We start from the raw sequence: 288358 nt of genomic DNA on the forward strand, positions 1-288358 counted from the left end.
ACCACACCGCTAACGTCAGCTAAGCCTTTCTCGACGCTGGTTGGACAAGTCACGCCATGTGTTCTTCGATCTAAAGCTTTGGATTGGTGGGAAGCACCGCCCTCTCCCCGCCCACACTGGCAAGAGAAGCGTCTGATTGGCTACCAGAGACGTTGCGAGGCCTTCGCGCGCGTTCACATTTTCCGATTCTCGAAGCCGCTCTTGGCGTAGCCTCGTTTTCGCCTGCGTCGGCTGGGTTGGCCGGGCTGCTGGAGTTACGCAGATTGCGTAGCGTTGGGTCTGAGTGACAAAGAGAACGAGCGGCGAGCACGGAGAGAGGCAGTTAGAGAAGCAGCAGCCGCAGATCTTCTGAGTCGGTTTTACGGCTCTCGCTCGGCTTGGACCGCGGTTTTTGGACCGTTTTTAAACCCTCGGCTCGTTGGTTTTGTGATTATTACGGGTGTATGGAGTTACCAGGGGCGGAGAGGCCGTGGGTAACCGTGTTGAAGGCGGGCAGCTGGGGAGCAAACGCTGGAATCATCGGCTGAAGCGAAGTGAAGTGAAGGGGAGCCGCCATGGCTGCTGGTGCTGCTTCTGCTGGGTCGTTGAGTTCCCACCTCAGTATATGAAGGGAATTTAGCGTTTTTTAGGCGGATAGTGTCGGTTTTAGCTGGATGAGGAAAGATTTGAGAATATATTTGTGTGTGGCTTGTGGAGATAATTAGTGGTTAAAGCTGAAAAATAGAGTATTAGCTAGATATAAGTTAAAGGAGAAAGGAGATTCTAGAGCTAGCTTACCTAGAGCTGTAGGAGATAGCGTTAACTAACCTATATATGCCTTTTTGGTTGAGGTTTGAGGCTTAAAGGGAACATTGGGAAAGGCTATTATCAGGACAGTGCACGGAAAACTAGCTAGCTAAACTCAATAATCCAGAAAATGATTTGAGAAGCATTGAGAAGCTCTTTAGCTGGCTAGGACAGGTCAGGAGCTCTTGGGAGACCTTCGGCTAGCCAAGCTAGCGTGAGTTTAGCTGTTCAGTAGAGGAGCTTTTCACCACCTCCAATTTTGTGCTCAAGAAAATAAATAAAAAAGGGACCTCAATACGGATTTTATTCCACATCAAAAAACAACACATCTGTCAACCTATCTATCTATTAAACAAGCTAGTTATCTAGCTAAGTGTTGGACTTTGTGGACAACAGAAGAACAGGCAGCTTAAAATGTCTGGACGGCCTAGAACCACCTCCTTCGCAGAGAGCTGCAAACCAGTGCCGCAGCCATCCGCCTTCGGCAGCATGAAAGTCAGCAGTAAGTGTTCCCGTCCTCCTCCTCCTTTTACTGCACTGCTCACATTAAAACATCAAAAATCTGCTTCCAATTTCTATTATAACCTCTCCTCACTAGACGTGGCGGACGTGCCGTTTTCAGTAAGTTAAGCTGTTCAATAAGAAATAGCGTACAGCTGTGGGCATGGGGTCGATTCAGTCCTTAGCTGAGATTTGGGAGCTTAGGGGAAAAAAGAAAATTAGGGCTGGGCAATGTGGTGAAAATATGGCATCACGATATTTAGACATAAAGACATGTACTTTTTTTCTTGATACACATATATACGTGTATATCTATATAGTAGACGAGTTTAGCACGCAGGCAAATGGATAATTTTAATGGCAGGTCCTTAAAAACTGATATACCCTACCCTAGGCTAGGGGTGTGTGATATGGCTCTAAAATACTCATCACGATATTTCACAGAATGTTCGTGATGATAATACTTTTGGCGATATGAATAAACACTGTATTCAAAGAATTATTTAAATAATACACTGCTACAACAAATTGAAAATAAGATTTTATTGTTGCACACGATTTGATCCAATGATTAGAATGACCAGAATGTCATGATACTAATGATGCACTCCAGATATATATCTCCATATATCCAGGACTGAAGTAAAATAAATGATTCTGGACAGATATAATCTGCTTCTAATAGATAATATATAATGGGAAATAAGAACAATGTACATTTTTCTTTTGCTAAAGACAGTAAAAAAGTAGTATCTTGATGTGATAATTAGGGATGGGTGATTTGGCACGATATTTCAGGATATTGTTCACGATATTCAAAAATGTTGGTGATAATATTGTGTTTGATACAATATGGCACACCCCTACCTTAGGCCAGTGTTTTTGGACCATAGACTGTCCCCTAAGATTATTGTAATTAACAGTAATTTGATTGTCCTTTTAATGCCATGTTATGCTACTGATATATTGATGAAAAAATTGTGAGTTAAGATTTACTGTCCCCAAAAATTATTACGATAAACAATGATTGTGATTTTAAAGCCATATGCCACTAATATATTGATAACCTTTTTTTTAGGGAATATACTGTCCCTAAATATTTATGTGATGAATAAATGTAAGGTCATGCATACTATCCCACTGATATATTGATTATATCTACTGTGTACCAGATTATTGTAAAAAAATCTCTTTAATTCAATGATGTGCAGCAATAATTAAGCAAGGATCACTGTGCTATTTATAAAATAAATAGTATATGAATTAGAGTATATGAATAACAGAAGTAGCGAAATCTGCCACGCTGATGCACTTTGTCTTGTGTGTTAAAATACTGTCATGAAAATTACTTTAAATATTGTGACATGGTAAAATATTATATCACCCAGCTCTGTCAGTATACAGTTCATATTGATATCTGATTTGTATTGTATTAACCGAAATCAAGAATCAATACATTTTTATTGTCCTAAACATTATTACAATAAACAGTATGATTGTCATTTTAAGGTCATGCTATGCCACTAATTACTACTACTAAGGAATCCTGTTACAATAATCATTTTTTTTAGGTAATATATTGACACAGACTATTGCATAAAACAATATGATTGTCATTTTAATGCTGTACTATGCCACTGATTATATCAATGATAAATCTTATCATGATATTTTTAGACAATATATTGTCCCAAAATGTATTACAGTTGTTTTAAAAGACCAATGGTCATGCACTAGCTGGATGTGAAGTTGGAAATTTTGCAGAGAAAGGATTTAAGCTCTTTGATGCACTGTTGCGTCAGACGTACAGTAAAAATCAATAACTGCTGACTGACAGTCTTGTGGTAATGCAGCAAGAGGGTCAGACTAGTTGTGAGAGCAGACTCAACTGTTATTGGAGGCCTGTCAGTCTCCAAAATTGGAGTGTGCTGCACTGTGGACTGTAGATAGACCTTGGCTGTGTTCCGAACGTGACCCAGGGCAGAGGTTCTGGACAGATTTGTCCATTGAGTAATGCCATAAAAGAACTTATTTTCTGAAGAATCTTTTCACAGTTCTTATTTATATTATAGGTACAAATGTTTGGACACCACTTCTAATAAATACCTTCTCTTTAGCTGCTGTAAGTTGAACCCATTGCTAATGCAGATGTGAAAATGCACACATGCACAGCTGGTCAAGTCCTTGGAGAGACATGTGCTTGAGCAAGAGAAGCAAAAACTGTGAAGGGATCTTGGCCATCAGGGACCAAAATTGACCGCGCCTTCTTTAGTTTAATACATCAGTAATGTTCATCCTCAGAAAGTGAGGCTGCGTGAATGCAAGGTGCAGTACACACAGAAACACTGGGGGCAATGCAGACAATTAACAGCATCATCATAATGGAAAGTATTGAAGAACGGCTACCTGCATCTGCATGATGATTTTTTTTGCCTTTTCTGTAGCCTGTGCTATGATTGTTTTGTAAGCCTGTTGTGGGGTGGGACAATATTCAATATATCGATATTGTAATTCATACTGTATTGTTTCAATTGCATCGATATTTGACGTCTAATATTGATTTTTATTTTTTATTGAAACATAGACGCTCAAAACCCCTGAGACTCACCCCAAGTTTGACTTACTAAAGTTACAGATTCATTACTCCTTGTGGTGGTGCTAATCAAATGAATAGGGAAAACCTGTAGTGAAGAATATTGGTTGTTAATCTCTGTGAAACTGACACCAATAAATCCATTATTTTTGGCATTTGATTCTTTAGGAGTATTTATTCTCTTCAGTAACACATATGACTTGAAGTATTGTACTGGATTGTTTTGTAATGGATCGATTATTGGAAAATTACAGTATTGTGATGTCATCATTCTCACGGGCAATGTATCGTGATATATTGTAAGATGCCCTGCGACTCTCTCCCCTAGTACAGGCCTTTGCATACTTCAAGTAAAGCAAAATTTGAGAGCATTTCAATAAGCCAAACACATCTTTGTGAGCTTAGGAGCTTGTATACTTTCTTTGGTTTAAGTTTCCTGTTGCATACACTCCTGACCAATCAACTGCTACATGACCTCTGTGGCTTTTTTTTTTCCCACACACAATTACAATGTGAAAATTGGCTCTGCAAGAAGTATGCTGAGGCCTTAACACGCGTTCTTCAAAGGAAAGTATGTGAACCGTTACATTTACAACACAGCCAATTGTCTACAAGAATGGATGGCCAGTGAGCGAGTATATCTTCCAGCTTTAGTTGGGTAAATGGTTGCTGTCGATTTGATTGTGTCGGCTGGTGCTGTTTTTCCTTCTCTTTCCCTTCAGGGTCTTGATGGAGGCAGTAATTTTGCCACCTGTTCTTTAGAGCTCTATCCAGGAATGGCTCCAGTTGCCTGGGTAGTTTTTGGAACTCCAACAGCGGAGGCTTTCAAAAGACAGCAGTGCTATAAAAGAGTGCAAGTGTTCCTGCAGCGCAGTATGGGCACTGTGCTCTTAGTGGGTAAATGCCAAGCCTACTTGTTTCTGTGCTGTTTGACATTAAGTCTATAAAAACGTGCAGAATTATAATTTTTCAGGTGAATATAATGGTGATCTAACACAATAAAACAAATACTATAATATGTTTATTCATGGTTTCTTTCAAAATAAGGTTATTAAAAATGTTTATTCTGCTTTTGTCAGTGTAACATTCTCTACTGTTCAAAGAAGGCTTTCTACTAGATTTTGAAGCAATGCTCTAAGAGTTTGATTTCATTTAGCTACAAAAGCATTACTGAGGTCAGCATGTTGAATAATCACCACCCCACCTCTTCCCAAACTCCCCAAATTGTCCAAAAATATTGGATGGAGCTCTATCGTTCCAGAGAACACAGCTTCACTGCTCCACGGCTCAGTTATATTGGCGATACTTATCTACAGGGGCTAGATGACAAGCTGTTTGTACCCATCTAAAGTATCTGAATTCATTCATTTATAAACCCTGTCCGAAAACCTTTGGATATGTAGCATTGTATGTTTGTGTGTTTAGTGTGTCTTCTAGTTTTAGTTAATCTATCTCAGTGTTCTGGGGAAAGCTGAAATGTTATTAAAAGTAGCTGCTGGCTTCGCTGCCTCGGAGCAGAAAAATGGTGGGCGGAAAAAGACTGCTTGTAAATGCAAGGTGGGATGTGCTGTTTGGATTGAACACAATAACTAGCCATTATAATTCAGAGTTTAAGCACAGTGAGTGTGAGCTTGAGCGGCTACAGGATAAGGAAACTCTGAAATCATTTTTTAAAACAATTATTTTTAACCAGGTAACTAATAAATTCCTCAGTTTTCAGCTTCTAATACAGCAGGACAGCTAAACGAGAGAAATCCAGATCCTAGGATTGAGCGTTATAATTGATGAAAAAACTCTTATCTCGATATGCTTAAGAGAAATGGTGATATCATATGATACAATGCAATATTATTATACCTTGTTAGAGTTTTAATCATATTAAAATATCAGTATTTATTTGTAATGCCAAAAACACTGCAGGTTGGATATATAAATACTAAATAACTGTGTACCTAAATTATGTTTTTTATTTAATTAACTAATGTATAAAGCAATAGTAGTATTGTTGGTTGTAAAAGATGTAAGATAATCGGTTAATATTATTAGTCCCACAGTGAGGACAAAATACTCTGGTATAAGTATTTACAAACAAGTCAAAAATATTCTTGTTTTGGAACTAAATAAAATGCAGATGGTAACCAATGTAGCAGATTTTTTTTTTTTTACAAAAAGGTGATATATTTGTATATTGTATATTTCCCAGCCCTTGTTTCATCATGTGTATCAAAGGAACCTTTATGGCTTTGGCACATGACTGCCAAAGAAAGGTAATTTTATGATATCGGCATTTAAAATGTTTGTGATATTTGATACTGAATAACTCACCCAGTTTCTTTCTTAATTTAACTTGAAGAAAGATCCTAATTAATTCAGTGCAGAATGAGACTGTGGAAAAATTACCACTTTCCAAATGATTTATTTCACAAGCCATAAAATGTATCATCCACTTCATACCCCAGATTAGATTAAATCACAGCAAAACAGAAAGCTTACACAGTCCAATTAGATGAAGCTGTTTAGCTCTGTAATTTGAGTTTGATTGTGCAGATCCTGAAGGCATAAAGCGTGGTGGCCTTCACGCAGTAAAACTCACTCTGTTTTAGTGCAGATTTGGTACAGATGGTGTTACCTTTCACCATACTCCATTATCGTGTGTAAAAGCTATCCTGCAGCCTCAGCACAACTCCTTGTGCCGTAGTGTGTGGGAGTGTTCCCACCTTTGCGGTCACTGGGTTTGTTTGACTTGTTATTGATGTGTTCCTGTTTCACCTTATCCATTACAGTAGCTCCTGAGCTGTCCAGCTCTGCACCAGGCCAGTTCAATAGAACCTTAACTTTCACTGAAGGGTAACTGATGACACAAAAGCACAATATACATTCAGTAATAAAACAAACACATAAATAACACTGATCAATAAAAATGTCTGAATAGAATAATTTATTGTTTATGATTGGATCCTAACAAACTATGAGAGTTAGTGTAATAGTAAGTTTTAGTTTTAAAATGAAGCATTGTTAAGCAAATCAGAGATGATGATGTTTCCTCTTTTCATACTGCTCAATTTAGCTTCTAATTGGGAATTTCCATTCCACCTTAAATAGAATTTCATTCAAGTAAATACTGTACTTGAATGTAAGTGCTTGAATGCCATTGCTTTTGTTTTAAGGTAGGAAGGAGAACTTTAGCCAGGAGTCTAGAACTAGGCTGAAGAGGCTAAATATTTAAATGGGAACAGATTAGTTTTGCCACATCAAGTACTTTAGGCTGACACAGATGTGCAGATGCACACACCCACAGCTTGTCCTTGTAGAGAGGTACTGCCAATAGAATAGGACTCTCTGGAGCAGATTAACCTGAAGCTTTTGAAACCATGTCAAATTCAAGGTGTGGTCTAGAGCGGTATAATTCACCAGTATTGAGTACTGTGGAGCAGTGGAATAATGTTCCTTAGAATAATTGAGGTCAACCCAATACTTTTGGGATTATTTGCAGAGATGAAGGTGACATGGAGTGGTTAGCAGCCCACATCTAGGGCTGCAACGATTTGTTGATATAATCAACAATGTTGACTATTTAAATTTGTCGACTACATATTTCATTGTCGACTAATCATTAATTTTTAACAGTACTGCATTACAGTATAAGTGCTGGGGACAACAGCCCAATGGGAGATGGATAAATGGCTCACTCACACAGTTTACACTCAACTTAATCTGTGTCTCCAAAAGTGCCCAAACACAACAGATTACATATTTACTCAGTAAATATCAGTACTTTTCACATTTAAACAACATCCAGACATTTAAATGCCTTTTAAATCTCATGTTTAGCTGTTTCTATTGTTTATAGATGGAGGGCAAGGCTGAAATCATTGTTGACTTATCAACTAATCTAAAAAAAAATAATAATCAAATTAGTTGACTTACTAAAATAATCATTAGTTGCAGCCGTACCCACATCCTCAAGTATACATGATCTGCTTAATTCAAAGCAGGAACATCTGTGTTCTGAACTAGTATACTGTATATATTTGTGTAGTTTCACATGGAACCTTGGCAAAGATTGCATTTATTCATAGCTGGTGCAAGTAACCTGGGTAATATTTTAGATTAAACTGCATTTGCAGAGTTCCTTTTAGATCAGAGGACATCGTTACAAACGATCCACTCCAGAGTTTGTTTGGAACCTTCCCTCAAGAGCCTTGGATGCAGGAAGAAATGCCCAAAGTACAGTGTGTGATCACTGTATCCACACCTGCCAGACTGAATGAAAGGGCAGATGTGAAAGCACCCTAACCTTTAGGCTGTGATACCCACTCTTGTAGGTCATCAGCAGTGCCAAAAGATGATATTCAATATCAGTTTTTATCCCCCTCCTAGTAAAGAAACAACACGACTATCTTGCAGTGTTATAGCAAGCATCTACTCATGAAACACATGAAACGAAAACAAAAACTTGTTTCCCAATGAACTTCATCCAGCTTCCGCTTACACTTCTCTTTGATCTCATCACATTCATTTGGAAGACGCTCAAAAAAGCCTCCCACGGCTTGTAAAAATTAGCCAGCCTTTGTTCTGCACTTCACAAGTGGCCGAATCACAGAATCAGCAGACCCTATCAGCAGGAAATGACCGCCCCACCGACGCCAGTCTGTTGAACGGCACGACAAAGCAAAGCTGAGATTTTTTTCCTCCACAATGCAAATCTGTCATAAATGGATAAGTGCAGTTACATAATACTGGGTTAATGGCTAAAGGAGTCTTTCAGAGTAACAGGCATAAAATGAAGGTTGAACACAATAACAGTAGAGCGACGCATCTTTGCTTTTCTGCCGCTGAGCAGGACACTCCGTTTCCGCCTCTCAAACTTCTACACCTCCGCTCTGAATGACAGCGAAGATTCCTATTTCTCTAGAAAACACTGACACCCTCCCACAGTCCCTTCACTTAACTCTACATGGTGTTCTTTTATATCTTGAGACCTTAAAAGCTGTCTACAAGTTCATCACTGTTCCTGTGGAACAGCTGAGGATCTTGCACTGTTTGAAGATGGAGAACGGGGACTCCCCAAAGAGGAATCCCTGTGTGTGAAATTAAAGCACTGTCAAATCTCTCTCTTCTCCCTCAGGGACTTCTCTCTCTCTCTTTTTTTTTTTTTTATCTTTCTTCTTTGTTCTGACTGCTCATACATAGATAGTAATTCTGAGTGAGGAGGCAACTGTCTTGTAGGCAGCCCAGTCTGTTCTTTCTCTGTTTCCTACACTCATTGAGGAAGAGCCCATCTGTTGTAGTTTCTTTTTTCTTCATGATTTAAAGCTGCCCTGTTTATGATCAGCTGTCGCTTCCTTTGTTTAACGGAAAACTTCTTTGTTCAGTAATACGCAAGTAAACTTAGTCATCCAATTAAACCTGTAATGGGGATTTCCTAACGCTGAAAAGTGAAGTTTTTTGCCTCCTTCTATTGATTTTGTGCAGATCAGTGACAGTTCTACCAAAATCTCTGCAAGCAGTAGCTGTGTGCACAAGGCAAAGAGGGCAAAGATTTTTCCAACTTTAATCATTTTAATTCATGTTTAAATAAGGTATTGACAGGAAGTCTATTTGAGTAGACTTTATTTTTGGTACCTGGTGTCTGGCGTGTTATCTACTACCACAGATGGATCTCTTACAATAACTAATTTTTGTGTGGACGATATATTGTCCCAGAAATAATTGCAATAAACCTTAAGCAAGAAGAGCCAATCAGCTTGCTGTTTGCAGAGAGCAGAGGAGCGTGCTAGTGAGAAAGCCCCCTAGCTATGGAGATGAGCACAGGTGCAGTAGCCAGCCAGTTATATTTATTTTTGGGCCAGACACTAACAAAAATGGTTTATGAGGTTTTTATCAGATTCTATCAGTGATGTAAAATATATTGTTCAAATAGTATTTAGACTTTCAGTGTAGAGTATTTTTTTTTTTTATCTGTCCCCATTCAAATAGGAGGCTGGTCTTGTATAATTGAATATATCTGCCCGGCCAAGTAGCCAAGATGGTCGTTGAGTGAACTGACTTGTATATGAAGATTTTAAATTTGTTAATTGTTGTTTGTTTGGATCTGTCTTAGTTCAGTCTAAACTGTAGTTTTACGATTGCAAAAGAAAACATGTATGCTTTTTAATGTCTGCAGGGGTGAAAAAAGCTGGTGGCAAATTTAATGGCCAGAAATTCAACTGTTAAGTAAAATTTAACTGTAAAGTGTCTTTTTTTGATAAACAGGCATAAGGTCAAAAAGATTTCTTGTATATCAGGACATATAAATGATTTAAGAGTGGACTAATTAAATGATACCTGAATGAGCCACATATGTCTTCTGCCTTCTTTGATGTAGTCCAGTGGCTCTGCTTGTAAGGTCTACAGTAAGTCTCTGTCTCGAAAGAAATGTTGAAGAGTAAATCATGTGATCTGTCCCAGTCATCCTTCCTGTAAATAATAGATGAATGCTACTTGAGGGCTGGTCAGTCTTGTCCAGATGGTGCAGGTCAGGTTCTCTGCAGGATCAAAAGGTCATGTTATGGATTTGCTCACATGGCTCACAGTCACAGGTTAAAATAATGAATTGTTTCCCCCTTTTGTTCTTATTTTCTTTCAGTGGCTGCATGTTGGATGTACTCCAGAGCTTTTGTTTTAGTACCCAGTTTCTACTGATTCTCGAGATTAAGATCAGACAGTTTTAAATCTCATGTACTTTCTGTTTGTTTAAAGCGAATACACCCATTTCAAGCAATGTAATGGTCTTTGGACACACACTTCTGTGCGTCCTTTAGTAAGCTGTAGGAAACAATATAGTGTAGGATTCTGAGCATGCTGGATTAGAATTAGCAATTTGGTGTTTGGTTTAGAGTTTATGTAGTTGCCATTGTCTATTATTGTCACTTAAGCAAAGACAGTAGGAGAGTGGGATAATGTATTTATTCCAAAAAAAACACTGTATTGGCTGAAACCCATGTTTTTCAGTTGTCTATTTTATCTGTATTCGGGATTTTGCACAAATATTGACGTAGAGGAAGGTCTTATTATGGACAGGAAGCTTCATCCATGTCCTCATCAATATTTAACTTTGAGCAAAATTGAGCCTTTATTTCTTTTTTTTTTTTTTTTAGGAGATCATTACAAACAGTAATGTGTAAAATCGTTTGACATCTTTGTTACCAATGAACACCTGTAAATGGCATATAAGAACCACTGGTTGTTTAATAAAAGCAATAGTGAAATTATGTCAAAATGAATAAAAACCTGCCAAACGTTTTTATTTGGTTCAGTTTCTATTTTTTTTTATTTTTTTCATTTCAGTGCGTCTCTGAACAACATTAATCTTTTTGCTTGATGTTAAAAACAAAGAACAGCTTAAGTCTGTTAGATGTCTGTAATTACTGACAGCTGCTCAGAAGTGTGTAGTTGTGTTTCTTCTTCTCCTTTGGATAAAATGGTCTCTGCTTTCACGCGGGGAGATACACAGTGCTTTTAAAGGCCGTTTACAATAAGATGCATGGACACACGTCTGGGAATCTGATTAGAGGGGGCCGCTATAGTGGCGGTGGCAGGATCTGAAGTGGGACGTGGGGCTCGTCAGACTGCCTCCCCTGGGTTTGTTTGTCGGAAAGGCAGCTGTCCAGGAACAATAAGAGCCTTGTTTAGCATTTAAAAGCCACTGCACCGACCCTCTCATGTGAGTGGATGGCGAGCGAATAAAAAGGATAAACCTGACATGTTGTCTTTGTGGGTTGCATTGCTCTTTATTTTTAAACATATTTTTTTTATTATAATTTTCTTTTTATAAATGACTCAACTTGAACAGGTTTGTTGAGCATTAACTCACTGCCTAGTGATTGGATGTGCAAATGCCTACACTGCTTGTTTATGTAGTCCATGTAGATTAGTATTACCAATAGAATAGAACTATTTGAAGAGGAAGAAACACAAAAACATATTGGCATAATGCCTAATGCCAGGAATGCTATAAAGGGTTGTAAACCCCTCCTGCATTGGGCTATAGAGCACTGGAACTGTTTACTTGAAGAAAAAAAGCACCTCTCAAATACATAGGTTTATGAAGAAACACCTATATTTGCAGGTGTGATTTTTAACCCTGCTGGAATGGGAATTTCCGTTTCATGTTTGGTTTAGGGTTTATGTAGTCACCATTGTCTCTCATTGTCACTTAAGCTAAGCTTACCATTGTTGCTTAAGGGATCTCAACAGTGCTGGTCATTTATGAACTCAGCTACCAATATTTGCTTGCTGAGTTTGTCTGATTTCATAATAATGCTGTTTAAGTAAGAGAAGGGTGTTCATTAGCTGACCCTGTATTCACACCTGTAGCATACAAAAGGTGACCAGGCATTTTTTTGTAAGCTACAAGCCTCAACATTTATACAAATACATTTTTATGTGATGAAGTGATAGTCAAATTGCATTGCAAGTCTGATTTCTCAAACTAATCAGAGACACAGGGCTCAAAGGTCCTCAAGTTCTACTGTCAAAATGTTTGTTTCTACTGTACTTTGTTTACTTTGTTGTTGGTGTCTCTGGTGAGTTGGTTGCTCAATGACATTCCTCATAGGCAAGTCTGTTCATTTAAGTCTGTTCAATCTTTGACATACAGCTCAGCAGTTATGTCCAGTCATGCAAGACCAGCCTCCATTAATTAATGTTGTTTCTGTCCATGGGTAGCTTTCTTGATTAGCATGCATGCTAAATGGCCACACCAGTGCACAATCACACATGACTGTGCAAGGCCATAAACGAACACACAAGAAACAAACTTAGGGCTATTTGAGCAGTGCCAGTGTGAATGCAGGGTAAGGAAAAGTGATGTAGGGTTTGTACTTTACTGACTTTTAAGTAAGTATAAGAATATAAGATGGAATTCATTGCTTTCCACCTCCTTACCCTGTGATTCTGCTGATAAAGAAACAGAAAAACAAAGTTCTTAGCAGTAAAGAGGGAAGGCCATTGAAGGGTCAGTGGTTTTTGGATGTTGTGGTTAGCCTGAAAGGAGAAATAAGCTTATCCTGCCAGTGCTTGATGTTGTATTTGCAGTCTACAGGGTTTGTTTTCCATGTGTTTTCTGTGTTAGATTTTAAGACAAAACCTTCAGTAATTATTAGTAGTGAGCAAATATATGGTAATATAATGCTAAACTGTGCAGTGTGTTACTACATCAGTCAAAGTAGATTACAGTAGTCCAGTGTCCATAGCTGATGCACTCAAAGTCCTTCAGGGGCTGGGTTTTTAAAATACTTAGTATAGTCATAACTGTGTCATATCTCTGTAATAACTGGCTTTTGCAGTTATCATCATTTGGTTAATCTGCTGTAGTAAAACTGTATGACTAGTTTAACGCTTTTCTAGCAGAATAAAAGCAGAAATTATTTGATACAGTAACTTCCAGTATATGAAAAGTAAGTAATTAAGCATCAACTTCAAGTAAGGAGTAAGTTTACTACCTATTCACTTTGACCAACTGAGCATTTTCTAACTGTAAAATAGGAGCTGTACAGTACTTGGATAGTAACATTAGCTGAGTTTACATATGTTTCAGTATATATTTTTTTAGTATAAATGTTACTCACATGGGAATCTGTGGCTTTATGTGGTCTCAATAGGTCTTTAATTTAATGTAGAACTGTGCTGAGAACTCGAAACACTGCTCAGAATCATGAAGTGCTTGTGCATGCCTCAAAGTTTGTTTCTACAGTTTGACAATATTTCATAAAACTCAGTTAAGATTCCTTCAAAACAGTGATTACAAAAGAAAACAACTTCCCATTGGATGCATGCTGTCAATACCATCTTCATTACTTTGGAGGGTCTTAGCCAAGTGTTGTACGGTCACTGCCTTATTATACCTTGTCCTCCTTTTGGAAATTGTGCACTGTAAAGCTTTATGGAACTGTGTTAAGCTGTAATTAGTTAGGTTTTAACACATGTTTGTGTGTGTGGTGAAATTAGTCACACAAACCTATTCCAAGATTGGTTGTAGACCATATAGGAATCCAGATAAACTCTGAAGAACAGTATAGACAACCACTGGGCCTCAAGCTGCAGGAGTGTTTTCGATGAGAGGAAAAATGGAGAGTGGGGGATGGGGGAATGAAGGAGGCTCCATGAGCAGGAGAGGGTGTGGTGCTCTCACATGCTGTGACTGGGCTTTGTACTTACTGTGAGATGCTGCTGTAATGCTGCTGTGGATTTTAAGGAAGCTCCACAGCAAACTGAGGGGACGGATGGTAAAATTAAAGGAATGGCTGGTTAATCCAACAGAACAGTTTGTAAAATTGATGGAACAGTTTATTAAACCCAGGGGATGGACTGTAGAATAAAGAGAACAGTTTTGTAACTCAAGGCATATTGTAGATTTAGAGGAACAGTTTATTAAAGTGATAGATTATGGACATATTTGAGAATTGAGAGGAGCTGTTTATTAAACTGAGAAAGTGGATTTTTAAATTTGAGGATGGGCAGTTAAACCGAGGAAATTGATTGTAGAATTGAGGGGAAAAGTAAAATTAAGGGAGCAGTTTTTTTTTTTTACCTCAGGGACTTATTTAGAATTGAGTGAACAGTTTATGAAACTGAGAGAAAAGGTTGTAAACTAGAGGGAAAGGTTTAGTAAATTGAGAAATTGTTAGGTTGAGAGGATTAACTTTTAAACTTAGGGAATGGTTGGCTAACTGAGGAAATTGTTGAATTGTGGGAATGGGTTGTAATATTGATTAATTATTGGTTATTAAACTAAGGGAATAGTTTATAATATTCCCTGTCTCTAAATATTGTTTTGGTAACTTTGGTAGATTCTTTAGAGGCTTCATGCCTACCATTAGGGGTGGGAATCTTTTACTATCTCACGATTCGATTCGATTCCGATTTTGGGGGCCACGATTCGATTCAAAATCGATTTTTGATTCAAAACGATTTGATTTATAAAAATTTATTGAAAACTTATTGAAAAAAAGCCTCCAAAATATACACTGGTCCTGGAGAAGGTAATGTGTTACAAAAACAATAAAATGTGCAGGAATGTGGGTCTTCAGTGACAGAGGAATCACTGGGATATCACAATGACGTTAATGAACAATAAATAAATAATAAATAACACTGCTTTATTATAAGGCTACTAGCGGTGGTGTGTAGGTGACGCTGCTGGGCTGATGTGATGATAGCAGTGGAGCGCTAAAGTTCAGGAGCAGCTGCTGATTAACTAGTTAATTTTAGGCCGTTGTATTTCTTCAGAAAGGGGGCAGGAGGTGGAGAAATTAATTCATATTGTGATGGGGAGCTGAAATTAGCTCTGATTAGCTTATTGTTATTTTTCCGTTCCGCCTTAAATGCTGCAGCCCGCTGCCACCTGCAGCGTTATTTAAGGTGGAACTGGAAAGTTAGCTAGTTAGCTAGCTAACAGAAACTGAAACTAACTACTAGCGATCTTTTTTATGCTTGTTATGAAGCATTCTGCCATAAAACATTAAAACTACACGTTAATCTAAGGTAATATAGTGCTTGTTCTGCCATCTTACCGGTGATTCTCATACACCTACGCTCTGTGTGGGTCTGACGGTAAGTTCAAACTGCAGCGGCCACGGTCGCTTTGGGCAGTGGGAGGCGGAGCGAAAAACGCTTCGTGCCGCTGCAGTGTGAACTTACTGTGAGGGGTAGGGCCAAGGGAAGAAATGGGATTGGACCTTAGAATCGATTTTGGGACATTTTAAATCGATTCTGAATCGTAGTAAATGAGAATCAAGATTCTTATGTGAATCGATTTTTTGGCACACCTCTACCTACCATAGAGAAAAATCTTAATACTTGAACATTTACAGAGTCCTATTCCAGACCTGTTTTGTTCTCCTCGTGTTCTTCTTTTTTATTTTCTTTCTTCCTCACTGTATTTCCTCCTCTTTGATTTGTCTTTCTCACACCCCAGCGGAAGTGACTCCTGTGAATGGGCTTGAACTCTGCTTGATTCACCCAAATCCACTTCCTGTGCCGGAGTACATCAATGCGGTTTAGCGTTGTTCAGCCGATTACTTGCTTCATATTCTCAAAGCCAGTTCTGTGTTGGGTACTGAATAGGGAACTAGAAGGGTGAAAAATAAATGGGTATTTTTCTTTTGCTGTTCTTTTAGAACAATCTTTTTTTGTTTTGTACCAGACTTCCCATATTAATCTTGTGACTCACTTTTCAGTTTAATTTCACATTTAGCTTTTTTCACAACTGTTGTCACAGAGTTGCAGTAAAATAGTGAAAGTTTCAAACTGGCTGTTCTGTAATGATCTGTGATGGCTTGTATATCATTTCACATTTCTATACCATCTTAATACCAGCACTATGATGTGGTGATGGTTTGTTATACACAGCGGTTTTAGTTGGCACTCTGGTGGGCAGCACCTGCTCAACCAGATCCGTAATCACAGTGTTGTTTGTTTGTAGCCTAACCAGACTGTGGTTGATTTACATCAGTTTTCTGCATCACTACATGAAGTAGGCCTCAACTGGTGATGAGACCTACAAGATATTATGTTGTTCATCTAATAGTTCCAAGCAAAGTGGACTATATTTTATTTGTCCTGCATTAAGGGTTAAATTCGAGCCATGGGCTATTTGGAATGGAATTTTGGCGTTTTCACACCAGCACTGTTTGGTCCAGTTAAACCAGACTCTGGGTTGTTTGTCCCCTTAATGCAATTCAGTTAAGCAGGTGGGAAAACAGGAATCGCACTCCGGTGCAGATCAAAACAATTGAACCAAGACCTGCTAGTGGAGATGGTCTCAGTCTAACTCTGGAGCAGTTTGCTTGTGGTGAGAATGTGATCTGGTCTCAAGTAAACAAACTCATCAACTGATGCAGACCATAGAAACCAACTACTGGTGTGAAAACGCCTTTAGACTGCACTGTGTACCAAACCTCAGTTATTGTCAGTTGTTGCCTTTTCAGAACACAGGTATTTATTTAGCAGCAGTTCCTTAATCTGAGTCAGTCAAATCAGAGATCTAATCATTTAAATTAAACAAAAAGTGATTTCCACTAATGTTTTTTGCTATATGTTTGTCTGGCATTGTGTAAATTTCACTTACATGTGATTTGACTAACACTACTGAGGTAAGTTTATGATTAAAATAACACAAATGAGGTAAGTCTATGACTACAACTGCACTGTTGATGTAAATGTGTAGCATAAGAGTATCATTATTGATATACCGTAAATTTGTGATTTAGAATATCAGTAATGTACAATAAGTACTGCTAAATTGCAGTTTTCTAATGGCTTTTCTTAGAAAAGGTGGCAAAAAGAGAAGGCGTGCTCTATATTCTGCCTTTGACCAAATGTGTTGTGAAATGTGAAATTTTCATCACAAGTCTCTGTTCAGCTTGTGGCTGCTCAGCTTTGTCTTAAGATATTTTCTTTTCAGACAGAACATACTGCATGTACAGCTCAGCTTTCCATGGTGAGCACTTTTCGTTGCACCGTAAGTTGTTAAATGAACATCAAAGGGCAGCTGCTGTCCTGTGTGTTATTTCTGCTTTTAGAGTTTTATAGGGAGTGTATTTGTTCACCTTCTGAACTCTTTTCTGAGTACTGTTTTGTTGGTTTTGTATTTGGTACGGCCACTCAGCCTGTTTATCTTTGGGGTTGTTTTCTTTTTCCAGATGCCAAAGGGAAATTTAGCGTCTGCAGTTCTAAACTCAACCTTGCATCACAGTGGAGTTATCATTAACTCATGCTGTTGCGAAAATAGGAAATATTATGTGGGTGCAAAAACTGTAATAATATTAATAATAATAATAATTTAAAAACTACTGAAAATGAAATGTAATAATTGTATTTTGCTATTTGTATGAGGAATCATCAATACTTTATAATCAGACCTATTCTTTTGTGCATGCTGTCTTTCATAGCATAGTTATGTACATTTTTAACAAAAATTTAAAAGCTTTAAATTCTTGTTGTTGCTCCTCTGACTGTAACTGTTAATTCTGCTTAAAGAACATGCATGGATTGTTCCTGTATGGATTTTCAACAGACAATTGTATTATGATGATATGAAACATTGCTGTCAAAAGAGCAGAAAAGTTTAAACTATCTTAAGCTTGTATTAAACTATGTTTTCAATCCTGTTTAAGCTCAAGTCGAATTTTCTTATCTTTTACTTTTCATTTTTTAGAGGCTTTATTTGTGCAGCCGTTTAAAACATACATATGTTTGAAAACCTCCAGAACTACTACTAGTAGTAGTAGCAGTAGTAGTAGTAATTTAATGATAAATAATAAGTCATTGTTATTTTGACTATTTTGACAAGATTCTAAAGTTTAAAGTTTGTAGGACTTTGTAGGAAATTAGCTGCGGCCCTTTGGTCTGTCTGAAAACGATTATCGGAGCGTTTGTGAAAAACACGGAGTACACAAATGGAAGGAATGCACAAACAGCATCATTAGATGTTCTCTGCTGCAGGCAACTAACAGAAAGCTACCCCACTTCCATTTAACATGATCTGTTTAATAAATAAAACCTTTTTAAAGACCCAGCTGCAGAATAAAGGTATATATGTAAATAAATTAAAGTAAAAAACAGGGTGAATTGATTATTTAGAAACCTGTTATAAATGCACCAGTACACTGCTGGGCCAGTTGATTTCTGGGGCTTTGTACTAAGTTAGTGGCAGCACTGTAAACTCTAACCTGCTAAACCCCAGCACTTTAGATTTGACTCAGGGATTCACAGGGAGGACTAGAGCAGCACTGATTGTCACGTGGCTGTTTGAGTTATCAGGTGGTTTTAGTGATCAGATGCTAAAATCTGCATGTATGAAGCAGATCTGCTGCTCAGACTTAGAAGCCTAAACAAGCCTCCCAGTACATTCCACACATTCACCCCCACTGCAGCCCACCACACCACCACCCTCTTGAGTGACTTTGAAAGCCTAGTGGCCATCTGCCATTTCCCTTGAAAAAAGGGGGAGTGGTGGGGTGGGTGAGTGGAGTTTCCAACCCCAGTCCCCCCCAGTCCCTGTGAGAAGTGATCAGTGACCACCACAATACAATATTTATCATATATAACCTGTCTTAATATATATATCATCTGAATAACAGCTTTTGTATATAAACTAGGGCTGCATAATAGTGGGAACAATTTACACAGGGATATTTTGTTGTCCAATGATGTATATTGTGAAATTAAAAATACAGCAATTTGACCAAATTTAGTCAGAAGTCAGTGATCCAGCATGTGATGTTAAAGTGGCAGTCCATATTATATACTGATTCTAAACTGAAACAGAAGCATTTCTAAGTGGAGAAGGGATAGAATATTGTGTTTGATGGTACCAGTGTGCTGAACCGACCATCCCTGCTAAGTCTCTCTGACTGAACATTATCTGGAATCGGGTTTAAAATGATTCTTCTGCATGCTCGGTGCAATTACCCATTCTCATCAGAGAGGGCCCTAAATTCCAAAACTTGTGTAAATTAGATTTAATGAAGCCATTTGTGCATTAAAGATTGGAGTAAAATAAATGGTATTAGTAGATATAAACAATGTTATGTAAAATGTAAACATTTTGAATTGTTATTTGAATTAAGCGGCAAAAAAGTGCAAAAAACTTTGACATTGCAAAACACATTGCATACATTGCACAAAACATTGTGTTGGGCATGGGTCGGCAATAGGCATGAAATAGAAATAGCACTAACAGAAAAAATAAATAAAATGCCTCTCTGGCCCCCGGCCAAACTTAATTGCTGACCCCGGGTGTAGGGTATGTGGTGATGCTGAGGCTATGGCGTAGATTCAACATAGGTTACGGGCGAAGGTTCAATGCAGATGTAAAAAAAAAAAATAATAATAAAAAATAATAACCTTTAGAATCAACTTTCTAGAGATCTCAGTCTCAGATTGGTTAAAAAAGAAACTCCTTTTACTCTTAGATTTTTATATATATGATGTTGTGTTTATACTTTGGCAGTTTTCTTATTGTAACACCCCTTACAGCGTTTTTACAGACAAGAGTTCTCAAGCTTTCTGTCTCTCTCTCTTTGTCTGTCTGGTTGTGTCTCTCTCTCTCTCAGCCTTGCTCGCTCACTCTCTCTGGGCCGTGTGACCACTGGATAACCCTGGTTGCTTAGACACCCAGTTTGAATTGTGTGTGTGAGCGAGCGAGAGAGAGAGGGTTGGGGGGGTTGATGGGATGAGATGAGCTGTTGAATAATTTGCTGATGTCTGGACAGACAGGGGTGGCCAGAGTGCAGAACACTGGGGCATCTATGTGTATCTGTGTTCATTTTCTGCTGATCAGATTTGTGTGTTTTCCTCTGAGACTGTTTTGTATGTTTGTCTGCCTTACAGTTAAATGTAAGGTTCGGAGGTATTCCTCCTCTTTCCTGTTAAAAATTCTACAACAGAAAATAATTAGGCCAATTTTCTTTTCAGTTTAACTTAGTCAATTAACCAAACTCCCCCTATCAGTAGCAATGTTCCCAACATTAGAACAAGTGCTGTTATACCTACCCACAGTGCAGCAATACTAGTAGAGACAGGACTGATCCGACACAATATTGATATCGGGGCTGATATTGAATGCATCAGATATTGGGTGATCCATATTCCAGTCCGCAGCTTGAGCTGGACAATATACCTGCTGTAATGTTAACACGAAACACATCACTGATCCAGATTACAGTTCCACGGTTTACTCTGAACCTCTAGCAGTTTCAGTCTGCGGCTGTCTGAGTAAACTTCAGCTATTTGTCTACAAAAAAAATCTTAATTGTCTGGAGAGTTTTCACTTTGGAAACGCCATACAGCAGAATGGCTGCGCAAGTCTCCTGCAGGTCTCCTGCTCAATCAGTGCAAAAAAAATCGTCTGGAGCCCTGTCTTTAATATTTAAGGTATGTTTAATTTTTTTGTTAATATTTAATAAAAAAAAATATTTCTTTTAAAAGAAACTATTGTGTGTTTGTATATAAAGTGTGTTAAATGGATTACTTTTTAATGCATTTACATTAGATACACTAGTGTATACTCTTCAAAGGTGTGTGGTCTGTGTCAGCCTCATTATGTAACCTTAATAATAGTACTAATAATAAACTAAAAGAGCCCTTTTATTAGTATTTGTATCAGTATTGGCAGTTTTATATCAGTTTTATATTGGAATAGTTTCAAAGCTGAAAAAAGTGGGTCATCCCATTACTAACTACTAGGCAGCCAACACGCTCTGAGGACAGTGACGTATTCCCAGTTCTGATACATCATCCAGCAGAGGCCTGTGCCAGCATCATATAATACAAAGGGAGTGATGAGGGGAGAGAGCATCATCTACCCACCCAGACAAAACCAGACAATTGAGCTCCGGCTGCTGATGGCAAGCAGCATGACTTAGCAGCCAAACTCTTGGTCATCTCACATAGTGTCAGTGTGATGGTGTGCTGAGCCACTCTGAGCCCTAATGTTACATGATTTTTAATCCCCAGCTGTCCTTTACATTGTGTAATGACTTAAGATGAGTTTTTGGCTGAAAACGATCCAAATTAATGCCCCTATAAAGATATTTTTTGTATATTTAAACTATTCATTTTTACACTGGTGACATGTTCCCTTTTTCCCCCTCATGAAGCAACTAAATCAGTGCAGCAGTTCTGCTCTCGTGCCCACCGCCATCTGTGCTTTTTGTACTTTGGGGAAGATGTGGGTCATCTGGTGAGCAGGTGGGAGGCTCAGAGATTGTGTCAACACACACACACGCACACACACACACACACACACACACACTTGCTTGTGATCATGTGTGCACCAGACTGCTTAAAAAAAGAAAAGAGGCCTGTAGATCCAGACACACACGCACTCATTACCTTGTGCTCACCATCATGATCAAAAATATATGTGGAGAAGTGAGCACACACAAACACACACACACACAAACACACATGCATGCTTGCACACACACTCCTGTCTGACTAATCATAATTTATTAATAGAGCTTACAGGATTAATCGCTGCCTGCTGCAGAATGATGCAGGCCTCCACACTGAGTTCTGATTGGCTCTGCAGCATCTGGGCTTTATTATGTCATTCTCTCTTTCTACCCATCTATCTACATTATATGGACAACTATATTAGGACACCTGGGTATTTAGTGTTTCTTTAGAAATCAAGAGTATTAAGAGTTTATCCTGTTTTTGTTGGCATCACAGTTTCTTCTGCCCAGGAAAGGATTCCTACTAGATAGTGGAGCATTACTTTGAGGATTTGATTGCGTGACAAGAGCCACTGTTAGTGAGATCAGTATGTTAAATGATCACCATCCCACCTCATTTTCTCTTAACTGTCCAACTTATCCCAGAATTATTGGAAGGAGTACCATCACTCCAGAGAACACAGTTTCACTGCTTCACAGCTCAGTGCTGGGAACATTATACCCTCTAGCCCATGCCTGGTGTTTGGTATCTTGTCAATAGGTTTGTTTATTTATCTGCTCCAGACTTTCCTTTTTGTTTGGCAGTACTCCCTATAGGGACTATAAGGACACGCTCAGTATGTGCAGTTGCACATTTGTATAAGTGCTGCCTAAAGTAACTAACTAAAGGCGTTCATTAGAAAGGCTGTCAACAAATATTGGCCCTTTAGTTTTTTTAACTCTTAGCTTTTTAACTCTTCTCAATTAACAGTCTGTTTAGTCTATTTGTCATGTCAGCAGACACGGCTGGATGAAGAAATGTATTGTGACAGTTATATCGGGGTGTAATTACCTGAGACCAGTGAACGAGACAAAATTGTACAAATTGCAGCGTGGTGCTACGCTGACATGTTCAAGCGTTAATTTATCTTGACACTGGAATTTACATTAGAATGGGTAAATTGATCCTGACAGCAGTGCTGAGTGAGTGTGTGTAATTAATTTACTGACATCCTGATCCCTTATGACTAAAAGAAACCAGCTAGCTCATTAATTTGTATGTAGAAGAAACTGAGCGAGTGTGTTTATGTGGATCTGTATGACGTACCTTTTTGAGCAGAGATTTTTTTTTTTTTTTTTAATCATTATTTTTTTTTTCCTATTCTTTTTCTCATCGTCTTTTTCTCCTTGTATTGTCACTACATCATAGTGTTAAGATGAATTTTGGGTTATCTGATGAGTGTCCAGTACAAAGTACATGTGTAAACTTGAGATGGTAAGATTAATTGTGTGTGTATATATATATATATATATATTTCAGCCAAAATATGTGATTGAGGCAGTGGTGCGTATGCTCATTACCAGCCAGTGTTTTACTCCCTGACTCGATTCTGTCCTTTCAATCTATTATCTGTTTCTCAATCCTTCATATTTATAGAATGTGTAAAACTAGTACGCCTTGTGCAGTAAGCAAAGTGAGTTCCTTTTTTTGTAGCGTTTTTAGTGTGCGCTGACGCATTTTGAGAGTCCGTACACAGCACAAGAAGTCTCGCAAGGTGACGCATTACCAAGTTTGTCTGGTGCGGTTAATGTAAAATATAGCCCCGTCCTCCATCAGTATTGACTCCAAAAACATAGATCAGTCCGTTTCTTTCAAACCAGAGACACATTTAAAGTGTACACATTTTGACATTCATCATTCAGTGATCAGAACAACTAGAATGCCTGTAAGGCCACATTCATACCACCTTTACTATCTTGAGGCTCTCTTTCTGTCACATTATCTTATTTCTCTCTCCCTCTCTCTTTCTCTCTCACTTGGTTGGGTAATTGGGGTTAAACACTCAGCTGACAGAAAGCTGTTTGAATTATTACTGCGGTTTCAATCCGCTCTCACTACACTCCTGACCTTTTTAAAAATTCCTCCTTTCATCATATCCCCTGTTCACGCTAATCTTCAGCTGGAAAACTGCTTTCATTTCTGTGTGAAGTTGATGATCCTCCTCCAGCTGCTTGCACTGTTACTGCCTTAAAAGTTCCAGAATTTCAGCTAATAACACAGTGAATGTATTGTAGATCTGTATGGACTCTGTTTGCTGGATGGGATGAATCGGTTTTTAGATTAGGTCCTATTGAAGCTGAGTTTAGTGTAATATACCTGAAGTATACTAGTGTGCTTTGATACCAGTACAGTGCTAATTCTGTGTTCCTTGGGCTATATAAGGAAACTGACCATCTTTTAATATTTTATAATATAAGTCTCTAGTTTATAGGCATCAATTTGATACTACTACGATCGTACAGGAGTTAGAAATGTGTGTTTGTATGCTATAGTTTATTTACACTACTGATTGTAGAGCTGGACAATATATTGATATTTTGTTGAATCATGATAAATTTTGTTATTGGAACAACAATATTCATATCGAGGATATTATCATTGCTTCAGTATCAGTGACCCAACTGTACATTTTATTAGAGTGTAAATCATGTTAAATTGAATCGTTCAGTTAATTTGTGATAATCTCTACATATATTGAGAAAATAATATTTTAATATAATTTTTTTTAGAAAAGCATTTTCAGAAAAGCAGGCTTGCCAGGGCTGTACAGCATAGCCAGTGGACTATTGGACCAATTAGGTGTGTTCTAAAACTTTTGACTGTCCACTGTATAAGCAGTGGAAATTGAGATGCTCACTTAAATGTAAGTTTTGTGGCTTTTTCTAGTTGTTTATGTATGAGGAGGAAATATCAGTGTGGTTACGCAATGAGAGCGGTCGTGTGTGTGTGTGTGTGTCCTTGTGTGTAACGGTGTCTGTGTGCGGTGATTTTGTGCCGTATTGATCTGGTTGTGCTTCATCACACATGGCTTGCTTTGTGAGTATTAACGTCAGATGTGTAGTAGCTCTTTCGTAACGGCGGTTACGCTTCATGTTGAATTGGCTTCTCTGGCCTTTTGATGGAGAGATGAAAGGCTGTGAGGGCCTTTGATAAAATGGCCAAGCGGTTAATTCAACAAAGCGACTCACAGCGTTTTACAATTCTGATTGCTCTCCAGTGTGGACTAAAATTACACACACACATACAGAAACAGAGCAGGCACGTGTGGGGTAAGTTTAGATAAACATTGACAGGTTCTGGCATCTGCTGCAGGTGTACTTCCACAAATGTGCTGCAGCTCAGCCAGCCAACTCAATCACTGCTCAAAATCTTTCCAGCCATTTCCAGCCAAAACTATGATTCAGGAACAGATGAACTTAAAGCTCGTAGACCCAGCTGCATGTCAGCCTTCATTCCACATCAATTCATTTAGTTGAGTTTCTTTCTGCCAAATAATTGAACAAAGAAAAATGTTAAAAAATCTATAAATGTGTGATGTACGTAAAATGAGTTAGTTGCAGTGTGAGCAAGAAGAATAAATTACAAGACCCGGATTTAACTAAGTGAATGATGTGGGTTTGCTGCAGGTCTGCAGGTTTAGGTTCAGCAACAGTATGTGCTGAAAGAATGAGGTCAGCTGACTACCTGAATATACTGAATATAGACCAGGTCATTCCATCAATGGATTTTTTTCCTACCTGATGGCACGAGCATATTCCAAAATGACAATGCCAGGATTCATGGGGCTGGAATTGTAAAGGGTGATTCAGGGAGCATGAGATCATCATTTTCACACATGGATCCAGAACTTAACCCTATTGAGAATCTTTGGGATGTGCTGGAAAAGGCTTTGTGCAGCAGTCAGGCTCTACCATCATCAATGCTGCTGCAAGATCTTGGTGAAAAATGAATGCATCACTGGCTTGAAATAAATCTTGTGACATTGTGTGCTGCAATCAAAGCTAAAGGTGGTCCAATGAAATATTAGTGTGTGATCCTTTCTTTTTGGCCAGATAGTGTATATAGCCTATTCAGCCTTTGTGAATGTATACCATTTCAACAGGCAGTGATCCGATAGCATTTTAAAGTGACAGTCATATCTTCAGCTATCTTCATATGTGAATAAACAGATAAAGACAATTTGCTATTCTGATATCTGTGTTTGCAGTAGTTCTTGTATCAGAGCCATTAGCAGCACCATGGCTGTTCGGGTAATCAGAACACGCTATTATTACCAGAAAATGATTACCTCCCGGTCGCTGTGCTCATCCAATGAACATCGCCTCGCTTTGCCAAACAAACATTCACAAAAAAACAATCCAGACTGTTCTCGTACAGAGTTCCATAATGGTGGAACAAACTACCTTCCACTACCAGATCAGGAGCATCAGGAGCGTCTCTCGCTATCTTTAATAAACTCCTGAAGACAGAGCTCTTAAAAGAGCTCTTACTCTCCTAACACCTCTAACAAACTACCTACTTCTAACCTCATTTCCTTCTTCCACTTCTCAACTCCTCTACCCCACTATTTCATTTTGACCTCCTTTAGGCCCTATCTAAAGATGTTTTACCTTCTATTTAACTTCTATTACTTTTGTACTTCACTATTGTAAGTCGCTTTGGACAAAAGCGTCTGACAAATGTAATGTAATGTAAAATGGTCCTGCGACCTATCAGACACATCTGCAATTAATATGTATGTACTGAAGCATATTTATGCCATTTATATTAATATTTTGATCTCCCCAATCAGGAACACAACTGCTTTAAATTCAAAAGAAACTCTGTCTTAAGGAACGATTCTTTAAGCTCTACTTAGGACTTGTAGGAACTTTTTTTTTTTTTTTTTTTTTACCAAGCAGGCCACAGTGTTCTGTGCAAGAGCCTGAAAGGTCCCCTTAGGCACTGAACTTCCTTGGACCACACAGTCTTTTTGTGTGAGGGGTATAGGTTTGTACATATTTGGGTGTGTACTGAGGGTGAGACTGTGCATAAGATCTGAGTCACTACAGTTGATAGGATCCTGCTTTTCTTTTTAACTTTGTATCAGTGTCCGTTTGGTCCTTTGTTCTTTATCATTCTCCTTCTTTTTATACTCTTTCTCTCTTATAACTGTAAGGGGTCTTCAGAAATCACTGGTGTGTCTTGGCCAAAAATGATAGAGAGGGGAAAAGTTTGCGTCACTGGAAAATAAATCCTCTTACAGCGGCTGACGATACCCCACTCACTTTTTTTATTTTTTATTTTTGTTGGCCTGTGGGGCTGTTCATACTTGTCTATACTTGTTAAGCTCAGTCGTCTGGGTTGTATTTTTGGTGGTTGTGATGTCTTATGTCGTTCTATTGGTATGTGAAGAGACCCTGTGGGTTTGGGAGTGGAGTTTCGCTTAGTAGTGGGTGTGTCTCAAATCTCAAACCCGATTTGAGTTCACTTTCTCTAAAAAGGGATCTGAAGAAAAAAGTATACCCAGATCAGCCATAACTTTGCCTCCCTTGTGCCACAAGAACAGTTTTGACCCATTGCAGCATGAACTCTAAAAGGCCTCCTGTGCTTTGAAGGTGTCCTGTGGTATCTGCTGAAAATGCATTGCTATAGCAGATCCTTTAAGTCCTGTAAATTGTGAGGTAGGTTCTTTTAATGCATCACATTAGAAAGCTTTGGACACTCTCGTGCCTCTGTTGTGGTTCACGGTTTGTGTTTGCTTGGACCATTTGTACATAATACTGTCCACTGCATACCAGGAAACTCCACTATTTAATAAGCTCTGTGAACTTACGGGGGAAAAAGCATAGTTACTTCAATGAATTAAATGTTAAGTACAAAAAGGTATGATTAATAAATACTGTTAGTGGAATGGTTTAACAAAAATATCAAAACAAGCCACAAGTAAAGCAGAAACAAGAAAGAGAATATGATGTTATTGCTGACCAGTGTAATGTATACAGGGCTAGTTTTAATCTCGAGGCTGATGTGTATTTGATCTGCGTATTATGTATAAATTTACACATTTTTATAGGCTTTGTAATGCATTGTATGTACACACAGGAATGGGTTCCCTGAGTGGTGAACCTCATATTTAAGTGCAAGTAAGTTTGAATAATTTCCCATAAAATGATATAATACCACAAGAACTGCAATAATAAGCATAATTTGTTTAATATTTATTAAAACAATGGTTTAATTTACAATGAAAGTGACATAGCAGCTAATATAGTGTTAAGATATAACAAAGTTCTTTAGCAGCTGTATCAGAGAAAAGAGGAGTAAGACAGAGAGAGAGCTTTTCGGCCACTTTAACTGCAGTTGGAGTCTCCTCACTCTCGTGAGAATATAACTGCGTATTCCCATCATCTGCAATCTTTTTTTTATTGTCATTTGTGAATCGATTCAGAATTGTCTACATCCGACTGCCGTATTTTCCACCTGTATGCTGAGATCACCAGAGATTCTATTTCTTCCATTGCTCTTTGACTTCACTCTGTGTGTGCACGCGAGCGTGTGCTCTCTCATATAACCAGTCTGACGGCATGACGGCAGCACTCTGTCATTCTTTCCTTCATACAGTCAGAGAACTCTTTCATGTGTTGGGTTCTGTAGAGAGATGAGAATTCTGCCGCTGTTTTTGTTAAAGATTCGTATCTCAGTGTTACGTCAGACAGAGATACCTGCATGTTCGAGCGTGTGTGTGTGTGAGTAAGAAAGAATGGGCCGTTGGTGTGACTTAAGGAAGTGGGCCAGAGCATCTCTGAGTGGTCCGTGTTGCTATGGGAACGACTGGGAAATGGCTGGGTTGGTGTATAGCGGCACAGCTGGGGCTAGTTGGCAGAGGTTCAGGTTTGGGAAGAAAAGGAACCTGAATTTTGTGTGTTTGTGTGTGTGTGTGTGTGGCAGATTGCTTTATCTCATTGTTGTGAAGTCCCATGGAAGTGATTTTAGTGCTTGTTCACTAAAATCTAAAATTTTCTAATGTATTTTTATCATTAGGGTCCTAAAATGAGTCTGGAAGCTGCTGCTGGCTTTGGGTTTATCTACGTAAGGGCGTGCGCTTGCATTGCAAGTTTGGGCAAGTGTGAAAGCTGCGTTTTGAGTAGGAGAGTGGTCCGGAGTACCGATCTCTGGGTCGCCTGAAATTGATGGTCTGGGGCTCATTTTAACTGGTGGAAGCTAACCGCTCCTAGTGCTGCATGTGGGGTTGCATGTTTGGTTCATTTTGTAAAACAATGCTTCCACTTATCTAGTTTACTATCCTTTTTTATCAGTTTAAGCCTAATAAAGCACCTTTTATTTGGACTGGAGCTAGGGTACTGTGATAAACTCAGCATTGTGGAGTGAGTGCGGGTACTGTTAACATGGTAATAAACATTTATGTCACACTTTTTGGCTTGGAAGTGCCCAAAAGTGTAAGTGCTGTACTCACTAGTGGAGTTTTTGTATCCAGGAAAAAATAATAATAAAAATATAAATAAGCCAAAACCTTTGATTCTTCATGCAGAATCCATCCTTCATGGATTTGCGGTTTGGATGGATTTCTTCTATGTGAAAGCAATCCAGAGATGATGAGCCCCAGAAAAAGTGTATTGGGTGCGTTACTGACTCTAATGAGTCTTACTGACTCCGCAGGAATTAGCCAGGCACGTTCTGACCTTATGTGAGGAAGGGGATTGGGGACCCAGCAGTTAACCTTTAACAGATTTGACAAGGACTTTGAACCACAATGTGGAACACAAAGGCTTTAATCTGGGCCAGTGCTACCAGCTGCTGAAGCTATACACACACCACTTTTTTCATACGGTCATACATCAAAAAATTACCACATATTACAATATTACTGGGGTATCATTACAGAACATTTAAGTCTGTCTTGACTGAAACGCCACCTTAAATGTTTAGACGAGAATTAAAGAGTTTATTATAGAAATAAGTGCTTTTTTCATGGTGTTTGGTTTTGTAGCTCAATTGTTAAGCTAGCCGCTAGTACAGATACACAAAGTATCAGACAGATCAGAAATTTGGCATGTCAGCTGCATCATATTTATGAAAAAAAAAACGTCAAAGTTTTAATACTGCAGTCTAACTATAACCATTATACCACACAATCCCTCAACTTTGTGGGTAACTGTACATATTTCCCCAATGTTCCATATGTCCCGTGATCTAAAAGAATGTATATCTCCTCTAAATCCACTACAGGATTTCATTATGTTGTACATACCTAGGATTATTCTTCACGTGCCTCATGTTCTGTAAGGTCAGTGCTTGCAGCTTGCAGCATGCCTTTACTACTTCTAAGCCAAGTCAACAGATTGACTTGGGAGCTTGAATTTGCTTTGTACATTCTGTAGCCCAAAGCTAAAGACCTGCGCTAATTGACTTTACTAAACGCAGATCACCTTAAAGGCCAGGGGTTACAGAAACTTTGTAAAGGTTGTCTAACTGCTGGACCCTTGCTGTGTCAAATCAAACATTCAGAGAGTGACTGGATTATTGCAGTGTTCATGCTTGTTGAGTTGTTAAGCCTTTTTGTGCATCCTGTTTATTTATATGCTGAAGATTGTGTTTGGTTGGAATTCTAAAGAAACGTGCAACTCTACAACCTACATATCAAGAGCAAAAATGACTGATTCTAACTTACTGTAAGACTAGAGCTGGGAGGAGAGTGCTGCACAATGTGAAAGCTAGATTGAGGTGCCGGTTATTTGTAGGCCTTTGTTTTTTAGCGGTGCAAGCAATTACTGACCTTTGCCTTTTATTCATCACTGTTAAAACCTATTCTAAGATTTACTTTTCATTGTTTGAGTAAGCCCAGTAACAAACACTTTGTTTCCTCAGTCTGAGGGCTGAAAAATGTTTAGTATTTTTTTCAAAATACAGTTTGACACACAATTCAGGATTCTGATATTTAGAAATTTTATATACTTTTAGTGTTTTATTTAAAGAAGTCAGCTGGGGTGTTTTTCCTGTGTGTGGATTTATTTATTTTTTTGTAAATTTGTATTAGCATTTTGTTGCAACACTTACCATTGTTCTTAAAATAAAAATGCTAAAATTGCAACAATACTGCCTAAGATTTAGACACAGATGACACTGTTCAGTTTGCACCTAGGTTTGGACCTTAGTTGGGTTTGAGTGCTGTACAAGTGGGAGGAAATGCCAAACAGCCAAACCCATGTTTCACATACAATTACAGTTAGCAAATCAGTATTCAGCATTCATCATCCTTGTGGCATTACTTTATTTACCCTAATAGTGTGTACCATATTACTGCATTTAACTGCATGCACCTAACCGTGATTGCCGTATTGTGATAGTTTGGTACAAACACATGTACTGTTCCACTTATTTTCACCGGTCCCGTTTTTTGTGATCAGTATTTTGAATTAATTACACTTAATAGTAATGATGAACTGTAGTATTTTCAGTTCCATTTACTGAAACTTCAGATAAAATGCATTGGATTTGTTGTGTAAAGGCTGGTACTCATGCTTGTTGTGCTCTGTTCAGGTGAAGGGAGATTCAGTTTTAAGGATTCTTGTCTGACTTTTTTTTTTCTTCTTCTGTTCTGTAGGAGATAAAGATGGCGGTAAGGTGACCACAGTGGTGGCGACCCCAGGCCAGGGTCCTGACAGGCCGCAGGAGGTCAGCTACACAGACACTAAGGTCATCGGCAACGGCTCGTTCGGCGTGGTCTACCAAGCTAAACTCTGCGACTCAGGAGAAATGGTGGCCATCAAGAAAGTCCTGCAGGACAAGAGATTTAAGGTAAGACAGTTCACAACATGTTGTCTTTTAAAGCTACTCAATTTATCAACTGAACTATTGTTTAAAATAGGGGTGTACTGACAACATTTTTTAATATTGTGAACAATATTATACACTGAAATATCGTGCCATATCACCCACCCCTAATTACCATATCAGGGTACTACTTTTTTTGCTTTTCATTTCATTTCCTATTATATATCTACTAGAGACCGATTATATCTGTCCAGTATCATTTATTTTACTTAATTCCTGAATATATGGAGATATTTGGGGTGCATTATTAGTGTCTCAGGTAGGGATGTGCCTTATTATATTGTAAGCAATAATAAAATGTTATGTTAATTTTGTTGCAGTACTGCGTTCTTGAAATATTTTTTTTAATTCAATGTTTTGCATATCACCAAGAGTATCTTTATTGCGAAAATACCATGAAATATATATTTTTAATGAAATGATATTATTTTAGGACCATTTCGCCCATACCTAGTTTGAAAGTGTTGATCAAAGATGAACTTTGTGTTAGAATAAGCTCTTCTTATCTTTTAGTCTCTTTGATGATGTCTGGTGAAATTAAGCAGACTCTCAAGGAGAGAAGGGTAGTGCAGGTCGATAGAGAGCTGTTAGTGGGTCAGTCTTGTGCCGGAGTTCATTGAGATGAAAATTTGATCTGGTCACAGCTGAGTGGTTGAGGACAATGAGCGCTACTCTAGTTTTACAGGACACAGAAAATATATCACCCTGCCCACCCAGAGAACAGAACTGACTGTACTACCTTCAGATAACCAGTAAACAGCGTTGATGTTAGCTAATTTCAGCTATGAGAGTAGTGTTTTTACAAGTCATGGGTTTGGATCTAGTTATCTTGTCTCATTGTTACATCTTTGAACTTTCTTTTTTAAGCTTTTTATTTTCCTTTTGATGCTGCAGTCACTTCCTGTGACCTTCTTGTGAAAACTCTGAGGTTGTGAAACAAGTCTTTTATTATCATTATTGGAGCAGTGAACTGTTACCTCATTATTCCACAAATAAAACCCTCACTCACTGTTGTCCTCCATTTTTTCCTTTTTCTTCCAATTTTTTTCTTCTACTTGATGTAAGAGTCGTGTGAATTCTGATCTGCTATGTTTTTCTGTTTACATTGCTACAATTTTTTTTAATGCTTTGTTTAGACAACTAAAACAAAACTGATTTTGGAATATCTAGATTGTATTCAGACAGTCAGACACCACATAAAATCTGAAGTTTGCAAACTGGATCCAAACCACATTTAGAGGTGGTTTGTAATTCAATTAGAATCAGATTTGTACAGATGCAACCTTAAATGTTTGCACAAAATCTGAAATAGAATGTTCCATTCATCTGGCGTCTACTATCAGTACTCCCGTCTTCTCCCATAAATCACGCTACTTTTAATCCTTACTTACAGGATAACACCTCACAACTTATTCAGGTGTGGTGGCTCCCAAGCCATTTCCTCAAGCAGCGCTTCATTATCAATTTACATACTGATGTCCCGTGACTATTAATATGTATTGTCACTGTCGCTGCATGACCCTGTGTACAAGAGCAGTCTGTGTATCTGTCAGTGATCTTCCGCCACTTCGTCAGGTCTTTTAGGGTGACTGGGTCTGCTGGGGTCTATGGTAAACTCATCACGCTGTCTCTGCTTGACATATTAAACTCCTCATCCAGTAATCACATCAAGTGCCATCACTATGGCAACCTCATCATTCAGTCTCAGCCGTCACACTGACACTCGCATCTCGACACATTCAGTCTAATGTACCCTTCTCCCTGCTTCTCTCTCAGACTGCGGAAATTACCTTCCACATGGACACTGAGGATGTGGGAAGTTAAAGCCATCGCTGTTAAAGAGGATGAAATGCATCCAGTTATTTTATCATTTATCATTATAACTCTATCACTCAGTGCTCAGCTGTCTGATTGGTTACTGTATGTTAGAGGTGGGCGATATGACCCTAAAATAATATCACAATATTTCACGGCATATTTGTGATACTGTTGACGATATGACAAAACACTGAATTAAAAAATTATTTTAAGAATACACTACGGCAAAAAAAAAAAAAAAAAGTTATTGCATTAACATTACACACCCCTAACTGAGTTAATAAAAAGATAAGTTTTGTCAGATTTGTAACAGAAGTGATCAATGATCCAAAATGTCATGATACTAATAATCCCCTCCAAATATCTCCATATATCCAGAATTAGGTCAAATTAATGATACTGGACAGATATAATTTGTCTCTAGTAGATATATAATTGAAAATGAGAACAGTGTGAATTTTTCTTTTGCTAAAAAATAGTGAAGGAAAAAAAATAGTAGTACCCTGATTTGATAATTAGGGGTGGGTGATATGGCACAATATTTCAGGGTATAATATCGTTCACAATATTAAAAAATGTTATATATGACACACCCCTGCTGTATGTGATTCAATACTTATTACAACGCAGGGGTACCCATTTTCACAATATTTATTGTATGATATAATTGGATGTAATATATGTGAGTTATACATAGATTTTTTTTTTTTAGAATGATGGAAAACAGTAATAGTAGCTGAGTAAAAGTGAAGTTTACTTTTTACGTCGTCATGACAGTGGGATTGGATTTAAGACAAGAGTACAACACTGCTGTCTTGTGGTTGGTGTATAAACACAACACAAATTGAACCACTGTCTGATATTAATATTAACCTCTAAAATACTAATACTAATTTCAGAATCGGTACAGTATTGCAGTAATTACTGTGTGGCTCGTCCAAGAACTGACATGCATATACTGTGGACAAGCATAAGCATAAAAACACACAAGTAATTACCGTGAGAGTGTTGACCTGCACCTCATTATCTGATTATCAACAGATTGTTGCAGATGTCTGATTATTCAAGTTCTAATTTAAACAGCTTCCTTCAGTTTCTTAGGTTAAAATTAGAAGAATCTAAAAATCATACTAAGAAATCTGATAAAAAGAGCTGCATTTCTCAGTGCAGGATACCATTGTTTAACACGGCACCCAAGAGCGATACTGAAACTGAAGAGTTTAAATTATCTTTTTCATCTAGTTGATGCATGTTCAGATTGCATCTTCATGTGTTAAACATCATGTAAAACTTCAAACTTTACTTTATTTTAAGTTTCATCTTATATTGTGAATTTACTGGCAAAAAATCAGTTTATTGTCTGACTTGTGTAAACTAATTTTTCTAATTTTTTTGGATTACCCAATTAACCTGATTGCTGACACACACTGATGTTCTGCAGTAATCAGATTATGAAGTTCATGTACACACACTCTTTTTCACGGATCGGCATTTGCTAGGTCTTGCCACCTGCATTGGCAGTGTGTTTGAATTGAATCTTATTATGTTTCCTCAGGGGTGACATTATCGTAATATTTGGTGTTGCTTATTGGTGTCATTTCATTAAAACCTCATTACCGTTCATATATGAGCAATATTACTTTAGTACTTCTATCTCTGGGTGTGTTAAATAATACATTATAAATAGAGATTAATTGAAACGCTTGCTTATTGCTTATTTACCATTTTTACATTACATTTGGCAGACGCTTTTGTCCAAAGCAACTTACAATAGTGAAGTACAAAAGTAATAGAAATTAAGGTAAAAACATCTTTAGATAGGGCCTAAAGGAGGTCAAAGGGAGATAATGGGACAGAGGAGTGAAGGAGGGGAAGAAGGAAATGAGGTTAGTGTGTTAGAGGTGTTAGGAGAGTAAGTGCTCTTTGAAGAGCTCTGTCTTCAGGAGTCTCTTAAAGATAGCGAGAGATTCTCCTGATCTGGTAGTGGAGGGTAGTTTGTTCCACCATTGGGGAACTCTGTATGAGAACAGTCTGGATTGCTTTGTGTGAATGTTTGGCAAAGCGAGGCGATGTTCATTGGAGGAGCGCAGCGGCTACGCCCAGTACCTTTTGAGAGAAGTAAATTATTTTATAATCAAGTAACTAATCATCTAATCATCAAACATCAGTACCTGGCCTTACTTATACTTTCACATCTGAGTGCAATCAAATCACCACAGCAGTGTTTCATCCTCTAGTGTCGAGTCCTCACAGAACGCTTGTGTTGAGAAGCCCACACTGTACAGCTGCAGCGTAGAAGTGTGTTGCTTTCCATGATTTCAATAAGATTTATTTTAAACTCCGCCTTCGCATTTCTCTCATTCATTTCCCTCATTCATTTTCCTCTCTCTCTTTCTCTCTCTCTCTCTCTCTCTCTCTCTCTCTCCCTCTTTCTCTTTCTCTCTCTCCCTCTTTCTCACTCTTTCTCACTCTCACTCTCTGTCTGTGGGTGGTGTTCTAAATACAGTCGCCATATCAGCCAGTATAGCTCAAAGGGGTGCATGTCAGAGACTGGTTGCCATGGTTCCGGCCTGTTGCGTCGGTTCTATTCTGGTCCACTTGTCACAAATGAGCCCAGAAACTGCCCCTCGATGTCGGGCCTGCAGGCAGTACAGTGTTCTTGGTACTGGCCAAGCGGGAAGGTCACAGAAACCCAGCCTCACTGAGGAGACGTTCAGGAAGACAGTGTAGCTTCTGATATTGAAAAATAGTCAGCAGTGTTCTTTATATTAAAGTTACAAATTATATGGACTGGTGATGCACTAAAATGAAAACAGAACACATGTAGAACTGGGCTTCACAACGTCTTCCTAGAGCCTCTTCTGGCTGGTTGCAGTATGATGTGTTGCTCCACCTATCCCCATATGTTTCTGTGATTAAAAGAGCACATTTTTCAGCTTATTTTTCTCCTCTATACTGTTTTTTCATCTCCAGTGTCTTAATTAAATTTTTTTATTTTTTTATTACTATAACCGTGTGCTAATATTTGAATATTTTATGTCCCCCAAGAAATTCATTGTTAACACCTTATTCTTCCATACTGTAAGAGGGCGGGGCTATGCTTAAAAATTAAGTGATCGGCAGATAGCGTTGGCTGGAAAGGGCTGTCTACATGGAGTAACTGATTGTAGTCGAGCTGTCAGAAAACTAGCTAATCAATCATACTGTTATTAATCATGTGGTGCGAGCACTGAAGTATTGCTGACCAACAGCACAAAGTTTAAAGTTTTTTTTTTTTTTTACAATTTGATTTAAGTAAAAAATAGCCAGTGTAATGTGATTATTTAATTATAAGCCAGCTGACTCTGTCACAGCAGCTCAGGCTTTAGACTGGATCATATTGGATTTAGTTTATCTTGTTGATAAACACAGCACAAACTGGTACTGTAATGTGAGAGAACATTTAAATGGTTTGGAAATAAAATACCAAAAAAACTGTACTTTAACTGTTGAGACTTTATGCTTACTGGAAAACAGTGTCTCCAGTGAAAAAAATCCCCTTTGCTTCTAGTGTAAGCTCCACTAAGACAGTCGGAAATTTTAAGGTTTGGGAGGAGGGGCCGTTTTAATCAGTGTTTATGTATTTTAGATCATTTTTACACAGCCTTATGAAGATTACAAAACCTATGTTTGTTCTTTTTTGTGTTCTACAGAATCGTGAACTTCAGATCATGAGAAAGCTGGATCACTGCAACATCGTCCGCCTCCGATACTTCTTCTACTCCAGTGGAGATAAGGCAAGTTTCTCTCTGACCTGTTTTTTTTTTGTGTGCGTTTTTTCTCCGTGTGTAATGAACTTTTTTTTTTTTTTTTTTTTTTTTTTGCCATTTTTTAAAATGGATAATTTTGGTAACCAGATATTCAGTGCATTTCTACATTTTGAAATGTCAACATTTATAGGCAGTCCTATGACACATTCCTAACATTCATTAGTAACTCATTTAGACCCACTCTGGTAACATAAGAAGTGAGTGCTGCGCTGCAGCAGCGTGCTGGCACAGTAGCGTCTCACACTAATTGAGTATGTGGGAGGAACAGGTGGGTTCTCCTGAACTCATCAGTGTTTGTAAGTGTGTGTGACAGACTGAAGCAGACAGCAGCCGTATGGAACACGCTGACAGACAGTCGAGACCGCTGACCCCACTACACAGGCACACACACACACACACACACACACACACACACGTGTACACATCCAGACGCCGAGTGACTCAGCAGAAATGCCTGACCAGAGGCTGCTTACTATTTATACTCCTACTCTTTTACCCACGTATGATTCTGCATAAATGTTTCCGCGCACACAGACACACACACACACAGACACAGACACACACACACACACACACAGACACACACACACACAGTTTAATTTCAGCTTGATTTAATTTCAGCTTAATTTTTTCACAACCCCACATTCACTTAGAAACTCTGAGGGTGACTGCAAGGGAGGGTAATGAGGGCAGGTAGAAATAATGTTAACTTTTTAAAAGTGATTCTGATTTGAAGGTATGTGGGAGTTGTGAGTGGGTGTGTGTTGTTTTACTTTACTCAAAAGTAACAGTTAGTCAGGTTATTCAGGTAATGTGGGTTCTCTCTCTCTCTCTCTCTCGTTCATGCGCTCTCTCTCTCTCTCTCTCTCTCTCTCTTTCTTTCTTTCACACACACACACACACACACACACACACACACACACACACACTATACATTTATTCCACAGCCACACACACACTGACATATAAGTGTGTTATGTAAAATATTTACCTAACAGCATCATACATGGCTAAACAGTGCTTCTTTAAAATAAAAAGCCTCCTGTACACAAGATGCACACACACAAACACCACGTACAGTACGAAGCTAAAGCACCACTGGTCAAAACTGGTTCCTGTGATTGATGCTAAAAGATGCAGCAAGACTTAGAAGATCTTTTTTTATTTTATTGTATGTGATTTCATATAAAGCAGGTTTGGGAAAGGTTTGACATCTTGTATGACCAAATATTGCAGCATCTGCACAAACGTCATTCCACAAAGACACGTTTTCAACTGAGCACTACACCGCCACTGAGCACTAATTTCAGCAGAAATGAGCCCTCAGACTCTTGATTTTAGGTCATTATTGTAAATCAGTCACACACACAGGGTCAGTGTGCTGATGTCAAAATCATTTTGTTCCTGAGGGGAATGCCTCCATGCCTCTCTCACTCTTTCACACTCTTATCTCTCATTTAAATGCTCACAAATAATCATGTGATCACAGGGCATGAGCCAATCAGGCAGAGTTCTGATCCGTCCGGAGCGCAGCAGTAGCCAGTCAGCTTTGAGCTGTGCTGATCAGCTGTAATTGAGGAAGTGTGACTGTTGCTGAAGCGAGGGAGGAGAGTGACTCATCGGCTGCCGGACTAATTTTAGCCGCACGGCGCTGTCAGGAGGCGGCGTGGGCCCAGTCTTCCCAGCTCTCAGTCTCGTACAGCAATCCTTCCTCAATGAGCAGTGCATCAGTCATTACTGAGCAGCCTGCAGGCCTCAGACGCCCTGCGACGGATGGAGGAGATGAAATTATATGATATATATATGTGGAGAAAGAACTCGAACAGATTTTACAGCTTATTGTAGTTCTCGAAGTTGTATAATTGTGCCATTTATGCAAATGTAAAAATTGATTTTATTTAAACACTCTGTCAAAAAAACACACCTAAAAGTTTGGAAGTTGTTGGAATTGTTTGAAACTTTGTGTGAATGTAATAATGTGAAATGTGTGATTACAATATTAGAGCAACCAACAGCATACATTTATTGGGAAAAACTGGATATAAGAGTTTGGCATGTAGGCTTACAGGTTTCATGTGGCATCCTGCAGCACATTTGCCTGTGTATGTTGCAGCTGGACCTGTAGAACCTGCACACTTGTAGGTTGCTAAAGTTGATGTCTCAGATAGTCCCATAAATGCTTGACCACCCAAATACATGTTGGAATGGGGGTAGATTTCATTAGTGCTTAATGATTGATTTTTTTTTTAATTTTGGTACAGATGGAGTTGCTTAGTTGACTTAATTGACTGTCATCCACATTATAGACTGGACAGGGTGAAGTCATGTGACTGTACACATGGTAATAGGGCTACAACTTATGACTATTTTAGAAGTTAGACTGATCTTACAATAATTTTTTCATTTAGTCAATTAGTCGTGTCTTTTTATCTGTTTATTATTTCTATATTATTCATTTTTTGTTAATGTTAAATGTTAATGTTGCTCTTCTCTTGCCTCTCAAACCCATGTTGCCAGGTTTGAAATTGTCCTGCTGAACTGGGCTTAGTTTATAGTCGCTGGTGAAAACTGTTCAAAAGTGATATGAAATACTGAAATACTGTGTTGTGAACATTTTGCACCACCCTTAGATATTGGGCTCATTTTAGCTTCTGACGGGCAGGGTTAGGACAAACTTTAGACAGGATTTTTCGCTGGACCTGGCAACCCTGGCTGGAGCTTGTGGTAACTCACTGTCTGCTTTCTCTCTCTCACTCCAGAAGACGTTAAATGTTGTAATGTTAAACACTGCGGATATGTTTAAATGTGTAATAAGCTGATGTACAGTGAATATGGGTGTTGTCTTTTTGTAGACATGGAAGTAAGCTGACTGTGTGAGCCCATTTCCCCTCTTACAAGGTGTAGTTCACTCCATCACATTAACGATGTCTTTTCAAGAGGACAATCCTTAAAAAAAAACAGCTAGCATGATTACGCACCATTGCGTTGGTTAGAAGTTCTCTGTTTTGATTCATTTTTGATTAATTATCCAGTTCTGGATGGTGTACACATTAATTACCCAAAGTGCTGAATATCCTGAATATCCCTATTCATTTGCTCCTGTTTCTAAGGGTTTCCCTGGTGTCAGTGGTGTTACAAAAGCTCTCCCTGATATAGATTCAGCCTTGCTACAAGCTATACAAAGGTCAGCAGAAGGTAATTGACCATATTACTCTGAGCTGGAATTGGCCACTCTTGCCTCATTGTGAAGGAAGAATTGGATAGCCAGTGAATACAGTGCTGGACAGTAATTTGAAGGCTTCGAGTCAAGCTTCACATGTGAGGGGGTGATGCTGTCGTGTGATTTGTGGATAGACAGACAGCGCAGTCTGCGTTGAGAGCGATGTGTGATTAAATTGGAAGGTCACAATGGTCAAGAAATCCTTTTTGTTCAGGCCTGATTTGCTAGCTCATAATCCTCCTTCCCCTCTCTCTTTTGTATTGAGTATCCTGCCAGCGAGATTCTGTAGCGGTCAGCAGCTGACCAATCAAAGGGTCAGCAGAGGGTTGGGAGGTCAGACTGTGCTGAGACCATTAGGGTTGCTGGGTAACTGCGCAAGGGATCAGTGTGAAAGCTCATGTTATATAATTAGATTGCTTTGACTTAGGCTATAATTATTAGTCGATTTTACATATTTATCTGCTAAAAAGTGCATGTACTGAGTATCTGAGTACTCTGTATACTCTGATACTTATATTGAGTGTAAGTTATTTTATGTGTAAATAGTAAGCCTTTTTACCACACTATTTATTTATTTTTTTCCTTTTTATGGATGACTTGTGGAAAAAAAACAGAAGTGTGAGGAGTTTGTTTTTTTTTTCCTCTCCCCTCCTCCTTTCATCTTGGGTTTACTTACTTTGAATTAAACTGCTCTGCAATTGGGTTCAACAACCCTCTGGGCTGGAGAGCTACTAGTCTGGAAAATATCTGGCCCACGGCCAAACAAAAAAGCAGACAATAACAAGATGATAAACTTTTAGCATAGCACAATTTCATGTTTGCTTAACCTGGGTTTTTCTTCTCTAAGTCCCCAGTTGGAGCTCCCCTTTTGTGGACAGTGGCTTAGAAAAAGCATGTCACAGGACATCATTTCTTTAACATTCCCATTGCCAGCATTAAACTCTGGATTTGATGGGCTTCTCTTCAGTATCAACAACATTGTATACTTTATCATTTTCCAATTTTGCCTACGGCTTCTGCTAGTGGGCTGTGCTTATGGTAATTTTAGCGCTGAAAATAGAATTAGGACTGTGATGTTTTGGGTTTGGGCTTTTAGGATAGTTTTGGCTGATTTTTCTATACTGTTGTGTCTACTTCAAAAGAAAATCCAGCTTTTCTTTTTAGGAGCACTTTTAACAAAAGTAGTTTAAAACCATCTCCTGTTGAAGGCCGTGTCTGTGAATAATCTGCTTGCTGTTTACTGGGATCAGTGCTGATTAATCAAGCAATGTATGTTCTATTTCTCAAAAGCACCCTATGGAGCCAGACTCTATAAAAAGGTGAAAATTACAGTGAATAAGGGGCTGCATATGCGGGATTGTGTCAGTGTGGTGGGCAGAAACCTCCGGCCCGCCCAGACCCAGTGTCTTTAAATGGGCTATGAGGATGTGACATCTCCGTCTAAATATTCCTGTTATGTAAAGACGATGGGGGTGATGATCCATGTCCCTCTGGGAGAGGCCTACACAATGCGTACCAGTCAACAGCCGCAGTGACTTCATGTCAGGGGTAGAAAAAAAAGCCTGTTTTTGTGCTGCTGTCATGGCTGCCTATATTCTGAGCCACAGGGAAGCCATTCAGTGGTGAAGACACAAATGTGTAGGTTATCCTGCTTTCTGCAATTCTGCTAATATGATGATACACGCTTTACACATGGCGCATTTTCTAGTAGATGTGCAAAATGAGCTCATTTGTACAGCTGTCAAATATTATATACAGCAGACATTTTGCTGTTCATTATCAAGGATATGTGAAATATGCTTAGTATGTGTACTAATATGATTTTACAGACTTTATTACAGACTAAAACACCCATGATAATGTTCTCTGACTAATCAGACTTTTCTCCTGTTGTTTTTCTGCAGAAGGACGAGGTGTATCTGAACTTGGTGTTGGACTATGTTCCTGAGACCGTGTACAGAGTAGCCAGACACTACAGCCGAGCCAAACAGACCCTACCTATGGTTTATGTGAAGGTGTGTATAAAACCATTTGCTGTATATCCCCGTTATAGATAGTTGTCTGTCTGTGTCTCTGAACTTTTTCAAGTCTTTTGTAAAAGTATGCGTGAATCCCTTTGCTATATTGTATTGTATGTGTGCGTGTTTTTTATCATACTGTATTAATTTATTTGTATTTTTGTATCAGATATGTATAAGAATTCACATTTTATGTCCAAATGTTTGTGGATACCTCTTCTAATAAAAGTAGCATTAAGCTACTTTAACCCTTTTAGACCTGAATTTTCTGCAGTAATGAAAAAATTTCAAGAATGCAAAGAATGTTTTTGTCTGTAATGCACAGAAAAGAAGGCTCTAATATTCTACTATAGAATGTATATAACAAATACATTTTCTTAACTAAAATATGTATTAGTTTTTTTATTTCCATTGCATTGGAAGCCTGTGTCTAATATTTTATATTTCATATTGACCTTTTTCCTTCGTGAACCATTCCCAAACCGTGAAAAACATTAAATTAGTAAAATTAGCTGTTCCCTCACTTTGCCTCAATGGCTCTAATACTACTGTTTGTCCAGTACAGTGGGAGCTGAGGGCCAAGCTACTGTTTCATTGGTTTATAAACTTGTTGATTGGCTGGTTCATGGTCTGTTCTGATGGACAACAGCTTTAAAATAGTGTTACAACTTTTAAAAATAAAGAAAATACATGATGTCCTTTGTAATAGATGCACGTCTGAAAGGGTTAAGTTGCTCCCATTGCTGACACAGATGTAAAGATGTGCAGATGCACACTCACACCGCTTATTTAGTACTTGTACAAAACTACTGCCCATAGAATAAATGGAATAGAATAAATATGAACCTATTGTCTAACCATATCTAATGCCAGGTGTAGGCTACAGGGGTATAAAGCCCACCTGCATTGAGCTCTGGAGCTCTGGAATGGTGTCCTGGAATGATGGTGCTCTATCTAATATTCTTGAGATAAGATAGGGCTCCCTGAATTCACAAACTTTCATTCTTGTTGATGAATGCAATCAAATTTTCACATGCAATGGTTCCTGAAATGTAGTAGAAAGCCTTTCCTGGACAGAAAAGACAGTTACTCCAATTAAAGCAGCATAAAGTCTTTATTACCTTTTTTACTGATTTCAAAAGAAACTAAATGGGCAGGTGTCCCAATGCGTGTAACCATATAGTGCCTGTGTTTCAGGTTCTGGTGTATGTTAATTTGTGTATTGTTGTGTATTGTTGTCTGAGCATACACACATTTATCTGTCTGCATGTCTGCGAGTATGTTTGCATACATCGTCTCGCGCTCTCTCTCTCCTCCTGTGCACTCCTGCGTCATCATGCTTGGCCTGCTGTGATGACATCACTCCTTTGTGTGCAGCTATATCCTTCCTGCTGTGGTCAGGATGTGGCATTAACAAAGACGCACACTTATTCAGAGATTGCCGACAGGAAGTTTTACCAGTCTGACTGTGGCATTTATAAAGCAATATGTTTTAAAACTTAGTATTTTTGTTATGATAAGATTAAACGAGCACTGGAAATCAGACCTGCGTCATTCATACATTCTTTCTTTGCTATTTTTATGAGTGCTTTTTAAAGTCCTGTGTTTCTGTAGCTAAATATTGATGTCATAAATCCAGGCTTAACCTCAGTGCAGTCCAAGAAAAAAGCACACGTGCGCGCACACAGCTGCCTGTAGAGTAACCTGCTTGTTGGTGTTTCCTCTGTGTTGCAGTTGTATATGTACCAGCTCTTCAGGAGTCTGGCCTACATCCATTCGTTTGGAATCTGCCATCGGGACATCAAACCACAGAACCTGCTGCTGGACCCAGAGACAGCCGTGCTCAAGCTCTGCGACTTCGGAAGGTACGTCTGGAAGCACTCAAGTGAGGAGCTTTAATTAAACACCTAAAGCCAAACAAAATTGTCTGGAGACTGATTAAAACACACTTGTGTATCTTAAATTTTTTTTTTTTTTAATTTTAAAAAATGCTTTATTTCAGTAATTCATTTCAAAATGTGAAACTTATATTATATAGATTTATCACACGCGCTTAAAATAGATCACTCTGTTTATTTATTTCATTGTTGATTATTATGGCTTACAGCCAATGAAAACCAAAAATTTTGTATCGCAGAAAATTATATTATTAAATAAGACCAACTCCTATTTTTGGCAGTGTGGGAAGTGTGCCAAGTCCTGCTGGAAAATGAAATCCTCATCTCCATTAAAGTTGTCAGCAGAGAGAAGCATGAAGTGCTGTAATTTTTTTTCGAGAAACTGTGCACTTTGGACTTTGGATCTGATATAACACAGTGGACCAACACCAGCAGATAACATGTCTCTCCAAACCATCACTGATTGTGGAAACTTCGCACTGGACTCAAGCAGTTTGGACTGTGCGTCTTTTCACTCTTCCTCCAGAATCTGCTCCCTTGGTTTCCAAATAAAATCCAAAATTAACTGATCAGTGATGGTTCTCTCAAGAATCCTGTTTCATTTCATGACACTTTCACAAGTGTTTTAACAACAGATGCTTATTAGCATCATCTGCATGTACCTGACGACCTCCATGGAACTCAGCGCAACAATAAATATAAGGGGAAGATTACAAGCTGTTTCTAAGATAATAACAGTAAGAAAAGATAAAGTTAAGAGAACAGTTAAAGCAGAGGAAAAGTACAGGACAAAGTCCTTTACAGGTGGGAGAGAGGTGTTCTGCAATATACTCTATTGTAAAAAGGCCCAACAAATATTTTAGCAATATTGAAGTCTGAACATTAACACGAATCATTGTCAGATCCTGTCAGATCCACACATTTCAGACTGTGAGCTGAATTCTGAAGCTCAACACTTCACTTCTTCATCCGGAGTTTTATGTTTCAGTTTGACGTTTCTGTGATGTCTTCTGGTGTCTTTGTTAAATTGTTGTGACTGATATCAAGGCTAGTGTCCATCATGTTCTGTTGTTCTGACTCCTGAGGTTGAACTCTATGAAGAGTGTCTGACCTCATTCTGCTTGTATCTGTGGACTAGGGGTGTAGAGCCATATTGTGTTTTATGCGATAACATCGCCAAAATCTTTGACACAATTAAAAAATACTCCATATAGTAATATTGCAATAATCTTGAAAGCAGTCTATTCTGTATTTGTTTAGCTATTTACTGTATTTACTTTCATTGTTTGTTTGCTGGTTTAGTTTTGTGGTATGTTTTAGTTTTTACATTACTTTAATTGTGTTACATTTGTGTTCTGCTAAACTGATTTCTTATAAAATAATAACCCTTTATCTTGGTAAGTTACCATTTACCAAATCGATAAACGTTTATAGAGGTGGTTTTTTTTTTTGTTTGTTTTTTTTTTGCAGTACCATATTCTTATAATAAAATGTTTTCATTAGCTCAAAAATATCCTAAAATGTTATTATTATTTTGGGGCCTTATCGCCCACCCCTTCTGTGGACATTTGTTTTGGATCTGTTAAATGATTATTAATGCATTAGCAATGATGATCTGGAACAGTGCTACCATGCTATTAAAATCATAATCTGGGATTTATCAGAGCCAGAGCTTATTGTTATTAGGCTGATGTTTGGTGTTTGATGCTGAGTAATGTGAAGTAGGATTATCTGGTGAGCATTAAGACTTTACTCTATGAGACAAGTTTTACACATTCTCCAAATATGTTTTAGTTAGATTTAACATTCAGCACTCTCTCTGCAACAACTCTCAAAATATGGATATAATCTGACCAGATAGAAATATCGCCTGGTTGAATATTTTCATGATGGAAAATCATCCAGTACTAATACATAGTTGATTGATCCTTCAGTTTCTAGGTAATATAATTAGTATAAAATAAGTAAAGGTGTGTTGGTTTTTATTTAGGAGAATTTGGTGGAAGCAAAAAAGAAAAAAAAAAAACAGCTGAATGTGGATAATGTGATCATAACACCTTTCTACAGTTATCTTTATAAAGGTTCCTTTTTAAGTCAGGCTGCCATATTGTACACCATAAAACAACATGCTGTAGAGCAAAACACTGGACCAACAGGTGTAGAAAACCAGTTTAAATCCTACAAAGTCCAGGAAGGGAGTGTGTAAAAGCTCTAATCCCTGGCATGCTGGCGCTAGTCTAAATGTGGCCGGTAGTGCAGAAAAGTAGCCATTGGCAGTCGTTGCCGTTTGATTCAGGACTGGACTTCAGGGTGTGCTGTGAAAGATTACTAAACCCTAAAACGTTCTGTCAAGTGTTAATATTAAAAAAAATGACATTTTCCAAAGTGAAAATTTCAGCATTTAAGATTTTTCATGCTGATAATCATACATAAATCACTTGTAAACCTTCATCCAGCCGTGAGGTTCCTGGAAGCTTGGCTAATTAATTATATATTTGCCTTGGAGAGGCGCTTTAGTTGTAATACACCTGAGCGTTCATGCGTTTGTTAGCTCTGAGTTTTGAGTCGAATTGTTTTAAGATTTACGAGTGTCTGATTTCTGACTGAAGCCTATCTTTTCTTTTCTACAGTGCTAAGCAGTTGGTTCGAGGTGAGCCCAATGTGTCCTACATCTGCTCACGGTACTACAGAGCCCCTGAACTCATCTTCGGAGCCACTGACTACACCTCCAGCATAGGTATGCTAAAGCCAAGATAAAGCAAACACAAACTGCATACCTTGCATGCACGTACTGCATATAGGACAATGTGTAACTGTCTTTATTGCATTGCAGCAGGCTGTTGTAAATGCTAACTTGCACATCCAGTATAGGTGTGCTATTGCTGGCTTAGATAAATGTCGTTTCCAGTACAAACATTTCCTCCCTTGGCAGTTACACTATCTCTTTAACTTAAGCCTACTATGCTAATGCTATCTATCATCCAGCACACACTATAGATAGGATAATGCTATCTTCAGTCTCAGCCTCAGACATTCCACCCACAGAGGAGCACAGAGCACCTGATATCTGTCATATGATAAGCTGGCCATGAGTATTGGAATCTTGTTTCTTACACTCTTTAGCTTTCCACACTTCCATGTGTGAACTAGAGGGGGTTGAGTACCTCTTATGGAAAAGTACAACATGAGGGAATGAGGTAGAATATTCAAATATACACAAACAAAATAGTAAATCAGGATGCTCAACTTAAGGCACATTATGGGGTATGTTTGTGGAATATATGAAAGTCTGTGCTGTAACAGAGGAGGGCCATGCTCTAATAAAAACTTCAATATAGAATTAATAGATAATCCATATATAAATTAATTATATGTGTGTTTACTACTCCACTTATAGTATTTTTTAGGTGTAATCGTAAAGAGATGCTGTGTAGGGGTGGGCAATACGCCCCCTACAATAATATTACGACATTTCAAGATATTTCCGCGATAACTATACTCTTGGCAATATGCCAACAGAACACTGAATAAAAAAGAAAAACTTAAGAATACACTACTGGACCAAAATTAAAATACAATTGTTTTATTTTATTACATTTTATTATCATGATATGATATGATACACCCCTAACTGAGATATAAAAAAATAGAATAATTTTATCAGATTTGTGACAGAAATTAGTGATACAGAATGTCATGATACTAATAATGCACTTCATGTATCTCCATATTCAAGATTAAAGTAAAATAAATGATATTGGAAAGATATAATCTTTCTCTAGTAGATATATAATGAGAATTACAACACAAAAAATAAGTCCCCTTATGTGGTGATTAGTTATAACTTATGTAGTTATATATTTTAAAGTTTATTTTAGACTACTTTAAACAGTAAAATGACTCCGTGAAACAGGCAGTGAGGCGGCCGATGTTGGGACACCTGTTCCTGCGGTATTGACACATATAAGTAATTGAAAATATTATTTAAAAAATATATTTACGAATATATATAACTCTCCTAAAATCAGTTTAATTTGGTGAGTAAATCACTTTAATTTCTTTACAGTCAGCTTAGATTCCCAGTGTAGTCACAAGTGGCCATAATTAGGTGCAACTGTGCATGAGGCATTTGCACCTGCCCAAGTCCGAGTGCATTCATTAGGAAGAGTGCCCACAGACATTTGGAGATATAAAGTAAATTTTGCCCCCTTTAGTTATTAAGTACACTAATAGTGTGGGAATGTAAAAAAAAAAAATACAATCAAATTCCTGTTGTCTTATTCAGTTTGGCTGTCTCTGTAAGGGCTGCTGGTCTCTATAAAGAAAGTGTTTGTGTTTATGAGATTTGATTAGCTACACTCCCTCTCTCACCCTTTGCTCCTCTCGCTGACCTTTGACCCTCTTTTCACTGCAGACGTGTGGTCGGCTGGCTGTGTGCTGGCTGAACTGTTGCTAGGGCAACCAATTTTCCCCGGCGACAGCGGAGTGGATCAGCTGGTGGAGATCATCAAGGTACTGAAGCCTTGTGCTTGCGTGTGTGCGTCTTCATTCAGAAGAGCTGATTCTTGCTGAAGAATCAAAGCTGCCTGAGAGTAATAGATTCGTAAATTACAATATTGAAGTATTTTGGTGGTGTGACCCTTTTTTGTTTATTGGCAATATTCAAGTGGGGCTAAACCAACAAGATTTTGCAAAGAAATCTAAACTGATGAGCAAATCAGTCCCACCCAATATCTGCCTGAGCATGGCATGCCTACAGCTGGTTTATTTCTATTTAAATTAGAAACAGTATGAGTGGTAGGTATTTTAATGTCTAGTAAACCTTCTATTTAGCTTTTCTTTATATATATTTTAATTTCGATATTTTGTTCGTTACAGCTTAAATATTTTTGAAATGTTTGTATTTTTCCCACAATCCGTTAAATGTAAAATAAATTAGCTTGGTTAAATTAAGGGTCACACGTAATGTATTCAGTGTTTAAATACATTTTGACTGATATTTTACATTTTAAAATTCTCTTCCTCTCTCCTCCTCTCTCCTTGTCTTTCAGGTTCTGGGAACACCCACACGTGAGCAGATTCGTGAGATGAACCCAAACTACACAGAGTTCAAGTTTCCCCAGATTAAGGCCCACCCATGGACTAAGGTGAGTCAACAGGTACAGGAAATCAGTTTTTCTACCTTCAGCTGTCACCCACCATCACCCCCATGCCAGATCACCTCGCATGTAGTCTCCTTCTGAAAATAATCGCCTACTTTTTTGACAAAATTGTCTAGATCATCTCCTCATGATGCTGCGTGGCTCCTGTGGTAAAATCTCTACACCCTCAGCTGATCAGATCATTTGATTCTACCTTTTTATGATAATGATCTGTGTCAAGAGTGTGACTTAAGCTAATTTATTATGCCTGAGTCTAAATAAAATATGACCTAATAGCTTTTCAATATGGCGGCTCAATTTGACAAATTAGGGTTTGTCCCCAATCAGAAAGTGATGAGATTTTTACTGTAATATAAAGTTTCATTCTTATAATAAAGGCTATAGGCTAGAAATATTGTTGTAAATTTTATTGTAAATAAAGTTTTTTTTTGTCTGCATTTTTGTCAGAAAAAATAGCTATATAAGTGCATAAAGCAGGCTAGAAATGCTCTACAATTTGTGGCTTTTAATGTTGGAAAATTGGGGAAATATAAGTTAGAAGGCGATTCTTTTAGGAAGGTGTTGATATATTGCTGCTCTCTGACTGAGCTCAGCTCCCTGCCCTGCCTCCATCCCAATCATCTGGCTTCTGTTTTGTGACCGACTCATAATCCTGCCCGAGTGAGCAGACAGGTTTATTTGACCCCTAAATGAACCCTGCTGACCACTCACTGCATTGCATGTTTATCATTTGCATCCTTATGAAGTTGTTTGCCTGTTTATTCAAATCAGAGGATGTTCTGTAAGCTTGTTAACTTATATTCAGCCACAGGAACATTAGTGAGGTCAGATAATGATGTGGGATGATCAGTTCTGGATCAGAAACACTCCTAAATTATGGAAATGGGCAACTTCACTAAAAGAACCCAGTTTTACTGCTCCAATGCACCACTTTATCCTAGCTCACTATGTTCCATGACATTGAGCATGGTGGGCTTATGCTCATATGTGGCTGTTTTTGAGCATTTTGTTTAGTATTGATATTTAAATAAAAAAATTGGGTATATTATTTTGTATCTCAGTACAGCCTGATTTAGTATAGCTGCAAATCATATTACTGTGAGATGCATGATGCCCTCTGGTGGTCACCCCTCACAGTACAGACTATTGAGTGATTCAATGATTTAGTGAATATAAGATGAAGGCTGTTGATTTTAATAGTCAAAGGTAAATTGTGAAGTTGTTTTTTTTATGCATGTGTATTGCCTGTTTAAATAAGGTAATTGGATAAATGGCTACTTGGGTGTTACCTTGACAGTCTTCTGTTGTTGCATCATTAATTCAAGCACAAGCTTACCGCTCGTGTGCCTCAACATGAAGAGGAAAATTAGGCCACCATGGAGCTGAAAAAAAAGAACAAAGAAATCAATCAGAAACACATGCAGAACTATAGATTTGTCAACCTAAAACTAAATCTTATAAATAAGAAAGGACACTGTCCTGATACCCTGTATTGGTATCAGAGAGCTGCAGAAAGGCGCCGTTGTAATACATATAACTAAATATAAATATGAAAAATATACATAAACAGTGACTTTGACTTGCACTTTATTAATGATTAAGATTGTCCTCTATTTGTAATTCATTTTCTGTAAGAAAATACCATACATAATAATGAGTAAACCTGTAGCAATAACTGCATTATTGACGTTGTTCAGTATTGTTCAGTATGTCCTCATCAGTGGTATTTTTTTTCTTAATGATGTATAACACATTTCTAAATGTTTGAATCATCTTTAGTTATTGTTATAATAAAATCATGCAATTATTTCATATGATTATATCCGCAGCTTAAAGTCTTAAGACAGACATATTTAATGTGACATTCTCGTCCTGCCAACCTTCAGTATGAATAGTAAAAAGCCTTCGCTGAGTGGTAAGAGTGATTTAGTGCCAAACTGACCTACTAAGGCTCTCCTTACAGTAGCTGCTTAATCAGCTAAGTATGCAAATGTCTGCAAACCATTAACAAACAAAAGCTAAGGTTCAGGAAATCCCGAAAATACACATCAGAACCTGTAATCAACCGTATGCCAAGAAAAGACTGGTTAGACTGGAAGTAAACATGGGGCATCCTGTTAGTATTGTTTTGTTAATGGTGATTGTTTAAAGCTTGTCTGTCTGGTGGCTCACTGACTGAATGTGCTCAAAGACGGTACACTCAGGCTTACGAGCTGACTGATTTACTGACTGATGCTGTGTGCTGACTGGTTTACTGACTGAGGCTGTGTGCTGACTGAGGCTGTGTGCTGACTGGTTTACTGACTGATGCTGTGTGCTGACTGTTTTACTGACACAGGCTGTGTGCTGACTGTTTTACTGACTCAGGCTGTGTGCTGACTGGTTTACTGACTGATGCTGTGTGCTGACTGTTTTACTGACACAGGCTGTGTGCTGACTGTTTTACTGACACAGGCTGTGTGCTGACTGTTTTACTGACTCAGGCTGTGTGCTGACTGGTTTACTGACTGATGCTGTGTGCTGACTGATTTACTGACTCAGGCTGTGTGCTGACTGGTTTACTGACACAGGCTGTGTGCTGACTGGTTTACTGACTGATGCTGTGTGCTGACTGATTTACTGACTCAGGCTGTGTGCTGACTGGTTTACTGACTCAGGCTGTGTGCTGACTGTTTTACTGACTGAGGCTGTGTGCTGACTGGTGTACTGACTGAGGCTGAGTGCTGACTGGTTTACTGACCGGGGCCTGTGTTTTAACTGGTTTGCCTACTGAACCTTGTGTTTTAACTGGTTTACTGATGGAACCCTGTGTTCTGACTGGTTCACTGACTGGAGCTCGTGTTCTGACTGGTTTACTGACAGAACCCTGTGTTTTGACTGGGTTATTGATTGAACCCTGTGTTTTGACTGGTTTACTGACTGGAGCTCGTGTGCTGACTGGTTTACTGACTGAACCCTGTGTTCTGACTGGACTAAGGCTTGTATGTTTACTGTGTTCTGTGTGCTGATTGGTCTGCAGGTGTTCCGGCCACGCACACCACCTGAAGCCATTGCCCTGTGCTCTAGGCTGCTGGAGTACACACCCACCGCTCGCCTCACTCCTCTCGAGGCCTGTGCGCACTCCTTTTTCGATGAACTGCGGGACCCCAACATCAAACTTCCCAACGGACGAGAGAAACCCTCGCTATTTAACTTCACCACTCAAGGTTGGAAGTGTTTTCATTTGTGGTTTATTAATTAATTGTAAGATTTCTAAATGTAAGAACAATATCAAAAGTTTTTGATTTCAATGAGCGAAACTGGAACATTTTGGGGCATCAGGCAGTTCCCAAAAACTCTCACATATGTTTCTTCCACAGAATTGTCCAGTAACCCATCCCTGGCCAGCATCTTGATTCCTGCTCATGCACGTAATCAGGCTGGAGCCTCCACCCCCTCCAATGCCTCCTCCACTACAGGTTCATACCCTTTTCCTCTTTATGGCACCTAAAGATTGAGTTAGCAGTCTGCATGCCTAGCTGCTGCTTTTATACACCTGTTGCCATGAGTTCAATGATTTGTGTGAACAAAAACATAAAGTGTATATATGATCAAGGTAAAAAATGCCCTAAAAATCTTAGGACCTCGTTTACATCTGGTAACTTTGTGTGACTAAAACTCATCCGATACAATCCAAACATTAATCGTATGCACGTACACTTAGTGGTAAAATGTCTCTTATTAGGCAGATTAAAATCTGCCAGCTCTATAGATTTGCTATTAACTGTGTTTGGTTATACTGGAACTTGGATTTGACTCTGTGTAAACGGGCGTCATATTGTATGCCTGACTAGTTTAAAAACCCTGGATTAATTTATCAGTTTAATAAAAAATCCTGCTTAGTGAAACTTAACCTCAGCCTTCACTGTTTTAAGAATTTGTTAGTCTGAAACTTGTTTAAATTACTTCTAAAATATATATTTTTCTTTCTCTTGATGTCCAGATGGCAACAATGGGGACCGCGGTCAGACCACCACTGCAGCCTCTGCCTCGGCCTCCAACACCTCTACCTGAGTGTCCCAGCCAGTCACCTCCAACCCAGCCCCGCCTCCAGGGCTACGCCTCCTCTCTGCTGCTCCACAGCTGAACTGGGCAGGGTTCGAATCATCTAAACCACCACACTTTATCAAGCCTGCAAGAGCCAACCCTTATTTAAAGTGTTCCACAGCACTGTCCAGACCAGAGTTCACCAAAGCTGTACGGAAGACGCTCGGCCCGAGTGTGGATTTCTTTTTGGGGGGGAGAGTTTGAGAGAGAGTAAACGAGAGAGTTGTGAGCAGCAAGGGTACGAGGGAAAACCCGTATATTCACTTGTGCGCTTACACACACATACACACACACACTCGTGTTATGTAGGTACACTTTTCTTATTCTCAGTGGACAATCCTTCAATCAAAGCAATCCAGTAGCCAAATCCATCTTCTTCCGTCTCAGTTTAGCAAACCTGTGTGTTCAAACATCCCTCGCTCTCTCGTTCTTTCTCTCTTTCCCCCTCTCTCAGTCTCTCTAAAGCGGTATCATACACACTTCAGCCTCCCTCACCTGCCTCATTCTCTTCCCCTCACGCTGCCCCCTCCTGGCAGGCTCGGTCATGCATGGCTTGAATTTGGTCGGGAGCACCCTGTAATATTTTAGGGGTTAAAGCGAAATTTCTGCCGTGTTATAGTCCAGATTTTGAGTGAGCTCCACTAGCCGTGCATGTTTCAGCAACAAAGACGATCAAAGGAAAAAAGAAAAGAAAAAAAAAGGAAGGAAAATGCTCACCGTGGTCCGAAGTTTTATTATGTAGGGGTTTTAAAGAAAAAAATACTCATGATTTATTTTTTATGTTATTTTATTTTGTACCTAAAAAAAAAAAAAAAGAACTTTATTGGGTTGGGGTGGGTTGGGGGAGGCGGGGTAGATGATTTGATTGACACAAGAGACTTGTTCTACACGTCTCAGTTTCTGTGTTCTTGTATTTTATATATATATCTCTATACATATATAAATACATACACAGTTTATATATTACTTTGCATTGTAAAAAAAAAAAAAAGTACAGTATATAGATATTATCTAGTGTTCATCTGTTCAAACCTCATCAAGGCCAGGTCAAGTTTTTATTTGGTAGCCAACAACTGGCTACTGACTCAAGTTATGTACATAAATATATGTATATTTGTGTATATATATTTGTGTACATCTAGATCCGAACAGAAGCACATTCTGCCAGAAACGCTGGAAATTCTAGCGAATGTGCTCCTTGTTTCTGCAGTTTTCTGTCCACCCTGTAGTTATCCAGATTCAGTTCTAACCCCTGGTTCTTTCTGTTATTTATTGTCGCCTCTGTATTAGTAGTCCTCAGGTTCGTGCTTGGCCTCGTTTTTTGGTCACGTCAGAAAAACAGGTTTTTGTTGCACTTTTCATATAAAAAAACAAAAAACAAAACAGAAATTAAAGAATAAAGAATACCTTGAATGCGGAGCATCAGATTTGACATTCTGTAGACTTTGGTGTAGTGTTAATAGTTTGTACCTGAACATAAATAGAAGTGGTAAGAGCTAAGAGAACAGTTATATTACAAGACATGGTTCTATTAGAAATTATGAGGATTGTTCAGCGTTTCACACGTCTTGTTTTCTGTTTTTCATGTTATCATGTGGAATCATTGAAGCTGTATTGTAACCACTACTTGACTTTGCAGGTTTTCTGTTTGTGGGTGTTTTTTTTTGTTTTTTTGTTTTTTTTTGTGACATTCACTTTATTGTAAGTGGAAAAGCTTTGTACATTTTATTTTATTTCATAATGTCTTAAAACAGGTTTAAATCATGGCAGTAAAACAAACAGCAAAGCAGCAAAAGGTGTAAATACAGTACAGCACAGTTGCTCCTTGCCAAATTCCAGCTTGTACTTTTTTTTTTTGTTTTAAATATAATTTTTTTGTTATTTAGAGTTTTGGGTTTTCATGGTATGTACATACGCTGACCTGAGAACTGTTAATGAGCAAAAACAAAGACATTAAAAGAATAACGAAAAAAATATTGAAAGATCAGGGCGAAATGAACTGTTTGTTGGATACTGTAGATGAGGAGCTTTCTTCAGCCATATAGTTCAATCTCTTCTCTGTACAGTAGGTGCCAGCTATACTATTGTAATAATAAGTAGTAACTGTATAGTGTATCTATAGTTTGGAGTGCCTTTGCTTCCATACACCTCCTCACACCCAATCACCCTTTACTAATCTACTCTCTCTTTACACAGTACTGTAACCCCTCCTGAGTGATGACCCTCTGCAGCTGCTGTTGACTGGTCCATCCTAGAAGCTCCTATGTTCTTGCTTTCTCCATCAAAACTATACCATGTTCTACACTCTTAAAAATAAAGGTGCTACAACACAGGGTTCTTGGAGTGAAGCAACATAAGAACCTTATTTTGTACAAACATAAGTGTGAGGGATAATGGTTCAGCAATTTAAGAGGTTCTTTACACTTCATCACCTTTACAAAAATGGAGCATTACTTATATAACTATAAGTTTGTTGCACTTTTATTTTTAAGGTTGTGGTGCACCAGCTCCAGGCGATACATGCAGAACAGTTGTTTATAATAAAATGTTTAACCAAAGTATCAAGTTTTCTCGGCCCTGGTCTTGGAGGCACTCTGTCCTGCACATTTTATTAAACTAATCAGTTGCAGTGCAAGCAAGAAGAAAAAGCACTAAAATGTGCAGGGCAGGGTGCCTCCAGGTCTAAAATTGAGAAACACACTGGTGTATCTGTTCTGGTCTTGCACAGCGTCATGAATGGAGCTAAATGTTTGAAATGGAGCATGCATGGTAGCATATTTAAATGGTACTTCAGAATCCAATAGCTGTGGAGGAAATGCAATAAAAAAAAGTTATATTCGCCTTTTAAACCCTGCTTACATTTTAATTTATTTTGAATGATATAGAATCACTTTTAAAGCATTGTGACCAATCAGATTCAATTTTAGCCCTGGAGCCAGAAGTTTTAATCCTGTCCAATAAAAGGTCTTTTGTTCACTTTAGACCCACCGAAGTCCCATCACCCCTCATCTGCAATAATATTGTTTTTTGTTTTTTTTTTTGCGCGAGCTTCTGCACTTGTTTGCACTCAGTGTGATGACCAGCCAACAGCCGTGTTCAAGGGGCGTCACGTAGCACCTCCCGATCCTCCATTCCTTCAACCCGTGTGTAAAAGCTTGCTTGTAAGATACGCATTCATAGATGTGTTCCTTTTCACAGACAGTGTGACCACTTCTTGTGACTAAAGTTAAATAAGAGTTAAAAAAAATGTAAAGAGACAAAGGTTTTAAACAGAAAATACAAAAAAAATAAAAAATAATAATGTACAAAGACTGTCGGTTATATACAGACATCACATTACAAACGTTGTTGAGGGGGAAGACTGTCTTGATTTAAAAGAAAAAAGAAGAAAAAAAAATACAACCTGTATAACATTACTACTACTTGAATGCCTCTGTTTGTGACTGAAATTTTTATTTTATTTTAAATATATAAATTTTTTTTCTTTCTGTGAAGGTATGCTAAATGTCTCCTTTCCTTGTAAATATGTCAGTTTTGGTCCTTGGTGTGACTCGGATTCAGAGAATAGTTACCTGGTACTGTAATTTGCATTAAATAAAGAGTAGGATAGCTTGGAAATGGACGAATGTTGTAAGCCTGGTTTGTCTGATCCCCTCCTTTTTTTTCTTTGGTTTGAAGCTTCGTAATGAGTCAGGAGTGGTCTCAGTGTAGATTTACACAGATTTGCCATCACAAAAGTCATGGGACAGCAGTATTTACACTGATCTGTACATCATAGTGCTTTCTCAATACTGATGCTATAATGATACCTTGGCAAAAAAATAGAACATCAGGAAAAGTAATGGAATGACAGATAATTTAACTTAAAACTCTTTGTTTTTTTGTTTTATAAAAAAAAAAAAAACAATGATATTTATGCCATCTGTTCAGCACAATCTTACAGCAGGAAAACAATACCGAATACCCATTTTAAACAGCAGCGTCTCAGATGGGGCATGGCTTAATTCATACCATCTTGGTATGGAGATCCTGATCAGCACTTCAAGTAGTCATCATCTCTTAAACATGAGGTGCCAGTACAGAAGTTCGGAAGCTTATTTCTGCCACTTATGTGGCAGCAATATGCGTCCGTAAGTAAGCCACAGTTCTTTTTGTTTTTATTTTGTTGGGCTTTTGATTGAATACACAACAAAATGGTCCTCAGGACTTGAACCCCGACTGTCACTGTCACAGATCATTGGTTTAAACCAAGTCATGAAACATTACAAACAGACTTTACAAAAATACAGCTGACACTAATAGATTGAGAATAAAATAGTGATGAAACACACACCTGGAAAACAATATGTACGTTTTTTTTTTTACTTTCTTTGTACTGGAGTGGCTACTGCAATTAACACGAGCTGGTAAATAAATAAAAAAAATCTCTCATTACAAATAATAACAGGATTAGCTTATATACTGCTAGCACTGTTACTCAACTAACACGAGACAAAAGCTCATAAACTCTTAACTACGACCTAAACCAATATATTCTCCACGAAAATATTTTTTAATAAGTCCTATATTCGAATTAAGAGCAGTATTTATTAGATGAACACATGTTTTTAACCACTATTTATTCATAAAACACGGAGCTCAGCACATATCCGCAGCACAGACTACGGCTGAGGGACGGTGGCTCAGAAGGGTCAAACTTAGCGTAACTGCAGTTCACCACTTACCAGTAGGGGCCGCCACAACACTATTTTACAGCATTAAAGTGCTTAACTACTTTAAAGAAATTCATCTAAAACAAACTGGTTATTTTCTTACTATGTTACACATACACCAGTATCTGCACATTTTAGTGCTGCACCTGCTTTAACATACCCACTGCAACTTCAAAAGAGCTCTAAACAAGAGAACTAAAATGTGCATATCTGTTTTAATAAAAAGACAAACACAAACTTTAAATCTTTTGTTTATTTTCCTGAGTTCGACATTGACATCTACAGCTCACATTCAAAACTCAGACAACAGAGTTCAAATATTGACATTAAAGATGATTGATTTATCTTTTTCTGTGTGCAGAATGATGTAGATCCTCTGATGACAGTCTGTAAACGGAAAGTGTTTGAATTAACCTATAAACCAATAAAGTAAAGTAAAGAGATTCAGTGTTCAACAAAAGACGATTTTACTACAAACATCAACACATTAAAAAATTCAACACAAACACGAACAAACACAAGACTTGTGATACTTTTTCTTTTGTGGGGTCTGATTTTGAGTTTGTGCTGGTATTAAGAGCAGGGGCTAATTTCATTAAGCAAAGGTTTCTCAGTTTGGCCAGATAGTTTGAGTCCAAATGTGACAACTGTCCAATGGGAAATGTCCCTCAGACAGCCCTTTTCTTATTGGACAGACTAGACTAGACTATAGAGTGACATCAGGAAATCATTATTAATAATAGCAATCCCCACTTTTAGTATACTGTTTACATTGAATAACTAAAAAAACCTCCAGAAATCTATTTAAGCTCAGATTACTGACTGCAGGTTGCAATGTATACACACCCAATTCTAGTATTTCAATTATTTAAACTGATCTTTAGAGGCTTTTGAACGGTGTGATTGTTTAGAAATGATATATACAGCTCTGGAAAAAAATAAGAGGCCTCTTCAGTTTCTGAATCAGTTTCTCTGATTTTGCTATTTATAGGTTTATGTTTGAGTAAAATTTGTTGTTTTATTCTATAAACTACAGACAACATTTCTCCCAAATAAAAATAAAGTTTATTTACAGAAAATGAGAAATGGCTGAAATAACAAAAAAGATGCAGAGCTTTCAGAAATTAAATTATGCAAAGAAAACAAGTTCATATTCATAAAGTTTTAAGAGTTCAGAAATCAATATTTGGTGGAACAGTTTTCATGAATCTTGGCATGTTCTCCTCCACCAGTCTTACACACTGCTTTTGGATAACTTTATGCTGCTTTACTCCTGGTGCAAAAATTTAAGCAGTTCAGCTTGGTTTGATGGCTTGTGATCATCCATCTTCCTCTTGATTATATTCCAGAGGTTTTCAATTTGGTAAAATCAAAGAAACTCATTGTTTTAAGTGGTCTCTTATTTTTTTTCCCCCAGAGCTGGGACAGTGGTGTTTTGTAAGTCTAATTGTAAGTTTATTTGCTGGTATTTTCACATTTTATAGATAAACACAGTTCAGTTCAACTCACTTTTCAACATGACCACAATCTGCCACATGTTAAATTAAAGATGCTGGCTTAAATCACATTAAAACACTGAAGCTAAATCATGCTGGAATATTCCTGTAAATCAGCACAAACGGGAGATTCAGATCAGAGGAAATTTTCCTGTGTACAGTGCTGGTGAATATATACAGAAAATGCAGAGGACCAAGTTATTATATTTTTCCCTGACAGACTAAAATCATTGCTGTAAAGTAACCAGGTACTTTACACTTACTCACTTCCACAACAAAGGTTCTAACTAATTTTTAGCAATATCAATATTCAAAGAAGATTTCTACACATAAAATTACAGCTCATGTGTTAATTATAACATCTTTGTCCTGATCATTGAGGTATATAAGTGAAATATTCAGCAATATCTTGTAAGTTATAAAAGCTTCTGTAGTTTCTATTATTCATGTTATAGAGAATATCATCGCTGTCCAATGAAAAACAACTATTTTTAGTTTACTACATCATTTAAACGGACAAACTGTTCCTCACACCGTGACGAAATTTCTTGATGAATGGACCAATAGATTTTTTTTCTCTCCTGTAAAATTGGTGTTTTGGAAATACTTGTTTTTTCATTGGACAGCAATGATATGGACTGTGCAAATGTTTGGATGCCATCACACAAAGCAGATTTCCAGCATTTACACTTTTTTAAACTCTTAAAATCTTGTACTAACATTCAGCAACCACATCTGTCTAAAGGTCCGAAATGTTAAATGGGTTATTCAGTACAGTACAGGGGAACTGTGGAGGTCAAGATATGATCTGGACAATCAAGAAAATTGCTCATATAATGGGAAGTAAAGCAAATTAAACTTACATATATCTGCAAAGAATCTGCAGGAAAGCTTACCTGAAGCCTTTACTCACTTTTAGCTGCTACAGTAAGCTTCTGCCAACTATGATTTCTGTAATGTTTCCAAACTTTTGCACAGTCTACACTGAAGACTGATCTGCTTTGCATTAGGATTTGCTAAAAATGCTCAGTTTGATTTCTTTTTTCAAATATTCAATTAATAAAAATGAATGAATGTGAAATTTGGTCAAAGGTGCACAGAACTTAACATAAAATTATATTTAATTTATATATATTTTTTATAGACTATACATAGACTTAATTTCTGTCATACGAAGCCTATTTCCAAAAAGCCAAATTTTACAGGTGAAGGAACAAACCTTCAACTTGACATAAAGTAAAGAATAACTGATAGATCCACATTATATGAAAAGGTAAATATTATATGACCTTATTATATTCTATTACCTTACTATAGAATATTACATTATATTATAAAAAAAAAATATATATATATATATAAAATCGTGCATCTCCAACGTTGCCTTTACATATATTATATATATATAATATTCATATATTCATATTCAGTAGTCCTGTAAAATCTGACAGAATAGCTCTTTACGATGTGCTGAGACAAACAGCAAGGCCTCTTAAATTGTTCCTTTTAGGGCACTAAACACATATACTTTTGTCCACATAAAACAACACATAGTTAAACAAATATAAGCACACAACATATGTACAGCAGGTTAGACCTTTACAATTTGTCAGTTACATTCATGTGAATAATTGATCACCTTAATAAATGAGTCACCTTAATTTCTGTTCATGGATCTGGTACAGTGGATCTGGAATTATCTTGGAAATGAGAATAGTACAGTGTGAAAACAAGTGCTATAATCTGAACTGTTAAATGGCATGAAATAGACTAACAACTGCTGCATTTTTAAGAAAATAAATTACACTTTTAATCAAAATACAATATATGTCCAAAGGTCTGTAGACACCCGTTGATCTCATATTTATTATGAAATTGAAGGCACTGACAGAGAGTTTGTCCCTATTTGCTGCAGTATCAGACTGTACAAGTAGTGGGTGGGTGCTGCTTCATGCCTGACCACTGGACCGGTTTTCCTCTGTTCACCATGACCCTCCTAACCTCTTGTTTTTACCTTTTTTTTTTGTTTTTCTTCTTCCTATAGCTCGTTCACCCATTCACAGAGAAGTCCTGTTACTGCTTTTCTGCCCCAGTGGGCTGCTCTAGATCCTGGGCTTACTTTTATCACAGGAAGATGATCCAGCCTGGCTGTGAATGGGGATGTTAAGCCTGCTCCCACATATCTGACCTAGGTCACACTTTAATATTTTGTTGGACTGCCTTTAGCTTTGATTGCAGCACGCATTCACAGTGGCACTGTTTCGATAAGCTTCTGCAATGTCACAAGATGTATTTCAATCCAGTGTTGCTGGATTAATTTTTCACCAAGATCTTGCAGCAGTATTGATGATGGTAGAGTCTGACCACTGCACAAAGCAGCTCTTCTCCATCCAGCACATCCCAAAGATTCTCAATGAGGTTAAGATCTGGACTCTGTGGTGAACTCTCTCAATCCATGTGTGAAAATGATGATCTCCCTGAATCACTTTTTCACAATTCCAGGGGAGAAAAAAAATCCATTGATGGAATAACCTGCTCTATATTCAGTATATTCAGGTAGTCAGCTGACCTCATTCTTTCAGCACATACTGTTGCTGAACCTAGACCTGACCAGATGGCGACTTTTTTTTGGCGAGGCAGTGTATTTTGAATTCATAAAAGTTGTATTAAGCCTGCAGTGGTTTGGCTCTCTTGAAAATAAAATAAAAAAATTAGTTTGCATATTTAATAGCTCTAAATGATGCTGTTTGTTGCTACATATTAGTTGTTATGTACGACGTAAACAAAATCTTAGAAATTCTCTCATATATTTAAAGAATACTGACCTGCACTAATCTGAGTATTATGCTGCAGTCTTGTTATGTGTTGATGAGAATGGGTCCCACTTTTGACATTTTTTCCACAGTTACATCTGGCTTAATCCAACACCCGGATCTCTACAAAGCTTTTTCTAACAACATAGGCATTGTAAATATTTAGTTAAACCAACTGAAAAAATAGCTGTATAGATTCATTTTAAGGTGTTTGAATGCTTTTGGACATATAATGAATCTTGAGAAAAATAAAATGTGAAATAGTAAATCTACCCTTAGCATTACCAGATCCAAAACACAAGATTAAAATAACATCTTGAGGTTTTGTTCTCCAAAGCCTGAGGCCTGTAGGGAACAGCATTATTTTTCAGTGATTGTTCTACAGCATAAACATGTGCTTTACGCATAATTAGCATCATTTACATTTGGCATAGCAACACCCTACCCTATCCATTCAGGTAGTCAAAACCAGCCAGATAAAAATACACTTTCACAGGACGTGTTAAATATGTAGGTAGTTTAGGTACAGAAGTCCACAGACGTCCGCAGACGTATGGTGCCCACTCTTGCTTTGGTCAGATTTATACCTCCTTGAGAAAGACCAGAAAAGCTCGAGTGAAAGCGATTGCATCTTGTCCAAGCGTTAGAGCATCCAGTGCTACATGATGGAAATGTTTGCTGCGTTATGTTCCATTTGTTCCAGTGACCACAAGTTCAAAAACAGTCTTCCATATGCACTGATGTACTCGTAGCTCATGTTCAAAAATCATATCTCCCTGAAATTCTGCAAGTGTGGGTGTAGTTGAATAGCTAGAGGGCGTGTTCACTAGATCATCTATATCCCCTAATCTGATTCCTTCCATATCAGATACAAGGCACTCGCTGGCGTTCTAACAGGTTTCCTTTTTTTGACTGTAGCTTTTTCTTGTTTTATGAAATACAAATAGGTGCATCTCAAAAAAATAGAATATCATTGAAAAGTTACCTTATTTCAGTAATTCAGTTCAAAATGTGAAACTCATATATTATATGGATGTATTAATCACAGAGTGATCTATTTCAATGGTTTATTTTTTTATTGACATGTCTCTCCATACCATCACTGATCATCAGTAAATTTTACATTTCATTTGTAAATCAAGGGAGCAGAGTCTGGAGGAAGAGTGGAGAGACACACAGTCCAAACTGCTCGAGGTCTAGTGTGAAGTTTCCCAATCAGTGATGGTTTGGAGAGACATGTCATCTGCTGGTGTTGATCCACTGTGTTTTATTATCAAGTCTAAAGTCAGTGCAGTTTTGTTTTCCCACAAAATCTTACAGCACTTCATGCTTCCCTCTGCTACTGACAACTTTTATGGAGATGCGGATTTCATTCTCCAGCAGGACTTGGCACACTGCCAAAAATACCAACTGGTCTTATATAATAGTCACATTTTCTGAGACACTTATTTTGGGGTTTTCATTTGCTGTAAGACAATCATCAACAATAAAAAAAAAATTGAACTGAATTACTGAAATAAAATAACTTTTCAATGATATTCTATTTTTTTTAATGCAATAGTACTGTATTAAAGTTGCATTTGTCAAATTTTAAGCTACAGCTGTTGGATTGCTGGTGAATTACTCTGAACAGAGACTAGGACAAAAACGCTAAAAGCTTCAGACTCCATACTGATGTCCAGTTTCTCTGTAAATAAATAATAAATGAAGCTTACAGCACATCATAGCTGTCGGAACAAAACCATAAACAAATAAACAAAAATAAATTTCATAGCAGATTATATATTATTTAAGGCACACTTGCTAAACAAAATATGTGGACAGACGGCAAAAGAGCAGGGCAACAATTCAAAAGCATGGAAAGAAACAAGAATAGAAGCATGAAAAGACTCTCAGCAGGTTAGAAAAGTATTTATGAGTTTTGATAGTTGCCAAAAGGGTTAATACCATGCAGGGTTAGGACCATGCAGGATATTAAAACTAGTGCATATTCACATATAAAACCTGTAAGAGTAGAAACATGTAAGGAACTCTTATGTTTCAGTGAATTTAATATTTTCACTGAATTTCCTTAATTGAAATATAAGAAGCTGAAGATGTAGCCAAAATAAACTTCCTCATATGGAAATCAGGTCTTCTTTTACTTTTAACTACGTTTAACTATTCTATTCAAATATTTTTTGTATATAGTGTTTTTTATATATAAAAACCCAATGCAAACTCAGAAGTAAGTAAAACAGAGTTACATTACCTACTAAATTTACATTGGAAGTCCATTAAATACTGGTTTATTTTGAGTCATATTGGAGCATTTCTCTTGGTCCTTTCATTAAATTATTTGGACACAATGTAAATAACTAATTTTATGTCAACAGACACATTATGTCAAAAAAGAGGAAAACAGCAAAAAAAAGAAAAAAATGTATTTTGTTCTACAATGATTTGATAAAAAAAATTTAAATGCAAGATTTTTAACTTTTGTTCCGACAGCAAATGTTATGCATCTGTAAATCCTTGGAGTCCAGCTGAGCTTCTTAAGCTTAACACTAGATGGCAGCACACTGCTAACTGTGAGATTTCACCTCTTTAGTTTATAGAAGTGAACAAAGTCCTGACTGTAGCGAGTTCTGCCCTCTAGCTAACGAACAAAAGGCATTTTCACAACTAGAACCATTTAGGATCATTCTTTTGCAATTCTCTATTAGTTCAGTTATGTTTCTCTGAGCTGAAAACTCAACATGGCACAATTGCAGTGGCTGCCTTTTAGGCAGATATCTATTATTTTTATATTTATCTTTATTTGTTCGTAATTGGAGCAGCTTGGCACAGCCAGACCCATATTATTTTTTTACTGCTAGTTAGTTGCCCTTCGACCCACTAAAACCTGAACTATCCTAATTACCTGCAATCAACAGAACAGCCTGACCTCCGTGGCCTTGTTTCATTGCCATTTTTTCCACTTTTTCTTTTTCTACTTTTCCTCACTATTCAGAAGTGCTGATCACCTACATCTACACAACAAGTGACTAATAGCTGGGTAAGGGAAGGGTAGATAGTAGTATATAGGTGGGAGGATTTATTCTTTCATTGGCATGTTCTTACTCTTGGCAGCATCCACAGCCTGTCACGCTGCAGTGATGACCTTGGGGATTTGCGTCATCTGTAATTTACGATACAGTTTGCCATCAAAAAGTCCTACTTGATTACGCAAGAGTGTTTTTTCTCCTTCTCCTGCTTCTAAACGGCTTCTCTTTTTGTTGTTTGAGCTGTTTTGCAAGGAAAATTGTAGCAAAATTGTAGTAAATCGTAGATAACTTTGCTCCTGAGGTCTTACACTTCACTTTATGTCATGTTACAGCTCTTAAAGCAGCGTTATGTAGCATTTCTTCCTTAAAATACCGTATATTTAGCACTGTAAGGCGCATTTTAAGAGACACTATAAGGAACTTCTGATTCAGCAGGTTTCGCCGATGGGTGGTGGGTAGTTAACTAGTAAAGCTAAGTAAAGCTAAACTAAGTAAACAAAACTGTAATAAATAAATACCATATTTTAAAATCAAACAAGCTCTGGATGTTAATCTACGCATTAATCTATTTCTCTCCTAAAAGTAGTTTATTTGGGTGAGTAAAGTCCTTCTGTTTATTTAAAGAGTAAGCTTCCCAAACGTCTCCAGCACTAAGGCTGTAGCATTATTATTAGCAACTAACCGTTAGCAGGTAATGCTAATGCACTCGGTTTTAAGTGCACCTTATAGTGCAAAAAATATATTAATTGTTTTAATGCTCAACTGACTAGATAATTAGGAGAACAGCATCTCTATTTTTGCCATTCTATGCTCGGCATTCTGCTGACTGCACTATGTAACTTTGAGGAAGTGGGCAGGGCAATGTTTGTGAAAACTGCATAACTCTACATTACTCTGCCTAAAGTCATATTTGTTCAAAATCTTATAACATTACTTGACCTCCATAGTCCACACAGTCCACATGTTTTTTCCTTCTTACACTAACTGTTCTGTATCTCTCAGCTTGCCCTGAAATGCATGTGAAAAGCATGTCATTTTAAAATGTGCCAGTTCCATTTCCTAACTGTAGAGGGAGCCCAAGAGCAAAAAATACCAATTCCCACATAAAGCTGCTTTAAGATTAGTAGTAGGGATTTCCTCAGGGGGGCATGAAAAGGGTAAACCACCTAGCATTTGTTGAAACTGAAAGATTGGTTCTTTATCACACCCACTTAATCTGGCTTGGATCATGCTGCTCCAGGTTGTCCAACTCATAAATTAGGAAAAGGCAATCACTTTAGGGTAGAAAGCTACTCTAGAGGATCTAGGTATGAAAATGCCCTGACTGAATATCCACGGATAAAGTGTGAAGTGAACTCCTGACCCTCCGCTGTAGAGGTTTGAGGTGTAGAGAGAGGCAGCAGGAGCGAGAAGAGTGGAGGTTGGGTTGGGTTAGCTGTGCTGGCTGACGATCTCTAGCATGAGTGGAGACACCTCCGGCTGGATGTCCTGAATCTGCAGCACTTGTTTGTTGTATTCCTCATTCATAGTCCTCATTTCTGTAAGGCACGCCATGATCTTGGGAAACAGCAAACTGGCAGAAAAAGAAAAACAAAGTTAAAAGTAAGTATAAAGTGCTGAGATAAATCTTCCGCTATCTGTAGTCAATTCAAAGATCTGTTGCCCTTAAAATATCATCACTCTTGTAGCAAAACCTGTCACTAAACAAGAGATTTTTCAAGAGAAAAAAACTAAAAAATTATGGTCTTGGTCCATTTATAAGAAGATTTGGACACAATGTGAAAAACAATTAAATATTTTTTACTACAACAATGATATAAAAAATGATACACTTTTTTTATTGCCAATAATCAAAACTATAAAATGGTTGGTTGTAATTAATGCGGTTGTATTTAAAGTCACTTAACATTCGGCTTTTCTAAAGATCAATAAATACAACATAATTATATAATATGGTGTGATATCCTATTGCAGTCAAAGACAAGTTTTAATCAGTGCATAGACCCCTTACTATTTCTCTGGACCGGTTCGCTTAGACTCAATATAGATCTTCAGTGTGCAGGCCAGCAGCTCCTGATACTTATCAACAGCACCGTGCTGTGTCACTCCTGTACGATCTGACACAACAAAAAACAGGGTACGATTAGAATATGGGTAATTTTACTACAGTGTCCCAATTTTATCAACATTACCATTTTAATAAAACATTATAGTAGGGGGGTGACGAGATTAAAACGTGACGATATTTCTCGTCAAGCTTTAACCTGTCTCTGGGGGGAAAAAACAGTTTAGTGTGGACTTTTTAAGCAGGGTCTGGCAACCCAGTAGCGATAGCAGCGAGTGTGGTGGCTGAGCAGTGAGAGCAGCGCTCAGCAGAAGAGGAAAATTCAGGCATTTGCATAGAAGATAGAAGATGCTTCTGCTAGTTTTAAGTTGTATGTCTGGCTGCATTTTGGCTCCAGTGGAAACAATAAACGGTAACAGAGTGACCAACAAGACACAAACCATATATAAATACTGTAAATAAATCCCACACATGACTGTTTCATAGGCAGGTGTACTAATCCCTTAGCTCTGTACTGTATTTAAAAAAATGTTCTGTCTCTGTTTGCACTTCAAGCATAGTCTTAATATGACTGGTTATGGTTATGCGTAGTTAAATTACAAGAGATTTAGGAGAAAAAAACACAAACCATAGGATTAATATGACTGGTTGTGGTTTACACTTATTGTTTGCACTATATAAGACCTAGAAAAGTTTCATTTATTATTATTTCTATTTCTTATAAAATCAATGTGTGAGAGAAACCAGTCTGTTAAGTTTGCGTTATACGATTTTGTCAAATAAAACTCTAGTTTTCAAGCCATTTTTCATTTTTGACGTTTTCTTAATTATTATTATTTTTTAAATCTCGTCTCGTCTCGTGATATTAGTGTCTGGTCACACCCCTACATTATAGTCATTATGGCTTTTATAATAATGTGTTTTGGGAAGGGGTGTAGTGGACCATATATGTTATTTTATCCTCTTTATTACTTTTATTTTTATACTTTATGAAGTTTTAAAACCAGTACTTTTTTTACACTTGTACTTAAAGTGTAAAAAACCTTGAGTTGATACATCAACTTCTACAGAAGTATTTAAAAACCTAGTATCTGTACTTCTACCTATAGAGTAATGAGTATCAAAACTTTTTTGGCTACAATAAAATAAAATTTAAAGGGAATGTAAGAAGCATTTTTTTGCATTTTCAGTGCTGCAGTGTGATGTCGATACAGGTACGCTGCCATGCAAATTATAACACCCACATTTTAAAACCTGGTGTGTGTAAATGTGTGTAATTTACCCGGTGAGAAGAGTGAGATCGTCTGCATCAGCACATACTCCTTCTCATCTAAGTGCAGTCTGCGTAGTGTGTAATGAAACTTCATCAGAGGGTCCAGCAGGTGGGGCTGAAAACCAGCTGGTTGGATAGAAGAGCAAAGAGAACATTTAAGAGGAGGAAGGGGAGAGAAGAGAGTTAGAGGAGGAGGACAAAAAGCAATAACAAGATCAAGGTGAGGCATACAGATGGTAATAAATGTGCAGTATATAACTCCTATTTCAATGGAAATCGTAAAATATTCAAGAACTCTATGCTGAGCTGCAGAACTCTATATGGAAATGCAGAAGCTTCTGACATCTGTAACAAAAGAGACAAAAAATATCTCTATGCATGTGATAACGATGCAAGTCCTGCGAGGATGTGATGCATGTCAGTATAACACTCTTTATCACTTCTATTATCTACAGAGCCCCTTAGGTGACATCATGTAAAAAAATAATTCAAATAATTATGTGTGGCCACGACCTATTTAGGTGTGAGAACCAAATAATTAAGACATAGGGATGAGATAATCAAGGTGTGGGAACAAGTTAATTAATTATCTCATTCACATGCCTTAATTGTTGTGGCCACAAATTAGGATCTCGTTCCCACACCTTAGTAAGTCATGGCAACACATTAGCATCTCGTTCTTATGCCTGAAAAAGTTACGGCAACGCATTAGGATCTCATTCTTAAGCTTTAATAAGTCATGGCAACACATTAGGATCTCATTCCCACGCATTAATAAGTCTATACGCCGTAATAAGTATATATATATATATTATATATATATTTATTTTTTATTCACTTTAGGGGCTCTGTTAACAGCATTGTACATCAATATTACATCAATAGTGTACAAACTATAGTACAAAATATAGTATTAAGCTTATACTATTCGTGTTTAGTACACAACTGAGACACAGCCAAAGACACAAATAGAAAAATTTAACTATTAACAACTATTAAACTATATATAACCCATGACTTAAATATTTTCTCATCTTTACATATAACTTCTAAAATAGGGTGGGGTTGCTTCAGGTTAAATTGTGTTTGATGGGACACGTGTGTGTGTTTCTCAGAGGTGTATGTGTTTCAGGTGTGTGTGTGTGTGTGTGTGTGTCTCAGAGGTGTGTGTATGTGTTTCAGGTTTATAAGGGGGTATGTCAGATAAGCCACTAATTAAAACCTCAAAACATGAGGATATGTATGGAAGTATGTGGACAAGCATTGTCCTGATAAAAGAAAAAAAAAAGATAAGGCACTATTTAAAAACATGAATAGGCACTAGTGTCACTGTGTGTAATTCCTTATCTCGATCATCATGGAGACCCAAGAGCTCCAGACAACCATCTCCAGTGTGTGTTTAGGATCAGTGATATGTTAAAACACCATGAAGAGCAGTAATTAGTCAGTAAACAGATGTAGTGACCTGCTCTGCCCAGCTGCTATGGGAACTGTAATACAAAAGAGACGTTATTGAGGTCCTGGCTTTTTCTCATTAGCTAAACAAAGCTTCTCACACTAACTGTGAGTCCTCTTCACGCTAATGTGACATATTGACTCACTCTGGAGATGCAGACCACAGAGACATCACCGCCTACTGCTTGCAGAAAGGTCAAGGCATCAGACCTCCATGAGTAAGAAGGTACTTTTTACAGCTTATCACTTGACATTTTCTGTACAGATCCATACTGAAGTCTTAATAGCTTATCTTTTGCCCAGTGGAGAGTATGTTTTTTTATAATTCAAGCTAAAAAGTGATGTCAATATCTACACACCTCTGAAAAATTAATTTGCCAATTTATGTAAGTGACAGTCTGTAGTGGATGCTATAAAAATATTGAAATTTAATTTTAATTTTTGAAATCATATGACCTTAAGTGAAACCTTTATCATAAAATAAATAGTTGCATCCAAAAGAAAGTGTTGGATTCCAATGATATATGCAAACAAGATGATGTTTCCAGGAACAAACAAATATATACCGTATTTTTCGGACTATAAGGCGCACCGTATTATAAGACGCACTATCAAAGAACGCCTACTTTCTGGTATTTTCCATACATAGGGCGCATCGCATTATAAGGCGCGTTAAGTGACACTAGAAAGGGTGCCTATATCAAAGTGAACAGGGGTGGCGCCATGTTTCCCTTCCCCCAAGGGGGGGGGGGGGGGGGGGGGATTGGCTTGCCGGTGGAGCGTCTCAGTATACAAATCTCTTTCAAAGTCAAACGAGTGCTGGATATTAATCTACACAGATTCCTCTCCTGAAAACTGTTTATTTGGGTGAGTAACGTGCTTCAGTTTATTTACAGTAAGCTTAGATTTCCAGATGTCCACTAAGGCTTGCTGCACCAGCGTTAGCATAGCTATCCGCTAGCACGCTAGCTAGTCCCCTAAACTAGTAAAGTTAACCCAAACTTAAACGACAGCGTTACACTGAGTAATCCTGCGTGTTCTGGTAAGACAGTGAGATATTAGCTAGCGATTCGTCCCCCGTAGCTTGTTTTAACACGGTAAACAAGCAGATTACAGGCTGATAAAACTCACCTCTGAGAGAGTTAGCGCTTAGCATCTAGCTAATGCTAGCCAGGCAAAGCAGCACAGACTTACAGGCTGATAACTCACCTGAACGGTGAACGCTTAGCGATTAGCATCTAACTCTAATAATGCTGCTCCAGCAGTATTAAAAGTACTTAATTTAGATAATACTGATCTCTGAACAGTGAAAAAGCTAGCTAGCTTAGCGGTTAGCATCTAGCTAATGCTATTGCTGCTCCAGCCTCGGAGCTGCACGGCTCTGGACTCTGTATAGCACTGAAACTCTCTATAACGCTGCACCGAGTGTGTGTTTACTGCTCCTTACAACCTGACGGGTAAAATCCATACAAAAGGCGCACCGTATTATAAGACGCACTGTCAATTTTTGTGAAAATTAAAAGTTTTTAAGTGCGCCTTATAGTCCGAAAAATACGGTATACTTACGGTATATGGGCAATATTTATTAAGCTACACATACAGAAGTAGTGTGTAGTATGTAATGAATGTGTGACACATATGGAATTATGTAATAAACAGTAAAAAAAAAGTGTTTGTCCTCCACAATCTCCTGATCTAAACCTGATTAACTGAGATGGTAATTTGAGGTGATTTAATTGGGTGAGCTGGAGCTTCACAGCGTGAAGGAAAAGCAGAAACTATTGTTCAGCACCTCCAGGAACTCCTTCCTTCAAGACGCTGAGAAAACTATTCCAGGTGACTCTCCCTCATGGAGACACTGAGATTAAAATACCAGGAGTATGCAGATCTGTGCTCAAAAAGAATCTAATAAATATAAAAATAAATTTAGGATGCTTAACACTTTTTGTTTGTAAAATAATTTTGCATATGTTTCTGTATATATTTATTATTTAATATACAATGTAAAAAATCATTAAAAAAGAAAGTAAACACATTGAATGAGAAGAGGTGTGTCCAAATTGTGACTGGTACTGTAAATTGCCCTGCATAGTCTATGTTTTCTTAACAGTCTTAAAATATATATATATGTTACCTAGATTCGGGATTACTTTATTTCTGTAAATTCCGTAATTCTAATATAGATTTGAACAACATAATAAAAAAAAAAATTCTATTACCATATATACATATTTATATTAAATTTCCATCGATCTATAACTTAGAAACAAAATTAGAAATTATTATTCACTGTATTTATTCAGCATGATGTGTTTTTGGTGTTAAAAGTAATACATTTTAACATTATACTTGTTAAGATTTTCATCATATCCTATTAAGTCATATCACATCCTAGTGCCCTACAGCCCTACATCTTAGCACCATTTTCAGTGAAAGTAAGAGCTTATGAAGGAAGTTTTCCTGAGGGCCAGTCTGAGCATGATAAGGCTGCACAATAAAGCTCTGTAATAGGCTGCACGTTAACGCTCTTTGGAATGGCATCTACACCCACGTGTGACCTTTTATGGAGCTGCCGTTTTTTTCTACATGTCACGACCAATCTCACTCTGAGGCTTATTTGTTCATGCCATGTCTGACTGACAGGTTCTGAGACTCAGTGGTCTCCCCCATTAGTCTGAGAGACCCCTGCAGTTCCCCTCAGTGTGGCAGGAGGTTGTTATCGCTCTCTCACCCCGGCAGTGTCTGAGGAAACTCTGTGGGGAAGTTCTGGCAGAGAGCTCCAACAGTAAGGTGCAAATCATGTGAATGAAGCTTTACAATTGTACATGTTCAGCTTCTATTTTTAAAATAGCATCAAATCAACCAATACTTGCTATTTGCAATTTTTATAAAGGTCAATATCAAATATAAAATTCTCTTCTAAAATCACAAAGATGACCCTAAAAACAAGGAGCTAAAGGGGAAAACTTAAAGCTTATGGGAGGAACTTTAGAGAAGAGTTTACCTTTAAAAATCATTTTACACACCTCCAGTCTTTCATGAGTGATGGAACAGAACAAGTTGTGCAATGCAGGAGCAGATTAGGACACACACTGATAATCGTAATCATGGACAGAGGCCAAAAATTATGAAATACAGGAAACAATAATGCTCAGCTCCATTCTGCCTGTAGCAGTTCCACTGGATTTAATCATTTTTACTTTAAGAGTATATACTTATTTATTTAGCTATTTTATTTCAATAATTTAAACACAATATTTAATAAAATAATTTATGAATGTTAGGCTATTTGGTAGCAGGTTTTGTAAGTTTTTAACTATTTTGAATTATTAAACTATTTTGTAAGATTTAAACTATTGTTTAGATGTAGCATCATTTTAGTTCACTATTGGATCTTCCTTTTCTTGTATCTTAAATCTGATCAATTTGTTTTTTTATCTTACTTTGACTAAATTATAAAAAGTTATTGAAAAAGTTGTAAAATAATATGTTTGTGTCATTTCGGTTCATTATATCTATTTCCAATTTATTTAATTCACTTAATAATTAAATATGTAACAATAATATATATTATATATATATATTATAAAAATATATATATTTGTCTTTAAATCCTAATTTACTGGGGATTCTGCTGACACTAAAAATTAAAGTGACTCTAGATTAATTTCATTATAATTTTCATTATATTTTTTCTGTCATTTCCACTCTGGGGATGACATACAATGTAAAATCTAGTAATATTTTTATTACCACATCAGATGACATACTTTTTACACTTTTAGCAATGATGTATCTTATCTCTCAGCTTGTCCAGAAATGCATGTTTACACCTGTCCTTTAGAGGGTGCTCATGTTTTTGATAATGTTTTCCATTAATTTCATTCATATTTTGAATAGGTACTTATAAAGTAAAAAGTAGCATGTTTTAAACTTAAAAACTATAAAGCATCATAAACACTGGTTTCTTTAGACCAGCAGAAACCCTCACCACGCGCTGCATCATCCATGCAGTAATTCAGCGGACCACACTCCCATATCCCAGTGTTTTCGTTGAATGTCATGTTGAAACGCATCTGTACCATCTCAAACATGGCACCCTTCAGCAGCGAAATCTGGTCTTCTATAGTCAGAGCCCTGCAAAACACACCACAGTCACATCATCACATATTATAATAATAATAATAATAATAATAATAATAATAATAATAATAATAATAATAATAATAATAATATTATTAATAATAATAATAATAATAATAATAATAATAATAATAATAACGATAGTAATAATAATAATAATAATAATAATAATAATAATAATAATAATAAACAATAATAATCTGTAAATGGGCATGTATTAGATGATGACGAAAGTTAAGTTGAATAGCAGTTTAATATATGTATAAATAAATAAATAACATTATAATTAAATAATTAAATTGCATAGTTGGCAAAATGGACTGTAGGACAATTTTACACAGATCATAATAAACAACTAGAAAAGTGGATGTAAATGAGCTGCCTCTCTTAAATGGCTCCTAACTCACTTATACCTCGTGTCTGGGCTCATCCCTGGTATCTCACACTCAATTTAGTTCCCTTAATCTGATTAGCCTATTAATCTGCTATTAGTCTATAAAGCCAACATACAGAGCAAAACATATTTATTTAGTTTTGCTGTCCATCATTTACATGCACTGTTCTTTTTTTAGATATTAGACAGAAAATATATCTGAGTTTAATTCAATCACAATAAAATAACATTATATCAATCTGAATTAATTCAGAAAACAATTTAATGCTCAGAAAAACAAAAATCTGAAAATCAAACTGAGCCATAAAAATGAGACACCCGTATAACAGTAAATATTTTATTTTAATACGTGATAGACGCCTCAATTTATTTAAAAATTAGTTACTAGTATTGTTATTTATTAGTTATTATTATTATTATTAGTATTATTTACTATCATTTTTAATAACTTTGTGTTTATCCATAATCACTGAACGTTTTTATTTGGTGTTAGAAGGTGCTGGCCTACCTGAACGGTTTGAGGATCTTTGCGTAGTTAATGACGTTCTGCATCATGTAGGTGCTGAGGTCGGTGATGTGAGGTAGCGTGGTGAACGCTTTTTCTCTCTTGCTGCTTTTCTCTGCCTCCTGACAGTTACTGAAGCTGGAGGAAGAGGACCCCTGAGGGAGGGAGCTCTCCACCGGTTTTCTGAGCTCCACAGGACCCATGAGGTTAGGAGAGTTCTGGGAGCAGGAGTTCTTCAGAGAGTACTCAGACATGGGGTTCTGGTCCCGGTCTAAAGGCTGTGGACATCACAAAACAAAACCTTTAGGTTTTACTAGGATGCATAATCAGAAATGTCAGTTCTAAAAACATCATATTTCAATTCTGAATAATCATTATTTTTACCGGTATTGTACTAAACAGAGTGCTGGGAACAGAAACGCTATGGGAGGAGTCAGGGCTGCTTAATCACTCAGTTTACACTAATACATTTTACACAGGCATGTTACCATGATGTTGCTTAGCGGTTGCTATGCAGTTGCTAGCCTATGGTATCAAAAGGTGGATGCTGTTGTGCCTCAGGTGGTTGTTCAGGTGGTGCCCCACATTGATGGCTGATTGTTATAAGTGTATTTGTATTACTGATACATTTGTTATATATGTACCCCATTCATTCTTACAAGAAAATAATGTATATAAAATTGCACAAATTATTTGTGTTAACCAGTTGAATCAGTGAAAGGACTAAATGTATGAGTATGAGGTTATGTCAGGAGAAAGGTTTCAGTGTCAACAAAGCCTTTTTTGGCCAGACCAGCCTCAAATCTAATGAAAGCAAAATTAATCTGCTTCATTTCTGATCCCCTGTTCTCCACACAGACTCCACACACTTATTTTTCCTGAGCTAAGGTCACTCACAACACTGTTATTTAATTCAGGAAAGTGAACAATTCTCTTTTTGTACTCCTTAATTCTAGGCCTGACTGTTTCCATCCCCACATCTGAGAAACTACTTTCCTTCATCTAGAGCGGGGGTGTCAAACTCAATTACATAAAGGACCATGTTATAAAATCTAAATAAAGCTGAGCAAAGTCTATGTTTTTATTTTATTTAGATTTTGTATGTGTAAATGTGTGTAAATTGAAAATATGCCAAAAAATGCAGGACTTTGTGGCAAGATATAGGAATTTAAAACAGACCTTAAATTATTACATTAGTCCTGTATTTTCCAGACCATAAGGTGCACTTAAAATCCTTTTATTTCCCCATAAATCATAATCATGACACCGATCAGTGGAAATCTGTCATGATGCGCCTTATAATCCGGTGCAACTTATAGTGTGAAAAATACGGTATTCAGAATACTATTTATATATTACTATTCATAATAATTTAATATTTTTATATATATATAACAAAGGGATACATCAACTACAGACCAATGATAAATGTCCACAGAAGGAAGGTCTTTTAAACAAACTCATTTGCTAAACTAGATATGTTTTCTCTGCTAATTAGTTAATTAATACTTGGGATATTTTTTTAAGGGGAGAGAGGAAGAACAATGGTGATTCTCACAGTGATTCTCCTCTGTGGGAGGTTGTTGTAGGTTTCTACAAAAAGTCACTAGATTAGTTGCTAGTTGCCTTTTTTTAGAAACACCTTGCCTGAGGGATCTGAAAAGTCAATAAATCTAGCAATAAAATAGCTAATTTCTTAACACTGTGTTACAGAGTAATATAATAACGTGTTTTGAAAAATTTGAAAGCTGCTTTTTGCATCTGTACATTGTATACACCGACCAGCCACTTCTTGTTTCTACACAAATTGTCCATCTGATCTCTGAACATATATAAGCATGTAGATCAGCTATTATTATGGTGGTGGATCCTCCTCAGCACTGCTGTTATCTGTGAGATTTTGATTCAGAGGAAACATTCGCATCTTCAAAACATCAGAGCAATAAGTATGAGTGTAATCATAGTAAGTGTAGGATTCACAGTGGTGTAAAACAGTAATTGGCTGACCCGGAACTGGCAGTCAGAGAAGGTTGTGTCAAAGGTCTTCCTGTGTGCTTCTAGCAGCTCCTGAATTAAAGATTCTTGATGGTCTGAGAGCACAGCAGGATCTTCTGCCATCTTCTTCCTCCGAATCAGCATCCTCCGTTTCTCCACCGCCTCATCTGACATAATCACTGCATAACACACACAAACACATCACATATACTGTATGAGCATACCACACTGGATCATTATGTATCCAACCTGGAAAACTTGGGTTTGAACAGTTTTAGAAATGTGGTTTCTTTTCTGTTTTTAAGAGGTTATAAATACACTCCCATTCAAGCATACTGGAACAGTGAGACTAATCTCTTTATTTCTGCTGTAGATAAAAAAAATTGGGGTTTGACATTAAAAGATGAATATGACACAAAAATATCAATATTTCCACATTTCCAGGTATTTACATCTAGATTTGATACACAGTTCGTCTTTTGGTAAAGCCTCTGTACTTTAGCTCATAAAGTCTTCTGGAGTAGATTGTGAGCTTCATTCCTGCCCTTTGGAGGTTGTTGCTGATGTTGCTAACAGTTGTTTTAGGGTCTTTCTTTACAGAACTCACAAGTTTTTCTGTCATCAACTGCTGTGGTTTTACTTAATCTACCTGTTCAACATCTGTTACTTAGTACACCAGTGACGACTTTCTTCTTCAGGACATTCCAAACGGTTGTACTGGGTATGGCAAATATTTATGCAATGGCTCTGATTGTCTCTGATTGATTTTCCATCCATATACTATAGCTGGTTTTGATGTTGGTCAGTCTTCTAACTATAAATGCACAGTTTTCACAGGCAAACCCCAAATCTGAAACTGAACATAGACATGCAGCTCTATTTATTGTTTGAATATTCAACTTATCAGGACACACCTGGGCAACAAACACACCTGAAAGTCAAATGTTCCAATAATCTTGCTTACAAGAAAAAAAGATGCTATCTTCTAAACTGATGTAAAATGTAAAAACCTGGCACTAAATTCTGAAACCTTGATCTTTTGTTTTGATCAAGACTTTAAATGTCTTTTGCCAAATATTTTCAGTTTTCAGCAGAAATAAACTGATTGGCCTCATGGTTCCAATACTTTTAGAGGGGAGTGCATAAGTTTTATTAACACTTAAACTTGACCAGCTACAAAATGTTCACCCTGATCTCCGGAGTACTGAAAGTGCTAATTGAACACTGGAGCTGTTAGCAGCATTATACACTTTAACACTCCATAGAATCAACATATAGTACATGTGGTAAAAACAGAAGAAAAAGGCAAAGAAGCAAAATCAGCACAGATAGTAAAAAGAGTAGGGGTGCTCTCAGTCTGAGAGAGGAGTGAGACAGATGTCAAACTCACACTCTTTCAGCATGCCGATGGAGAGACACTTCTGTAGCCGGCAGAACTGGCACTGGCGCCGGTTGCTCTTCGTGATGAGGCAATTGTTCTGGAACGGACAGCGGAATTTGGCAGGCCCCTTCATGGCTCGCCTGGAAAACACCAACACACAGACACAAGAGATCAATTCAAGAGATCATCATTTGATCTACTAATTTGATACACTGCCAGAAGTCACGGGATAGCAGTACGTAAACTGATCATGAGGTTTTACCTTTAGGGGATGTCTTGGGAATGCACAAACCTGTATAAGTTGTGAGGTGTTATTTTGTGACTGAGTTTGAACACTGACTAGCAGGAAAAGTTTATTGTGAATGATTGGACTTTATATATTACCAATTTCTATGGTGTCATTTAGATTAAAATTTATTGTGTGGCACACTGACATGATACAAAACTGCAGTTGGGCCCTATTTTGAGAATATGTCATAGAGGACAGTACCATCCACAGTGGACAGCAAATCAGGTGCTAATGATTGTGACCAGTGGCATCTTGGTTTACAGTTGCTCATGCGAACAGACAAGCAAATCTGTCAGAAATTACATCCACATTTAATGCAAGAAAAAACCCACACACAGATCCCACAGGTTAGTGCAGCGTTTCTGCATATTAGTTTATGTCCTATGATTCTGTAACAGTGCATACTGCTGTATAGTGTATTTAAATATTTTATTTTAGAAAAACAAAAATAAGATTTCTCTCAAAAGGCAGAACTAGTCGATATATGTTTTTTTTATTGGAAGGCAAGGCAAGCGAAACAGAATGAATCACTTTATAGTTCATGGAATAAGCTTTGACCATTATGTTGCTAAGCAACCTTTACCTACTGTTAAATAACTACATGGAAAAATGTCTGTAATTCACGGCATCCAGTGGTTCTTAACTATCCCTGGTTTTAATGAGCAAAAGCCATCACCTCTATGTTCTTCCACTGTCTGCATTGGGAGTCTCTTTGTTACTAAGGAAGAGACATATATGTTCTACAGAAATTACCTGCACTAACTGGAAGATTTGTAGTGCCCTCACAATTACACTTTAGGATTCAGACACACAGAGAAGCTCAAGAGCTATGAATAAGTTCAGGTCACAGCTATTACTCTCTGTAGTAAGTGCTTGCAATTAGACAGTAAAACACAGTACTGGTACATTCCTGTATTTTTAAGAGGGAGACAAATATAACTGTAGTGTGGTATGGTATTCCTGGCAGACTAGAGCCTTTTATTTACTGTATTAGTACATCTCAAGGTAGTTTTGATGCTCTTAAAATGAATATATTGTAAAGTGCTGAGCTACTGAGGTTAACAAAGTGCTTTTTTCAGAAAAAATAACGGAAAGTGTAGCTCCATATTCCACACTCAACAACTTTGAAAGAGGAAAAGTGCCATTAGCTGTGTGTGTATATATTGCTGTTATATGCCTAAATAAAGCAGCTAATGCGTCACCAGGCTCTGTAAACTTAGCCATGCCATTAATTTGCATATTTTTTTACGTGTTTACATGTGTTCACATGCATTAACACATTAATGTTGACAGCCCTAATTGAACGATTTTACAGGTTCCCATAGGTTTGCCATAATATGTTTACAAATATACTACTAAACTGTCCTTTACAATCTATTTTCCTGATACTAAGGAAGGACAGCTGTTCTGACTAGAAATATCTCTGACGTTTTAACAGGTCTGTGCACAAAAGCAAATCATTAAAAAAGGAACAAAAAGACAAAGAGTGAGAAAACAAGGAAATGCTGGTGACCACACATAATACATTTACAGCGGACAAGGCTGAGGGTGGCTTTTGAAAAACACTACAGTTAAACTCAGAGCATCAAACAGCTATAAAGACCTCAGGCTGTTCTCTCATTGCCTCACAGCACTCTTCGGTTAATGCACTCCTACACACAGAGAACTATTTCTGGATAAAAATGGCAATTCTGGCTATTAAGGACAGACTTGTGTGTTTCCACATTCTTAATTAATGGGGTGCTGGCCAGTGTTCAGCCATTAGGCTAAAAGCTGTTTCCATGAGTTACTCATGTTCTGACAGTTTTGAGGATGGAGAGAATCCATCACGAACCCATTTCCACACGAATCCCACGTCTAGAATATATTTAGACTAAACCAGTTGGTCATGGCTGACATGCTGCACTGTAATCATATCATTTTCTGTTGAGCAGCTGGTTTATTGCCTCCCTTTAACAAATCTCCTTTTACTGAATCTTAAATAGAGTCTTAAAGAGTCAATACAGTCATATGCATATACAAACTTTAATTTTAAAGTGGTAGTCCGTATTATTTTCTTTCTAACCTGAAAGCAGAAGCATTTCTGAAATTCCAAAATCGGTTCTTCTATGGCATTCCCCAAATAAACTTTTGTGCAATAACATGTTTAGTTTTCTTTTGGGACTCTTATTTTTAGTTACATTGTAATTATTGCAGTTAAGCACTGTTTCTCATTAGAACAAATTGCACTGCTTAAAGACAATGACGCAGTTCTGGGCTTCCCACACTCAGCTCAGCTCAGGTTTTCAGAGGGCCACAGCAAACAAAAGACACTCATGTGACAATGCAAGCGTCACTAGGAGACCAAACCAGGGAGATTCAGAGGTATTAAATCTCTAAGGACATTTCAAGTAGGCACACACACACAAACAATGCATGAACACATAGGTGAATGGTTTTCTGCACAGGTGGGGAAGCAATTAAGCTGAGCAATGCTGCTCACAGAGAAAAGTCCACTCCTCAGCTCTCTCACAGTGATTAATGTGACAATGACAGATAAGGCAGAACAAGATTCACATTCAACACTTTCTCTACCTGTAATAAAAATCTACAAAGCTTTTGGGAAAACTAATCAAAATACACAAAAAATTGTTTCCACTTAAGACAACATTTAAAACTAATAGTTGAACAATGTGTGCCACACTGGTGCACAGGTTTTCTCACATCTCGCAAAAACACACATGGTAGGTGAAATGGCTATGCTAAACATATGAATGTTTGAGTGATTGGGTGTGTGTGGTACTGGCACCCTGTATTGGGGGGTATTTCTGCCTTGTGCACAATCATTCTGGGTAGGCTTTAAACACACCGCAACCTTGACTAGGAAGACATGCACTAGAAGATGGATGAACGGATGGATAGATAGATGGATGTTGGAACAAGGGGAGATACACAGCTCTGGAAATAAATTATTTCTTTAAATTTACCAAATTGAAAACCCCTTGAATATAATCAAGAGGACATGAATGATCACAAGCCATCAAACCAAACTGAACTGCTTGAATTTTTACACCAGGAGTAAAGGCATAAAGTTATCCAAAAGCAGTGTGTAAGACTGGTAGAGGAGAACATGCCAAGATGCATGAAAACTGTGATTAAAAAACAGGGTTATTCCACCAAATATTGATTTCTGAACTCTTAAAATGAAGAGTTGTTTTCTTTGCATTATTTGAGGTCTGAAAGCTCTGCATCTTTTTTGTTCCTTTTTTGTTAGTCTTGCAAATAAATGCCCTAAATGGCATTTTTTTTATTTGGAATTTGGGATAAATGTTGTCCGTAGTTTATAAAGTAAAACCATAATGTTCATTTTACTTAAACTTATACCTATAAATAGCAAAATCAGAGAAACTGAAGTCTCAATTTCTTCCAGAGCTGTATATATATATATATATATATATATCCTATTTGTAAAGGGCACCCACCTGAAGAAGCCCTTGCAGCCCTCACATGTCATGGCATTAAAGTGGTATCCAGTAGCTTTGTCTCCACACACTTGACACACTTTTGGTTCGTCATCTTCCTCTAGCTCTTCTCTGAAGCTTTCCTCCACTTCAGAGTCATCTAGGGGAGACCGCGCCTCACTCTCCGAACTCATCCTGAGGCCTGACAAGATACCTTGAGAGAGAGAGAAAAAGAGATTAATATTGCCATTCCTCATGGGCAAAGACATCCGGTTCTCTGACATTCTTTAGCTTGTGTGCTGCAACTCCCTTCTTCAAGTTCCACTATAGATGTTCTATTTCTATTAGTGTTGAAGTCAAGCCAGCTAGAGCCAAGTCAGAGTCAAGACCAATAAAAATAAAAATTCTAATTCCATTCATTTTTATTCTAAAATCTTTGACTCACCCTTTAAGGACACACTCCACACATGCACTTCTGGACAAGCTACGAGATACAGAACTTTCCCTGATAGTGAAAAAAACTATGTGGACTGAGGTGACAGGATTTTTACTTGAATTATTCAGTTTTTGTAAGAGTTGTCCTGCGCACTCTTCGCCAGTTACATAGTGCAGCTCTCAGTATGTTGAGCTCAGAGGGTTAAGTCAGTGTTATTCTTGTACATTACCTTGATACATAATGTTGCATTACTTTACTTGTGTCAAACGAAGTAAATCAAATCCCTTCAACACTACATGGTAATAATTATAAATAATCAGTAACCAAAGCAACCAAACTATAACCGATTAGAACATGAAAGCAAAAAATCAGTTTCCTGCTACTCAAACTGACATTCGATCGGTAAGAACAGAGTGTAGAACAGATTGGTACCTATATCCTGCAGCACATGTGTCAAGTAAAAGAGCTTTATCGCAATAAGCAGAATGTGTTCAACACATTTAAACCGTACGGCAGAGCTGGGTAAGAATCACATGTTACCATGGAAGCTGGTCCAGTCTGCCTCCTCTTCTGGTTACCAGGGCAGTGATGATATTAATCACCTCTCTACAGCACATCTCTACACATTCAGGCTTATTAAAGCGTTTAAATATGAAATAGGTTTAATAGTTTAATAATAGTTCCTTACTTTAATAGTTCCTTAAGGATTCTTTGCAGCTTCGCTGAACAATGCACAGAGCAGAAATGATTACATACGTTATTATTAATAGAGCTCTCTGAAATATTTTTATATTCTCCCTAACATAAGTTTCATGTTCTCTCATCTTTAAGGCTGTGTGTGTGTGCTCGTGATAAGATGACCTGAATTATCAGAGTTAGTGTGGGGGGGGGGCAGATAGATGACACATCCACATTTAATGCAGGAGACCCCACACACATACTCCACAGGTCAGCGCTGCGTTCTTTAGCTTCCATGGGAAAAAGTCATAGGACACAATACAACTTTTGGAATGTCAGTGTATAGGCCCAAAGGTATTCAGACAGCCCTTCTGTAACAGTATCCTGGTACTGAACCAACATCATTGTCATAGGTGGCCAAGTGCTCTAACTGCTGAGCCCTGTCTACCCACTGTCCAAATGTCATAAGAATAGAACTAATAGAAATGCTCTAAAATGACTACAAAATATCAGTTTACACTGATTTTCATTAGGATTTAAGAAGTTTCGTTCCTTTTCTGTAAAGTTGCCACTTTAAGGATTTAAGGTTTTTACATGGCAATTACAATATACTGCTGAAACATTCTTTTATTTTCGCCTTTTTTTCATTCAATAACATTCTGCCAGTAGTGTATAAACATTTCAAATCATTCCTAAAAAAAAGCACAGGCTAAAGGGGATAAATACAGTATTAATTAGGGGTGTCATGATTTTGATATTTCATCAAAATCGATCGAAATTATGTCATGGTCTCGAGCATTGAAGTCAAAAAGAAGATCGACGAACCCTCCCGAAAATGGCGCGGCACACTGTAGCTCAAAGCGCAGCCCTTTCTCCAGAGAATGTGGACATTCTCATCTTCTTAAAGAAAAACTTAAAAATATAAAAATACCAGTTGTTTTGTCTAGCCTCAAATATGCTAATAGTTTTGGTACCTTAAGGAGCATCTTTCTTTTAGATAAAGTTAATAATATATCTTTGTTAAAGAAAAAAACTTGTCATTCTCAGGGACCGAAAAAGTCTTAAAGTCTTATTTTTCATGTTTAACTGTTATAGTAGGATAGAGTTCAGTTTGTTAAGCCTCTAATTGTTCTATTATGTTTTACATGACTGTTCCTGTATGTTTATTATTATTTATTTTGTTATGTGCACACTGCTGCTACCAAAAAAGCCACTTTTTTTTTTTATTATTTAATTTAAATTAAATAATTTAAATTTGACCATTAGTGCCTAATGTGGTGTATTACAGATCACTTGTATCACTTTGCATCACTTATATCAAGCCCACCTTTTAAAATAAGATATTGTAAATTTGATTAATCAAACCATTGAATGACCATAGACTAATCTAAAACTGACATAGGCCTCTCTGCTATAAAAAAAGAAAAAAGAAAATCGAGAATCGAATCGAATCGTGACCCTAAAATCAGGAATAAAATCGAATAGAGGATTTACAGAATCGAGACACTCTAGTATTAATGTACGTGAACTCAGAGGAAATGCTGGCCAAAACTTTCAGTTGAATTTAATTGAACTAAATGCGCTTATTTAACCCCAAGGAGCAACTCATTAGACACACAATATAACAAGACAACACTAAACAACGAAACATTAGAATTACTGTTGGTGATTGGTGATTTTTAACATCCAAGCAGTTAACAGAAGCAGCATCAACTTCTCTTGGCTCAGAGGCATCTGGGATGGACCCTCACAAACTGGAAATGCGTATTGTGGGAAATGTGGATTTTTTTCTTTAAAGCTAATAATGTTAACACTCATTTAGCAGTTTATTTGCTTTAGGCACAAAAGTCAATCTCTGTTGGACGGTCTAACATCTAGGACAATTATACCAATGATCAAGAAGCAACAGTTCAAAGCAAAAAAATAAAGAGCATGTAAAGCGTTGTTAATAGGGTCGTAAGATGAGACAAGACACAATATTGGATTAAATTTTAACAATATATATCAAAATAATGTTACACAACTTAAACTAACAACCACTTCCCTCCTGTATGATCTCACATGAGTCTCATCAGACTTTACAACTATTGTCAGAATACCCTCAGTGAGGGTTCTGTATTCAACTGACAATCCCTCTTTAGGGTTCTATATAGATTTGGCAACCTATGACCGAATCTCAATGTGTTACCTCTGTGTGTTTTCACAATTTTTTTTGGTGTTGTTGGTGTGCATAAGCACCTAAACATTAGCGTTGCTCTGGTATTGAATATGTGCTGGAGCTAAAGCTGTGTGAAACAGCCTACTTAGAATAGGAATAAAAAACGTTTTAATTCAGGCATATGATAAATAAACACCTTATAATAAGGCACTGATAAAAACGCTAAGACGATTCACCCATCAGAATCATTATGAAGCTTTAAGCTATCTGCTTGTCAAGGAACAAGGTTATTGCAAAAATACCATGAAATATTGTGATATTATTTTTGGACCATATTCACCCACCCCTAGTCAGGAGAGAAACAGCCTCTAAAGATCAGGCATGAATACGGCTTTAAGGTCAGTAAAAAATAAAAAAAAAGTAAACACTTTTAATAAGGCATCAATAAAAACAGAACTCATCATCAAGACTGTTCAAGACTGCACTGCTTAAACAAGAAGACCATTACGCTTCTACTGGGACCCTAGAGTAAGATTTAAAAAGAGTGTTTCAAAGCACCCTCAGTACCACCCACACACTGCTCTCCACCATCACACTTCACCTCTACACCTCCCTCACCCTGCTGGCTACAGCTCCCCTGCCTGGGTTCTTATACTGTACTCCCTGTAATCAGCACTGTTCTGCACAATCATCAGAACTCTCAGTAAGAATAATGTGTTAAATTTCTTTCCTTCAAAGAAGAGCAACCCTTCTCAGAATAAAAATGGATGTTGGAACACTGCTGTGAGGATCTGACTGCATTTAGTCATATGACTAAGCGTTAATGAAGAAAATATAAAGCGTTAATATAAAAAATTCCATATCGCGATATAAGATTTTTCCCCATATCGCCCAGCACTAAGTAGCGGTAGTTTGTTTGCATTGGGTATCAAAACCGATATTGGTGCAATTGGACACCCGTGTCAGAGCAGCTACGACACAGCTTAAAAAGCCAAACTAACTAAATGGGGGGATTGAATACTTTAGGACATTCGTGAACACTTACAGAAACATGCGATAAAAGAATAAAACAGCTTAGCAATAAAAATATAGCTCAGAATTATATTAAGAATGATAACTGTCTAATTGAGAACTCAACTAGTTGAATATGAAAGAAAGCGTATTGGAGAGAGAGTAGGATTGAGCAGGCTGAGGGTGAGGGGCCAAAGTGCAGCACAAGGCAGCGGCTGATTATCTGGATTGGTTCTACAGCTCTGTGCTCACAGCAGGACTGGACTGTGTGAATGACCTGAGTGTGCATAGGTGTGAGCACACTTGTGTAACCTGCTGTGTACTTGTTAGGATTCAGTCAGTCAATGCAATTATTATGGAAAACGTATTTATCTATTAATTATTCATTTGGAATTTAGTTCCAGGTTGACAATGCATTACATCTATTTACGTAATCTCTGCATGGCCTTGATTTGTCCCAATGAAAGGAATTTCCTTTCAGTTTCGCAACACATCTAATCTTGGCTGATCTACTGGTTAAAAAACTGCCGTAGAGTTATCAGAGTATTTCATATCTGTTAAACTGTTTTTACATTACATTACATTCCATTACATTTGGCAGACGCTTTTGTCCAAAGCGACTTACAATAGTCAAGTACAAAAATAATAGAAGTTAAAGGTAAAACATTTTTTAGATAGGGCTTAAAGGAGATCGAAGGGAAGTAAGGGGATAGAAAAGTGAAGGAGGGGAAGAAGGAAATGGGGTTAGAAGTAGTTAGTGTGTTAGAGGTGTTAGGAGAGTAAGTGCTCTTTGAAGAGCTCTGTCTTCAGGAGTTTCTTAAAGATAGCGAGAGATTCTCCTGATCTGGTAGTGGAAGGTAGTTTGTTCCACCATTGGGGAACTCTGTATGAGAACAGTCTGGATTGCTTTGTGTTCATTGGACATTCATTGGAGGAGCGCAGCGGCCGGGAGGTGGCGTAAGCCTTCAGGAGTGAGTGCAGGTAGGAAGGAGCCTTTTCTGTCATCACCTTGGAGGCGATTGTAAGATTGTAATTTGATGCAAGCATCAACTGGTAGCCAGTGGAGCTCAATGAGCAGCGGGGTGACATGTGCCCGTTTTGGCTGGTTGAAGACCAGATGTGCTGCTGCATTCTGGATCATTTGGAGTGGTTTTACTGCACAGGCTGGGAGGCCAGTTAGCAGGGCATTGCAGTAGTCGAGGCGTGAGATTACCACAGCTTGTACCAGGAGTTGGGTGGCCTGTTGCGTCAGAAACGGTCAAATTTTTCTGATGTTATAAAGCGCGAAGCGGCAGGACCGAGCAACCGAGGCCACATGGTGCGTGAAGGAGAGAATTTAACAAGAAAATAATTACTGAGCACAAAGACAATTTCTCATACAGTCAAACTTACCAAACTTACCAAATGTTTTTTTGGTTACCTCTGATACCTCTGTATACTTCTTGCGAGACAAATTTACTCTCTTCTAAGAGTAACTCCACACACACCCATTAATGTCTAAATAGCAGGCAACACAAGTGAGTACACCTCACAAAGAACATGTACAAATTGTGCCCCCATCAAGCCCTCCCTGGTGTCATTAGACTCGTTAAAGTTACAAGATTCCAGATATAAATGGGGAGCAGAGCTGTTATTATATTTAACATGGCACTTCACGGCAAAGAACTCTCTGAGGATGTGTGAAATAGAATTGTTGGCCTCCTCAAAGATGACCTAGGATATAAGAAGATTGCCAGCACCCTGAAACACAATGGATGTAAATATATCCTGATATAGAAGCTGTAAGTTATATGCAAGTTTAATTTTTATGGTGTTCTCTCATGAAAAGATATCATAAAATATTTGCAGAAATGTGAGGGGTGTTCTCACTTTTGCTGAATACTGTATACAGATGTCGATGTATAACCAACTGAAGCATAAATGTTTAAATAAATTAAAGGTCTGACTAAACTGGCAATCATTCGATTTGTAAAGCAAATAAAAGATTGACTGAGCATAAAAAATATGTCAATCAAAAGATGGGCACTATATTTCAAGTGATTTTTTTAGCTCAGGAAATCAGAAATTTAATTTCTTTCTTTCTGCTTTTTTAATGGAAGCATGACAGAATGTTCCTGGGTCCTTTTCTCTTGACCTTTAATGATCATCATTCAGTCTTAAAAGCACATAACTGCATATAAGTACTAGAAAATTGGTCCTGACAGGGGCTCTTTTTTTTGCAGGACTAAAAGCCAGAAATGCTGCTTTTACTACAACATTCAGCAGGAAGTGATGTTCAATTATAACATTAGGTGTCAAATTATTACAGCGCTTGCACAGGAAGCTCTAAAATGTGTGTGTGTGTATATGTGTGTGTTTGGCAGGAAAGGTTGAATAAGAATAAAAAGAAAGAGAGAAAGCGACTGAGTGTGCTTGCTAGTCCATTATTATTTACACTCTTAATTAGTTATGTGAGGAAAATGCTTTTTAGGTTTAATTGAAACATTAAACATTTAAACTAGGCAGTTAAAAAAAATAAATGCATTTTGGAAAAGCCTTATTAATTACTAATTAATCAGATACACATGACAAATGGTGCCAGCTCCCGAAGAGAAAAGCATGCTGACGTTAAAAGCTAGCATGCTAATGCTTTAATGCTTGATTTAATTTATTAATTCTCACGGTCTACCTTTATTCTTGATCCTTGACAACTTCTGTATGCAGTCAGTGCATATTGGAAAGTGTCTTCAGTTATTTTATTTTCACATCTGTATATATAGAGTATCTCACAAAAATGAGAAAACACGATAGATATGACACTTTGATCCAGTGTAAAATAGTCAGTGTACAGCTTGTATAACAGTGTAAATTTGCTGTGCCCTTAAAATAACGCAACACACAGCCATTAATGTCTAAACCTCTGAAAGCAAAAGTGACAACACAAATTGTGCCTAATTAGCCATTTTTCCTCCCCGGTGTCATGTGACTCGTTAGTGTTTGAATGGGGAGCCTGCTGGATTTAATGTTTTAGGTTAGGGTTAGGGCCACTGGATATTCAACATGGCACTCCATGGTTGAGGATTTAAGAAACAGAATTGTGCCACATTATGATTATTGTCCACAAAGATGGACTAGACTATAAGAAGATCACCAACAGCCTAAAAAACTGGGCTACAGCATGGTGGCCAAGGTCATACAGCAGTTCTCCTGGACGGGGTTCACTCGGACCAGGCCTCACCAGTCCACGTGTTTAGTGAAATATCCAGCGGTTGGCATAAAAAAAAAAAATAGATGCATTAGTACTGCCAGCATTGCTGCAGAGCTTGAAGAAGTGGGAGATCAGCCTGCAGTGCTCAGACCATACGCCACACACTGCATCAACTCTGTCTGCATGGCACTGTTGAAGACAAGCCGTTCAGAAGCATGAATTACCGGAACCATGTCCCGTTGAGGCTCCAGCTAACACCTAAGGTGTACACTGAATATTTTGCATTGTATTAAAGTGTCATATCTTCAGTGTTGTCCCATGACCAGATATAATAAAATATTTACAAAAATGTGAGGGCTGTATTCACTTTTTAACAATCTAGACTTCAGACAGACAGACAGACAGACACACAGAATAAATTCTAAGTATGCTAATGAATAAACAATACTTTGCAAAGGACTAGACAAACAGAAAGGCCAAAATATACAGGATAATGAGTGACAGGAGGTGAATCTAAAGAGAATCTAGGTCAGGTGACTTAGGAACATAGGAACAGTTTCAGATTGGCTGTGATGGGAAGAATTACAAATGTTACAGAGGGAAGTGCATTGTGGGAGATGTAGTCTTTATAGTGAAACAGGCTGAAAGACCATGCAAATGTGATATGCAATTTTTTTTAATATATGCATATATTCTATTAATTATACAAGCTGACCACTAAATTGAAGAAGAAACTGATTAATGTCTGCACAAACGGCACATCTGTTTCACACCCTAGACTTTAGTTAACTACTTTTAAACACCCTGGAATAAGTTCATTATGTTTTATTCATTGTCAACAAAATAAAATGTACAATTTATTGCGACACTGATTTGATGTCAGCCAGTACTAGCTGCTAGTGGACCTGAGGAACTTCAGTTATGAGAAGGAACATATAGAATTGGTATGTTTTGAGTGTCAGGACAATCTTGACCTAGTAATGAGATTGATGTGTGTATTGAAAACACACAGACTGTTTACATGATGCCCAGCCGCATAGCTAACCACATGCTTATGCACGTACGCACACACACAAATATAAATATATGAAGTGTCCTATTCAAATGTGCAATACAGCGTTAAAAATAACTTAAACTACAGTTAAGCAGAGCGTCATTCATATTCCCTCAGCTGATGTGTGAATATACAATATTTATACATAAAAGACAAATTAAGTATTAAACTACACAATTAATTCTACGATTGTGTCAATTTTGATGTCTGTAGCTGGAAAAATGTGATCTGTATAAAAAATTCTGGTTAATTTCAATGCATTCCTATAAGAGTTTTTGCTACAACAGTTTAATTTCGATATTTATTGTATGCAGGCTATCATACTTATGCAAAAGCTCCAAAAGCTGTATGCACAATATTCGAGATCAAAGGAACAAGGTAAAATTTTAAATAGAAGACGACTTAAAAAGAACAACAGTTGCCTAGTTCATTCAGTCATATATAAACCATTTTTTCTCTCTGTGGATAAATCCACAAAGGTGGATACAAATAATTTGATCATCATAAACATTACCATTTCTTCCCATCATGTGCAAGCTCACTGTATCTCACCAATAAACAAACTAAATAAATAAGTATATAAAAACTGATGCAAACAGCATTTAAATCAATTTTAAAAGCAAGCCTTTGCATAGCTGCATGACTGAGAGCTTTAAATGTACTTGTGAGTCATTCACCTGCATTCACACACCACTTAATAATTCATGTTCAGAAAATAAGACGAACATCACAGACAGAGCATCTAATTTTAGTATAAAAAGACACGGTGAAGACAGGAGGAACCTACGCTCCATCTGTAATAGAGCAGGATTCCTGGCATTCACAGGTAAGCACAACATCTAAATTGCTGAATGCTAGGAGGGTGTAATGATATGAAAAAAAAATCATTTTATACATTTTAGGTTTGTACAATTACGTTATTCATATGTAGGTAAACCCATAATACTACACAAACAATATGTCAGGTTTACCAGTACCTGGAAAAAGTCAAAACTATAAGAAAATATTGATATCATATTGTATTGTGATACACTGCCTGGCCAAAAATGAAAAAAGTCGTTGTAATAAAATATATAGTTGGACCACCTTTAGCTTTGATTGCAGCACACATTCACTGTGGTATTGTTTTGATAAGCTTCAGCAATGTCACAAGATTTACTTCAATCCAGTGTTGCATTATTTTTTTACCAAGATCTTGCAGCAGCATTGATGATGGTAGAGTCTGACCACTGCACAAAGCAGCTCTTCTCCATCCAGCACATCCCAAAGATTCTCAATGAGGTTAAGATCTGGACTCTGTGGTGAACAATCTTGAACAATCTTGGAATATGCCTGTGTCACCAGGAAAGAAAAAATCCATTGATGGAATAACCTGCTCTATATTCGGTATCTTCAGGTAGTCAGCTGACCTCATTCTTTCAGCACATACTGTTGTTGAACCTAAACCTGCAGACCAACTGCAGGTTGATAAGAAACCAGCTTAAGCTTCATTCAGACTCAGATATGTTGACAGGTCTGATATGAATCTACCTGCTGCAGCAGCAGATTAGATCAGACTGGGGCCTATAATGTGGGTTACCCAGGTTAAAATATGCAGCCTGGCCAGTCTTTGCCCACCCAGCACTTCTAGAACATTATGTTATATCATTAACCTAACTAGCTGTGTATGAGTGTGATGCTTAACAGTTAACACCAGCAGTCCAGTTACAACACTAACTCCACAGTTTACAGAAGACTATATGGATAAATGTATTGAGACACCTGGAGCTTAATTTCTTTCTTTCATTTCTAATTAAATAAATAAATAAATAAATGGTGTTAAAAATGGATAAAAAATAGTTTATCCTGCTTTTGTTGGAGTAACTGTTTCTATTGGCATGATGCCAAACGATTAATGTTTACATGCTTCAAAGATATACTCAAGTTCTACTGGTAATACATCTCTTCAGCAAGCTGTGTGTGCATTTCCACATATGCATCAGAAATGGGCAGGCCTATCACAATAGTTTAATTATTGACATATTATACAATATTTGGACAGGACCGCAATAATTATAAATATATAATATATATAATAAACACAAGTAACAACCATTGTGTTTAAATAGTCTGGAGGCCCATTAATGTAAATGGACCAGATGTGGACTTTATTTACAGTGGATTTGTTTTATTTATGTTATTTGTTTTTATTTAGGTTAATTAGATTTTTTTTTATCCCTTTATAATTATTTGGTCTGAACAGTAGCTGATTGCATTCATTACAAGGGATTTACACACACATTCGGACATATAAGTTACTGTGCCACAATAATTAGCCTATATTACCCACTTCTAGAAGTAACATTATGCTTTTATATTATCATATATTATAACTTGACAATAGTATAATTTATCACAATTATTTCTGAGACAATCTACAGTAAGACTCAAAAGTTTGGACACACTTTCTCATTCAATTTATTTTCTACATTGTAGATTAATATTTAAGATATGAAAAAAATAAGGGACACATATGGAATTACATACTAAACAGTAAAAAAAAATATTGATTTGGCCAGCACATTTATCCCCTGATCTAAACCTAATGAACTGAGATGGTGATTTAAGGTGATTTAATTGGGATGAGCTGGAGCTTCACAGCGTGAAGGAAAAGCTGCAACTATTGTTCAGCACCTCCAGGAACTCCTTCCTTCAAGACGCTGGAATAGAAAACTATCCAGGGGACTCTCCCTCATGAAGACACTGAGATTGAAATACCAAGACTGAGCAGATCTGCCCTAAAAGATAAATGTGATATATAAAGTATAAAACATATTCTGGTTAATTTAACACTTTTATACAGAATTTTTCTGCATGTGTTGCTGTATGGCTTTAATATATATATATATATATATATATATATATATATGATTATTGGATGTCCACAAACATTTGGACAGTAAGTTAACGTGGTGGTGACATAACCTACATAGTGTGGCACATGTCCAACAGAGGAAATTAATCACAGTTGATTTAAATGCCCAGTTCTCTAACTGTCTGTTTACCCATAAAGTCGTGAGGATGTTCAAAATAAAGCTTTTACAACTCAACAGAGTTTCTAAACTTACTGTCCAACAACTCAAAACACCATATCAGGATCAGGAGAGACTTATTTACTGCGCAGAGTTCCTCTCAGCTGCTGCAGCTCAACTAATCAAACACTTTAAAACTGAGTTCAACTGTTAAAAATCCAGATTAATGAAAGTTTAAACTCCACTCTCTCACAGAGTCTCTAATAATCACTCTAAACCACAAACACTAAACAACAACTACAGCAGCAACAGCAGCGGCTGCGCTGGGCACAGTGCGTTCCCCCAGTAAACACACACGTACACACGTACACACACACACTCTTACCATGTCACACACGCTCTGTTAGTCTCGTTTCTCAGGTCCAGGAGTAACACTGCCATCACGACTCGTGTCCTGAAAGCCGCAGGAGGACCGGCAGCTCCGCTTCTCGCATTTTGGTGGGTTTACTGAGCTTCGACCCGCAGAGCTACTGACGACCTTCTGCTGACCCGAGCCGCGGTGCGCTGAGCGGAGCGAGCCCAGCAGCTGCGCCTGACTATTCCCACCTGTATTCAGACACAAGTCCCGCCCCCTCCACCTGATTGGCTACTAGTTGACAGAGCAGAGCGGCATTATAAATAAAATAATAATATAATATTAACAATATTAATCTTTTTTCTTTTTTTCTCTTTTTTTTTTTTGAATTAACATTCATTTAAATGTTTTAAATGGTTGGGGGCTCTGATTCTACGCTCTAAATGCTTTTAGGAAAAAGGTGCCTCCACAAATAATAATAATAATAATAATAATAATAATAATAATAATAATAATAATAATAATACTAATAATAATAATAATAACAATAATAATAATAACAATAATAATAATAATCTAGACTGTTCTTTTACATTTCCTGATGCCCGATGGTGGAACAAGCTACCTACTACTACCGAAGCAGGAGCATCCCTCGCTATCTTTAAGATCCTCCTAAAGTCAGAGCTCTTTAAAGAGCACTTAATCTAACTAACTAACTAACTAACTAACTAACTAACTAACTAACTAACTACTTCTATCCTCATTTCCTTCTCCCTCTCCTTTCCTCTTCTATCCCACTATCCTACTGTAATGCAATGTAATGATAGTAATAATAATAATACATTTGATTCAAATGTCTCTTTCTAGATTGCAATAATAATAATAACTTCATACATTAAAAATTCTGAAGCAAACAGGCTAATAAAAATACAATAAAATAACTAAATACAAACATGAAAATTAAACATACATAAAATACAGATTGATTTGAAAAAACTAAAATATATAAAAGACAATAAAGTTAATAACATATGATATGAAATCAGTTATGAAAACACTCTAAAAATGTACATCAGATCACTTTAGAGTGAGGATTGAGACCATCTTCTGCTGCTGTACTGGATCAGATCTCCATGTGAAATAAACTCTCCATAGACATTAGCAGATAAATTGCTTTATTGGCTGAACGTATGATAGAATCTCTGGACAACGGTGCTTTTATTCCCTCTGTGCTGCGTGGCTGTGTGTCACGTTTCCCCACAAGATCGCTTCTGCAGAGAGGGAACACAATTCAGCCGAGAATAGCAAGAGCAAAATTACACACACAAACACACACACACACACACACACACACACACACACACACGCACGTACACGCACACAAAAATATATAATACATTACAGAACATTAGTTAATAAAGGAACTGAACTGATTCTCCTCAGGGCTCTGCGTTAATCAGTGTGTTTGTTCTCCTGATGATCAGTACTGGGTCCGGGGGTCTCAGAGGTCATTGCTTCCTCCACCTGGTCCACTATCTGAAACAGCAGGGCAGTGGAGGCCCTGGCTGAGGGTGATCTGGGCCGGGGGGCTCGGGCAGGACTGCCTGTGGAGGAGCTGTCAGCACTGTGGATGAGGGAGCGAGCTGCAGTCAGGTGCCTCCTCTGACTCTGCCTGACTGAAAAGTACAAGTGAAAAGAGAGAGAGAGAGAGAGAGAGAGAAAGATGGTGAGAATAAGATTTAAATGGGGGAGACAGAAAAAAAAGTAAATAGAGTAGAGTAGAGTAATAGGTAGCAGCAAAGAGAGAGGGAACAGAAATATAATAACAGTGAGAGAGACAGAGGAGAAAGAGAAAGAAAATGAAGAGGTTCAGAGGGAGAAAGAATAAGTGGTAAACAGATAAAAGAACGAGAAAAAGTGAAAGCGAGAGAGATAACAATAGGAAAAGATAATTAAATTGAGAGGGAGATAAAAAAAGAAATACAAAAAGATAGAAAGTGAGATGGATACGTCAAAGAGAAGACAAAGAAGTGAAATGTAGGGAGAAAAAAAGAAAGTATAGAGAAAGAATGGTAAAATAAGAGAGAGCAAAAAAGATACAGAGCGACAGGCAGTAACACAGAGTGACACAGAGAGGTAGATAGATAATTTTTTATAATGAGAAAGCCAAAGCATGAAAATAATTAGAAAAAGTGGAGGTAGAGAGAATGGTAGCATAAGAGACAGAAAAGGGTGCAATAAATGCAGGCAGAAAAAAAGAGATAGAGAGTTAGGGTTAAGAAGAAACAGAGAGATGAGATGAACAGAGATGAGAGAGACCGAAACATTAGAGACAAATGCAGGCAGATAAAGAGAGAGAGAGTGACAAAGAAGGGCAGGAAAATATAAAGAAAGAGAAAGGGAGAAAGAATGAGTTAGTGAGAGAGTAAGAGAAAGAGAAAACAAGAAAAAGTGAAAGTGAGAGAGTGAGATAAGGGGATGAGGAGAAATGAAAGATAATATACAAAGAGAGGGATTAAGATTAATAAGAATAGTGAGTTGGCAAGAGAGAGAAGACAAAAGAGAACAAAGTAGATAAGAAAAAAGACAGGAATTGGTGAAAGCCACAGAGGGAGGAAGCGAAAGAGAGATAACATAGAGCATCAGTGTTGATCAGTGTGAGAACTTGGAGAGCAGCGAACAGAAACCACTAACAGCGTCACAGACACCTGTCTGTACCTGTCTGTACCCCACAGACCAGACTGGGTATGCCCACACTTCCTAACAGATGCCGTGATTGTGGTGTTTTTTAAAAAGCACATTACCCAATCATTTCCTCTGTATTTCAGACGCATCTCTTCTGTGATCTCAGTAATTAGAGCTGACTGCAGCCAGTTGATAATGTATGGAGAGCTCTGATTTAGTCCATTAGTCACCCATTATTGATTAGACTGTCTCTGAAACATGACCCCTTCACCTTTTCTATGGAAACAGCAATCAACATATGGCATTTCTGCAAACATAACATCACTTAGCTGACCAGAGCTGCAATTATTAATAATAAACAGCAAAAAAATTACATGATCATACACATAGACATGCTAGGAAATTATGAAATTCCACGTAAGACTGTGTCATGGAACAGGAACTAGACTAGCTAAAGAACACTGCGCTGACTTGGGATCTCCTGCACTGAATGTGTCATGATCAGTGCAACTCACTGAACTGTCCACTGTGGGTGGTAATGTCTTCCAGGACATATTCCCTCTACACAGGTCACACTGTGGGTCGAGAAATGTTAACTGCCTGCACAACTTTAACACAATGAAACATCCCATGAAATCTGCCACCCACTCAGACCTTGTTCAAATGGCCATTGTTCAACCTAACTCACAAGATAACACCTCACAACTTATACAGGTGTGGGTGTTCGCAAGCCATCTTCCCCTGAGGTAATAGTGAGTCACTGGCCTATTCCCATTTCTCTTTTGCACCCGTATCCAGAGTTTTAAAGGGAGTGAATGAAATCTCCCTCTAAGAATTGAAACAACCCTTTAGCACCTGATACAGATATATAACAGTGGAGCAACCTAGCTGCTGGTTAACTAGTAAGCATTAGGGCAACGTTTGTCTTCAGAAAGGGGGCAGGTGATGCAGTAATACATTATTATTGTCCAACATTTAATTCATCTGTGATGGGGGCTGAAATGAGCTTTTATTGGCTTTTATTTGATTTGATTTTACCATTCCACCTTAAATGCTGCAGCCTCTGCCGTCTGTTGCACAATTTTAAGTAAAACAAAAAGTTAACTACTACTGTAAGCTAGCTACTGAGATAAGCTACTAGCGATTTTTTATGCTTTCTTTAAACAAAATGGCTATGTAACATTGAAAGTACACATTAAACTATGGTAATATGCTCTTTATCTTAATTTTGTAAAGGTTGTAAAGAGCAGTAAAGCCACTCCACTGAACTACAGCGTTATACAGGAGTTTTAGTTTAGTTCTGCAGCACTAAGCCTGGAACAGTATTAGTATTAGCCAGTATATCAGACTGTAGTCTGTGTGTTCACCGTGTTAAAACAAGCTACGTGGGACAAACTGCTAGCTAATATCACCCTGTCTTACTGGAACACTCAGGGTTCCTCAGTGTAGCGCTGATGGTTGGCATTTACTGTTAGCAGCTAATGCTAATGCTGCTGCACCCAGCCTTAGTGTACATATGGATCTGGATAATTTCACTGTAAATTAACGGAAGTGCTTTTTTCTCACCCAAATAAACAGTTTTTACGTAAGGAATCTGTGTAGATTAACAACTAGTGCTTGTTTGACTTGAAATTTTTATTTTTAAGAATTATAATTTTGTTTACTTTTCTTAGCTTTACTTGAATTAGAAGGAAAACATGGTGACACCCCTGTTCCTTACTAGTATCCCATAATGCGCCTTATAATCCTGTGCCCTTTATATTCCAGTGCGCCTTATAGTGCAAAAATATGGTACTTAAATTTGTGGGTTTCTTTGGTTGCTTGTGCCACCATCTTGCCAGTGATTCTCAGCCCTTTAAAAAATGTCAGTTTGAAGCTCTAACACTTAACCCTCGCCCTCCAGCCTAACATGAATAAGGACACTCTACCCCAGAGAGTAGAGCTACAAGGCATGAAATAGGATTGGGCCATTGTCTAACTGTGTGCACAGATGGGTTAAAATCAGACGCTAAATTGCACCTGTGTCCATCACAGGTCTGGTCACTATGATTGTCTTGTCTTTAGATAACAATATGCAGGCAACAACACTCCCACTGTCTGATGCTGCACAGTATACCTTACAGACAGCAGCAAAGTAAAGTCATAACTCCACTAATTAATTTGTTCAGAATTTTACGATGAATAAAAAATGTCCATCACACACTAGAAGAGCAGATCTGCGCCACCATTAGCAAACGGAAAGAAACATGCCTTTAAGTGAGGTCATGGGTATTCATGCAGTGTTCATGGCGCATAAATGCCTGTCATTTCTCATGTTGCTCAAAGAACGCTTAATGTACATTTCTATGATTGGCTGACGGTGTTAATTTTCCATCGAGTGTCATTTATTGCTGGAAGAGGTCATTAGGCAGCAGGCACACTGACGCATGGAATGGATAAACTGTGGTGCTTCATAATCTAGATGACTGTAGAAAGGATTAAAAAATCTCAATAACCATTAAAATATGATGAAACTGTTCAACTCTTTAATTGCTATGTTTTGTGGGAGGCCAGCAATTAAACAAACAAGCCATTAGGGTTCATAAAAACTGTGAGTTTTTATATTCATTTAATTTCCTGTGTTCCTGGTGTTTTATAATCACTGTAGAAACTTCTGAACCACAAAAGTTTTTTTCCTGTAAGTGTAATTTTCCTTATACTGCAATACAGTGGTATAAAAAGTATCATATAGCATATAGACGAACACAGTAATATTTGAGGAGTGGAATAAAATTTCAATTATGAGAAAGGGTTAAGGTGGCCAATTGCAATTTTTTCTCCTCTTTGCTTCTTCTCTGAAGTAGTACTTTTGTATCCTTTAAATCTAACATTGTAATAATTTACATATATCCTTACTACATTTCATTCGTCAATTAATCCATTCATCTTTTTATCTGTTTCTTTATAGTTATGGTTATGGGAGGTCTGGACAGGCAACCAGTCCAACCCAGAGTCTGATATTTCCTTTTACTTTCAAATTAATTTAAAGTTTACAATAATCCATTCAGGGCCATGGAAATGTTGTCTGGTTGTTGAGAAATCAACTGATTTGTTATCAGTGATCTCAGCTCTCATCACAGAGAGGCTTATAATGAAGGCTGTTATCAGACAGATCATGTAGCAGCAGTGGCTTCCTCTGGAGATTATGTACTTTGACTAAAAAGGTAACACAGACACAACAAAGACACATTTACAGCAACTGAAACAGGCGTATTTTAACGCAACAAAGATCATTTCAGACGTGACTTTTTCCAGAGTCTCATTATGTATGTAACAGTAAAAGGCAATACCTGTTTGGATCTGTTGTCACTGTAGGCTGGGACACTTGTAGATTTCAATAATGGTAATATTAGTTAAATGAGGCTGATAGTCTGTCAGCATCAGCCTTATGCACATGTTCTGGAAGTGTACTGTAGATTTTTCATATTTGTAAACCTCTAAGCCTGACCCAATAACTTCATTTGTTTGGATGTTACATTGCAAAAGAAATTATTGTTATAATCAATTTTGTTGCGAATATAATGATAATATAAAACATGATGATGCAACTAAACCCTTTTAAAGATAAATGGTGCTTTAATTATGAGGAATATTAAAACATTGGAATTAGAATATATTTTCTGTAAAATGTCCTAAATAAACATAACTTAAATAAAATAAAATGTATTCATGTTAATGGGCTTTTTTTTTATTGCTTAGGAAATTGGATATCAGAATTATCATGACGTGCCTATGTCTCAGGCCTATATCTCTCTCCTTTAATTTCTGCATTAAAATATAGCAAATGTTTAATAATGTCTTAACTAGTGCCAATTTATAATTAATTAAGACATTCCTTAACTGTTCAACAATGTTTATGTACCTTTATTGCAAAGTATTGAAACCATATACTGTATACCATAAATGCTGTAACTTTAAAATCATATTTAAGTTTTTAAATGTTGCTTTGCTTTTAAACTGTTTTAAAAACATTTATCTTAACTGGGCTTATCTTGGCTGACCTTGCCTTTTGCTGCACATTTAGAAATTCCCACATTTTATTTGCCTTCTGAAGCTTCCTGTGCTGTTTAATAATGTCTTATCTAGTGTCAATTCCTAATTAATTGAGACATTACTTAACTGTTTATCAATGTTTATGTACCTTTATTGCAAAGTATTGAAACCATATATATGATAAATGTTGTATATTAAAAATACATTTTATGTTTGTTTGTTTTTTTGCTTTGCTTTTAAACTGTTCTAAAAATAGAACACGTATCTTAACTGGGCTTATCTTGGCTGACCTTGCTTTTTGCTGCACATTTAGAAATTCCCACATTTTATTTGCCTTCTGAAGCTTCCTGTGCTGATTCCCTCTAAGCCTAAAAATGCATGTGATTCTAGTTCACACATTCCACAGCACAGCCTGCTGATCTTCAGATGATGTCAGGCACTGACATACAAATGATACCATCAGCCAAGTGGAAGTGCAGTTTGTGACTGCTGAACTCTTCATTTAATCTGTTCAGGGAGACACCTTGACGGATTGTTGTAGGCCCTAATCTAGAGGTCGATCTCCACCGTGATTTCATAACTTGTGTGTTATAACAGAAAGTTGGCTGCTCTGACCCACCTCTCTCTCTCACAGTGATCTTCTGCACCTCAGGAATGAGGAAACTGTAGACAAGCTCAGCCACAATGTCTTCGGATTGCGCAGTGCTCCTCCTGTTCAGTAAAGCACACACACACACACACACACACACAAACAAACAGGCAGAGAGAGAGAGAGAGAGAGAGATGGGGTGAACCTCATATATTAATGTATTTAATATAAAGTTATCCAAAAGCAGTGTGTAAGACTGGTGGAGGAGAACATGCCAAGAAGCATAAAAACTGTGATTAAAAAAACAAAATATTGATTTCTGACTCTTAACCCTTGTGTGGTGTTCATATTTTTGTTACTCGTTTACTTTGTTACTTGTATTTAATTCAGCAAAATTAAGCAATTTTACATTAAAATGCTTTACAAATGCTTGCTTCACCTAAATTGCAAGAAATATAAACAGCATACATGGTTAATATTTGCCCTTTACCTTTCTTATGTTACATTTCTTTCAAAAAGTGCTACTCTTTTTTTTATTAGTTTTTTTTTTATAAAATGTAAAAGAAAATGAATTAAACTCAAGATATGAGTAGACAATTTGTTTAGTTTCAAATTTACAAATGAAGCAATGTTTATTAGCCCTTGGCCAAACATACTGTATGTAATATAAATGTTGGGGGGGTACAGTGTTTGTTTATCGAAAATGTGTTTTGATATATGTTTTTTCACAAAAAATGAGCCAATGAGCAACCATGTAATGGATGTTTCTAAAGTAAAATAAATAAATAAATCCCCTGACTGAGTATATTCTTCAATAACCCATTCTCAGGGTATCAGTCCCAGAATTCCCTAAAAAGGTAAATCTGCTGTCTGGTATGACCATATATGCCTTGAGGTTAGTGTATATTTTCCTAGACATACTGCATGTCTGCAGTACAGCAAGTAGTCTGTAGAGGTGATTTAGTTATACTTTAAATAACCCGCTTCCGATAATCTGTGATATATTTTTTAGTAACATTAACCCACTGCTGTTCAAACCGCTGACTCATGCTGGCCATCATATGCATTTAATTGAAAACCGAGAAAGTACAACATACAGCAGTTTTGTTTAGAACTGTGGTTCTGTCTGACACAGCTGTACACTTCCAAGACTGACTGATCATTTGTTTTGACTTCCGCAGAAATGCAGCTACCTGCTCTCAAAAACCAACAGAAAGAGCAAGTCAAAGTTCTATTGAGAGACACTTTTTCAGAAACAAAATGCTAGATTTCAACACAAATATAAAAAAATATTTTCAGCATTGTTAGTTAGTTACACTTAGTTAGTTAGTTACGTGTCCCTTATGGAGTTAATATGAATAAGAAGGACAGAGTGCTGTAATGCATTTGATAGTGACACATTCACCACCAAGAGCCCTTTTGGGTTAAGTCAAATTTCTCACTGCTTTTCTCAACTACTAAAAGTCTTGGTTTTTGACTCAAGACTTGGCTGTAGTGGTCTTAACTGCAATTCTAGCCTCCAGAAAAATGATTATAAATTAAAATGAAATTGAAAGAGAAATTTGAAACCCAAATATTGAAGGTCACCTATATATTGTGATGGAACAGCAAAGCATTACAATATTTAGAAGACCTTCATCTTTTTCCTGGAACCTGTTTACAGTATATATGGCATATTTTCCAAAAGGTTGTTGATCAAAGCAAGTTCCTACAAAACATTTCCTCAGGGCAAACGTATCAGACACACAACACTCACAGATAGGCCTGTCACGATAAAAATGTTTATGCAATAGTTCTAATTGATTTTCCATCTTCTCTCAGCTGCACAGCTGCTTATTTTTCTCTCTGGTTACTCCTCTAACTATAAACGCACAGGCAAAACCCAAATCTGAAACTGAGTGTAAACATTCAGTGCAATTTGTTGTTTCAACAATCAATGTAACAGGATACACCTGGGCAACAAAACACACCTGACAGTCACGTTAACATAATTCTGCTCACAAGAAAAATGGATGGGTTCAAAAAGTGCAACCTTCTGATCTGTGTGTCAGGTCTAGATTTAAATACCTGGAAATAAAAAAAGAAACGTTGTTCTTTAGACTCATATTCATATTTTTATGTTAAACATATATGTTTTTAGTCTACAGCAGAAATAAATGAATTTGGCTCACTGTTCCAATATGTTTAGATGGGAGTGCATTTAATTTTTTGTGATTGTTTAGTAGTAAACTACTAGTGTCTAGCTCTTAATTTTGTGTGATGTTTTTGGGCTCAACTTCAGTTTCCTAAAAAGAAATATTCTTATGCATGAGAAAATTACTAAAATGTTTATAAACAACATTCTTCAGTGCAGTTACACTAAATTACAAGATATCATTTTTAATTAAAGGAACAGTGTTTTTATTGGCATTTTCTACACTGTACCATGTTTTTTCTGATTCTTTCTAATTCAGGGATGGAGCAGCTGGTGAACTCATACTCTATAATGAAATCCTTTTTTCTCTTGAAAAATGCTTTTCAATGATAAGCTCTTTAGCTTCAAAAAGAATGTGAAATGGCCATATTTGTACGTTTTTTTTCCCAACATCATGACTCATAGTCATTTATGTAGACCATTCAAAGCCACTGATATTCTTTGGGTGAGTCATGGCATTTTAGTAGCTACATATCGGCCAAGGACTAAGTACTAGATCCTCCTAATAAGCGTGAGTTGATCTATGGTGCAGATATCAAACAAAGTCTTTAGATGTAATCATGATAATACAAAAGCAATCATGTCACTACTCATTTAATAAATTTGTGACAATCAAACTTATTTAGTGGAAAACTGCAGAAGAGAGTGCATGTTCTATGCAATATATATCTTGCTGCTATCTCTTGCTGTTGGGGTAAATAATATAAGTCATGTTTACCTTTTCCCAAGTGATACATTATATGGTAATTGGTTCTGGACACCCCTTTGAATGGAACAATCTGTGACTTTAAAGTGCATCCATTGCTGACACAGGTATGCAAATGCACATAAGCAAACAGCTTGTCAGGTCAAATAAACATAAACCTTTTGGCACCATGCCTAATGTTAGGCATGGACTAGTGGGGTATAAAGCTCCTTAGGCTTAAACTGTTGAGCATTTTGGGAACATCAATAAAAATACCATGTTGGGGTGCCATGAGCAAACCTTGTGGTCCAGAATGGGACCTAGTTTCAAAACAGAACTGGGCTGATGCAACTCTAAAAATGGAGAGAGTGATTTTTTAATGGTAGAGTCTGACCGCTGCCCAAAGCCTTCTCCAGCACATCCTAAAGATTCTCAATGAGGTTAAGGTCTGGACTCTGTGGTGAACTCTCTCACAATCCATGTGTGAAAATGATGAACTCATGCTCCCTGAACTCTGAAATCTTTCACAATTCCAGCCCCATGAATCCTGGCATTGTCATCTTGGAATATGGCCGTGTTCATCAGGGAATAAAAAATCTATTAATGGAATAATCTGGTCTATATTCAGTATAATCAGGTAGTCAGCTGACCTCATTCTTTCAGCACATACTGTTGCTGAACCTAGACCTGCAGACCAACTGCAGCATCAACCATCAACCCCACATCATTTGCTTGGTTAAATCTAGGTGCCGACATTTTTATTGGCCAGGCAGTGTATGCTCAAATTATAAATTCTGTTTAATGTAACCACTTTAATGCACTGCACACATTGTGTAGTTGTGAGAGTGAACAAATGAAGGCTCCTAATGGTGTCAGGGGTAAGATATAGGAAGCTGTCGTGTGCTCACATACTTTTCCTCCATGGCGTAGGTGATGTCATTGAGTTCCTGAGCCATCTGGTGGATCTCCTCTCTGGCCTGAGCATCAGCTGTCTGCTCAATGGTACCCAAGATGATGTCCTCCAGGTACAGATCCACTGTAGCCTGGTGCACCTTCACCACCTGAGTACAATCACACAGTTATCTTAGCACAGAGAAAAGCAGAGAGAACCATTCATTTTGATTCTCAAAGCAGAAACAAAAACACAAAGCTCCAGCATAGAGCACACAGGTTCAAACAATATGTCAGCCTACATGACATTTAGCAGGTTTTTTTTAATACTAAGGGGTTAATTCACTGTGAAACACATGGCAGTAACACTTTGTGATAGTGGTTAGACCTATAACCTGTTGACTGATCATTACAGTCCTATGTTCTCAGCCCACAGAGATGCTGCTGTCCCTCTACAGAATAAATGGAGAGGATGAGTACATGAGGACAAGAGCATTCACCTGTCTAAAGATTTCATCCTCCTCCCTCCGTCTCCTCTCTTCCACCTGTCTTCTCCCGCTCTCCTCTGCTTCCTGGAGGCGGCGGTCTCTTTCAGCCAATAGTGTGAAAGCATGGATTCGCCTTTCATCCTGCAGACGAACCAACTCCTTAGCCAAAAAGTCCAGCATGTCCACCAGCTCTGCTCCCAAGAGGCCAGAGACATAGCCTTCAACCTGGGAAGTCTGAGAGAGAGGGAGACAAGGAGAGAGAGAGAAAGAGAGAGAGAGATATTCTACCAAATTCCAAATAAAAATATTATCATTTAGAGCATTTATTTGCAGAAAATGAGAAATGGCTAAAATAACAAAAAAGATGCAGAGCTTTCAGACCTCAAATAATGCAGAGAAGAAAACAAGTTCATATTTATAAGTTTTAAGAGTTCAGAAATCCATATTTGGTGGAATAATGCTGGTTAATACTGGTTATCTTAGCATGTTCTCCTCCAACAGTCTTACACGCTGCTTTTGGATAATTTTATGCCACTCCTAGTGCAAAAATTCAAGCAGTTCAGCTTGGTTTGATGGCTTGTGATCATCCATCTTCTTCTTGATTTATAACGTCATTTCTAAAGTTCTTCCCTTAAATTTGTAAACTATTTAGTTTGATTTTGGAAACTATGAAACTATATGCACTATGAAAAGCTGAATGATGTAAAATAATTATTCATTTTTTGTGATATTCTCATATAAGTGAAAGTACAAGCTAGATCTTCATATCCGGTCTTCAACATAAACAATGCACTATTGCTTTTCTTGAACAGTTTATAGAAAGAAACAGTTTTTGTGTAAACAGAACTGGAATAGAAGTCAGTTATGAAAATCAGATAACGTATGTTCTTCATATGGACCCAGTCTCGTGCTTCATGCGATAGCTGAAGGCCATGGCTCACTGAGAGGGTATTTGTTTATGAATGGAGTGGCTGTTGAAACGAAAACAGTCTTCCTCACCCTGCTTTCGTGCTGCTCTCGCTGGCGCTGCAGGTCCAGTATGACCAGTTTTTCTGCTCTGTGCAGCTCCTGCTCTTCCCGCTGCAGGGAGTGGGTGGTGCGCAGCTCCTGGATCAGCTCCATGCGCTTCTCCCTGCCCTCCAGCATCTGTCCAGTAGCACATTATAACAATTACTACTTTACTCAGTGGACGAAACCAATTAAAATCTCACACCAGCCACGAGAGGGCAATTTTTACAGAGATGCTGGATAAAGTTCTCTCTCTCTCTCACACACACACACACAATGCAGAATAGATAATTTAAGCTCATTTACTTTCCTCTGCTTATCACATCTTTAGTTTAAAAATGCCAGTAAAGATTTATCATTAAGGGTTTTTTTTATATTATTCTTTTTTATATTTTTATATTTTAACACCAGAAACAAATTGCCCCCTAGGTGTGAGTGTGTGAGTGAATGTGTCTGTTTGTCTGTCTGTGTCTGTCTGCCCTGCGATGGACTGGCGGCCTGTCCAGGGTGTATCCTGCCTTCCGCCCGATGCCGGCTGGGATAGGCTCCAGCACCCCCCCGCGACCCTTAATGGATAAAGCGGCTGATAATGACTTGACTTGACTATTTTAACACCAAACTGGAGCTAAACACACATCAGAATAGAAAACACTGGCGAGCTAGGCTAAAAGCTAACCAGCTACATTCTCTTCAGCTTCCAAACAGCACAGTATACTGTGAGTAGGGGTGCGTGGTATGGCCCTAAAATAATATCACAATATTTCAGGATATTTATGTGACAACGATATTCTTGGTGACATGACGAAATACTGAATTTAATAAAAATGATTTCACATACTACTGCTACAAAAAAAAAAAATGTTTTATTTAGTATAAATAAAATTTCTTACATTAAGTAAAAACAAAAATAATCTAGAAACGCTAACTTACCCTGTTTTGTATGAAATAACAAAAAAAGTAACATAACAACAAAATTACAAAATAAAGTAAATAGCAAAACAAATACAAAATAGACTATTAATATAGAAATTGCAATATCATGCCATAACTGTTGGCTATATTATTATTATTATTATTATTATTATTATTATTATGACACAATTTTGCATACCTCTCTCCAATGGGACTTTGTAATAAATAGATTTAAACTGTTTTTTTTTTTTTAGCTTTTAGGGTTGTCATGGTGCTATGAAATAGTCAATCAAAGCAGAGCTTATGGTGTTATTTTATACTCATAAGTCCTCAGTAAAAGAAGTGTTTTATTCTAAAAAGTTCAAAAGCTCAATTATAAAATCTTTGTCACTTTTAAGCCAATATTGCTGTTTAAAAAGGGATTTAAATACAAACTAGATGTAAATAAGGTTGTTTTTCTATTATAATTAATCTTTAGTTGAATGATCTGATTCATATAAACTCAAGATTCATATTTGTAATTAAACGTTTGTGTAAAAATGTATCTTGATTTAATAATGGTAGGTTGAATGATCCTTGTGAAAATTACAACATCAATTCTAAAAAAAAAAGGACAGAAAAAATCTGAAATCTAATTGATTTGGGAAATCAGTGGTAAACCTAGAAATATGTTTAAATATTGTAAACACCAAATATATATATATTCTTGTTCAATTGTTGAATTAAATTATTGTTGAAATGTCTGACAGAGTGAATTCTATGGCTAACTTGTGTACCTGTTTTTGGATGGATCTTCCACGGAGGAGCTTCTGCAGGTAAATCACTGCAAGATCCCTCTCCTCTGATCCCTGCAAGGCACATAAACTTATTAAGTGGAGCAGCAACATTTCTGCACAGATACAGGTCATTAATAAAGCAAACATCCACTACAAACCAATTATATAATACATTATGCCTTATAAACATTAGCTATGAACTATGAACTATATATATAGTGGAGAAAATAATTATGTTTAAGTTTACTTGCTATAATCATCATGCTGCTATAGCAATTTGCACTTTGGACTTCATGTTGCTGCTATCTCATCTATTTCATTATTGTGTTTTTTTTTCTATTTTATTTTGTCTTATACTTATCTATTTTAAAATTGCTCTTTGGATATAAACTGCACCAGGAGAATACAATTTCGTTCCACCTCATGTACCACATGTGATGTGAATGACAATAAAGCCTCCTTGAATCCTTGAATTCTTACTTATTAATAAATAAGTTTACCTCTTTATAAAGGAACAAACGTGCGTAAGTTTTACGGAAGGTTTATTTTATCAGAGACAGAAAAAAAAACACAGAAAAAAAAACCTTAAGGAAAAGAAATCCAGCGATCGGATGTTTCTTGTAGTTGGTCTCCAGGTTTCGCACATTTCAGGGGTGATTTATCTCCAAATCCTGAAGGTTTTGAGGATATCATTTGGCAACTTGAAGTTTGCGCCCCAAAGCAGAATGTCCACTTTGAAATTGTGCTATAGGAGTCATATGCAGCATTTCTCTGCCTCTAAACAGTGAGTTGAGAAGATGCCAGGCCTGTACAAGAGCCTTTTTGATCAGAGGCACTGCAAGATCTCAATCCATTACAATAAAGAGGGTTACTAATGATATTCTTGATGACTGTGCTGACTGTGCTCCCTTCTTCCTTGAGAGTATTAACAAGCTTCTCTCTCCCTTCACAGAATCATCCTTACCCATGAGGTGAGATCTTGCACGGAGCTCAAGAGCGAGGGCAACAGACTATTATTTCTTCCATGGCTGAATTATTGAGCCAATCTTGTTCCTGATTTGTGGACAGTATGTTGGTCCTGTGCATGTTGGTTGAGAGGATTAAATGGAAGAGACTGATTCTGTAACAGGTGTCTTTTATACATCATATAGCAAAGTTAGATGAAGAGTACTTTTCTAAAGGAACAGGACTAATTTGTGTGCTTTATGGACACATATCCAGTCTGTGGGGGTTCAGAAACATTGCTGTTTATTACAGGGAAAAAAACGTATTTCACTTAATCAAATACAAACTAAATGATAAGCTTTTTTTATGCTTTTTCTGGATTTGTTTTAATTTTTGATATTCTGCCTCTCTGTTAAAATAAACCTATTCTTATGGACTGTTAGTGTTTTTGTAAGGGGTAAAATTACAAAATCAGCAGGGGATGCATAACACTGCTGTCTGTTGGTCACAGAGTGATGTGTGCTACTGATTACAACTGCCTTTAAATACCTGTGGCTTGTTTTGACGTGCACATGACTATAGGCTCCTAGAAGAGGCCCAGGAAAAAACAAGATGCACTAAGATACAGTACAGCAGTGTGGGTATTTGTTTACAGCAAAGTGTACAGAGTGTTGGGTACCTCAGGAGGCATGTCAACCTCAGGTGTTGGTGGGCGAGGGACCGGTTTTTCCGTTTTATAGAGAAAGCGCAAAGGCTTTTTTTCTTTGACGCGGCCCTTCTCATCTTTCAGAGCCTGCAACAGAAGCATAGAATTATATTACTGTACATTTAATTTCTATTCAGCTTCATTCAAAGGGAAGGGGGCCTTAGAAAGATGTTAAATGTTGAACTGGGTCTAGTTACTATGGGATACAAATGATTGACCTTTCACATAATCTTACCCAACCCTTCTCAAAAGCTGAAAACTTCAATATGCACTCATTGTCAAAAAATAGTTGTACCCAGAAGGAATCAACCAACAGGAATGAAACTTGGTGGGTAGTCATGCCAGCCAAATCTGTGTTTATTGTTTATCTGTACACTGTTTACATCTTTACAAATTTGCACTGCTTAATTATTATAAGTTGAGTTTTCATTATTCTTGCTTCATTTTCTTGTATTCTGTGTCACATTAAAGCAGTGCAGAAGAATGCACCATATAATTAATAACATGCACTCCAAGACTCAAAAAGAGGAATGTATTTTTTTCTAGGCTGCCCCAGATAATTGAGTTATGATGCTCAGCATGATGCCAAATTGAATCGACTGTGCAACCTCCTTAAAGCAACATGGTGCTAATACAATATGAGCTCTCTGTAAGTGAGAAAATCACACTCTGTACCCCCCTCTTAGAAAGAGCTCTCCATGGGTCTTTGGTAAAGGTACTGTTTTACATAGCAAAGCAAGATATTTCAATGAACCACAAAAATGCTTAAAAGACATTTTGAAAATGATTCTACAGCTCTGGAAAAAATTAAGAGTATGTTTGAGCAAAATGAACATTGTTGTTTTATTCTATAAACTACGGACAACATTCTCCCAAATTCAAAATAAAATTTTGTCATTTAGAGCATTTATTTGCAGAAAATGAGAAATGGCTGAAATAAAAAACAGATGCAGAGCTTACAGACATTGAATAATGCAAAGAAAACAAGCTCATATTCATAAAGTTTTAAGAGTTCAGAAATCAATATTTGGTGGAATAACCCTGGTTTTTAATCACATTTTTCATGCATCTTGGCATGTTCTCCTCCATCAGTCTTACACGCTGCTTTTGGATACCTTTTTTGACACTTTTGGTGAAAAATTCAAGCATTACATGCTTTGTTTGATTGTTGTGATAATCCATCTTCCTCTTGATTATATTCCAGAGGTTTTCAATTTGGTAAAATTAAAGAAGCTCATCATTTTAAAATGGTCTTTTTTCAGAGCTGTATGTCACAACAAATTAGTCAAATAAACCTTTTTCATTATTATTTAGAACCCTTTTTGTTCAAATTCTGATCAAATGTGAAGGAAAAAGGGACAATAAACTTGAGCATAAACTGAAAGCGAATATGGACTGAATGTTATTTTATATGAACTGAAACAGTTGCTGAAAATGTTGCTGGCTCTGTGGAAGCCTCCTGCTGCCCTGTCATTTCTCCATCTGTAAAAAGCCTAATTAAAAGGAATCAGAGCTTCTTACCTGGTAAGTTCTCAACAGCTCCACCTCCCTGCGCTCTGAGCGTTTGATGAAGCTCTTGCTCTCTTTGGGTTTAGGTGCTTTAATTCTCGGCTCCAGCACTGATGGTGGAAGACTGGCTTCCAGATCCAGCAAACCTTACAAACATCCAGTGATAAAAACATGTTAGAGCCTGATACAATAAAGCTTCAATTGATTGTTTTCAATGATATAACAACATTATGACTAAATGGGCTGGACAATATGGCCAATATTTACATATATTATGATATATTTCTTAAAAACTTCACAGTGTGAACGAGCAGGCCAATTTCCTCTGCTAAGAAACACAAAAACACTGCACCCTTATAATTACAAAGCCCCCTAAAGGGAAAGTGATATGCTGATTGGTTTATTTTACATTATGCTAAAAACACATGATTTTTTTAAAGAATTAGTACATGCCATTTGCACATTTTAAGCTGCACAAGGCATACTTCTCCCATCGTTAAGATAGCAAAGACACTGACACTCAAAATCAAGCTGCTCAGTATGTGGTTAACGGCCCGCCTATAGATCTTTAAAATAGGGTCCTTATTGCTGTAACATTGTGAATGTTACAGTTCAACGCCCACTGAGGTAATTTAGCAGTAATAGTGTTAATTTAACAGTTTGCACATTTTATGCATATGCACTAACATATCAGATCCTGACCTTGGTATGTGTTGAGGAAGCGGCTCTTAACCACGTTGCGCTCAGTGCCCCGGTCGGGGAAGACCCCGCGGCGAGAGAGAGGAGCGTATGTCTGTGAGGCGTAATCAGCGTGGTCATTAATAATGTCCCGCCGCTCCAACTTCCCCTCCACATTCCTTCGCTGTGCTGTGAGTTTCCGGAGAGCTGAGAGAGAAACAGACAGACTGGTTAACCAGCAAAGACCATAAAGCAACAGTATATAATAATCAGCACTCAAATCAAATTATATAATTGTGCAACATACTTCTCCACTTTAATTGACAACAGTACGGGATATGTGCCAAAAACCACATGATTAGGGACAGTAGAGATTATTTAATAACTACATTGTTTGGTTGAAGTGTGTGACAATTTAGGTATGTAATTTACATAGAGGGTCCTTCATTAAAAAGCTTCAAACCATAAAAAACGTCAGAGACCAGGATTCCGATTCCTTAAAGTATCTTAAGAAATAAATGTCATTTATTTATTTATCTTTTTTTACAAGACCACCACAGAGCAGCTATTATTTGGGTGGTGACACTGGAATGGTGGTGGTGTATGAGGTGTTAGTGTGTGTTGTGCTGGTACCAGTGGATCAAATACAGCAGTGCTGCTGGAGTTTTTAACACTTAGTGTTACTGTTGGACTGAAAATAGGCCACCAACCAGAAATATCCAACCAAAAGCGTTGTACAGGCAGCGTGTCATTGACAGCATTCTTTGTGCAGCGCCCTGTAACGACTGTAAGCCTAGATTTTCAATATTTTGTCTAGGCGGGGCGTATATGCCGCACAATAGCACTACACTGTGGAACCGTGAGTGTTCCAGTAAGCCAGGAATCTATCAGCTAGGAGTTTGTGGTATGTAGCTTGTTTTAACACGGCAAACGCACAGACTCCAGGCCAATATACTAACTTCTGAAAGGCAAAAATGCTAGCAATGTGGGTAGTGGCTAATGCTAATGCTAATGCTGCTGCACCCAGCCTTTATGCTGGAGAAACTTCACTGGAAACTAACCTTTATAACTTTGCACTTAGGCGGAATGGCTTTACTGCTCCTTAATAACTGACTGGTAGAATTCATACATAAGGTGCACTGGATTATAAGGTGCACTTTTGATTTTTGGTAACATTAAAGGAATTTAAGTGTGCCTTATATCCAAAAAATACTGTACACTGTATACATTTGATCATTGGTAATTTCTGTTGCAGTTTAGTGAGCTCTACAACTTTGCTACATCCTGTCATCAACGTCCACATAAGCATTGTCTCCCTATACCTAATATAAATATTGATTGGTTTGTGTTGTGTTGTCAATTTGTTCAGCTGCTTTTATAAGACCTAAACTATTGAATATTCAATGTGAAGCTACAAGCTTCAGTTAAAATCAGTGCTAGAATTACATACAGAATGAGCCTGAGGCTAATAGCTAATGAGCCTTATGGGGGTGTATATCCGTTAACTCCTACACAGGACATAGTCACGGTGGATCTTCTGGAGGCGGCTCTCCTTCTGTCTCTTCTGCTGAGAGAAGCGCAGGTCCAGCCTCTTCACCGTGGACTGCTCCTGCTGAGCCTCCCTCTGCTGCAGGAGCTGCTTCAGCAGAGCCAGACGAGCCTCTTGCAGCCTGCAGCACACACACACGCACACAACCAAACATACACACACACAACCAAACACACACATATTCACACACTCATAAACAACACATATACCCTCCCACACACATGCAAACCCATAGATGCACACAAATTCATATGGTCACAAGCAAGCACAAATTTACATTCACACCCACAAACTAACCCACTCTGATCCTTATCAAACATCCTGTTATGTTTCATCAGTCATACATTAAGATTAACATTTTGGGATGTCCCTTTTCACAAACTGACCCTGCTGCTGCTTCCTGGGTAAAGCCTGGGAAAAAGCAGTGCTGGAAATTTCCTGGACTTCACGTCTTCACGGATATTTATTTTTTAATCACACATTGGGGATATATGTGTATGAATATATTTGTGTTTGTACATATATATATATACGTATATATATATATATATATATGTATATATATATATATATATATATACATATATATATATATATATATATATACATATATATATATATATGTATATATATATAGTGGCATAACAATAGCATTGGCATTAACATTACAGCATATTTGTTGTTTTTCGCAATAATGCCTGGTACAATATATTATCTATTAAAATCAGTTATCATGACAGGCCTAGATGACAGGTAAAATGGATCAACTGCTATAGAAAAACTGTTTTACTATAAAACAAACCATTATATGAATAAAAACAGTTGTCAATCCAAACAGAAAAGTGGGATTTTATATTTAGTGGTTGGGGTTTAAACAAAACACAAAATAAACACTGTCTGATCCCAATCTTTACATGTAAAGATCCTCTGCCGAATTTGCATGACATTCTGATTATTGTCAGGAGATCCTTGGCTACTTCAATATGTCTAATATATATAAAAAATAGATATTTGAAAGAAATTTACCATGTTTTGATAAAAATTACTTAATGCCTTTTTTGCTAGTAAAGACGTTTGTGTTAGAAATCTTAAGGATTGATAATCTAGTGTGTTTGTCACGTTCCTTGTGTGTTGTGAGTTCGGGTGTGTGAGAGGAGAGCCTAGAGACGTGACAGTGTTTTTGAGATAAAATGCAATATGAATTATTTATGTTGATTAGATTTACAATATTTATAACATGATATTTCTATAATTTTTCATTATACTTGACAGTAGTCTAAATACAATGAAAAAACTGGACATTTATTCTTATTTGTTTGTTGTATTTATGTGGTAAGTGATGTGTTTGAATTTAGTGTGTTTTATAGTTTATGTAAAGGGAGAAAGGGACCACCACCCCAGGCCTCAGAAGCTGTGAGCTCAGCCAAGAAATCTGCCCCTCACTTTTCGATCTCCTGCTCCCTGAAAGCCCACTCTTTCCTCTCCATTTCATCCATCATCTTCTTTCTCTTCTCTAGCTGAGTAAGATCATTCAACGGGGGAAGAGTTGCCTCCCAGGCCCGTTTCATCCTTGCCCTCTCGATCATCTCCACCTCCTCCAGCCTGGCAGGCAGCCCGTGTCCTGGAAACACACACAAACACACACACACACACACACTCTTTATTTATTCCCAGAACTTTACAATAGGACCCTCTCAGACTTAGTTAAAGCTCTGACCCTGAAGTAAAAATAAACACAATCAAATCTGTACATTATACATTGTCCTATTTTCTGCCTGTAAGTTCTCTTTCTCTATTTAAACTACAAGTGGTGATTGGATTGTAATAACTCCAGCATGCCTCCAAAGAGCAAAATGTATAGATTCTGAAATGTTCTTCAGCAAAATGTATGTACTTGGTTTTGTTCTGCATCTATAAATGTTACGGGACGTTTAGGGAACGGACCCAAGTGCAGAGGAAAAACCTGTGAGAACAGGCTTTAAATTAAAGTGGCTGTATGCCAAAAGAAACAAATATGTTTAAATTGAAAATAAATGTTTATTGTTTTAGTAAGGGAAATAATAAAATGTAACTGATAGAAGGGAATTTGTTGAAGTGATTTTGCACACCATGGGGGGAAAACTGCTGATAACAGAAATTGCACCCTTAAGAGTGCTAGTAGGGAAAAAGGCGGGAAAACAAACAAAGGCTCAAACTAAAAAACTTTTCCCAGAAACTCAGACAACTGAAATAAGTGTTTCCTTCTCTTTTTCTTTTATACAAAATAAAAGGGGCGCTAAACAATTGGATGGAAGCCAGAAGAGAGGCTTACTGAGGCTCCCATTAGCTGGCAGAAGGCCTTCCAAAAGCGACTAGTGAACTGAGGTCCTCGGTCGGACACCAGATCGCTAGGCATCCCATGTACCCTGACCACATGCTGAAGAAGGAGTTCCGCTGTCTCCTTGGCTGATGGAAGTTTGGGTAGGGCCACAAACTTGCAAGCTTTGGAGAAGCGGTCTACAAGGACCAGGATGACGGTTTTGCCTCTGGAGGGGGGCAGCCCAGTGACAAAATCCAGAGAGACATGGGACCATGGACGTTTAGGGACAGGCAGGGGATGAAGAAGACCTTGGGGCCGAGACCTAGGAGTTTTGTTACGTGCACACACATCACATGATGCTATGAAGGCACGAACGTCTTTTTCCATGCTTGGCCACCAAAATCGTCTTCTCAGGAATTCCAATGTCCTGGTCACCCCTGGATGCCCTGAAAATGGGGAGGTATGCCCCCAGGAAATGACCTGGTTCCTGACATCTCTGGGAATATAGGTCCTACCAGGTGGCCCACCACCAGGATCTGGCTCACGCTGGAGGGCATCATGTATCACGCCTTCTAACTCCCATCTAAGGGGAGCTATGATGCGAGGAGTGGGAATGATGCTCTTCGGAGCAGGGTTGGACTCTGGAGGTGCCCAAAGTCTGGACAGGGCATCTGGCTTGAGGTTCTTGCTCCCTGGCCTATAAGACAGCAGAAAATCAAAGCGGCTAAAAAACAATGCCCACCGAGCTTGACGGGGGTTTAGCCGCTTTGCCTGCTGGATATAGGCCAGATTTTTGTGATCAGTCCAAACCACAAAGGGATTTTTGGCCCCCTCAAGCCATTGCCTCCATTCCTCAAGGGCAAGCTTGACTGCAAGAAGCTCCTTATTGCCCACATCATAATTGCGTTCGGCTGGGGTGAGCCGTTGTGAATAGAATGCACAAGGGTGAAGCTTCTTGGAAGGACCTAGGCGTTGGGAGAGTACTGCTCCCACGCCGACATCAGAGGCATCTACCTCGACAACAAACGGCTCCTCAGGATCGGGCAGCTGGAGGACCGGGGAGAAGTCAGCCGTGCCTTTATGTCCTCAAAGGCCTCTTGAGCCTCAGTGGTCCAACGGAATGGGCCTGGGGTCTTGCAGGTAAGGGCAGTAAGCGGGGCTGCCACAGAACTAAAATCCCGTACAAAGCGCAGGAAAAAGTTGGCAAACCCCAGGAACCGTTGGACCACCCGGAGAGAGGTAGGACGGGGCCAGTCCACCACGGCCTTTATCTTGGCTGCGTCCATGCGAATGGTGCCACTGGACACCACAAAGCCCAGGAAAGATACAGAGGACACGTGGAACTCTGACTTCTCCAGTTTTACATACAAACGGTTCTCCAGCAGCAGCTGTAGGATCCGTCTGACGTGCCCTATATGCTCCTCAAGGGACTGACTATAAATTAATATGTCATCGAGGTATACATATGCAAAGTGACCAAGGGCCTCCCTCAACACTTCATTAATAAAGCGCTGGAAGACTGCGGGGGCGTTCATGAGTCCAAAAGGCATCACCCGGTACCCATAATGCCCTGTGGGTGTGATAAACGCTGTCTTCCATTCATCCCCCTGCCTAATGCGTATCAGATTGTAGGCACTGCGCAGGTCTAGTTTGGTAAAAACAGTGACCTGCTGCAGTGCCTCAAATGCAGAAGACATAAGAGGCAGGGGGTGGCGGTCTTTGATAGTGATTGAGTTGAGGCCCCGATAGTCTATACAGGGGCGAAGTCCCCCATCTTTCTTGCCCACGAAAAAGAAGCTTGCCCCTGCAGGTGAAGCTAATTAGCACTAATTACCACTGGAACTCTGAGTGCCTCGCTGCTGCCGCCTTCTGCTGGCAGCTGATGGTGCAGGCTGAACCCTTACATATAAAGGCTTGTGTGTGGGCCAAAATGTCTATTTCTTGCTATTAAACTACATTACATACACGCAGCAGATACTGAACCATTTAGACAGTTGTAGAACAATTTATGGCAGATGTGTAGTAGACACTGAAGTCTTTATTGCAAAACCAGAATCATTTATAGTAGTTGCTTAATTGTTTATAGCACATACTAATTTGTGCATACAGTTACTAAATTGTTTAATACAAAATAACTCATTTATAAAATGTTTAGAATAATTTATAGTAGATTCTAAATTATTTAGTAAATACTGAATAATTTAGTAGAATCATTTATATTGGACATTGAATCCTTTATAGCAGTTACTGAATCATTTCTAGTAGATACTAAATTATTTATGGTATATACTGAACCATTTATAGGATATACTGAGTCATTTATTGTTGACAATGAATAATTTAAAGCAGTTACTGAATCATTTATAGCAATAACTAAATTATTTATAGCAATTACTGAATCATTTATAGTAAATACTGATTCATTTATAGTAGACAATAATTTATAAAAATGATTCCAAACCACTGAGAGCAGTAAATGAATAAAAAGTCTTAAAATGAAAACCTAAACTAAGCATATAGTTTAAGGCATCAGTTATAGACACCGCTTTATTACTAGACTCTGCAGTTTATCAGTGACATTATTAAAACAGTAACATAATTATAGGGTACAGACAGCAGGACTGAAACTCCAGCTACTGGCTGCATTCTTTAGTTTAGTTTCGTCTTTGTAAATAACTTTCGTCTTGTCTAGTCAAGTCAAGTACAGGCACACTTTATTGTCAGTTCTCTTTCAACACCATCACGGGTTGGGAGGAAAATAAAGAACTCCATTTCCTACAAATGGCTATATTTAGCAAAGTGCAGAAACAGACAAGCACATAAGGTAAAGAGCATTACAGTAAGAGCTGTTAATAAATACAACAAATACTAAGGTTCATGCGTTTGTTTCAATGTATACATTTGGTAAAATATACTCTGCATTGATTGGTTTGTAAAATGTTGTCAGTTCACTGAGCTGCCTTTTTTAGGTGCTGGATTCTGCCTATCTGACAGAATTCAACTCCCCTTCTTGAGCAGCTGCATTCTGCAGCAAAATAAGTGTAGAATAGATTTCCCACTACACTGTTTTTTTTCTGTTTATAAATGATTTACAGTTACAGTAGATACAGTAATTACCAGTGTAACTTGTTGTGACCATAGTGCTATAGAGTGTGTACATAAAGGGAAGTTGAATTTCAGCAAAACACTGGCTCTTTTTTCTTCTTCTATTTTTAGTGGATAAGGCTAACCCACCTCAGCTTCCTATACTTGGTCAAAAAAATCTGAGCCATCTAGAAAAGTGATTCCACACTGCAAATGCATCCACTACAGCAGACCACAGTTTATAGAAGCACTATGGAGTGAGAAGAAATAAAAAGGTCTCTCATTTTAAATACAACATAGTCTTTCATGAGCCCAAATAATTACAGAAAAAAGGCTCAACCCGTCCACAATCCCAGCTTAGCCTTGATCCCAGTGGTGGGAAGTTAATCATAACGGTCTGCTCAGTAACACACATTCTTGAGTTCTATAAATATTAGTATGCATCATTATACCAGATTTAGCTACTGTAAGTTTGTGGTCAGTGAAAAAGTCATGTACATGTGTGGGTGTGTGTGAAACAGAGAGAGAGGTAGTATCCTAAGTTTTAAAACACCTAATACAATTTGTTTTATCAAATTGTGATGCTAAAAATGTTATTTGTAATTTTTTTTTTCATAACTAGTATTTTCATTAGTGGTCTTAGACTATCCCACCATTTGATAAAAGATAAGCATTACAATAATGAAATAACAGAAACAATATAACAGTTTAATTGTTGAGATGTTTTTTTGTGTATTTTAAGGAGTTTTGCATTTAACTCATTGTATCCAAAACCTGACAGTGAACCATAATGTGTATCATTTGTGTATCAAGTGCTTTACACTGTTTACAAATAACAGAAATATGTTTTGTGGGTGGTAACTAATTCCAGAAGTCAGATGTCACTTTACTATTTTAAAACAAAAATTTAAATAAACACATTTATTTATCCAAATGAACATAAATTAAAATGATTGCATGTTAAGCGCATTTAGCATTCTTTCAATCTGGTTCCTGTGGAGCCATCTGGTATGTTTTTCCAACAGAACTGAGGAAAACACACATATGCTGTCATCTGATCTTGCTGGCTGATCACCACTTAATATTGGCTGAAATCTGAAATTGGCTGTATTGTTTTTCAGTATTTTTTACTCTCATAATTTAAATCATGAACATTTATATGTCTTAGAAACTGATTTTAAACATTTAAAGCAGTATAATGCGAGATAAGGATCTTTTTTTTGCTCATGGGCTCCCCCTACAGATGGGGAGTGTAATTTACATTTGGACCATCACACTTTATGTGTCCTTTAAGGTACCACATTTAAAATCTAAGCAAACACAGCACAACAGTCAATGCAGTTCATTAAATTGGCAGATCAGAAATGTCTCCGGGGCTTTTTAGCCATTTATCTTCTATGGGTAAAACTGTAAGACACTATAAGAAACACTATATTTAGACATGAATATTACAGTAACTAGCCTGCTATTCCATTCACTAATATGTTACTGTCTGTTACTTGCCAGTGAGCAAGCTTAACCTAAACCTAATATTTATTTATTGCAAATAATTTCCATGTCACATATTCAGTTCTGTTTGTTGATACATAAATACATATTTAAAGGAATTTTAATTTAATTTTTTGCAATAGAAAAAGACTAAATGATTGTTTACCAGCCACCTAGCGGTACTACTGCAGCCCAGACAATCTTGTGCCAGACAATATTGCTTTAAGCATTTACAATACTTAAATCTGTTAAAAATGTTTGTGTGGTGAAGGTGAAGGTGAAGCCTATACCCCATTTAAGACTAGCCAAGGTGAGGAGTTCAGGGGGGGCTGTCCCAGGACGCAGTGTATACTCTGGACTGTAGGGTTCTGTCTGTGCCTCGCTGTCCCGGTAATCTGTCTGCACTCCCACTGTGCGCTGAAAGGGACTGCCCGGCCGTGCAGCATCACCATTCCTGACAGACAGGGGGTCAGCACTGCCAGGAAACACAGAGATAAGCAGAAAAACACACTTATCAATAGATATGCACAATAAATATCAAACCAAGCATAAAACTTATATAATCCACCTACATCCCTGATAGTACATACAATTTAAAACCTCCCTTTTTTCATGTTGTATAGTACTGTATTTCACACAGAAATATGTGGAGGTCAGTTTACATAGCAGATTCCACACATTTAATTATTTCCTCATTCCACATTGAGATTCCACATAAGACAGGATGGCTATACAAATATAGAGAATTATCATGATAAATTATATTATCTTGATTCAAATTCACTTATGTTCCTCATGTGAGAAGTACAGAGGTGCTGCATTTTCCCTGCTGGTTATATAATCACTGTATAATTTCCAACTGTGCCAGCTTCTAATATTACTTGACAATTTAGGATGATTATATTCTGTACAGCAGCATGAACAGCTGAGAAAATGAACAGCATGGTTGGAAACTGAAATAGTGCCAAACTCTGTTTCAAAGAACAGATCTCATGTATTATTTTTCTTAATTAATTTTCTGTTTATCAGAATTCACTGCCAAGCAAAAATAGTGTAGTATGTTATACTATCCCTAAGTGGCATTTTATGCATATAGTTGTGTACCTAAGAGCAGTTTATACTGTTCTATATATATTTTACTAATCACAGATTAGAATGATAAAAAATGAAATGTTAAATACATTATAAAATGATGCAATAAAAACATGAAAAGAGAAAGAGAACCAAATAATAATATTTTTATAATATCAGTCCTTTACTTTTTTCCCAATTTAGCTCAATTAATTAACCAACTCACTCACTGGCACGCCGCCACTATCACTAGCAATGCTAGAAGGGTGGGAACAAGCACATGCCTCCTATGACACAAGTTATAACAAGTCAAACAAGTACATCACAAGTCATCACTAAACAACAGACTTGGAGGAAAGCGCTGGATCCCCAGCTATGATACAACTGCCAACAGATGTCTCTGCTGGACAGCATCACAACAGGAGTCCAGAGAGTCCTACTCTATTGCCAATGCTTCTCTTCAAGGACTAGACAAGCTGTGTGTGTGCATTTGCACATCCATGTGTACTGGGTAACTTAAAGTTGTTGAATGCATTAATTAAAAGGCGTGTCCACAAATATTTGGACATATAATGTACATACATGCCAGTATTTTATACTCCCAATTTAACTCTCAATGGACATGAATGTAAGTCAATTTTATTCAATTTCTATTGGTCCAATCTGTTCTACTGACTTGTGTATTAAGCTACAAGGTTTATGCAAGTCAACAACAATATGATATATACTTAACAGATTTCTGGGCAGACCAGACCGAGTGATATCCTATACTGCTGAACCAAAAAAACAAAATATTTTGCATACTGTATCTGTTAATCTATTGTAAACTGATTGACTTACTTGGGTAAAGCCAAAACAACATCAGGAGGAACCTGCTGGAAAAAAGGGATGAGTGGACTGATAGAGAGATGAAGAATGTGAAAAGTGAAAAAGTGAGAGAAAAAAAGAAATAAATTAATGTGCATTCATAACAGAGGCTTTTGTAAGTACAAAATCAAGGCTGCTTTTTTATTATACAGCTTTCATTCATTCCAACACAGCAGCACCTGTATTGAAGAGGTGAAGGCCTGTTATTTGATGGATGACGCACTGTTGATTAAGAGTGTGTTGATTTAGTGTGTGAGTGTGTGAGTGGGTATGGAATTAAAAAAACACGTCCTACCGCCTAAAAAACCTCCAGTGGTCCACTCTGGCCACATCAACCATGCTCGGCTTGTGGAGCTGAATCCCTGGCAGCATCCTAACAGTGACACAACACACACACACACAAACACACACACAGATGCAGATTTAATAACATTTATCATACTACATTCAAACTCGTGAAGAAAAAAGCTAGCTTGGTATATCCACAATCACAACTTACAAGAAAAGTATTAAAAAACATCGTAAAAAGATTTAGTCAGAGTCATTTTAAAGCATTTTTATTGGTCTACTCAGGCCCAAATCTCATTCAGATCATAGAGAATCTATAAGATATTATCAAGATGAGAGACACCAGACTCAACAATGTAGATGAGCTGAAGGCCTCTATCTAAGCAACCTGGGCTTCCATAACACCCCAGCAGTGCCACAGGTTGATCGCCTCCATGCCACGCCATATTGATGTAGTAATTCATTCAAAAGGAGCCCAGATCAAGCATTAAACCCTAATCAAGTACATACATTTTAGTAAGCCAGCATTTCTGTATTAAAAAAATTATATAGAATTTTAATTTTAATTAGCATCAACATTAAAAGAAATAAACGCTGGAAAATGATCGCTGTATGTATTCAATCTATATAATGTAAGTTTCACTTTTTGAATTTAAATATGCTTGTCTTAATAATTATTGATTTGCCAAACTATATTTGATGTCTAAAGGTTGCTTATGTAGTTCTAAACTACAACGCTAATGCAGCATATATCAGTAATTCAGTATAGTGCAGAATGCATGCTTAAATAATCACATGTTTTAAACAGCGGAATTGTTCAATAATCTCTTAATAGGCTCACTGTGGTTTCTAATACTATATGACACAATGTTATCTACAGTCTAAACATGGACACAAGATAACAGGATGTTATGTAATTCAGTAACAGTAACAGTCTATATGCTTCCCTTTTTAAGCCTGGGATAGGATGTGTGTGTGTGTGTGTGTGTGTGTGTGTGTGTGTGTGTGTGTGTGTGTGTGTGTGTGTGTGTGTCAGACGCTGGTCATATGACCCAATATACAGTATCAATATACAGTACCAAATGCAATTATATAATTGTGGATATATTTATGTGTGTGTGTCTGCAATTATAATCCAAAAATGTGTGTTTGTTTCATGCCCAATTTCAGTTTCAGTACCAGTGTGTATGAGTGTGTTACCCTGACAGTGTCTTTAGAGCCTCTCTCCGCTGCTCTGATTGACCTCTCCAGCGCCGATCAATAAAAGCTGGCACGGGGTCAGCAGCATCCAGACGCAGTGTGAAACGTGGGTGGTGAGGGAGATTACTGAACATGGAATTAAATTCTGGAACTCTCCTCTGCAGTAACAGAGACAGTCAACAAGGTTATAAGTTTATACTCAAACCACTTTTCCTGTGTGCAGCAACATAAGAAGCTCTTCATGCTGTAGACGGTGCACATGTGACATAACTAGGCTGGAGGTAGAGTGAGGCAGAGTGAGGTAATGAGTAGTAAAGTGAGGTGAAGTTAGTTACGGCAAGGTAGAGTGAGGCAGAGTGAGGTGAAGTGAGGTAGAACAAGGCGCAGATAGGCAAAGTAAAATAAAGCAAGGTACAGTGAGGCATAATGAGTTAAAGTGAGTTAGAGCAAGGCAAAGTGAGGTAGAGTGAGGTAAAGTGAGTTAGGGCAAGGTAGAGTGAGGCAGAGTGAGGCAGTGGGAGGTAGAGGTCAACAGAGAAAGGAACATATCAAACTACTTCTTATCCTGCTGCCAAACCTAGTGCTGAGAAAAAAAATCGAATTTGGAATTTTAATTTATGGTGTTTCACATCGCAAACTGTATCCATATCATGCACCTTTACTGTGCATGTGCAGAAAATGCTCTTTCTTAAATAGTTCACAGTCAACTTCATATTCATTTCTTAATGTGGAGGACTTTAAGTTAGATATACTTAACTGTGTTTTTCTTAAAGCATGTTTTAATAATTCAATAGGTCAATAGGTGCCCTTATGGCAGTGATAGCACAACAAATCGTCTCGAAACTGCACAAATTGACTATACCTTACTAATACTAAAGAAAGTCTATGCAGCTTTCTACTCTGGAGAAGAGGCTGATGGCAGTGTGTGTGTGCCATGGTTCCATAATCCGTAATGCTTTAGAACAAGCATCTAATCATGTCAGCTTGTTCCAGCACCAGAAAAGCATTTCACTTTCCTCCAAATAACGCTTTTTGGTCCTGCTGAGGTTCATAGTGGTCGGGGACACTCAATGTGCTTTAATGTTGTGAGAGAGAGAGTGCTAGCGAGAGAAAGAGAAATAAAAGGCTCTAATTTTTGCAGCATTTTCTAAAAGAATGAATGAGAGATGACTGGACCGACAGAACCTGTACAGATTGATCAAATTACACTTTGTTCTGAGATTGCAGCTGAAAGATGATGATAGATACTAGCTAGGGTTTTTAAGCATAGAGAAAAACAGAGAGAAAAGCACAAAAGCCCTCTATTACTCACCGCCCGGTCTGAGGAGGCCTGGGCCTGGATGGCCACCCTGCTGTGGTCTCTTTCACTCGACAAAGAGAAAGTTGGATCTGAAAGAGAAATGTTTTATTATATATTTAGTTTTTTCGATACTCACTGCTTCACTGCCCAGTGCTGAGAGGCTCTATACCCAACTAGCTGACTCTTGACAATTAGGCATGGAGACACTGGATAGGCTCAATATTATCCAATTTAGGAACTACCAGCAACTCAAGTCCCATGACTTTTTCCACATTTCATGGAAGCTAAAGAACCCTGCACATACCTGCATGATGTTCGTGTGAGACTTCCTGCATTGAATTATTGGACAATTGTGTATTGACATGACTTTTGCCTTATTACTGAACACCTTATAGTAACTGAATTCACAAATTAGCATGGGTGTCTAAACAAGTTTTGGACAATTAAGAATACAATAGGTTATCTAACAACCAGCATAGTATGTACAGTGGTACAGTGGTACTTCTTTATAAATCATTGGTTGTTCAGATCAGCAATTTCAGTTACATATATCATACAGCAGATGAAAACAATGATATTTGAAAAGTCAATAGAAATCGCAGAATGAAAGATTATTGCAAAGTACATTTTTGCAACATCGTACAGCCCTAGTATATGTTATATTTTTAATACTTTATTATTTGTTTAGCTATTTTCATACAAAAAATGTAAAGCTATATGATTAAACATATTCACGAATCCCCTGTCCACTTAAGCTGATAGATGAGTGCCAAAAAGCACAGTATTTTGACAAAGACCCTTTGAATACTATTAAAAACTGTGACTTTAGTGAATTATTAATGATATGGGGAATACTGTGTTGCAGTTAAAGAGGACATATTTATCTATTTTTTTCTGAAATGCTCTAAGTATTTTTTTTTTTTTAGAATTTAGGAGTAGGTAGTTCGTACTTTATAGAATAAAACAACAATGTTCTTTTTATTAAACATATACTTAATAATGAGAGAAACTGATTCAGAAAAATTTAGGTGGTTTCTTATTTTTTCCAGAGCTGTATATAAAGTTACAATCTATATATTGCCATATTCCCTAGCCAACGTCTGCACTTGTTTTAACATTACATGAAAAGTCATTTAAGGGTGTTACTGCACAATAACAGCCTAAACTACGGGTTTATTTTGACTAAACGTTGATTAAAATAACACTAAATATAGGTTAGCTAACTATCTAACAACGGGTTAGCTTCGTTAGTTAGTTAGCCTAAGCTAAGCTAACTAACCTAGTTAACTAGCGTTAATGCTCGCTAACTAATCTAGTTTAACTAGAACAGGCTCTTTTTACTTAGTTCTCCTGAACTTACCGTACAGATAATCGTATGTTCTCTGTGCTCTGTATCCTCTCTGAGCCCCATTTCTCTTGTTAAACGTCAAGGAGATGTTCATTTTTATTTACAGGCTGATTTAAACTGTAATAATTAGATTTATTAACATTAGCTATCGCTGCTAACACAAACACTGCAGCCCGAGCGCAGCCTGAGCGGTTACCATGGAGAAGATAAACCATAGTTCCGGTCAGTGTCCAGCAGAGGGCGCGCGCTCAGATCCGTTATACTGAGATCATCCTATATACTGAACACTGTACTGAAATATACTAAAATATACTGAATTATACTAAATAGTTAATACTGTACTGAAATATACTGAATACTATAGTGTAAAAAACACTGAATACTGTACTGGAATAAACTAAAATATACTGAATTATACTAAATAGTTAATACTGTACTGAAATATACTGAATACTATAGTGTAAAAAACACTGAATACTGTACTGGAATAAACTAAAATATACTGAATTATACTAAATAGTTAATACTGTACTGAAATATACTGAATACTATAGTGAAAAAACACTGAATACTGTACTGAAATAAACTTAAATATACTGAATTATACTAAATAGTTAATACTGTACTGAAATATATTGAATACTATAGTGAAAAAAATACTGTATAATGTACTAAAGTACTAAAATATATTGAATACGATAAGGTATGAGAGTGCGTCTGAGAGGGCGTTGCAGTTCTGAGAAAATGTTAAAAAATTAAAATAAAGGAACAAACATGCCAGACTCAGAAGAACAAAGACTGAGGATCTAAGCAGCTCCATGACTTTTAGATGAAGTTTGAGGTCAGTATTTAGACCCTGCTGATTTTTAACTAAGCTCTTGTACAGGAACAGAAAGTCTCCTCAGTTTTTTGAGGTGGTTTGGGTTTCCTGGACATATTAGTGTCACATGACTTCAGGAAGCTGGACAAAAAGAGAAGAGAAACAAAAAGAATAGATAGTTGAAGAAAAGAGACGGAAGAGGAATTCTACTATTCAGCTTTTAACTCTGGAGAGTAATGGAGAATATGTGGATGTTGGGAGCTGTGTTGGCTCTGTCCGTCTGTCTCACCTCAGGTTGGACCATCTTTTTAAAGTGGTTGATGTCAAATATATGAGTACAGGGCCCTATCTTACACCTTGTCTACAGTCTACTTTCACGCCTTTTGCCTGCTTCATTTAAATAGCAACAGTAATTAGGAATATACAGTATCTACACTGATGGATGTGATGGTCTCGAGGAGTGTTCATGTAAATTCTTTTGAAGTATTGCTATCTTTGGCTATTTGGTTCATTTGGTGTAACACCCAGAACACACCCATGCTTATGTAGAAAAATTAATACATGTCTTTTTAGTGTTCTTGCACCCTTTTAAAAGTAAAATTTAATGCTTTTTAAGACCTTTTTAAGACATCAATAAATATAATTTAAGACCCAAATTTCTTTGGTAGAAAATTATTTATTGTATAAGAAATCAAAACTTTTCCCATTTGTTATTAGTTTTTTTTTTTCAGTTTTGTTCCACTGTGATGCAGAATAGAGCCATTACGTTAAATAACACTAAATTGCATGTAGAAACCAAAAAGAATAATGAAAGAACATCTAAAAGAACACAGTGAAAGAATGTTGTTCAGACTGAGCTCGGCGCTAATGTTAGCTAGCTCTCTGCTAACCTTATTTCTCTCCCCACTAGTATACACTTTCCCACTAGCATTTAATGCCATCTTGAACATTTAATACCAACAGCTAATTCACAGTAAATTTAAAACATAACTTACCCGGATTTTAATTTAAGACATTTTAAGACTTTTGAAGGACCCGTGCGAACCCTGCTTTTGTGTGTTTCGAGTCTCGCATGCATGGGGTACTTTTTCCACTGTTATAATAGCAAAGACACACTGACACGCTCAAAATCAAGCTGCACAGTCGACAGATCACTAAAATAGGGCCATGTGTCTCATCCTTATACTAAATTTAATGCATTTTACAGGTTTCAGGAATGAGAGTGTTGAAATGGGCACCAACATAACGTTACCCTGTACCACAGAAAAGATGATGATTTATGTAATCTGGAAAATCTACTCACGAGAGAAGACCTGTACAATCTCTGTGACCACAATCGACACTGACTACGACAACTGTAATGATGGAAATCAGATAATCAGTAAAGATGGAGATTACAGCTTGTTCATCCCTCAGTTTTCAATCAAGAATGAAGGCCAGTACATCTGTGACGTGTCTCACCGTGCTGGGGGCTTTACAGAAACAAGTCTGCATACGGTAAGCACACTGCCACTGTACAGAAAGTAAACATACACAGTAAATACTGTAAACATGTATTTCATTAATATTCCAACTAAAGAATATTAATGTAATTATTGTTTATTCATCTTATTTATTAAGTTTAATAAACCCAGTTCAACTGCTTATTATAACATACATCAAGAAGTTTGGGCACTTTATGAATCATTGGTTGTTTGTGATCAGCATTTGTTTAGTTGTTTGGTTTATCATAAAGCAGATGAACACAACAGATGATATTTGAGTAGTGAAATGTGAAGTTTATAGGATTCACAGAAAGTGTGCAATAATTATTTAATCTAAATTAGGCAGGTGCATAATTATTGGAACACAACATTTGATTGGTAAGCTCATTGACCCTTGACCTCCATACACAGGTAAATCCAATAATAAAAAAGGGCTAAGGAGGCCAATTACAACTTTTTCTCCTTTTTGCATCTTCTCTGAAGAGAAGTGCAAAAAAGAGAAGCCAGACTCTATAGGAAGCGTTTAGAGGCTGTTATTTCTGCAAAAGGAGGATCTACTAAATATTGATGTAAATTTATGCACCTGCCTAATTTTGTTTATTGCACACTTTTTGTAAATCCTGCTATATATCATCTGCTATATGATATATTTAATGGAAATTACTGATCTGAACACTTAAGATTTTAGAAAGGAATATTATATCATTATCATTATTTTTCATAACACTGTAAGTAATCTTTAGGTATAAGAGATGACGCACTTTTTACACATCACAGAATTTTTTGTGCAATATAATGTGGTTTTCTAAGATTAGAGACTGAAAGCCATATTACACTGATATTAATATTTATTTACGCTGCAATAATTTTGGAAGTACCTTTGAATTCAGATGAGAACACCCAAGTTGGCTGCATTTTTACATTCTTTCAAAACATTTAAAAAATAAATCAGCTAAATACTTTAGAGTTTGCCTCAGCTGATTTGACCTTTTTATGTTAAATCCAGATTAAATATGTGCTACTTTTTACGTCCCAGATTATCACTCTTAAGCATTGTTATCATGTTTGTTATATGTTAAAAGAGATATTTTAAAGCAACATTTTAGTTTAGATTAAAAATAATTGTTAAGAATTGTTAATAATTTGAAGTTATACCCAGCTGTGGTCAGATGATGCTACCTACACTTATCACTGATGTGAAATTATTTTAGTTAAATTAACAGTCAAAAATTGTATCAAATGAGGCTCTGGTTACTTTATTGATTTAAATTTTGGTGAAGTTACATAACTTGTCTTCTTGACTTCAGTCCGTCCGACACTGACTGGCTGGCTGGAAAAGGATGAAGATGGTCACACTTTTGCCGTCTGTGAAGCTCAGAGTAAACCAGCAGCTTCCATTTACTGGGAATCCCAGTGGAACATCTCTTCACTCAGAACGAGCTCATCTAAAAACGACAGTGGACTTTTCACAGTGACGAGCCGTTTACAGCTTCCTCATGATGCATCTTACGCTGATCTGACCTGCGTGGTCTCTGCCAGCCCCTCCAACTACTGGAAAGAGATTCAATTCAACACCTTCCAGTATAAGGGTAGGCACTTCAGACTATCTAGAATACATGGAATTCCATCACATGATATGTGTAGAGGATCAATTTTAAATTATTTCTTAACAAATAATGAATAAGCACATTATGTGAAATATGTAATCATCAGGTGTGTTCAAGTGTGTACTCTGGCTATACTGGTCTATTAAGCAATTTATAAACCAGTAATATATCTAGTTTAGAGCACTTTAAAGTCTATAATGATAATACTGTATGTTAATACAGTTTTAGATGTTTTTCTTTCTCCTAATATAAAAATATAATAATATGGTCTTTTTTATTCATTTTTTCTAGTCTCTTTCCAGGCTATTGAGCACTATTGGATTTGTCTGGGTATTTTTGCCTTTTTCATCATAACACAGTTGATCATCTTTGCCGTCTTTTTGGTAAGATTCTTATTTTTGTTTGGAGGGCCATAGAGCTCTAACACTTCTGCCACCCCTCTATCCTTTCACCCAACCCCTATGTTTGAGCTTGTAAAACAAAGGGGTAGAGCTTAGTGGTAGGGGCAAAATGTAAAACAGGACTGGTCCAGAGTTCCTGTCGTGTAAATCAGTGATTTGTTCTTGATTTTGTAATTATAAACTTGTCTTTTGTTGGTGGTGTAACCAGAGATATTTGCTAAAGATCTGGGGCTCTATTCTACACCCTGTGCACAGCACGCCAACAGTCTATTTGCCTGCATAGTTTAAACAGCAATGGGGTTTAGCAATATATCTATGCTGATGGGCGTGGTGGTCTGAAAATTTGCTGTGTTCAGGTACATTTCTGGCATTTTGCTATCTTGGTGGTGGAAAACACAGGTGCGCTGTTGTGTGTCCAGACACTTAAATCCGTCCAGTCCAGAAATGTATAATGTTTTTTTTTTATTCACAGATCATTAAAAAATGTGGCCTGCATGACTGAAATCTCAACACCAAAAAAAGAAAACCCCAAGGATAAAGCATTTAATTTTCTAATTATGTCATTTAAATAATTTAATTTATTTGTATTTATTAACTAACTAGCTTATTATGTAAGATTTCTGTGTGATGTAACAGGCAGTTTGCTTTAGAATATTTGTTTCTAATTTCAGGAATATGAAGAAGAAGAAGTGGAAGTGGAAATTGGTTTCTATGTGAATGTTGACCAACTTATGTCCTGATTTAGACTTGAAACTTACAACCTACACAAGTTCAGTGTTTAAGGGAAGCGTCAAAATAACTCAAAAAAGGTAGTGAACTTCCTGCAGGTCTAACAGCAGGTCTCGTTGGTGTTTTTTAAAATGGCAGGATATTGTGTCGATTTCTACAGTCTATGTATGGATTTTTTTAGCTTTAAATATGTAATCTTGTTTTAAGTTCTGCCTTTATGTTTGACATGACTGGGGTCTATGCAATGTATGCATCTAAATGCAACCAGAGCCATGTGGCGAGATGTAAAGAAATTTAATGTAAAAAGACAATATGCATAAAATATATTATATTATATTTAAATATGTGTGTGAATGTGTCATGCTCTGTCTGGATGTGGTGTGATTTAATGCACCCTGTTTATTTTTTTATTTCTTCCCATGAAAGCCAATTTTTATTCTTATTTATTTATGTAACACCTTGAATTTCTTCCAATAGAAAAAATAGAAGAGTGATTAAACTCTCTGTGCACATGCTCAGTTTGACTGTCTTCTTGCTAACTAAAAGTGAGCCACATTTGAAACTCCCAAAGAGTTTTTTTTCTATCAGGTGTATTTATTGGATACTGTATTGAGATTAAATGTCCAGGAATCCAAACCAGTATTAGTAGAATCACTGTTTTTTAAGATAAACATAGAAATGTGGTAGACTGTGGTAATAAAGAAGGAGGCCGCTCCACAGCTTGCTCAGTCATTTCTAGGACTCCTACTATTCACACAGTTACATAACTCTCCAATACCACCCACTGCTATATGCTGTTCTGTGAAGAAGACTACTGAAAAATTGGGCATGCTCTCTTTGACTCCAGCTGCTGATGCCAAGCAACATGATCTAGGACCCACCCAGAGAGAGCATGGCCAAGCATTGTGCCCTCTTTGGGTGCGTAGGAGTTCTCATCCCATATTAGTCCAATTGTGATGTTGGGCATCATCATTGGGTAAATGACCTTATAGATAATTACAATACACTTCTATGTGTGATGAATTAGATAACCCTCCCATCCAAAACAGATAAAAATATATATTTTTCTAAAAATATCGGCAATGATCAGCGTCACTGAACTGATATTCAGTACACTATGCAACAAAAATATTTATTTAAAAAAAACAAGGGTATTAAAAAGAGTTTATCCTGCTTTTGTTGGAGTAACTGTTTCTTCTGTCCAATAAATCTTTTCTACTAGATTTTGAAGCATTGTTGTGAGGATTTTGTTGTATTCAGCGGGAAAAGAGTTTGGTCAGTAAGTTGAATGATCACCACCCCCCTCATCCTCAACTCCCTAACAGACGGTTATGACTCATACTGTGCTGTTCTTGTGATTTTAAGGATCTGAGGAGTGTTACCACATGTCAGCAAGATGCTATACACAAAAAAGGCATTGTATTTGCTCTAAATGTGCAAGTTTAATCAAAAACATATCACCAAGGGCAGCTCTATTCTTAAATTAAATTTATTTACATAGCGCTTTTTACAACTGATGCTACAAAGCAGCTTTACTGAAACGTGATCGAAGGACAGAGAATCAGACAAAACATAGAACATATAATACAGAACCGCCAGTGAGCGCGGAGGCAAGGAAAAACTACCTCAGAGCTGCAGGAGGAAGAAACCATGGGAGGACCAAGACTCACATATAAGGGGGGACCATCCTTACACTGGTCAGAGAGCTTTTAATTGAATGTTAAAAAAGTTATATCTCCACACAGGTCTAATATATAATATAATGGAAGCAGTTCGAGGTTTTATAAACTTGAATGTAATCTGTAGCGGAGTTTGAGGAACCAGTCCGAGGTATGTTGCCAAACCTGGGCAATGGGCAGCTGATCTGTGGTGGGTAATGGGAAAGGCTGACTTCCAGAAACTTCCATCAGTCTGGCCGGACAGGGGACATGAGATCCTGAGGGTCCAACATCGAAGAGGTGGGCAGTCAGAAACTCAGAGGAAGGCAGAGAGATGGAATTAGTTTTGACTAGATTTATGTTAAACAGAAATTATGAAACATTATCAGAGAGTGATTATTTAATGACTCCGGCAAATCTAAATAAAACAGCCTAACTTAAGGGAGCAAGCCAAAAGGTAACAGGCACCCTGAAACACAGGAATCCAATCACTCCACCATCCACACAATGAATCAAAAGGTTTGGAGGCCATGGATTGGTTGATTTGTATTCAGGATTTGTATTGATTTTAAAATGAATTTCAGGAAAGAGACAATTTTATGAATTTAGTAAATTATATTTATTATTTATTATAGTTATTATTATTATTATTATTATTATTATTATTATTATTATTATTATTATTATATTTTGACAGATGCAGATGTACTTGACTAGTTTTTTATACTTTCTATTACAATTACGATATTTTCAGTAACAATTCTTATTAAACAGGAAAGCTTTTATGTAATGCTTAAGTAGAAATCCTCAAGATGTGGGGATATAACGTCAGGCAGAAAATTGACAAAAATCCTGGCCTGTCAAGAAAATGTGTTTATATGTCAGTGTGATGTTGTTCCATTAGATTATTCCGGTTTGTTGTGGACTTTATTTTGTAAGTTGTTCTGAGTTGTCAGTAACATATTTTTTTGTTATAAATTTCTTTATATTTTCTCTTTAAATTTCTTGTATTTATTTTCTTGGTCCAGTTATCTATAGAAAATAATTTATATAGATAAATATAATAATACTAATAATAATAATAATAATAATAATAATAATAATAATAATAATAATAATAATAACCAATGCCATCTTAAGAGATGGCATGTGATGGTGCAGCTCCGTAATTTTGTGCTCATATACTGCATTATATGTTTTAATTTCAGCACACAAGTGGTTAATTCAAGCACATGTTTATTTGTAATTAGGGCTGTTTTACTCTCTGACTTGGCACGAATTGTGTTAAGGTGGAATTTTTAAGGTAAAATGTTAATTAAGAAATGAGAATCCAGATGCTAACCAGTCACTACAGTTATATATTTATTTTTATGTTTTTTTACATTTTTATGTTGGTTATTTTGACAAGATAACTTGATGGTGCAGCATACATGTGTATTTTAAAGAAGCAGAGTATCTTAACTTTTCTGTACACCCTGGTGTAATGTGCAAGCCTTGTAATCAGTACATGATGCTTAACAGGAGCATGCCATATAATTGAAGACTGTCTGTCCTGTGCATTTTAATACAGGTATGTTGAGCTAAAGCTATATTGTCATATATATGTAATCGTCATACTGGTTAGCGTACAGTTTAATATATATATATATAAATATATATATATATATATATATATTCTCTGGCCATCTTAAGAAAAAGAGAGCAAGAGCATGACAGATAATTGAGGCTGAAGAAATAAATGCCCAAAAGCTGAGCGGAGGTGTCGGTGTTCTTTCCTTTACACAAACATAACACTCTGCAGAAGTGACCCGATTACATTAGTTGTGGTTCAGGGTGACGGAAGTGGGTATTATTGCATTATAACAAGGTTGCATGAAAAACACATTTTACAAATAAAGGGATGCTTGTGAGGGCATTACAGTAAAAAGGTAAATTACAGCTAAAAGAACAAACATGCTGGGCTCACAAGAACAGAAACTGAGGAAATAAGCAGCTTCATCAATTTTAGAATAAGTTTTTAGACCCTGCTGAGTTTTACTTGAGCTCTTGTACGGGAACAGGAAGACCCCTCTGACTGTGCCTAGCACCATCACAGCAAAATCTTCTGAGGTGGTTTGGGTTTCCTGGACATACAAGTGCCATGTGACTTCAAGAAGCTGAACAAAAAGAAGAGATAGTTCAAGAAAATAGAAGGAAGAGGAATTCTACCTTCAGCTTTTAGCTCTGGAGAGTCATGGAGAATATGTGGGTGTTGGGAGCCGTGCTGGTTCTGGCTGTCTGTCTTACCTCAGGTTGGACCATCTGTTTTTTTTTTCTTGTTGTACCTTATGTATTACATTAATTGGTATATAATATGTGGTAAGTGATCAGACACATCTGTGTTAAGTGTCTGACTATCAGAATGAAACAGATAACCCTATAGCAAACTCCTAATACCCACTGTCCGAGATGACTGTTAAAAATTTGAATAGCAGTATGTGACTAGTTAATGCATGTGTATTAACCTGTTACTAACACTCTATTAACTCTTAACTCTTAGGAGAAGCTGTCAGAATGTTTCCAGCATCTAATAAAACAACATCTGAAATTTCTGAAGGTAATAAACAGCTTCTGGAATTCTTAAAGGTTTAAGAACTACATTAGTTATGCAAAGTTTCAGGAAATGTTATGAAAGGTTGCAAATGTTTAGGAAATCTTATTTTATGGAAAATCCATTCCTAAATTAACCTGCAATAATTATTTTCTTTTTTTGCTGATTAGCCTCTATGTGGCGACTTGTGTGCTACTTTTAGAATGAGGAAAACTGACATTGCCTTAAGATTTTTGTATCAAGAGATAAGATCAGTCTGACATAAAGTAGCAAGGGATGATACATCTTTTAAGTTTGTGAATTAAAGAAAACTTGCATAGAAATAATAAAATAAAAAGTTGTTTTTTAAGGCAGGAGAGAATAAAAATTGAGTTTTTAAAGTGTTTTATGTCAAATGCATGATAATGGTGCCCTATCTTTCATACTGTCAACAGTCTATTTTCACACCTTTTCCCTTCCTCATTTAAATAGCAACAGTGATTGGGAATATATCTACACTGATGGGCGTGGTGGTCTTTGATCGAAAGGTGTTCATGTAAATTTCTGGCATATTGCTATCGTGGCAATGTTGCACCACTGTCTGAAAATTATTTCACCTTACACCCAAAACATATGATTATATAAGATAATTAAGACATGCCTTTTGTGCATTTCGAGTCACACACTGGATAATTTTCCTCTGTTATGATAACCTACATCAAGCTGCAGAGTCTAAAATAGGGCCCTATGTCTCACCCTTATACTGAATTTAATGCATTTTACAGGTTCCAGGAATGAGAGTGTTGAAATGGGCAACAACATAACTTTACTCTGTACCAATGAAAAGGTAGAATGGAATAAGATGCTTTATGTAATCTGGAAAATCTACTCACAAGAGAAGAACTGTTATATCTCTGTGTCCACAAGCGACCCTGCCTTTAACAACTGTACGGATGGAAAGCAGATAATCAATGAAAGTACAAGTGGAAACTACAGCTTGTTCATCCCTCAGTTTTCAATCAAAGATGAAGGCCGTTACATCTGTGACATGTCTTACCAAGCTGGGGCCTTTATAGAAACAATTAATGTGTCTACATGCGGTAAGCACACTGCCACTGTACAGAAAGTAAACATACACAGTAAAAACTGGTTTGTTTGTTCTACTTAAAAAAAAATGCATCCAACTAAAAATATTAATGAAAGGAAAATGATTGTTTATTTAACTTATTTATTAAACTTATTTATTCATGCAATTTTAGATAATTGTGTCACTTAGTTCATTTAAATGTTGGTGAAGTTACATAACTTGCCTTCTTGACTTTAGTCCGTCCGACACTGACTGGCTGGCTGGAAAAGGATAAGGATGGTCACACTTTTGCCGTCTGTAGAGCTCAGGGTAAACCAGCAGCTTCCATTTACTGGAAAACCCCGTGGAACGTCTCCTCACCCAGAACAAACTCATCTATAAATTTTACAGTGACGAGCCGTTTACAGCTGCCTCATAAGGCATCTCCCATTGAATTGACCTGCGTAGTCCCCTCCAGCTCCTGCAACAAGGAAGAGATTCAATTTAACACCTTCCAGTATAAGGGTAGGCACTTCAGACAGAAATTCCATCACATGGAAGATTGATCATGTGTAGATTTTTTATTATGTGTAAAAAATTCTTAATACATAATAAACACAAAAATTATGTGAAATCTTAAAGCTAACTAAAAGTATTGACGCATCACACAGAAATCTATTGAGCCCAGATTTATAACTGTCAGGTGTGTTAAAGTGTGTACACTGGTCATACTGGTAATTTATTGACCAGTAATAGATCTAGTCTAGACCACCTTAAAGTCTATTACAGTTGGAGGAAAGAGTATGTAACGCTTTAGGATTTGGGATTTTGGATTTCTGTATAAATTGGTCATTAAAGTCACAACAATATACAAACACAATCTGCTTAAACTAATACCATACTAACAAATTATATTTTTGCATGGTTTTATTGAAACATGTTAACATTCAGGGAGGAAAACGTATGTGAACCCCTAGGCTAATGACTTTTCTAAGAGCTGATTGGAGCCAGGATGTGATAGATGTGTTGGTTAAAGCTGCCCTGCCCTATAAAAAAAACACACAGCAGTTTTGAGTTTCCTGTTCTTGAGAAGCACTGCTTGATGTGAATCATGCCTTGCACGAAAGAGCTCTTAGAAGACCTATGTTCAAGAATTGTTGACTTGCATGAAGCTGGAAAGGGTTACAAAAGTATCTCTAAAAGCCTTGATGTTCATTCGTCCACGATAAGACAGACGGTCTACAAATGGAGAAAGTTCAGCGCTGTTGCTGCTCTCCCTAGGCGTGGCCGTCCTGTAAAGATGACTGAAAGAACACCGCGCAGAATGATCAATGAGGTGAGGAAGAATCCTAGAGTGTCAGCTGAAGACTTACAGAAATCTATGGCACATGCTAACATTTTGGTGACAAATCTACAATGAGGAAAACATTAAACAAAAATGCAGTTCATGGAAGGACATCACAGAAGAAGCCACTGTTGTCCAAAAAAACATTGTTGCATGTTTGAAGTTTGCAAAAGAGCACCTGGAGGTTCCACAGCAGTACTGGCAATATATACTGTGGCAAAATATAATGTACAGACAAAAACAAAATGTAGTTGTTTGGAAGGAAAAACACTGCTATGTGTGGAGAAAAAAGGCACAGCACACTTTCATCAAAACCTTATCCCAGCTGTGAAACATGGTGGAGGGGGCATCATGGTTTGGGGCTGCTTTTCTGCCTCAGGACCTGGACGGATTGCCGCCATCTACAGAAAAATGAATTCCCAAGTTTACCAAGACATTTTGCAGAAAACTTAAGACCGTCTGTCCGCCAACTGAAGCTCAACAGAGGATGGATGATGCAAGAGGACAAGGCCCAAAACATAGAAGTAAATCAACAACTGAACGGCTTCAACAGAAGAAAATACTGGGCCTTCTGTAGAGTCCAGACCTCAACCCAACAGAGATGCTGTGGCATCATGACCTCAAGAGAGCGATTCACACCAAATATCCCAAGAATATTGCTGAACTGAAACAGTTTATTGAAGAGGAATGATCCAAAATTCCTCCTGACTGTTGGGCAGGTCTGAACTGCAACTACAGGAAATGTTTGGTTGAAGTTTTTGCTGCCAAAGTAGGATCAACCAGTTATTAAATCCAAAGGTTCACATACGTTTTCCCCCCTAACTGGGAATGTTAATATGTTGTGTGGTATTGGTTTAAGCAGACTGTGTTTGTCTATTGTTGTGACTTAGATGAAGATCAGAACACATTTAATGACCATTTTGTGCAGAAATCTAAGTAATCCCAAAGGGTTCACATACTTTTTTTTCTCCAACTGTATGCAACATAATGACCCTCGTGTATGTTAACCCAGTTTTAAATGTTTTTCATTATTCTAATATAAAAAAAAGATATATAATACTCATTAATTTTTTTTTCTATTAATTTTTTTTCTAGTCTCTTTCCAGGCTATTGAACACAATTGGATTCGTCTGGGTATTTTTGCCTTTTTCATCATAACACTTCTGATCATCATTGGAATTGTTTTGGTAAGATTCTTATAATTCTCAGTTTAGACACTTCTCCCACCCCTCTATCCTTTCACCCAATCCCTAGGCATAAGCATGGTAAACAGAGGGGTAGGGCTTAGTGGTAGGGGCAAAAGGTAAAACAGGACTGGTCTGGAGTTCCTGTCCTGTAAATCAGTACTTTGTTCTTAATTTTGTAATCATAAACTTGTAAGTAGTGGAACCACAGTTATTTGCTAAAGATCTGGGGCTTTATCTTACACCCTGCGCAAGGCGTGCCACGATGCTAATTGCTATCGTACACCTTGCCAACAATCTATTTGCCTGCGTCGTTTAAATAACAATGGAGTTTAGGAATATACAGTGGGTACGGAAAATATTCAGACCCCTTTACATTTTTCACTCTTGTATCATTGCAGCCATTTGTTTAAAAAAAATCAATTTCTCATTAATGATACACTCAGCACCCCATCTTGACAGAAAAATGACAGAAATGTAGATTTTTTTTCTTCAAATTTATTAAAAAAGAAAAACTGATAAACCGCATGGTCATAAGTATTCAGACCCTTTGTTCAGTATTGAGCAGAAGCACCCTTTTGAGCAGTACAGCCATGAGTCTTCTTGAAAATTATGCAACAAGTTTTTCACACCTGGATTTGGGGATCTTCTGCCTTTTTTCCTTGCAGATCCTCTCCAGCTCTGAGAGGTTGGATAATGAACGTTGGTACACAGCCGTTTTCAGATCTCTCCAGAGTTGCTCAATTGGATTTAGGTGAGGGCTCTGGCTGGGCCAGTCAAGAATGGTCACAGAGTTGTTCCGAAGCCACTCCTTTGATATTTTAGCTGTGTGCTTATAGGGTCATTGTCTTGTTGGAAGGTGCACCTTTGGCCTAATCTGAGGTCCAGAGCACTGTGTAAGTGGCATTATTTCAGGTTATCTCTGCACCTGGACACATTTATTTTTCCTTCAGTTGCAACCAGTCGTTGTGTCCCTGCAACTGAAAAACACCCCCATAGCATGATGCTGCCACCACCATGTTTCACTGTTGTTGTTTTATTGGGCAGATGATGAGCAGTGCCTGGTTTTCTCTACACATACAGCTTAAAATTAATGCCAGTTCGATCTTTGTCTTATCAGACCAGAAAATTTTATTTCTCATAGTCTGGGAGTCTTTTTATGTGTCCTTTTATATGTCTTGCACTGAGGAGAGGCCTCAGTTGGGCCACTCTGCCATAAAGCCCTGACTAGTGGAGGATTGCAGTGTTTCTGAACTAATCAAGTCCAATCAGTTTAATTAAACTTAGCTGGACAATGAAGAAATAGAACCATCTCAAGAAGGTTCAGAAGAAATGGACAGCATGTGAAGTAAATATTGAGTGTTACAGCAAAGGGTCTGAATACTTATGACCATGTGATAGTTCAGTTTTTATTTTTTGACAAATGTGCAAAAAATTCTACATTTCTTTTGTTTATGTCAAGACGGGGTGCTAAGTGTACATCAATTAGAAATAAAATGAACTTTTTGGATTTTAGACAATGGCTGCAATGAAATAAAGAGTGAAATATTTAGAGGGGTCTGAATACTTTCCGTACCCACTGTATCTATGCTGATGGGTGTGGTGGTCTAGAATGCATGTGTGTTCAGGCACATTTCTGGCATTTGCTATCTTGTTGGCAGAAAACACAGGTGTGCTGTTGTGTGTCCTGACACATAGTTCAGTCCAGTCCAGAAATGTATAATGTTTTTTTTATTCACAGATCATTAAAAAATGTGGCCTGCATGTCTGAAATCTCAACACCAAAAGAAGAAAACTCAAAGGTAAAGCATTTTATTTTGTAATTATGTAATTTAAATCATTCTTTAGATTCAATTGTATTTATTTTTTTTCAGTTACCTAACTTGCAATGTAAGATTTCCATGTGATGTAATAGGCTGGTGGTAATGGGTATTTGTTTCTGGTTTTAGGAATATGAAGAAGAAGTGAAGGTGGAAAGTGGCTTGTATGTGAATGTTAACCAACTTATGACCTGTTTAGACTTGAGACTTAAGACATACAAAAGTGCAGTGTTTAAGGGAAGCTGCAAAATAACTCAGAGATGGTGAACCTCCTGCAGGTCTTGATAGCAGGTGGGATCAAACATTATAAAAGTGGATATCTGCATTTTTTGGAATCTAAAAAAATGTGTCCGGGTGGGATTTTTTAAATGAAAGGATATTGCGTTAATTTCTACAGTCTATTTCCAATGTAAAAAGACAATATGCATAAAATATATTATATCATATATACATATGTGTGTGTGAATGTGTCATGTTTTGTCTGGATGTGCCCATGCAAGCCTTCTTATTCTTATTTATTTATTTATTTTACTTTTTATTAGTTATGGTGAACTAACTATGGTTAATTTCACAGCTCCGAGATGTCCATGTATCATTAGTGAGACACTGTGACCTTTCATTTCTTTGGAAATACTACATTTTAAAGCTTTGTACTGCAGAGAGGTAGTAGGGAAGGCCAGGGACAGTGGCAATATTGGGCGGCTGTAACACCTTGAATTCCTCCTATTAGAAACAAGCTAGAGTGATTAAACTCTCTGTGCACATGCTTAGTTAGACTGTCTTCTTGCTAACAAAGTGAAGCCACATTTGAAACTCCCAGAGAGTTGAACTTTTCTATCAGACGTAATTTTTGGATACTGTCTTGAGATCAAATGTCTAGGAATTCAAACCAGTATTAGTAGAATCACTGTTTTATAACCTAAACATAGAAATGCGGTAGACTCAGTCAATACTAGGACTGTTACTAATCATATAACTCTCCAATTCCACCCACTGCCATATGATGCTCTGACTCCCACTGCTGATGCCAAGCAGTGCAATCTAGGGCCCACCCAGAGATAGCATGGCCAATTGTGCTCTATCTGGGTGGGTCTAGATTATGTTGCTTGTAGTAGGAGTTCTCATCCCATATTAGTCCGATTGTGATGTTGGGCATCATTATTGGGTAATTGACCTTTTAGATAATTTCAATACAATTCTATGTGTAATGAATTCGATCTTTCTCCCAAACAAAACAGATAAAAAGTTAGTTTTGACTGAATTTATGTAAAACAGAAATTATGAAACACTATCAGTGTGTGGTTATCTAATGACTCCAGCAGATCTGAATAAAACAGCCTAACTAAAGGGAGAGAGCCAGAAGGTAACATAGACATGGAAGCACCCTGAAACACTGGCATCCACCCACTCCACCGTCCACTAACCTGAGTGACTGCGTGCAGTGGGCGAACAACTGCACCAGCATTTCAGTTTACCACAATGCCCTCTGTCCATGAACCGCTGCATCTGCAGCCTTATCTAAAGAGAAAATAAATAATTACCAAAAGCTAAAATAAACATATAAGTTTTTAGTCTAGACTTAAACATTGAGCCTGTGTCTGAGTCCCGAACATATTTGGGAGGGTTATTCCAGAGTTAGGGTGCTTTAAAAAATGATAGTGTAACATGTGTAGGTGTAGGTAATGGAAAATCCCTTATTAGCAGAAAAATCAGTTATTTACACTGAAAATTTGAGGGCTTTAAAATCTTCTACAGGACACTTGGAGAAGCTGCCTGTTTTTTTCTCTACTTTACTTAATAATTTCAGATCAGAAAGAGGAATCAACACAAATTCTGCATTACTGAAAAGGTTTGGAGGCCATGAAATGTTTGATTTCTATTCAGGATTTTTATTGATTTCAAAATGAAAGTTCAGGAAAGAGCTAATTTTTGATTTTATTCATTATATTTTCATAGTTGCTGATTTACTTGAATATTTTACTATGCTTTCTATTACAACTACAATTATGATTTTCAGTGACGTTCCTTATCAAACATGAAAGCTTTTTATGTAATATTGAATAGAAGTTGTCAAGATTTAGTGGTGTAATGTCAGGCAGAATTATGACAAAAATCCTGTCCTGTTAAGGGGTTAAACTCAAGAAAATGTATTCATACGTCAGTAGTGGTTCAGGGTGCCGGAAGTGGGTATTATTGCAGGGTCGCATGAAACAGGCATTATAAAAGTGTTGCATGAAAAACACATTTTATAAATAAAGGGATGCCTGTGAGGGCATTACAGTGCTGAAAAAAGGCTAAAAACTCTAAAGTAACAAACATGCTGGAACAGAAACTGAGGAACTAAGCAGATCAATCAGTTTCAGAATAAGTTTAAGGTCAGTATTTAGACCCTTCTGACTTTCACGTAAGCTCTTGTACGGGAACAGGAAGACTCTTCTGACTGTGCCTAGCACCATCACAGCAAAATCTTCTGAGGTGGTTTGGGTTTCCTGGACATACAAGTGCCATGTGACTTCAAGAAGCTGCACAAAAAGAAACAAAAAGAATAGCTAGTTAAAGAAAAGAGAAGTAAGAGGAATACAACCATTCAGCTTTTAGCTCTGGAGAGTCATGGAGAATATGTGGATGTTGGGAGCCGTGCTGGTTCTGGCTGTCTGTCTCACCTCAGGTTGGACCATCTGTTTTTTTCTTTTCTTGCTGTTTCTTATTTTATTAAATTAATTGATATATAATTTATTATATTATAACTTATTTTAAGTGCCTGACTATCAGAATGACCTAGATAACCCATGGCAAACTCCCACTGTCTGAGATGAAAGTTAAGAATTAGAATAGCAGTATGTGACTGGTTAATACATGTGTATTAATCTGTAACTAACACTCTATTAACTCTCAACTCTCAGGAGAAGCGGTCAGAATGTCTTACAAAACAACTTCTGAAAATCTTGAAGGTAATAAACAGCTTTTGGCAGTTTTGTGAGTGTATTTCAAAAGTAAAAATAGGTTTTAAATGGTTTTCTTAACCATTTTAAGTCTTACACATTGTTACTAAATGATTAATCAGTTGCTTTGATTGGTCAAGTGGTTAACTTCATACTTCATAAAACTGCATGTAAGCGTCAAGTAGAGAAGAGAAGTAGTTAACGAGTTGGGGTCAAACAAGTCAGAACACTCTTAAGTTCTGAATTTTTTTTTTTTCTTTTTTTTTTTTGCTGATTAGCCTCTATATGGCAACTTATGTGCTACATTTAGAACGAGGGAAATTGACATTGCCTTTTAACCATTTGAATCAAGAGATAAGACCAGTTTAAGATACAGTAGCAAGATATTTATATCTCTTCAAGTGTGTAAAAGGAACAAAATTTGCATAAGGATTACAAAATACAAAAGTTGAACTCTACAGCTGGAGAGAATAACAATTGAGTTTTTAATGTATTTTATTTTCAAATCGCACTTTTTGCCTGCTTCATTTAAATAGCAACAGTGAGGTGTTGAGGTGTAATCATGTACATTTCTGGAATATTGCTATCTTGGCAATGTAGAACACAGAACACTGTCTTAAAACAATGTAGACAACAGTCAACAGTCAGACGTTCATTGCTATCTTGGCAACGCAGGTGTGATGCATTTGGCCAACGCACAAACACCCTCGATCGTAACACACCAAACCCAACTTTTACTTTAATAATAAACATAAAATAACATTGCTGCTCATGCACCGTTGCAGACTAAAGCTTTGTTTTTTATGTTACGCCCAAAACACACTCATGATTTTTTTAAAGACATTAATACATACCTTTTGCACATTTTGTGCCATGCATGGGGTATTTTTTTTCACCTAAATCAAGCTGCACAGTTGACAGATCGCTAAAATAGGGCCCTATGTCTCATACTTATATTGAACTAAATGCATTTTACAGGTTCCAGGAATGAGAGTGTTGAAGTGGGCACCAACATAACTTTACTCTGTACCAATAAAAAGGTAGCATGGGATGAGATGATTTATGTAATCTGGAAAATCTACTCACAAGAGAGGAACTGTACAATCTCTATGGCCTCAAATGACGCTGCCTATGATGACTGTAATGATGGAAAGTGGATCAGTGAAAGTGAAAACTACAGCCTGATCTGCCCTCATTTTTCAATCCAAAATGAAGGCCATTACATCTGTGACATGTCTTACCAAGTCGGGGGCTATATGGAATCAATTCTTGTGTCTTCATATGGTAAGCTGAAAAATTGTAATTAAGTAAAAGTATCTTTACTTTGCTAAAATTCTACTCATGTAAAAGTAAAAGTACCCATCTAAAAATCTACTCGAGTAAAAGTAAAAAGTACTCAATTTAAAATGTACTTTGAGTAAAAGTTACATAGTTACTTTTAATTATTTGATGTTAAAAAGTAAAAACAAATCATAAATTAAATTGTTAAACTATTATTATTTTTTATTATTCCACATCCGTGCCAATTTTTTTTTAATTCAGACAATTATTTTTTTCCCCTCAGCATTTCAGTAAAAGTAAAATTACCTATTTTACAAGCTACTTTAAAAATGACAAATTACTCATAAAATCTACTCATTTACAGTAACCTGAGTAAATGTAATTAATAACTTTCCACCTCTCTTTTTATTTATTTGAATCTAAACGTATTTTAGGTAAAAGAGAAGACAAGGGTTATTTTAACCCTAGAACACTAACGTCAAAATTAGTAACACCATTACTAACTTTGGGTATACACAGTATGACAAGTTTTGGTAGCCTTCTTTAGTTTTACAACATACAACATCACATACAATAAAAAGGTACCATATATGACCCTACAAAAAGCAGGAAAATTACTGTAAAATCAGGTAATCCTTAACTTATAATATCCTAACAAAAGAAAAAATGCTTGGTGTTTGGTCCAGCCATTACTGGGACATGTAAGCGAGAAAATACCTAGAACCTTTGCATCCCTAATGTAAAGCAACAAACAAAACATTATATTTAGAGATATACCAGTTGTGGTCAGATGATGCTACATACACTCATCTCTGATGTGAAATTAATTTAAGCTAAATCAACAGGCAAAAGTTGTGTCATTTTGTTAAATAACTTGTCTTCTTGACTTCAGTCCATCCGACACTGACTGGCTGGCTGGAAAAGGATGAAGATGGTCAAACTTTTGCCGTCTGTGAAGCACAGAGTAAACCTGCAGCTTCCATTTACTGGGAATCCCAGTGGAACGTCTCCTCACTCAGAACGAGCTCATCTAAAAACGACAGTGGACTTTTCACAGTGACGAGCCGTTTACAGCTTCCTCATGATGCATCTTACAACAATCTGACCTGTGTGGTCTCTGCCAGCCCCTCCAACTACTGGAAAGAGGTTCAATTCAACACCTTCCAGTGTTCGGGTAGGCATTCGTAGGATCAATGTAAAAAATGCTTTAAAAATTATAAATAACTGTGTTATGTGAATTTTTAAAGCTAACTAAAAGTATGGATGTATCAAACAGAAATCTATATAGCCCAGATATATAATTGTCAGGTGTGTTCAAATGTGTACACTAGTCATACACCATTAAGTGATCTAGTCTAGACCACCTTAAAGTCTATTATGTAACATAATAGACGTACTGTATGGCAACCCAGTGTTACATGTTTTTCATAATGTGTTCTTTCCTTTTTCCATTTCTTTCTAGTCTCTTTTCAGGTTATTGAGCGCTCTTTAATTTGTCTTGGTATTTTTGCCTTTTTCATCGTAAAGCTTCTGATCATCCTTGGCCTAGTTTTGGTAAGAGTCTTATAAATCTCTGTTTGGAGTGTGCATTTGAAAAAGCATATGCACATTATTGGTAGGGGAAAAGATTGAAAGAGGACGGGACCGGAGTTTCTGTCCTGTAGATCAGTAAAAAAAAAAAAACAGTATAAACTGGATTTGTTGGTAGTGTAACCAGAGATAATTGTTAAAGATCTGGGGCTCTATTTTACACCCTGTGCATGGCATGCTGCAATGCTTATTGCTATCTTACCCCCCACCAACAGTCTATTTTCATGCCTTCTGCCTGCGTCATTAAATAGTGATTGACTTTAGGAATATATCTACGCAGATGGCCATGGTGATCTGAAAATAAGGTGTGTTCAGGTACATTTCTGGTGTATTGCTATCTTGGTGGTGCAAAGAAACAGATGGGCTGATGTCCATTTATATCTTAGCTTTGCAGGTGCGCTGCGAATTCTCAGCACCTATAGATCGCTAAATTAGGGCACCTGGATTGTAAAATAAAGAAGTAGGAGCGATCAGAACACCTACAGAATCCAGCAGCATGCTTTCAGTATTAGTGAGCTGAATGATAGTTCTGTGTTTAGATTTGTGTGGAATGTGTGGGCCAATAGATAACTGAGAGCAAAAAAGGGGATTACAGATGTGTCCAGACACACAGTCCAGTTCAGTACAGTAATGAATGTTTTTTTTTATTCACAGTTCATTAAACAATGCTGCCAGCACATCTGAAATCTCAACACCAAGGGAAGAGAACAACCCCAAAGTAAGGCATTTTAATTTTGTAATTATTTAATTTAAATATTTTTTTCAATTTCTTTTGATTCAACTACATTTATTTTTCCAATTAATTAGATTAGTATGTAAGATTTCCATGTGACGTATCAGGCTATTTCAAATAAATATTTGTTTCCAATTTCAGGAATATGAAGAAGAGGAAAAGCGAAAAGTGGCTTGTATGTGAATGTTGACCAACTTATGACCTGATTTAGACCTGAGATTTAAGACTTACAAAAGTGCAGTGTTTAAAGGAAGTGGAGAAGTGACTCAAAAAGGGATGTGAACTTCCTGCAGGTCTGGATAGCAGGGCCATTTCTCATTACAGAGGACACAAGTTTGGTCTTTCGTACTTGGTCACTATGGACTTGGAAAGTTGGACTTTCAGGAGTGCATACTCCTGAGGATGGGAGGACTCTGGACTTTTTTGACTTTCTTAACAAACAAACTACATATCTGATGTCTAAACCACTACATTCTCTCCTAAAAATAACTTCAAACTTTATTTTTTCACACAGCAGTACTGTTTTAAAAACGTATTAAAACTAACAAGTATGTACTTTTTTTGGGCTACTTTTAAAAATTACAGCGACCGCCAAAACACACACACAAAAAAAGTGGCCGTTGCCTTGGATGTTACGTCAACCTAGCGGCAAATGTGAACAAGTCCACACTAAAATCCATCTTCCAAGATTGATTACAACAATTAAACCAGGAGATCATAGGGACATAAAGGAGGACAGAGTGAAAAGGAGAGAGAGAGAGAGATATACAGAGAGAAAAAATCCAAAATTATTTTAGTTTGGATTTTGCCAGTCTTTGCTTTCATTTTTGGATTTTCTGTGGATTTTTGTGGATTTTGCTGCTAAAGACTTTTGCTTCTGGAATCTCTCCTTTGCTTCTGCTTCATTTTTTTGGTTCTGATTTTTGGCACACTTTTCACGGGTGGGCGGGTCTTAGAAGAAGGCGTTCCCCTTTAATCTCTATTGGTCACCTACCCTGAACCCTCGTCTGAGACAGACCACGCCCACCCCGCCAGCTTCAAGCGCTCTTCCAAACATGGCGGAGCGAACGGGGTTCAAATCACAGCAGCACCAGCAGGTACTTTTCCAATTAAATTTCATACAGACGTTATGTTTAATGTTATATTTCTTTTTTAAGTAAGTGTTTAACTCTATTAAGATGCTCATGTTAGCGGGGTGTGCTAAATATCCATGCTTAAATTATACTAGTTAGTTAGTGAACACTAACCTACCTAGTCAGTGAGTTAGCTAGTTTACCTAGGTTATCTGGTCAGCGAGTTAGCTAGCTACTTAACCTAGGTCATCTGGTCAGTGAGTTAGTGGGTTTGCTAAGCTAGTTAGGTTACCTAGTCAGTGAGCTAGTGGGTTAGCTAAGCTAGTTATTATGCCCCAGGGTAAAGCCAAGTAAGTGCTGGTTAAGGTTAACTAGCTAACTCACTGACTAGGTAACCTAACTAGCTTAGCTAACCCACTAACTCACTGACCAGATGACCTAGGTAAACTAGCTAACTCATTGACTAGGTAGGTTAGTGTTCACTAACTAACTAGTATAATTTAAGCATGGATATTTAGCACACCCCGCTAACATGAGCATCTTAATAGAGTTAAACACTTACTTAAAAAAGAAATATAACATTAAACATAACTTCTGTATGAAATTTAATTGGAAAAGTACCTGCTGGTGCTGCTGTGAGCTGAACCCCGTTCGCTCCGCCATGTTTGGAAGAGCGCTTGAAGCTGGCGGGGTGGGCGTGGTCTGTCTCAGACGAGGGTTCAGGGTAGGTGACCAATAGAGATTAAAGGGGAACGCCTTCTTCTAAGCCCCGCCCACCCGTGAAAAGTGTGCCAAAAATCAGAACCAAAAAAATGAAGCAGAAGCAAAGGAGAGATTCCAGAAGCAAGAGTCTTTAGCAGCAAAATCCACAAAAATCCACAGAAAATCCAAAAAAATCCAAAAATGAAAACAAAGACTGGCAAAATCCAAACTAAAATAATTTTCAAATAAGTGCAAAGAATAATAAAATAACCAAGTATATTTAAATATATATATTTGATATATATTTTTTCTCTTTTGAATTTGCAACATACATGTTTTACTTTTGATTCTTAAAATTTTGATTGTGGATTTTATTTTTTTATGTAAAACTTTTGGCACAAAATTCACTCCATAGAAATCACAATGTAACCAGAAATCACACGACAATGGAAAAAAAAGAGGACAGGACAGTTCAGGAGGGGCAAAAACTGAAAAGAGTTAGTAAAAGCCAGTTCTTTTTTTGTGCTTATTCTTTTACTATTAGATATTCTTGACTGTGACATAAAACTGTTATGAAAGAACTAATAAAACACTACTGTTACAAAGTTATTAATGATTTAAAGATAAATAGCAATACTGATAATAAATCCCTTATAAATAAAATACTAAGTCGTACATTCATAGTTGTTTTGTCTTTTGCTTCAAACGTGTGACAGACATATATTTTGGGCTAAATTAAGCTTCTGAAGGGTGGGTTTTAGACTGACTTTTGGCTGGATATTTTGTTGGACCTGGCAACCCTGCATCCTGGTATTTGTAGTAAACTTAGCTCAGATGAATCTGAGAGCTCAAAGTTCTGTCTATCTAGATCTAGTACAAAGCACTGTAGTAAGGGTTGATGTGTGTGTGTGTGTGTGTGTGTGTGTGTGTGTGTGTAGGCTGAATTGTGTGTAATGTGAATTACTATGGCCTTGTGCGTTGGCAGATGCTCAGCGTCGGTTAGCATTAGTTACCATGGTATGTTATTCACCTCACCCTAGCATTAGCTATTTTGGCTCTGTAAACTTACATTTCTGTCCATCGCTATCTCTTGTGTATTCTCGCTAGCATTAGCCACGTGCCTGGCCGGAGCGAATGGGTGCTATTAGACTCCTGCTAACATTAGTTAACTCACTTTAGCAACTACATGCCTGGCTGCCGCCATTACGTGTAATAAAAAACTAATCACATTCAATACGAGTTCTCAATACGAGTTAAAGGTATTTTGTGAAACTGTGAAAAGGAGAGGATTTTTGTAGAATTTGTGTGTGATGGTATATATATATATATATATATATATATATATATATATATATATATATATAGTTGAAATTAGCTTCCTTGGGAGTGTGAAATGCTCTTTTACCCATTTATTTATTATCTGCAAATGCTAGCCAACTTGTATTATAATTTATTTATTTTACATTTAAATAGTTATGGTAATTTAAATGTAATTTATATTTTAAAAACAAAGATCATCAACATCATGAACATAAAGCATTTAATTTGTAGGTGAAAACCTTGGTTAATGGAATGCTCACTCTTCCCTCACATATTTAAAAGCTCATTGTTTAATCTGAGTTTTTTATTATGACTGTGCTGCACAATCACATCTCATTTCTTACTCAATATTCTAAAAAAAACATTGAGAACTATGTTAGATAAATGAAACAATATATTTATGCCTATGTATTAGGCCTACATAAACTACTGGTGTATCGAGTGTACTAGTGGACTACGGACATATCCTATATAAATATATGTATAATAATTATGCTAGAAATATGTCAAACCCATATACTATCCAATAAAACATGCTGTTCAAACAGTGATAATTATTGAAACATTTTTTTACATTTATTTCAACCCTGCAACCCAGCCTTGGTCAACTAGCTGAATGGTCTGTGTCACCTCTAGTTTGTACAAGCTCTGTTGCACAGAGCTGTTCAGGTATAAATCACTAACTTGAAACAAGGACATAATGAAAAAGGACAGAAGGTGAAACAGGCCTGTAATCCCTTGTTTGTGAATCGAGCCCAATTATAATTGTATGAAAAGAATCAGAAAGTTTTTCTCTTTCTGAAGTTGTGTCCAACCTGAGAGGTTTCTAATTAACTTGTTCAACACTCGACTCTCTCTCACATCCCAGAGTTGACACGCACCTCAGAGACTCCAGTGCATGTTGTAGAAGTGATAATAATGTACAATACATTATAGGTTGGCCATAGCCATACTCACCAGCTGCACAGCTCTGGTGTGGATAAAGTTTTAGGTGCTAATAGGAAAATACAACTGTTGAAAAGAACAGTCTCCAGCACATACTGACGAGAGAAACTAAAATAAAATGAATTAAAAGAGAAGAATTTTCATACTCCACACAAACCAAGTTGTATTAATCCTGCTGAATGGTTTTTGAATGATCTAAACCAGTCTTTGACATTCAATGTGGTTGAAAATCTGGTTAAGCAGTCATTGTGTATGCTGCATTTGATTCTGGTCAGGCTTGTTGGTCCTGATTAACCAGAGTAGCCATGCTGGTCAAGCATCATGCTTGCTCACATTACTTTTTTTTTTTTTTTTTTTTGCTATTTTTACACACAGAGTTTGAATAGCTGGTGTGTAATAGTGTTAAAGCTTTCTAGTAAACTAACTTTTATTTAAAATCATATCAACTCCCAGAAATGTTGCTGCTATTAAAAAAAAGAAGACGCATTTTAATTCAGTTTAACTCAATTTGAATTGATATAATTGCATCTGTAATTAATCACATTCAGACTGGCATATGTATGTATGTATAGTAATTAGTAGAGGCCGAATGGTAATATGGTCTGTATTGCACGTTCAGAATGATAGGAAGCGCCACTAGGGGGCGAGTTAGACTTATTGTGTATGTGTAATGTAGAGGGAGAGTTTATAAAGTCTGTCTAGCCTGAAGCAAAGCATAGCCTCCCAGTTTTACAACAATAAAAGTGGTTCTTATAATATTTAACATCCAGTCTCCCCTGTTTTATCTGCTGGACCCGCTACCATATTGCCACCCTAACGGACTCACAGCCCAAGTATTCAGTAAGAACTCTGACTACACAAATTGCAGTGTGTGTGTACTATATATATAGTATCTAGCAAGCTAACTACGGCAGCTACACTATGTTACAGTCAATTAAATCCACAGCGTTTTAGTAGTAAAAGCCAAATAACTGAAATAGCTCTTGCCTTTTAAATCCTTTCAGGTCACGGAGCTCTCTCTCTCTCCACCGCTCAAACGCCAGTCCAATATTAATCCTGGTTTTAGCTTGGGGTTTTCTTTAGTTTTACTAGTGAATGAGCTACTGAGGTCTGAGTTTCCCCTACTGAAATCTCCATTTCTCCTCCAGCCGCTCGTGTTCAGTAGCGGTAGGTTCACACTGCAGAGATGCGGCATCGCTGCCAATCGCTTTCTCCACCACTCAAGCAAGTTTATTAAAATCCATTCATTTATCGCCCGCTGGTCCTCCATCTCTGTAATCAAACACAGAGGTAATGTACAGCACAGTAAAGCTTCTTCCTCGTTTTCTCACTCTGTAGTTCAGCCTGTGTTTGGTGTGGTGCTGATTGACTACTGTCTAGCGAAACTCGCTTCTCATTTGCATTAAGTTGAAAATATCTCAACTTTTTGCTGCGACTGACCAGAGCCATAGAGAACAGCGGGAGACCGAGCGAAAAACGCTGCGCGTTGCTGCAGTGTGAACGCGTAAATCTGAGCCGGTGTTCTGTCGAATTGTCCTACCTTGTCAAACCGTGCTGCCCTAATGTATATTTAACTGTAAAAATACAAATGAAGCACTATTTTAGGGCATGTACCCAGTGAAATTCCAAAAGATGTACGTTATTAGACTTGGACGGCATAAATCATTGTATCATGGCAAAGTTATGGCAAATATAGCTCATTACACACTGCTTTTATATTTATTTATAATAATAATTGTAATTATTAGTTTCCATTTACACTTTTGTGCAATGACAGTGCGTCCAGGTTGTTTAATGCACATCCCCCCCCCCCCCCCCCCCCTAAAACAGATTCATTTTAAATAAAAAACACAAGAAATTATTAAATTGTGTAGGTCATGCGCAGTACGTTTGGGAAGCATGTATCGATGGGTAGGACAATTCGACAGAACACCGGATCCTCTTTCAGAGGCTGTACATGTGACGTAAGCACGTACAGACGTGTGACGTGGCCAGAAAAACTCAAAAGCGACCCGAGACCCAGCTTTTAGAATGAAAATGGCACACTGGTACCATTAAACACAATATTTTATCCCTTCTCCACACATAAATGCTTCTGCTTTTAGTTTAGAAACAAAGAAATACAGACTGCTGGTTTAAATGCAAGGTTGTATACTCACACTGTTGGTCAGTGCCCAGCAGAGGGCACTTTAGAGCTTTGTTTCATGAACTAGTGCTTACTTGGATTTCTCTGCTGATATTTCTTATTACACAGGTTTTTATAGTAGGATTTAATAAAAATAGGATTCATTTCGTCTCAAATGTTATTTTACATCTTTAGTCTGCAAAACGTATGTGAACGTTGCAGAGATGAATGTTAAACATTTTTTTTTGACAAAATCTGTATAATAAAAAACAATTCAAGAGCTAATTCATTTGATTTGTTGGCTTGAATTTCTTAATATAAATAACCTCAATTAGTGCTATTATATGTACTAAAGGGTTTTAATGCATTTTTAATAGTATCCTCTCGTATTTATTTAGAAAACACAAAATAACCTAAAGCAAAACCAAAAAAAAAAAAAAAATACTTTTGAAAGTTTTTTTTGAGCTGCTAGGAAGCAATGTGGGTTTATTTAAGTGCCTTTTCTTCTTTTATTGTAATAATGTAGCCCCTATAGCATGTTTTCTAGAGGCTATAACTTTAACAGATAAGCAGGATTTATAAGAAAAAGAAAAAATAATTTGTCTCATGACTAACCTTCAATATTAAAATGTAAAGTCAGTTTTAGTTTTTAGATTAAATGCTGAAAAAATGTTGTGAAAAGGTTAACATAATACTCAGGTTTTACATTTTAACATGGAATTTACATGTCTTTGTAATATTTTTTTTTATTTTATGGATTATGATTAAAATATTGCCATCTTAACAGAATAAGTTTTTTTGTGCTTTTTACAGACTTTTGAAAAGTCTGTTCAAACATGTTTATTTCAATCTCAAGTTAATTTTCAGCCGCAGTTTTTGTTTTTGAGTGTTCATGGATAATGGTTAATGTTAATGTTTCTAAATAACTATATGTTTTAACAGTTTGCCATGCAAAATGAAAGGAAAGGCTAATTTAACTTAATTTAACTTGTGGAAGGAATATTACCACTTATTATTTTCCTAAGTCTTAGACTTTAGGAATATTAAACCAAGCTGCAATACAATTTACAGCACTTCATGCTTCCCTCTGCTGATGAGCTTAATGAAGATGCGGATTTCATTTTTCAGCAGGACTTGGCACACTGCCCACACTGCCAAAAGTAAGTAGTCTTTTATAATATTTAATTTTTCTGATATACTATTCTAAACTTTTTATCAAGAGTTTTTCATTATCTGTGAGCCATAATAATAAATAATCATCAATATTAAAAGAAAAAAAATGCTAGAAATAGATTGCTCTGTGTATAATGAATCTATATAATACACAAGTTCCACTTTTTTCAGTTTTACAGTTATGCAAAGACCTACATAACAGACTCCATAAATGCAGTAGAGGGGGGAAACCTGAACAGTTGTGGTGAAGATAAAGGTCAGTTGCTGTCTGCTGTGAGTGTGTTTGCACATGATGGGCACTGAGCCACTAATATCAGTATTTCCCCGTTCTGCTCATGGAGTCCCTCTGAACTGCACTACCTTTCTGCACAATCCGCCCCCATAACAGGAGTGGGTCATGTTATCCCATACTATGGACTTCATTAACAATACGCACAGAAATACTGCAGCAGAGGAAGGTTCTATTTCACTAATTTTCTATTCTTAGATGGATCTTAAAGCAGAAGTGGACGATTCTGTATAAATTCACAAATACTAAACAACAGTTTTTTTTTTCATAACGGGCACAAATTTTGACCTGCAAGTACGCTTGTAAAGTTTCATGCTCTGAAGTATGCATATCGTTTGATCTTACATTTCCCCCATGTTCTCCTCCTCGCTGTGTATCACACACACGTGCACATACACACACAGCTGATGGCACATTTCCTCTTTCCATGGTAGGTTACAATATGCAACTACACTTTATTTACTTTATTTCATCCATTAAAGCTCCCAGTTAAACTCAGTAACTAAGCACATTACAATACTCCTATTTAAAAAGCATCAAACTTGCCTTGAGATATTATAATGCAGTAAAAAAGCTTTATTATATACTTTTCATAACACTTAGATTGATGGTTTTCCTGTTCATGCCACTAGGTTAGTGGGGTTAGGTAAACTGGATATCTGTCAGGCATCTGAACTCAAAATGTGGCATGGTTTTTACATTTTATTTAGTTGGTCAGAAACCTCCACAGAACTGGTTCTGGCCTGCAGGCTGTGTTCTTTACTTTTTCACTAAATGACTAGTTACTATCAGTGTCTACTAATAAAAACTATATCCCACACATCATCATCTATTCTACTTTGTGTGGTCTCTATTATTCTGTGATTATTGGTGTATAGTCTTGTGAAGTGATTTCCACCCCTGGTCCTAAATATTGTAGTGGTTTCCTGATCTAAAACACCACTTTTTGTCCATTAGTTGATTAATTGAATCTGGTGTGTTAGGAGCAGAGAGAACACAAAAATGGGCTGAGCAGAGGGACCTCCATTACCATGGCTGGAACTCACTTCTCTATTTTACAGTGTATTTATTTGTTTTGTAACACTATTGTACACAATACAGATTGATGCAACTGTCTTTACTGCCCAACACAATCTTTCTACCAGACTTTTAATCATTACTGTTTTGCATTTTTGCATTGAGCAACACAAGGAGCATAGGGAAGGTCAGGACATAGGATGACCACCACCCCACCTCATCCCTATTCCCTAACCCCTCAACTTCCCATAAGTATTGGATGGAACACCATCGTTCCAGAGAACACAGTTTTTTGCTGACTTTTGCTGCTTTGACCCCAAATCCTCCATTCTCTTACCTGTGCTGGTAGCTGGTTTCAGATGGTCTAAGTCAAGGGTTGGCACTTAATTTGGACGTGAGCCAGAATTCTTTTCAAGTCATTAAATGGCGGACCTCAAAAAAATCTGTTTTGGAAAATGAAGTGTAAAGGGATGGAGTGCTGCATACTAGTAGCTCTCTAGCCCAGAGGCTTGTTGAACCCAATTGCAGTTGATCTTAAAGCAGGACAACCCAGAAAGAAAGGAAAAATAAATGAATAAATAAACACATCGCTCCTCATGCGGGATCATACCTGCATCGTCAAGGTCGTGGTCCAATACACTATCGCTGCCCTGGCTAGTGAATTGGATGGGGAACTGGCTGGGGAAAAACACCCTTATAAGGAGATAGGGAGCACAAAAAACGGGCGGAAAAACGAGAATGTGCGGAAACTAAAGTCACGCCAAGTGCGACAAAGAGAGACAGGGGAGGTATGTAAACAAAAGCTCACCAGAGAAGCATTTTATTTTTTTTTTTTTTTCATTTCGTTCATTATAGTTCAAACAACCTCACAGCCCAGATGTTTCATGCTTGCGGGCCACATCTGGCCCACGGGTCGCCTATTGCCGACCCCTAGTCTAAGCTGGTCTATGAGGTTTAAGGGGTTTAATAATCTTACCAACCAGATGAAAACATACTCTATGCTTGTAAGCAAGCTGCATGATGAATTGATGACCATACTGGTCATGCTAGTCAACCAGCCAAGGTTGTCCTCTGGATATAAGTATGATTCAATGAGATTGCATGAATGGTGCTTGACTTAGACCTTAGACCTATGCTACAGTGGACACATATGAATTACCAGGTCTAAGGAATGTTAGAAACGCCTTAAATCTTATTAAGGTTTATTATTCAGCTATTAACCCTAAAATTGTGAATTGTTTGTTTACAATTTGGTTTTCCAAATAATACCATACAGTATATTACCATATTTTAGCATATCTCGTGGAGTCCCACAGGTTTCTATTTCAGGGCCTATGAAACTGACATTGATTTTAATAGTAATGAAAAAAGATTTAAGAGTGGCAAAGTGTGGGCTTACATTTAGGGTCCAAGGAGTTAAAAGAATTCCTTTTTTGTTAAACCTTCCATGCTGTGTCTAAATGCACAAACAGCAAACAATCAATCAAGCATCAAAAGAAAAGCATTTATTGTCCAAGGTGACACCATTTACAGCAAAACGCAGCTTCAGGTTCAAATGCGGTGAGTGTCAGAGCAGCAGATACGGTAGTTTCTAAAGGCACTTGTTGCAGCGTAGGTGTGTGAGCTCACAACACGCAGCGTGAAGTGTTAAGACGGGCCACCACGCTTGTATCTGTTTCAGCCTCAGGACTGGAGAAGAGCAATGTACGGAGTCACTTCTTGTAACATTTGCACCCGCACACGAACAAGTGACCTGTGATGAGTAAGACCTCTGTTCTTATTCGAACCACATTATTCATCATGCTTCATCGTTAAACCCAGAAGATCATGTTTTCACATTCTTATCAGAAGCGTATGGGTCTGAAAATGGGTCAGCTATTTGCACGCTTTTCTTTTTTTTTTTTTAGGTTTGTAGCATTTAGATGATGTTTAACCAGCTAAGAGTTGACCAGCATTAGGTCTGTTGAGTATCATTTGAGTATAATCTACAAGCATGAACAACCTTACCAGTAAAACCAAGCTAGATCATGCTTGCAAACCAATATGACTACACTAATTAAGCAACATGACCAGCAAAAACAAATTAGATGACTATTAAGACCAAACTGATTGACTAGTAGGACCCACAAAACCTAGCTATTTGACCAGGCACAACCAGCATGGTTGCCTAAACAGCATTTTAATCAAATTTAGCATTTACTATGCTGGTTGTCATACAGCTGGTTAAGTAAAGACTAACACTAGAGCTTTAGGAGTTTAAGCATAAGACATGCTGATATCCGGATACTCATCGTCTACCTGTCAGAAACTCCACATTAACCTGTCTTTTCATTTTTTGAACACACACCTCCACTGATGACTCCAGCAATGAGCACTCTGCTCCACAGCTTTGTCATTTCTGGGAAAAGACTCTGATATGCTAATACGAGTTCCTCCCCCTCGCTGTATTGATGCTCTGGGAAACAACAGCAACAATGTGTGGGGATACGTGCCCTCAACCACCCACTCACAGCCTCATGTGCTCACTAGAGAGGTCTATCTAGACACACACACACACACATACAGAAACACACACACACACACCACACCACACCTCTAGTGTGAAAGTGTTTCACAGTCTCACTGCTAGGGGACTTCTGCTCTGCTCCATTTTGTGTGTTCTCACAATTACTGGTGGATGAACACTGGAAATTGTTGATGTTCTAAACAGATAACCCTATACTGTTTATTAGAAACCCTAAATTTAACTCAGGCTATCTGGTTTTCTGATCTTGTTCATCAGGTGAAGGTTCTTCAGACCTTTAAAATGCTCTTCAGACTGTATTAGAATCATGGTTCTTTATGGATCCAAAGGTGGTTCCCATATGGCATCACTTATAGCACATTTATTAACTGCTGTAAATAACAAAATAAGCAGGTTGACCGGTTTAGCTCCTTAGAATTCTTTTAGAATTGGGTCATATGTTTTTGCTTGAGTTTGTCAGTATGTCCAGCATGACTAACAAGTCAAAGGTGGTTGACAAGTATGACTAGGATGACCAAGCTGGTCAACAAGCATTACCACAGTGATTACCCTGTATAATAAGCATCACAAGAATGAACAAGTTGGTCGACCAACCAGACCAAGGTGGTTGATAGGAGCGATTCTAGGATCAGGGGATCAATAAAGGGCGAGCGAAACCCCTGGTGGTAGATCGGTAATCTATGACCAGCATAACCAAGCTGTCCAATTTTGTTTTTGTTATGTTACAGGTCTGGAAAAAATTGAGAGACCACTTCAGTTTCTGAATCAAGTAAAATGAACATTGTTGTTTTATTCTATATACTTCGGACAACATTTCTCCCAAATTCCTAATAAAAATGTTGTCATTGAAAGCATTTATTTGCAGAAAATGAGAAATAACTGACAAAACAAAAAGGATGCAGAGCTTTCAGACCTCAAATAATGCAAAGAAAACAAGTTCATATTCATATTTATTAAAGTTCAGAAACCAATATTTTTCTGAACACAGTTTTCATGCATTTTGACATGTTCTCCTCCACCAGTCTTACACACTGCTTTTGAATAACTTTATGCTGTACACTACTGGTGCAAAGATTCAAGCAGTTCAGTTTGGTTTGATGGCTTGTGATCATCCATCTTCCTCTTTATTATATTCCAGATGTTTTCAATTTGGTAAAATCAACGAAACCCATTGTTTTTAAGTGGTCTCTTATTTTTTTCCAGAGCTTTATTTGTTTGTACTGTCCGGGTCGACCAGAGGAGCTTTCTTCCTCTTAATGAGGGAGTATTCCTTGCCACTCTTGCCACCACCACCATGGTGCTTAATCATAAGAGGCTTGTATCTTTGTAAATCTACTTTGTGACAACTTTTGTTGAAAAAGAAAGCACAAATAAATAAATAAGCACATAATTGTATTGAATTGAACTAGCACAGTTAAGGTTATTGACCAGTACTGTCAGTATGACCAGCGTAACAAACAAGACCAAAGGGCGTTGACCGGAATGTCCAAGAAAACCAATCTAGTCAACCAAACAAACCAATGTTGTTGACTACTGTGGTCAGATTTTTGATCATACAGAATACTGACTCTACTACTACTATCTACTACTGACTCTTACTAAACACTATCAGTGCTGGAAATCAATTCCTTAGAGCAATGCTCAAAAAATTAATAGAAAGCCTTCCCTAGACAGTAGGGACAGTTATTTCAACAGTTATTCCATTCCCTTGATTTTGGAAAACAAAAAAATAATAATAAGCAGGTGTGTTGTCTATAAAGTGCATATACACCAGAATAGAAAAAAACTTTCAATGAACAGATCCCTGCACATTATACATATCCTAAATATCACTTTCTTCAGGTGGGTTTTCTAGTTGAGGTTTGAGCAGCTCTTTGTCATAAAGACATCTAAATGAGACCACCAAGCCAGACCACAATGAAGCCACACACCACTGAGACCATTATCTCTAAATCATGAGCATCACTTAAAGATGTAGTGCACAGAGACTGTGGTTACTGATGTTCCATTTTTGTAGAGATATAATTTTCTGGTCACAACAAGCAACAACAGTAATTATCTCTCTAAAAGAATAAATACAATTTTATAAAGTGCTCAGTCATGTATAGAGTTCATTGCATGTTAAGTAGTAGCATGTGAATTCCTATTCAAAAATGACTTTCCCAATTTTACTGATTATAAATCAATAACCAGAAATATATCATCACCTAATGTTGTGGCAGATCTTTAATCTGCTTCAGTTCTTCTGAATATTACTGGTTTTGCTGTTTGCTTTTTATGACCTGTAGGCCTTGTTTTTCAATTAATAAATTTAATTAAAATTAATATAATTGTTAAAACTATATCAAACACTTGATTATTTATTACAGACAACCTTGTGTCAACATATACCAATGATTTTGTCGTTTGTTTTAAAACTATTTACATGTTTTTGTACAAAATAACATTTTTACTGCTGTTTGGAAGTGACTGATATGATTTTACACTTTAATAGATAAAACCATCAGAGATAATAGAGATAAAACCAAGTCAATTTAAAATATGTAAAAAAAAAAAAAAAAAAAAAAAAAAAAAGTATTATTCCCTACACAGTGTAAGGGACAGTTTTTGTGTTCAAACAGTGACGATATGCAATATTCCAACAGGACCACGCTGTCAGCCTTCTCCCTGACTGACAATATATGGGATGCAATTAGACGAGCTACCCTCCACCCCTACTGTAAAAGGAATATTATAGTTGCATCGGAAGAGTTTTTTTTTTTTTTTTTACAGGACACCTCTAGGAACCTCTACAACTCCATTACGAGATCTATGGCATGTAATGCTATACATGCATTAGATGCATTATTACATGCACTGTATTTATGGCTCAACCAATATGACCAAGAGTTCCCCATATTAGTCTGCTTTTTTAAACATTTACTGTTCCTGGTAACCTATATCGTCCCTCCTGAATATTATTATTATAGTCTCATCTGTTCATTGCAGGGTAAACTAAGTTCAATATAACTTATATAAAATAAAATAAACATTCTAAACTAATGTTGTGTGTTGGTCATATCATGGAAGCTCATGATAATTACATTAAATAAACAATTTATGTTTTTCCAAAAATCTGTCAAATTTGACCAGAATAAAAAATATGAAGGTTAACAGAGAAATCTACAGTGAAAACACTGTATTCCATATAAAGCATTCCTGTCTAGCCATACAGAGAACCACATCTAAAAATAGCATTTAACTTCCTCAAACCATGGCCGCCAGCTCATCTTCATGTGCATTTTAGGCCTAATAATAAGAATGTATTACACAGAGCTCTTGTGAGTAAGTTTTTTTCCCTAAAAACATCAGATGGTATTTTGGGGAACAACAGCTCTGTTCTCCTGAAACCTGACAGAAAAAAAAAACAAAAAACATAAGAACAAAGGAGTAAGAGTTGCAAATCTATCTATCTATCCATCCATCCATCCATCCATCCATGTTGAACTTGGATTATACACCGGTATGCCAAAAATCATTGGACGGGATCCCTGTGGGATATGTGTGTGGGTTCTCCTGCAATGTATATGAACTTGATTTCTGCCAGAGTCGCTTGTCGGTTTTGTTTGTATGGACAATTTTAACCAGATTCGCCAGTCATGATCATTACCATCCACTGTGCTGTTTACTGTGGGTGGTAATGCCTTCTGTGAGGCTGTGGATGAAGGAATGTTACAGGGGTATGAAAAATGTGGGCACCCCTTATCATTTTTATGATTTTTCCTTTATAAATCACCGGTTGTTCAGATCAGCAATGTCAGTTAAATATTTCATATAGCTTATAGACGAACACAGTGATATGTGAGAAGTGAAATGAAGTTTATAGGATTTACAGAAAGTGTGCATTAATTATTTAAAATAAATTAGTGCAGGTGCATACATTTGGGCACCCCATGATATATCACAGATCATATGCTATATGATATATGATATATTGAAGATGCTGATCTGAACCACCAATCATTTATAAAGGAAAATCATGAAAATGATCAGCGGTGCCCAAACATTTTCATACCACTGTAAATGGCCACAAAACTTAAACGTAAATAGAACATCCCATCAATCTGGCAACCACGTTCAGACCATGATACTCAGAGAAGTCTGGTAATTCAAGTCTCGGCAAAAGCATGCTGGCCAGTGTTCAGTCTCCCTCATAAGATAACATCTCCCAACTTATACAGGAGTAGGTGTTTCCAAACTGTCTCCCGATGTAACACTTCATGATCAAGTTAAAAACTGCTGTCCCATGACTTTTGACATATCAGTGCAACTCGCAACATGTTAAATCGATCTAATCAATTAATTCAATATACAATACAAAAAAGCAATAAATGAATCAGGGCAGCTTTAATGCCTAATAAATGATGCCTGAAATGTAAAAGATTATATTTTTCTTCACAAAATAATCTTAAACCACAGTTTCACGCATCAATTTAATTATTGTTACATAAAAATGATTATAAATGAGCATTTTTTGTAAACAAAACAGGTGTTAATGACTCATACTGTGCTGTTCTTGTGGTTTTGAGGGTCTGAACAGCATTTCCACATGTCAGCAAAAACTTGCCAGCCATAAGTGGTTGTGTTTGTTCTGTTTGTTTCAGTCTAATCAGTGACATTTCACCACGCTCACGTTGCCTCCGCTGAACGATACAAATGAAAAAAGCTGTTTGGGGGGCAGCTCAAACCGCATCCTGTATAATCGGATACACAAAGCATGTGGCTTGCAAAATATGCACCGGACTCATCAGATTATACAGCCCTGCACGTTCACGCATACACGCACTTGCACTCAATAAAATAAAGAAGAATCACTTTTAGCTCAATAAAGAAGCATATTGTAATAGAGATATAGTGTGAGTGTGTGTCTTTACAACTTAAAGGTTTTTCACACCCACACTATGGAAAAGAGTTGGGTAAGATTAGCCATGCTTCACTTAATTTGACTATTAGATAAGAAACTATAAGAGAATGTGGCAGAAATAAAAATAATGAAAACCACACTTTAAATAAATTAAAACCCAAGCAGTGTCCCTAACTATGAGATCCCCCCCAAAAAAGTGTTTATGAGAGTCATTTGGACCCATGTTAGGGGTAAGATGATCCAGCTGACTGAGTAACCAGTTATTAAATACATATTAAACATGTTTAATTCCACCAATAGTTATACATTAACAAAGCCTCATGAAAGGACTGAAAATTCCAAGTCATCAGCATGTTTTCTGACATCAACAATGATGCCACACTCAAAATCACTAAAATCATGTTTTTCTTTATTCTGATGGTTAATTTAAACAGTACATGTTTCCTAAAGTACATGTCTGTCTGTCTGTCTATCTATCTATCTCTCATGAAGCTGCTGGCTTTATTAATGCATTTCACTGCCAAAAAAGGATTAGCTGATTTGATAAGGGGAAGAATTCTTAGTTTCTTGGTAAGTATATATAATACATAATGGAAATTATGTGGATGTGGATTGTGGATGCAACACTAATTTTAGCACATATTTTATTACATATTTGATTTAACATCTTGTAAACAAAAGTGGGTAAGATTGCCTGTTGGTCAAACTTACCCCGAGGGCTCTGACTCATTTTGTCCTATAGCCATAATTTTGGGAAAGTGCATAATCAGCAAATCAGAGCTTATTTTTTATGTAAATGTGATCTGAAATACCAGAAAATAAAGATTAATATAAAAAAGGTATGTAAACTAAGTGTAGAGTTACATGACGAAACAGTACAGTTGCATAGATACATTCTTTTATATCTTTTAGCATGAACAAAAGTGCTTTTTTATAGCATTGCCCTTTGAGTCCTCCATTTTTCAGAGTGTGTAAATATACTGTATAGCAGAATTCAGTGATAAGCACAATGTCTGTCTCTCTTTATTGTTGTTATATGCTGAGAAGGTATTTGTATATTTCTCGAACAAACTCAAAAAGAGCTTGGTTTGCTGCATGCTTACTGATATTAGCTGTACAATTAAAAATAATCAGCACCACAATATGTTGTCATTATAATCAAATAATCGCTGAGTTCTGCACTGAGTTCTAAGTAAATATACTTTTTTTTTTTCAGAATATACCCTGAGTTAAAATCCCATTAATACCACAACTCTCCATTCAGGAGTCTGAGAATATGAAGACATGCCCCCATGTAATAGGCGGGGTTCTATACTGCAGATAATAAACAGCAAATTACCATTCACTGATGTGTTTGGGATTTAACTAAAATAAGTTGATTAAACTGAGATGGAAAAAAAAAGTCTAAATTAAGTACTTACTTAGCCTGACTTTAAAGTCTGTGTTGTGCAAAAACAGCAGGCTTATTTTGCACATACAAGAAATATATGTTTGATTTTAAAGGCGCTTGCAGTGCACAGTGACAGAGCATACAATTAATATGTAGACCTGCAATCCTCTTATTCTTTTAGTGCATTAACTAAAGCTCCAAGGAAAGATAGCCCTTGTGTACAAGATAAAAAAACATAAAAAAAACACAAGCCTACATATATTAAATAGAAAGATAAAATAAAAAAATAATTACAGTACAGTATGAGGAATATATTTAAAGCAGTTGGTAAATACCATAAAGTAAAGAAGAACCATGATCACATGACTGCTCACTTCATCTAAGGCATGGGCAGATTATATTGGACAATTTCAATTCCATAATGAAAAATTTCCTTCAGCAGTTACGTCACCGGCAAAAGACAGGAAATTCCACTGACTGCTGTCCAGACCTATTTACTGGTAATGCAGTCCTATGCAAACAAACAAACAAACAAACAAACAAACAAACAAACAAACACACAAGCACAGAGAGAGAGAGAGAGAATAATCATTAGTGTTGAATTGTCATTTTGGCATGCTATATCAAAATATATTTCTTGAAAATTTCATAAAGGAAATTTGACCCGGTTTAACATTTCTCACCTGATTTCGGTACTGATTAGACTTTGAAGTGAAATGCTCCCATATACCCAGCAAAGCTATGCAGCTACATTTCTCTACATGATGCAGATTTGAAGTGTTACTTCCTGTCTGTAAATTAAAAGCAATTCATCAACTTTCACTTTATCAACAGAACTCTACTTGTATGATTTGGACTGCTTTTATTTTTATATAAATATATTTTCCCAATTTTTTATTTTTTTTTGGTGTTCTATGGGCAGGCTTTTAAACACTGTATTCTGTTAAGAATTCATAATCATTGTATCTCCTTTAAAATTTCTAAATATCTGCAATCTGTACAATATTACTATATTATGTGTGATCAGATCATACAATCAGCAAATGATATGAGTCGAGATGAGACTGTAATAAAATAGGGAGAAGTTTGGAAACTTTAGTCTGGAGTTCTGAAAGCTTCTGTTTTGAGCTATAAGGTCATACCCCACTCTGATAAGAGCTGTTAGGAACAAATGAAAATTATAATTTTTGGCATAAATATCCCTTTTCTGTTTGAATTTTGCTAAATACCAAGCTTTTGATGACTTTAGACATTTCACATTATGTGGTCGGTTCTGTTATAGTGTGAAAGAAGGTTAATTACACTCACACATCTAAATTACTTCATAATATATAACATAATATATATAACACCTTTTATCATGTGTAAATTTGTATTTGCACTGGGCTGTAGGCATACGTCAGTATGCTCCTTTTGTCATTCTTAATAAAAAACACAAACATTTTAGAACCCCATAATAAATTTTGTGACAGTAGTGTTTCATAAATGACTTTTCATATCTTGACTTTAATTATACTGTAGACAGTATGAACCCAATATATTTCATGTTTTACTTTATTAAACTTTATTAAAAAATAGGCAAAAAAAAAACATTGGGACGCTAAAGCACTGACAAATTGACAAAAAATATCTTGTTGCAAATTCATCACTTAAACATAACTGAAAAAAAAGAATGAAACAGAGAGCAGAAATATAAGAGTCCTTTGTCCCAGAACAGCTTACTAACCCATCTACACTTTATGCTTGCACACTGCACTGACTGCATCTTCTGCCCACACAGAAACCAGTGAAACTAGGCTGCACAAAAAAAAATATCTGTAAGGTTTCACATTCTGATTGCTAAAGTTTGCAGTGAGCTTGAATTGAGCTCAAACTTTGGATTTACAGTTTAGTTTTAGTTTCGTAAGCTGTAAAAGAACACTCTGCATCTGAAGAACTGCATAGTTTTAGTTTATTGAAGAAGTTTTAAATTCGTAAGAATTGTTAAGTTAAGTTAAGTCTACAAAAAATATTTTTCTTATATCAAGGAAAAACACTATCCAGCCCAAACCTGGGGTCGAACTCACTCTGGCTTCCTTCAGCCACAGGTTTTACCATCAATGGTTCAACCAATCATTAAAAGGTTCTGTTGATGGCCAAAATAATCTAATAGCAAAAAGAAGACTTATGGATTGGGTATACTAAAGCACTAAAAGTAAGTAGATAGCCTTAAATGGTTCATTTAGATGTTCTATAAATAGCATATAGAATAAACTGCTTTTACCAGCTATTGGCAGATTCTGTAGATACTAAAAATGGTTCTATTAAACACTGAACGACTCTGTAGACAGCTACAATGTGGTAATAGTAGTGGTGTCAATCGATGAAAAAATTACATTAGATTAATCACAACAATATTCTGTGATTAACTGCAATTAATCGCACTTGTTCCACAGCTGTCTAACACAGGAGCAAGATTCTGTGTTCCCATGCATATTTCTGAGCAGTGTGAAGCTGCTTTGACACAGAACTCTAAAGTGCTGCGTTTTCGAACAGTGTTTTTATTGGGATGTGCAGCGCAGATGTCCACATAGCAATTGGAGTGACACAGCTGCGAGCAGTGAACGTAGTACACACCATGCTCTTATGTGTAAACAGCATGAACAGTAGAGACAGCGTTTGTTCATAGCAGTGTACTATCTTGCTAATATATCTAATTAAACTGTGCCTTATCAGCTGTTTAACTTAATTAAAAATAAATATATGTACCACAAAGGAATCGCTCCAGAAAAAAAATCTGTATGTTGGGCGGGGGCGGGGCAGATTATGGAGGAAGTTGGGGTTAAAACTTGGTGGCGTAATTAATTTCTTAAGAAAAAAAATCCTAATCAATTGAATGCGTTAACGCTTTAATAGTGACAGCCCTAGTTAATAGTAAAGGTTATGTAATAGCATAACATGGTTCCACCAAAGTAAAAAAAAATCTAGCCAAAAAGGGTTTACTGACCACTGAAAAATTCAGTTCTACCAAAAACTGTTCTACCAATCAGGGGTGTGTTTCTCAAAAGGTTCGGGATGCAAAGTACTTTGTTAACTCGCATTTATGATCAACAAAGACATTTTTTGAAATTGTTTGTTAAATTTCACTTTGCAAAGCTTTTTGTGAACACTTGCAGAACTACCTTTAGATGGTAAAACTGTTTTATCAAGCATTTAAAGGTTATTTACATATCCAAATTGGTTCTACTAACCAATGAAAGCCTACAATTGGAAGTTTCTATAAATGATGACTCTTTCAATCACTAGCCAAAAATGGTTTTACAGATGGTTTTACAGATGTTAACACTCTCAGTGTTAACCAGTGATTTAACGCTGGTATATATACTGTGTATATAGACAAAAGTGAATATACCAATCATGGGAGGTTCTATAAATAACCAAAAATTGTTCTACCAATTAGGGGTGTGCCATATCATATCGTACACAATAATATCGCCAACAGTTGTGAATATCGTGAACGATATTTTACCCTGAAATATGGTGCCATATCACCCACCCCTAAATATCACATCAGGGTACTACTTTTTTTTTTTTTTTACTGTTTTTAGCAAAAGAATAATTCACACTGTTCTCATTTCCCATTATATATCTACTAGAGAAAGATTATATCTGTGCAGTATGATTTATTTTACTTAAATCTTGGATACATGGAGATATTTGAAGTGTAGTATTAGTATCACGACATTCTGGATCATTGACTTCTATTACAAATCTTAAATCTAATCTATTTTTTTTTTTTTTTAGTACCTTAGTTAGGGGTGTGCCATATCATGTCGTATGCAATAATGATATTTAGTTTTTCATGTTTTCATTTTTTGCAGTAGTGTGTTCTTGAGATATTTTATTTTCTTCAGTGTTTTGCCATATCGCCAAGAATATCGTTATCCCGAAAAGAAAAAAAAACATGAAATATCGTGATATTATTTTAGAGCCATATCGCCCACCACTACTACCAATCATTGGTGGCAGATGGCTAAAACAACTGAAAGGCCACAAGTGGAAGGCAATTGGCTCTACTGACCAAGGGACAGCTCTTTAGATAGCCTGAATGATTTAGGCAATCTTTGGAAGGCTTTGCAGATAGCTAAACATATTCTACCATCTATTAGAAGGTTTTTAAATGGAGAAAATGGTTCTAGCAACAACTGAAAAGTTTTTCTATATTTGTGAAATTCACTTGGCACGTTCTGTATATTTCTAAGACTTTAAATCATAAAGTCATAAAGTTTATTAGAAATTAGATCAGTATAAATGTTACCTAGTGGAATTTGCAGTTAATAATTAAAAACAATTTGTATATTGAATGGTAATATAGTTAATGGAATCATGTCAAGTGCCTCTCACTCTAAACACTAGAAGGGAGGGAGATAGTGGAGCACTGCTGTTAGGAAAAAGTTCATGTGACTGTGGTGGTTTAAGGTGCAGGAAGTTGACACTGTCATATGTAGGAGTTGTATGAGAGAAGTTATGAAGGGGGTGTTACAGTGCAGAGAAAATCAGAAGCTAAGGGAACAAACAAGCCAGACTCAGAAGGACAGAGACAGAAGAACTTCAGTTCAGTGTTTAGAGATTTACAGAAGCTCCAGGACCATAACCAAGAACCAGACTCAAAGACCTGTGCGGCGCCAACTCTGCTGACTGAGCCGAGCACCACCACAGAGAGTAAATCCGAAGCGCAGCGGATTCAGTGGAGGAAAAAGGCCATATATTTGCTACTGACACTGAGAACTACCTGATTACAGAGCCAAAGAAATCAACAGAAAGACGAAGAAAAAGAGAAGAGGAATTCTTAAATTCAGCTTTCAGCTGTAAAGCCATGGAGAATACACGGCTGCTGAGAGCTGTGCTGGTTCTGGCCGTCTGCTTTACGATACATAGCACATCAGGTTGGATAATCTTGTTTTTTTATTCTCTATTTTTACTTCAAATTACATTCACAACAGAGAATCTATACACATTAATGTAGAAAAGCTTTCTTTTTTTCACTTTGACATACGGTAATTTGGTAGTTGCTCTTTACATTCTATTATATATTAATATGTAAATATTAATGCACATAATATTCTATTATACATGCAGTAAAAACTGGAATTGGATTGAACTGAATTTAAATAGAGTAGAAGAAGGTGTTTTAAATTTAATTTTAAATACATAATATAATACAAATAATCCAACCTCACATTTTATTTTTAGGCATTTTAAAGGTTGGTGCATCCAAAGCAAAATAAATATGCAAGATATTAATACAATAAATTAAAATTGTATGCACTGCACTTTAATAAAAATCCAGTCAAACAGCCACATTTATTATTGTATAATTAAACAGCCAGTAAGTCAGAATTATTTAACCCTATTAGACCTAATATTGCACAGTCTTAAAATATAACGATTCCTAAACAATAAATGGTAAAGAGACCATTATCTCATGCTGAGGTTCTTTAATCCTAAACCTTTCTAACAATTCAAAAATGTAGGTTACTCTTATGTTCTTGGTCAGAAGAAAGTTCTTGGATATGTACATATTGGGTATAGAGAACTTCTAGAACCTTATATATTTCCAGATTTTATATAATGTTATTTTAAATTTTATTACAAATAGACCAATTGAAAATACTTTACACTGAATTTTTTTTAAAGTTAAGAAGGATTTTTCTTTATCCAGTATTTTTTTTTTGTGAGACAGTGATGATACACATATAAATTATGTTTTAATACAGTGATTTAATGCTTTAAATACTGCACTCCATTAAATCCAGTAAATAGCCCTAATTATTCTCTCTTCATAATAAAAGTTCATGATAGACATTTTCTATAATCCTATAAGACATATATATTACTACAGAAAAAATAGTTTATAGTAAATGGTCCATGGCGTGCACATGTAGTACTCTAGAAAGAATATTTAATTCCCATAAAAAATACTTTCTGCTGAAGCTTTTTAAATGTAAACCTTATCAGACCTAATCTATCACACTATAAAATAGAGATTATATACATTGTGTATTGGGTACAGATCCCTATACTATAATCTGAGGTTATTTAATAACTGACCCTAGTTAATACATAATTAATCATTGCAATTTCCTTTAAATTATGTTTTAATCTATTATAACCCACAATATTCTTAAGCAATAATTTTTTTAATGCTTAATAATATCTTAGCTAGTGCCATTTAATAATTAGACTATAAGATAAGACTTTAATAATAAGACTTTACTTATTTACTGTCTTAAGTACTGTTATTTGTGACATTTATTGTAAAATGTTACCCGTTTCTCTCATTTCTCACAATGTAAAATAAAGTTTATTGGTTATTGGATATCTATATTGTCGCTGTCTAATTAAAAACAAGTATCTATAAAACAGCAACTTTACAAGAGAGAGAAAAAAAACTTCTAAACTTTAAATGGAAGTCAATGTAAAAAAAAAAAGGTTATTTCAGGTCATTTTGAAGTATTTCTATCGGTGTGTTCATCAATAAATTTGGCACAGTGTGAGGGACAGTTTGTCTGTTCAAATTATGTAGAAAAAAAATATACAAAAATGGAGATACTTGTTTTTCATTGGACAGCAACAATATGCTACTTGGATCATTGTGTAATGATTAAAAGTCTTTACCTTTTATGTTTAACCCTTTATGCTCTGTGACTTTTATTACACCCTAACAGTTACTAATCGTTAACTTGCACAGCAATGCAAACTTTCATAGTTTAGACTCATAGGTCAGACCCATTAACGTGCCAAATCTAAAGCGAAATCTTATATTGCAATGACTTATTCGAATATTTATAACATTAGATAATGTTTTGCACAGTCCTCTTTACATCATGTACATTCTAAGATACTTTAAAGAGAAAAGTATTGGGACAACTGCTTATTCATTGTTTCTTTTGAAATCAAGCGTAGTTAAAAAGAGTTTATCTTACATTTGTTGGAGTATCTGTCTCTACTCTCCAGCTAAGGCTTCATACTAGATTCTGGAGCATTGCTGTGAGGATTTGATTGCAATTGGTGACAAAAGCATTAGTGAGGTCAGGATGTTAGACAATCACCACCCAGCCACATCAAACCTCATCCTTAACTTCTCAAATCCATCCTAGAAGTATCTGCTGGAGCTCCACACTTCTAGAGAACACAGTTCCACTGATCCCCAGCTCAATACTGGGAGGTTTTAAACACTAATCTTCTAGCCCACACTATAAAGGGAATGGGAGGAGACCAAAATACTCTAAATCGAATTTTAAATTGCCATTTCAACAACATAGTTTAAATCATTTTACAGGTGGCTCAATAATAAAAAAAACATTTATTTTTTCGGCTTGGTATGGCTACTGCGCTTGCGCAGATCTCCTCATATAAGGGGGCTTTCCCACTAAAACGCTGACCCTCCATCACTCACAGCTTCTCGCAGAAGGGCGGAGCTTTATCCTTGAACGGATGATGAGGTTTACGAGAACATTACGAGAGCTTCCAGTCATACCTCAATGAGTGGTTGGTCTCCTCAATAATAATGTCTATGCTCACACCTGGTGTTAGGTAGTAACAGGATCCTGCTAATTAGATTTACAGTAGTTTTCAATAGACAATTTTACCAGTACTTATCTTTAAGGTCTAGAAAAGCTGTGTGTTGATTTGCACTTTTCTGCCATAATCTGCACTAATTCTGCACACTAAATATAGCATTCAGAGTGCACTGAAAGTGGTGGGTGAATCATTCTTCCTAGACTAGCCGTGTGGCTGAACTGAAGAGAAATGATTTAGGGTTGTGGTGTAAAAAAGGGACACCTGTTGGCATAGTTTCACCCACAGTGGAAGGAACGTTTGCCATGCTGCGAGGAGGAGGGATGCCATTATGCCAGATTTGGCACAGGCTGTTTCCTCAGGTCTATGTACACACACGGTAGAGGTGCATGTGTGTGTGTGTGTGCATGTTACCCGTGACGCAGCTGTCTTCCTCTTCGGGGGGATTCTCGGGGGGAACTAACTGAGGTTTCCTTTGTTTGTTTGCTTTTTTTTTTTTTAGACCACCGTGAACGTGAAACTGAAAACATGAGTCTGAATAAGTCGTGTGACCTCAAACCTGAGTACAGTGGAACGAGATGGCATTTTGATTACTGTAACTGTCAGTTTGAGGGGGAGCTGTGTTTGTGTGTTTGGTATTCTGTCGGATTAAGGGGAGTCGAAATTTATGTTTGATATTCTGTCAGTTTGAAGAGAGCTGTATTTGTGTGTTTGGTATTCTGTCGGATTAAGGGGAGTCGAAATTTATGTTTGATATTCTGTCAGTTTGAAGAGAGCTGTATTTGTGTGTTTGGTATTCTTTAAGTTTGAGGGAAGCTGTATTTGTGTGTTTGGTAATCTGTCAGTTTGAGGAGATCTGTATTTGTGTGTGTTTGGTATTCTGTCAGTTTGAGGGGAGCTTCTATCTGTGTGTTTGGTATTCTGGTAATTTGAGGGGAGCTGTATATGTGTGTTTGGTATTCTGTCAGTTTGAGGGGAGCTGTATTTGTGTGTTTGGTATTCTGTCGGTTTGAGGCGAGCTCTATTTGTGTGTTTGGTATTCTGTCGGTTTGAGGGGAGCTGTATTTGTGTGTGTTTGGTATTCTGTCAGTTTGAGGGGAGCTGTATTTGTGTGTGTTTGGTATTCTGTCAGTTTGAGGGGAGCTGTATTTGTGTGTTTGGTATTCTGTCGGTTTGAGGCGAGCTCTATTTGTGTGTTTGGTATTCTGTCAGTTTGAGGGGAGCTGTATGTGTGTGTTTGGTATTCTGTCAGTTTGAGGGGAGCTGTATTTGTGTGTGTTTGGTATTCTGTCAGTTTGAGGGGAGCTGTATTTGTGTGTTTGGTATTCTGTCAGTTTGAGGGGAGCTGTATTTGTGTGTGTTTGGTATTCTGTCAGTTTGAGGGGAGCTGTATTTGTGTGTGTTTGGTATTCTGTCAGTTTGAGGGGAGCTGTATGTGTGTGTTTGGTATTCTGTCAGTTTGAGGGGAGCTGTATTTGTGTGTGTTTGGTATTCTGTCAGTTTGAGGGGAGCTGTATTTGTGTGTGTTTAGTATTCTGTCAGTTTGAGGCGAGCTCTATTTGTGTGTTTGGTATTCTGTCGGTTTGAGGGGAGCTGTATTTGTGTGTGTTTGGTATCCTGTCAGTTTGAGGAGAGCTATATTTATGCGTGTTTGGTATTCTGTCTGTTGAAGAGGAGCTGTATTTATATGTGTTTAGTGTTATGTCAGTTATAATGCATAATACTGTGTTTTATTTTAGATTCTGAGTTTTCAGGTGTTCTTTAAATTGACTAACCAGACTCTTTTAATTGTCATTGTCAGTGTCTGACTAACAGAGCATCCCTGGAATCCACTGACACAAACTAATCATTCTCATTTCCAATGAGTAACTTTTACAATGTGAATAACAGTACATAACTGAATCAGATATGGAACAATACTGCATGTGTATTAACCTGTTACTAACACTCTATTAACTCTTAACTCTCAGGAGAAGCTGTCAGAATGTTTCCAGCGTCTAACAAAACAACTTCTGAAATTTCTGAAGGTAATAAACAAAACTAACACTGGTATTAATGACATTAGAGACCTGGACTGTCCACAGTTAGAACTAACTGTTTGTGTAGCATCTTAATGTCATATGCTATTTTCTGGTTGGGGAGGGAAATGACAAATTTCCTTTTATACATGTGTACCAATGGATAAGACCAGTCTCACAAGAAAGGAAAAGATAACTCCCAAAGTGCAGAACTATAACAAGGCGGGAACAATTTGTATATATATATATATATAGTATATGTATTACACACCAAGACCAATTTTTGCTTTTGGCAGTGTGGGCAGTGTGTCAAGTCCTGCTGAAAAATGAAATTTGCATCTCCATAAACATTGTCAGCAGAGGGAAGCATAAAGTGATATAAGATTTTCCAGGAAAACACTGCACTGATATAAACACTGGACTTGATAAAACACAGTGGATCAACACCAGCAGATGACATGTCTCTCCAAACCATCACTGACTATCAGTAAATTTTGCATTTCATTATTTCATTTGGAAATCAAGGGACCAAAGTCTGGAAGAAGAGACGAGAGGCACACAATTGGCTAAGTACAATGAAGTTTCCACAATCAGTTATGGTTTGGAGAGACATGTCATCTGCCGGTGTTGGTCCACTGTGTTATATCACGTCCGACGTTAGTGCAGTGGTTTCCTGCAAAATCTTACAGCACTTAATGCTTCCCCCTGATGACAACATTTATGGAGATGCGGATTGTGTGTGTGTATATATATACACACACACATACACACACACACAGTTGAAGCATATAAAAAATAAGTACACTGTACATATATTGGCATATTACATATGTGATTTGTTGTGTTTTTTAGTTATTTGACAGTAATTCACATCACTAAACTGTATTTATTGCATTTTACAGGTTCCAGGAATGAGAGTGTTGAAATGGGCAACAACATAACTTTACTCTGTACCAATAAAAAGGTAGCATGGAATAAGATGCTTTATGTAATCTGGAAAATCTACTCACAAGAGAAGAACTGTTATATCTCTGTGTCCACAAGCGACCCTGCCTTTAACAACTGTACGGATGGAAAGCAGATAATCAATGAAAGTACAAGTGGAAACTACAGCTTGTTCATCCCTCAGTTTTCAAGCAAAGATGAAGGCCGTTACATCTGTGACATGTCTTACCAAGCTGGGGGCTTTATAGAAACAATTAATGTGTCTACATGTGGTAAGCACACTAGCACTAAACAATTCATTTAAAGAATCCTATTTTTTCATAAGGATCTTTCCACTTAATGTGATGTCCATTTGATATGTTGGTTGAACACAAGGTGCATATAAAAATGAAATATTATACAGATTTTAGGTCATTTTAATGCTCAATTGTTGTAACAATGTGTTTATTGTCTGTTACAGCAATTATTAATGATTTCCACCTAACAGACCCCTAATTATGCACTACTAAAGATCACACCAAATAAAGTGCAATGCATATTGAACAATAATTTATAAATGTCTAATTCAGGCTTAATTGAGAAAAAAGCAAGACTTTAATAAGCTTTAAAGTTCTGTCTCTTGAAATATAGAGTTACGCAAACAGCAGAAGGATAAGTATTACAATTGTCATGTGATTGCTGGACACAATAGTAAAGATTTTTACTATTTAGCAATTATCATACTTGTCTTTCTGCTATCTTGAGTTTATCACTGTTTCATCCTGTTCTGTTGATGCCAAAAGAATCAAATTTACCTTGTTAAAAAGTCTCTCTCTGATCATCCTTTAGACCGTCTGACTCTGACTGGCTGGCTGGAAAAGGATAAGGATGGTCACACTTTTGCCGTCTGTAGAGCTCAGGGTAAACCAGCAGCTTCCATTTACTGGAAAACCCCGTGGAACGTCTCCTCACCCAGAACAAACTCATCTATAAATTTTACAGTGACGAGCCGTTTACAGCTGCCTCATAAGGCATCTCCCATTGAATTGACCTGCGTAGTCCCCTCCAGCTCCTGCAACAAGGAAGAGATTCAATTCAACACCTTCCAGGGTAGGCACTTACATGACATGCACTGGCAACATCTTGAGGAAGCATACACACATGCCTTCTGCTGTTTTTTTTTGTAATATTTTATTTTCCTCATTCATTTCAAATGAATAAGTAGCTGTATATTATATATTTCGTAGCTGAATTTATTCCAAAATAAGTTGGAAACAAATGTTGAGAAAATGTAAACTGCTTTAAAACATTTGATTGATTTGGAATTTACTTTTTCCTTTTATCCTAGATCGACAAACACCAGATTTCTCTATTGCATGGCCTTTCATTCTTCTGGGTGTCTGTGTGACATGCATCACCGTTACTTTTCTGACCGCTCTCTACATCATGCGAGAAAAAATTGGACAGTTAAGGTAGGATTGTCACAAATGTAAAAAGCTGATTCAGTTGGGTGTATAATACACATTTACACAAAGTCGTATGTAGGGTTTAAATGCATTTACCTGAAATTAATCATTTTAATCTGCACATTAGGGCTACAAACAAAATCAAAGAATCTTGAGAACACTTAAGTTAAAAATATGCATAGGTGGGATCATTTGTAACAAATGGAGAGGCTAGATATAACAGTTTCTATGAGGTTTAATACAAAACATTTACCATAAACATTCCAAAAAGAACACTGTGATATCTACACTAACATGTTCGTGACAGTAAGTTGCTGTAGTAAATTTTACAATATGCATTTAGCAGGGATAGAATACTGTCATTTTTATTATAGTAATGATCACAGTATTGTAACTATTATCACAATAATATGCTGCTGTTTTTTTATTTTTAGCAAATGTTATACTACTTTCAAAAGCTCTACTTTTTGTTCCTCTGAACGTTTTACAATTGCAATAATTATTAGCATTTATATTATCAGCATTTATTAGATATTATATTATATCAGCATTTTAACTCATAAGAGCCTTAACCCAGTTTTAAATGTTAATACAAAATTTAAAAAATATATTTTTTGTTGAATTAATAAAGCAGCACACTCATGTTTTTTTTCTTACTGTGATAAAACACTTTTTTTTAGTAAAAGGATCGCTGGATTTAGTAAAATGATAGAGACACAAACTTAAGAAGTTACTTACAACAAAATGTTGCAACCCAGCCCAGTGTTTATCTCTCCATAGCAGTGTAGCTAGCGTTAGCTATCTGTGTAGTGAAGCAGAACAAAACCACAAAATGTCAACAGGAAGCTAAAAAACACCAAGCTGAAGTTCATTACTAATCTCTTTAAAAATAAACTGATGAAAATAAAGCTTTTAACATCAATCTTTACACTTAGTATTAGTTTCTACCTCTTTACAAACCAGACTGACTGTTTACCATTGAAAAAGCACCAGCTGAAAAAGGCTAGGTTAGCATTAGCATTCTTAGGTTATGCTTGTGTCTGAAGCAGTAAATGCTGACTTGCTAACTAGCTGCCCACGCAATATAATTACATAGTATCTCAACTTAATATCTCTAAATAACAACTAAGTATGGCAAAATAATGACTTAGCATCTCAAAATAATGATTTTGTACCTCAATATAAATACTTAGTATCTCAATATAATGACTTAATATCTCAAAATAATAATTTGATATCTCAAAACGACTTAATATCTCCAAATAATGACTTAGTATATTAAAATAATGGCTTATTATCTCAAAATAACAGCTCAGTATCTCAAAATAATGACTTAGTATCTGAATATAATGATTAGTATATCAAAAACATGATATAGTATCTCAATTAATATCTACAAAAAATTGCTTAGTATCTCAAAATAATGTCTTAGTTTTTTTTAATATAATGATTAGTGTTTTAAAATAACTTTTAATTAAAAAATATATTTTCAGGCACCAGAAATAAAGGACTGGATTTACTGTTTTAGTGTTTTTGGAGGGGAGTGCACATATTGTGTGATACTGCAGCAGATACTGTAATTATTGTGACAGGCCTAAGTGTGACCATGTTAAAAAAGGCTGTTTTAAACAAATAGCCCTGGGCCCCTAAATAATCATCTTATTTATGATCTTATTTGCAGTGTATTCAGAAAGCTTTGCTGCACACCTCAAATCCCAACACCTGCAAGAGAAGAAAAAACACCACAGGTAAGATTAATTACTTATAACAAATAAAATTTCTCCTCTTCTCTGATATGATGTAAAAGAAGTGTATGAGGTGGAACAAACTGTTGATGATGTTGAATCTTTTACTTCAGCCTCGTGATCCTGAAGAAGTGGAGCCCTACGCCAGCTACGTGCAGAGGGTCAACTCCATCTACAACTCATCTGCTGAACTTTTCAATGCCTGATCTGTACACTCTCTCTCTCACACACAAATTACAGAGTCTTACACAATCTGATGAAACTGCAGATTATGATTGATGATTATACAGTGCAGAGTGGAGTAAGGTGTACAGATAAAGATGACGCATGCAGCACTCACTGCTGCACACCTACTCTGTGGACAAAAAGTGTGTGTAAGTGTGTGTGTACACTAATACGGCTGGAAACAAAAGACTAATGAAACCCCTTCAAAAGAGCTTCCTCCAACAAACAGACGCTGATGAGAGAAACGCAAACCAGAGTGAGTCAGTTCGAAAGGTAGAGTGGAAAGAGAAGGATTTGCCTTCACTGCACAATATGAAGAATCGTCCAGAGGGCTGGCTTAGACTCTAGAACTGAAGCGTGAAGAACCGTGCTACTACAAAGACATCAAAACCACAAACCTGAACAGAACTGAGCCAGACCTGACGTTAAAGAGCTTGGAAAGACTCTAGGAGGTTACCTGCTGATCATATTTGCACTTACTGCTCAGGATATATATATATATATATATATATATATATATATATATTCAGTTAGCAAGGTGTGGACAGTTTTAAAAAATAAAGATGCTTTAAATGGTTCTTTAAGCAATGCCACGGGAAAAAAACAGCTCTTTTGGGGTTCTTTATGGACCCATAAATGGTTCTTATATGGGATCAATAATGAGTGTACAACTCTTACATCACTCTGATTAACAGTGAAACTGATCCAAATTCAAGTCTGAGCTCAATGAGATGTTTTTTTTTTTTTATGAAGCAGACCATCATTGTACATCTACTGTAATCTTATTTCGTCTATATATGATTGATGTATATATTTTTAAAATACTGCAGAGGCAAATCTATTGCATCATATCTTGCACAGATACGATATTGTATATAATATATTTTTTCTTGTAATTACATTTGTGTTCTTGTTTGTTTCGTCTAACCTTTGTTTTTTTAAAATAAGTAATAATCAACATTTATTGTCACTTGGTAATACATTGAGGGTAACCCTCATTTTCAATGCAGCTGAGCATTTACAGCTTAAAGGGACTGAATTTATTTTTTTACTTAAAATCAAGTATTTAATCAGGTGAGAAAAAATAAGAAACTTTATAAATAAAACAATACAAAACAAATGGTAAAGCATTAGAAAAATTAGCAAACAATAAAATAACTAATTAAAATAAGCTAATGAAATAATTAAGAATAGCAATAAAATAAAGAGATAAATGATTACAATGAATAAATACAAAGACAAATAAAGAAACAGAGGACTAAAAAATTAAGAAGCTAAAATTACACCAACATTATAAAGAAAGTGATGGAACTAAAATACATGAAAAAAGAATAGAGAATAGAATAAATAAAAAGACAAAATAAATTAAATAACAAGTAAAATTTATCTTATAGGACTAAAACATTCTATATATGTAACAGTAAGTAGTACGCATTACTTGATATAAGTAACATCCCAACTAACAATTTTTGGTTATTAGAAAGTTTTCTGTACATTACAGTTAACGTTCTTAAAATCTTAAGCCTGTCATGTTTTCTGGATGTTCTTTTAATGTTCTTAAATGTTCTGGTAAAGTCAATGCATCAATGGCATACGCAACTTTTGTTAATATTTACATTTTTTGTTTTGTGAATGTTACTTTTAACGTTTCCATAATGTTAGTATTGGTCTATTGGAACGTTATCTGATAAATGTTCTAATTATTTTCAGAACATTCCCGAAATATTATTTCTGTGACTTTACAGGCTAACCTTTCTGCAGTTTTTTTTTTAAACATTTTTTATAAACGTTTTTTAAACGTTTTTATAACTTTCTCTATTATCTGGGATGTGTCTAAATTAAGAACAAACATGGAATCAGTATGGAATAATTTACAAAACCTTAAGGAATCAGTTGCTACGCTTACTAACAAATAAACAATAAAAAATATATACCAATAAGAATCAATCATTTTTTCAATCATATCATGGTAAGGAATAAGTTAAGGTGCTACACATAGTGCTAAATTGTTATTGCTTTAATTAAATGATGTGAACATGAGTGTCATGATGAGTCTTTTTTAGGAGTGATATGAAAAACAACACATTGTTCAGTTTGCATTTTTTTCTTTTTTTAACTTTTTTCCTCTTTATGTGGGTTCCATCTGACATCCTTCCTCTGACTGTTCCCCTCTGAAAGTCACGTGGCTCCTTCTTTTATAATCTGCAGAGCACTGTTAGCAGAGTATAAAGGCTTTTTTGCAAACTTTGATGCAAAAATACAGATAGTCTGTAACCTACACCTACACTGTATCCCCTCTGAACTTTCTGAGTCTAAAATTGGCTGCAAAAGAGACTGATGGAGAGCAATAAAAAAGATAGTAAAGTAAACATAAATCGATTTCTGCTCCGCAGACAATAATTATGCCATTACTTAATGATAATGGATTAAAAATGACTCAGAGCTGTTGTGGCTGTTCATTTTCCTTATTACATTATATAACTATATAATTTTTTTCGATCTTCCGGGTCTTTACTTGGACTTATTTGCTAAAAGTGGGTGGCTCACACCGGCCTGAGGATTGCACATTTAAATCCTGGGTCATGTTACTACACCATCAGCTGCCAGAGTCAGAGAGATAACAATTGACCTTGTTCTATTTAGTTGGGTTAATGGCATGCTTATCAGTCAGTACTCCGCAATAGTCTCTAGTAAAGGCATCTGTCAGATAATATATATATATATATTATATGATATATATATCAGAGCTGGAATGCTGCACTTCTCAGCTGCCTAATGATGTTGCACTGGCTGCAACAGCAGATGAGTTAATTGGCTCAGTGTGAAATTGTAAAAAAACAATTCTACAAAAGATTTGAGCAAAATGTTTATGAAAGAGATTCATGTATTTATGTGTGTGTGTGTGTGTGTGTGTTTGTGTGAGAGATAAACATTTTAAGGGTTCAAAGAATGCCTGGTAACACTGCAGGAATGGGCAGATGAAGATGAGTTTGCTTTTCTGCTATATTTATGTTCACAGTAGCTCTTGCATCAGCACCATGGCCAATCAAAAGCTGCTATAGCCAAAAAAGGTGCAGGGACCTAACAGACAGCCTGTTTTTTTTTTTTTTTAGTTTGTTTTAGAAAAATATTTATGTGGCTTTGCAGGAGCAGTAATGATGACCTCACTCAGTAAGACAACTACTTTCAACTACTTTTCAATTCTTAAGGACGGCTGCTTTAAAGTGGACATGAAACACTTCAAGTATTTAGTATAATTCACAAGATGTATTCACACTCTAACAAACCATATACGTTTAAAAGTTGTCAGTGAAACTGAAATAAAATAACAAACAATCTATATGTAATTTTGCCATCTTGTTCCAGCTCTGAAAGTGACGTCATGAGGTTGCATGAGTCTAACATAAACTATGAGCCTACAGTATTGTAGGTACACTTGTATTGTACCTGGGTGTAGTAAAATTTTATAGAGTAAAGAATGAGAGAAACTTTCACATCTTGCCTCTTAAGCCGACAGTGGTTCTTCGGCGGTGGCTAGCGGCGCTGAAGCGCGAGAATCCTCCGGTTAGTAGCGAGCACTTTCTAGACGAGGACTATGTGGAGGAAAGCCAGGAGCATTAGTCGTTCGCCGGACAAATAAACTGAAGTCTGAGTCTTTTTCCTCAGTTTTAATTTTTCCTCTGAACAGCTGGGATGTACAGAGCATCCGACTGGAGATAACGTTATAACAGCAGAAGCTGTGAGCAGCAAGCAACGAACCAAACGACGCGCCCACCCAGCAGAGCAGCGAGAGGTAATTACCGAAAGTCTAGATAAGCTGACAGTTAAAAGATAACATAGCTAGCGTTAGCTACTTAGCTAGCTACGTTAGTTAGTTAGCTAAACAGCTAACGCTAGCTATGTTAAGACAGCTAGCCAACGCTAGCTAACTAGCTAATGCTAACTAGATGAAGCTAGCTACCCAGCAAGCCTTCTAACTTCCAAACTGAACGGTTTATCAACAAAACAGCGCCTGGGTGTTTCAAAATCCATTTAAATCATGTACATTTCATTCAGTCTTAATGAACTCGGAACTTCAGATGCTAAATAGCTAAATGTAAGTTACATAAACAAGCTAGTTAACTGGATGGCAATACCTGCTGTTGATGACGGGCTGCAAGGTTTCTGCACGGACCTCCAAAACGTCTCGCTCTCAGAAAAGCACATGAAAAGTTCTGCTTAGGGTTCTGCAGGGAAGATCTCTGAGCAGATGGTCCACGTTAACCGGATCAAAACCCCTTTCAGCTTCATTTTCATCCATAATCTCGACAAACAACAAGCTCTTTTCCTTAACCGTGACCGCTAGCTATGTACCTGGGCTCTTCCACAAGCCAACCTCGTAACTTCACCAGTGCTGCGGCGGCGGAGTAGTAACAAACGTAAATAAAGTTTAGTGTAGGGGTGTCCAAACTGTTTTTTATTGGGGACCAGAGGGAGAAATATATTTAAAGTCACGGGCCACAGACTCTGTAATAAAACAAATAATGAAATATACCACTTTAAATAATACTTTTTTCCTGATTATTTCATTTACACACAATTTTACTTGACTTACCATGATGTATAATTTTATGATGTTTCTTAATATTAAACTCCTTAATTACTTAAATACAAGTTTTAGACTCTTTGGTCCGTTTTTCTGCGCTAGAAATTCGCACCCTCTCCGCTTTTAGACTCTTTGGCCCGTTTCTGACACCTAGCGTTCAAACTTTGAATCTCACATTATAAAAACCTGCTTAACAGCAGGCCAACTTTCATTCTATTTCTAAAATACCTCGCGGGCCGCTCCAAAAAAAGGAAACAGGCCACAAATGGCCCGCGGGCCGTAGTTTGGACACCCTTGGTTTAGTTTGTAAACATTTTAAATAAAAAAAATTCCCCCCTTTAATAAATTCCATCATATTAAATCCCTTAGAAAACTTGTACAAACTGAAATGTTTCATGTCCACTTTAAGGAACTCCTTTTGTAGCCCTTTTACTTTTAAAGTGCAGACAGGTAATTTTGTCGGCTCATCAAATTAAATCAAATTTATTTATACAGCGCTTTTTTACAAGTGATGTCACAAAGCAGCTTTACTAAAATGTGATCGCAGGACAGAGAATCAGATAAAACACTGAACATACAACACAGAACCCCCAGTGAACAACAGAGGCCAGGAAAATCTCCCTCAGAGCTGGAGGAGGAAGGAACCTTGGGAGGACCAAGACTCACCTATAAGGTGGGGCAGGGCACTATCACTGGTCAGACTATTGCTCATGACTATTACAGTAAGTCAGACACAGCAGAGGCTAATTTTCTCCTTTCTTATAAATAAGTAGAGCTGGCAGGGGCGAGTGGAAACTAATGGGAGAGGGTGTGTGTTTCTCTTTCGCTGTCATAGGAAAGAAAAGCTCAGATATGCTGCGAGATATCACTCTTACACACCCTCGCTGCGGAGGTCAGTGGAACCATACCACTCCTTTTGATATGATTACTGTGTGAGCTCGGGATTCCCCACATTTATAGCTGAAAGATATGCTGATTTTAGAGCTGAGGTGATTTTAATGTTGAGCCATAGAGGTAGAGGTTTCTGCTTCTTGTGGTAAGCAGTGTGTGTGTGTGGCTCCATCTCCTGGAAGATTGTGATAGTGTTAATAGTGGATTTTAAGTGTACAGCACTCTGTTCTTCACTTTAACTTATATGATCATGTGACCCTATTTACAGAATGTACGTGTGCTGGGTTACTTCTGCACTGTAACATTTGCTGTATATTTTACAGTAAAACATTTAGTAAATAACCGTTTAACAATGTCCCTGTAAACCAGGTCAAAATACATTAAATCTACCATGTGCAAAAGTGTCCTAAATCTTCCTAAACCCAATAATAGACTGTAAAAGTAACATATAAGGCCCTATCTTAAACCCTGCCTCAATTTATTTGCAACAGTGCTTGTGTATATATCTGTGCAGATGGACGTGGTGGTTTGGAAGTGAGGTAAATTTCAGGCGTATTGCTATCTTGGCAACGGAAAACACAGGTGCACTGCTGACTAAATACAACCTAGTCAGACGGCAACTGTCAGACATTAATTGCTATCTTGGCAGCTGCCTGTTGGCATCTATGCAAACTTTACATTAACAATAAACAGAATACAAAACAATATAACATTATTTTACATCAACACAAAATGTAGGTCATTGTTATATTACATAAATTACCTACTCATGCACCTTCATAGCTTTTTTTTTGTTTTGTTTTTTTGCTTACACAGGTCTGTTTCAACCATTTTAACAATTCAAATGCTTTTATTAAATGTTTTAAATGAACTCTGATGTGATTCTAAAAGTTAATTAATTATGTTACTTCATGATTTTAACCTCACTTTCAGGTTTTTGAGTTTAAGGTAATGCTGGTAAGCAAGTCAGATTTTACAAAGATTGCTTAAAAACACAAAATAAACACTTTGTAACACATTAACATTATTTATTGCATATAATATATTTACACAATTCCATATTTTTGTATTATTTCTAAAAATACATAATTTATCAGGTTATGAAAAAAAATACATTCAAGTTTCACATTTCAATAACTGCCTTCGGTCTGCATTGGCATTCCCCTCCACCTGCACACTATAAACCACAGCCTCGTATGTAATTCTTAATTGTTTAAAATAAATAAAATCTATATATAATTAGCAAATAGAAGTTGCTTTCATTTGTTCAACAGATTAAACTGTCCAAATAAAAAGAACTAATATTTACATGAGTTAAAGGTAACAGTGTGTTTAAGCTCAGCTCATGAGCACGTAGTCATCAGCACCGTCATCATTGTCAGATTTGCTGGCTATCTCACAGGGCAGCTTTACAACAGCGTAATCACAGTCACTGCCTGAGTCTCTCAGCTGCCTCAACGCCGGTGTATCCCCGTGATCAATAGTGGCATACAGAACATCCTCCTTAGGTGACTCCTGGACAAGAAAAATAATTTAAAAAAAAGGTTATAATACGTCAGACTCAGACACATACACGTCCACAGATATACTAAAACTCACATGGTCAAACACGAGGCAAAGTCCAATCCAGTCAATGATTTTATTTTGATATTCCAAAAATGTTGGCCTATTCAACATTTTGCTGCACTACAATCATCAGCATGCACTACAAACCAATGTGTAGTCCGACCCCCTATCTCCAAAAAAAAACAGAGATTACACCCATAACTCTTTTCTCCCAACGTGGAAAGAGCTCCGTTCTAATTCGTCAACCTAATTTTGTATCACTGCGCATTTCCACCAAAAAGAAAAGTTAGTTCCCAGCTGGAACCAAATAATAGTACCACATTTTACAGACTATAGGGGTATGAATGTCTATTTTCTGGTCTATTTTTATACATTAGGCGCCTCGGAAGCAACACTAGTAAGGAACAAGGGTGTTACCATGTTTACCTTCTATTTGAGAAGCTGGGGTAAGAGCCTAAGTAAACAAAAAAGTAATTCTTAAAAAACAAAAACAAAAAAACTTTTCTTTCAAAGTCAAACAAGTGCTGGATTTGAATCTACACAGATTTCTCTCATGAAATTTGTCTATTTGGGTGAGTAAAGCACTTTCATTTATTTACAGTAAGCTTAGATTTCCAATATTTTCAACAACGGGGTTAGCAGCAGCGCTAGCTGCAGTTAGCAGCTAATGCTAATTCTGCTCCAGCCTGAGTGCTTGAGAAAAACATCACTGAAACTCCTGTATAACACTGATCTCTATCTTCCAATTAATCTTTCTTTCCCTCCCTTTCTCTTTCTCTCTTTTTCTTTCCTTCCCTCTGCCCTCAGAAATTGATCCCCAATAATTAAGAATATTGGCGCAAAGAAAGTATTTCTAGTTAAAAAAAAACAGGTACCAGTATGTTTAAAAGACCTCCCTGAGTACATTTAACATTTATCTGTAGCTAATGTAGCCGATGTAGCAGTTCCACTGCTTTATATAGAATGAAAGATAAATCTGGTGACAACTACAGTTTATATTGAACCTCAAAAACATTAGTACATAACCTACAGCTAAAATAGGATCAGTTTTATTTAATCTATGGCTTTGTTTACTGTTCTATCTTCCATTAAAACTAACTTATATGTTATGGTAACTACAGACTTTAAAAAAATGCATATAAATATCCTAGAATCTCCTAAATATAAGATTAAGCCTGTAAATGTATCATATAATAGACTTTGTAATTTTTAGTTTAATATAGGTATGGCAAACTATGGAAATGTACTGCAAAAAATGGTCTTGGGGCCTCAATGTTAAGCTGTCCTCACCAGTAGGAAGTACAAATAGATGGCAAAAAAATATAATCGCAAATAACCTTCAGATTATTTGACTACTAAAATAGTCAATAGTTGCAGCCCTGCCGTACACAGCTCTGATAATAGATTGCATTAGTTACCATTAGCAGGCTTATTTACAAGCAGCACTTGTTTTTCTGTCGCTGCTAAGCATGATATACTTGTTTCTGTCTAATAAAAATAGAACAGCTCAGTGTCACAGTTGATGTTATCAGTAGTTTGCAACAGGTTGTACAGAGTGGTTACTGTGTGCAAGGGGCATGCAAATAATGCTAATATGCACCCTTAAAGTTTATAAAGCTTGACTTGAACTCTGGTATAGTGAGAATCAACAATATTTTAAGTCAGGTATAGTTAAGTTTTTAGAATTTAGAGGATGTTAAAGCTTATTATTGTTAATGCTGCATATAAAATAGGACTTTTTGGAGTACATCACCATGAACCTATGGACTAGAGCAGTGGTTCTCAAACTGGGGTATTGGAACCACTGGTGGTACTTGCATTAAAATAATAAGTACTGAATTCTATAAAGTTTCCAGCTGTAATTTTTCTTTACATTACATTTGTTTGTATGTTTGTTTGGGGCTCAGACCTTTACTCTCAGAGCTACAGTTTTAGCATAAATAACATCAGTTTTATTGGCCCTAGAGTAAAACCCTGTGGAACGCCACAAAATATGCTGTGTCAACCAACAGTTCACTACAGTTTCTGCATATTGATTAATAGTTTAATAAGGTATCATGTGTGTGGTACATAATTCCTATGAAATGACTTGTGGGTGATACTTGCAAGGTTTATTTTGGTCATCGGTGGTATGTGGTCTAAAACGATTGAGAACCACTAGACTAGAGTTTAGAAATTCTCTGCCCGAGCCCAACCTGAGCATCGGGTCGGGCCAAGATTTCCCAACATTTTTCTCTGGCTCTGTCGGGTCAGTCTTAAGAAAATGGTTTGTAAAATAGGCCTATGCTATTTTTATTTTATAGTTATACACTACGCAGGTTAAAATTATTCCATTGCTGCTCTGTTTGTAGCTGCGATGTTTGGCTTGTAAGCGTTGCATCGTTGCTAGGTTACCTATACGTGGCGTACTGAAAGATGGAGAGCTTCGGTTACAGTGCATTAACAGCTCATAATGGCACTTATAGAACACCTCTCAGCCAATCACATAGCAGGGTCAGAACTAACTGTGGTATAATATTTATTAACACATTCTCAACAGATTTCATTACAACTCAGAATTGTAGTTAAAAGCATCAGTTTTAAAGCTGTACTTACTAAAAAAATGCCTGGTTTAATAATGAAAATGTTATGTTCGGATAGAACATGCTTGGGCTCGGGGAGGATCAGGCTGGATTGTTTTGGGCCTTAATTACAATCTCATATGTATACCATGCCTATTAACGCTAGGCTTGGTCAAGAATGAAAAAAATGCCTCAGCACTGAGCCGTAAAGCAGTGGAACTGTGTTCTCTGGAATTACGGAGCTCCATCCAGTTGAGGTTAGGGATAAGGACAGGGTAGTAGTCATCCAACGACCTCACTAATGTGACATTTGATCTGTAAAAAGACATCTGTGAAACCTTATAATCCCAGAAGTGTGTTGACTATAACATCTATCAAAAACTAAGCATAAAGGGATGTTCCAAATCCGATCTTAGTCTTTTAATGCTGAGTATCTTTGTGTGTTTAACTATTTAAGTGTTTAACATTTGTTCCTTAAAGCAGATTATTTTATACAGATTACTAATCAATTCTTCAGTGTGATTGATTCAACAGAATCAATCACACTTTTATTTGAGTGTGAGTGACTTTAGCGCAGACACACACTATGGGCCCTATCTCACACCCTGTGCAGGGCATGTCCCGATGCTCGTTGCTGCTGTATCTTACACCCTGTAAAGAGTCTATTTTCACACCTTACATTCGTGCCATTAAAATAGAGTTGGAGCTTGTGAATACATCTACACTGATGGGTGTGGTTGTCTGGAAATGAGGTGTGTTTAGGTAAGTTTCTGGCTAGTTGTTATCTTGGAGGTGGAAAACATAGGTGCGCCATTGACTGATTTAAACCCTGATAACAGTCAATCGCCAGATGCCCATACGTATCTTAGCCATGCAGGTGTGCTGTATGCCCTGTGTGCGTAAACCCCCTCTCGTTAAACGCACACACACACAAACTGTTATATTGCTACTATTCATAAAACAGCATTGCTGTTTCTGTAAATTACCTGCTGGCGCACCTGACCCAGGTAAGCTTCCTCTGTTGAGACGCGCTGTTAAGATACCAACACGCCAAAGTCGGAGGGCAACTGTCTCTTAAAGGGGACGGCAAGTGACACACTGATTGGTTTAGTCATGTTACGCCCAAAACAAACCCATGATTAATTAAGAGAATTAGTACATGCCTTTTGCGTGTTTTTTTGGGCCACGTAAGTCATGTTCTTTGCATCTTCGCGATACCAAACACACACTGACACGCCCCTAAATCTAAATCGCTGCTTAAAGTTGCACCCATTGCTCACACATATCGCTGCCAAAAGGATTGAATTCTCTGAAGTATATAAACATGAACTTATTGGCACTAAAAAAAGCCTCTCAGCAATGAGCTGTGGAGCAGTGTACCTCCCTGAATGCAATCAAATTCTTCAAATTGAAGTATATCTGTGATACTTTACTACCCAAAATATATTTAGTTAAAACTCTAACAAAGGTGCATACACGTTTGTAGCAGATGAGTAAGGGAAACTGGTTTGCGCTAACAAAGAAGAGTAATACCTGACAAAATCTGCCAGACCAAGCCCTGCCTATGAACATTAAAAACCTCAAACGAACTGCTTGCGGTGGGAGGCTCACTGCTCTATGAGTAAACCGTGAGTGAATACCACAATGCAACGGAAAACATATGACCTTCTTTCACGCAGCAAACACTTAACACTGAACCAGAAACAGGACGAGAAAAGAATCACAATGTAGAACTTTTTAAACTGGCCCTTGTAAACTGTACAGAACAATTACAACACAATAAAATGAATGCAACAATTATGCAATATAATTGACAATGTTGATTAATCAAATTTATCAACTACAAATTTCATTGTCAAATAATCGTTCATGAATAATACTGCATTACACAAAGTGCCGGGGACAAAGGTGCAATGGAAGATGGGTAAATGGCTCGCTCACACAGTTTACACTCAACTTATTCTGTGTCTCCAAAAGTGCCCAAACACAACAGATTACATATTTACTCACTAAATATCAGTACTTTACACATTTAAACAACATCTAGACATTTAAATGCCTTTTAAATCTCATGTTCAGGCTTTTTTCGACTACCAAAATAATCATTAGTTGCAGCTCTACACAATAATAAGAAATTACAGACAGCACAACTCTCTTGAACTTTGTGTGTTAAATAGAAATACCTCTGCTCCTCTATCACTACTGCTGTTAGTCTTTACAACTGGCTACACCCCAGGCAAAGCATCACACAAACTCACTCTGTTTCACACTGTTGCTTTATGCCGATTTATTTTCATATTTCTCTGATGGCAGTTAGCGACTCTTCAGTACAGCTCAGAAATTTCCTGTCTGGGTGTTCCTATGTTGCAGCTATGAGACTTCCTGACTGGCTGGCTGAGTGCACAGTGGCTTTTGTGGTTTTTCAGGCCTGTTGCTGGAGCTTCTGTACGCTGCAGCTTGGACGTTTCTCTGGCTGCATTCAGAGTAACTATATCAAAGCTCAGATGTTCCACAGGCCTGTTACTGGAATTATTCCACATAATGACCAGGAAATATCTATATACCATGGCTTGGAGTCCTCTATGCTGGCTGCACTTTAGGGCAATTTATGACAGTGGTAGTAGGAGTAGTAGAAACAGTAGTATAACTGTAGTAGTAATAGTAGTATAACAGCAGCAGAAGTAGTAGTATTTGTACAACTGTTGTAGTAATAGTAGTATAACAGTGGTAGTAGGAGTAGTAATAGTAGAAGTAGAATAACACATATTAGTAGCAGCAAAATCTAAATATGCCATGTAAATATGCTATATGTCATTGTTCCTGAAATGAGGGAACAGTGGTGAGGTTGTATGGGGAGTGGAGCTAATTTGAATTGAGTAAATCTCTCTAAACGTCCCTGTTCTAACCAAACCCTGCTTCTACAACAAAAACTGTCTCAGTGCACAATCTGCAAACACATTGCACACACACACACACACAAAAAAAAAACTCTGGGGGTCTTTCCGCTCTTCACTCATAGCAGAACTCTCAACACACCAGAAACCGCTAATCTCTAAAGTCACTTGTAATTAGGCTACCACCTACACACTATAACATCTTGCTATTAAAGGCAGCGTGCCCTGTGTTATTAATTCCATTAAACACATATTACACAAGACATTTCCATCATGTGTCTTTCATGTCAGTCACAATCTGATGCAATATCATTTCATCAAACAGGATATCTTCAGATATTTCTATTTGAAGCCAACCGACATACATTAAACGCTTCATAAAACTTTTCTAATAATTAAATATAAAGCAATATTTGAATATTTATAACTAGATTCAGCTATTTCTTGTAATTCTTGTAGTTCCTTGAATGATTTTGAGGCCCTCAAACTAAAGCGGTGACACATTTTCCATTCATAAAACCTGCATTCAGCAGAATTCAATAAATATGTATTGTAAGTGTTATTTCATGCCTTAAATAACTTAACATTTTTCCCTCTCATCAACCATATATATCTATAATCTTTATAATAGGCAGCATTCATGCATATCAATACAATCTCACTGATTTCACCAATACGCTGTTCATGAATATTTAAATAATGCTTTATAAGCACATTATTTAATGCTTATGCATGTAAAACAGGGTCCAGTGTAAAGTTGTCTAATGTGTTATCTAATTGTTTTTCATTAAATGTAAACTCCAAACCTACAGTACCATCTCTGCTAGCTAAAAGTAATTAATGAACAAATGTACATAATTACCTAAATACCTGAATACCTAACAATAGTCCACCCAGGTCTGCTGTTAAATCAGTAAGCAATCTTGCATTAAAACTGTCTATCGTTTTTTTTTTTTTTTTTAAGACATTTTAAGATAAATTAAGGCCTTTTTGATTAAAGAAAGATCAACAGATACCCTGCACAAAACACTTTAGGGCAGATGTTGTGATATTTACAGTGATGTTAAGAGGAAATAACACCGGGGAAAAACCTTCGCTCATCCATTAGTTATCTAGTCTTGTTCTAATCTTTGCATGATACCAGGCGCTAAAACTCCTTTCCCTTTTTTGCATGTGACATTACTGATTCATAAAACACTCTATCACACCAAAAAATCCCAAGATCCTGAGGGTACTTGTCCTGGTTAGAGGCTGACATGGATTTATTGTAACATTTTACAAGTACTGTTGTTACTGTTCACATATTTTTTTTATATTTTGTTATTTATTAAGAGCATTTTAGAGCATTTTTAAACCAGGACTATTTAGTCGTTTGTACTCTCTGTGTGTTTCATATTAGCGGGTGTAAAAATCAGTACTCTCAATCGTAGTGCTGGGCGATCATATCATATATCACAATATGGATTTTTTTAAATCACGCTAACGATATATATCATGATATACCAAATTTAAGTATGTTTTCAGTTATTCTTCCAAAAAATATTACAAAATATAAAAAAATCAATCGCTTACTTTTTTCCAACTTTATTTCAGTGACATTAAACCCAACTTTCACAAATGAGAATTACTACCTTTTAGTACAGCAATATATATATATATATATATATATATATATATATATATATATATATATATATATATATATATATGTGTGTATCAAATGAAGACGATGAGGTATATGCAGTAGCTAATTTTTCAAAATTATACAGGTATTTAAATTGAGTTATCAAAATAAACTCAATTAACATTATTTAAAGTAGAGCAGCGTCATGTCGCAAAACCACATTATGAAGCTTTTTTTGCGAAGATTTATTATCACCTATATAAACCGAGTTTATGCTAAGTGACCACGCCAATACATTTCATTGTAGCCTACTTTATATTTTTGCATGAATAATTGATGAAATTACTATAGAAACTACATAGACGATAGAAGGTAAGTAGCACGATAGACACTTCTATCGTCCCCACGATATTTATCGTTATATTGCACAGCACTACTCAATCGGGTTTGGTCTAAAGCAACCGCACCAGTCCTACCAGTCCCACCAGTATACTATTTTAATTTGAGCTAAACTGCTGTTTAGTTGCAGCAATAGTCTGATATATCACCCTTAACTATTAACAAACACTGGCGTTCACTGCTCACATACATACAAACTATGGTTACTACACTGCACATCCTATTAAAAACACCTATGTTTAAAAGCTCAGCATCAAATTTCACCTTTCTGTGTTTAGCTTCACACTGCACAAATATACACCCATGTGTGAAAACACCCTTATACACTAAAGTGATACTGCTTCAGATAAGTGGCAGTGTTTGACGTACTGTTTTACCATATAAACATAGCACAATCACCTTTTGTGCTGTTAGTGGTCTGCAGTGTTCTGAGTAGGGCTGTCAACTTTCCAACGTATTTTTATTTAACACATATTTTTTTACACAAATTAATTACACCCCAACTTTTACCGTGATCTGGCCCGTCCCCGCCCAAAATGCAGATTTTTTTTTTTCTGATTAAATGACTAAAAAAAGCTCAAACTTTGACAACACAATGACAGAGAGATGTCCCCCAGTGTGCTGTGTCCAGCTGTAATGCTCCAGAGCTGGTCTCGGTTCAGACTTTCAGCTCCAACCCAGATAGTGAGCTTTAGGGCAGGTGAAACACAAAGCACATGGAGCAGATAGGACACTCAGACTCACTCTGGTGGTATTCCACTTCTATAAACTCTATATGAAATTATTTACTTATAATTTAAACCAGAATATGTTTTATATTTTACATTCTTCTTGCTCTTGATTAGATTAAACAGATTTGCATCTTGGCTGGATTTTCTCATTTAGCTTTATGAGGTAGAGTCACCTGAAATAGCTTGATTAGCTTTCAGTTAACAGCTGTGCTGAACTCGTCAAGAGTTAATTACTTAAATTTCTTGCCTCTTAATGTGTTTAAGAGCAACAGTTGTAAAGTTGTGAAGACACTAACTCACAAAAGGAAGACGAAGAATTTCCTCTGTTTTACAGGATAAGTTCACAAGAGTTTACCAGCCTCAGAAACTGCAAGTTAACATCACCCCAGATAACATCACAGAGTATCTTGGTTTGTTCAACACTTTAAAGTTACTACATGATTCCTTATGTGTTCATTCAGAGTCTGGATGACTTTACTATTTATTTAAAATGTAGGGGAAAAAAATAAAAATAAAGCTAAACATTAAATGAGAAGGTGTGTCCAAACTTTTGACTGGTACTGTAAAAAATGAAAAGACATTTACAGTACTCAGCGCAGCCATATCACTTTTGCCGAGCACTGAAACTATCTGAATATGCCACAGTTTTGACAGTAAATGTTATAATTTAATTTTTTTTCTAGTTCTACTTTTTTTTTTTTTACCAGATTTCTTATTAAAGACACTGAATTAAAGAGCCATTTTACAAATGATTTTTTAAAAACACAGCATATAAATTATGAACATCCCACTGTCTCTTTAATAACAATAAAAAACAAATATTTTTCACAATTACTTTCATAGTCGACTGGCTTAGCAGTGTTTAAACTGGGATCAGTGGATATAATTATTATAACTCTACAGTGCAATAAACCTGTATTACACAGATAAAACAAATAAAATAACAAAGTAAACAGAATAGTTATTAATTAATTGTTACCTAAATTAGCCTTGCAGACCATCTAATACCAAACATGGTTTCAGCAAATTGACTACATGGTAAAATGTTTACATTTTGTAATATCTTTAACATGTGTGTGTGTACAGTTAATAACAGCACATTTGTGCTACTTTAAACAACAAACAAAAAATGTCCAATAGACCCTAAAAAGTGTGTTAATTTATTTTATGAGAATATACAATTGTTAAGTAAACTTCTGTGCGTCTAGACACAATATATTTTGTTTCATTAAAGAAAAATTACTACATTTACACCGAAAGTATTGAATGTCTAATTAATAATTACGTAGACCAGTCTGATGGACTCACCTGATCCGTTTCTGGTAGAAGTATTCACAGCATTCAGGCAGAGAGACAGGGTGAACAACAAATAAAAAGAGAGAGAGAGAGCATCACTTTGGCTGTTTTAGAATGAGATATTTTTATTAGTGCAGTAGTGATTGCCACAGAAATCATATTGAATAATAATGCTGAACTAAATGATAAGATCAACCTAAAGTATTATCAGTGGAGTCGCTATATGATATTTCCTTTATACAGTATGAAACCAGCATCTCTAACTTTACCAGTGTTGTGTAGATTTCTCATTATGTACAGTCCCAAGCAAATGTGTAGGCACATCAGTCAAATTACATTGATTTGACTTTGATTGATTTGAATAATAAAAAAATGATACATTTTCTAGAAAAAAAGTCTTTCAGAGATCAATTTAATTTTATTAATAGTTAATAATAGTTTTGCAGTTTGTCAAATTGAGCACATAAAAACTACTTTTAAAAATGTTTAAAATTGGACTGGGTTTATGACAAAGAAACCCATATCTCAATATGCTTAAGAGAAATTGTGACACACAAAATAATAGAAATAAAAACATTAACAAAGTATTACGTTAAAGTCTCAGGATTTGTTAGTAATACCAAAAACATAAATTTGTCAGGTTATAAATGTATTTAAATAGCAAATATCTAGCTGTGTTTCTGTGTATTAGTAAACTGTACTGGATGATGTTGTTTAATATGGTGAAATAAAGTCTTCATGCTGTTTTTTAATTGCGAGACTTTACTCTGTTGAGGGTCGTCCATCCAGAAAGCAAAGGATTTCCTCACAAACAACCCATTCACATTTTATTACTGAATTAAATGACAAACAGATAGTAATCTGTGTATCAGGTGTGATTTTTACAATGTAGCTAATTTGAAAACTAATTTTAACATATTTACACATAATAAATCAACTAAACAATCCTAATATCCTAAAATAAAGGTGCTGCTTAAGATTATTCTAAAGAAAAGAAAAGAAAAATCATAAAAACACTATTGGTTCCACAATTAAGCATTCTCATGTAATGGAGATTGTAAAGGACCAGAAAGATTACAGAAGCATTAATTATTTTCAATTTAATTTTAATATATAACCAAAATTGGGCCTTTTGTGGTATTACTTGAAGTATAACATGTGGCACTTTTATTTTAAACTTTTTATTTAAAATTTTGCAGGACCGCACTAGTGTTTCCTGAATCTCTTTACACACTAGAACAACTTAGAACCAACTCAGACAGTTTGCATTGTTTAGCATGTATTTACTGAATAGTAACCCTTAGGGTGAAATAAAGGCACGTACTATAAGAGATTAGAGAGAGCAAGGGTGATCAAACATAGGATGATATAAAAAATGGTCAGGTTTTCTTTCTTTATTATAATAAGTATTTTATTATACAGATATATAAGTCTAAATAAAGCACATTTTTATTTTTTTTTATAAAAATTTTGGTCTAAAATAAAAAAAAAGAAGAAAATAATGGAATAGAGAGAGATAGTCAATAGGGAGTAAATATATGTTTTTAATGTTGAGAGAAACCTACATTAAACCTACAGTATGCCCGGTACAGAGTTCATAGAAACTGGAGTAAGTTTCACTTCCAGGCTACTGTAAAAGCTGCGGTCATTCACACATCTAAACAAATTAAAATCACCCACAAATGTGTTGAAAATAAATCATCCATTTTAATGGCACTCAAAATCAACATTTCTACACTGTATATAGTGAAGAAAATGAAGAAAACAAAGAAATAGAAAAAATAAACTCTTACCGCCTTCTTTCGATTTTTCTTTTCTAAAGAAACAAAACACAGTAAGAAATGCAGGATTACTGCAGAGCAACACAGCCGAGACACTTTACACAGAATTCAGAAAGAGAGAAGTGAGAGCTGAACAGTGATCAGAGCTGACAAACTGGATTTTAATCTAAAACACTGTGCTACTTTCAGCAGCAGACTCTCACAGCAGACACTTTCACTGCTGACTGTCCTACGAACTTATAAACTGTATTAGTAAAAATTTCAGAAAGAAAGAATTTCAGTCTACAAAAAGAAACAAAACACTTATTTAAAGGGACAAAGCTGTGCAGCACCTACCTCCCCCCACAGAATAAGAAATTTCCCATAATCCAAGTCCTTCTGAGTGAGAATTTAAGTCCTAATGAGATAAAGAAGAGCAGAGCCGTGCTGCAGTGGAGGACAAGCCAGAGTAACTGTCAACTCACATCACTCTTCCTTTCACAACCAGATATCAGAGAGAGAGAGAGAAAGAGAGAGAGAGAGGGAGAGAGAGCAAGAGAGAGAAAGAGAGAGAGGGAGCAAGAGAGAGAGAGAGAGCTAATGAGAGAGGAAGCTAGAGAAAGAGAGAGAGAGTGAAAGAGAGAGAGGTCAAGCACAGTTTGTTTCATGCTGCTTCCTGTGCTGTGTGGTTTTGCATGTGTTTTTAAACACATCTCACACAACAGCATCATGCAATGGCCTACTGACGTCTTACTGATGAAACACATGCATGCAATGGAATGTTGCAACTGTTTTAGATAGAGATTTGTTAATAATAATAAAACCGAATAATGGTTCAAATGAAAAAAAAAAAAAATATATATATATACAAAAACAAAAAACAAAGAGGTAGCACATTTTTTACCTTAAAATATCAACTTTATAATGAATCATAATGATGATCCACTGACTGTAATGGTGAGGATAACGGCATCTTGTTGCCTCCAAGGGCCAGAGTGCTACTACTGCATTATGTATATAACTTATTATATATAAGTTATATAATATATAATATAATATATATAATAAAGCTGCTCAAGACCTCTTTCTCCTTAACTGTGTAATGCTGTGTAGCCACAATTATGTTAGTGTAAAGTCCAATATTATTACTGTCTCACCTCAGTCCACATGATTCTTTCACTTTCTCTTGCCAGCAAATGCACGTGTACAGCAGTTCCTGAAGGGGGCGCTCAAAGTATGATTTGTATTTACAGCAGGGGAGTAAAAATGAATGCTATTTCATCACTGTAGTGGGTAGCAAGGAGCAAAACTCACCAATGTATGCATAATGCTGGTTTAAAGGCAACTGGCCGTATGCCCACTTGTATCTATATCTCTACAGCTCAATAAATTGACTAGCTTGAACAGGTGAGATTTGCATTGGTGTACACAAACAAACATAGGCTAATGAGTCATAAGGTGGAACAACCTGATACACCATAGACTGTGTATAGCTGGACAGAGCATCGTCTCTCAAAAGTGAAGCCACCACAGGTCGGGCGCCCCCTGCTGTTCGGTTTCAGAAAGCTGTGTAACCCCACCCATCCCCATAGGTTTCAATGGCAAAACAGACAACTTTCAATCACGTTTTTTTCTAAATATACTGTAATTATACCTCATTTATTTAAATGCAACAGATAATGTAATCTCTGCTTATATTGTCATTTTTTTAATTTCCCCACAGAATTTGTTTTTAAAACGTTATTCAGCTCTATTCAAAAAAGTTAAGGTTATTGTAAAAAGGCTGGTTATGGGCGGGACCAATAACAGACCATAAGCTCCGCTCCACCCCGCTCTGCAGCGTGTGACCGCGAGGCAGCCCTCAGGGGCGGGGTTATTTAAATGAGTAGGTTGCTATCCACAGTCTTTCTCCCTCCTCTGGTCTCTACTGCGCAGAATCGGGTGTCAGGATCGCGAACATGGTGGAAGATTTTGGCTTCATTTTCATTGAATGAATGGGAACGGCGACACAGCGTCCATCTTTTTTTACAGTCTCTGTGATACACTTACATCTATTATTTTCTCTCAACCTCTAGACCATTTTATTAACCATTATAAAAAATCAACTGATTTCCACTCAGAAGTGGGATTGGAGGGGGGAGAGGGGGGATGAGTAATGTCAAGCAATACTGTAGCATCGCAGCTCAGACCATCCTAAAACTGAGGGTGTTTACAAGGCTGTTAGAGTTGGTTTGTGGTTTAATACAAGGTGGGTTGGTCTGGATCTCAGTAAATACCAATATCTGCTCCATGAAATGCACCAATTTAAAGAGTACGCTTAATAAAGACCTGATACTTTGGCCAACTATAACACAGGAAGCTGCTAGGTTAACTGAACAGCTCAGTTGTTATATTTAGAAAGTGCCTGTGTGAATAGCGTACAGAGATGCCATATTTGCATAATTAGTCAAACCCTAGAGAGGAGGAAGGGATATCTGGGTACATCACAATATTATTTTATACAGAAGATCTATTATATCTGTCTATAGATGCTGTGTGTGGAAGGGAAATTCCCTGCACAAAATTCTTGTTTGTCCATGAAAATAGTGCAGGGCTTAACCCCATATATATATTTTTTTTCCATATTTTCTATGTGATTAGAAGGTAAAATAAAGGACACACTGAGTGTTGTGTTCTGAAACAGGAAAAAATAAAAAAACATGCCCTTGATTAGATTCGCCAAGGACACGCGCATAATAGATATTAACTGAAAATTGATGTTCTCTGAAACTAGATTATATAATCAGTCAGATACACTTATTAAAACTAATAAGCCTGTGATTGGTTGTGGGCCCAACTGCAACACTCAGTACTGTGCTCACAGTAGGGGAGGGTCATAGCAATGACTGTCAATTCATTGAGATGCATTGATGTGCAGTAGTTACAGGTGGGTTGAGGTTGGAAACTTTGTTGATTAATAATAGAATACATTAAACACATATTAAATTTGCCACACTGATATGGATGAAATGCGCAACAAAGTTTTGTGGTCAGATATGACCACAGTGGAGCTATAGGCCAATATCTCAAAACGGTTCTAATAAGTACTAGTAATAAGTTAATAGGGTGGAATACTTATACACACATATTTTTTTTCTGTGTTGTGATGTATTTGGTAAAACAGTGAATGTTTATATAAAATGAAACACAAAATAAAAAAAACTGTTTAAGTGTCATTTCTAACTCTGTTGATACTCATGTACAGGATATACATGTATGTGCATATAACAGAAAGAAAGATATTTTAACTGTGTGACTGTTTAGAAGATTAGCTCTGATGAACTGCAGCATTAATCTTAGTCTACAGTCTTTGCAGTTATTGCTGAAACAGGAAGCCTCCCATTTCCTCTGAGTTATATGCACTTTTATATTTAATACAGGAAGCAGTGTGCTTAATACTGTAAAAAAAAAAGCTATACGTTTGTGATGCTGTATAAATTTAATGTATATATAGTGCCCAACATGATGTTCTTGTTGTGTCCCTCTGAATCACAGACCACCACATACATTTTGGTTTTATCATGTCAAAATTACAGGTTGAAATTCAAGCAGATAAATGTAAAACATGTTTATGCAAACTGTAATTTTGCCATTCTATTTAGTGGTTTACATCCATTGACTTACATACGACTTACATACAGCTTACAGCTTGTAGCCTATATGTGTCTGTTCATGAAGTCTTCTATGGATAGTAGTCTCAATCAAATACACACCTACTTCTAAGGGGTGTTTCGGATCTGTCAGATTTTTGGAATTGTGGGTACATATCACTGCCGTCAGCAGTGGAGGTCTTCCTTGACTTGCCAGTCTTTAAGTGATTAATTTCGAATGTTATTTTTTTTTCTTAATGACATTCTGCACAATTTTATTTTGATAAATTAAATGTAATCTTCTCTGTAATATTTGAATATGTTTAGCTTATCAGAGACACACTTCAGTTAAAAAACAAACAAACATCAAAACACAATGTTTTCTTTCACTTTTAGGGGTAGTGGGACTTGTTTTCAGGGTGGCCTAGCAACAGCCATGATTATTACAGATTTGTACATGAATATAACTTGGGTTATGGAGCATTTCACACTTCTTTAGAGAGGTCTATTTCAGCATCACCAAAGTTCCATTGTGATATATGGTCTTTTACTTGCTGTAAGAATGTTGCCAAAGAGACTCTGAAAGTTGTCCTAAAGAGTCATATAATGAATACAGCTGAGGCAGCTGTGTGGAAGAGAGAAGACAAAGCATAAGGCTTTGTGCTTTACCTGGGCCAGACCAGGAGAGGGTGCCAAGGTTACATCGGTGAAAAACAACAGAGGGGAGAGATTCTGCATCTGACAAGTGCTGTCCGTGTGCTTCCTCATTCAAAGCATTATGTTGGAATGGTAAAGAGAATCAAGTCTAGACTGCCATGGTCAACTGGAAGGAGGTCCTTTGGTCTGATGAGGGGAAAATAGATCCTTTTGGCCATCAGATTAGATGCTATGTTCGATATACACCAAACACACCATATTTACCATAAAACGTGGTGGTAGCATCAGTTCCTTCAGATCATTTCCCCCCTCACTAGTCTCCTTTATGCATGGTCACTCTATTTCTAAGGACAGCCTACTTTCTTTACACATGTAACATATTTTCTTCTAGTTCATAATAACATATTTAGCTGAACTCTGGGGGGTGTTTAGTGATTCTGTGATTCAGTGATTTGTATGCATCCATCCTTACTTATGCCCTTCACCAAGCTTTTCTATAAATTGTATGGAGCATTAATTTCTTTTCATGGTGTTTATGTAGCCAGGAATATGGGTAACCATATTGGCTGCGTCCAGAAACTTTTACTACTACTCCTTTCCTACTCCTCCTCTCCTACCCTGGAAGAAGGTTGAGGAATCGAGGAGAGGAGAGGAGGAGGAATGGAGGGAAGGAGCTGTAATTGGGGGAATGGGACAGCTGATCCCTTTTAGATAGGATGTTGACTACTGATGAACTGAGCCAATCATAACGCTCACTTTCAGCACATGTTTCAGAACATTACTATCACACACAGCTAAAAATTCAGATATTCTAATAAAATCCTGCAGTGAAGCTGGCAGCCCTGTCTGACCATCCTTAAGAGGGTTTCAGTTTCCTCATCAGTCCCTAAGAAATATATAAAAAATATATAAAAAAAAATATAAAAAAATAAATAGATAAATGTAAATTATATATATATATTATAAATAATATATGTATGTATATGTATGACATGTTACAAATAGGGTCATTCATATAGTTTTACTGAACATACAGCTTATCTAAACTATAAATTATATTACTGCTTTACTGGCTGTTTGTTTTATTAGATAAGAACCTAGTTAATTAATACATTTATGACGTATATTTGTGCGTTGCCTTCTCCATTCCCGCATGCTTTGTGGGCGTGGATCCAGTGATGTCATTAAAAATTCCTTTAAAGTCTTCCGGAGTAGGATGCTTTTATTTACCCTCCATTGGAAGGCTCCTACAGGAGGATTTTAAGCGGCTTCTTTCATCTCCTACGGTTTTCGGACAGCTGGCAAGATGGCGTCACGAAATCAGTTTCCGGGTCACGGAGGAGAGGAGGAGGATCGGTAGGAAAAAGGAGACACTTTGGGGGTTTCTGGACGCAGCCATTGTGTCAGGACCTTCTAGGCAGGTGTCACATATCATTAACTCTGACACTACTAGCAACATCTTTCTGAAACCGTCACTTTAAAGTGGGCGATTATTTATACAATCATATTTTACATTTACATGTGCATTTATTAATGTCTTAATGAAATGTATTAAAAAAGCACTAAAAAAGGAAAATATCTAATGAGAGTGAATTTAACTACATAGCTTGTCAATGTGTAAAACCAAGCCCAAGTCCAGGTCTGGGGACACCTCTCTGAAGTTAATTTTTGTAACTTGGGAAGTCTGAGAATGTGTCCTCCTTCTCCAGTCTCTCACCACCACCACTGGGTCAAGATGACATCCTATAGAGCTGAACCTTTTGATGATCTTGTTCACTGTCTTCCTGTCAGTGGTGGAGATATTGATGCCCCAGCAGACCACTCAATAAAAGATGGCTGATACCACCATCACTGCATTAAAGAAGGTCCTGAGGATCACCCCTGCATTCCGAAGGATCTAAGTTATCTCAGAAGATGTACCTGTATAGTGCAGGTGTGTTATCTGCTCAGTCACGATTGTTGTTAAGGTCAAAACTGGGGAGCCTGTGGGACCTCACTATCTTAATGACCATTTCCTTGATGTTCACATTTTCCTGTGTTGATCTACAGACAGTTCCTGTGGCATCATTTCACAAAGTCCTGAGTCAGTTCTCTGTACTTCCTTTATCTCCAGCCGACGATAACAGAGTGTCACAGTTTAGCCCATGTCTGTCTCCCTCATTTGGTCTCTTGTGCTCCTGCCCCTCTGTTTACCTGTCATGTGTTCCCTGCCATGTGCTTGTGTTGTGTTTTTGTACCTGTTTCCGCCCTAGCCCCGCCCTAGTCCCGCCCTAACTATTAGTGTTCTCACCTGTGTCTTGTTTGTAACCCTGCCCCCTCGTTATCCAAGCCCAGGTGTTCTTCACTCTCCTCATGTATTTAAGCCCCTCTGTTTGAGCGTTCAGTGTTGAGTCTTTTGTATCCTTGTCCTCTGTATGTAAGTGGTCCAAGTTTGTTCAGGTTGTAATCTTTGTGTTCTCAGGTTATTTTATGTTTAGAGTTATATTTAGAGTTTCATGTTTCCTCAGTTTTTCTAGTCTTTGTCTTAGTTAGATTTATATCCTTATCTTGTTTTTTTGAGTTATTGCGCTACCCGTGTTTTGTTTTCTGTTTTTATAATCTAGTTTGTTTAAATAAACAATATTGTGCACTTACGTCCATCCCTCCATCTTCATTCGTGACACAGAGTAATCTGAATTTTTCAAAGCTGGCAGAATTGTACTTGATTTCTGAATGAAGAGAAAAGGAGGAAGAACTGTTCCCTGAGCAGAAATATCTGTTTCCTGAGGAGCCCCGTGTGCTGAAGACAACCATGTCAGACTGACAGTCCTTGGTCCTCACATAGATGTGGTTCTTCAGCAATAACTGAATGTTTGACCTGTATGTACAGTATATCGCTCTTTCTCCAGTTGGAGGCGGTATAAAGCAGGTTTCTCTTCATCATCCACCCCCACACACAAAACCAGACAAACAATGCCACAAAAGCAGAAACCAGCAACCCCACATTGTCACTTTAAAAAGAGGTTTTCCTGTCTTAGGTTTCATTGAGAAGAACAAACAAGCGCCAGAAGACAATGTGCCATCAGATGTCTGAACATGAGCAAAACTCAAAGATGAAGATATGTGAACTTACGATCATCATCCTCATACTTTTACTTCCAATCAAAGGTGAGCTAAGTTTGTTTTGTACAGCGTGTACTGTATATAAACACATTTAAATGTGGTTACATGTTTTGTTGAGTTTATATATCATTGCTGTCATACCAAAACCTTTAAACGTATCATTTTGCATTTTTTATTTTTTAACTTTATGAAAATCAGCAGTTGTTCTTTATATTGAATCACAAGTTCATAATGAATGGACCAATAGAAAAACACCATAATGGATCAACGTTTGAATACATTTTTTTACATTGACTTTCATTGTAAGTTAAGAGGGTTTTGCCATATTTGATATACAAGGTTTTGCATGAGATTAGGGATTTACTGGCTCTACTTTTATTTAACATTGTTTTGAATACTGTTTTGTCTTTGAGAATATAGAGTTATATATATATAATATATATATATATATATATATATATTTATAGATGACACTGTGGGCCTTATTTTAGTGTCTAGAGTGCACTGGTCAATTGTCAACCATGCTGTTTGATTTAGGGTGTGTCAGTAAGTCTTTGATATAGTAAGGGTACCAAAAATTTACCTTGTGTGGCTTAAGTACAAATTTCCTTAATTAATCACTGGTGTGTTTTGGGCGTAATGTTAAATAAACCAATCAGTGTGCCAGCTGTGAGCCTGGCACACTGATTATTCCCTTTAAGAGCCTGGTGTGCTCTGACTTTGGTGCAGATTGGGCAGCTGAGTCTTTACTTTTGTCTGGGTTTTTATTCACTCAGTGGTGCACCTATATTTCTCGCCACCAAGATAGAAACACGCCAGATATTCACCTGAACACACCTCACTTTCAGACCACCACACCCATCAGTGAACTCTGGCGCTATTTTAAATGCGCATGTGCAAGGCGTGAAAATAGACTTTTGATAGGGTGTAAGATAGCAACGAGCATTACGACACATCTTGCGCAGGGTATACGATAGGGACCTGTGTGTCACTGTGATATCAAAACTGTGATTGCATTGCACTGCACTAAAAATGAACTGATGATTAATGTGCTCAGATTACGAGAATAGATTTGTGTACTTCTTCATTCTTGCTTCTTGCTCAAGTACAAATGGTCAGTGCTTGTAGGGCCCTAGCTTACACCCTGTGCAAAGCGTATCATGATATTTATTGCTATCTTAGACCATGCCACCATTTAAATATATCAACACTGCGCCCCTAAAATAGCAATCTGACAAAGTAAGAGCACACCTGGGGCCTCATGTACTAAAGGTGCGTACACACAAAAACATTCCTGCTCACAGTCAGATGTACTAAATTTGACTTGAACGTGAGAAATTGCATTTCCCCACGGCACTTTCGTTTCGGGCATACCCATGTTTTTTTGTACGTATGTATTGTGTTTTTGTCATTTGGCGACACTTAGTGGCGATGCATTGAAATTACAACTATTTAGATATTCTTTACGCACATATTGTAGTAAGCCATTATTGGGTAAAATAAAGTAAATTAATCAGACAATTTCTTTGTCTCACTGAAATAATCGTTTAACGTGTTTCCACTTAGCCTAGATTATATAAAAATGCATGAAAGTTTGCGCTGGAGTTGTTGGAGATGGCAGCGTTGGCATTATTGGAAAATATTGCTAATGGTCGAATTCACTGAGAGCTCATTTTCCGTGACCATTATGTTTTTTTGGCCCATGATGATGACTGGCTTAAAAACCGTTTTAGATTTCCAAGAGCATAAGAGGAAAAGATTACAAGCTGAGTGTGTGACTGGTGGCTTCTTGGTAAGCAACTCATTTAAAGCATTTAAATTAAAGCATTTATTATACATTTTAGAATAATACATTTAAACATGGGTAATTATTAGTTATTACGCTACGCGTCTTGCGACACTTTTCTTTCTTGACTTGCATATTATACTCTAGCATATTATTATTATTATTATTATTATTATTATTATTATAACATTATACTCTGAGTAACTGAGGGAGGAGTCGTGGCAGGTGTGATGTTTTCGTGCACTTGCGCTTGATTTTAAGTTGATTGCGATGTACTAAGAGAAAGTACGTGGGATTCTGCCTACGCACGATTTGATAAATCCAGATTTTTTTGTGCGTACGGAACTTTTCAGGTCTGAGCGTACGAAACATTTTAGTAGGAAGTCCACGCAAGTCTTAGCACATGAGGCCCCTGGATCTTAAAGGGAATTGTAAGTGACAAGCTGCTTTATTGTATGTTACACCCAAAACACTCATGATTAATAAAGAAAATTAGAACATGCCTTTTTCTCATTTCGGTGACTCCATTATCATTATGATAGCAAAGACACACTGACACACTGAAAATCAACCTGCATGGTGCACTGTGGCCTAAAGATCACTACAATATTGGCCAAAAATCATCATCAGGTTCTGGTCATCAAGCTTTTGAGCCTCATTCCACACAGCAGCTGTGAGAACAGGCAGTGGCTTGGGTGGGAGGTCTCCTTCATGATTGTTCTGGATTTACTTAGGAATTTTGAAGATCAAATTTCTCACACTACAGAATATAAATAGAAACCAGGCAAATATGTATACACCTTGATGACATGGCTGTGAACTGATGAAGTCATAATATGACTCATTGACCACAAATGGGTAATGTGTTTTTGGTGAACTGTGACATAGACATAAGAACCATGTTCTGTGGGTGTGCTGCTGCCAGATTGGATTTTATTAAATTAACAGCAAACACTTGGATGCAAACATTAAACCATCTGTTATAAGCTGATGCTGAATAGAGGATGACTTATTTAAAACAAGAATGATTTAAAATATAACCCAAAATCACCATAGACTGACTACCAATAGAGACACAAACTGAAGCTTTTATAAGGGTCCTCAGAGCCCCCTGACTGAACATCATTAACCTTTTTTTAAAAGACTTTAAAAAGTTGTGCAACAAGACAGCACTCGATATCTCAGAAATAGACGCATTCTGCCAAGTAGAGGGAGGAAAATTACTATTTAAACTACATGTGAAAGACTACAAAAAGAAGGAAGATGCTGTGATTTCTGAGGATTTAAGGCGGTGCTATTTTTCCAGCAAACACACAACTGTCAAAACTTAATCAACTTTCTTACAGCATTGTCCACTCTCATAATTTATTTATTACTATCGTAATTCATATCAGTTTCATAGGTCCCAAAACAGAGCCCTGTGGGACTCCGCAAGACAAACCAAACACATGTCTTCATCAGGAACAATAGCTGAATAAATAACAGGGATAATTACATTCATGTTGTCTGTCCCTGTAGGTTCTCTCCCCTTCGAAGTACAGTTATTTTTTTTCTTAAATGTTTGTCCTCTTCTAATCAAACAGTTAGTTCATTGATCGCTTTAATACTAAGGTATTTGGCTATACTGCCCAAATTAAATCATTCCTATTGGGTTAAGTTCAGAGTATAGAAAAGTAACTTTTGGCAACACAAGTTTAAAAAATATATATTAAGATTCTTATATTCAACGAGTCCAACAAACCATAATGACTGGAGATGGAGATATGAAAGAAGAGTAGGTTTTGCCAACTGTAGGTAATTATATTTACCCCTTAAAATGCCTTGTCCCATATAAGGGCTACAAGTGTAGGTGATACAAAAGCCTTTATTTCTACAGTAAAATAACTGAAAATTTGAGGCCTTTGAAATCTTATACAGGTTACTTGGAGAAGCTGCCTGTTTTCTCTCTTCCCCACTTAATAATTTTATATCAGTAACAGGAATCAACCCAAAATTCTAAAAAGTTTGAAAATAGACGTAAAAACTAGACAAACTTAACAAAACTTAACAAAAAGGTTTGGAGGGCATGAAATGTCTGATTTGTATTCAGGAAAATAGTTAAGAAAATAGTTTAGGAAAGTGCCAATTTTATGCTTGTTATTCATTATATTTTTAAAGTTGCAGATTTACTTACATTTATAATTAGAATTTGTAGTAATGTTTGTAATCAAACATGAAACCTTTTTATGTAATGCTTAAACAGAAATCTTCCAAGGTTTAGGTGTGTAATATTAGGCAGAAAATATACAAAAATGCTGGCCTGTTAGGGGGTTAAACCAACAAAATCATCTTGTTCTTAAAGAACGCCATAAAACTGAACCTGATGCTTACTACAGTTCAGGTTATCTTCTTTTCTTACAGGGTATTAAAACAGTTTTGGAAATTATGGCATTATAATCAGTCAAAAGAATCAAACTGTCAGAGGCTAATCTGTAAAATGCACTGAGAGTGTGAATTCTGCTTAGAGTACTTTAAGAGGATGTGGTTAAAAGTCATTTGATTATGTCTATGTCTGTGCTATTTTAAACAAGCCTGGCATAGGAAAGTAAAAAGCCCCACATATAGTACCAGTCAAAAGTTTGGACATACCTTCTCTTTCAATGTTTTTAGTTTTTTTGTATTTTTCCCTATGCTACCAAATGTAGACTGAAGTCATCCTGCCTATGAAGGAACACATGAGCAGAATTCACTTTGTGCCAGTTAACAGATTAGCCTCTGTCAGTTTGATTGTTTCTACTGATAATGCATCATTAAGATTCATTCAATGGTTTAACCTAGGAAGGACTGAGCTTTGGTGGGGATGGGAGTGTATATAAAAGGTGCTTGAACAGCAAGCTTGGAGGGGGGTGGGTCTGGGATGCCATGAAAACTGTGATTAAAAAACAGGATTATTCCACCAAATATTGATTTCTGAACTCTTAAAACTTTATAAATATGAACTTGTTTTCTTTGCATTATTTGAGGTCTGAAAGCTCTGAATCTTTTGGTTATTTTAGCCATTTCTCTTTTTTTTTTTTGCAAATAAGTGCTTTAAATGACAATATTTCTATTTAGAATTTGGGACAAGTGTTGTCTGTAGTTTATAGAACAATGTTCATTTTACTCAAACATATACCTAAAAACTGCAAAATCAGAGAAACTGATTTAGAAACTGAAGTGGTCTCTTATTTTTTTCCAGAGCTGTATGTCATACTCTAAAACAGAAATAGTAATTAGTAAACAATTGGGATGCATCCTATTCTTTTTAAAATGCATTCATTTACCTATGGCTTTCTTCTTATAGGTGCAACAGTTACTCCAATTTCTGTGCTGCTGGGAAAGCCCTTTGTCTTTCATCTGCCAAATGTACCGGATAGATTCAAAATCAACTTCATTGAATGGAAACAAGCAAATAAACTTTTGGCTACTATTGAACCTAATAAAGAACCTGTGCTATTTGCCATTCAGACTAGAATTAAATTCATGAACAATGGATCAATGTTCATCAAAGATTTCCAGCGTGAAGATGCTGGGAATTACACTTGCAAGATCATTTCCCAAAATGGTGAAACTGAAACACACGTTGTCTCCTTGACTCCATACTCAGGTACGTTTTACTCTCTAACACTAGCTTATCTGGTAACATTGAGCTTTCAAATAAAATCAGAATTTAGCTGATCTAAAGTTTTCTAAAATCATGCTGAACTTAAAGTTTTGTAAAATTTCAGTAAAAAGCCAATCATTAGGTCATTAGGTGATTGGTACATTGTTGATAACAAGCGTTATAAATAACCTTAGTAGTCTAGATTTAGTCTGTATGACCCAGAGACTGTAAAAAAGATGGACGCCGTGTTGCAGTTCCCATTTATTCAATGAAAATGAAGCCAAAATCTTCCGCCATGTTGGCAATCCTGATACCCGAGTCTGCGCAGTAGAGACCAGAGGAGGGAGAAAGACTGTGGAGAGACAGCTACTCATTTAAGTAACTCCGCCCCTGAGGGCTGCCTCGAGGTCACAGGCTGCAGAGCTGAGCGGAGCAGAGCGGAGCTGACGGTCTGTTATTGGTCCCGCCCATAACCAGCCCTTTTACAATAACCACACCTTTTTTTGAATAGAGCTAAATAGCATTTTAAAATACGAATTATGTGGGGATATAAAAATTTGACAATATAAGCAGAGATTACACTAGCTGAAATAATAATCTAGCTGAATTTGTGGTGTCTTCCCAGCTTTTGAATCCCTGTTTTTACTGAGCATGTTAAGCACCTCAAGTTTAATTTGGTAATTACTTTATGTATTCATTTTTTTTGCCATAAGGTTCAAGTCTCTTTTGTCTCTTTTGTTTTTACCTGGGTGACCAGAACTTTAATATTGATCATCAAGCCAGCTTGATAACTCAAACCAGCCACAAGAAAAGGCTGATGTTTAGAGACATTTTTCAGCTAGGGTTTGATTAACCTTCATAAATGTATTTATTGTAATAATATGACCTATATGTGATATTGATTGTTTCTTCAAAGAGATGTCTTCCATGCAAATAAAATGAATACTCTACTGTAGATGTGAAATTTATGATGACACCAACTTTTATTATCTATTATTAATGTAAGAACAATTTATTGTTACAGAAAATGAACAGTCTGAAAATAGGAATCAGATATCTGAAAACTGCACAAGTGCACCATCAGGTAAGCATTTCTTTGTATACTTTTCTCTCATAATTCAGCCCTTGACCTTCGTATAGATGCATCTGCAACCCATAGACTGCAGCTCAGTGTGAAACTCGAGGCAGTGGCAGTTTAGAGGAAAGCGGGTAGTGTGTATATCTGGTGTTAGTGTAAGTGTATCATGCATAGTCATGGTGCTGAGGCTTTCACACCTCTGTCTCACTGCTCCGTGTTGAGTGATCTACCTCTTAAAACATCCCGCCAAGAGAGTCTGTGTGGTCATGAGTGAGACTACAGCATTCAAAACTTCTTTAAAGGGTTATTTGAGCAATGAATTAGAAGAAAGTTTGTCTACTGTATACCATAATACACTGCCTGGCCAAAAAAAAGGTCACACACTCTAATATTTGGTTGGACCCACTTTAGCTTTGATTGCAGCACACATTCACTGTGGCATTGTTTCAAAAAGCTTCTCCAATGTCACAAGGTTTATTTCAATCCAGTGTTGCTGGATTAATTTTTCACCAAGATCTTGTAGCAGCATGATGATGATGATGATGATGATGATGATGATGATGATGATGGTAGAGTCTGACCACTGCACAAAGCAGCACTTCTCCATCCAGCACATCCCAAAGATTCTCAATGAGGTTAAGATCTGGACTCTGTGGTGAACTCTCTCTCAATCCATGTGTGAAAATGATGATCTCATGCTCCCTGAACCCTGAACTCTTTCACAATTCCAGCCACATATTTCCTGACACTGTCTTCTTGGAATAATGTAGTCTAGATCTTTCTCTTTAGCGTTTTTAAAAGCATGTAATGTCTGCTGACAGCCAGCTTAGGGTATGTGTTCACCTGGATGACCAGCTCTTTAGCACTAATCATCATACATGCCATATGCCATGTATTTACCTTTATAGATTGATTTATTATGCTGTATAACATGACCTATATGTGATATTGATAATTTCTTTAAAGATCACTTTCATGCACATAAAATAAATAGTCCATCATAGACATTACAGACATGACACCATTCTGTTATTAATGCGACAATTTTATTCTTTCAGAAAACGCCACAAGTGCACCATCAGGTAACCATTTATTTTGTACATTCTCTCATAACTCAAAGCTCAATTTTTACTCAGTGGCCAATTAACACCCAATTTACCTTCTTATAGATGCACACATAGGTCTACAACTACAGACTGTAACTCATCAGCTGCAGCTCAGTGTGACTCGTCCGGTAGTGGTAGTGTTAGAGGTGTTAGCAGGTGTATGTGGTGTTGGTGTAAGTGTATAATGTGTAGCTGGGGTGCTGAGGCTTTCACACATCCGTCTCACTGCTCGGCGGAGAGCGATTTACCCCTTGAAAACATCCAGCCAAGAGGGTCTGTGTGGTCAGAAATTGTGTGAAATCATAGTATGTGTAACATCATGAAGTGAGACTACAGCCCACTAAAAACTCACTGAAGGAGTCTGCGCTGTACACTGTACCCTTACATTTAAAAAATAAGAAATCATGAAGGGGACTTGGTATAAACCAGGCATTATTCTCTGCACATTTTGCAGAGTTTACTTTCCATAAACTTAGGCCTCTATTTTAGCGACCTATAGGGCACAGGTCAGTTGTGTACCGCTCAGCTGGATTTAGGGATTGTCTGTGTTTCTGTGGTATTGAGAGGGCGCATGTGCTAATTCTCTTAATTAATCATGGGTGTGTTTTGGGTATAACATGATTTAAACCAAACAGTGTGTTACTTGCCATTCCCTTTAAGAGGCAGGTACGCTTTGACTTTGGCGCATTCATATCTTAACATCACAGCACTTTGTGCTTCTTAGCAGAGAAAACTGACATGTACGTTCATGCTGTGTAGGTAAAACAGGAGCTCATTTAAGGGAACAGCAATGAAATTTTATTCTTTATTCTGTTTATTGTTCAGTTAAAGTGTGTTTTAACAAGCGTGGGGTGTAGACGCGCTGCGTGCTCATACAAGAATGGACTCTGATTACAAATAGCTCTGTTGTATAGGTTTATTTCAGTCAGTGGAGCTCCTGCGTTTTCCATCGGCAAAATAGAAACACACCAGCAATTTACCTGTAGATTTATCAGTGTAGATTTATTCTTAATCTCCCATGCAATTTTTTTAATGGTGCTGGCACAAGGCATTAAGATAGCCAAAAGCATCGCTACATGCATTGTGCAGGGTGTAGTGTGGCCTAGAAGAGGATGGTTCTCTTTTCTAAATTTCTGTTCCTCTTTATAAGCACTATACTATTTATTTTCAACATAAATTTTTGTACAGATGTTTTGTTTTATACAATGTTTATATGATTTCTTTTACATTTTTCTCTTTTATTTCCTCTAGTTCCTCACAGTAATGACATACTCAAGATTGTAATACCAGTGAGTGCGGCAACCTCCGGTTTAATTCTGCTTGTTGTTGTAATAACAATAATTTTCAAGTGCAGGAAAAAGTGCAGAAATTCAGGTTAGTCAAATTACAGTTTTTGTATACACATTTGTGTACAATTTCCACAGTATACCACAGAAAACAACCAATAGATAGGGCATCCCATGAAAACATGTAGAAACCCATTGCTTAGAGCAGCGTTTCTCAACCTTTTTTCTATCACGGCACCCTTTAAATATATGCGAGATGTCAAGGCACCCCAGTTTACGGGTGGGGGGGGGGGGGGGGGTGCTGGCGCAGTACTTCAGGTGTGAACGAGGGGTGTTGCTGGCGGAATATGAAATAAAATAGCGCGTGCATCGCGTGGGGGACAAAAACTTTACAGTGTGTCCCAATTTAGGGGCTGCATCCTTCAGAGGCTGTATTCGAAGACAGATTGCGTCACAGCTGCGCAGTAATACACCGCCTCTGTGGGTCGCATCCTTCAGAGTATGCTGCCTGTGAATTGGGACACACCCCGACACAAGCTGACTCTGGAAAGGAAATATGCACGTGAGGCGCAATATTTTGACGGCACCCCCGATGAAGCCAGACGGCACCCCAGGGTGCCGCGGCACCCTGGTTGAGAAACACTGGCTTAGAGCACCTTATGTATGAATAAAGCCACTCCACTGAAGTGCAGCGTTATACAGGAATTGAAGTGAAGTTTCTCAAGCACAGAGGCTGAAGCAGTATTAGCATTAGCCGGTAACTGCGCTAAGCACTAGCTCTTTATTGGACTGCAGTCTGCGTGTTTACCATGTTAAAACAAGCTATGTGGAACAAATCACTAGCTGATAGTGCCCTGGCTTACCGGAACAGTCAGGTTTCCTGGATATCTAAACCAAATCGAAATTTTTTTTAAGGAGAGAAATTTGTGTAAATTAACAACCAGCACTCGTTTGACTTTGAAATTAAAAGCTTTTTTTTTTTTTTTTTTTTTAGAATTATAGTTTTGTTCACTTTAGGCACATTATATTCCAGTGTGCCTTATGTATGAAAATTGACCAGAAAATAGACATTCATAGACACTCATGACGCCTTTTAATATGGTGTCAGTAAAATAGTCAGTAAAATACAGTAGTAATAAATATGTGGGTGTCACTTTTTTAACTTACAAGAAAATCACATTTCTATTCATTACAAGTTACATTCCCTACAGCTCTCTATATTGTATAAATAAGGATCCAATATACACATTTTCACATATAAAAAAACATCGGTTATTATGGGGTGTCCTAATTTTTCACATTATTGTAAGTATTATTTTCTTCATGTTTAACAGATTTTAACTCTTCGATTCTTTTTCTAGATGATGCTATTTACAACAACGTCGATTACATAAAAAACCAAAATGCAAAGAAACCAAAGAAGCAGAAGAAGTAGTTAAAGCTGTCCTGATTGGATTTGTATCTGAACACTGACTACATCTCACACATCTATTCACGGCTCTGAAAATAACAGTAATCTGAATTTGCATGGTTTATATGTGAGTGGTTTAAATATATACATACTATATATATGTATATATAGTGTAGATAAGTAACTGTGTTGATGAAACTTTTTCGATTGCACCCGCCACTATCAAAACTAACGTGTTAGTGTTGTAGAGTGATGTAACCATGAACAGAAACTAGATAATGTGGTTTTTATAGGCCTGTTGTTCGGTGTGCAGTTGCCAGGAAATGTTGCTTGCTGCATGTGTGGTGGGCTTCGAAGCTTCGAACCTTTTTTTAGTACTACTGATATCACTGTGCTGTGCTGAATTCTGAATGCAACTTAAAGGACCTCTATCTTTTCTATGGAAAAAGTAGCAACACTATCGGAACCACATGGAAAGGCAAAGCAACACCTAGCATTCCCATAGAAATTAAGCAGCACATTCAGGAAATACACATTTCTATTTTTTTATATAATTATATAGCATTTTGGTTTGAAATTCTGATGTTTTCTGATTTTTGTGTTAAATTATAAATAGGCGACTCTTAACCCAACACTACAATATGACCTCAATCAAACCAAGTTTCCCTAATTTTGTAAAAATAAATGTGTGACCTAATGTATAAGTATTGTTAAAAATGAACCCCCCCGGCACCAATTTATATAGTTCATATAAAGATATTATGGAGCAAAAGCCTGTTTGTGTAGAAGATAATACTATTTTTGAACCATATCAAATGTTGTAAGTAGAGCCCTTTAAAGTTGCACATAATCAGCTACTTTTTTGTTGTTGTATCACTATATTAACACTGTAAGCATCTGTACTATAATTCTATATTCTGTTTTAATACAAATAAATCTTTCTGTTGCACATCAAACTACAGCTTACACTTCTTGATATCTGTCCACAATCTAAAGAAGGCACTGAGAAAGTGAGTGTTTTCTAGGTAAGTAGGTTTTGAGCTCAACCGTAACACTGAATACATACCACAGTCTCAATCCATTTCCTGAACACATGATCTATGCCCAGAATACATGCAGACCTGAATATTAATTCTGTGATGCAGTATGCTCAGATGCAATTTTACAACTCAGTTTCGGTTAAATATATCATATAGGGTTTAGACAAAAACAGTGATATTTGAGAAGTAAAATTAGATTTTTAGGATTTACATATATAAATATAAATAATATAATGCAATAATTCTTGAACAAAAATTGGGCAGGTGCATAAATTTGGGCATCTTTGTCGTTTTATTGATTTGAATAACTTAATAGCACTAATTGTTTATACCACAGGCACGGTTCGCGTTCATATCATAATTAGTATCTGGATGTGTTTATATATATAGGCTCAATATAGACACCCAATATGCCATATTAAAGCTTAGAATTTCTGCTTTTTAGTTATTAAGCCTATTTAGCTGTATTTCCTGTATTTCCTTTAAGAAATAAACATTTAGGGTAAAATAATTCTTTAAGCAGAATTAAGGCATACACTTGGGCACCTCAACAGAAAAAAAAGTAAAATACTTAGTGGATGCTCCTTTTGTAGAAATAAAGGCCTCTAAACACTTCCTAGAGCTTCCAATGAGAGTCTGACTTCTCGTTAAAGGTATTTTAGATCATTCTTCTTTACAAAACATCTCCAGTTTAGTCAGGTTTGATGGTTTCCGAGCACGAACAGCCCGCTTTAAATCACACCGTGGATTCCAGTCAATATCAGCAGATTCTGAAGAACAATGTTCGAGAATCAGTAAGAAAGTTAAAGTTGCGCCAGGGCTGGATACTTCAACAAGACAACGACCCTAAACACTGCTCAAAATCTACTAAGACATTCATGCAGAGGAACAAGTACAACGTTCTGGAATGATCATCTCAGTCCTCAGACCTAAATATTATTGAAAATCTGTGGTGTGATTTAAAGTGGGCTGCTCAGAAACCATCAAACCTGACTAAACTGGAGATGTTTAGTAAAGAAGAATGATCCAAAATACCTTCAACCAGAAGCCAGACTCTCATTGGAAGCTATAGGAAGTGTTTAGAGCAGGGGTGTCCAAACTGCGGCCCGCGGGCCATTTGCGGCCCGTTTCCTTTTTTGGAGCGACCCGCGAGGTATTTTAGAAATAGAATGAAAGTTGTCCCGCTGTTAAGCAGGTTTTTATAATGCGAGATTCAAAGTTTGAACGCTAGGTGTCAGAAACGGGCAAAAGAGTCTAAAAGCGAAGAGAGTGCGCATTTCTAGCGCAGAAAAACGGGCCAAAGAGTCTAAAAGTTGCCGTAATTAAGGAGTTTAATATTAAGAGACATCATGAAATTAAACATCAATTTGAAAAATCTTAGTTTACACAACACTGTCAAAGATAAAGATAGTAAGTCAAGTAAAAGGGTGTGTAAATGAAATAATCAGGAAAAAGTATTATTTAAAGTGGTATATTTCATTATTTGTTTTATTACAGAGTCTGTGGCCCGTGACTTCAAATATATTTCTCCTTTTGGGCCCCAACAAAAAAAGTTTGGACACCCCTGGTTTAGAGGCTGTTATTTCTGCAAAAGGAGGATCTACTAAATATTGATATAATTTTTCTGTAGGGGCCCAAATTTATACACCTGACTGATTTAGTTCAAATAATTATTGCAGACTTTCTGTAAATCCTATAAACTTCATTTCACTTCTCAAATATCACTGTGTTCTTCTGCTATGTGATATATTTATCTGAAATTGTTGATCCGAACAACCAATGATTTGTAAAGAAAAATCCTGAAAATTATTAAGGGTGCCCAAACTTTTTAATACCACTGTCACCATGTGCTCATGTTGTATTGAGAGAAATCTATGTTTTTATGAATCAGCCAACACAGCTTACTCAGACTGTAGGTGTCCAATAGAAAAAGTGAGCATGTTTGGCAGGTTATATGTAACCTATGGTGGGATGTATGATCCTTTGAACTACAAGCACATCTACTCCCCCACACACACACACACACACACACACACACACACAAACACCTCCTCTATATAAAAAAACATGTGTGAAACAAACTGAAGTAAGAAGGGAAAGGAACGACCTAAAAGTGGAGGGGCTTTCCATGTTTTACACATACGTCACTTTGAATCAGGCCTTATGTGTTAAGTATTAATTATAAAGTGTCTAAAGAGGAAGCAGGACTCAGAAGAGGAAACCAGAGAGCACAGGATTTCTCAGAAGCGCAAGGATCGAGGAGAGTTCCACTAGTGACGGCTTTCAAGGTGTAATGCAGGGGAGTTATATGCCTGGTTTACTTTCAGCATAGCCTTAAAACAGGGGTGTCCAAACTTTTTTTGTTGGAGGCCAGAAGATATTTGAAGTCACGGGCCACAGACTCTGTAATAAAACAAATAATGAAATATACCACTTTAAATAATACTTTTTTCCTGATTATTTCATTTACACACAATTTTACTTGACTTACTATCTTTATCTTTGACAGTGTTGTGTAAACTAAGATTTTTCAAATTGATGTTTAATTTCACGATGTCTCTTAATATTAAACTCCTTAATTACGGCAACGTTTAGACTCTTTGGCCCGTTTTTCTAGAAATGCGCACTCTCTCCGCTTTTAGACTCTTTTGCCCGTTTCTGACACCTAGCGTTCAAACTTTGAATCTCACATTATAAAAACCTGCTTAACAGCGGGCCAACTTTCATTCTATTTCTAAAATACCTCGCGGACCGCTCCAAAAAAGGAAACGGGCCGCAAATGGCCCGCGGGCCGTAGTTTGGATACCCCTGCCTTAAAGCATAAATCAGGCATTACGTTGTCACACATAGAGCCACGACCCAACTGAGTAAAACATGATAAAAAGTACTTACCTTTGATAATTAGCCAACCTCTGCCCTCCCACAGTGTTCCGAGATCCAGAAATTTCAACAGTTAATCCAAACACCCTTCAGACTGGGTGACACGGGGCATAATTTGCCCCGATAAATCATTTTTTCCACCGTTATCCAGCTCAAAGTAGCTCCACACCTTCTTGCTAAAATTTCGGAGAGCCCTGACATTTAAAATGAGGCATTATTATCTTAAAAAGTGCACAAAAAGCTGATTAAAAACCTCTGTTTACATCCCATAAAGCCAGCTTCAACTCCAAGCTCCGCTATTACTCCTGGAGCAGGCTGCTACATTATACAGAGCCTATGTACAGCAGGGAGGTGTAACACCTATTTCAAGAAACTGTTTCAAAAATAAATAAAATAAAAAGAAAGTGATTAAATATGGTAAAAACTTAAATAATTACTTTAAGTATTTTTTTTAGGTCAGGTGTGGAACATTTGTTAATTACATAATTCCATGTGTGCCCTTTTATAGGTTTGATGGCTTTAATATTAACCTACAATATAGAAATGCCCAACTTATCCCTAAAGGAGACAAATGCCACCAAAAATAAAATTGTACTGTACTGGCTAAAAAAAGTTAAAAATGAAAGTTAATTTTTAAGTAACTGTTTAATTGCAATAAAAGCTAAAAGAAAACAAGAAAGAAAACTCCTCACGAGTAAACTCCACCTCACTTTGGTCTTATTTTTCTTCATAAACTGCATAATAAATGTTAAATATGCAGTAAATTAAATAGAATATGGATCAATAAAAGACAAAGTGCCAGTTTAAGATTCAGTCCTCTGCCCTGAATGTGAAAGTGCCTTCAGTCCCCAAATTTAAATAAAAAAATCAATAGCGCCACCTCGTGGTGATTCATATTCCATTTTTTTTTTGCATTGTCTTGTCAATTTCAGGCATTGATTTGAGGCTGCGAATATTTAAATATATGCTAATAAGTAGTGGGCGTTGATTCAGCCTGGTTAGGCTTGATCTGGTCTGGCTTTGCTTGGTCCAGGTTAGCATGCCCTGGTTTGACAAGATCTGGCCTGGCTTTACCCAGCTTAACTTGCCCAGCTGGCCTATTTTTTATTGTTTTTATTATAAGTACTACTGCCATCATACCCAATGTTGTTATATGTTAGGTTAATCTGTTTAATTAATATGCCAACTTCCTCAAACTAGTTTCTGCTGAACATATCCCATGACCAAACAATACCAAGAAAAATATGAAAAACCACAGTCTGTGAATAGTGGTCAGTCTATGGCTGCTTGGAAAATGGAACAGAAACAAGCCAACAGAGGACAGATAAAGCAGAAGTATTAAAATAAAGAGTTAGAGCACTTGCTACTTTAGGATTGAAGATTAGACGAAGGAATAGTAATGCATTTCAGAGGTAAAGGGTTCTGAATTGTGTTTTCCAGGCTGAAATAAATGTAAAATGTGTCAGAGCTCTTTAACTGACTGAGAACAGGCTGAAACCTGTAATTCACATTTTTAACACAAGAGGGAGATGTTTCACAACAATAGTATAATAGACTCGGACATTTTAACAAACCATAATTAAATTGTATTTCATCAGCAGTAAACGTGAACCTAAACTATTAAAAGCTAGCAAAGTCATACTTGAGAATAACTTGGTTTAAAGTGTTTTATATGTTTTTTTACTATTATTATTTTTCTTTGTTTTATATATTCACTGAGGTCACCTCCTTATCAGTTAAATTACTTTTATAGGTATTCTACTGAACACACAGCTTGTATAATCTTCACAGAATAGCATTTCAAATGAATGGGGGAATGGGACACACACGAGCAGCCACACACATTACCACAGCCAACCATCAAACTGGTTGGTGGTATTATACTGGTTAAAACAGGTTATATTCTCTGGTAAAAGGGGAATGGTGAGCTGGATCTGTGTGCCTGATAATATTCCTTCTTTTCGACAGTGAGTGTAACCTTTAGTCATTTGCTGGTTTACGCACGAGATGCGTAAAAGCGCATGCTACGCGTAAAAAAAAAACAAGTTTAAAGAGCCCACCACGCATACGTGTTAAAAAGAGCTTAGACTAATATCCCACCAGCAGTAGAGAACAAACACGACTGCATCTCAGGTGTATATTATTAACAATATATTAATCTGATTAATGGATCTGGACCCTGTCTTTTTAAACTGCAGCTCACAATGATGCCTACCACAATTACCATAAATGTTAAATCATAATTTAGAGGGCCAAATCTTTATTTTTATTATATTTTAGAATTAGTTGGAGAACAGGTTCATGTCCTGAGGCTTTTTGTGCACATAAACCCCCCTGCTGGCGAAAAGCTTTATTGCTCTTTCAACTGTGATGTTCAGGAAAAGAATAGTCACTGACAATAAAATAAATAAAAACATCGAGTTTGTGGTGTTCATTTATTTATCTATCTGTTGTTGTGATGTGTGGGTAATAGGAGTAAAGGTATATAAATACAATAAAACTTAAGTATGATTAAATAAAATAGGCCACGAGATTGTTAAAACTGTTAGGACAGTGATGAACACTGAGGTGATTATAGTTTTATTCATTTTATTAAAAATTATATATTTTTTTTCCACTGTATTTGGACTCATTCTATTCTTTTAAGAAATAATGCTGCCTTTAAGTGGGAAATATGGTATTTAGGAGATGAGAGCACATGAACCCCACCAATCACAAACTCATTTACCAGTGGGGAAACTATTTTTAGATAAACCCCGAGTTTTTCAGTTGGGTCAATTAATTAATTTCATATTTTTACAGCTTCGGAGAACACTCTTTCACACGTACTGAGGAAGCAGGAACGAACAAAACCCACGGCAAACTTAAATGTGCTACCAAACTGGTCCAATACTGAACCATTACCTGAGCCAGCGAGACATCTTGCCTTCTTTAACAGACCTCGGAAAAAAGTGCGCGTCTAAGCGCTTCTAAACTAAAATTTCTCCTGTGGAGCAATCTTGAGAACTACACAAGATAATTAAATGAGTGAAAATATAAGCCTAATTATTCACTAGTTAACTTATCCATAGTTTACTTTGTCCAGGTCCCACAGTTCCTGTTAAATGCACTGTTTGCAAGCCCAGGATTTGTTTGGTGTTTTTAAAAAAGTTTCCTTACCATAAAAACACACACACACTACCCCACAGAAGATTATCAAAGCTTTACTTTTATCTTAACATAACTTGTAAGCTAACCATTAAAACACTTACTTACAAGAGCCTCAAGACACTCACAAACAGAAGCAGCTCTACCAATCAGCTCATTAATAGGAGAGTTTCCCGCCTTTAGGAGTGGGACATACTATTCCGAGTTTAAGGCAAGGGGTAAAATAGTGTAGCCTCATGTTTCTGCAATATGTTTAATATGATTTTTATTGGTTTATGCTCCATTGTTTATCATATGCTTCAATGTGTTTCTCTGATGATTCAGTGTGTGTCCTAGGCTTCAGTGTTTATATTGTTTAGGTTTAGATCCTTCAAGTTTATGTTAGATCATTTAGTTAATTAAAGTTTTTCAGATGGATTGGCCTGGGGGAGGTTTATAAAGAGGAGGTACAGCGGGTGTAGATTGTGGGAGAAGCTCTCAAGCTCTCTGTCCAAGTAGTTCAAAACAAGCTTGTACAAATAAGCCACCCTGCTGGTCAAAACCTTTGTTGTTTTAAATATTTGTGATTACATCTTGGTTGTTTTGTAGCAGTGTCAATATAATCACTGCCAGAACAAGAAATAAGGCGTCTATACTCTTTAGCAAAAAGAAACAAAAAGACTAAAAGAAAACTCAGGCGCCCCTGTTGATCAAAACTTGTGTACCATGCTAAAAACCCTTTTTTAATGTTACCCCTCTGGTTCAACTCAACAGTAAAGTTGGTAAAGTAAAATAAATAATTATTTTGATGGCTAAACTTGTATAAGTGATTGCAGAAATATTTTTGGAGTGTTATACATGAAGAAAAAAAGGTTTATGTAAAACTCAATCTCAGACGAATAGACACCTAGAGATGCTCAAAATGGCACTTGGAGATACCCAAAATGGCACTTGGAGACGCCCAAAGGGACACTTGGAGATGCGAAAAGGACGCTTAGAGATGCCAAAAGGACGCTTAGAGACGCCAAAATGACGCTTGGAGATGCCCAAAGGGACGCTTGGAGATGCCCAAAGGGGCACTTGGAGATCCCCAAAAATATGCTTGGAGATGCCCAAAAGGACGCTTGGAGATGCCCAAAGGGACGCTTGGAGATCCCCTAAGGAACACTTGGAGATGCCCAAAGGGCACTTTGGGATGCCCAAAGGGACGCTTGGAGATGCCCAAAGGGATGCTTGGAGATGCCCAAAGGGACGCTTGGAGATGCCCTAAGGAACACTTGGAGATGCCCAAAAGGACGCTTGGAGATGCCCAAAATGGCACTCGGAGATGCCCTAAGGGACACTTGGAGATGTCCAAAAGGACAGTATTATACAATATTGTTTTAATACAATTAAAGTATAAGTATAAAAAAGTTGTTCCTTTTTTTTAACACTCTTTAAATATACCGATTAATAATGTGGCTACAAGATTACTTTAGTCTCCAAGAAGCACGGTTTTTTTTTTGCTGCCATTTTGCCATTTATTTTGAGCACATTTTCAGCTTGATTCAATAGTTGTAATTGTGATAAACCACATATTTAACAGAACAAAAAAATGGATGAACATTAAACTTACAAAAATACCTTTGTTTCAAAAACTTGCTTTAACTGGCCGAGCTCAGGTAACACAGAGCTACAGACTCAAATGAAGTAAAAAAAAAAATGAGTTTTTTTTTTTTTTATATTTAACACAGTTTTCCTATTTGCGTTTGGAAACTATTTTTGTATTTATTTCATGCAGCTTCCCCAAGATTAAATTGCAAACATTGTAAAGAAACTTACCCTTTCACCACAAAGAAACACCATTCATCACCACAGGCTCAAGCAAAGCACACACTGCAACACAGAAAATTAAAACAATTAGTGAAAATCACAACACAACAAAATGTAAAGGTTGCAGGTGCCAAAAACACAGCACAAACGAACACTAGCAGCACTGACGAATTTTGGTGTGGCTGCGTGATGTCACCCATTAAATAATTTTACCTAATAACTAAAATTGCACGAACGCAGTTCTAACGAACGAGAGCACTTTGGTGTGGTTTGGCCACAGATAAGGGGCTGTGCTACATAACAGGCATGAAAATAAATTATTCGTTGAGCTGGGTCTGTGCGCCTGATAATATTCCTTCGCCAGAGAGCTTCTTTTCGACAGTGAGTTTAACCGTTAGGTATTTGCTTGTTTTGCAAACCATGCTTAAAAGCGCACGAGATGCGTAAAAACGTACAAGATGCGTAAAAGCGCAGAAGATGCGTAAAAGACTAGTTTAAAGAGCTGCACGATGTGTAAAAGCGCACCACTTGTTAGAAAGAGCTTAGACTAAAATCCCACTAGCTGTAGAGAACAAACACGTGACTGCATCTCAGGTGTAGATTATTAACAATATATTAATCTGACTAATCGATCTGGACCCTGTCTTTTTAAACTGGAGGTCACAATGATGCCGACCTCAACTACTATAAATGTTAGATCTCAGTTTAGAGGGCCAAATATTTAACGTTATATTTTAAATTCAATTATCCCTAATTGCATGGAATAAATGTAAAATGTTGGTGTTATTTGTAAACGAGCCTGTTTGTGATAAGAATGATTCCACATACTTTCAGTTTATTGTTAAAGGCCAAACAAATGACCCATTCACTGTTCAACTCTTCTTAAAATTATTGCTACACTTAATACTTTCCTCCAGCCTGTAGTTCAGACACGCTTCTCTCGAGCGTGCTTTCTCGCATCTGATTGGATTATATAGCCTACCCCAGAGAGATTCAAATGAAAGGATTTTTATATACAAAAAAACTCCCCTTCTGCCCTTCGTTTCCCCCCATGTGCTAACTGAAGGAAATACTGACAAAAAAGGCGTTATGTTTTTTTTTCTTCTTATAATAACAGTGATTATATGTTTATATATAGATTTACGTTGTAGAACCGCGATTATGTGGAAATAAATGTGACAAACATTTTTTTTATTTAAATCTTCAAAATCAGTATGTATTATAAAGCTTCAGTTCAATAAAAAAAAAGTAAATCATGATAAACTATGAGAAGTTCTATTTTGTGGTGGCCTCCTCATTAACATTAACTTAATTATACAATCAAAACAGAAATATAAACATTACGATTTTTTAGGGCTGGATTGGATAACATTAGGCAGTCAGAGAGACTGTGTCTGTCCGAAAGTTTAGACACTCCATTTATTCACTACCAAAATACTGTTCTACAATCTTACAAACATTTTAGCTGCTCTGTTAATAAAAACACACACTAACCCACAGAAGATTATTAAAGCTTTATTCAATCATAACTTGTAAGCTTAACACTGAAACACTTACTTGCAGGAGCCTCCAGACACTAGCAAACAGAGCAACTGTCCCAATCAGCTCATTAATAGGAGAGTTTCCCGCCTTTAGGAGTGGGACATACCATTCCTAATTTAGGGCAATGGGTATCATAGTGTAGCCTTATGTTTCTGCCATATGTTAAATAAGATTTTTAATGGTTTATGCTGCAGAGTTTATCATATGCTTCAATGTGTTTCTCTTATGATTCAGTGTGTGTCCTAGGCTTCAGTGTTTATATTGTTTGGGTTTAGATACTTCAAGTTCATGTTAGATAATTTAGTTAATTAAAGTTTTTCAGATGGATTGGTCTGGAGGGAGGGGCTAAGGCTTTATAAAGAGGAGGTACAGCGGGTGTAGAGTGTGGGGGAACTTGTTCTTCCACCCGGAGAAGCTATGAAGCTATGAAGCTATGAAGCTATGAAGCTATGAAGCTATGAAGCTATGAAGCTATGAAGCTATGAAGCTATGAAGCTATGAAGCTATGAAGCTATGAAGCTATGAAGCTATGAAGCTATGAAGCTATGAAGCTATGAAGCTATGAAGCTATGAAGCTATGAAGCTCTCCGTCCAAGTGATTCAAAAAGAAGCAAAAGGACAAGAAAAAAAAACTCAAGCTCCCTAGCTGGTCAAAACTTGTGTAAGTCTTAGCCTATTTTTATGTTACCTTTCTAGTGCACCTCAACAATAAAAAAATGTGATTCCGAAATTATATTATATTTATTACATATTATTATAGCTTAGAAAAAAAACTGTTTCATAAACTTGCTTTAATGGGCCTAGCTCGGGTATACTGCAGAGGTACAGACTGGATCTCAATGCCCTTTGAATTTAAATTAAATATAAAAAAAGGTCAGTGAACTTCATGTTTAACTCAGTTTTTCAATGTTCGAATAACTTTCCCGAAAATTTAAATGTTTGTCTTCAAAATCAAAATGAGATGTATATGTAACCCCTGTAAAAATGTAGCTACCCTATTTCATTAAGCTAATTATAATACTAAAATATATGATTGTTATATAATAACCAGTAGAAAATCTAATGTAGTGTTTCGTTTGGGAAAAACCTAGTCAACTTATATTGAGAAAGTAATGGAAAATTGAGTTTTTACAAATGAGAAATTTATATAAACAGCCAAACAGCCTGTAAAACAAAAGAAATTCAAATAAAACCAGCTACTACGAAATTCAATTCATTTCAGCAGTTTGTGCTTAACTGTGTCTTAACTGTTGTCTAAACAGTAAAAAAATGTGACCTGCTTTTCACCCAAAAACAGTGTTAAATACTTATACTACGCTAAAATGCTAATGCTTTAGTCCATAGTTGAAGAGCCATGAGATTTTCAAGATAATTTATTAAAACTTCACAACACAAACAGCAAAAGAAAAAAAACGGTGTTTACACTTCAAGTAGAACAAGAACATAAAATAGACAATATTATTCAGATCACAATGCATCAAAGTACTCGCTGTAAGGGAAAAGTGGAAGGCGTGGAATGTAGAGGAAGGCCAAGCGAGCTCACCACCAAGGAACACCGTCTACCACCACAGGCTCCAGCAAAGCACACACTGCAACAGAAAATTAAAACAGTGAAAATCCCAACAAAACAACATGTAAAGAGTGCGAATGCCAGAAACACAGCTCAAACCAGCACTAACAAATAAGACCACTTAGATGTGGCTGCATAATGTCACCCATTAAATCATTTTTCACGTAATAACTCAAAAACTAAAATTGCACAAACGCAACACTAACGAACGAGAGCACTTTGGTGCGATTTGGCCAGAGATGAGGGACTGTGTTATTCCGTTTTTATTACAAGAGGGGCCAGCTTCGCTGAGGTCAGCTACTTATCAGTTAAAATACTTTTCATAGGTACTTCTACTGAACACAGCTTGTATAATCTACACAGAATAGCATTTCAAATGAATGTGCTAATGGGACACACTGGAGCAGCCACACACATCACCACAGCCAACCATCAAACTGGTTGGTCTAATCATACTGGTTAAAACAGGTTATATTTTCTGGTAAAAGGGGAATGGTGAGCTGGATATGTGTGTCTGGTAATATTCCTTCACCAAGGAGCTTCTGTTCCACAGTAAGTGTAACCTTTAGTCATTTGCTTGTTTTGCAAATCATGCATAAAAGCGCACGAGATGCGTAAAAACGCACAGAAGATGAGTAAAAGACATTAATCTGATTAATGATCTGGACCCAGTTTAAAGGGCCAAATTTTAGTTTTATTTTATATTTTAAGAATTATTTTTCCCTAACTGCATGAAATAAATAAAATATTGGTGTTATTTGTTTCTGCCATATGTTTAATAGGATGTTTATTGATTTATGCTCCAGTGTTTATCTTATGCTTCAATGTGTTTCTCTTATGATTCAGTGTGTACACAAAGCTTGTCTTCAAATTTGTCATATAATTTAGTTTATTGAAGTTTTTCAGATGGATTGGCCTGGAGCGAGGGGTAAAGACTTTATAAAGAGGAGGTACAGCCAGTGTAGGGGAACATGACGACGCCCAAAATAACACGGAGATTTTCAAATTGGAGATGCCCAAATGACACTTGGAACTGCCAAAAAAAGGCCCTTTTTAACCACTTTTTAAATATACTGATTATTAATGTGGCTACAAGAACACTTTAGTGAAACTAAAGCATTATGCTTAGCATACTTTAATCTACTTTTTTTCCACTATAGGGCAGTCAACGGGGAGAAACCCTTAGTTCATGAGCGGTGGGACGCGCGCAGGTTATAACTGAACGCAGGGAAGCGTGTTGGAAGCAGATCATTTTCGCCATTTCCACATTTATTTGAGCACATTTTCAGCTTGATTAGTTTGTTGTGATCGTGATAAGCCACATAACACAAAAACAGGCATGAACATTTACCTTAGAAAAACCCTGTTGTTCCAAAAACCTTTTTCAACAGGGATAAAAAGGGCGGGTTTACCGCAGCGCTACAGACTGGAATTCAATGACTTCTGAATTGAATAAAGTATAAGAAAGGTGAGTTGGTGTTCAAGACCAAAATGAGCTGCATATTTAACGCCTGTAAAGAAGGCACCGTTTTCATTGTTGAAAACTTAATTTATATTAAGGGAAAATAGAAAATTGAGTTTACAAATGAGAAATTTACACAGAACCCAGATGCACGTAAAACAAATAATAGCTAGTACTAATTTTACATCGAGAAAGGTTTAGAAGTTTGTGCTCGTCTTGTGTGAAATACTACAATACATTACAATAAAATGCAAATGCTTTAGTACAATTGCAAGTAATCAATTGCAGAGCCATGAGATTTTCAAAGCAAGATCATTTATTGAAATTCCACAACACAAACAGCAAAACACTTCAAGGCATAACTCAATATTTTATTAAAATTATAAAAAAAAAAAAAAAAAAAAAAAAAAAAAAGGTCTGGGCTCTTATGGATTCAGGAAAGTGAACCAATTAAGCAAGCAACAAAAAGTAGTCCAGCAACCTAGAAGCTAAACAGACTGGACAGAGCAAGCCAACAGAAAAAGCTAATTAGTAGCTAAACAGATTATAAAAGGAAACAATCTAGCCAAACATGGAAACAAACAAGCAAACAGCTTGGATAAACCTAAAACCAGAAAAAAGGTTACATAACCATGTAATCTGAGAATTAAAAAAACAAGAAAGCCAGTAGCCAAACAGGCTATAAACTCAACAAGCTAATATCAGAGTACATTATGGGCAGAACAAACTAGTCACTGAACAGACTGAATAAACAATCAGTTAGAAACTAAGCTACAACAGTGCAATCAATAAACTCAGAAAAACAGACATGCAATTAAACACCACAAAAACCCAAGAACCATTAAGGGTCAAAGCAAATTTTAAATTACCACACTAAAATCAAGTTACATTACCCAAACATTATAGGGAAAGTCCCAGTGCAAGACATGCTAAACACCACTGAGCCCCAACCTACAGTTCTGTAAATAAGTGAAATTATTAGTTAAGAACTAACAGTACAGCACCTATTAAAATAACTCACAAATAAATCAACTTCCAATAAACAACTTCTGAATATTACAACACTACAACCTTACCTTCCAAGCTACCCCACAAAAACCCTATCACAGTCCTTGGACTGGGCTTAAATAGTACCACACCAGAAGTGGTGTGATGTCACTTCCAGGTATTTTGGAGGGAAACCTGCACATAAAAGCCTCCCAGGTATAAGTGTTATTTATTTATTTATTTTTTAAACAAAGATCTGGGTAGTTCTTGCTACAGAAAGCTGCAGGTGAGCACACTGTGTTTAGTAATATGATAATTGAACAAGCTTGATGCAAAAAATGTGAAATATTTTTTGTAAGAATTAAGATTATTGAAGCCTTAACATGCATGTTTTTACTGACCTTTTAATTTTTTTTTCTTTTCTTTTTTTGTAGGTTTTACTTTCTATCTTTTGGATGGTGTCACTCTCTGCGTGCTGGTTGTTCATGTACATTTTAAACCTCAAATAAATCTGTTTGTATATGTGGTCAACCAATTAAAAAGGCAAGAAACAATATATTGTGTTTTTTTTTTTTTTTCTTGATTTATTAAAAAAAAATGTTTGCATGGTGGTATTTTTGAAGGGGAACAAAATTGTGTGATGTATGACTGGCAAACTGACGTTTATTTAAGCAATAGACACGAGAGGGAGTGCCTACGACCGAATCACAGCAGTGATGTTATTCGTGATAACACACGACCTCGAGTGTTCTATTGCTTTTATACAACAGATTCTTTTTACAAAATGAATAAAGAAAATAAAAGTCAATCAAACTTTAAGAAATTCAGAATGAATATGCTTTAATATGGACTGTGCCTTCCACCAAAAAGTAGTTCCAACAGAACTGAAACTTAACTACAAAGCGGTGTATGGTTTATACAGACTAACACCACGAAAGTTAGCTTGAAAACAAAATTAGGAATAAGTGAAGTTGGTAACGTTAGGACCGTGAAATAACGCTAATACTCTCCTCTCCTGCTCTGTGGAGTCGTCTTCAGGTGAAAGCTGCGCATTTTTTGAGCATTTCTGCCTGTTTGACTGGGTGGTGTTGGTTTTTAGCTATCAGGCTGGAGTGTGGTTAGGTTAGCGTAGCTTGCTTTAGCTCAGCATTAGCCTAGCCTGGCTGGTTAGCGTTCTGGCTGTCAGACGGCTGTAACTGAGCGATTTCCTTTCCCTTTTTTCCAGGAAAGACGAGCCAGCGCTGCGGGCGAGCGTGCCGCGGGCGAGCGTGCCGCGGCTGAGCTGTAGCCTGTGCTAAGCTAACGCTGCTGCGGGTGTCCTGTGTATATACGCCGTTACTCGGCAACGCGCCAGCGGAGTGATACAGGTTTAGTGTGAGAAGGCCGTGATGTTATCACGAATATCATCACGGCTAGATCACTTCTCAACCAATCAGATTGTGAGGTCGGAACTTACTGTTGTATAAAACTTTGTATCTATTTAACCTTACAAACACAAGTAATGTGTCCAAGAAGAGACATGCCTTTTGAGAAAAAACATACAAGCTGAGACAATTACACCGACAGAACATCCTTTTTATCAGGGTCATTATTTTACTAATGAGCCACAAGGGGAGCAACAAGACCAATAACCTTTTAAGTTATAGAGGACACAAGTTTTTATTCAGATTTGTATTCTGTAATTGTGGTGAAATTTGGTAACTTTTGGACCATTTAAAAGAAATGTAAAATTAATTTCTTAGTAACAAATGATTTAAATCTTTTTCATTCAGTGCCTTGTTGAAATGAAGTGTAAAATGACAGAATATGAAACAGATAAAGCAGAAGTAGTATTGACCCAACCATATAGAAAGAAGTTAGACATAGCACTGAGGAATAGTAGAGTTTTAAGGAGTTCTGAATTGTGCTTTCTGTAATTAAATGAGCAGTAAGTTCTGATGCTGTTAGTTTCAATACTTGACCACAAGAGGGGGGTGTTGGTCAACACTTGATTTTGGCATTTATCAAATATACTATGGAAACAGACAAAACACAAACCACAAATTATTTTTTTTGTTTTATCTCTTAAATTTTTAATCATTATATGTAGATCTAACTTTCTAATCATAACACATGTATTAGAGCTGTGCAAATTGATCATTTTGTTTCCAAACAGTATGATAGTACAGTATAACTGTATGATTATTGGCTGTGCTGTTGTCTAAATCTTTCTTTCTGATGTTAAATAAGTGTACAAGTGTGTTTTGTGTAATATTAGTATTGGGACTAATACTTTAGGAATTTTTTTACAAAATTTAAGAAAGACAGCAGCCTTTTTTTCAGTGAAGTTTCTCCAGCACTGAGACTGGAGCAATATTAGCATTAGCCGCTAATGCTCGTTCAGAGGTGAGTATTATCGGCATGTAGCCTGCTGCTTACCCTGGCTAGCACTGCTGGAGCACCGTTAGCATTAGCCTCTAACCACGCTAAGCGCTAGCTCTTTTGCCATTCAGAGGTGAGTTTATCAGAATGTAGCCTGCTTGTTTACAGTGTTAAAACAAGCTACGTGGGACGAACCGCTAGCTAATATTGTCCTGGCTTACTGGAACACTCAGGGTTCCTCAGTGTAGAGCTGTTGGGCTGCATTAGCTGCTGACCGCTAGCGCTAATGGCGTTAGCTAATGCTAATGCTTCAGCCTTCAGTGCTGGAGAAATTTTGACTCTAAGCTTACTGTAAATAAACAGAAGTGCTTTACTCACCCAAATAAACAATTTTCAGGAGAGAAATCTGTGTAGATTAACATCAAGCGCTTGTTTGACTTAAAAGGAAATGGTTATTATAAGCATTATAGTTTTGTTCACTTAGCTTAGCTTTACTCAACTTTACGCAACCTAATCCACCACCACCCAGCAGCAAAACCTGCTGAATTTGAAGGAAAACATGGCGACACCTCTGTTCCTTACTAGTGTTGCATAAAATACGCCCTATAATCTTGTGCTCATTTATGAAAATATACCAGAAAATAGACGCTCATTGATAGTGCACCTTATAATCTGGTGCACCTCATAGTGCAAAAAAATATGGTAATAAGGTAGAACACAGTATTGTTTATTGTGATCATTCAATGGTTTGGAATTTAGTGTAGACTCACAAGACACTTTCATGTGAATTTGTTAGTGGTGTCAATTGTTTGAAAAACAATCAGTTTAATCACAGCGGTATTCTGTGATTAATTGTGTTAATTGTGAACGCACACACACACTCTACACTTGAGATGCTTTGGAAAATCTGGCATTTACCCGCTGACATCATAAAAAACACTTTATGGCCATAACCAGATGAGATTATTTTCTCCTGGGGTCCTCTGTGGTTTTATTCCCGTCCGTAATGACCATGTATGTGTTTTTCTCAGACGTCCTTTGAGAAAATTACAGGCAGAATTTGAGCACGCGTTTCCACAGAGATCCACGTAAACACAACACAGAGTGCAAATGGAGGAGCTACTGAACGCGATGTCATGTGACCGAGAAAGCCAAAAACTCACTGGTCCTCCTGTTTTTTCAATTGCAGTCAGGATGCAAGAGTTTTATCACTGAGTAGAAGTGTGAAATATTTTTCACAGACGTCCCCCTGAGAAACTAATCCCGTCCAGAAACACACTTAAACTCACATTCTAGTATACCTATTGCTACTCTATATGGATAAAATATTAGGACACCTGCTAATAATACCATAATACCCTAATATAAATACCCTTGAGGTTAAAAAGAAGGTGTCCATATATCGTATAATTGAGTAAGTTGAGCTTTTTACTTGTTAAAATTCTCATCTCTTTGTTTCAGCTCCCAGATGTTCCCACAATGAGAGAGAGAGAAAGAGAGAGAGAAAGAGGGAGACGGGAGTGGGGTGGAGTAGAGCAGGGCAGTGTACTGGAGAGTAGTAAAGGATTAGAGGAACAGCAGAACCTCTTACAGCTCTGCAGACTCTTCAAGGTGAAGGTAAGAACTGGATGGTAACATGGTTTAAACCATGTCTATGCTAAAATTATTTTCAGATTTTAGCTTCTTTCTCTCTGCATGTTTAATCTCCTGTCTAATATCTGTTTAGATGGTCTTTCAATGCTTGATTTTTAATCAAACTCTAAATAGTGGTGTGGGGAGTTTAACCCACAATTGGTTTGGTATTCCAAACCAAATCAACACCAGCGTTTGTCACGTACATTGTTGACTAGGCTACTAGCAGGGAAATGGTTTGATGCACAAATATATCCTCACATACAGCTCTGGAAAAAAATTAAGAGACCACTTCAGTTTCCCTGATTTTGCTATTTTTAGGTTGATGTTTAAGTAAAATAAACATTGTTGTTTTATTCTGTAAACTACGGACAACATTTCTCCCAAATTCCAAATAAAAATATTGCCATTTAGAGCATTTATTTACAGAAAACGAGAAATGGCTGAAATAACAAAAAAGATGCAGAGCTTTCAGACCTCAAATAATGCAAGGAAAACAAGTTTATATTCATAAAGTTTTAAGAGTCCATAAATCCATATTTGGTGGAATAACAATTTTCATGCATCTTGGCATGTTCTCCTCCACCAGTCTTACACACTGCATTTGGATATCTTTGGGATTTACTTTACTCCTGGTGCAGAAATTCAAGCAGTTCAGCTTGGTTTGATGGCGTATGATCATACATCTTCCTCTTGATTATATTCCAGAGGTTTTCAAGTTTGTAAAATCAAAGAAACTCATCATATTTTTTTCCAGAGCTGTTTATTAGAAATTCAGCATCAGGAGTCAGGAGGCTGGATGGTCAGAGTTTCAGATGTTGCGAGTTTATTTGCGTTCAGACTGAAAATCATATCCTGCAAAGGTTATACTGTTAACAGTGTGTTAGTAGTTTGGTCCAGTCCATTCCTCCAATTGCATAGACTTTTAATGTTTAAGTAGACTGAGGTTAGTTGGGGGGAGTAGGTGTGAAAGAAGATAAGAAGGGAAGGGGTGATATCCTCACATATCCTAAAAAAAAAGAATATATAATATATAAAAGTAAACCAGAGATGCCAAATGACATGGAATTAGATTTTAGATCTAATTTTGATCAATTACATTTACACAGTGTAGAAAAGAATATAGCAGTGTAAGTAAGTAGGAATAAGTAGACATGTTTAAGTAAACATTGGTTTGTGTAAAATTCAGGTAATAATGATGTGAAACATAGGCCTGTCTTGATAATTACATTATTGATGTGTTATACATTCATATGTATGGATACATCAAACAAACTAAACTTTTTCTTTTTTTTAATACAAAAAAAATTACTGCTTTTTAACTTAAAAACATTATTGTATTATGCTGTTTTATTATCATTATTTAACTGGCACAAAATGGCAAATAGCTGTAGTTACGAGCCTAGTGCAATATTTTTCTGTGCAACTGAGCAAGAGGTAATATAATAATTACACAAATTTCAATATTAAAATTCAGTAAAAAATTATTCCAGTTACAAGCTTCTTTCTCTTATTTTTGGCTTGTTCAGTTCATTGAAAAAAAAAACAATACATACATGCAGATGACCAAGCAGATAACCACAGGCCAAATCAGCAAACCACAATATCACCACCAAGTCACTAAACATAAGGTTGAATACATAAGGTTGAATGATGTTGCTTTTGTCTGTAACCAGGCAAATAGCAGTTTAAGCATCCAAAGGGTTTTTTTATGCTTTAACTGTTGTTTTGCCAACATGTTCTAGCAAATATGATTAGTCCAGGCTGAGCCTAAAGACTACAGTTTACAGTTACAGACCTTTTCTTAAATCTGGAATGCAAAACTACCCAGTAAAACCTAAAAATGTTATCTGAATGGGTCTTGTCCGTTATCTCTGGTCGCCTTGTCACTTACAGCATTGCATTGTCTCCACAGATGAAAGACTCTTAGCAAAATGAAGTAAACTGAGCGCACAGCTTGTTCTCATTGGACGTCATCAGGCTGGAATGTAAGTGCTAAGCACAGGTCACATCAGCAGCAAAGAAAACGGCATTATATTGCTACTGTTTTGCAAATATATTTAATTATAAGAAAACACTGTTTTAAAAAAAAGAAGGTTTTGGGGGCTTCCAGTCATGATTTTTAACCAGGTGTTGGTATAATGAGAACTATAAATAACACTAGACTCCATTTAAAGAGCTTTGGAGAAGATGTAATGAATGCAGTGATGTCAAACCACAAATTTTGGAATAAACATAAAGTTCTGGAAAAAAATTAAGAGACCACTTTAATTTCTGAATAAGTTTCTCTGATTTTTCTATTTATAGGTTTATGTTTCAGTAAAATGAACATTGTTGTTTTATTCTATAAAATACAGATAACATTTCTTCCAAATTCCAAATAAAAATATTGTCATTTAGAGCATTTATTTGCAGAAAATGAGAAATGGCTGAAATAACAAAAAAAGATGCGGAGCTTTCAGACCTCAAATAATGCAAGTTTATATTCATAAAGTTTTAGATGTTCAGAAACCAATATTTGGTGGAATAACTCTGGTTTTTAATCACAGTTTTCATGCATCTTGGCATGTTCTCCTCCATCAGTCTTACACACTGCTTTTGGATAACTTTATGCCTTTACTCCTGGTGCAAAAATTCAAGCAGTTCAGCTTGGTTTGATGGCTTGTGATCATCCATCTTCCTCTTGATTATATTCCAGAGGTTTTTAATTTGGTAGAATCAAGGAAAAACAACATCATCAAGTGGTCTTTTTTTCCTGAGCTGTAAGTGTGTCTATTCTAATATTAGTGTTTTAAACAGTATATCTATGATCTCATTCTCAGGTTAAGATGTTGGAGGCCACCCTGTGTTTGCAGCTGTTTGTTGCCCTGCTCGTTGTGTCCAGAATTAATGGTAGGTAAAGAAAGGCAGAGAACATTTACAGTGTCCCTATTACATTAAATGTCGTAAGTCAGGCAAGACATGTTCAGTATCTGGGGTCTGCTTCTTATTTTTGCACAGGATCTTTGAGTCTAATGTAGCCAAATATAAATAGATGCTTCTTGTAAACACACTCATTTCAAAGCGTGTCAAGCTGCTAAGTTAGGGTGATGATATTTTAGATTATGAAAATAAAAGAGACTTGGGACAGAAGCACATCAGTCGTGGTTAACTTATGTGTTTTAAAATATATTTAAATAAGTGTTTAATTACAACCGCCTTTTAAAGTTTTGTTTCTGTTTTATTTAGTTTTACGCTAATGCAAAAATTAATTAAGTGCAAAAAAAAGTTAAGAAATAAAACACAGTAAAAAGGCAAGCTGGTATGTTTTTATACAAAATGGAACTATGGAAATGACCAAAAATACAGCTAAAATAAAACTTTTAAATTTGCCAATAGTACTGTTTTTAGCAAGGATGTCATTTTTTCAGATAATGATGCAACAGCTCATTAATAATGATGTTTGAGACAAATGTTTGATAGTTTGGCCATTAACTTTATAGATCCAGTGCAAAACAGTCAAAGCTAACGTTAGATTTTTTTTGTAAAACTCTTGTTTGTATTAAAGAAAATTATATATATATATACGTATATATATATATATATGTATGTATATATATATATATATATATATATATATATATATATATATATATACGTATATATAAGTATATATATATATATATATATATATATATATATATATATATATACGTATATATACGTATATATATATATATATATATATATTAATCCCTCATATCATATCAGTTTTACTGCTGTTTTTAACCTCAGGCAGGGTCGTGGCTCCAGGTCGTCAGGAGGCTGTTGTAGAGCGGCCCTTCACCCTCACCTGCACACTGGCGAAGACTAAAGGGGAATCAATCAAACAGGTGCGCTGGCTGGACATGCACAACCAGACACTGATCTCCTATATACCCGGTCAGCCGGCCACTGTGAGTGGACAGCAGCACGTCGAGCTGGGGACTGGATCCCGGGAGACCAGCAACGTGATCATCAAGCGCGTCAGCCACAGGGACGAGGGCTGCTACACCTGCATCTTCGATGTGACTCCGTCCGGGTCTAAAGAGGGACACACGTGCCTGACGGTCACTGGTGAGTCTCGAGAGACACACAGCCATGCCTGTGCTACATTTACATTCAGGACATTTGGGGGATGATCTTATCCAGAGTGATTTATGGTTGAATGAAGTTACACAGGTAGGAGAATTTAGAATTAGGAGTCTACAAGTACACTGACAAAAAATGATGAGTAAAATTTACTTAAAAAAAGTTTTGCAACTTTCTGCATTTGCTTTTTTTTAAAAGTATATTTAATTTCAGATAAATTTCAGTAACTTCAACTCGGTTTCATAACTTAAGTTTTACTAGTAAAAGAATGAATTACATGCAGTCCATGTGTTGAGACCGTGTATTATGTTTGTTTTAACTAAAAATATTTAAATTTCAGGAATTATAATATATTATGTATCATAAATTATTTGAGTAATATTTTATAAATCAAGTAATTGTAATTAGGTAGTATTGTATGCAGAAATTAAGTAAAGGTTACTAAAAGAAAGGATTGATTCAGCAAAAATAAATTAAGTAAAGTTTACTAAAAGAAAAGATTGACTGTAGTTCAGTTCACTTATTTCTATTTAACATTTAAGTCTTAAAACTGAGTTGAAGTTACTTAATTTATTTGAAATTAAATTTTCTTAAAAAAAAAGCAAATGCAGAAAGTTGCGAAACTTTTTTTTAAAGTAGATTTTACTCATCATTTTTTTCAGTGTAGGTAAGCCTGTCATGATACTATAATGAGCATAAATAAAATGATATTTTAACACAATTTTATCACTCTGATGCACTATATTGCTAAAAGTATTCGCTCACCCATCCAAATCATTGCACTCAGGTTCCAGTCACTTTCATGGCCACAGATTTATAATAAAAAACAAGCAGCATGCAGCTAGTCATGCAGACTGCTTCTACAATCATAAGTGAAAGAAAGAATGGGTCTCTCTCAGGAGCTCAGTGAACTCCAGCACTGTGGTACTGTGATAGAATGCAGCACCTGTGCAGCAACAAGTCCAGTTGTGAAATTTAACAAATCACTACTAAATATTCCACAGCCAACTGTCAGTGATAATATAACACAGTGAAAGAGACTGAAAACAACAGCGACTCTGTGCTCTGTCAGTATAAAATAACAGAGCAAAGTCAAGGTATGTATGACAAAACACATTAAGCATCTCTTGTCCAGCATAGTGAACATGTGTTACACTATATAGTGCTGGTAATGCTGATAAACCAGCTTGGTGATGCTGGTTAAACAGGGATATACTGGGCTGGTTATCTTGGTCAGGTTAAAAAACAAAAACATACTCTGTACTTTTCAGCAGAAAACTATAATCTAAAAAAAGTAAAAATATTACTTTTTCACTCCATAAAACATGTTTTTCTGACAGTTTCTTTGTTTATTTTTCACTCAGAACTCATTCGACCGAACATATTTCTTTCAAAAGTATGAACTCAATGCAGAATCTGTCTAAAACAGCAGTGGTATGTGACTGGCAGTGGCATGTAGCCATGCAAACTTGCTCAACGAAATCAAAGGAGAGCTTTGTCAGTCACTTAAATTAGTTTAAGATGGGACCTGTGAAGCAAGATTTCTGCACTCTTTGGGTCACCTTTTTCTTATGTATTTTTTTTTATTATATAAAAGTGCAAGATGTTGCTACATCCCTCATTTACAGTCCTGTGTTTTTTTAAATTAAGACAACAATTCTAATTACACTATAATCTAATATAATTTTAAATAATCCGCTAATTTCATCCACGCTTAATTTTTCTCCAAATTGTCCCTGTATTTGAGCAAGAATGCATCACATGAAACAGGAAACATAGAATCAGTAGCTTAAAGCCTCTCTGCTATATTCAGAACCACACTGTTGAGGATATGAATGAAGTATTGTAGGAACCAAATGTTCACAGGGTAGAATGTGGGGCCTCCATGTCTCTGATTGGTCAGAAGAATTTGTTGGGCCAATCGGTTCATAATTTAAACTCTATTTCTTACTTGTCTCTGTTTCCCTATTCATTTGTCACCATATTATTCCATAGAAAATGAATTGAATTAAACTTAAAAGTTTTTAGGTTGATGTAACACTGTATTTGTTTTTCAAAAAGAATACCCAGTCAACCAAAAACCAGTGTTTTATAAGTTAGTTTCTTATTTTCTAGCCTCCAATTTGGAGGGTCAATTACCCATTACCTGTTTATATGAACTCCCCTATCACTAGCCCCCAACACTTTCATTGTGAGGATAATATAAAACTAGGATTAACATGTGACCGAATGTGTTCTTTTGGACTCAATTGGCTCCGTGGATCATGGTGACAGTGCTTAGTCCTCTGGACCACTTAACAACCCCCTATTTACTTGTTTAGTACAACAAGAAAAGTAATCAAGTGATCAAATCAGAGCTTGTATTAAAGCCAGGTTAGTGCAGACGTGTTCTTCAGAAAGCTTTAGTGATTTCTCCAAGTCTTTGTGCTTCAGATGATTGTGGTCAGCTCTGAGAATCTGTCAGTTTTTGGACTTAGCTGAACCTGGGTGTGTTTCCTTTGCATGCCTATGAATATTTATGTCTTTGCTCGCCTGGCTTTAGGGGCACAGAAAGGATTTGGTGTTCCAATAAATGGTCTATTTTTTTCGTGTCAGAGAAATCTTCTGAACAAAGCCTGGAACACTTTGCTCTTTGCCTTTTCTCCAGCATCCCAACAGCATGATAAACCCAGGGGAAAAGCTTTCTGAGAAAAACATCTCTCAGGAGTTTTTTGTAAGAATTTCAGAAGCTTATTGCCAATAATCTGGTTCTACTTTTCTCTATTTTCCATCATTTTTCATAAGCTTCTGTTACACCGGTGGAGAGCTTCATAGTTGCACTAGATGTCAGAGAATGATGAATTATATGGACCAGGATGACCTTCTTATGAAGATAACTACAGCACTTCTCTTCTATTATTCATAGTAGATGTGTATAGGCTTTTGCCAGAGTTTGCTCTGAAATGAAAGGGTAATTAGAGGGAGTTAATATCCCAGTATTTGTTATAACACCCTCAATGCTGGAATGGTTGTTTCAATACAAGATATTGGAGAATTGTTGTTTGAATTTGATTGCACTGAGATACTGGTGCTATTGTTTTAGTCCCCCTCAAGTTCAGGACAAAGCTACTGAATACAGCATAGTTCCAGTGATCCACAGCTAAATATTTGAGAGCGTTTAAACCCCTTTAAAGCTGATCATTGGCATTGGGCATTTTACAAGAAATGTGTGATGTGTTTTCTTGTGAGTACAGTTAAACATGGTCTGCATGCTCATGGAACTGATGGTTTAAAAAAAAAAGAAGTTGTTCTCCAAACAACCCAACATTGTAGCATCCTTTAAATGTAACAATCATAGAAATAGCAACACCATATGTAGCTACCAATAGGCAGGTGCTTGAAATACCATAACAATCAGTGAATCACACTGTAACACAACTAGCTTTCACCTAGGATATCATAGCAACCATATGGGATACTATAGTAGCCACTTAAGAGAAGATGTTTATATAAAATCAAAGTCACACCATCAATTAAAAAGGTTTAAATGTCAGAATTTGAGGTGATTTTCTGTCTATTTGGCTATTTCTTATTCGTCTGGACTCTCATGATTCAACTTGTGATCAACAAGTTGTGGAGACGTCGCTCTTATTTGTACTGTCTAGGCAAATCTTTTGTCTGGAGTTCAGATTAGAACCCATTTGTCATGGCTTCCACTGTGGAACCACATTACTGTGGTTGTTAGATCTACTCAAATAAAACTGTATTATCATTAAACACCCTTGTCTTTATCTAAAGCTCTTCTGGACCAGGTGCTCCAGTCTTTAGTAATATAGACTCAGGCTTGTAGCGACTGTCCGAATGTAAAATATGTGTTTGGTCTGGCAGTCTCTGTTTGTTCTTATTGCTGCAGATCTTGAGGGAATGAAGTTGTAGCAACTTTACACTTGCCTGTCCCAGTCTTAAGTAATGCTTGGTCCCTGTGGTGGAGTCTGGATGAAAATATGAGTTTTAGATATTGGAAGCAGCTGCTGGGTCAGGTAGAGGTCTTGAGGAAATTAAGGCTTGATGAGCATCAGTGCATGTTTGTGTGCTTACACTCTCATTTAAAATCTTGAAAACAGGCTTTCTTTCATAAATAGCTGTAATTTTTATGGCCACAGTGTACTTCTTGCAGAAAAAAATGTTTACTTGGCTTTGGAAACGAATATTTCGTAAACAGTCACAGACATTGCACGGTAGATTCTCTCACCTTCACTGAGACGTTTTCAAGATATCAAGATCTCTTTCCAACCCCAGATTGTTTGTTTTGATTGTGTGATGCATGATTGTATAGAGCTTTTGATTGTTTTTTGCATAGCCAACAGATTTTTGTGGAAGTTTCACCTATAGGAATACATAAAAAACGGTTTGCAAACATTATAGCACCCTTCAAATGTAACAATGATAGAAATATATTTCTAATACTGAGCCATCAACATGAGGTACCACAGCAACCACCCAGCAACATAGGGTGTATATGTATGCTGGGTGGCTTATGTAGCTACTAATAGGTAGGGGTTTAAAATACCATAACAGTCAGTGAAACACACTGTACTACTAGCTTCCACTCAGAAACACCATAGCAACCACCAAGAGTATCATAGCAACCACCTGGGATGTTATAGTAGACACTTTACGAACACCAACAACCACTAAGCGACACCATCACATCTGGCTAACACCCCCATGAAAACCACCTGGAACACCATAGTAACACCATAGCAACTGCCTAGCAACTGCCTGGAAGTAGAATCCACTTCAGCTTTTTAAGTTGAGATATTCGGTACATTAAATTGGCATTAATTCAATGTCAGTGCTTTACTGCTTTCTCAGTCCCTGGTCATTTTGCTTGACACATCAAAATATTTCTAATAAATTGATATATCACATCTTTTTAATGTATTTATCCACAAGTAAATAGTTTTTATAGTATTAAACATGTTAATTTCCTTATTAAATGCACACATTTGTGTATTATCCAGCTATCTCTGTCTGTTTCAGCATCAGTGACTCAGGACGGCAATAAGACGGCGGTCAGTGGAAAGCAGGCGTCGCTGTCCTGTCAGTATGGCCTGCCTGAGAAGGTGGAGCAGGTGCTGTGGAAGAAGCTGGCAGGGCGTGGTGAAAGTCAGGAGGTGGCATCGTACGCTAAGCGCAGTGGCCCCACCGTAAATGAGGATTATGCTGACCGCACAAGCCTGAGCCACTCGCTGTCAGACTCTCAGCTCACCTTACGGCCGGTGAGGACCGAGGACGAGGGCTGCTACTCCTGCGAGTTCCACACCTTCTCCGAGGGCATCAAGAGCGCCACCACCTGCCTCACTATTTTTGGTATGTTCTGCACTTGTAGCATCAAGGGCTCTATGTTGACTTTACATTTTTGTACTATACAGTACCCTTTTTTAATATACAATATGTTTTTAGAGGCTCTTTGAAGGACCATATCACTGCTACCTCACAGAAAACAAAGCAACTTTACAGAGAAGAAAGGCATGAATAGAACCTAGATAACAGTCAACCGTCAGACGTTCATTGCTATCTTGGCAACACAGGCGCTCCAGGTAGTTGAGCCATTAAAATAGCAATCTGCCAAAGTCAGCACATCTGCCTCTTAAAGGAAATGCACAGTGACACACTGATAGGTATATTTCATGTTACACTCAAAACACACCCATGATTAATTAATAGAATTAGTACATTCCTATTTGCACAATTTAAGCCATGCAACATGTATTTTTTAAGTCCTTGCGATTCCAAACACATACTGACACTCTCGAAATCAAACTGCGCGGTGTGTGGTTGATGGCTAATCTATAGATCGGAAAATAGGGCCCTTGACATAATTTTTTTTTCGTAATATTTGTTTAATCTTTTCACAAATGTGTATGCGAGTGCTAATGTACTGTGCTCTGTGTTTATTGGCTACTTTATAGACTATATAGTAACCTGTATTAGCAGAGTAACTAGCAGAGTCTGGAGGTGATGAGCTGATTTCCAGTATCAACAACACCAAAATCTTCTCTCAAGTCACTGTCAAATTTTACACGTTTGCCTAGTTTGATGAGGGCTTTCACAGAAGGGGGTAAATATAATGCTTCAGGACTGTAATGTAACAGTTTAGGGACATTTTGAATGTACTGTAGGCCAATAATTAATGTTATTCAATTGAATAGAATCACATTATGATACTTTATTTAAACAGTTTGAGTATGTATTTAACTACAGCATTAAAAATTCTAATATTCCACAAAACACACACTGTCCAGTCTATTAAGGGGTCCTGCTGTTTTGATTAATCTCAGGCAGTGACCCTTCGTGCCCACTCTTCTGTTTAAATATTAGATTCAGTTGTTTTTTTTTTTTGGTTTTTTTGGCCCGCCACAGATTCAGTTGGTTTTGACATTCAGTCAGACATTATTGTGGTATGAAAGGGGCATAAATACAAATCCACCCCAGTGTTCAACTGGTGAGCGAGGGAGAGAGGGAATACTGAACAATGCAGAGAAACAGAGAGAGAGAGAGAAGGAGAGAGACAGTGATAGAAGACTGGGGGAAGGGTGGTGGGGGATTGTGAAAGTAGCTGATTGTAGGAGGCTCCCACTGTGTGAGATGTGATTGAGGCTGTGAGTGAAATGCGTGATTGTGTTAGATACTGGCTCTCTGTGCTCTCTCACTGCTTCCTTCTTTACATCTTTCTTCTTCTCTTTCTTTTCTTTTGTTTTCAAGCTTTTACACACAAGAAATTCCTCCTAAATCTCTGCCATTCCATGGATTCTGTCTCTCCCTGTCTGTCTCTGTCTCTCTGTGACGTTTATAACACTATAAGGATTATTATTCTGTAACTTTATGCAAAGTAATGGAAACAAGCTGATTTGTTTCTTTATTATACCGCTGCAGAAAAAAAAACTGGAAGCATTAGATGTTGTGCAGAGTTTAAGAAGTTAAATTCCATTACAGACCACCACCTAATGCAATGCAATTGCAATAACGTCAACCACTTTTAAATAAATACTTCATCAAGCATGACAACCATATTTTACCCTAATTAGTAGTGGATATTTTTTTAAAGATGCCATAAAATGAATGTGTTAAGTATTTTAAGTTGTTTACTGTATAAATATTTAAGGCCCTATCTTACACCATGCGCAAGGAGTGTCCCAATGTTCATTGCTATCTTACACCCAGCCAACAGTCTATTTTCACTCATTTTGCCTGCTTAAACAGTAAAGGTACTTGTGAATATATCTACACTTATGAGGGTGGTCTTCTGGAAGTGAGGTGTGTTCAGTTAAATTTGGCAATGACTTTTTAACAGGCGTATCCCCAACAGCATTCTGTTCTGATGTGTTTATCTCTACTTTGGCTCAGCTGAGGTAGTCTTGTTTTTTTTTCTTAGCAAAAGGATGATGGAGAAAAAAAACATAAAACTTAAAAAAAAAAAAAAAAAACATTGGCAAGGATTTACTTTTAGTAACTTGTATTAGCAAGGTAGAGTAACTGAGTTAACAGATTATTGAGGTGATGAGCTGCTTTCCAGTATCAACAACACCAAATTCTTCTCTTAAGTCATTGTCAAATGTAGCAGTTTTGCCAAGTTTGATGAGGAATTTCACAGAAGGGGATAAATATAATGCGTCAAGACTGTGATGTAACAAGTTTTATAGCTCTGTTTCATGTTTATCCACAGTAAATAAGAAAATATATAAGATCTAACATGAATTCTTAACATAACAGTTCTATCTGTACCTGATATATTAATTACAGTATTTTAATCCTAATAGGCTTTTTTGCTCAGGACACACGTTTTTTTGCTCAGGACACCGTTTTTTCGATCAAGTCATTAAAAGGCCGAAGGGAATCCCTGTAGTTCCCAACGTCGGGCCGTGGCTTGAACATTTTTTGTTTGTGGAAATGGGAGTCGCGCCTACTTGTTTTAGTCAAAGGGAATGTAAAGTTTTACTGCCTAAACTTATAATACCTATATAATAATTTTTTTGATTTTTGTTACTTTGACCACCATGATGTGCACAAATCAGCCATTTATCTCCTGAAATCCTCCATGATTTTAACTAAGGCGATTAGTTCAAGACTCGTTTATGAATATACTGTAGATTTATTTTTATTTTAAGCTGTACTGATCTTGTTTGTGTACCTGATTGAATAAGGTACTATGTTAAACATATATATATATAAAAAAGCCATAATTCCTATCAGTCTCTTCACCCTCATAAAAAGCCTGTGTGCTCATTCGAAGTTCTGCAAATAAACCCAAATCGCTTCACTCCTCATAAAAATGAACTAGTGGTGTAGGTTTCCCAGCCCAACCCAAACTACTCGGCCAACACAAATTCTCATCATTTAAGTACCAAACCTTCTCCTCGGGTTCAGCTAATATAGAGCAGGCCGTCTGATGTCTTGAGGGAGAGTGTGCTGCCAGAACAAATGCATGAGCTTTGCTTGCTAACGCATACCAGGCATTCTTCCCAGACATACCTTCTCTCTCAGTCCCAGATCTACACTACTAACTATTTACCACATCAATATCTCTGTCCAGAGTGATGCTTCAGACAATAAATCATATTCACAAAGTTTCCCTAGACCTCAATTGTTCAAATTCAGCCAAGACCTGCTGGTGCCTGATGTTTGCTTCTTTAAGAAGGATAAAGCTGTGAAGAAAACAAATAACAGAAGCATGGGGCCAAAAGTTTAGCACTGGCCTTGATCTTCATAATCATAAATCTGCTTTAGATCATACAGAGTTGTTCAAGTAGGCTTGTTTTCATTGTTTCTGACACAACATAAGACGTAAGATGACTTACAGAGCATAGCCAAATATAGAGCATAGGCATATTACAACCTGATTTTCCATATGTTTTTGCTATAGGAGAAGGAGGTGGTGGATTCAAGCGCAGAGCAGAATGGATGGGTTTATTTTAATTATACATAGTTTACTCAGTCCAATTTATTTAATTATGTTAAAATGATTAATCACTTATGAAATATAATTTAATTTTGTTTATATTGTCACTTATTTTTTTAATAGTTATGTGGAACGAAAAAAAGTTAAAGTAAAGTAAGCAGGCTGGAATTTTAACTAGGTGGAAAATGAGTGAGAAGAAAATGCATAAAAAGAGATGTAGAAAAAAGGCGCCAAATATAAGAAAGATAAAGGCACTCTTGGCATATAAAATAAAAGGCATCTTTCAGCTCACAAGAAATAAAACAATAAACACAACAAAACTTACAACTCTCTCTTTCTTTACTTTGTTTAGTTCTAATAAACAATTATACTGGTGGCTTTCTTTTCTGATGAACACGCCCTTGGATTTATCCTTGTCTTGGGTTTCTTTTTTTACTTTTTCTTTTCTATTTTCCTTGTTGTATTTTCTTTTTTTCCCCTTTTCGTGTCTTGTCTTGTCTTGTCTTGTCTTGTCGTGTCTCGTCTCGTCTTTTCTTGTCGTGCTGTGCTCTGTCTTGTCTTGTCTTGTCTTTCCTTGTCTTGTCTTGTCTTTCCTTGTCTTGTCTTGTCTTGCCTTTCCTTGTCTTGTCTTGCCTTGTCTTGTCTTGCGTTGTCTTGTCTTTCCTTGTCTTGTCTTGTCTTGCGTTTTCTTGTCTTTCCTTGTCTTGTCTTGTCTTCCGTTGTCTTGTCTTTCCTTGTCTTGTATTGTCTTGTCTTGTCTTGCGTTGTCTTGTCTTTCCTTGTCTTGTCTTGTCTTGTGTAAGAGTGCAATGGCACTGGCTGTGCTATGACACAGCAGACTATGGCCCACCACTTTTTTATTTTGGCTAATCAATTAATTAATAATTAATTACAACAAATCAAATTAGACCTTATTAAATAAGTGACATAAAATAATTTCTTTCCATTTTTTACTTATTTAAACAGTAACCATACATATGAAGGATTTGCTAGGTTTCCAAATTCAACCTCCACATTAAGCACATTTATGGCAGCGAACACACTCTCACAGTAGTGTATAAAACAATAAGAAAACACTTTCAGAGAACTGCCTCCTCAGCCTCCTCAACACCCTAAAAGGGTTCAGAGGTGTGTCCTAATACTTCTGTCCATATTGAGTAACTCCATCACAACATTAGCTCCAGTGTAAAGCTAAAAAAGCACATTTCTAATATACAGTATTAGGACTAAGGGGAGTTGAATGTTGATGTGATATATTCCTTTCCTCTCTAGTGCTTCCTAAACCTCAAGTGAGCTACAAAACTACATCTCCAGGAGTGATTGAAGCGAACTGCACTGCTGTATCTCGTCCAAAGGCTGAAATCGTCTGGAACGTGGAGGGGGACAACAGGACCATGGGCCCACCTGTGTCCGTAGCCATAGCCCAGGCAGACGGCACCACGCTGGTCATCAGCACCCTGACTGTACGGTCTGGAATCCTGAAGGACGTGTCTGTCAAATGCCTAGTCCATCACAAAGGGCTGGAGTCCGCCATCGCCGTGTCCATGAACACCAAGAGTGAGTATGGACATCTGGATTCACTTATGGCTACAGTACATTGGTGAAACATAAAGTATGGCCATACACCTAGTTAAAACCCTTCTTCCTTATATGGGGACATTAGATTTCTGCTTCTTTACTCCATGATATTAAATTTTTTTAAACATTCCCCCTTTGGCCTCAAATAGAGACACTGCCTGTACTATCTATTGGTCACATGACACAATTAAACTCAATTGATTCAAAACAAGACAGCGGGAATCCCAGTCAAAAGTTTTTACAGTCAGTCCAAACAGAAATGTTGTCCAGGTAAAAAAAATCATCCAATTTTATATTTAAACTAGTTTATTTACTTACTATAGAATGCTAAAATGTTGCTTTTAATCCCATATGGCAAGGATAATTCCCCATATGAGGACGTTGTTTAGCTTTATGTAGTTTTAATATAATGTAAAATATAATGTAAAATCTAAAGGGCTCTTATTGTAGTAGAGATGTATATTTCCCAGGCTGGGAAACTGAACCCTAGTCTGTCACAGAGAAGGTTCTAAGGTCAGTGGCATGTGGCCTGTGTGTGTTCAAGCATAGAGTATTGTAGCTCAGGTCTGGTGTCTGCATGGTTAACAGTTCAGCGCTTTCTTGTGTTATTCCTGGCGCTGACTTACAGAACATGGCTGCTTTAGCCAGAAACATCATGCATACCTAAACACAGAAACAGCGTGAATAGCTTCAGCGAGTCTATAAAGCCAGGTTTAGTAGGTTCTCACACACAGAAGAGGGGTGGAGACAAACGGAGACTAATATGTAGCTCATACAGTGCAATAACAGTTAGTTATTATGATGATATTTAACTTTCAGAACTTTGATATTTACAAGTAGGTTTATTCATATTATTTCTGTGATAATAAGAACTATGTATACAAGGTCAGACAGAAACTGTCAAAGTGCATCTTATAAAGAAAGGTTTATTGTTGTTTTAAACTTCTCTCTGGTTATCATTCTTCATATTGTGTCAAAATTCTTCCATTTAAAATCTCGAACTTCAACTCCCATAATCCCCCTTCTCTGAAAGTCTTGTCACAAGTCATATGTCACTCTCCAACCACTGATCACATCATGACAATGGTCACCTGAGTACTGATCAGTTTCCCCTGTTCATCATAATGTTCTGTCTATTTAAACATGTTTTTTAATTGTGCACTTTACAAAGTATTGCCAACCTCCATAGTTTGATCTTTTGTGTCAGGCTGGTTATCAATTTCTGCTTGTTGTTCTAGTATATTCCCTGTTTGGATTGTTTCATTTCTTGGCTTTTGACTGAGCTGGTCAAATCTGCTTTGGTTGCCTTTATCCTTGTGCTCTCAGTCACTCCACATTCTGTTTACATGTATGTGAACATTTTTACCCAATACTACTTGTTAAACATGCAGACCAGATGTTTGCAGATATAATATTACATTCTCCTGTAAAGTTGATATAAGATTCTGATGATGCATGCATAATAGAGCATGGAGACCATGCCCCAAGCATTATAAACATATATATAGAGAGAGGAACTGAGCGTAGACATGCTGGTTAGATACACATTTCATTGTATTCTCATTGGACAGTTCCAGGAATATTCTTGCTGAGTATTCCAAATGAACCCCCTGACCTGGAATTGTGCTAGATGAAATTGATCAAATTGGGCAGATCATGTGGTATACACCCAGCAATAATGCACAAATCTAAAGGAATGTGTTCTGTGTGGGAACAAGGGAACAACAAGAGAACAACATGAGAATGATTATCCAGGAACAATTGTAAATCCTGTTGACCAGGTATATATTTTGGAACAACATTAAGCTAAAGCTTTCCAGCCTGCAAAATCTGTTCAGTCCAAACTGAGGATAAAGTGTGTGTCCCAGCCTTTGATCAGCTCTTGACAAAGTTAATAAAATATATTATAAATATACTGGTATAAATCTCAAACAAACAGTGCTGTTTGTGCCACGCTCTTTTAACTCACATCTTTGTTTGCCAATCTTAGCCATTGCTTATTTTAAACACAGCTTAGCTGTGCTTTTCTGACACTGTTTAAGGCCTCCTGGAACCCTAAGGACAAATACAAGCAAGAAATACAATGAAATTAAATCCAATAAAATATATTATTGGAAATGCAAAGATAACAGCATGCAGTTGTGTTATTTGTGTTTTAATACAGTTGGTTATTATTATTATTAATGTATTGAAGCAGCTACATTTGTCAAATATGAAGTATTCTAAAAGATGCAATAGATAGATGGATGAATGAATGGATGGATGGACAGGTAGGTGGGTGGACTGATGGATAAATGTGTGGATGGATGGATGAATGGATGGATGGAAAATGCAAAGTTAAGTGGATGAATGGACAATAGAGAGGATTGACAAACAGATAGGTTGATGGATGGATGATGGATGGATTATTATTATTATTAAGATTAGGATAAGAAATTTCACTTGCTATTGATCGTTCTTCACATTGTGTCAAATGTCTTTGACTAAAAATCTTGAACTTCAACTCCCATAATCCCCTTCCTCTGGAAGAAGTCACGTCACTCATAAATAGGTGGATGAATGGATGGAAAATGCAAAAATAAGTGCATGTATAGATGGACAAATAGACAGGTGGATGGATAGAAAGAAAGATGGGTGGACTGATTGACATACAGATAGTTGGGACTGAATATGGGTATGATCAATATTATATGGTTTATCGTAATCATCACAAGTGTAGTGAAAGTGATGTAGATGAATATATATTAATATAATGTTAAGCCCTTTTCAGTTTAACTATAGAGACTCTCTCTTTATCTCTCTTTCAGTTGGAACAGCTCTGGCCATCTTGATCTCGGTGACTGCAGTGGCCTTTCTGCTGGTTATCTGTCTGTGTATCTGCCTGTGGAAGTGTGTTCTGCGTAAAGATGGTGAGTCTGTGTGTGTGAGTTATATTTTGCAGCAGGCTATGTTTGTTCACAGTTCAATTAAACACTTAGGGCTGTGGTATGATATGAACAATGAAAAAGGAAGCTATACAAAATGCTCAGCTTCCACAGGATATTCCAATGTGCTACTACAGTAAATACTGCATTATATTCTAAACAATAGCTCTGATTGTGGGTCGTAACTGAGCGTAAAATTATAATTTAGATTTTTTGTATGGGCTGAGACCATGATGGAGCTCATCAGATGGCTAAAAAGCATCTTCAGCTCCAATTCTCACCTCATTCAAACCACACGACACACATCAGCCCCCTATTCACACAGAAACCCACCCACCCAACCGACCCTGAATATATGTGAACAGGATGTGGGTCTAATCTTCATTAGACAGAAAGTGAAAATGACACAAGGCTTGTTAAAATGACACCAGAGGGTGTTGCGTCCTCGTGCCTGAAGTTCTGCACTGCAGCGTGCACCTGACTTCACGCTACAACACATCACTGAAGCTGTGTGAAGAAACACCCTGCTTTAAACCCCCCAACAACACCCAACCCTTAAAAGCAACCATGTCTAGGACTACATAACTACATATATACTGTAGAGTTTATTTTTGTTGTAGTTTCTTGTTTGTTGTGCTGTCTTTGGCGAGGCTAGATTTTAGAGTACTGTATTTTTTGCACTATAAAGCGCACCATAATATTAGGCGCTAATATTTCTGGTCTATTTTCATACATAAGGCGCATTGCATTATAAGGCGCATTGCATTATAAGGCGCATTTTAAGAGACACTATAAGGAACTTCTAATTCAGCAGGTCTTGCCACTGGGTGGTGGTGGTGATGGTGGGGTAGCTAACTAAGTGGCTTTTAGATGCATTTGTGGAAAAAAATAGTCAATAACTTTCAGTGTGATAAATGCTATAGGCCAGAGGCTGTGATTAAACTGATTCTCCACAGCTGGCCTCATGTCCTTATGCTGGTCAGTAAGAGTTCTGTGTGTGTGTGTGTGTGTGTGTGTGTGTGCTTGGCAGCGGTTTTGCTGTAATGCTTCTGTGAAATGTAATTTTCACTGTGGATTTGGGAAGGAAGATGAAGACGTGTCCCTGGGTTAAATCTCATTATTGCGATTCCTTAAATAACTATGTGTATGTGTATGTGTGTGTGTGTGTGTGTTCTAAAATAAATGCTACCTGAAACTAGCAGATTGTAGAAGAGGTTGAAGCCAGGTTAAAGCATTACCTTTAGCAACTTTAGAGGTTTCCTCATGTTGGACATCCCCATCAGTGCTTGCACATCAGATGACTTAATGAATGCTTGTTTTAAACACCAAGCATTAGCTTTTAGCCTTAATAGAGTGACATCACGTCAGATAATTGCACCAGTGCTTGCTTTAGTTGGCTAATATTAGCTTTTAGCCACTGTAGAGGTTCTAACATAACAAATAAGCACAATGATTGAACTAGCGTTAACTTTTAGGTACTCCAGGGGATTTTTAATGTATCCTAAACACAACCCGTTCCCAGACATCCCAAGTTGCAAAAGTTGATTTCAGGGAGGTTACCCATCCACAAAAAAAAAAAAAAAAAAAACCTGCACACACACCAAAGGATAACGAAACTTTACTTTTATATTAATTAATTTAACTTTTTTTATATTTATATACTTTATATTTAGAGTATTCAGAGGTGAAATGAGTTTTATCTTTTTTTCTTTTTGGAAGGCCCTGCCACTGCTTTCTTTTTTTTTTTTTTTTTTGAAAATATCACCAAAAAATTGCACAACATCAAAAACATTTCATATCATATTACAATAATTATTAATATTGCCTCTGCTTTCTCTCACTCACTGAACAAATCCCGTCCGGGAGGGGGGAAAAACACTGCCCGCCCACACTAAAAACTGATTGGCTGTCTCACAGACTCTTTGCAGAGAACAGGCCAATCAGAACCCTCTCAGTTTTCTCTCTCTCCTTCCCACACACGTTTAGAGAAAAAAAAGTCTGTGGCCCGTGTGCGCGTTTGCGTGCAGTGCGCGTTTGGAGCACTCGTTCTGAATTCCGGGAGATTATATGTTACTCGCGGGCATCCGGGAGCCACTACCGAAATGCAGGAGACTCCCACAGCTTCAGGGAGACTTGGTTTTTCTGTGTTCCTTGATTTTTAAAGCAAATATATTTTAAAAGAAGCCAATTCTGCATATATTCTTGCTTCAGTCTGCTGGCGTTATAGACATTTTACACATTTGAGGCTCTAGATCTGCCTGGTATCAAATAAACATGTCAGAGTGGGCTGCCGGTTCTAAGGTTTTGGGTGCGCAAAATGTTTGTGTATGTCCTAATGAATGTTGTTAGCTATTTTTTTTGCAACCAGTTAATGATACAGAATTTTCTAATCCCTGAAGGGCAATACTGCCAATAGAATAGGACCAGACTAAATAAATATGAACCTTTAGTCACAGTGCCTAATGTCTAATGGTGTGGGCTGAAGTAGTGGAGTAGTGGAACTGTGTTTTCAGCAATGATGGTACTCCAGGCAATACGGTAACACTTTCTGTTAATGTCATCTCTGTTGGACTCCATAACCACATTTATAACATATTATAATGCACTTATAAAGCCTTCATTAATAATCTAGTCCCACAATTAAAGTCACCTTACTTGGAGTGCCCAAAGACCTGTTATAATACATTATAAGTTACAATAACTAGCACTTTATTTAAGACAAGTATAATTTATGAGCATTTCAAAAATAATTAAGAGTATTATTGAGGGTGTGTTTATAAGTTAACAGGTTTTTTAGTCATAATGCATAATTCTGCAGGCTGGGACTTAATTTCTTGATGTTGACGATTTTGATGTATAACATGTCATAAAGACAGCTAAAAATGCATTATTATCACAATTCACTACTGGCTTTTATAAATAGGTCTAATCATGTTTATAATGCCTTATAAATGTATTATAATCTGTTGTGGGTGTGTTTATTAAGTCTTATAGAGAGGTACACAGGTGTTACTGAACTTAATCAAATCAATGCTCCAATGCTCTCTGGACAGTTTCTAAAAATATAAAAATATTGTACATTATGAAATTATAAAAACAGCTGTTCAGGGTTTAAAATGGGTCTATTTTACAGCTCTATTTTAGATACATTTTATTTCTTGGTGGTCCTGCTGTGAGCCGCTATCTGATCTGTCTGCGCTGCAGGTAAAGAAGCAGGTTCTCACTCTCTAGATTCTCACAGTTCACTGTCAGAACTCACGTGTTTCTGTTGGGTGTCTGATCTGTTGGTGTTTCTAGTTGAGGTTCAGCACGAGGGAGGCGCTCTGCCCCCGGCTGGAAATATGGCTGCTGTTTTTTCGGTGAAAGAAGCAGGAAGGTGGGTGAAAAGCACCGTCTCAGCCACATCACATTTTCCCAAAACACACCAGTTTTCCCATCACCTTGACTGACTGTTGACTAATTACTTACTCTTTCATTTGGACAGTTATTAGAAAAAATATCTGCTGGGGAACTACACTGGACTTTACAGAAGCTTTCTAAAACTTACCACCACATGGGGTAAAACCCAGCGCTGGGTTATTTAAATTGTCTGTGTAGATACAGTAAAACAATCCCTGAATATATATATTTTTGGGAGGCACCTGTAAATACGTAATTCCTTGTTTTTGCTTTTGTAGGAGTATTTGATCCTCTTTAGTAACACAGATGTTCTGAAGTAATGCAGAGAATTGTCTTGTGATATATTGAGTATTGCAGAATCACAGTATCATAATATCATTGCTATTGTGGGCAATCTTGATCAAGCTTGGTCATATTTAATCAGTTTGCTCAGATTGATTATTATTATAGCTAAAACAAACAAAAATACAGAGCCTATGCTGGTCAAGACCAGTGCTTAATGGGTTAATCAGTTTATACAGATTGACCAGATTGAGCTGGCCATTCAGCAGGGATAGCACTGGTGTTATAGAGGCTGTTATCCCATAATACTGTTTTTGTATAGTAAGAAATTATTTAAAGTATATTAAATATAGACATTTGTTCAATTCCTCAAAGAATAATTTTAGTTTAAACATTTAATTTAAGTTTAAAACTTTTTAGGGTGAATAAGTGCATTTATATTCTTTTAACCTTGGCAAAACAGATCTGAGGCATTCTACATATACTTCAGATAGTTGGTGCAAAAACTCAAACCACTATTACTGATAAATGTCAGCCACAGTGGTTTGTGGTTCCCACCACAAATGTATTTTTGACTGGGTTCATTTGACAGGGCCTGGGATCAAGCCAAGATTTTCTTTGCAATGCAGAAAAAAAAAATCTAATTGTGCCAGAAATAAAACTTAAGAATTCCAATAATTTATAGAGGCTGTTCCCCTGCTGTTAGAGCAGCAAAAACATTGAAATGGTTCTGGGCTTGGTATTTACATTGTTTTTGTGTATTTTGCAAGATCTGCTTATCGAGATATGGGCTAATATTCGTTCAGTATATCCATATATTCTGGCGAGAACCACCAACTTTGATCATTTGTGTACAGATAGAGAAGTCTGCCAGGAAAAGTATCATTCAATTTGGATCATTCTCTCGTCCAGGATAATGCAGCCAACTATAGAGTTAACTAATATCAGTGATAAGTAACCACTCTGTTAAAAAAATACAGCTCAAGACCAGCATTTGATGGTATCTGGTTTCAGATGTTCTAAGCCGGTCCTTGATGGACATAGTGGGGCTAAAAAGCTTTTGACTATGGTATGCTTGGTCATGCTGATCATGCTGGTTGACCAACTTGGTCAGGATGATCATATTTGTAGTTCAGCTAAAATAAAAATAAAAAAAACATTCTTTTTTCTCAGCTAAGCTGGTGAAACAACTTAACCAGCTCAAACAGCTTGAGCTGCCCATTTTCAGCCACTGTAAAACATGCTTTCCTTGCATTAAGTTCTTAGTTGTATGTCAAAGAATTCTTTAATAGTTGGGTCATGTAACAATACAATGATCCAAAGCACGCAATCACACAAAAAAGAGTCTACCTCACAATAATTAAGAAATAAGAAATGTTTCATCTGTAGTCACCCTCATCCCGTCTCAAATTCTTTATACAGCTCTGGAAAAAAAGAGACCACTTAAAATGATGAGTTTCTTTGATTTAACCAAATCGAAAAGCTCTGGTTAACTGCTTTATGTTTGCACCAGGAGTGGCATAAAGTTATCCAAAAGCAGTGTGTAAGACTGGTGGAGGAGAACATGCCAAGATGCATGAAACTGTGATTAAAAACCAGGATTATTCCACCAATTATTAATTTCTGAACTCTTAAAACTTTATGAATATGAACTTGTTTTCTTTGCATTATTTGATGGTCTGAAAGCTCTGCATCTTTTTTCGTTATTTCAGCCATTTCCCATTTTGTTGTCTGTAGTATAAAACAACAATGTTGATTTTACTCCAACATAAACCTATAAATAGCAAAATCAGAGAAACTGATTTAGATGTGGTCTCTTAATTCTTTCCTGAGCTGTATCTGTATTTGCCTGTTTGTGAGGAGTAAAGGCCAATTTTATTGTTCTATGTTGAAGCCAAGACATACCCTAAATGTCATTATGTACCCTACACCATAGTCTGATGCACACCTCCCCCAGAAATATAACTACGTCTCATACAGTGTGGACAGCAGCAGCTGTGACTGGTACACAAGGTTGTGTTCCCACCACATGTTCCCACGTTATATGGCCACGCCCATTTCTAGGTGTCACGCCCTTGGTTTTTGTAAATGTAGTATTTAAGCTCTTTATTTTCATTAGACACTGTGTTGCATTTGATCATTAGACCACATAAATAAACAGAGCCAAAATGTCCCATAAAATATTGTTATTTTTTTTGCCGGTTCTATGAGCGAAACTGAAACGTGTATGGGCTGGTGTGGGTGTTATTTTGAGTGTGTGTGTGTGTGTGTGTTCAGTGCATGATGTCAAAGAGGTCACAGGTGACCCAAAGAGGCTGCTCGGAAATGTCTGAAATTAGGTTGAGGGAGTATTTATGCAGAGACCACAAGACCCTTCAGCTCAGACACCACCGCAGCCCCCCCTCATGTGCAAAGACCCACTTCAAAGAACAAAGTCTAAAACCCTTTATATTATCTGATTTAGAACTACTAGATTAACTAAGATGAATTGAGGAACAGAATTAAGGTGCATTAAAAACAGATGTAAATAATTTAAATTACTTTAGGAGGATGCATTCTGAGATGCATTCGAGTCACGCTATTGCAGTGTAAATGCATCTCTGCACATCTTTCCAAGGTGCAGTCAACAACCTAAACTCATTACAGCGCAACTAAGCAACATTGGTAACACTTTATAATAACTTTCATTTATATTCCATTAACTAATGACTAATAACTGTTATTTTTCACATTTTTAGAAACTAAAAAGTTGCTATCACATTTGTAAATACTAATGAACGCATTCTGATGAGCTAATGATTTGCTAACATTTTTAATATGAATATCCATGCTGATAAATGAGTGTCATGTGTTTGTTAATATTCAAATTCTGATGAACTACTGCTTTGTTCACATCTACTGATCATTAGTTATATATATATTAATGAAAGTTATTATAAAGTGTTACCGGTAGGTTTGTGACGAGACACTAATATCACGAGATGAGACGAGACACGATATTGGGTTCACGAGACGAGACGAGATTTAAAAATGAAATTTTAAAGAAAACGTCAAGAATGAAAAATGGCTTGAAAACTAGAGTTTTATTTGACAAAATCATATAACGCAAACTTAACAGACTGGTTTCTCTTCCATTGATTTTATAAGAAATAAAAATAAGATTAAAAAATAAAAATAAAACTTTTCTAGGTCTTATATAGTGCAAACAATAAGTGCAAACCACAACCAGTCATATTAATCCTATGGTTTGTGTTTTTTCTCCTAAATCTCTTGTAATTTAACTATGCATAACCATAACCAGTCATATTAAGACTATGCTTGAAGTGCAAACAGAGACAGAACTTTTTTTTTTAAAATACAGTACAGAGCTAAGGGATTAGTACAACTGCGTATGAAACAGTCACGTGTAGGATTCACTTACAGTATTTATATATGGTTTGTGTCTTGTTGGTCACTCTGTTACCGTTTATTGTTTCCACTGGAGCCAAAATGCAGCCAGACATACAACTTAAAAGTAGCAGACGCATCTTCTATACAAATACCTGAATTTTCCTCTTCTGCTGAGAGCTGCTCTCACTGCTCAGCCATCATACTCTATCGCTATCGCTACTGGGTTGCCAGATCCCTCTTAAAAAGTCCACACTTAACTGTTTTTTTGCCCCGTGAGACAGGTTTAAGCCTGACGAGAAATATTGTCCGTTTTAATCTTGCGAGATCTTATGCCACGAGATCTCGTCACACCCCTTGTTAACGGAACATTAGTAATTGCAGTACAGTTAGCAAAACTGTATATCGTCGCTGTCCAATGAAAAACAAGTATCTCCAAAACAGCTTTACAGGAGAGAGAAAATACCTTTTAAACTTTCAATAGAAGTCAGTTGAGGGAAATATATGCTCAACAAAACCACAACTAAAATTAATAATTCTTACCAAAAAGCTGCAAATATCTATTGATATATGTGTAAATGAAATGTAATTACTTATGTAATTCATTATTTTATTTTCTGTAAGCGTGTTTTGGTAAGAATGATTCATTTTAGTTGTAGTTTTGTTGAGCCTATTGTTTCCCACAATTCAATAATCAGCTATTTACATTATTACCACGAGAGTGCTTTAGTTCTAGTAGTTCTATAATTAAACACTTTAGTTCTGTATCTGTTTTTTTAGCATACATTATTATAATCTTCCTTTCGCCTTGTTTTTTCAATGGTCAGGATCCCACAGAAAAGACAACCACAAAGCAGCTATTATTTGGGTGGTGGGCTGGTTTGACGCAATGGATAACACCACCCCCGGCCAGCGAGCTACTATATTATGTGGGAGACTTGGGTTCAATTTCTGGTCTGAGTGAGGCAAGACTCCTAACTCTACATTGGTCCAACTTTGCAATAGAAATAAGTCACTTTAAAAAAGGGTGTCAGCTAAATGTAATGTAAAATGTAAAATGTAATGTAAGCAATGTTTGAAATTAGTGAAGAAGGACTTAAATCAAGCAAAAATCTGTTTTATTTTGTGGCTTAAATTTGGACAGAAGAAACAGAATAGCTTGAGTTTTACTTACTTAAAATAGGGTGACAATTTGCTACCACTTTAACCCTTGTGTGGTGTTCGGGTCTGTGGGACCCGTTTTCATTTTTCATCAAATGATACTAGTTTTTTTTTTTCTAACTCAAACTCATTGGCATTGGCTCATTTTTTGTGAAAAACATATATCAAAACACATTTATATTACATACATTATGTTTGGCCAAGGGCTAATAAACATTGCTTCATTTGTAAATTTGAAACTAAACAAATGTTCTACTCATATCTTGAGTTTAATTCATTTTCTTTTACATTAAAAAAAAGAGTAGCACTTTTTGAAAGAAATGTAACATAAGAAAGGTAAAGGGCAAATATTAACCATGTAAGCTGTTTATATTTCTTGCAATTTAGGTGAAGCAAGCATGTGTAAAGCATTTTAATGTAGAATTGCTTAATTTTGCTGAATTAAATACAAGTAACAAAGGAAACGAGTAACAAAAATATGAACACCACACAAGGGTTAAAATAAGGCTACCTTTATAAAGGTTTACAAATGGTTTACAATTAGTTTATTAATGGTTACTAATTATGTTGTAAATGCCTTAAAAATCATTAATAATCAGTTATTATCAGTTAATAACACATACGTAGAAAGGGCAACAATGACCTGTTGTTTGCCAAATAGTGAACAGACAGCCATCTATAATGTTGCCCTTTCTACCTATGTGTTATAACTGATTATTAATGATTTAAGGATTTTTAAGGCATTTACAAACCCTTAATAAAGGTAGTCTTATTTTAAAGTGGTAAAGTAACACTGGTTAACATCATTACTCCTAAAATAAATAAAATAAGCAAAATTGCATTTACACAGTGCTTAGTAAGGTAAAAAAAAAAATCTTATCAGAGGAAAAAAAAATAAACATTTTTTTTTAATTAGATGATTTCACTTGCTAAGGTTTAGGTTTTTTGCAGTGTATCGTTTGTCAGAGAAGCTGTTGCCCCCGTACTCTTAACCCCAGACACCCATGCATGACTGAATGTTGTTCCACCTGGTGGTCTCAACCCACTGAGTGTTTTTCCTGTCTGAATGGTAAATTTCTACTCTGTAGTACTAGGCCTGCTCTGACACACCCATTCACTAACAACACAAACATCACCACTTTCTCTCTGGGATCTGGATTATTCTGTTTCCACCTGATCCTGTTTAAATAAAGCCGGCAAGTGATAATATGGCATGCGTTGGAATGTATTGGATCTGGTGCTTCTCGTTCTGGGGTGGGCGTCCAGCGGGGGCTGAAACAGGAAATTGCAGAGAAGAGACGGGCTGTGGTTTGTGTGTAGTAAGACCTCCTGTGCTAAATGCACTCCTAGAGCATGCATGAAACCAGCTCTTATCATGTGTGCGGTTTGTAAATGTGTGAGACGACAAATTAATCACTGGAAGCTTTTTTTACTTTATTTTTATGCTTTATTTATTCGGCTTCACGCTTTACAGCGGAACTGCCCCGAACTCCACCCCAAATACTGTGAATTCGCTCCCCCTCTTTTCTTCTTCTCTGCACAGTCAAGGGCGTGGGTCAATACTAGCAAAATAACTTTGTTTCAAGCATGTAATGCCTATATAAACTCACCTAAAAATCTATAAAAATCACACCTGGAACCAGATAAAAAAGGAGAAAAGTTGACTCGATCTTTGCATTGTGTGTCTAAAAAAAAACAAAATTGTGGACAAATATCAATACTTTTAAGGCTACGAGGCCAACTTTAAATATCTTGATGTTCCTTTGTCCACAGTGTGCAACATAATCAAGAAATTTACAACCCATAGCACTGTAGCTAAACTCCCTGAATGTGTACGGAAGAGAAGAATTATGATTATTATACACTAAGAAAAGTAAGTACAGATTTGTACTTAAAAGAGTACAAAGCTTGTCGCTGGGGCTGTACCTTATATTGAGGTACAAAACAGTACCTTTCAGTGAAAGTCCTTTTTATTGTACCCATGGTTTTTGTGCCAGTAAAGATTATAAAGATTATAAACATTATCATCAACTAAATATGGATCAAAAACTTGATGATCCAAAATTGTCTGGCTTTTTAATAAAAATTGCAATTGCAATGCAATTTAAATATATATAGTTTATTAGTACAGTGATACAGAATACTGAATGTACCTTTTGGCTGGTTAAATGGTACAAATTTGTACTTATTGCTGTTAGGAATGACTTTGTACTTCAGAGGGAACAAATCTGACCCTGTAAAGACCAATATTGTACCTTTGAGGGTACAATTATGAAGAGTGTATCTCTGAGTACAAAAAATATCGTACTCATATCGTACCTCTGTTTTTTAGAGTGTAGGGTTGCAGGACAGGATTGTGTGGATGGTGGATAAGCAGCTCCAATTATGTTCCAAAGAAATTCAAGCTATCCTGTAGGCTCAGGGTGCATCAGTGTGAGCATAAACTCTCTGTCAACATTTAAATGAAATGAAATGCTATGACAGAAGCCCAGGAGGACCACACTGCTGACACAGAGACATAAAAAAATGCTAGACTGCAGTTTGCTAGCATGAATATACAGTAAATAATCCAAAATCTTTCTGGGAAAACATCTTGGACAGATGAGACCAAGATGGAGCTTTTTGTAAAGCACACAAGTTTACTGTAAATCTCTAAATGCTTTCAGTGGTGCCGACACATTTGCATAATAAATTAGACACATTTATAACTGATACAAACCTGATCACTCAACCACTTCAGGACGTAAACGTCTTGTCAGGATAAAATCCAGATACTTATCACAATAAGGTGTAAACAGGGATTTGGTGTATAAAGTTCTTAAGAATTGTTAAAACCTATGTCTCTTTTTCTTTATATTTACAGACTGAAGCATGCAGAGACCACCTGAGGGGTCTGAAGGAGAAGAAGACGATGAGCTTCAGCTCTAAATCAGAGAGATAACTGAGAGCACTGAGACTCCTCCTCCCTGCAGCGCATCGTACAGAGCCACGAACTCAGCAGTGTTTACAGCTCAGTTTACCCAGCCGTGATCTTTCAAAGAAACTCTGCCCAGAATTTCAAAAAAACACTAATAAGATATCTGTATTTTTAATATATAGTATTATTACTGTCAAGCAAAAACGTTGGCTATTTTTTGTAGCATTTTGTATTGTATACCAAGGGCTTTGTGTACACTTAGATTTAACTTCATGTAGCACTTTTCACATCTCCCACTGGCGATTGTGACAAGTTCTTTCAGTTCCTTTCACTAAAACACTTTAATATACTGGGATTATCATGTCTGAACTCATTATGAGAGTTAAGGATGTTTGATATGATCAAAAATTTGACATGAGACCCAATAAAATGGTAAGTTTTCCAGCAAAAAAAAGAAATGTAAATTGAAGGTGCAATATAATGCATTAATAGTGCATTAAGTTGTATGATTAGTAAATATGATTAGAAAATGTTTAAATGCAGTTTAACAAACCTACGTACCACCCTGTTATTTTGCCTCAGAATAAAATATGATGGTTTTCTTTTATAAAGCGCTTATGGGGAAAAAATTGAGAAGTTCATCTTTTAAGTGCCACAACGATGGCTCACAGTAAATGCATAGCATACCCCAGCTAAGGATAGAGCTGAAATAACTCCTTTCTGGGATTTCTGGAACCCTGGGATCTTTGTGATAAGCTAGCTAAGGAGAGTATAGTAAGGACTGGTAGGGATAGCTTTTAGCCTAGCTCCCGGTAAGAAGCTAAACTCTATTGTGGGAGCTCACACAGCTTTCTCTAGTTATGTGGGTGAATGTTAGTTGTTGGGGTGTAAGTATATTAAATATAATGAGTCAAGACACAACTGTTACATAACAATTTTGATGTTTTTGAATACTGTATTTTTCGCACTATAAGGCGCACTTTCAATTTTCCCCCAAATCGTCAGTGCACCTTATAATCCAGTGCATCTTATGTATTAATTTCACCGGTTAGGTTGAAAGGAGCAGTAAAGTTTATTTTAGTTTAGTTTAGTTCTATAGTTTAGTTCTCCAGCACTTAAGACTGGAGCAGTATTAGCATTAGCTGCTAACCACACTAAGTGCTTCCTCTTTTCCATTCAAAGGTGAGTATTATCGGCCTGTAGCCTGATCCTAACCCCTCGCTAGCACTGTTGGAGCTGCAGTAGCATTAGCCACTAATTGCGCTAAATGCTAGATAGCTCTTTAACCATTCAGAGACGAGTATGTTAGACTGTAGCCTGCTGCTAACCCTGGCTAGCAGTGCTGGAGCAACATTAGCATTACCCTAGCGCTAAATGCTAATTAGCTCTTAAGCCTTTCAGAAGGGAGTATATTGGACTGTAGTCTGTGTGTTTATCGTGTTAAAACAAGCTACATGGGGCAAACCGCTAGCTGATATCGCCCTGGGTTACCAAAACACTCAAGGTTCCTCAGAAATCTGGAAATCTAAGCTTACTGTAGATAAAAGAAAATGAACAGTTTCCAGGAGAGAAATATGTGTAGATTAATATCCAGCACTTGTTTGACTTATATAATGCACCTTATAATTAGGAGCGCCTTATAGTGTGAAAAATACGGTAAGACCAGTGTTTTTGTTATGAAGGTTTTGGTTTTGAGGGAAGAGACAGCAGTGTTTGAGCTTCACAGCATGTCAGTTGAATGTGCTAATTTCTCAGTTTTCTGCAAAACAAGATAAGTACAGTTTTTTGATTCTAGAGCACCTTCTTTAAGTACAAGTGTGAAACAAGTGTGGCACTACGAGGCTGTGAAGCTGTTGACACTATAGCTGTTGATACACTCATTCTGTGTTTGCGTCATTTTCCTGGAAGTGTGTGTGTGTGTGTGCGTGCGTGTCAATGTGTTTGCAGACAGGTCGCGTCTTTGTTCTCAGGCTGTGTGTGCAGTGTGTGCAGGCGAGGGCATCAGCTGATGCAGCAGCGGGGCGTCAGGAGAGGACCGTAATGGTGCCAAGTGTTCCAGTGCAGAATGCATTAGCCTCAGTGGGTGGGTATGGGGCTCTGTCTGTGGCTGTGTGTGTCTGTGGTTGTGTGTGTGTGTGTGTGTGTGTGTGTGTTTATTCATTGTGGATTTTTATGTGGCATGTGAAATTGGGAAATCTGTTGTTCTAGTCCGTAAGTCATTGGATTGTTTAACAGTGTTGTACAGAGGCATTGGGCTAAGGGTTAGACTTAATGCCATATTAGTTCTTTATCATTATGATTAGTACATTATTATTGGTTAGACCATAAAAGGGTTAGACCTAGTACCATATTAGTTCTTTATCTTTATGATTAGTACATGTTGTTACCTGATTTACTGTGTTTTTCTTAAATATGTGTATAACAAAATATATGAAATAAAAACAAATGAAGAAGGACTAACATAAAGCTTTGTTTTTCATTTGAACGCTCAGCTTAGGGTTTTGTTCTGTTTATTACTTTTTTGTTCGTTTTACTACTTTTTATACTATCAGAAAACTGTTACTCAAATATGTGAAGCATAATTTTCTATTTGTTTATTTAGTATTTATATATATATTTATAGGTCATGTGCTGCAATATTTAAGTGAATTGAAAAAATTAGCTACCTATTTAGCTATCAAGGTGGGCCATAATACATTTAAAGTGCATTAAACTAATATGTGTTTTTGCAATGTGTTTTTAAACAAAGAAAATATAATTTTTTTTTTTGGTCACTTGGGCCCCCAACTTTTTGATGATTCATCATAACCCTCCATTTGAAGAGTGTCTCTGAAAAATCTAATATTTGTAGAGTCTTATAGCTCTAACACCCCACCCTTCCTATATATCCCAACTAGCAGAGATCAGCTAATAGAGATCAGCTTATTGAGCTTCTTTTTAGTAATTATTGTATGACTAAAGAGTAACAGGATGGACCTGTGAGAAGCTTTTACATTTCCAATGTAAATAATATGTGCTGTATCTAATATACCACAAATTGTCTCCAAAATGCCTTTAACTTTGTTAAAATGGTTAAGCCATTTGTCCATAAGTGAAAATATAGTACTGTAATTCTCAATAAATGACTATATCAAAAACTCCAAAAGATTTTCAGTACTACTACAAACACAACATGTACTTTTCAGTATGATAATGCATTGTCAATATGTCTATATGCACAACATAAGAAGAGTTAGAGGATTCAAATAAATAAAAAAATAAATAGCTATTTAATATAAAAAAAAAATTGTTGATTCTTTGTTTGCTTTAAAACATCATATAAATTCCAGTATAAAACTCAGTATAAATTGGCAGCAGTAAAGGCAATAATAATGTTAAATGCGCAAACAACCCAATCAAAATTTAAGTTTTTATGTATTTACATTTTACACAGCATCCCATTATTTTCGGAACTAGGGTTGCATATGCACATATTTTTTTCTTAGTGTAGATTTTTAGATTTTGAACCCAGGCAAACACTCTTTATTACTCTGATCTGGGAATGAAACTGGTGATGTCGGACAGTCGGAGGAGATTTCGGACAGTTCAGATTCCTGCATTCCTGGCCCACCTGGTCTGGTTTAAAATGAGAGCAGGAGATTTGGTTTGTGTTTTTTCTTGGCTCTCGAGGCTCCAGGCCTGTGGGACACGTGCCAGTGGCTCCAGGCCGTGTTTGATGTGGGTCCAGTGAGTGAAAAAGAAGCTTTAATGTTTGTCTAACCTGAGTGTGTGTATGTGTCACTCTCTGTCTGTCACACATGAGATATTATCTCTGAAGATGAGCGTAGCAGATTTACAGAATTGGAAAAAGCTGATGAACGGTTCTTATGACTGGTGTCACACTAAACCCATTTCAGGCTGCTGAGTTTGAGCTAAATATGGAGCTGCTGAGGACTGCGCTGCTCGCCAGGTTTCTCGGACTGTTCTCATATAATAATGTAAAGTCACAAAACACTTTCTGTCTCTTTTTCTGTTAAACACAAATTTCCACTGGCTTTAAACACAGTAGGGTTAGACCACGAGGTCATAAACATCTTACACCATATAATACAATATATAGACAAAAGGATTGGGACACCAGCTCATTCAATGATTCTTTGTAAATCAAGGGTATATAAGGGTAAATGGTTTAAATATTATTGATACCCAGTTTAAACATTACTATCAAATCAACAACTCTGACATAAAGATGCCAGTTATCCTGCTGAATATGTAATGGATAGTAAAATAGAATATAAAACACAAATAATAAAGAATTTTATTTAGGCTTGGCTAAGATTGCTGATTAAATAAGTAATCTGGACTGTTTAATAAGCATTTTTATGGTAATTATTTAAGGTTAATGGTGCGAAAGTCATATCATTATCTATTTTTATGTTTCAAATGGTTATTAATTATTTTTTTTAATAAATCCATTTATACCCTAATTAATAACCATTAATACTTAAATTAAAACTCCTTTATATAATGTTATTATATTTATATATAGAGTAGTCTATAGTGGTACCAATGCCACACACACACAGACAAACATCTAGCCCAGATCAGTATTCCTTTCTCTTTCTCTTTCTCTCTCTCTCTCTCTCTGTATATCTTTCTTTCTCTTTCTTCCTTACACTCTCTCTGTCTTTTCACCAATCTCTCTCTCTCTTACTCTCTTTGTCTCTTTCCCTCTCTCTCTCCCTCTGTATTTCTTTCTTTTTCTCTCTTGCTTTCACTCTCTCTGTCTTTTTACCAGTCTGTCTCTCGCTCTCTTTGTCTCTCTCTCGCTCTCTTTGTCTCTTTCCCACTCTCTCTCTCCCTCTCCCCCTTTCCTCTCTCTCTCTCTCTCTCTGTCTGTGATTCTTTCTCTTGCTTTCACTCTCTCTGCCTCTTTGTCTCTTTCCCACTCTCTCTCTCCCTCTCCCCCTTTCCTCTCTCTCTCTCTGTCTGTGATTCTTTCTCTTGCTTTCACTCTCTCTGTCTCTTTGTCTCTTTCCCTCTCTCTCTCTCTCTCTCTCTCTCTCTCTCTCTCTCTCTGAGTAAAACAGAAGAACAGGCAGTGGGTTGTCTGCAGCTGTGTAATTTGTGTAGTTTGTGTTTTGTCTCTGTGAGGACGCCGCTGTGTGTCCAGGCCTAATCATAACAGAACACCGTCCACTGCTCCCGTCCTCCTCTCTGCTCTCAGTATTGCTGTTTCAGTATTTTCTGTAGGGTCCGTCGTATTAGTCACACATTTTCCACCTTCAATATTTTCTCTGAGCTGACCTTTAATATGAAACCATAAACCTCAAGTTTCATTTTTTTAACAAAAACCCTTAACGCCTGGAAAACCAAAAACTGTACCCTGCATTCAAATATCAACACTTATATGGGCAATGTCATTTACATAAGATGCCCTTAAAAAACATTTTTCCCCCCAAACCTGGGTAAGTTTATTCACCAAAAACACCTATTTGAACAACATTTTCCAGCCTGTTGTTAACTTTGAATAAATTATTTATTATTATTTAATTATTTTTTGACTTGAGATTGATATAATATGTAGGTGGTCACTGTTTTGTATTTCGCCATTTTTTTGTATTTTTTTTTCTTGTAGAAAAAACACAAATAACTTTTTGATTTTAAATCTTTAAGGCGTTAAGTGATTAACAGGAAAACCTCTAAAATGTGCAGGACAGGATCCAGAACTAGAATTAAAAAACAATGGTTTAGGTAAAAGTTCTCATAACTCTCATTTTCACTTCTTTATATCAGTTTGTTCAACAATACAGATTGAAACGAGCCTTTACAATATTACTAAATAATCTGCAGCAGAAACTGATTCAATATTAAGAAAGATTGGAAGCAAGTTTGCACCACCCCTATTACACAATATATTACACTAGATTTAGAGGTTTATGACAATGTGAATTATCTGAGTAGCAGTTAGACCGTAGGGCCGGTCTAGAGCTGTTTTATAAAAGCCACAATTATGCTATACTGCACTAAAGTGTACCTGTGGCCACATTATTAATCAGTATATTTAAAGAGTGCTAATATGGAACAGCTTTGTTGTACTAATTATATTTTAATTAAATAAAAATAGTACAAAAGTCTTACTTAAATTGTGCTAAGTGTACTTAACTGTATTAAAATTAAACTATTTTAAATATACTTAAGTAACATTTAAACATACTACTTCATGTATGTTATCCATGATAATGAAGGAGTATTACACCTGTATCACTATTCTACACCAGGTATATTAGAAATGTACTAAGAATTGATGTTAAATATATTTACATTTGAGTACAAATATGCTTCTTGTTCCTGTCTTTTGTAATTAGCACACTTTTAGTATACTTCGTTGGGTATAAAATATATATTTTAATACTCTGTACTACAATTTAATCATAGTACAAATTTACTTAAATTTTTTTTAAATTGTAGTATTAATTTAATTTACTTTCTAAATTTCTAAGTTACATGATACATTGTACTTCACGTGAACAATTGTAAAACTTGTTTTTATCACACTTTGCTAAAAATGTACAAAAGTATACTTGGAATTAAGTACTTTAGAAGTATATTGAATTACATTAAACTAAAAGTGTACTTCATAGTACTCTATTTTTTAATGCACTATATTGTACTTTTTAAAAAGTATGATCTTTTAAAAAAGCATAATATTAATGTACTATTCATATATTTTAAGTATATACATAAATCTGTAAGTATACTTGCAGCATACTTAGAGATTTTTAATATGTTTTAAGTACAATTAAGTATATATTTTTTTATTCGCCAGGGTTGAAACCAGTACTTTTAGCTTGAGTTGATATTTTAACTTCTACAGAAGTATTTTAAACCCTAGTATCTATACTTCTACCTACAGAGTAATGAGTGGGAATACGTTTCACACCTTTGAATATGACAGTAAGCAGTGCCAGACATTCACCAAGACCATGGCTTCAGATCAAAAGAAGATTAAAATCACACACATACAATCAGCCCTGGTTTACAGCCCTCAGACAGTTTGACACCTTCACAAAATTGCATCCATCACTGGGACGAGGTGTTAATAAAGTGTTAATTCTCGTGTGAAAAGGAGTAACACTTTTTGCAACATTATATGCAAACCGTGAGCGTTCTGCACTCGTCTCAGGTGGAAACACTGGTGTGAATTTCATTCCGTTATGTAGCTAAACAGAAGACACGCTCGAAAACCACAAAGAGCGAATCATACGACCCCGACTGTCTCCTCAATCTGTCTCTTCTCTCGTGTGACGCAGGTGGAATGACTAAGAACAAAACAGCGGTTTGACACATTTTATCTTTAGCTAATAAGGTCATACGCTGATGATTAAACGAGCAGGTGAGACACGATATCATAGAATAGAAAAATACCTGTCATATGATTCCATCAAACATATATCTTGTATAAAATGAGTTCTTTTTACTGCTTCTATTTATAGACCAGCGGAAACTGACACACCCGTTATGTTTCCTATTGCAATCAGAATGAATTGTGAATAAGTTTAGTCTTGACTGGTTTTAACTTATTTTAAACCATTTAAGAGTTATTATTCTCACTGTGCTTCACAGTTTAGTCCTCAACCACTAGATTAAATATCAATATTACTTGTGTGATGAATTACATACAAGCTTGTTTTACATTCTGTGTCAGTTTTAACAAACAATTGGTAAAAAATTAAGGGCCATTGCAAACCATTCAGCTAATTCCTGCCAGCAGAGGGTAAAGAAAAGAGGCACTGTCACCCAAGGAAACTCCAAATCCCAGAATTCCATAAGATGAACAATTTAAACCAGGCACACCTGTTGGTACAGTATATAAGATCTCACAAGACAGATCTTAAAATAAGTTATTCTGAGTTCCATTTTTGCCTTAAAATCTCTTGCTTTTTATTTATTTTAGCTCTACATTATCTTGTGTTTGAGTTACACATTTTGATGTCTTCTTTGTTTGCCTTTCCTGCCTTTCTGCTTAAGGAAGTGTAATTCCAGCTACTGCCCAGCAATGACAAGGTTGTCGGTTCAAGCCCTGCCTTGAGCAACCAATCTCACATAGTTAAAAAGTACTCACTGTGCCTTATTTATCATTTTATTACTACCATTCATATCAGCAGCCAATAATAATACATAATATTATTAATATAAAAGTGGACAATGCCTGACCATCCCAAGACAGTACGAAAATATTGATATATTGAAATATTGCAATGTTATTTGGTGCAATACTGTATTGTTTCTATTTGAAAACTCCTAGACATTTTTGGTTAGTAGAATGTTCTAAATGTTGTGTTTTTTTTTTGTTCTAAGACCATTCAAATTCAATGAAGTTTTCTGGATGTTTTCAGAATGTTTTATAAAACACCTCTTATTTATTTATGTATTTATTCTCACAGTTAAAAAAAAAGGGAACATTCTCTTTCAGTACGTTTTCTAAAAGCTACATTCTTTTAAACCAGTTCTCACATTGACTATACCTGGCTGTAACTTATTTTGCACAACCATATGGATAGAACATGAACAGAAATATAAACACAGTCATGGTTTAGAGAAAAAAGTAAAAAAATAATACCAAATACATCCAGCTTTAGCCTATACCTTAATATGTAAAAACAAGTGGAATTCAGAAGCATTCAATTGCTAAAAACACTGGTAAAATCCACCCTATACAGCATTTTTTTCCTTACAGTTGTTGTGAGTTTGTTCATCTTTCTAGAACAAGTGCAGTTGAATATTAAATAGTAAAAGAGAAAAATAACTAACTAAAAAAGGAAAGTAGAAATAACACTCACATATCAATGTCATAAGATTGAAACTACTATCCTATGGAAGCTAAAAAGCACTGCACTGATGCTTGTCTTTTTTGCATAGACAATTCTAGTCAGCCACCACTGGTTACTTTACTGCTTACATTACCACCTACTGCACTGCCCACTGTGGGTGGTAATGCCTTTTATGACATATTCCTGGATCGATCAATGTTAAATTCCCACACAATTTCAGAAATGGAATGTTCCATCCATCTCACACCTTCTATCAGGCCTCACTCAAACTCCAATCTCAAATTCAATCTACCCAGTGTTCAGCCTTACTCACAAGATCACACCTCACAACTTATTTTACAGTTTTTACAGTACATACTGCTCTCCCATGACTTTTGGCATGTCAGTGTATGAGAAAGTTCAAGTACAAACAATGTCCTAGGGTTAACTAAGACATTCAGCTGGCCTTAGTTCATTATAATACTTACAGGGGTTGGACAATGAAACTGAAACACCTGTCATCATTTTAGTGTGGGAGGTTTCATGGCTAAATTGGAGCAGCCTGGTGGCCAATCTTCATAAATCGCACATTGCACCAGTAATAGCAGTAAGAGTGTGAAGGTTAATTAGCAGGGGAAGAGCACAGTTCTGCTCTAAATACTGCAATGCACACAACATTATGGGTGACATACCAGAGTTCAAAAGAGGACAAATTGTTGGTGCACGTCTTGCTGGAGCATCTGTGACCAAGACAGCAAGTCTTTGTGATGTATCAAGAGCCACGGTATCCAGGGTAATGTCAGCATACCACCAAGAAGAACCAACCACATCCAACAGGATTAACTGTGGACGCTGTAAGAGGAAGCTGTCTGAAAGGGATGTTTGGGGGCTAACCCGGGATGTATCCAAAAAACATAAAACCACGGCTGATCAAATCACGGCAGAATTCAATGTGCACCTCAACTCTCCTGTTTCCACCAGAACTGTTTGTCGGGATAATAAATTACTGTGATCTAAAACCAGGTGTTTCAGTTTCATTGTCCAACCCTTGTATTTCCTTATAGTCCACAGTTCACAGTGCCGGTGTAAATCATGTATTAGGAGAAGGATGATGTACCAGGAAGGCAGGTGAAGTTTTCTGGTACTTTCCTACTTCACAGTTCTGGAGAAGTCTATTGGAGAAGTCCCTACAATATCAGTCAGGAACCGTTTCAGGAACCAACACTGTTCCTCTTTCCTCTGTTCGCTCAGACGGTTTCAGTATAGCGGATTGCTGCGTATTCTGAGTGCTGTTCTCTGGAGAAATGGTGCACTGCAGGAGGAACTCTGGGTGCGAGATGGTCCAGAGTGGCGTAAACGATCTGCTGCTGTGGTGTGTTCTCCTGCTGATCCCTTGCTGAGCTACTCGAGGGAATGTCCAGCTGTAGTGTCTCTGCGGATGATTTGTAGACATTCTTTCGTTCTGACTTTTCCTTTCCACGGCAGTGTCCATCACTCTTTGAAACGTTGGGGCTGGGGGGCACCTGGAAGGGTGTAAAAGGAAAAGATCCATTAATAAAGACATTTTACACCCTGGATCATCTTGACATTATATTTTCTGTGAACTGTGATGCAGAATCATGCCTGTTTATAAAGCAGTGCTACCTGAGGACCCAAAGAGCACCAGCATCCAATATTGACTGTCTGCTTTTCCCCTTGGGCACAGGGTTTTTTAGATGGGATATCCAACGTCTTCACCATTGCACACTGATGAACATTATTTTCTGAAGACTGGTGAACCTCTGCCCATCTTTGTTTCTGAGAGACTCAGACCTTCTAAAATGTTCTTTTTGTACCTAGTCAGCTGTTTTTTTGGAGTATCACCAGTGTTGGGCACGTTACTTTAAAAAAGTAATTAGTGATAGTTACTAGTTACTTCTCCAAAAAAGTTTACTAAGAGATACTAACTGAGTTACTCCACTATAAAAGTAACTAGTTACCAGTAAAAGTAACTATTGCGTTACTTTTGTGTTACTCGCCCCCCGTAATCCCCTCCCCCAGCCCCTGGCCCCCACCTCCTCAGAGCGTGTTTCATAAGCCAGATGAATAGAGTGCACGACAGCAAAGACAACAATCATTGCTTAGGCGGTTATCTCATCCTCCCCTACCTTTTGACTCACACACACAACGCACACACACTTGCGCCTTTGTCTGTACGTGCAAAGTTAAAAAAAATATATAATATAATAATTGCGCGGCTAAAGTAACGTGCAGTAACGGGGTGTCAGAAAAGGTAATGGCGTTATAGTTACAGTCAGAGTAATTCGTTAGATTACTCGTTACAGAAAAAAGTAACGGCATTACTCCCATCACTGAGTATCACTTACTTTGCTTGCTTTTTGTTGCCCTGTTCCATCTTTCCTGGGGTGCGCTGCTGCCATAAATTTCTAAATAAGTTGATATATATATCATGAAATATGTTCTGTGTTGTTTTGTGGATAAAATAATAGTTTATGAAACTTGCAATCCATTCTTTTTAACATTTATTCATATCTCATGAAGTGTCCCGAAAAAGGTAAGTAATATGAGAGGAATAAAAATTTTAATTGTTAAATTTTGGGCCCACATCAAGGATTTTTATGGACACAAAGAATTGCAATGTATTTCTAATAATTTCCAGCAGATAATAGTGTTTCCAAAGGTTTTCATGCTAAGTCCCACCTGTTCTTTTACTTCATGGTTTAAATAATGTTCTGTATTGAGCTTTAATATTCAGTAAGAACACATTAATACATTAACACATATTTAATCTGGTTCTTATCTGTGTTGTCCACTATATACTTATACATGATATAATATAATGTTATTTTCTCTACATTTAAGAAAGGTCTTGACTATATGAAGCGGTAACTAAACTACGATCAGTTATGAGTCTAAATGCAGGAAAATTGTCACAAAGCAATGGTTGGACTTTTACACAGGTTCACACTTCAAGCACATCATATGTGATGTGATAGGTGTGATAGGTTTTGTGTGTGACTCTGCAAACTGCTAACATAAACTTGTACACTATAGATGAACGTATAATATTTATTACTTAATAGGCCCTATTTTAGCAATCTATAGGCGAGACTTTAACCATGCACTGTTAAGACCGATTTAGCGTGTACCAGTGAGTCTTTGCTATTATAACCATGGAAAAAGTATGCCTTGGGCAGCTTGAAACACGCAAAAGGCTAAAAGTACTAATTCTCTTAATTAATAATGGGTGTGCGTTTGGGTGTAACATGAAATAAACTAATCAGCACATTCCTTTTAAGAGCCAAGTGTTTTGTCAAAGATAGCAATGGACGCCGGACGGTTGACGTATCTCTAGGTTGTATTCAGTCAGTAGAGCACCTGTATTTTTCATTGCCAAGATAGCAATACGCTGGGAAATTATCTGAACACACCTCACTTCCAAATCACCACGCCCATTAATACAGATATATTCACTAGCACCATTGCTATTTAAAAATAATAGTAATGAACATGGCAACGCACCTTGCGCAGGGTGTAAGATAGGGCCCAATATGCAGCGTTGGGAAGGTTACTTTTAAAATGTAATCCCTTACAGATTACTGATTACATCACTCAAAATGTAATTTGTAATGTAATCAGTTACATTACTTCAAGTGAGTAACGTAATCTGATAACTTTGGATTACTTACAGTATTGTCATTTTTTAAGCCTGAATGAATGTAGCAACCACATATTGCATATTATTGTTTTATTTTTCTTTTCAGTTAACAAATAGATCCTAGCACTGTCTGATAAACAGGTGAGGGTGTCTGACGTGAGTGACACCTCACCAACATTCTGTCCAGGAGGTTGTGAATCATAGAATATTCTGATGTCGTGATTTATGTGAATGTGTTTGCGTTTTGTCAGTGTTGGATTGGAAGACCAAAAATAGGAAAGTACTGCAATGTAATTTATTTATTTTAGCAGAGTAACGGTAATCTGTTTACCACTTACTGAAGCAGTAACTGTAACGGATTACAGTTACTCATAATTTAAAATCTGATTACGTAACGCCGTTACATGTAATCCGTTACTTCCCAACACTGCCAATATGTCAGCAGTATTAATGTTGTTTCTAAACGGTGTACATGCATATATTATACTTATAATAAAGAATAAGTGGTGCTTACCTGTGTTCTTTGGTTATTATCTTTTCTTGAACCTTAAATGTACAAAAAGAAACACCAGATGTAATGATCTTATGATTTTGCACTCCATTAAAAAATAAATAGGGTCCAAATAATAAATATATATATTAAAATAATCATAATGATGCACTACTCACATTTACACCCATCTACACTCAGGAAAAAGATTACCAACACCACAGTGACCAGACCGATGATACCTGAGCAGATTATAATGTAAGGCATCCACCCAAAATCACCTGGTTTTTCTAAGTCAGCAGAAGCGTTCGCTGTTCCAAAGAAGATGAAGAAGGGAAAATTACAGTCAACATGGGTTAAATAGATAAAGGAGAGAATGTAAAAGAGACACAGCAAAAGTACATGTAATAGACTATCAGATATTTAAAGCAGTATATATGGACTATGAATATTTGCTTACAATATAATGTGAAATAATTGCAGTTTAGCACACTTCAAAAATAAATGTGCCAAAAATAGTAAAAACCAAAGAGATTTACACTTGTTTAAATCTATAACAATAAATAACATTTTACAATATTTTGCCAAAGATGTTGCAATAAACATTGGGACACTATAAAGGTTTTACACATTTTTTTTTTAAGATAAAGAGTAAAACTCACAAAGAACCGTAATATAACAGTTTTGCATCAATCAAAGCTTTTCTGAGAACCATATAAGGAAGATGCACATTTAAATTATGGTTCTTTAAAGTAGGTGTAAAACATCATTAAACTGTTTTAAGAAACAACAACTTAATCTTTTTATTTGATGAGAATCACATGACCAAACCCAGAAACAGAATGGATCTTTAAAAAAAGTGTAAAGGACATAAAAATGTTGGAAGACATTCTTAAATATAAGGTTTGTAATGAGTTTGAGTAATGCAGAACATATATAAAGAAATGGCAAAAATGATGCTCTTACTTTTATTGTCACGCTGCGAGACAGTTTCTGTAAAAAAATAATTAAAACTTTAGATAATCAGTTATCAATGTCACCAATGTTAGACATGATATCAAACTAATTAAAGACTAATTAGAACAAGAAGAACATTATCAGCTTAATGTCTTACCTGAAACAGAAACATTAATGTTGTGGCTTTCTGATATGAAACCAGATTCTGAAGCTACACATCTGTAAAATCCAGCATCACTAATAGAGATGCGTTTAAATGTCAGATATGAGATGATTTCCTTCTTGTGTGCAGTCGATCGCTCCTGTGTAATGGTGATTTGATCTGTTTCATTAACAGGTAGGTAGTACGTTTTATTTGAAGTAATAACTCTGAACCATTTAATGGCTGGTATCTCTACACAGTATCTCACAGGGCAGGAGATATTAGGTTTTTTACTGGAGACTGTTAAAACTGTGTTCTTTTGAACTCTGACTTCAGGAGCACATCCATCTGCAGAAAATACAGAAAACAGAAAACTTCAATTAGTATCTCAAAGTTAACCTAGATGAAAGTCCTAATATGGCATCTCACAGGTAAAAACTTTTTTTTGGTTTCTCTCAAGTAATATACTGTTTATTTCTACATAATGGATAATGAAGATGTTTTAAAGATGTTTAAATGGTTGCTGGAATCATGCATTAGTAACATTTTAAGTTACATCTTTATTTTTCAGACTGTATGTATGGTAGAACAAACTGTGAACAACAGATCTCAACAGATCTAACAGACATCAAAATCATAAACAATTTCACTTTAATATCTAAGAAATGAATGGTAGCCATTATATGTATAATTCTGATGTCCTTATCAAATTATGTAGTACTTATACTTATTATACATTATTATATTATTATTATACATTAAGTATATGTATAATATATATACATTATTATACATATACTTGTTATACATAATTGTATGACAAGGTCAGATGAAATAAAATGTCAGGAGTCAAAATCAAATGTATTTCCATACGAAAAGAAATGAGAGATTTCATTTTTAGTACAGTTTTCAAAAAAGACTATGTTTTATTTGGTTTATTCTAATGTTATATAGAGTTTATTTCACATAGACACTCTCTGATGACCATTTAATGTTTATATAGAGTTATATAACATTACTTACGAACAGACACTCTCACTGATGACTGAATTTATGTATTTACAGAGGTATATATAGTGTTAATTACAGGTAGACACTCTCACTAATGACTGCATTTATGTATGTAGTTATATAGAGTTAATTACAGGTAGACACTCTCCTTGACCACTGACTTTATGTTTTATAGAGTTAGTTATAGGTAGACACTGTCACTGATGACTGACAATGTGTTTATTTGGTTTATTGTAATGTTTTAAAAAAAATAAAAAAAATAAATCAAATGTTATTTGTGAAATACAACCCATGTAAAATCATATTGTACATTGTGTTTTTGGGATTTGTCTTAAATGTAAATCTAAATCTAAAATTAAGGACCTTGATCATTTATATATGATCCCTTTTATGTCCTTTCTTAAGAAGCAAACTTAACCAGAATTAAAACATTTATCATTAAAAGTTTAGACATAAACAGCATTTTATTTATTAGTTTACACACAATAAATGTTGCGCAGTTAAATCTGGGGTATTTGTTGCATATAAAACTGCTGCACTCATTGCGAGACAGGGGTCTGAGTTTATGTTTTTGCTACAAGACCACCGCTATATAAATAAGTGAGTAAATGAGTTCGAGGGCCAAACTCTGCACTTATCAGTGTCTGCATGCATCAGTCTGAATAAGAGTACCACAAAAATTCTCTAATTAATATTTTACATGTGCTGTTAAAATTCAGGTTTGTATTGTTGTTTAATTGTAAATTTCCTAGGTTTTGGTGGTTTATCCCTCTTTTTTTAGAAGGTACTTAAACTTCAGAAACTCCACATGGCTGCATAAAAGCCTCTGATTAGCAGATTAGATCGTTTCTAATGTGTCATCTAAATTCGAATTTCCCTGGAAGAGATAAGACTAAAATACGAATCTGACATTTCACTACACAGATTGCAATGTTGTCAGAGTTACACGTTAAACTTTACTGCAGTTTATAAAGTAATAGTAATAATGTTTTATCATGTTCTATTATGTTTTAGTATAAAACACACACGAAATAAACAAAAAACATGTATACTAAAATATACAGATGTATCAATCATGTGTATACTTTTTATCACAATTCCCTGTCTAATAGAAATATTCCAAAATAATTATTCTCAATATTGTCAAGAATTTTTCTTCTATCTTCCGCACAGTTGCAGGACTTGTAAAAGAAGTTTTTCTGACATTTCTGAAAACTGTACTAAAAAATGAAATCTCTTATTTATTTTCATATGGAAATACTATGAAATACAATATATCTTTATATGTAATAAAATGTTCAGTGTTAAGATGTCACATAATGTTGCTGTCAGAATATAAAACCCAAATGTCATAATAAATGTTCCTATCATGATATATTAAGCAATATTGGACCATATAAAAGACAACTAGTATATTTAAATGGATATATGAAGTTTTAATGTAATAGTGGTCATAAATTAAAATATATTGGACCTTTATGATTTGATGTGTGTGTGTTACATGGTATGTATATTAGTTTAAAACTCTAGTTTCCAAAGCCCCACTGTCCAATAAATGTATGTTTATTTGTTTTATTCTAATGTTATATAGAGTTAAGTACAGGTAAACACTCTTACTGACCACTGACTTTATGTTTATTTGGTTTATTCTAATGTTATATAGCATTAATTACAGGTAGACACTCTCACTGACCTCTAATTTTATGTTTATTTGGGTTAATCATAAAGTTATATAGAGTTAATTACAAGTAAACACTTTCAGTGACCATTGTCTTTATGTTTATTTGAGTTTATTCTAATATTATATAGAGTTAATTACAGGTAGACACTCTGACTGATCCCTGACTTCATGTTTATTTGAGTTTATTATTCCAATATTATATAGAGTTAATTACAGGTAGACACTCTGACTGACCACTGAGTGTGTGTTTATTTGGGTTTATTTTAATGTTATATTTTGTTAATTACATATAGACACTCTCACTTATGACTGAATTATTATTATAATAATAATTATTATTATTATTATAACGTTATATAGAGTTAATTACAGGTAGAGACATACTGAACACTGACTTTATATTATATAGAGTTCATTACAGATCGACACTGAATTTATGTTTATATAAAGCTACATAGAGTACTCTCACTGACCACTGACTGTCTGTTTATTTGGTTTATTCTATTTTTTAATAGAGTTTGTTAGAGATATACACTTTCACTGAACTTTGACTTTATGTTTATATAAAGTTATATAGAGTTAATTACAGGTAGACACTCTCACTGACCACTGACTGTGTGTTTATTTGTTTTTATTCTAATGCTATATAGAGTTAATTACAGATAGGCACTCATGCTGATGAATGAATTTATGTTTATAAAGAGTTATATAGAGTTATTTACAGGTAGGCACTCTTGCTGATGAATGACTTTATGCTTATTTGGGTTCAATCTAATGTATACAGAGTTAATTACAGAAAAAAACACTCACTGACCACTGACTTTATGTTATATAGAGTTAAAAACAGATAGAGACTCTTAATGATGACTGAATTTATGTTTATAAAGAGTTATATAAGGTTAATTAAGCTTACTGCAGTGTTATTTGGTGAGGGACAGATAAAGATCATGCACTGATGAGATATAAATGGTTTATGAAACCCAGGACTTACGCACTGAACAGTTTGTTCATTAATTATCTGAATAAGGGATTTTCTGAATGTATCTGACAGTTATATATATTTTAAGATATTTTAAGATACAGTTTGCTGTGGTTTGAACTGCTCACGTCTTCCATGCCTGCAGTGTTAGATAAGTGCTGCATGTAGGAGTTTAATGTAGAACTTCCCAGTAAAGCTTTCCTGGTAATTCTGAAAAAACCCCAAACTGCAGCCTGAAACTGCACCATCTACCACTTACCGTACCGGCTATTTTAAAGTGTATGGAAACAGTCCTGCAGTGCAGCAGGAGATCGTGATGAAAGATAAATAAGGATCTGTATTTATGAGTAGTGTTGTTTCTGTGAAAAGCCTCAGTGCACCTGTTTCACATCTAATGTTTCTTAAAGCTACAGCGCGTTGCAACATCTGCAACATCTGCATCTACATTAAATAAGGCTGGTGATGGTCAATGAGTCTGAAACACAGGAGCTACTAACTTAACAATCTGTCCTTTTTGGGATAATTCAATTATTTTATTTCTATCTAAGTAATTTTATATTAACAGCCCTCATGAGTTTACTTAAGTTTATATAAGTGTAAAAAACGAACATATTTGTAAAAATACAAATAAAACAAGGGAAGAATGTATTCTTTTTTTTGATACTATAGCTTTGCTTTTTTGTTTAGTTTTTTGTTGTATTTTTCCCCCTTTTTTTTAGTCTTATTTGACTGGAATAGATTTTGTTCTGTATTATTACATGGAAAAATTAATAAATAATCTGGAAAAAAAATAAAACAAAGGAAGAATGATTGATTTATCTGGAAACGGAGAAATGGTTGGAAAGGTAAGATAATTAAACAACGGGGAAATTTGCAATGCAAAAAAAAGCAAGCAGTGAGGACAGAGGAAAATTGTAAAAAATAAAAAATAAAAATCTCAATAATAATATTAATATTATCTAAAATCTAAGATTTGATTATTATACCTAATATAAAGTGTATGCATGTGTTTAGTACGCATTGATCAGCGATTCTGCGCACAGGTTTGCAGTAAATAAAAAGCAAATAAATAATAAATGTGTCGTTTTACTGCACACTGTAATTTAGCATAGTAAATTGATATATTGAACACTGCAGTATAGCAATAAAGCAATAATATCTCAACATCTCTTTTATTACACATAATTAATATATGATTATTTGATGGAAGGGCTGAAAAAGATAGGGGCCTACCTTGCGCATCTGCAGATCCAAAGAGAACAAGAACCAAAATTAAGTTATTTAACATCAAGATCCTTTCCAGAAGTGCTTTATCCATCATAAATAAAATAATAAAACTGAGCAGTTATAAATGATTTCATAATCAAAACATCTTCAGTTCGTCTTCACTCTGGAGTTTCCAAAGTCACTGTGAGTTCATCTCTGTGACAGTGTCAGGTCTTCACTCGCTCGCTATCTCTCTCTCTCTCTCTTTCACTCTCTCACTCTCTCACTCACTCTTTCACTGTTTTTCACCTACGTATGTGGTTTCCATTTCCTACGTTTTGACTCTAGTTAGATTAACTTCCGCTTACTGTGCTCCCTGGGTTGTGTAACTTTAAGAATATGCAATCTAAAAGACTTTATGTTCACTGTAAAAGTGATCCTTTGTAAATGTTCATTAAGCAGTGTATAAAATATGAAAAACACATAAACAACATATCAGTGTTGTAGCTGAAGCTAAGCAGCTGAAAATACAATACTGAGGTAAATATCTATCAGAGGTGTCAAGAAATTAAGTACAAATACTTTGGTATCTTACTTAAGTAGAAATGTTGGTTATATATACTTTATTTGAGTAATTCTTATTTTTTAGACTAATTTTACTTCTACTCCTCACATTTTCACACAATTATCTGAACTTTGTACTTCTTACAATTTAAACATAGCCTCATAACTCCTATTTTATTTCAGCTCGTTTTTATTTCAGCTTCTCATAGTTCAGTAAAACCCCTATCCAGATAAATCTCTCCATCCAGATAGAGTGATTCTGATTGTGATTGGATGTAGATAAGTATAAACATATACCATTACGACTCCCTATTTGTTTATACTGTGATCCATCACACCTGCACCCCCCCCCCCCCCCGCCCCCCAAACTCAAGCAGGAACATAGCAGACGTATGTAGCCTAGAATGAAGATGATCCGTGCAAAGTCTCAAGAGAACTCCAGACAAACTCCAGTCTAACTACGCTTTATCTTTAATATATTTACATTCTACTAAAATACATTCATTTACAATCAGCATATATGCAGCTGAAACAGTTAGCAGCCTAGTGCATCCCAAATTATATTATCAACATTAACATTTTAATTAAACATTATAGTCATTATGGCTTTTAGAAAAATGTAATTTGAGGAGGGGTAGTGCTCTATAGGACCCTGTGGTTCGCCCAAAGCTTTTGTCCTTAGCGGCGTTTTTCTTGGTAGCTGTAAAACTTGCTATTAAATTTAAAAGCTCATTTTTAAATTGAGTCATTGTTTAAAAAGATACCAAAGTTGTGGTGTAAATGATATGCTCACATTAAGCAGTTTAGACAATACGATTTTTAAATCTGATTAAAATTGAATAAATCTCCCAGTCAATAAGTGTTGAGCAATTTATGGTTCACATCAACTGTCAGTCCATTACAAACCCTGGAGTTTAAAGAGAGGCTGTTTTTTTGTCTCTCTTCTTGTTTAAAATGATCCAAGTCTGCCCTCTGGTGTTTCTAAATCTGCCCTCTGGTGTTTCTAAGTCTGCCCTCTGGTGTTTCTAAATCTGCCCTCTGGTGTTTCTAAATCTGCCCTCTGGTGTTTCTAAGTCTGCCCTCTGGTGTTTCTAAATCTGCCCTCTGGTGTTTCTAAGTCTGCCCTCTGGTGTTTCTAAATCTGCCCTCTGGTGTTTCTAAATCTGCCCTCTGGTGTTTCTAAATCTGCCCTCTGGTGTTTCTAAATCTGCCCTCTGGTGTTTCTAAATCTGCCCTCTGGTGTTTCTAAGTCTGCCCTCTGGTGTTTCTAAATCTGCCCTCTGGTGTTTCTAAATCTGCCCTCTGGTGTTTCTAAATCTGCCCTCTGGTGTTTCTAAATCTGCCCTCTGGTGTTTCTAAGTCTGCCCTCTGGTGTTTCTAAATCTGCCCTCTGGTGTTTCTAAGTCTGCCCTCTGGTGTTTCTAAATCTGCCCTCTGGTGTTTCTAAGTCTGCCCTCTGGTGTTTCTAAATCTGCCCTCTGGTGTTTCTAAATCTGCCCTCTGGTGTTTCTAAGTCTGCCCTCTGGTGTTTCTAAATCTGCCCTCTGGTGTTTCTAAGTCTGCCCTCTGGTGTTTCTAAATCTGCCCTCTGGTGTTTCTAAATCTGCCCTCTGGTGTTTCTAAATCTGCCCTCTGGTGTTTCTAAATCTGCCCTCTGGTGTTTCTAAGTCTGCCCTCTGGTGTTTCTAAATCTGCCCTCTGGTGTTTCTAAATCTGCCCTCTGGTGTTTCTAAATCTGCCCTCTGGTGTTTCTAAATCTGCCCTCTGGTGTTTCTAAACCTGCCCTCTGGTGTTATACACTATGTGTCCAAATGTTTTTTGGGGATTTCGAATTGGGGCTGAGGTGATCTGATCTCACCTGATCTGACTAGCCATGCTCTAGAATTTAATAGGAAGTCTTTTTCACTGGACAGTAGAGACAGTTCCTCTAACAAAAGCAGGATTATTTTCTTTACTTACATTGATTTTACCATAAATAAATGAGTGGGTATCCCAAATATTTTATCCATATGGTTATACTGTATCAGCACTCAGCTCCCTTTACTGGTCAAATGCATGTTGTATGTAATTGTATGAATTTCTGTTTTAATTCACAGTTAAAAACAAAGAGATTTCTGAGAACAGCGCCAGCTGGTGGCAGACCTCCAAAAAATAGAGACTGTTCCCAGAATACAAGGACGTTTGTATGGCACTTTCTGTCATCTATCAGCAAGAATGTTTAGGCAAGATTTTTGCCTTTTTTCCAAAAAGCTGACACTAAATGAACTTTATAAATTATTAAACCAGTTTTCAGACAGCATACTCATGTGGGGATCACATGGGTGAAACATATTTTATGTAGGTATCAGGTGTGCTTGTGTTCTGAATGATGTTTCTGGGACCCTGTTGAGCTTTCTAGTTTCCTGCCATAATCATTCCACATATATTCCCCATCTACAGTAGGCCACATATGCAGTGTACAACCCAATTTGGACCCATGTTTAACTTCTCCTGGTCCCATAGGTAAACCTGGTGGGCATCTATTTTCGTGGCCAACATGACACCTGTGGGCAAAACCTTTAGGTTCCAAGTTGGGCTGAACATACAGGCCTCATATGGGCGTGTGATCTGAGCTCAAACTTCTATAAATATAACAGCTCAGCCAATAATTAGCTTGAAAAGGAAGCAGGAGTACTTACTGACAGCAAGCATTGCCCAAAAGGTGGTGCTGTTTGAACATATTAATAGTGAATGTCTAATCCATGCCCCAGTTTTGTTGTTTTTGTCAAATCAAGGTTATTAATCATCTTATTCCCAAATTGTGCCCAATTATTTGAGTGCACTGCTGGGATTGGTGGGAAGCTTGTCAAAAGGTTGTACTTGAGGATCTGTTACAAGAAGAAACTACACTGCGCATATTATTAAATGAACATTTATTCATCACAGTGTAATACAATAAAAGTGATTAAAGCAACACCCCCCTCCCAAACCAACCAAGGATTAGAGGGAATTTGCAGCTCTGGAAATATGTACCAAATATTTTTTTATTTACCAAATAAAAAAAAAAAAGCCATCAAACTAAACTGAACTGCTTTATTTTTTTGCACCAGGAGTAAAGGCATAAAGTTATCCAAAAGCAGTGTGTAAGACTGGTGGAGGGGAAGATGCCAAGATGCATAAAAACTGTTATTAAAAACCAGGGTTATTTCAACTAATTATTGATTTCTGAACTCATAAAACTTTATGAATATGAACTTGTTTTCTTTGCATTATTTGAGGTCTGAAAACTGCATCTTTTTTGCTATTTCAGCCATTTCTCAGTTTCTGTAAATTAATGCTCTAAATTACAATATTTTTATGTGGAATTTGGGAGATGAATGTTGATCGTAATTTATATAATAAAACAACTATGTTCTTTTTACTGAAACAAGTACCTATAAATAACACAATCAGAGAAACTGATTCAGACATATCCCTTCATTTGTTCCAGAGTTGTAGAAGTGTGTGTTGTAAAAATCAGTGAGCAGTGATCATTTGCACAAATACACATATTGTGCTAGATATGGTGGATAGAGGTAGAGTGTTGCACATAGTAGATCACTAAAGCAGTAATAAGTAAACATTTGTAATGCACATAGATAAACATAGATCTACCCAGTGCTTTCAGAGAGTGATGCAAGGGTTAAAGCAAGTTAAGAGTAAGCCCCTATATTATCCTGTGGTTACATATGCTACTATGTTTAATTTGTACATCTCCTGTGAGCATGATATAAATGTATCATTACAAAGTTATTGGGACATCAATATACCTAAATATATAATGTAAAACTCTTTTTTTTAATGACTTCCTTCTATTGTGGTCCAGAGTAAACATGCATGACTCATGTCATTGGCACTAGCCATTTACCACTGTCACTTACTTAAATTTAGATGCAGACAAGACAAATGATTATTGAATTTATGGTTCAAAAGTACCATCTCTTATTTGTTACCGAAGTATCAGAGTGCAACTCTTTATACTGAATAATTAAACCCATTCATAACTACCCAGCATACAGATTTTAATTACAGTTATATCAGCCCTACCATTTTTCAGCAATAACATTATTGTTCTGGTCGCACTTGTACCAGCAAAACTGGTCTGACCCGTCAATACGTGGCATATGACACCAAGGGCCCTATTATACACCCTGCACAAGATGTGTTTAATGTCTTGCTGGCACACCTTCACAGTGTAAACGATTTACGGTTGACGGCTCGCCTACAGATCGCTAAAATAGGGCCCCAAAACTTTAGCAGCTGCTTCTAAGTAAGTTGTGAGTCCTGTAAGCCCCAAGTGAACACCCAAAGGACGTTTAGGCCTTTGAAAATGAAAGTCCATAATACGAGAGGGATCGAGGATGCCCATCACAGACACCCAGCACCGTTTCACAGGATCGTATCCTTCCCAGTCCATCAGGTATTGGATGTGTCCCCTTCTCCGGCAAGAGTCCATAATAGTGTTGACCCTGTAGGCTGGACTGCGATCAATGTCCAAATAAAGAGGTGGTGATGAGTGAAGGGAGGCATCATCCAGTGGACCAGGAATCACCAGCCTGAAAGGCTAAAACAGGCTAAAAGCTATTTTTAAGCCACTTTCTACAAAACAACTTAAAGGGGTTAACAAGCCATGGACTTAGTTTATTCATTTTGTCTCCTGACAGATACGTCAAGCCGTGCATTTGTCTGCTCCCAACCTCTTTTCATTCATCACCAGCAGGGGCTTCTGTCTTCAACATGATCCAGGGAAACATTGATGGTTGATACTCTAAAACACACTGAAAATGGGGTTATACCAGTCGAAGAGCTACATATTGAGTTCTGGGCATAGTGTGACCATTCCTCCTGGGTCGTGGTAGTGGTCTTGTAGCAGATGATCTGTCTCCTGATTAAGTCTCTCAACTTGTCCGTTCGCTTTAAGATGACGGCCTGACAGGGTGCCGAGTGGTCCAGCGGTCTAAAGCGCTGCCACTATGAGCGGGAGGTCGCAGGTTCGAACCCCAGGTCATGCAGCTTTGCCATCAAGCTGCCGGCGTTAGAGGGGAGCAAAATTGGCCCTGCTCCCTCCGGGTTGGTAGATGGCGCTCTCGCCCCACATCACTCCTAGGGTGATGTCCACAGCACAGAGCGTCTGTGAGCTGATGTACCAGAGCCGAGTCACTGTGCTTTCCTCTGAGCGCGCTGGCTGCTCGGCAATGCTGCATCAGCAGAAGCGGTGGCTGACTTCACATGTATCGTGGGAAGCATGTGTTAGTCTTCACCCTCCTGGTGTGTTGGGGCATCACTAGTGAGTCACTAGGGGGAGTCCTAATGAGTGGGTTGGGTAATTGGCCGTGTAAATTGGGGAGAAAATGGGAAAAATTAGAAAAAATAAATAAATAAATAAATAAATAAATAAATAAAAAGATGATGCCTTGACGTGAGACTGACTGTGACCCCCAATTTATCCATGAATGCTTTCCACACCAAGGATTTAAGCTGGGGTTTTTCTAGATCCCATTTTTGGGCCCCACTACTATCTATGAGGTAGATGCTGCATGACACGCTCACATGCCAGAGAAGAATATTAATATTATTAGACTACAAAGTTGTGGTGTTTGCTAGTTCTTTGCATAAATATAATTTTTTTTAGAAAAGTTAGATTTTTTTCTGCCAGTGTTACACCTGTTACACTCCTCCTCTACGTTACAGCCAGGTTCCCGAACACCTCAGGGGAGGAATGGCATCTTGTACCATTTGCCTCTACAGCCGATGCTGTGGCCTGACTCTCTTTGTACAAATGCCTTTAGATCCTGATCATCAACATCTTATTCACGTCACCTGGCAGAGGATTTAAGCTGTATCATTATGGCTGATACTTGTACATGTTATATAGAAACGTCAAGCATTATTGTTGAATAACTAGTTCTGGATTACATTGCATCACTGTAACAACAAAGGCTAAATTCTCTGGTTAAGTGGAAAGTAATACAAATGAGGAGCCGCCTAAGAGGGCTGCTGAGGTGAAAGTGATATTGTAATATTTCCCTTTATTCTGCAAAACCGTGGAGGGAGTGTACAGTGCTGTTAGTCAAATAGAAGCGAGACATTTGCATTGCATGTCATTAATATTTATGAGTAAGAGCCAAAATCCTGTCATTCTTTTCTGCCCACTCTCAACCCAACTAATAAAGAATG

The 288358-nt window shown here is 36.7% G+C and overlaps 9 protein-coding genes and 5 long non-coding RNA genes across 18 annotated transcripts; 8 read left to right on the forward strand and 6 right to left on the reverse strand.

Annotated features, from left to right (window-relative positions):
* Positions 1–234: 234 nt before the first annotated feature.
* On the forward strand, positions 235–57113 carry gsk3ba (glycogen synthase kinase 3 beta, genome duplicate a). Of its 2 annotated transcripts, none has more exons than XM_007233073.3 (11): positions 235–1288; positions 31251–31444; positions 36991–37074; positions 42232–42342; positions 44080–44210; positions 46874–46980; positions 48658–48755; positions 49295–49402; positions 52425–52611; positions 52765–52863; positions 53388–57113. In XM_007233073.3, the coding sequence occupies exons 1-11, from the start codon at positions 1201–1203 to the stop codon at positions 53456–53458; spliced, it is 1278 nt and encodes a 425-aa protein (XP_007233135.1). In that variant the 5' UTR covers positions 235–1200; the 3' UTR covers positions 53459–57113. The 2 variants fall into 2 exon arrangements, with proteins under 2 accessions (XP_007233135.1, XP_007233136.1); XM_007233074.3 differs by having other exon boundaries at positions 49295–49390.
* Positions 57114–61102: 3989 nt separating this feature from the next.
* LOC125804970 (uncharacterized) lies at positions 61103–92459 on the reverse strand. The gene is made up of 2 exons (XR_007441196.1): positions 92089–92459; positions 61103–61919 (listed from the first exon to the last, which is right to left on the reverse strand). It is a non-coding gene; the product is annotated as an uncharacterized LOC125804970 (long non-coding RNA).
* On the reverse strand, positions 63248–94573 carry nr1i2 (nuclear receptor subfamily 1, group I, member 2). Its single transcript, XM_022680108.2, has 9 exons — positions 94399–94573; positions 82500–82680; positions 78759–78889; positions 77381–77547; positions 75377–75651; positions 74323–74468; positions 68886–69002; positions 67550–67655; positions 63248–67111 (listed from the first exon to the last, which is right to left on the reverse strand). The coding sequence occupies exons 2-9, from the start codon at positions 82670–82672 to the stop codon at positions 66970–66972; spliced, it is 1257 nt and encodes a 418-aa protein (XP_022535829.2). The 5' UTR covers positions 82673–82680; positions 94399–94573; the 3' UTR covers positions 63248–66969.
* A 953-nt stretch (positions 94574–95526) lies between these two features.
* On the reverse strand, positions 95527–127166 carry cfap91 (cilia and flagella associated protein 91). The gene is made up of 18 exons (XM_022680107.2): positions 126973–127166; positions 125625–125701; positions 124313–124470; positions 123120–123197; positions 122798–122854; positions 121177–121361; positions 115459–115636; positions 113979–114136; positions 112491–112673; positions 111801–111934; positions 110253–110366; positions 108629–108700; positions 106932–107078; positions 105945–106166; positions 105466–105614; positions 101705–101796; positions 95799–96044; positions 95527–95639 (listed from the first exon to the last, which is right to left on the reverse strand). The coding sequence occupies exons 1-17, from the start codon at positions 127052–127054 to the stop codon at positions 95821–95823; spliced, it is 2310 nt and encodes a 769-aa protein (XP_022535828.2). The 5' UTR covers positions 127055–127166; the 3' UTR covers positions 95527–95639; positions 95799–95820.
* A 2614-nt stretch (positions 127167–129780) lies between these two features.
* On the forward strand, positions 129781–132343 carry LOC103022899 (uncharacterized). 2 transcript variants are annotated; one of them, XR_007441198.1, is made up of 3 exons: positions 129781–130853; positions 131163–131254; positions 131745–132343. It is a non-coding gene; the product is annotated as an uncharacterized LOC103022899 (long non-coding RNA). The 2 variants fall into 2 exon arrangements; XR_007441199.1 differs by having other exon boundaries at positions 131163–132343.
* Positions 132344–135600: 3257 nt separating this feature from the next.
* Positions 135601–142648, forward strand: LOC103023524 (cell surface glycoprotein CD200 receptor 1-like). The gene is made up of 7 exons (XM_049485094.1): positions 135601–135950; positions 136199–136255; positions 137014–137328; positions 137553–137819; positions 139735–139826; positions 141565–141625; positions 141773–142648. Exons 1-6 carry the CDS (start codon positions 135893–135895, stop codon positions 141592–141594), a joined length of 819 nt encoding a protein of 272 aa, XP_049341051.1. The 5' UTR covers positions 135601–135892; the 3' UTR covers positions 141595–141625; positions 141773–142648.
* A 1161-nt stretch (positions 142649–143809) lies between these two features.
* LOC103024369 (uncharacterized) lies at positions 143810–148959 on the forward strand. Its single transcript, XM_022680106.2, has 7 exons — positions 143810–144311; positions 144547–144594; positions 145564–145869; positions 146759–147040; positions 147329–147420; positions 148111–148174; positions 148331–148959. The coding sequence occupies exons 1-6, from the start codon at positions 144254–144256 to the stop codon at positions 148138–148140; spliced, it is 816 nt and encodes a 271-aa protein (XP_022535827.2). The 5' UTR covers positions 143810–144253; the 3' UTR covers positions 148141–148174; positions 148331–148959.
* A 14856-nt stretch (positions 148960–163815) lies between these two features.
* Positions 163816–178785, reverse strand: LOC111194876 (uncharacterized). The gene is made up of 5 exons (XR_002651320.2): positions 178357–178785; positions 176968–177224; positions 176239–176290; positions 166334–166441; positions 163816–166161 (listed from the first exon to the last, which is right to left on the reverse strand). It is a non-coding gene; the product is annotated as an uncharacterized LOC111194876 (long non-coding RNA).
* LOC103024562 (cell surface glycoprotein CD200 receptor 1-A) lies at positions 170148–180487 on the forward strand. Of its 2 annotated transcripts, XM_022680105.2 has the most exons (7): positions 170148–170575; positions 175181–175237; positions 176131–176445; positions 177002–177262; positions 177501–177624; positions 179300–179366; positions 179477–180487. In XM_022680105.2, the coding sequence occupies exons 1-7, from the start codon at positions 170506–170508 to the stop codon at positions 179567–179569; spliced, it is 987 nt and encodes a 328-aa protein (XP_022535826.2). In that variant the 5' UTR covers positions 170148–170505; the 3' UTR covers positions 179570–180487. The 2 variants fall into 2 exon arrangements, with proteins under 2 accessions (XP_022535826.2, XP_015456712.3); XM_015601226.3 differs by lacking the exon at positions 175181–175237.
* Positions 180488–186068: 5581 nt separating this feature from the next.
* Positions 186069–198495, reverse strand: si:ch211-214p13.7 (uncharacterized). Its single transcript, XM_049485168.1, has 4 exons — positions 198253–198495; positions 197929–197951; positions 196148–196158; positions 186069–186579 (listed from the first exon to the last, which is right to left on the reverse strand). The coding sequence occupies exons 1-4, from the start codon at positions 198279–198281 to the stop codon at positions 186403–186405; spliced, it is 240 nt and encodes a 79-aa protein (XP_049341125.1). The 5' UTR covers positions 198282–198495; the 3' UTR covers positions 186069–186402.
* A 6353-nt stretch (positions 198496–204848) lies between these two features.
* On the forward strand, positions 204849–210694 carry LOC125805004 (uncharacterized). Its single transcript, XR_007441221.1, has 2 exons — positions 204849–205328; positions 210392–210694. It is a non-coding gene; the product is annotated as an uncharacterized LOC125805004 (long non-coding RNA).
* Positions 210695–211527: 833 nt separating this feature from the next.
* Positions 211528–216516, forward strand: LOC103024876 (uncharacterized). Its single transcript, XR_007441222.1, has 4 exons — positions 211528–211775; positions 212828–212851; positions 214127–214249; positions 215523–216516. It is a non-coding gene; the product is annotated as an uncharacterized LOC103024876 (long non-coding RNA).
* Positions 216517–232172: 15656 nt separating this feature from the next.
* On the forward strand, positions 232173–265149 carry zgc:113337 (Ig1_MRC-OX-2_like and Ig domain-containing protein). 2 transcript variants are annotated; one of them, XM_022680103.2, is made up of 8 exons: positions 232173–232376; positions 233814–233969; positions 236807–236876; positions 237759–238079; positions 243117–243446; positions 248308–248592; positions 251421–251522; positions 262630–265149. In XM_022680103.2, the coding sequence occupies exons 2-8, from the start codon at positions 233832–233834 to the stop codon at positions 262632–262634; spliced, it is 1251 nt and encodes a 416-aa protein (XP_022535824.2). In that variant the 5' UTR covers positions 232173–232376; positions 233814–233831; the 3' UTR covers positions 262635–265149. The 2 variants fall into 2 exon arrangements, with proteins under 2 accessions (XP_022535824.2, XP_022535825.2); XM_022680104.2 differs by lacking the exon at positions 232173–232376 and adding an exon at positions 235900–235972 and having other exon boundaries at positions 233877–233969.
* A 7056-nt stretch (positions 265150–272205) lies between these two features.
* Positions 272206–281848, reverse strand: si:ch211-214p13.8 (B- and T-lymphocyte attenuator). The gene is made up of 6 exons (XM_022679998.2): positions 281627–281848; positions 276738–277070; positions 276590–276616; positions 275803–275934; positions 275648–275679; positions 272206–272998 (listed from the first exon to the last, which is right to left on the reverse strand). The coding sequence occupies exons 1-6, from the start codon at positions 281712–281714 to the stop codon at positions 272723–272725; spliced, it is 888 nt and encodes a 295-aa protein (XP_022535719.2). The 5' UTR covers positions 281715–281848; the 3' UTR covers positions 272206–272722.
* Positions 281849–288358: the final 6510 nt, after the last annotated feature.

The sequence above is a fragment of the Astyanax mexicanus genome, chromosome 11 (genome assembly GCF_023375975.1).
Source record: "Astyanax mexicanus isolate ESR-SI-001 chromosome 11, AstMex3_surface, whole genome shotgun sequence".
NCBI lineage: Eukaryota > Metazoa > Chordata > Actinopteri > Characiformes > Acestrorhamphidae > Astyanax > Astyanax mexicanus.

Coding starts and splice junctions, on each gene's coding strand:
- gsk3ba (XM_007233073.3), top strand. CDS start 1,201: ATGTCTGGACGGCCTAGAACCACCTCCTTCGCAGAGAGCTGCAAACCA. Junction 1,289..31,250: donor CGGCAGCATGAAAGTCAGCA/GTAAGTGTTCCC, acceptor TCTGTTCTGTAG/GAGATAAAGATGGCGGTAAG. Junction 44,211..46,873: donor AAGCTCTGCGACTTCGGAAG/GTACGTCTGGAA, acceptor TCTTTTCTACAG/TGCTAAGCAGTTGGTTCGAG.
- nr1i2 (XM_022680108.2), bottom strand. CDS start 82,672: ATGAGTTCGGAGAGTGAGGCGCGGTCTCCCCTAGATGACTCTGAAGTG. Junction 78,890..82,499: donor GGCTGCAAGGGCTTCTTCAG/GTGGGTGCCCTT, acceptor GGTGTTTTCCAG/GCGAGCCATGAAGGGGCCTG. Junction 74,469..75,376: donor AAGATCCTCAAACCGTTCAG/GTAGGCCAGCAC, acceptor TGTGTTTTGCAG/GGCTCTGACTATAGAAGACC.
- cfap91 (XM_022680107.2), bottom strand. CDS start 127,054: ATGAACATCTCCTTGACGTTTAACAAGAGAAATGGGGCTCAGAGAGGA. Junction 122,855..123,119: donor CACTGGAGGTTTTTTAGGCG/GTAGGACGTGTT, acceptor TCTCTCTATCAG/TCCACTCATCCCTTTTTTCC. Junction 111,935..112,490: donor CTTCCTCAACACATACCAAG/GTCAGGATCTGA, acceptor GATGTTTGTAAG/GTTTGCTGGATCTGGAAGCC.
- LOC103023524 (XM_049485094.1), top strand. CDS start 135,893: ATGGAGAATATGTGGGTGTTGGGAGCCGTGCTGGTTCTGGCTGTCTGT. Junction 137,329..137,552: donor AATTAATGTGTCTACATGCG/GTAAGCACACTG, acceptor TCTTGACTTTAG/TCCGTCCGACACTGACTGGC. Junction 139,827..141,564: donor TCATCATTGGAATTGTTTTG/GTAAGATTCTTA, acceptor TTTTATTCACAG/ATCATTAAAAAATGTGGCCT.
- LOC103024369 (XM_022680106.2), top strand. CDS start 144,254: ATGGAGAATATGTGGATGTTGGGAGCCGTGCTGGTTCTGGCTGTCTGT. Junction 144,312..144,546: donor GGCTGTCTGTCTCACCTCAG/GTTGGACCATCT, acceptor CTCAACTCTCAG/GAGAAGCGGTCAGAATGTCT. Junction 144,595..145,563: donor AACTTCTGAAAATCTTGAAG/GTAATAAACAGC, acceptor TGCATTTTACAG/GTTCCAGGAATGAGAGTGTT.
- LOC103024562 (XM_022680105.2), top strand. CDS start 170,506: ATGGAGAATACACGGCTGCTGAGAGCTGTGCTGGTTCTGGCCGTCTGC. Junction 177,625..179,299: donor GAAAAAATTGGACAGTTAAG/GTAGGATTGTCA, acceptor TCTTATTTGCAG/TGTATTCAGAAAGCTTTGCT. Junction 179,367..179,476: donor GAGAAGAAAAAACACCACAG/GTAAGATTAATT, acceptor CTTTTACTTCAG/CCTCGTGATCCTGAAGAAGT.
- si:ch211-214p13.7 (XM_049485168.1), bottom strand. CDS start 198,281: ATGGGAAATTTCTTATTCTGTGGGGGGAG. Junction 197,952..198,252: donor TTCTTATTCTGTGGGGGGAG/GTAGGTGCTGCA, acceptor TTGTTTCTTTAG/AAAAGAAAAATCGAAAGAAG.
- zgc:113337 (XM_022680103.2), top strand. CDS start 233,832: ATGAGAGAGAGAGAAAGAGAGAGAGAAAGAGGGAGACGGGAGTGGGGT. Junction 233,970..236,806: donor GCAGACTCTTCAAGGTGAAG/GTAAGAACTGGA, acceptor TCTCATTCTCAG/GTTAAGATGTTGGAGGCCAC. Junction 248,593..251,420: donor CGTGTCCATGAACACCAAGA/GTGAGTATGGAC, acceptor TCTCTCTTTCAG/TTGGAACAGCTCTGGCCATC.
- si:ch211-214p13.8 (XM_022679998.2), bottom strand. CDS start 281,714: ATGATGGATAAAGCACTTCTGGAAAGGATCTTGATGTTAAATAACTTA. Junction 275,680..275,802: donor GAGTGTAGATGGGTGTAAAT/GTGAGTAGTGCA, acceptor TGTACATTTAAG/GTTCAAGAAAAGATAATAAC. Junction 272,999..275,647: donor ATAATAACCAAAGAACACAG/GTAAGCACCACT, acceptor ACACCCTTCCAG/GTGCCCCCCAGCCCCAACGT.